Below are 288,358 nucleotides of genomic sequence, written 5' to 3' on the forward strand. Positions count from 1 at the left end.
AATAGTATGTAAAACAACAGCTAATCATAATAATTGGATGTAAATTATGTTTTTTATTTTAAAATTATTTTTAGAATTACTTACCGATTTTGCTGATTCCCGTTTATCACTCTCTATTCATCCATTCAGTGTAACAGAATAGCATAAAACAGAAAGCTGAAAGTCTCAATGATCGATGACGTCAGTAGACATGCAATATTTATAATTTGATTTGAAGAAATGTATTTACATTACACTAACAAGACCTGCTTTTAATTTCAATCAACCAGACATTTTACGTAACACAAATGGCTAGACATAAAATTGTATTTATTAAGTCAGATCAAGTATAAACAGTTCTTTAGAGTAACGACAAGCCTTGTGCACTTTTTTCAGTGTATGGCAGAAGATTATTTGCAGCACATTTCAGCATGGATTGTTGTTGTTTTTTTGTTTTGTTTTTTTTGGATTGTGAATTTGTCCCAATGTATTGCTGACTTTGCAAATTGGCAGTTTTTGAAGGATGTGGCAGTTAAAAAACTAAACTGAACTCGGCAGCACACCCGCAGTTTGCGAGTAAAAGTGCAGCAAAGCACTTTTGCTCATTTCTCAAGTGAGGAGGGCATTTACATAAAAGTCTTAAAGGCAGAGCAGAATAAAATGGCCCGTTTAATTCTGAAGGGTCAGAAAGGGGGTATAAAATGTTCATGAAAAACTGTACTATGACTGGCTTTAGTGAAAAGAACTTTGCCCAGCAAAAGAATATGTGATTATGACCACTTAAAATGATCAAATATCAAAGTGCTGTAAATGGTATGAATACAAATGGCTGAAATGCACTTCTTGCATACCTTGCCCTGTTTTTGAGGTCAACAAAATGCTTTATTGTGCCGTTGTGTGTGCACATTTTTTTCTTTCTTTCTTTTTTTTTTTTTTTGTGCAAGTTTCTTACCTCCCTCCCCCAGCAGTGAACCTGCACTGCGGCACAACCTTCACAAAAAGAACATCCTGCAGTATGAAGAGTTGGATCTGGCCCTCAATCCAAGCCATTAAAACAGACTGACCTTTCAGGGTGAAAAGGGGTAGAGAGAAGGTGACCAGGGTTCAATCCGTTTTGAACAGGGCTGAAAGGTAGAGACTGAAGCATTTCTTTTGGATAAAAAGTCAACCATCAAGCTTTGATGTGGCTCAAAATGACACAGAATGGCAGAAATGCACAAATGGCACATGAATTAATCTGACAAGAAAGGGTGTGTGTGTGTTTTTTTACTAAATGTGCACAGAGCAGTGATTCTATGAACAGCTCTAACAGTAGCTCACTGTCCTCCTCTAATGGCCATTTGTGTTATGAAAGAGAAGAATATTACAGATATTATTCATAGTCTGCTCTGACTTCCACTGTTCCTTCTGAAGAGCAAAAGCTGACGGTGCACTTTACTGTAGTATTCAGAGACAATCCACAGAGATCATGGGGAATGTGAGTGTTTTAAAAACATCTAAGACACACACACACACACACACACACACACACACACACACACACACACACACAGCCGTGGTAGCTGAAGAGTCTGAGAGCCTTGTCATGTCGTTGATAGTGTTGCCATGACGGAACAGGGTTTTGTTACTGGATGAATGTAGCCTTCTAAAACCTTTTCTTATTTCACCCCATGGGGAAATTAGGTCATTGGCATGCAGCCTGTATGGAGTGTAAATTGCAGTCTTAATTAGACACTAAGAAATCCCAGTTGGAAGAAAGAGCAGTGGATAAAGGGATGCTGGTTTCACTGGTGTTCAGCACTGAAAAACATATAGCAAAGATTCTAAAATATTATTATTTTTTATTTTATTTTTTTAATTTGAGATGCTGTTTTAGTCCATTTAGTGCACCTTACTTATAAAAGGATGGTTCCAGTTTGAAATCTGATTGGCTGAGCTACGTTCAAAGCATTGTACCTTTGACTGCAGTTCTATGTTAATGTGCCTACAAACAATTTAAACAGCCAGGCTAATGAAATATATTATTTGGCAGATTTTTTTTGCAGTATTAGTTTAATACATATTTACTGACCATTGGTGTCATTGCTGTTGTACTTTACGATTTAAAAAAAGCCACTCATTGCCATGCGTTACATTGATTTTCCAACTGTCACAGTCTGTCTCCCTCATTTTCTTCAAGGACTCTTATTTTGAAGATTCCCCCGGACTTCATATCCCATAGTGCACTGCTCTCATCACTTCCATCTGTTTCTTATTATCCTCACCTGTATTCCATTCCCTCATTAGTTCCTTTTGTATAAATATCCTCTAGTTTTGCCCTAGTCCTTGAAGTGTTACGTTGTAGTTAGTTTTTGAAACTAAGATTTAGCGGTTGTTCCAGCGGTTGTTCCAGCGGTTGTTCCAGCGGTTGTTCCAGCGGTTGTTCCAGCGGTTGTTCCACTCCAGCGTGTATAATTAAAGGATTTAAAGATTCCACTCCAGACAACCAACGTTAAAGAAGGACTGACCAACAAAGAATTCAGATATACATACTTGCTCTCCCAAACATAATCCTCTACTCCAGCAATCCCTCTAATCCTCTTTCACCCATCCAGACCCACATGAGCATGGAGCCAACAAGGTTATTCATGGAGCTTTTCAGGTAGGCTCTTCCCCTACTGGAATATTCTATGAAATTCTACCAACTCGCTGCTACAACCTCCATATTTGACTTATACCTCAAGTCAATTTACAGTATGGGTTTAAATTTCCACAGACCCACAGCACTTCTGGAGGCGGAGAATCTTTCCCTAGCGGAATATCATAGCTACACTTATCCATCACCACACAATATCTTCCATTTCCAAGGTAATGCCTTCCATTGCCCCTGTCTCCAAGGTAACGCCGCCCCATACAATTCCCCTAAATTTATTTGGGGGGGGGGGGCTCATTTCCCCCGTGTTCTGTGAGTTATGGCAGTAACCCCGGGCCACAACCAGTGCCCGTGCCTGCCACGGTTAAGTAGCCCGTGCCTGTGGCCTCGACCGTCCCCGTATCTATGCTCCCTGCTGGCCGGAAGAAAAGGAAAAGGACTTCTCCTCCCCAGTCTCTGCCTATGCTCACGACCGCAGAGGTCGATCCCCAGTCTTTGCCTGTACTTTCTTCCACAGCTCTCAGTCCCGAGCCTTCCACTCCATCTGTTTCTTATCCTCACCTGTATTCCATTCCCTCATTAGTTCCTTTTGTATAAATATCCTCTAGTTTTGCCCACTCCTTTGTCAGTCCTTGAAGTGTTACATTGTGCTTGGTTTTTGATGTTAAGATTTAGTGTTTGTTCCACTCCAGAGATCACAATTGTTGAGCCTTTTGTTCCACTCCAGCATGTATAATTAAAGACTACACTCCTGCATCTCTTCCACTTCAGACAACCAACGTTACACCAACAGTTAAAGGTACAGTAAACCCCAAAAGTGAAATTCTCTCTAACTCATGCCATCCTAGATGTGTATGACTTTCTTCACAACACAAAGATTTTTAAAAGAATATCTCCGCTCTGTAGGTCAATACAATGCAAGTGAATGGTGACCATGATTTGAAGCTGCAAAAAAGCACAAAAGTAATCCATAGGACTCCAGTGGTTTAATCCATGTCTTCTGAAGTAATCTATTCTGGGTGAGAACAGACCAAAATGTAACTCCTTTTTCACTGTACATCTTGCTAGTACATTATCTAGGTACGATCATGATTTCAAGCTCTATTACGTTCTAGTGCTGATACAAGCAGAGTGCCAGATGACACTAGGAAGTAGAGTCTAATTGAGTAGAAATCATAAGACTACTGATGTCAATTTATGGTGAAGTTATATTTTGGTCTGTTCTCACCCAAAACCAACTGGATCACTTCAGAAGACATGGATTAAACCACTGGAGTCTTATGGATTAATTTATGCTGCCTTTGTGCTTTTGATCTTAATGTTGGTCACAATTTACTTGCATTGTATGGATCTACAGAGTTGAGATTCTTTAAATCTTCATTTGTGTTCTGCAGAAGAAGGTCATACACATCTGTGATGGCATGAGGGTGAGTAAACAATGAGAATTTCACTGATATGATATAGAACTGGATTGCTCTTGATGTCATAACAGTGAAGCCACTTCGCCACCATATTGCTATGCCCAAACATTTCAGTGTCCCTATTGACTTAATAGGAAATCATCTCATTTCAGCGAGTAAACATTCAATCACCAATCATTTCTGCATGTACATCCCTAAAATGCAAACGTCCTACACATTTAAAGTCGGGAATTTTTCCTGTTTCTTGAAAGCCAGAGAGTTATGTATATCTATATCAAACAGTATCCACCTCTAACAAACTTCATTAGAGAACAGATAAGCTGAATGCAAACAAGTTCACTGAAACTGAGGTAAGATACAAACCGACATTTTCAGACTTATTGTGAACATTTAATTGTTCGTTCAGTTACTTGTTTTATGCTTTCATCAAAAAGTGCCATGTTCTGACCCTAAACAAGCAGATATTACAGCTTTTCCTACTTGCATTACAATTTGTGGACAGTTTTGCCGCTTCCTTTGGTGATTGCTGTACTGCACTGATAGACTGAACAGAGCAGGTGATGCTCTGACATCGCAATCTACGTATATCTTCTACCTCGAAACAAATATCATCCATAATGAGCAAATGGAAAATTAAACATGATTGTCACTAGAGGGCGAAATGCAACTGTTGTATCCACAGGTCGGAGATGCTGAAATGTTTGATTTGATGATCAGAGTTTGTGCATACCAAGATGGCTGCTCAAACACTTCCGGTGGCTTCACCATGCTGGCAGTTTACCGTTGCTTCAGCGATCCAGTTCTATATATATTTAAGCAATATCACACGAGCAAGAGTGCAATATGGCCCTACATCAGCACTGGTGTGACTGCAGCTGCAGCGCTCAGTGCCTGCAGGCTGAATCACAGCAGTGCTGATTTAGGGCCATATAGCACAATTGTGAATGTGATTGTTTATATAAAACAGTTCAATGAACAAGTAAATTAAAAATAAAAAAGGAAAAACTGACTACGGTCATAAATGCATTTGTGCATGGAACTACTTTCTTACACCATGGATCAGAATCTGCCATTGCTAGTTCAAAACAAATTATGCATTCAAGTCTCTAAAAAAACATCACTTTAGAACTACTAGTATCATGGCTTGGGCTGTTTCTAATCTTATTGGAGAAACAAGGATGTGTGAGTGTGAGAGAGAGATGGAGCGTGTGCGATCCCCTGTTGATGATGCTGTAGTCTGTTAGTCTGCTTTCTGAAGATAATGTCATTTTGGTGAAATTCATCCTATTTTCTCAGAGGAAAAACAGGCATCCAAGCAGGGGTATTCCTCCCTATTTCACGGTAGCTGGTACGTAAGAGTCATTCACTATAGAAACCACAATGTCCTCCGCCATTTTGAACAGTGCATCCTCTCCAATGTGGAAACTCCGGTAAGATGTAAGCGCCTTGAGTCTGTGTAATTAATCAGTCTGTTTTGTCTCTCAGCTGTGATGGGCCTTAATACTGAAGTTGTTAGTTTAAAGCAATTTCCTAGCTTTAGTTGTGTAGTAGTAATACAAGCGATCACAGAGTGCTGTTGAATGTAAACACTGACTTGCTTCACATCACCAACTGGCATATTACACACAAAAATTGTCTTTTGCCTCCACCTGCTGCCTAAAATATGTAATGTCACAAAATTAAATGTAAAGAGACAGATAGCTCTTAACACATCTGCACTGCTCTTACACTTTAGTTTAGAACAGCATGAACACAAGCCGAGTGATACACATAGTGAAGCTTCCGAGTGCACTTTAGTTTAGAACGGCACTTGTGGCCAAAAGTTTGGAATACAGATTTTACTGTTTTGGAAGGTAATTGGTACTTTAATTTACCAAAGTGGCATTTAACTGATCGGAAAGTATAGTCAGGACATTACTGATGTTAAAAACAGCACCATCACTATTTGAAAAGTCATTTTTGATCAAATGTATACAGGCCCCATTTCCAGCAGCCATCACTCCAATCCTTGAGTAATCATGCTAATTGCTAATGTGGTACAAGAAAATCACTTGTCATTATATCAAACACAGTTGAAAGCTATTTGGTTTGTTAAATTAAGCTTAACATTGTCTTTGTGTTTTTTTGTTTTTGAGTTGCCACAGTATGCAATAGACTGGCATGTCTTAAGGTCAATATTAGGTAAAAAAGAAACAGCATTCTAGGGACTCGTAAGTCAATCGTTGTTTTGAGGAATGAAGGCCATACAATACTTGAAATTGCCAAAAAAAAAAAAAAATCTTTCATTTCATATTGTATGAAAAGATTTCATACAAAGATGTACACAACAGTCTTCAAAGACGAAGGACAACTGGCTCTAACAAGGACAGAAAGAGACGTGGAAGGCCAGATGTACAACTAAACAAGAGGGTAAGTACATCAGTCTCTAGTTTGAGAAACAGATGCCTCACATGTCCTCCGCTAACAGCTTCATTGAATTCTACCTGCTCAACACCAGTTTCATGTACAACAGTAAAGCGAAGACTCCGGGGTGCAGGCCTTATGGGAAGAATTTCAAAGAAAAAGCCACCTTTGAAACAAAAAAATGAATAGAAAAGTTTAGAGTGGGCAAAGAAACGCAGATCTTGGACAACAGATAATTGGATAAGTGTCATGGATCTTAAACCCATTGAGCTTTTGTGGGATCAGCAAGACTGCAAGATGCGTGAGAAATACCCGACAAGACATCTATGGCAAGTGCTATAGGCAGCGTGGGGTGAAATGTCACCTGAGTATCTGGGCAAATTGACAGCTAGAATGCCAAGGATCTGCAAAGTTGTCTGCTTCACATTGAGGATTTTTTTTAATTAGAACTCTTTTTAAATTGTAATAGTAATTTTTCATGTTATTAATGTTCTGACTATACATTGTGATCAATTGAATGCCACTTTGGTGAATAAAAGTACCAATTTCTTTCCATAAGGGGGGGGGTGTGATGTGATATATATATATATATATACACACACTGGTGGCCAAAAGTTTGGAGACCAACTAAGATTAGCAAACCATCTTTGGCTGGCTTAAGTGACTTTTTTTTTTTTTTTTTTTTTTTTTTGAGCAACTGTCATACATAAAATACATTTTCTTTCCCGGGACACAAATTGTCCTGGTTTTTTGTGAAAATGTACATCCCAATTAGAATTTCATAGTTTCAAATAAATAATGAAACAATATCGTTTGGTTTCCTTCTACTGCTATTCTGTTGTGTTCCTGGATATGTTCATACATCCAATCTTGTGTCCGTAAACGGGTAAAACACATGTGTATACTTTTATTTGATTGGTAGCAGAAATAAGAACGCTTATGTGACGTCTAGTACTTGGTCTGCCGCACGCATCCACATCCACTTGATTGACAGCTAGCTTCTTAAAAACTTTCTATTTATTTTGTCCGTTTTGTGAAATGGGTGGAGAGACGGACAAGGGAGATGTCAAAACAAAATCGGATGAGCCACCAGCGTCAAAGGAAAAACGATTTACAACGTACAACTCAGACTGGGTGAAAAGAGAACTTTTCTGATGCATCAAACTCGGGCAATGCCAAACTATATCCATACGCAGTCCAATATTTCCACGAAGACGAGGGTGTTAAATATGGGCTATTGGAATTTTACGAAGACCCCCATGAAACCAGCAGAGCTATCTATGAACAAATTGTGGATATCACAGAAACAAGTGGCCTGTGTGTCAGCCAGATTAGTGCATATGGTGCTGACAATGCATCTGTAAATTTTGGCAAACATAATTCCGTTTTTCAAAAACTGAAAGAAGTCAGTCCACACATCGCAAAGGGCAACTGCAAATGCCACTTGATCCACAACACCCTGAAAAATGCAAACAGAATTCTCAGTGCTGCAGGTTATGATGCTGAATCCATTGTCCTAAAAATCTACAGCAAATTCTCATGCTCAGCCAAAAAAGCAGAATCTCTGAAAGAGTTTTGCGAGTTCATTTCAATACAGTACAAAGAGATACTGAAGCATGTACCAACCTGTTGGTTATCTCTATTGCCTGCAGTTCAGCGGGTCTTGGAGTGTTGGCCTGCCCTGAAGTGTTATTTTCTGTCATTGGGAAAGAAGGATTGTCCTGACATTATCTGGAAGGTTATGTGCAGAAGTGGTGCTGATGCTGCTGACAGCAGTGATGAGGATGATGCGACAGTGTCTGAATGTTTCCTGTTGCTCATGCACAATGTCATGCAGGAATTTGACAACGCAATTTGGAAGTTGGAAAATTAGAGCACTACTCTACTGGATGTTCATGGAATAATTAGCCGATTGCGCAGCCAATTAATCTCACGTCGTGCAGACAGATTTTATGGCAGTAAAACGAAGCAAGCATTCCGAAAACTAAGTGCAAGAGAACAAACAGAGTTTGCAACACTGGCCGACAGCTTCTTTGAAAAGGCTGTTCTATACCTAGAGGCTAACTTTGATTTTGATGATCCAGTTATGTCTAACACTAGCTGTCTGAGACTGAGTGGTCCCATAGAATGGGATACACTTGAGCGATGGGGTCGACAAATTAGCTCTGGGCATTGACGAAGACAAACTGTATCAGGACTACACTGTTCTGAACGATGTATTTGAAAGCATCCCAGAAGAACTGGCACCAGACTAAAAATGGGCATTTTTTTTTTTTAAAATTTTAAGAAAGAGAAAGCAGCAACTGAATTGCTCAAAGTGGTATCCTTTGTTTTGTATGTCCCCATCAGTAACACCTATGCTGAGCATGTATTTAGCCATATGGAGGATGTCTGGTCAGACAAAAGGAACAGGGTGTCAGTGGGGTTAGTCAAAGCAGAACTTCAAGTGAGATTAAACTTTCAATTATCATGCTTGGAGTTTAAAGCATTCATTGAGGGACTGCAGGGACTTCTGCAGGCAGCAAAAAGGGATGAGAAATTTCAGTGTTTGGTTGCCCAAATTCATTAAGTTAAAAAGTTGTTTCTAATCTATTATAATACATCTAATCACGTTTTCATTGCTAAAGGGAGTATACCTTTGTACATATGATTAGATTTTATAATAGATTATAATTAGACAGTATATGTTTACACATTAAAGTAAAATATCTGTATTTAATGTAGAAAAGGACAGCAGCAGACAAAGGAGTTCAAAGTGAGTGCAACTGCTTCAGGGTCAGGGAGTGCGTCAGGACACATATAGGTAAGAGAGGCAATAGGGAGTCCTACAACTGTTAACGTAGTATATTTGCAAATATGGTTTAACTATCAAGCCAGGTGTTGTTACAGCTACAATTACCTCAGCAAATAAGATTTCAGCAGTTTAAAGTCACTCGAATATGAAATTTGACAGCTGCCATCGTCTGTGCTTCCTTCTGTTTCTGTGTGTGGCTGTTAAGATCAAGTTTGTGCCTTTAAATGCTCCTGCGAGCGCGCGCCTCCCGCCGAAGACTCCCTGTCCTCCGTTTCCCTGGCAGCCCGGGGTGATTGACACACCGAGGCTGGTCTCGGACCCTCCCTCCCTCTACTCTTGTCTCCTCCCGCTCCGCTCCTCACTTGAGCTCTGATTGCGAGCCTCAGTAACTTTCTACAGCGAGAGGGATGCAGCGCGCGCTCAGCGCAGCCTGAAAATGGCAAACCTTTGGATTTATCCGTCCCTTCTTTTCTTTATCTTTAACTCCCTAACACCGAGTCAAGCCTTACGGAATTACCCAGACAATGAAGGTAAGAGTGGTTTGTTTAATAGCGAAAGATTAGGACTAATTAATGGCTGAGGTTTGCGGGAGACACAGTTTACTTGAGTGCGCTCTCTGGATGCTGTGGTTCCTATAAATCATGCATTAAATGAAGAGGCGAGCGAGCAAAGTTAAATAAAAGCAAGTGTATGTTTTTCCAGTTAGGTCTATTGGAATATCTGTGTACAACATTCCAGTCTAAAAAACAACAACAAAAAACTAGGTCCGACTCTAAATTAATTTATTCCCCAAGAGCGTCCTCAGGATAGCAATTGGACATTTCTAATGGATCTTAAGCTATGCACACAGTGAAATGATGATGACACATAATTGTAAGAATTAGTGTAAGAATTATTATGAGTGCACAGTTTGGCTACCAAAGCACGCAGATATGACAAAGTTTCTTGTTGTATGGGGAGTAAATATTTCAGGACTTGGATGCAAATAAACAACAACAACAACAATAATAATTAAACAAACAATGAAAACGTGTATTTATAGAACGTCATTCAATTGCAGGAGTTGTACACTATTGTTCAAGTTTTTTTTTCTTTATTTTCTTTATCAAAATTGCATCAATACAGTAAAGCAATGCTTTCCCTATACAAAACCATTGAATGAAACAAAATAAGGGTTGCATTCATTGATTAAAAACTTATAATTATTTAAAAACACATATACACAGTTAGCGTTAAATAAAAATGAATAGGCCTAAAATATAAACAAAACATGATGCAGTTTTGGAGAACTGCTGCATGTCCTTGGTTTATACAGTGTATTATGTCCAAAGTGCTGTACGGTAAGCGACAGAGAAATCCAGAAGTCCTTATAAACCTGATAATTTATCAGTGTCCATAAGGTGATTTGTTAATGGTGACTACAGCTTTCCTGAACAGCAGTCTCATTGCATGCATGCATGCAGGGGCAAACTGTTCCACAATCTGTTAAATTTAAGATGCAAAAAAGAATAAATCATAATTAAATATTAAAGGCAAGTTATTTGCAAAATAATTAATGGTTAATAATCTATCAAGCTGCCCTAATAATATATATAGAGTTTTATTTTTAATTCCTATTCCTAATTCATTTTTATCTTAATATATAAAATGTGGCAAGTCTGCCTTTTCTCAGGCACAGGAATAGTGAGATTTGCTTTGTGTGTGTTCCAGAACTGTGCGTTGTCTTGCAAATATTTCAATATAATTTGTTTTGAATGGGAACTGTGTTTGTTTTTTGCAAAAGAGACAGTCAGACCTTGTGAGTGAGTTTCCTCCTTTGGCACAGCGTAGCCGTTGTTTCTCAAATGTCAAATGCTGAAATTTGAGTTCAGGAAAATACATCCTTGATAGACAATGAAGATAATGCATCCTCAGAGACAAGAGAGCTTTTTACTGTAATTAACATCCCAAGTAGAAGAGTGCAAGAACTTTGATTGAACAGGAAAATGCCTTTTGTTGGAGTAAAAATACAGCGAATGATGAAATTGTGTTTAACCAGTGGAAATCAGAGTGGTACTTCAGACAAATAAATTTGTCCAATGAAAAGAGAAAATAGTGCTTTTCTACTGTGACTCCGGCTGTCCGGTGTTTGGTCACTCTGGAACTGGGAGACAGTGAACCATTTCCAGATTTTTCCTCTGATTGCTTATTGCTATTCTCTCTCTTTTCCTGTATTCCTTCTCAGCAGGGCTTGTTCATAGCCTCTTCCTCCTATTTGTAATTTTTTTCTGGTGTCCTCTCAACCTTTCCCTCTGTTATCGGCCTAATTGGCAGACCCTAGTTGAGTGCTCCTTGTCTCCCATTGTTTCACGGGATGTTTTTGTGTTGATGTGAGCGCAGTGCATAACAACTCGTCCAGTGGCTTCCAATGCCAAGGCACGGTCTCTTCTGCTTTGTTTCTGCTATGCTTCGCTGTGCTCCATGTGACTGTAAAGAACGTGCTCTCATCAGGGTGCCTGCTGTGCCTGCTTGCCGAGCCAAAAGACTGGCCCGCGTTTGTTATTTTAAGCCGCAGTGGGAGTGTGGGTGCCATGTTACACTGGAGAAATGCAGACACAATGACACATGTAATTTGCCACATATGAGCAGGACCAAAATGTGGAAGTCAAATAAAACGGAATGGATTGTGACGAGAGGTCAGAGGACAAAGCATTAACTGTTTTAAACAGCAGAGGGCGACCTGAAGCACCAGCATTTAAAAAAAAAAAAAAAATGTGGCTATTGTTTTGTGATAGTTTTAATGGCAGTTTTACGGATTTAGAAAAATGTTGAATATTGCCAAAACATTTAGGTTAAAAAAAAAAAAAAGGTTTTAATGTCACTTTCTCAATCAGAGGGGATTTGGTTGAGATTTAGGTCTTCTTTCATTGAGAAGACATGGACAATAATGTAGACCTAATATTTTGTCTAAATTATGTCCATGTCTTCTCTATAAATAGATATAATAATAATAATAATAATAATAATAATAATAATAGGAAATCAAAAGACATGACTCATAATTGATTCAAACATTGTGTCTCAAGAAATCTACAGTGAAAAGTAGAACAATTCAGTTTCAGCTTTTTAAGTCCAAGACCAGAGAGTTCATACAACCTGCTTGAGCAAAGATTAGATAGAGTCTGATCTGGGTCAGCAAGCTTAATTCCTTTTAATAGCTTAAAAAGAACATGTAATCTTTTTAAGCTGAACCTCTGGAATGGTAATCAATTGATACTTTTTCTTTCTTTGTTTCAGATTAATTTTTCACCCCTGTCATGAGCAGTTTTCACTCTGCTCTGATCTATACCTCTGCTGCGGTCTCTCTTTCTCTTTCATTCCTTGTAGAGTTTGGGTGACCTGTCCCTGTTGAATGCTTTCATTTACTGAGCGGCAGGATTAGTGGTTCAGTTTACCCCCCAGGGGAAGAGGGGCTATTTGTGAAGGAGCCTCTGTTCTCTGCCTTTTCTCCAGGTTTAAACAGTCTGGATTAGAGTGCACCCAATGCCAAATGCCTTTGCTAGAACAAGCAAGTCATGATCTCATCATCAAATTGATTTGCATATTGGAAGTCAAGGTCATCTGAAATTAATTCAAGATTTGAACGAATCAAGGATATGAAAATAAGGCTGACCATTTAATTTAAACAACTGCATTTATCAACCTGGTCTCATGGAATCATGTTATGCCTGCGCTTGCGAAAGGATTTTTATGTGCCTAGTTGTACATATTGCAGCAATTTCCTAATGAAATAAACACTAAGTGCTATGACAACAATTACTTTTATTCACTTTCACACAAATCACAAATAAAACAGCAGATTATCAGTTCATAATCACATACTTTTTGCCTGGTTCCTCACACAATGCTGTCATATGACATCTAAACACTTTTACTTTTGGGTATGAGTTTTGAGGTGACACGTTTTAACGATTGCACTACATAAACTTGCACTAAATAACTACATTTACAAGCCTGTGCAAGTGTGATCAAATTGCGCAGTAACTCTAGAGCTGATAGATCGTTGCACTAGTGATGCAAAGAACAAGGGTTTGCAAAATTCGAGAGCTTATTCAATAAGTACTAGTACTTATTCATTAGGCACTAGTACTTATTCAATAGATACTAGTACTTATTATATACTAGTACTTATTCATTAGATACTAGTACTTTTTTATTAGATACTAGTACTTATTCAATATATACTAGTACTTATTCAATCGATACTAGTTCTTATTAAATATATACTAGTACTTATTTATTAGATATTAGTACTTATTTATTAGAAACTAGTGCTTATTTATTGGATACTAGTAACTATTCCATTAGATACTAGTAGTTATTAATTTGATACTAGTGCTTATTCATTAGCTACTAGTACTTATTCAATAGATACTAGTACTTATTCATTAGGTACTAGTACTTATTTATGAGATACTAGTACTTATCTTTAGATACTAGTACTTATTCATCAGATACTAGTAACTATCCCATTAGTTACTAGTACTTATTCAATAGATACTAGTCATTTTTAATTAGATACTAGTACTCATTCATTAGATACTAATACTTATTCATTAGATATTAGTTTTTATTCATTAGATACTAGTTCTTGTTCATGAGATACTAGTACTTATTCATTAGATACTAGTACTTATTCCGAATGTTATTACAACCCCAATTCCGAAAAAGTTGGGACAGTATGAAAAATGTTTTGTAAATTGTATTCACCCTTTGCTATATTAAAAGCACTACAACTACACATTATATGATGCTTTTCCTTGTGAGTTTCATTTTTTTATTTTTTTTAAATGTACAGTAATCTCAAATCAGATGATTGCAACATGCTCCAAAAAAAATTGGGACAGTCGAGTGTTTACCACTGTGAAACATCACCATTTCTTCTAATAACACTTAAGCATTTAGGCACTGAAAACACAAGATTGTTAAGTTTAGAAAATGGAATTTTCCCCCAATCATCCATTATGTAGGTCTTTAGCTGCACAATTTTACGGGGTCTTCGCTGCCGTATGATGTGCTTCATAATGCACCACACATTCTCAATTGGAGACAGTTCAGGACTGCAGGCAGGCCAATCTAGCACCCACACTCTCTGCTTACACAGCCATGCACTTGAAATCTGGGCAGTATGTGGTTTGAAGTTGTCCTGCTGGAAAAATCAGGGACGTCCCTGGAAAAGATGGTGATGGATGGCAGTATATGTTGCTCCAAAAATTGTACATATCTGTCTGCATTCATGATGTTCTCATAGATGTGCGAGTTACCCATGCCATGGGCACCGACACACCCCTGGCCCATACAGACACTGGCTTTTGGACCTGATGCTAAAAACAGCTTGGATAGCCCTTTTCCTCTTTGGCCCAGATTACACGATGGCTTTGTTTTTCAAAAACTTTTTGAAATGTGGACTCTTCAGACCAAAAAACACAGTTTCCCTGTTCTACTTTCCATCTAAGATGAGACCGAGCCCAGAGAAGTTGGCAGCACTTCTGGACAGTGTTGATGTAGGGCTTCTGCTTTGCATAGTAAATATTTTCATGCAATTAACCATGGTGTTACTACAGTAATATTATAGTAACCATGTTTAATTTTGTGGTTACTTTGCTACAAAGTACCATGGTAATATATGGTTACTGTAGTAAAACCATGGTTAAATTGTGTAAGGTTAAGGTTAGGTTTAGGGGTAGGGAATGGTGTGGGACTCTAAATAAACCCAATAAACATGCTGCAGTGATGCCCCTATACTGCTTGTTAGTATTTAATTTGGAGTGCAAATAATATCTAACACTATTCACACTTTAGTGTAAATAGCATCTAGCCTACCTCTATTTGCCCTTGCATTTGTGTTATTATTATTATTACTTTATAAAGAAAACACATTACTTTAGTCTTTTATTCTTTATTTTTTATTGGAGCATGGCAAGAATAGGGAAACTAGAGCATGACTAGGGATATGCGAGACTAGTCGACTAAACGTTTCTGATGCTGCTAGTCGACACTGGAATTACTAGTCGGTTAATATTTCCCTCCATTAAACTGATAATAATTTTTACACATTTACATTTGGCTTTATATTTTTACAGAGGCTGCACTTAAATTACGGTCATATTAATGTTACATATTTTAAATAGAATTAATAATACAAATATTATTTTTAAAAGGAGGATATCTGGAGCAGATACAGAGTTTAATTTCACTGCGCGTGCTTCTTCCCTTTCTCACTCGCGGCGCGCGCAGGAAAATGTCCTCTCGCTAGACAAGCAAACTCAGCAAAGTAGTTATGAAATCACTTCGGTGGTGCAGGAATTGGCTTTCCAAATGTTTGAAAGTCCCTATGGATGTTTTCACATTTGAGTCTTCTTTTCATCTGTGCATGCTTGGATGTTATTTTTCTGCTGAGCGGGCTTTTTCAAGTGCAGGATAGACGCCTCAGGTGAGTCAAGTCCCGTCTTTCACCAGACCATGTTGACAGGTTAATTTTACTCATAAAAAAATTCATGCTTTTGAGTAAGTAGCCTAGAAAAAAACTGTTTTAGACTAGGTATGCAATTTTTTTAATCTGCTGATTAAGAAGGCTGTTTTCAATGCAGTGCCGACTGCTTAACATGTTAAACTATCTTTGATTCTGTGTGCACGTCATGTTTAGAATACATTAGGTTTATTGTAGGCTACATCACAGGCATATTTTTTATATCCTGTAGCTACATTTTTTTTTTTTTTACATCATAACTGTTATTGGTTGACGTTCTTTACCGAACAGCTGTCATATTAGATCAATGGTTAATGCACGACTGCACGTCAAGGAATGCGCACAACTTTTCAGTGCATTTTTTTCTCTCTCATAGATTTGGCTTAGTCTACCTGTTAATTATTTTCAACAATGTCCTTACTGATTAAATATGTTAAATACCTTTTACCATTTAGAACAGGCTTTTAGGGTTGTTCCATTGATCCTGCACTATTCATTCAATTGTTTTCAATAAATATGTCTATTAAATATTTGCTAATGTTGATTCAGTGAATGCATGTCATGTTCTATATTCAATGTACAATGATCATAATTCAAGGCGAGCACATCGCAGATAAATGCCCCTTTTTAGTGGAATTTAGCATCGGATTTGGAATAGATTAAGTATTTTAAATGGGTCGCATAAATTATTTTGTAAGTTTTTTTTTTACTGTTTTCTGAAGGTTGGTTTCTCTTTAGACTAGTCGACTAGTCGGTTACAAAACTTACGTTTAAACAACAGTCAAATTAGTCATAGTGCACATCCCTAAGCATGACATGACAATTAAATATAGTAAAACATTGATGTAAAAGATACATATTAGTGCCCGACCGATATATCGGTATCGGCGTATATTTTACCGATATGAAAACTTTTTTTCAGAACATATAATGCAGAAAACAATGCTTTAGAATTGGTGTTGTAGTGTAGTTTTTCCAGCAGAGCGTGCTCCGACTCCATTCTTTACAGAGCTGACTCTGAACTGACGGTGGTTCTGCAGACAGGGCGGAGTTAAACGGTGTGGATTTGAGCGATCTCTTCTCATTAAATTGCTCACTAGTTTGTGAAATACATACTGGAAAGTTAATAAAAAATTACCCCATCATTTTATATAACTAATATAACGTTAACCCAGTCCCTGACAACCATGTCACTCATGTCTATCACATCTGTTTGCTGTTAGCCAGCTATAGTTTGTCAGTGCAGTCAGTAATGTAGCAGATTTAAAGGTAAACATCAGAGCATCTTTTTGCAACTCAACAGACAACGGTGCAGTGGTGGATTGTGTGTGGTGAGTGTTGATTTCATGCTTCGCTGTTACCTAGTTGGTGAGACACAATGCTGGTAAGTAAATAAAGTCCATCTTTAACTCTCGGTGACAACGAGCTTATAGCTAACTAGCTAATCACGTAGCTACTTTCATTGCTTGTCAGCTGAGTGGAAGCTAATGTGTAAACATGTATTCACCAAAATGTTTTGTTCAGGACTCACAGTTTGGTATCCCCTTCAACCGAACAATTCCAGTTGTTGCATTTATAAAATGTAATATTTAAAAGTCTGGTTTTCCAGACATTAAAATAGGATACGTAATAAAAGTAGATTAAATAAATGGTATATTTGCCCTGTGTAAATAATAAAATATAGGAACTGTATCTAAAATAAATGAGGGGTGATACATACTAATACAAAAGGCTGGATAAATAGACATTTATTAATTTTAATATCCTATATATATATATATATATTGAATGTGTTGAAACTTGACACCAGGCAACGCACCCTAAAAACGGCACCGTTAGAACGGTTTCATGCTGAAGAGCTGCTTAAGTTTTTTTTTCTCTCTCTCATAAACGTAAATGAGTGTAAATGCCAACACCATCATATATGTTGAAAAGACTGATGCCTGTCAACCAAAACATGAGCTCATTGATGTCATTAAATGCTTTTTTATTCCATCAGTTACTCCTGGTCGGAGGCTGCTGTATATATTTAGTTTATACGTAGGGTTACGTCCTACATAAATTTAATGGTGCAACGCTCAAATATTTAGTAGAGCGTAAACTGTGACTTAGTGCCCATTTACGCCACAACCAGGCTAAGTTGTAACGTATGTATAGCTGGTGCAACCCGCCCCTGATGTTTATTTAGCTATTTATTTTATTTTAATTTATTCTTTATATAAATGGTCAGCATTTGACTGATACTAAACAGTACTGATGTTTATTTAACTATTTATTTTATTTTTATTTATTCTTTATATAAATGGTCAGCATTTGACTGATAATAAACAGTACTGATGTTTATTTAGCTATTTATTTTATTTTTATTTATTCTTTATATAAATGGTCAGCATTTGACTGATAATAAACAGTACTGATGTTTATTTAGCTATTTATTTTTATTTTTATTTATTCTTTATTTAAATGGTCAGCAATTGACTTATAGCAACAATACTGATGTTTATTAAGCTATTTATTGTATTTTTATTTATTCTTTATTTTCTCAGTGTTCATTTCTAGAATGACAATGTATAATAATAAAGTCAAATGTTCTGTGATAAAAATATTTGTTTAAGAAAGCAGTCTTCTGAGTACTTTTGCATAGTCATATTGGTGGAAAAATTTAAAAATTAGCTATATCGGTCACCATATTGGTAATCAGTGAATTTTCCCTCTCTAAAATCGGTATTGGTCTCAAAAATCCCATATCGGTCGGGCTCTAATACATATACACGATTTGCATTTTTCAAAAGTTAAACCACATTCAATTTTACTCACTGTTCTAAAAAAGCAATGCTCATGATACAAGAAAAAAACAGCAAGATGCGACTCAGTGACCAAAAATGGGTTGACGTTAACATTGACAGCCATAGTTCACTTTCATTAATTACAAAACCAAAGTTCTAATGCATGTAAAAATAAAATAAAACAGTTTACTGCTGTTAACATCATTACGGATTCATTCTGTTCTGTGTGATGTCTTAGGACCGGGTAGAAGAGCAACAGGGTTTTCTATATGCAACGGTTCCCACTTTTAAGACTAAATGATGGATGTGTAAATAATCGGTATCATGATTTCTACAAACGTTATTGAGAATTCCATAAAAGGACAGCAGCGGCAAAAACATCTGTACAAGAATACATCCATAAAGTGTAGAAAACCTGTCATGGCTATTATTCATGATACTGGCTCAACTTCATGCCCCTGCAGGCCTCTAAAACAGATCTGACCAACACTTAATAAACAATGCGGATGGAAAGCAAGAAAGCGTCCTGTGTGAACGGCCCCAAACTACACTTTAATAATTTTGATATCAAATGTTTTCTTATAATTCCATAAACATTTTTTCTTTAATTATCACCATATTACTCTTTGCACTTACCTAATTACTTAATCTGCAGATTTCCTTTAGACAGCTGCACCTGGTGTCAGCTTGTAGGCTACCTGATTCTGAGGTAAATTTGTCGGACCCATTTTATATTAGGTGGCCTTAACTACTATGTACTTAATCATTTGATACAATGTACTTATTATGTACATACATGTTGTTGCATTGTAATTACATTTAAAGTTCTTGGATTTAATTATATTTGTAGTTAGTTACACTGTTAACTTCACCCCTAACCCAACCCTTACCCCAAAACCTAACTATACCTACCCGCACCTCAACCTCAGTAGCAGCAAATGTGGGCATTTTGCAGAACAACATGTAATTACACAGTAAATACGTAATCTAACCTATTAAGAAATTGGCAAGTGTGCACTGTTGTTGCCATGACCGAATATTGCCATGACTCCAATTGGCAGCCGAATATGAAAAGGGTATTTGAATATAAAAACCCCAATTTTGTGATTAATTCTGCCAATATTTCAAACTAAGGACCAAGTCTTGGACATTCAGAAAACATGTGAAAGACAGCATCACAAGCATTGCAAAAGGGACATGATAGTGAAATCATTTCATTAAACTTTGAGACTAAACTGTTTGAAGCTATAGCACAGTGGAGGACCCTCCACTGTAGATCTCCACATCTCTTAGAGAGAGGAGGTTTATACAATAACCTCCAAGAAGGATGTACATCTTCAGAAGTAGGGAGTTCAGCTCTCCATTTAATGTCTATCCTTCTTTGTAATTGTCCAAGGTGCACAGATCTAACACAAAATGTGATATAAGGTTTTCTTTCCCACATTATGAAAAGCTAAATCTATATACCCCTTCAACAAATTAGTCTGATTTGTATTTTCCACTGTTCCCCAGTCTTTAGGTGTCACCTTTAGCTCAGGCATGAAGTATAAAACCATTCATCATTATAGAGTTTATAAAGGAAGATAATGCTGGGGGGAGATCATCTTTAAGACTCTTAATCACCTTCTCTACTCTAATGATTTTAATCCAAACTGTTCAACAAGCGATTGTACAGATCGCCATTGGCATTCTGTTAAGTCAATTAAGTCCATTACTTTACTGACCCCAGCATTCATAAAAGTTGTAACTGAACAATATACATTGGATGGTAGTTTTATAAGAGGATTAAAAAACAGGGGTTCTGCAACACCATAATACGTATCTTCTACTCTTGACAGGTTAAACAATTCCCAAGATTTAACTATTGATGTATAGAAGGTGGAAGGGAAACAATGTACCTTCTCCACAAATGGCTTCTGCATTAAAAACATCTGCTTATCCATATTTATTCCACTTAGGTCTGTAAGTATAGACAAACCAGATTTAACCCAACACAAGTGATCAGAACAGTACATCAGCTTCAGTTTGTAGTCTCATTGCTGATATTTTTGACTCACTATGTATGGGTCCCTGTCCACCCTCCACCACTGGAAAGTAAAGGACCCCTGGAGGGAGCCAATGGTGGCCATTTCAGAAAAAGTCCACAAATGCTTTTTGAACTGTACTAAGCAAGTCCTTGGGAGGGTCTAAAACAGTAAGCTTATGCTACAGCATTGAAGCTGCCAGGTTATTGATGACTAAGCATCTCCCTCTGAAAGAAAGCTGTGGGAGAAGCCATCGCCACCTCTGGATTCTACCAATCACCCGATCAGCTAATCCTCCCAGTTCATTTCTGTGTACTGGGCTGTCCCAAAGTAGACACCAAGCACTCTGAAACCATCTCGAGCCCATCTGCCTTGCTGTGGTAGTCGAGGTGATCCTACATCCTCCCAGTCCCCCAGCAACAAGGATGCACATTTTTCCCAGTTAATGCGGGCAGATGTAGCTTTCTGAAAGCTGCCCAGACAGGAAGTGAGTTTTGTAACATCATCAGTGCTCTTAATTACTACTTTCACATCATCTGCATAAGCTGTAAGTTTCACTGGGACCGCATCTGGGAAACCCGGATCACCAAACCCACAAAGCTGTTTCCTCAGCAAAACCAGCAGAGGCTCAGTAAATATGGCATAGAGCAGTCCAGAAAGAGGACAACCTTATCTTATACCCCTGGTCACAGAAAAAGGCCTGGTCAAGGATCCGTTAATCCTTAACATGCTATATATATATCATCGTGAAGTAGTTTGACAAGAGAAACATAATGTGGACCAAAACCAAAAGCTTCCAATGTTTTGAAATAATGATGGTCCACCCTGTCAAATGATTTTTTTTTTTGATCCAGAGAAAGAAAGCCAATGTCCAGCTTATGCCTCTTTGCAACTGTAATAATGTCTCTCACAAGGAAAATATTATCAAAAATTGTCCGTATAGGAACGCAAAATGACTGATCCTCATGGATTACTTTTGCCATATGTTTTTTTAAGCCTGTTAGTCATTGCTTTTGATAAAATGTTAAAATCTACACAAATCAATGATACAGGTCTCCAGTTCTTTAGGCACCCACGGTCTCCTTTTTTTGGAATTTATGTTAAAACTGCCCTCCGACAACTGAGATGAAGAGTTCTTCGATTAATACATTCCAAAAGAATGGCAAACAGGTCCTGTCCAATCACGTTCCAGAAAACCTGATAAAATTCCACTGAAAGACCGTCTATTCCAGGTGATTTCCCAGGACTCAACTCCTGGACAGCCTGTGAAATCTCAGCAAAAGATAAGGCTTCTCAAGGTCCAGCTGATTCTTCTCTGACAGCTGTGGCAGGTCACGAAAAATCTCCTCTGCTGCTACCCCATCACATGGTTCAGAACAATAAAGTTTCTCATAAAAGGAAAGGGCATGATTATGAATTTCCCGCTGATTAGTTGTCATGCCACCATGTGGAAGATTCAGCTTATAGAATTGCTTCTGTTCCCTTGGTTTTTTTCAAGTCCAAAAAAGAATGCGGTAGGAGCATCCATATCATTCAGCTGGGAATATCTGGTCCTTAAAAGGGCTGTTTTTCCTTGCTCCTCCAGTAATGTCTTTAAAAGGGACTTATTCTTCTGAATGGAATCAGTAGAGGTGCCATGACTACTTTGTCTAAGGATGTCTTCTTCAGTGGACTCTTTGAGGGCTCTATTGCTATGGGCAGTGTATTGCTGACAAAATGTCTTAACTTACACTTTGCCCATATCCCACCACTGGCTTAATAAAGGGAAACTACATCTCTACTCTCTCCAAGAATCCCAGAAAAGGTTGAAAGATTGAATAAAAGATTGATCCTGCAGTAATCTATTGTTAAAATGCCAGTGTGATTTATAAGGTTTTAAAGACAGGACAGAGACAGCAACAGAGATGTAGTGATGGTCTGACAAAAAGGAAGGTGAGATAGAACTGTTAAAAAACCTGCCTCTATTGTACTTTGCAACATAAAACTGGTCAAGTCTGGCTCCAGACAATTGATTCGAATTAGTTTTTAGTCAGGTGTACTGCTTAACCCTAGGAAAACTATCCCTCCACAAATAAACAAAATCATAATAATTGATTACATTTTTTTTAAATAACTGCAGAATATGGGTGAGGTTCATCATGATTTCAGTCCAAATCAGGATTTACGGTACAATTAAAATCACCACCCAATACAACAATATTATCTTGTGGACACTGTGACAAAGCATCAGAAAGTTTTTTAAAGAAAATCTCATGCTCTTGCCCTACATTTTGGGCATACACATTAAAAAAAGAAAAACTATTATGACCTAAGATGCCCGTCCAATCACAAACCCACTGTGCCTAATTCTGTGTATCTGTGTGTGTTTCTTGAAGCATAATTATTTCTGCTTTTTTCAAAGTAAATAATCAAACAGAGCAGTTCTCTTAGCTATGTCATGACAACCATTGATGTTAAATGACCCGATGATTAAGGATGTCATAAAGAGAATAATAACTGCAGGGCGCCTAATGACACCATATAACAAGTTGACAATCATTACTCTGTGAATGTTTCTTAGGACAAGCTTCTAATCTTTTTTTTCAACAGCACTCAAGTGTTTTTTTGAGCCTGTAGCATTTAGGCTGATCAGGCTCCTCCAATGTAGCTTTTCTCATGGCCATTGTACAAGAGTCAATGAAAAGTTTTAAATCTGGGAAATAAGTTTCGGCTTCCGTTGATTGAAGGTATTGTCAAGAAATTCATTAATTTAACAAACTGTATAATAAGAGGTCTTTAATTTGAGAAATTATCTGCAGAACTTTCTTGAGAATTTGTAAGATTTTCTGCCATATCCGAATTATCACTATCAGAGTCCGAAGACTGAGCTTCAACTCCCTCCGCCAATATACCCGCGTCACTCTGTGACAGGCTGACACAGGATACATGTGAATCCATTGGCTCTCCAGGCCTCGCAAGCTCAACTTGTTCTTTGGGGCATTTTGAGTCACTGATTTGATCAGGAACCGCAACAGCGATCTCTGTATCATCCCGAACTGCACTACCATTTACTCTTATATCTGTATCAGCAGGAGTGTGCTTCGTGTCCTCAACATGATTATTAATTACAAGCTTGTCAGCATTTTCTCTGTCTTCAGACAGAGGAGACGCTTCAGCTTGCTGATCAGTTTTATCACCATTGTTTTGGTTTTCGGAGTTATTGTTTATCGGAACTGGACGCGTTTGTTCCACAGAGGGGCCAAGCTCAGTCTCATTGCTTTTAACCTCATCATTCATTTATAATGATTTTTTTGTGTAACCAGATTTCCCACAAGCAAAACATTTCATTGAGTCTGTGCTGATATAGATTGTATAATCTTTACCCAGCACTGTAGTTTTCACTGACGTATTTAAAGATTGAAATTCAGCGTTCAAAATCATGAAAGTATGGCGTCTAAACGACATTACATGTTTTAGATCTGGATTTTTTAATCCTAAAGGAATAATTTTAATCAGCCCCACTAGTTTACCATAGTGAGCTAGTGAACGCTCAAGTGACTCATTAGAAATTAATGGAAGTACATTCGAAAGGGTAACTTTTATGGAGGGGTTCGATAGTGGTAAAACTGGCAAAAATATATCTCCTACAGATAAACCAGATTCAGCTAAATGCTGAGCCATGAATACTTCTCTCAGGAAAACTACAATGGCTTTATTCATCCTGGATGCAGACACAATATTTTGAGCACCTAATTTCCCTGCATAATCACATTCAAACAGTCCTCAACTGTTACAGATTTGTCCAGTAGACATTTGCACCCATGTCAGGCTGTTAAGTTATCAAACCCGTCTGAATCTGTTCCCATTTTCACCACCTTAAGCTAACCAGTCAGCGACACACAAAGATACTTAATTAAACTTGCACAATATAAACTAATCTACATTAACTAAAGTAAAGAAAAAGAAAAGTGTAACCACTCACTCAGACACCGCAATCTTCCCAAACACTCCGCGTATGCGCACAGCAAGAGAGAAAGAGAGAGAGAGAGAGAGAGAGAGAGAGAGAATTAGGCAAATATCCACTAATTATAAAAATACAAAACAAATCTGTAAACATCTAAAACTCAGTGACCCTAATTCATACATTATAAAGCCCTGCACCAATACCTACTAACCCTCATCACACCGAAGACCTGGACTAGAACAATACTGTTAAACTAATTAGATAAAGCCAAATTACAGCACAAATAAAACCAAATTATATCACTTATTGGAAAACTCAAAATGCAAAAACAGAGTAAAATGCAATGCTATCTGGCCCTAAAAAGATGGCATGGCAGAATCTCTGTACACAGTGACAGACAAAAAACTGAGCCACCTTGGCAAGGTTCAGATCCAGTGGACATAACCTCACTATAGAAAAGGGCAGACACAGGAAAACATGGCTACCATAGGAAGAACGGTTGTGTCCACGCTGTGATCAAAACACAAATCATCAAGACAGAGCTGCATTTCCAAACAAAATTCACAAAATACACAGACAACTGTTTAACAAGTGATGAAAAACTGCCCTTCTTATTAGGAGAACACGAGGACTTTTTCCTTTATTTGCAACTTTATTTGTTATTATTTAACATGATCCTTTTTACCATATATGTCAAGTTTACATTGTATATTTAGTCTTTTTTATGTATTATGTACCTTGTTTTGTCCTGTCTTTGTTTTGCACTGATTTATTTGTATGCAGCTCAGCTGTAAATGCTTTGGCAGTACAGATGTACAAATATTTTACATGCCAAGAAAGCACCTTAAAACTAAAACTGAGAGAGAGAGAGAGAGAGAGAGAGAGAGACAGAGCCAAGATTACTGTCCATTAATGTTAAATATACAGTTTATCTACCAATACAAAACTGAATTTAGAATAGAATAGAACCGATAATATTTTTACTTACTTGCAGTTGTACAGGCCTACTCCATTATTGACTGAGTGCAACAACAAGCACTGACTGACTGCATATAAGTCAAAGAGGTGCTAACGGATATAGGCAGATTTGTTTTCCTCCTAGGAATGATCTGAGGTCAGACAGAGTGCAAATAATTATCGATTTATGAATGAAAAAAAGAAAAGAATACATTTTATGAACACAGAAAGAAGCATTCTCCTCAGAAAAAGATGTTGGTTCCATGCTAATATACAGTCATAGTAGTTTGCTGTAATTAGTTTGTTGCTGTAATCTCAGATAAAGTATAATTTACTGTAATTCATTGCACATAATCTTTAAGGAAAAGTGTCATCATGGATTAAAAAATAAGACAATTTACAATAGAAATATAAAATAACTTACTACAATTGCCTCTTATAATTTAAATAGCCATGTATTGTATTACTGAAGAATGTGTGGGATATATAGAAAAAAAAACCTGACACCCTTTTTCATTTAATTTATTTATTTAATCATGCTGCTCAGCAGTTCTGTAATGTCTATGCCATTAATTATCCATTCAGCAACATTGATGTTTCAGTTTTCTACCGCTAGGTGTCAGTAGGCACACTGGGTGTAAAGGGATCCTTCCCTTTTAAGAAAGAGAGTGACGTTGCATTTATAGTCAACATACTATTTGCATAGTATGAAAATGTGCTCTAGAAATAGTACTAGTACCTATTAAGTTTGGGATATCCGTGGGCTAAATAGTTACTAGCCATTAAAATTAAGTACTAGTACTTATATTTTCTAGGATAGTAACATTTAAATTTATACAAGTCACTATTAGAATAAGTACTAGTATCTATTGAAAAAGTACTAGTGCCTAATGAATAAGTACTAGTACTTGTTGAATAAGTATTAGTACCTAATGAGTAAGTACTAGTATCTAATGGAATAGTTACTAGTCACTAAAAATAAGTACTAGTAACATAAAAATAGATCCTAGTAAGTTTTAAAGAATAAATGTTAAAACGGCTTGCCATATTATTATTAACCTATTTTGTTTCATTGATATCTGTTCTAATGAATTTGACACGGTTTAAGAGCTTCTCAGGGTAACATGGTTACCTGTGTTAACATGGGATATTGGTTTGAATGGGAAATGTAAGTGCAGCGTAGTTCTAGTGGGAAGACTAGCAGCTGTATATCATCACACCATTAGCTAGGTAACTCCTAGCCAATCACATGTAATCCAATGCTTTATAAGCCTGCTCACAATCTATCACATTGCTGTTTCAGTGTGCTAACACGGCAACATCATTCTATAGTACTGTCTGACGTCGAGTCCAATTCACTCTCTGACTAGCTAACATCCAGCTATGGACATGGACTTATTCACTGCTCCTTACCTTTTATCCAGAATCAGCAGTCCTCGCGCAACACGTCTGCAAATTTCTGGATTCTCAGTGGGATCGCACCCTCTTGCACTCATAATAGACATCTTCCGACCTCTCCAGGCCACAGGAGAACCAGTGCACAGAACATCTCTGGAAGCCCGCCTTCCCTTCTCAACGACGCTGTCACTTCATCTCAACTTCTTTCCGCATCAAACCCATGGGGAGTAAACAATCAGCAAACCCGGATCTTCATCCATATCGCATTCACTTAGGAGATCTCCCTCAGTCGAGCCACCGCATCCTCAATCGGAATGCACGACCCGGCGCGGAAGGAGTGCGCTCCTCGCCAAGTCTGTCAAAATCATCTTATCATATCCATCAAATGCATTCAGATTTAGTCATGGGTCTAGGCCTTCTGTTGCCATGCTGTCTGTTCATCATAACTCATCTGCATCAGTATCAAAAGCCAGTATTTCATGTCAACAGCGCATTCACTCTCATAGTAACGGCAGGCAATCACACGTTCACAGCGTGATCACATGAGGGTAACTCAGTCAAGGTTCACTCACATGTCATTCACCGTGTTGCATGCCCTAGTGTTCCCCATCAGGGAATTAAGATTATTATTCAGGCATGTCATCCTGTACAGTGCTTATTGTACGGGGTCCCGTTACTCCACTCAGTAAGATATCCCTGTTTTGTTGGTCGCCTTTGCTCAAGTCACGTAGCGGGCACTTTCCAATACAAGGTATCATCCCTATGCCCTACTTACTAGGAAAGACAGAGCTCATGATGTGGGTACTCTGAGGGAGCATGGCATCACAGTTTAATATAGCCTTCACTAAAGTCTTGTGAAAGGGTCCTTAGTGAAACAATTAACTTATTTCATTCGGTACAACATTTTGAGCGGTGTTCCCTACCCGAGCACCTCCAAGGGCGCATTAATGTCGCTTCGTAAAACGCAGTGTTGTCTTACTCTATACATACTTCCACGTTCTCATCGGAAGCACCACTGTTGGCACGCCTCTGACACCTAGCGGTAGGCTCTGCACTGCATTCCCTTATTCATCAGATTATTTCATTATCAGTGTAATGCATATCGCCTATATTATCAGGTCATACAGGGGGTAATTCCTATTTCACAGCATATTTATGTTTTATTACTCATTCAGGCATCATTAAAGTGCAGAAATTTGTATGGTATGTCTTCATAAATCATTCACTTTCGTCTTTGTTCGGACCATGTTTCAATCTATGGGGATCTTCAAGCATTGGGGCTTTATCAATGTTCCAAATTTCAAAGCTCATGAGTTTAACAGTCATGTCAGCCTAACTACATTACTTTTAATTTAAGTATTAATGCATTTCAGTATGATGCTGTTCACTTTTAATGCACGTGGTCAGGGATGTTACATTTAGTAGCAGGTAAGTAGGTTTGGCAATCATTGGATAAAACCTGTGCCGAGTCAAGCTCATTAATATCATCTTGCTACTGTTAATTTCTTTTCCTGCTGGTAAGTCATAGCTCTCTCCTAATGCTTTTGTTATTTCTTCAACTATATTGCCAAATGCCTTATTGATTTTAAAGTTATCAATGTTTTCATTTTGCTCCACTCAATGTATGCATATATATATATAAAAATAAATTTAAAAATGTGTATTCAGGGCAGCTCTCATCAGCAGCAGGCAGTAGGATTCATTCCTCTGGACATCACAGTGCCGGATAGGTGTTCTCACAGCAGATACCGAAATTCAGCTCACTGGAGCTGCATGTCATGGACCATGCATGGTCTTCTGGTTTTACGGGCAAAAAAACAAAAAACAAAACTCCACGGGCCCCGCCACGTCTCTCGAATTTCTCGGCATCACGCTCGATTCTCTAAACTTGCAAGCTTCCCTGCCTAAAGATAAACTCAACAGGATCAGGTCTAGTTGCACATCGTTCTCTGGTCAGTTTGGGTCTCATAACGCGATCTCCTGTACTTATTAGGCCACCTCAATTTTGCCATGTGCATCATTCCTCAGTGCCGCTCCTTCTTTTCCCGCCTCCTCACACTAGCCCATTCCGTAGACAACCTCTCCTACATATCAATTGATGACGGCTGCCGCTCGGAACTCCTGTCCTGGTCACAGCTACGGTATTAAATCACTGGAATGGCATTTCCTTTTTTCACAAAAAAAAAAAAAAAAAAAAAAAAAAATCTCCGGACAACTTGTCCCTTTTCACGGACGCGGCTCCCTCCATAGGATTCAGGGGATATTTTCTAGAATCATGGTTCACAGGGAAATGGCCAGACAAATTTTTAAATATAGCTTCCTACGCTCCCTCATCCGCTCTATTTGAAATGTATCCCATTGTCATGGCCAGCATTATATGGGGTTCCCTTTGGACACGCAAACATGTCGTAGTTTTGCGACAAATCAATAAAGGCCGGTCCTCCTCTAGCCATCATGTCCCTTATGAGACGTCTGACATGGCAGAGCATTTCCTGCAACTTCATTATCTCAGCCAGACACATTCCTGGGTTTTTCAATGTAATTGCTGACTCCCTCTCTCGTTTCACTTCCAGGAGTTCCACAGACCATGCCCCCCCACCCCCCGCCAGCAAAAAAAAAAAAAAAAAAAACATTCCCTGCCACTCCTCTCAGACCTCCTGCTGGATTAAGACCCACCTTACTACCCCATTTAAATTCTGCTCCAACTCTCATGCAGAAAGGACTTGCCCGGTCCACACTTCACAACTCTGCCTGGGCCCACTATTCCTCCTCCTGCCAATCACACAGTACTCCTCTATTTTCCATTCTGTTCTGCCAGTGTGCATGTTCATTTCCTTTTGCTTTCATACTAGACATCTCGAATTTCCTCCCCTATTCATCACTCCATCCCCCATGTCGCGCTACTGGTTCAGAAACCACCTCACCGCTCCCTAAAACATTATGGTCTCTCCCCTCAAAAGGGCATTCCTTTTGCATCGGAGCAGCTTCTACTGCTGCTCTTCGAGGTATTCCGGAGTCCACTGTCAAGATGCTCGGCTGCTGGTCTTCCTCATCCTACATGAAATATAGTCGACCTAACCCAAATCATCAAACAAGCTCAACTCTCCATCAGCCATGAGTTTTCATACCTATCTGGTGGTGGTTGGTGGCTCTCTCTCATCACATCTTTCCCTACACAATGATTCAATTCAAGCACGTCCATCGTTTTGCAAGGATAACGCATAACTATGTCTACCCTCCTTGCCAGGGCTTCCATAATCTCAAGCATGGTTTCCATTGCATAGGTATTGCACAAGCCACCTCACCCTTGCTGGAAAGCTTACACTATCATGGGATATCTTTCAACAGGGTATCGCACGACAACATCACCGTTATCATATGGCTTTATGTATGCTGTTCACCTTGGCAAAGATAACCATTAAACAATGGCCGCCCTCGTTGGAGGGCTTGAGCCTCATGGGATATCTTTCAACGAAGGGTATTGCACGCAACGTAGCCATTATCGTATGGCTTTATGCATGTTGTTCACCTTTCAGCAAAGATAACCATCAAACAATGTCCGCCCTCGTCAGAGGGTTCATAATCAAATGTTGTTTTCTTTCAATGAAGCCATTATCATATGGCTTTACGCTACATTGTTCACCTTTCGGCAAAGCTATCTCAAACAACTCTTCCCTCGTCGGAGGGTTTTTATAATCAAATGTTGTTTATCTTTCAACAAAGATACTGCACAGCAACGGTGGCCTAATGTAGGGCCTCATACCACGTTGTTCATCTTTGGCAAAGATTCTGCACAACCAGGGGCTCCTCGACGGAGAGCCCAAAATCACACTCTAGGACAAGGAAAAAAAATTAATAAAAAAAAAACACACAAGGACAAGGACAAAATCGAACTCAAGGAAAAATTGCAAAGGTATTGCACAACCATGCCAGAAGTATCGTGCACCATGTCAAATCTAGGTGTTCACATCTCTCCTTTCTTTTTCCCTCTTCTCCAGAATGAACGCCTAACACAAGACCTGGTTTGTACCTGACTGGATCTTCTCTTTTGGGGGTAGTATTCTACTTTCTCTCTCTTTTAGGGAAGGCTCCTCGCCCCTGCCTCCTATCTCCAGCAGGATATGATGGTTCCATGTACAAGTTCTTTGGACCGCCAGACGGGGCTTACGCCAAAGAGAGACATTACATTTCTGTTTTATATTCATCAAATAAATGCCATCTTAAATTTCACTCAAGTCTGCGAGTCTTCCTGATAGATATGTAAGCGCAGCATAGTTCTAGCGGGAAGACTAGCAGCTGTACATCATCGCACCATTAGCTAGGTAACTCCTAGCCAATCACATGTAAGCCAATGCTTTATAAGTCTGCTCACAGTCTATCACATTGCTGTTTCAGTGTGCTAACACGGCAACCTCCACCACCCCACCACCACTAGTTGAGTCCCGTCCTGCACGGGGGTAGGCTCCTCGCCCCTGCCTCCTATCTCCGGCAGGATATGACAGTTCCGAGTACAACTTCTTCGGACCGCCAGACGGGACTTACGCCAAAGAGAGACATTACATTTCTGTTTTATGTTCATCAAATAAATGTCATCTTAAATTTCACTCAAGTCTGCGAGTCTTCCTGATAGAACTGGTGATTACACTTGTCAGAGCAGTAAATCGCAAGTGGAATTATTTTATTTGCTAAATGAAAGCATCAAAGGCTGAAATGTCTCAGTAATTAGTCTCTACACTATAATTACATTTATTTATGTATGAAAAATACTACATTGATAAAAATTATTGATATCTTTTTATTGGTTCAGTTGGTCTAGTGGTAGCGTGTCCATTAACCATGCATATCAACCTGGGTTAGAATCCCTTGTGATCATCTGTATTTTTATTTAAATTGTTATAACAGCATCCTTTACTTTTCAAAGGTTATGTGCATGACAATGTCATATGTTTATAACTAGTGGTCGACCAATATATCACAGAGGCCGATAAATCGGCCGATATTCTGACTTTTTTCATTATCGGCATCGGGTGATAACTTTTCCTGTTTGGCCGATTTTTTTCTTGAGGACGCGGAAAATCACCTGCTTGCATGTGAAGCGACTGAGACATGCAAATGACCAGTCATGGTTCATTTTGTTGTTATGTGCCATCGTGTTACTACAATAATAGACCGGTGTGCAACACAGTGTCATTTAAACGGTCCGCATATCAGACGGCTGATGTTAAAGTGCTCGCCTGTTTCATTCTCCCTCTCTCTCTTCAACAGTTCCCTGTAACTTTTAACTGTCTTGTCTAATGATAAAAAGGCAAATATCAATAAAACTAATATCATATACTGTCAGCTAATATGCATATATCTCACTTAAACAGATGTAATACTGAAACCTCACACAACTCTAAAGCTTGTATTTAAACACTCTCCTCAACAGTTCCCTGTATCTTTTCTAATGATGAAAGGCAAATATAATAAAACTTCTATGATATACCGTTTGCAAATATGCAGATACCTCATTTAAACACGAACCTCACGAAAATCCAGCGTTTTCTTTCTGTTGAGCGCTCATCTAATATCTTCCTCTGAAGCATGGATTCTATCAGCCAGAATACAAATTTCAGGATCAGGATCAAAAGTTCCTCTGATTCACAAATCATGATGGTCAGTGCTCACAATTAGGGATGGGCACAAATACTCGAGTACTTGGGTACTCGGACATGGCAGCAATGATCGATCATAAAAAAGATGATCGATATTGATCATGCATGATGTGACTTTTCACTTAATTTGAAATCCAGTGACAATTACCTGACAACGAAACACACAAACAAAGAGGGAGCTTATTTTTAATTTTGAGATTGATTACGTTGTGGTTTTGTGGGGTACATTGATTGTCAGAAATGTCTCATAGCAGCCAAACTGATACAACATTGCAATGCTATTGTTACGATAATCAAAAGAGAGTGTAATTAACCATGTTTTGAATGCCTGTCTCTGCAAAACGTTTGCTAAACACGTTTTATTATCATTTCATGTAAGAATTTTGACTTGTTAATGGATATTATTTAATAAAAGTAAATGTTTGACACTGACTGTAAACCTCCCTGCCCTGCGTGAAGTAACACGCACCTGCATCTCGATGAAATGGGAGTTGAAGATTTCTGCATGAGTTTCCAAGTTAGATGTCCAATATAAAGTGTCATTACGTTGCACTTTCCCCAGTTGAAAGGTGGAAATTCAGACTCTCCGAGTTGATCGGAACGCTTCATGAATCATAGCAACAACAATACAGAGCATCGCGGCTTTCCTCACAAGAGCGAACATTTGGGGACACACACACCAGGCACGTGTGGCAGTGGACTCAATGTGCTGAAGCAACGCATATACAGCAGGTGAATGTTTCAAACAGCTAGACAGAGCTAGACAGAGCGCAGCTAAATGGAACACAATGCAGCGTCTTCAAACTGAACTTCAATTTAACACGCATATTAAAAACGCAATGGTTATGGCGTCTCCTGTTGTTTGAAAATAGACGGTTCAGACAGTCACTAAAAAAACTGGTGCATGCTTACTAAGATTACTACAGTAACCTGAAGGAAGAACAGACAGACGTGCTTTGGGCACATTCTTTCAGAGTTGGACAGCGAATCTTCACATAATGATAAAATATGATGCAATATATTTTGAATCTTTTGTACATTTTGTAACATATTATTTTATAACAGCCTATAATAATGAATTGACGATACACTGGAACACCAAGGCACAATGCAGCAGCCATAGATGTTTGTCAGACATGTTATTATATATACAGTTATGAACATGTAACTCGACGAGTACTCGAGTAATAAGTCAGAGTACTCGAGTAGACAAAATTGCCAAAATGCCCATCCCTAGTGACAATCCAAGCAGGCAATCCAGGCTGTTTAAACTGTCAGGAGATTGCTGCTGCTCTCTGGATCCGCATGAGCGTGTGAGTGCAACCAAAGTCTTTCTAGCAAGTCAGTCCATTGTCTGCCATGTTTGGAACGCTCTCAGGAGGCTATTTCCAGTCATGACAGTGCAGCTAGTATCTACTTGAATGAGGAAAGACAGAAATCTCCAAAACAGTTGGTCAGGATTACGATCAAAGAACATATTTCAAATCAGCAGTAAAATATGACAACACTGGTATCGTAAATGGTGCTTCTTTACCTCAGATTACGCTAAAAAACGCAATTTTCCCAGCTTTTATAGCTAATGCGCATTCACATTCTCGAGTTGATTGACAGGTGATGTCTGTACCTAAAAGGTGACTGGCTCTTTTACCTGTTAGGCGGGACTTCCTATCTACATCCGTTGACTGTTGGCTGCAGTTGGGTGTTCTAATTTCTCTTATTCATTTTAATAGAAGTGGCCCATCTCTGCTAAATAGTCTCTGGTGCAACTTCAAAGTAAAAGCGCTTCACGTGTGCTATGAGTAAATGACTTATTCACTATGCACTGTATATACAATTGGTTTGATTCTGAATTGCTAACATGGACAAGCCACCTATGGACTACTGTGTGTACTGTTATTTCTTTTTTACAAAGTTAAAGTTTTGTGTGAAATTGAGAAAATATAGTGCTAAATAAGAGGGTTTTTTATTTATTTATTTTTTTAGCAATTTTATGTTCATGTTATTTACTATAATAAATTGTTTGATATATCGGCACTGTATTGGCCTATCGGCCACCCTGCTCTCTGGATATCGGCATCGGCCATTAAAAAAACCTATATCGGTCGGCCACTATTTATAACTACCCATGACACTGCCAAAAGATGATCTTTCAGAACAGGGCTTTTTTTATTTATTTTTTTATTTTTTATTTTGTGAAGCGCAAGTACAAATGCCAAATTGAACAATGGGTGACAATAAGTGAGAATAAACTCCGAGAAAGCATGAGAAATTTCTTCAGAAACTAACACCGGCTCTGCTTTGCCCTAACAAAAATGAACTGGCTGGCACTGTGGCATGACGTCATTGTATACAAAAACGTCCCATTTCATTGGCTAGGCATCAGCCAATAAAATGACTTCATTGACCCCTCCCCCTCCCCTGCCAAACACTGGTCTTGTTCTCTCGCATCAGGATTTTACAAGTGCACAAATGAGTTTTGCTACAGGTTTTTTGCAAAAGTAGTTGCAAAAGTCAAGGCTTAAAGGTTTAAAGTTGCAGTGCCAGACTTGAGAGGTTGTAAGTGGTGATTTGTGGTTATACTCCGAAAGTGAATTAAAGTACAAAAGTTCATGTGTAATACAAGTTTGTGTCTGTAGATTTATTTTTGTGAATGTTATTTTACACATTTGTGACTACTTGTCTGCAATTGTGAATTGAAAACACAAGCTTTGAATTATTGTCTGTGAGTGCAGATTGCTACATTCAACTTCACATTTTTATGTTTTCACATCGGTGCTGTGAATGTAAATTTTAACTTACGAGTACACATATTTATTGTACAATTTCTCAAATCCAAATATACAAGCTCTCAAGTTTTGCTACGTATTTCCCTTCATAGTTTGAGTCCTAAAGAGCATGCGATTCTACATGTGAGCCGAAAGTGTCATGTAGGTGCCACAAAATTATGTAGTTGCTTGTTTTCCATGTCACATTTGCTTTTATGACACTATCGGTTAGATTTAAATTTATGGTTTGGGAAAGGGAGGTTGGTTTTGTTGATTTAAAACGTGATAGAGCTTTGACCTTAAAAACATAATCTTTATCATCGCACATTTGCTTTTTTGACATTATCGTAAGGTTTAGATTTAAGAATTAGGATTGGACATCCATCCATCCATCCATCCATCCTGCAGAGCACAGATAATTTGGTCTTGGAAGAATTCAATGAGAACTGTTTTTGTTGTCTGCCAAAGTTGGGAATTTTGTTGAAATTTCTGACTTTTGAATGCAGACTTTGATAGCTTGGTGAATTTGATTCTATCAATCTGTCAGTCTTTCAGAATTATTTAAATACATAATCAGCCTGAGCGTGGGTATCATAATATACAATTTTATGATTAATTACATAGGTGTAATTAAATTGGTTTAATAACCATCAATATTTTGTTCATGACCTTGAGCTGATATGGACATCATTGATTGGCCACCTCACTGCTCTGATTCACCTCTATTACTGGAAATATTGATGGATTTGTGCTGTGTGTTTGGCAAATGGTTCTCTCAGTGGAAGCTCATTAGCAGGCAAATAAACACAATAGCAGATCTCTAAACATCATGCTATGTGTCCTGCTCTCCCTGTGCTCTCACTGGGTCCCAGTCTTGACCTTTTATTTGTTTTAATTGAATTTGTCTGTTTCCAACCTCAGCTTCTACCTCATTCGTGCAGTTTGGAGGGGGGATGGTGCTCGAAGAACCACCGTTATAACGGAGGGCTAAACAAACAGCAGGGTTTTTTTTCTCATTTTGCTCAACTTGGTGTTACTGACGAGCAGAAGTCTCTTAGTGCCTCTGTTCTGCATGCTTTGACTGTCTGTTTTCTGTTTGGCCTTGACGACGGTGGGCTGTTTGCTAAGCTCATCTACTGTGACTTTTCCTGTGCGGCAGGTCAAATGATGGTCGGATATCGATGCGATATGACCTTGGAAGTGGCTTCTCCATACGCCCAGGGAGCATCTTTTTTAAAAGCCAAAACCAACATCCTGCTCTGAACAGCCTGCTTCCTGGGTCACTCTGATATTCAGTGGTCTTTGAGACCTGATCCAGTCTCGTGCGGTTCTGGAGAAGGCACTTTAGACAGTCAACACAGTGATAGAGGATGGGTAATTTAAGTAATGCACCTCTTAACGGGAAAATAATACAGCCTGGTCATGTTATAAAGACATTGGGGCTGTGATTTTTTTAAGGAAAAAAGTAAAAGTGATATGATAAAGAACCACAAAACTATTGGTGGTTACCAGTAAGTGCACTGAAAATGGACAGATTGAGGTCGGTGAGATGATGGTGTTTAAGTATTTGTATGTGATAGAATTAATTCTCGGTTTTCCTTTAGATTCTGGTTTACAGTATAAAACCAGCCACTTTTACAATCACAAATGCTCTTATCAAAACTCAGTAAGCTACCTACAGAGACAGCATGACCACAAGGGAAATCGACATATTGCTACCAAATGTTCCGGTACTCTAAAATGGACCCCGTTCTCATTGACAAGCGGCATTATCCATCAGACATCTTTGCATCAATTTAGATGTTTTTAACTTTTCACGTGGTGCTACTGATGCGTTGTGCAAGCAGCCTATGGGACACATAATCACTTTCACGTAATGAATAATGAGCTTTATTCTGAGGTTGCATTTTTGAGAGGTTGCAAGATTATATTTTTCTCCACTGAGGGTTAGGTTTAGGGTTGGGGGTTGGGTCTTCGGAATTTTAAGTGGAAAACAATGCTCAGACCTGCCCATTTGCTCAACATTACTTCAAGCTTCGGCCACTAGGGTCACTGGATCGAATTTTGGTAACCACATACCAATTTAAGCTGAAGACTTTTCTACCTACTGTTGTTGAATTCACAGTGAGATCAGTCTGGCCTACATGCTATGCATTTTTCTTATTATTAGAGTATTGTGCTGTTAGCTTAACAATATGTTAACTCTAGTCATGCTTCATTGTGAGACGAGTCTCCCGTGCAAAGTGCTATTTTGTGTGGCATGTGGAGTTGCTGCCTATGTAGTGTTCCAAATCGGTCACTTACAGTATGAGGCACTATAATGGTAATGATGCTGTCTTAAAAGGGCAGATGCCTGTGTAGGCAGCAGGGACTAAAACAAAATGTTTTTCATTTTGGTTTGTTCTGAGCAGAAACTGTATTTTTTCTTTGTGGTTCCGGTGTTCCGCTGCCTCCTTTACAATTGGTATGCTGTTAGAAAAAAACAAGAAACAAACAGTTAATAATATTCTTTTTTTTTTTTTTTTTTTTTTTTTTTTTTAAATAACAGTACTCTGTGTGAAGGATGTGTGATATACAAGTTACAGTGTTGCAGATCTCTCAAGAAAAAAAGGGACCTTTTCTGGAAAAACAAGTTCAAAATAAGGAACTTGCCTCAACCAAAATAAGTCAAAAAAAGCAATAAAATTTCCAGAGTTTCAATTTGCACCCCAGTGTAAATAGCATCTGCCACACAGCGGAGCTATTTGCACCCCAATAGGCTGGTGGAACCACAGAAATATACGACAAACTAACCAATAGATGTCGCTACAGTGGCGTGAGGTGTAAAGATGGTGTGTGAATTTGTACTGTTGTCCTAGTGACTGCGGTTCGAATCTGCCTTTTTTCCCACTCTTTTTCCCATCTGATTTCCTGTTTCCACACTTAATATTTCCTTTAATACTACTTAAAATAATAGACAAAAAATGTATATAAATTTTGATTTCATCGCAGTGATTTGGTCACGGTGAATGTCAGGGAGTGCTGAGAAGGGTCTGTCGATCGCACTCGTTCCAGCATGAAACCATGGTTACTGTAGTAAAACAAAGTTTATGTTTTTTTAAGGTGAGGTTAAGGTTAGGTTTAGGGGTAGGGGCTAATATAGTGTGTCAATTAGTATCTACCATTATTTGCACCAGGGTTGTGGTGCAAATAATATCTGCCACTATTTGCACTGGGGTGTAAATAGCATGCACGTATACCATTATTTGCACCAGGGTGAAAATAGCATCTGCCTGCAATTACCCATGTGGGGGAATTATGAGCATAGAAATCATAACAAGCAAAGTATACAGTAGCTATAAAATAACATCTTTTCAATAAACGTATTATTAATATTGAATATATCCCCCAAAATATTAAAAATGTTCCAAAAATACATCTGGACATCTAAAATCAATTATTAGCCAAATTCTCTCCTGCATGCATGCACACACTGTTTGGGTGTGTTTGAACTAAACATAAGCTTATGCAGGCCTGATTATTTTATTTTAAAATTAAATAAAATTTATTTTATTGTATAATAATTTTAATAATTTTATTTTAATTTTTTGTTTTAATTACATATCTGCTTGTTGTGCATCAAATCTGTATTAATATCATATCTAATAATAATTTAGTGAAGACCTGGGAACAACTGAGAAATAAATTGTCCTTGTATCTGGATTAACCGAGCATGTATACATAGTACTAATTATATATAGTTGTCTAAAAGGTCTTCAGCAAGTCACAGAAGGCCACCTCTGCAATGTGCAATTAGGCAAATAAATTTGTGATGCAGGAGTTGTCTACAGAATCAAAGCACATGCTTATCATGTTCAACAAAAATAGAGAAGCATCTTTTTTTTAGGCAAAAGGCAGTGGTGTAATTCTGAACATTTACTAATTTAGACGTTGTTTCCATGAAAAAACTTATCAGAACAAAATTAACAGGTTATATACCAACATTTCAAAAGAAAATTTTCACTCCAGAACAATAGAAAGGGACTTTGTTCCCATTTTCGGTTACATTCTCCAAGATTATTATTTTTTTTTTTTTTTTCTGTTTTCATTCCTTGGAACATTTTCAGTCCCTGGTAGGCAGTGAAGCAGCTTACTGGAACAGAGCTCAAGGGACCTTGTTCTAGAACTGAAAAGCATCATTTTAAAGAAAAGTATTTCTAATTTTTTTTTTTTTTTTTTTTTTTTCATTTTAAATGTTTTTTTGTTTTTTGTTTTTGCTTGAGAGCTATATAAATTCATTTAACAATCTGGGCTGTTACATTATTATATATTTATCTCAAGTGCTTGTTGTGAATCAGAGATTACTCAGGTTTTTCAATATAATCAACACTTTCTATAGCAACCAAGTGATTTTGAGATTCTTTTTGGTTGGCCTTTTTCTTCAGTCAGTAGAGCCTGATGGCCAGTGGGAAATGAGAATGAAAGAGATGAAAAGATGAGTAAAAGAGTGGTCATTGTTTGTGGGTTTCATTCTCCATGCACTCTCCAGGCCGAGGTTGATGTTGGCAGCACAATAGCAGGGCGACCTGGCAGCTGATAAGGGAAAAAAAGGGACAGAATGGAGATGTGTTTGTGGGAAGGATTTGTATGCCAATGAGTTTTAGTCTGGACTGAATGAATCTCTCTCTCTCTCTCTCTCTCTCTCTCTCTCAGTCACTATCACTCTTTTTTTACAGCATTCTCTTTCTTACTTTCTAACTCTTTACCCCCATGTGGCCAATGTGGTGCCGAGGGACTAGAGGATTCTGTCACTCAAAAATCTTGTCTTTTAAAGCTTTGTGTTCCCATGACTCCAAGCATTGTCCTCCTTCATGATGGTCAGAGAGAGAGAGAGAGAGAGAGAGAGAGAGAGAGAGTGAGTGTGTGTGTGTGTGTGTGTGTGTGTGTGTGGGCGGGCAGGTTTGGGTGGTTTACGAGGGCATTTTTTTTAGGTTACAAACTGGTAATTACAAGGGTATTATGCCATAAATGTGGTTTATGAGGACATTTCTAGTGTCCCCATAATTCAAATCACTTAAAAAACATACTAAACTATGTTTTTTTGAAAATGTAAAAATGCAGAACGTTTTTTGTGAGGGTTAGTTTTAGGGGTAGGGTTAGGGTATAGAATCTATATCCTGTATAGTATAAAAATCATTATGTCTATGGAGAGTCCTCATAAGAATAGTCGCACCAACATGTGTGTGTGTGTGTGTGTGTGTGTGTGTGTTCAGTTAGCCCTTTCTCCTGTCCTCAGTTTTGTGTATAAAAAACTGCTCCACTTAAAAGCTTCAGTCCTGTAACTTGTAGATTTATTTCCCCTCAACACTGGAACAGACACCCATATTTTCATAATATAATATAATTAATATAACACAAAATCATGTTACGCAAATGCTGTTTAAATTAAAGGAATAGTTCACCCATAAATTGAAAATTCTCTCATTCAATTACCCTGATGCCATCCCATATGTGTATGATGTGTCTTTCTTAAGCAAAACACAAATTAAGATTTTTAGAAAAAAGTTGAAGCTCTATAGGTCCTTATTATGTAAGTAAACGGGTGCCATCAGGCTCTGGCTATTTGATGGTCCAAAAGGCATATTTAGGCAGCATAAAAGTAATCCACACGACCCCAGACAATCAATTAATGTCTTCTGAAGCAATTAAGCAATCGATAGGTTGGTGTAAGAAAAAAATGTATCACGTTTTTAACTTTAAATTCATTGCTTCACAGTGCTTTATTGCTGTTTGAAATGAACTAACTCTCGCATGACGTTCGTTCCTCTGTTGTAAACAAAGTGCACGCTTCCTACTTCTGCAATAAACAGGTTCAACAGGCTTATTAATAAATCAACTGAATGTACTTGAATACAGCTTATCTGTTTATAAACAATGCCATATAGTATATAGATTAATACATTTTAGATCATGGATGATAACCAATATGACACACTGTTTTACCATTTTTTTTATTTTTATTTTATTTTTATTTTTTTAACAGCATCCACACAGAATATTTGATCAGGAAGTTTACATACTTAAAGCAAATTCAGGCATCAAAACATAATTTGCAGTATAAAAGCTGGCATAGAAAAGGATATACAGTTTAAGTTCTAAAAAAATAGGGCTAGCCTACCTAGTCTCATAGAAAAATGTTTCTATATCTAAAATTTTACAAAATTATTTTTAAATGGCTAGCTGCATGTAGCGGCAGTTTCCTGGTGAAATTAATTTCCTTTACACAAATCACAAATAAAATGTCAGATGATCAGTTCATAAACACTTACCTATAACTCTGTTACTCACACAATGCTGTCTTATGACATCAAAACACTAATGCAAGACAGTGGATGACTTATAAGGTGATACATTTCAAAGGACATTTAACCCTAAAAACCTCATCTGTGAGAGAGAAACTTTTACTCACTTTTAGCACCACTCAGTGGACATTTCACCTCGGAACTGCCCTGAACGTGTAAGGTGCCCCGTAATACTATTATTTTCCAAAAATGTCAGCACAGTCCCTTTCTTTGTTTTTTTTTTTTTTTATGAGATCAGGCTCATATAAGCCCTGATGTTATCTGCTTACAATATCGGCCATATCAAAGCAATATCAATAAAAATGCTAATATTGGCCACTACCAAGATGGTCACTGATATATTCTGCATCCCATTTATTCATTAATTCACCTAATTTCAAGCCAACTTTGGGAGAGCAGTAATGTTATAGCTAGCTCTGAGAGTTTGGGAGAGGAAAGGGACTCCTCCATATGCTTTTCTGATGGCTTTGGCTCATTAGGATTGAAGTACATGATGCTGGTAACTGCTTACAGGTACACTGACTCAGTCCTCAGCAGTTATTATGTGCTCACTAATGTGCCATTGGCTGCTGAGTGACCCAGCATGGAGAGGGCTGACCGAACCCACTGGCTCCAGCATTCCTTAATGTCTTACTGGAGTGAGATGCAAACATCTTTAATTTCCACCTCACTGTACTCCTGTACCCTCCTGTTACCACAACATCACCTTGGCCTCTGCCACAGAGAGTGTAACGAAAAGTCCAAAGCACCATTCACAGCCTTATTGAGATGCAGAAATACATTAGGGATGATGAGAGGGGTGTGTGCGTGCATGTCCACGTGTGTCTGCATGTGTGTGTTTTGTACTTAATGGGATAGTTCACTCAAATGTAAAAAAAAACCTGTTGCATCTTTTTTTTCCCCATACAATGAAAGTGAATGGTGACTGAGCCTTTACACCTTCAGTACTAATGTGCTCTATATGTGGGCTGTTACTGTAAGTCTTGTAATTTGCATATTGATTCTGTAAGTTTGTAAGTGATGTATCTAGTCACACCTGTGTCAAAGTGTGTGTCTTTTTTGACTGCCGCCTCCATTGTGAAGTCTGCGGCCCTGCCCAAGGTATTGGAAGCAGCTCTTCCGCCGGGATTAGAGAGTGAACGGGGATGGAAGTGCAGATCACAGCCAAAGAAACCCTGGCTGTGCCTGGCCTGGACTCAAGCACTTCAACAACAGACAAGAGAGAGCATCATGGGGGATCTGTACAAAGAGAGAGAGAAAACGAGAGAGGAAAGGTTTAGAAGTAGTCTCAATTCGTAGATGTGTTTGGTTATGAAATATTAAAACAATATCTTACACAAAGCTTCAAATTCTGTCATCATTAACTCACCCTCATATTGTTCCAAACTTTATGACTTTAGTACTTCCATGCAACACAGTAGATGTTCTACAGAATGTTTACGCTTCTACACAGTGAAAGTGAATCTGATGGACGCTGTTTTGACGCTATAAAAAATGACAAAATGTGATTCATTGCGATGAACTTGATTAATTAATGAGCACATCATGTACTTAATTCGATTAAAAAAATATATAGATTGACAGCCCTAATATATCATGGACGATTGCTTGAAGACTACACGGGAAGCACTTCTTCCCTTAAAATGTCAATAAAATTGCAAATTATCATGTTTATCAAATTGCATATAATCGCTCTATAATTCTGATCATTATTGTCCCAGTTCAGTATTTTAGGTAACAAAAGTTTGCAATAGCATTCAACACTTTGATGTTATCTGCATGATTATGTCCTTCGGAGTTAGTGGACGCACAGCCCATAGAACCCCATTGTGAGACTGACACAAGGGATAGGCTAGTTCATAATAATTTCTGTTATTCGGGTAAGCAGGCATGGATATTGGCCATTGACGATTATCACAAAGTGATATCACAAAGTGACTACATACTGTCTGAATTATTGGCCTGGGCGAGATATTGGTGTCTTGCTAATTAAACCTCATTCCATTTATATCAGACTATAAGATAAACATTTTCCTTTCATGGATGTTGATAAATTCACTATCTTTCCTGAACTGATTCACTAATAAAAGGAAGTAAAAGTAAAACAGATAAACTGATTACTATTAAAGTGTTATATTTATTGATTCATCACAGTAAAATCCTGGAGTGGACTCTGCTTGTCTCTGGGGTGTCCTGTTCCAGGAACGCCGTCCCCTAGACTCTCAGCTTTTCTTCTTCTATGTAAAATACTGGCTGCTGATGATAATCGATACATGGGCATGCCTGCTGGTAACCAAAACCCTTTGAAGAGCCCATGCAGTCTGTTCAGGTCATGGTCATGGGAAAATGATTCAGAATGTGTGTTAACACACTGAGCTGTATAACGGCAGCCAAAATAAATCTCCCACTCCAAGCACAGTTTAAAAACAGTGCAATTGTGCTCACTCTAAACTGTTAATCTTATCCAGTATTAATTCCCATCCTGGCCCAGCCTGGTTTTCGCTTGTTTGTGCTGGTCTAACTGGTGAATACCAGCAAAATTTAGCTGGTAAAGCTGGTCAGGACCTGCAGCTAAATCCAACATATGTTGGTCACAAGCTAGGCTAGTCTTTTCAGCATGGAAGGCAAAGATAACTCAGGAAGTGTGAGATCATGCTGTGTTGTATTTGTCATCAGTGTGAGATGAGGGGAGATATGAATCTCTATTCTGTAAAGTGTTTTCTCCGTTTGATCTGGTATCGAGTCATTGATGGTGTTTTCTGTCAGTTTTATTGGATAATGATGAATATGAGCTGGGCTGGGACGCTAATTGGCTCGTCTTTGAGCTGTAAGAAACCGAGTCCAGGCCAAGTTAGAGTTACATGTGCAGACAAATCGACTTCCCCAGGGACAGAGGAACAGAGAGTGAGAGAGAGAGAGAGAGAGAGAGAGAGAGAGAGAGAGTGAGAGAGAGAGAGGAACAGGAGAAAGAAAGTGTGAGAGGATTGAGAGAATGAGAGCATCAAGAAAGAAGGAAAATATAAAATCAGACAGAACTGTAAGGAATAGTTCACCCCAAAACGAACATTCATCATTTACTCACCTACATACCATCCTAGATGTGTATGACTTTTTTTCTTCTGCAGAACACAAATGAAGATTTTAGGAAGAATATCTCAGCTCTGTTGGTCCATACAATGCAAGTGAATGGTGACCAAAACTTTGAAGCTCCAAAAAAACACAAAGACAGCATAAAAGTCCACTTGACTCCAGTAGATTAATCCATGTCTTCTGAAGCGATCCAAATGGTTTTGGTGAGAACAGACCAAAATATAACTCTTTTTTCACTATACATCATGCCATTGCAGTCGCACAATCATGATTTCAAGTTCGATTACACTTACTAATGCTTGAGCTTAAAATCATGATCACCAAAGAGACTGCTGATGTCAAGATTTTGGTCTGTTCTCACCCAAAACCAATTGGATCGCTTCAGAATACATGGATTAAACCGCTGGAGTCGTATGGATTACCTTCATGCTGTCTTGATGTGATTTTTTGAGCTTTAACATTGTGGTCACAATTCACTTGCATTGTATGGACCTACAAAGCTGATATATGTTTCTGAATCTTCGTTTGTGTTCTGCAGAAGTAAGAAACTCATACACATCTGCGATGGCATGAGGGAGAGTAAATGATGAGGACATTTTCATTTTTTGGTGAACTATTCCTTGAACAGTGCTGCTCTAAAACCAGCAAACAGACCTGCATTACTAGGTGCGGAGACCACCTTAAGCAGTTTTTTTCAGCAGCGGCTTGGAAAATAAATTGACTATGTTTTGGCTTTAGAAAAGAGATGTTTATCTCTTAAAGCCTATGTAGAGAGACAGGTGGGAGACAAAAGGCATGTAGTTGTGTTTGTGAATCCTCCAAGAGGAAGAGCGAGGTGAGGCGTTCAGCTAAATCAAGGTCTTAGGGCTGATCGAGCTCCTTTGTTTCTCTCCTACAGACTTCATCAGCAGCTGTTATGATTAATTGATATAACAGTTATCAACCTGTCATATCCGGCTTCTTCCTTCCTCTGTTGTCACGGAGATGTTTATCCTCCTTTAACCTTTTAGAATTAGTGGTTCTCATTCTCACGACTGTTGTATTGAGTCATTTTCCGCCCTCCATTAGCTGGTGTGCTATTAAAGTCAGTAATCTGTAGGTTTAACCAAACAAAGAACACATAAATGCTCTTTATTCGTTGTGTGCAGTTTTAAAGAGCAACCTTTCCTCAGAGAAAATGTTACCTGTTCACTGAGCAAATGGCTTTAGCAAACACGCTGACACACTTTCGCTGCAACTTATTTATTTACAAATGTCACCGTCACCGGGGCGTATTGTGTTGCATCAGGCGTGGAGCTCTTTGGAAAAGTGTTCGTCATCAATCCAGAGGGTTTCGATGGGAACAGGAGAGAGGAGGAGGGGAGAGATGAGACTGGGTTACAGAGTAATTTTGTGAGAAGAGGCACTTTGTTCTAATTAAGAGGACATATCCGATACACTTTTGTTTTTTCTCTAAAGTTCACCTATAATGTTATTTAAGGTTTCTTGTAGTGGTTGACCAATATGAGTTTTTCAATAATTGAAGCAATTGAGATGTACACACATATAGACTTTATTCACGCTAGTGCCATCTTTGATTTTTAATGGAAATGACAACGAGGCTGTGAGGGATAGACTTACAGTCTCTTCAATGGGCTGTACTGCTGGTTAAAGTGTTTTTGTATCATTCCATGGACAAAACATTGATAAAATATCTGTTCAAGAACATACAGTATACAAAGAACTCCAGACAACATGAGCTGTGGAAAATCAGATGCGATCTAGGAGCTTTATACGGTGTATGCCATTGAAGAGAAAGTAAGTCTATGCCTCACAGCCTCGTTGTCATTTAAAGATGGGGCTAGCGTGAATAAGGTCTATACACTGATACTTTACTCTATATGCTTCTTGAAATTCACCAAAATATTTGTACACAGAAATTGGCCATTATTCAAAGGCTGTCAGTAGACTTTGGAACTAACACAGCCATGGTCATGGAAAACCTGAAAATATCAGGGAATGTTAAAATATTTTTTTTACAAATATCACGAAAAGTACTCTCACTAGTTTATGTATTTATCTACTAACAATGTCCAGTAGTACATGCATCACAGAAGATTTATGTAATTTTTGTACATTTTCTGAAAGTCATGAAAATTGCCACCACAGTGTCATTTCCTCCACATCTCAAATTCTGTATTGTGCCTAATAGAATTCTGTGATGGAAATGCCATTTTTAAAGTTTCTGAAATAAAATGATTGGAAATGACAATCAATAAAAAATTTCTGCTCACAACTGCTAACAAGTGATATTTTATCTTTTTTTTTTTTTTTTAAAACATCATTTTTCTCATATTTCATCTCAATCATCATATTTCATCTTTCACTGACTTGGTTAACAAGTACACTAAGCGTTTATGTTTATGGAACACTTTGTTTACAGTATCATAGTTTTAACATGTAGAAATTTGTGTTTTTATAATGGGTTTTCATAGTTTAATATTGAAAGTCTGAGTCTGAGCTAAAACAGTCAAATCTGTACATACTGTAAAATGCATTTTAAAAATACCAAAAATTATGCAGGCCTGGTAAAAAAAGTTTCCAAGTCTGTTTTAATGTGACCTTCATTGGGGTGTAATGGTTCACTCATCTCATGATTCCGTTTGGTTCACGATACTGAGCTCACGGTTCTGTTCAGTATACGATTCTGTAAACTAAGCCTGAATCAAGAAAAGCTAAGATTGAAAGTTGTATTTTGAATATTATTATTATTATTATTATTATTATTACTTCAAAGACATATGTAGAACATTTACAATTTAGCTTTATTATTAAAAGTGAAATATAATCCATCAGAGAGGTACTGGGCTTAAAATTCAACCTAGAACATGGCAATGGTGACACCAAATGGAAATATTAACTAATAATTAGCTTTGCTGAAAATATGGAATAATGTTAGATACATATGCTTCTTACACACTGTCACTGATTACATACATTTTAAATATTTTAAATTAAAGCTGTATTTTTCAAAAACAATATTGTCTCTGATTACATCTAAATATTCTTTTCGAAAATACATATTTAATTGTATTGTATATATTGATAAATCAAATCAGATATGACATCTGACAAAGAATAGCATTATTATACATATTATGCGTATAGTTTTTGCTATTTTACTTTCAAGACTTCTATGTAAAACCTCTTTTATGATTCGATTACCTCTTTGAATTCGAAATTAGCAACAAAGAAATAGGACATTCACAGCTCTCTGCCACTTTAGTTGTTTAGACACTTTTTGTGGTGCATGAATGTGATTTACAGTAGATCCCTCTCACCGAGTGAAGGATTACAGTCAGTCTGCTGGAAACTATTTATAAAACATGAATCCCAGTCCATTAATCTTACACCTACACTGCACTGTCATTATAAATCAAACACCCGGGAAGGGGCAAGCATATAGCTGAGCATATACCGTGGTAAAACTTGTCATTTACACTCTCACTCTCCACCTTTTTTCTTTTTTTGATCAAATCTAGTTAAACCATTAACTTGTGTAAGGGTGAAAGACAAACAAAGCTATTAAACCACTTAAGATCTGCATGCCAGTAACGTGCATATGTGCCAATATGTCAAACGAGCTGTGCTCAGCATTTTCAATATGCTGATATCCTTAAGTACTGGTCTGGTGTAAGTGTCTTTAAAAGTGCTGTTGGCCATAGAATAGAAAAGAATGAAACAAGCTGTGTTTTATTATTCCATTAATTTTATAGTTTAAGGGAATAGCTCACAAAAAAGACTAAGCCATCATTTACTTACTCTCATGTTGTTCTAATCTTTTTTTTTCTTTTTTCTGTGGAACACAAAAGGAGATCTTTTGCAGAATTTCCAGACTGCTCTTTTGCAATGCAATACCACCATTCCACTACAATAAAAGTGGATGGTGATTTATACTGCCAAGCTCCGAAAAGGTTACTTGTGTGCTACATTCCAAGCCTTCTGTAGCCATATGATAGCTCTGTGTGAGGAACAGACCAAAAGTTAGCCAACTTCATTAAAGGAATGTTTATTAGGTTCAATACAAATTAAGCTCTATCGACAGCATTTGTAGCGTAATGTTGACTACCACAAAAATCATCCCGACTCGTCCCTAAAAAACAGCAAAAATTGCTAAATGAATAGGGCTAGTCCATAGATGTTAAAATACACACTGTTTCAAAAGTATAGCAACAAGGCGTAAGCATTGTGTGTTAACATGATTTTAGTGTGATAATATACTAATATTGCATATTTTAATGTTCATGGACTGGCCTTATTCACCTCCATTTTAAATGGTTGACAGTAACCATGATTTTTGCTTTTTTAAATTAGATGAAATAATTATTTGGGGTTGTTAACATTATGACACATACGTATGCTGTCGATTGATCTTAATTTGTATTAAACCCAGAATATTCCTTTAAATAACATTCTTCAAACAGACCACTTTTTTATCTAACTTGTAAGAGATCATGCGGAAACATACAATTTATATTGTACTAATATTAAAAAAAATAATTCTACTCTTCAAAGGAATCAAATACTCTTTCAAAGTTTTGATAAATATAAATAAATTATGAAATTATTATGAAATGTGAAATTTCTTTAGCACTTCATAAAATGACCAACAAGTACATCTTTCCCTCAGCGTGAAAAAGCAACATCTGAGTGATTAAAAATTAATGGCTGATGATGCCGAGACCTTAATTACCCTGGAATGTAGCTCGTAGTAGAAAAACACAGTTTGAGACACAAAGGGTGAGGGAGAGAGACCGGCACCAGAATTTAAATAGCCACTTCGATGGTTTGTTGATCCAATCCCCTTGGTACACACACACACACTCTCTCTCTCTCTCTCTCTCTCTCTCTCTCTCTCTCTCTCTCTCTCTCTCTCTCTCTCTCTCTCTCTCAAGCACACTCCAGAAATTAAAATGAAAATCATCAATATTGCAATTGCGGGCAAACTTTGTTTTGCTGGTAATGCTGTGGAAGTCATGAATGTGTTTTTATCGATATCTCTGATTTACAAAACAGTCTTTCTAAAGTAATGGCTTCCCAGCAGTGTGTTATATCTCCGCCAGATGAACGAGGGCATTGTGGGAGTGATTTAAACTGTGGGGCTAGACATTCATCCCTCAGGCTATGGACCTGAATGTCTTCAACTGCTCAGTGATTTACTTGCCAAATATGCAATCTCATCTAACCAGCTTGTTTTCCTCACAATATGTCACGAGGTTGACTGAACTTTAACAAATCATTACTCTTTTTCTCTCCTCTGTGTGCTCTTTCTCTCTCTCCCTCTCCTCGTCTTTCTTTCTCTGTAGTTACGTTGCTGGACACAATGTCTGCTCTGGGAGACCTTGGCTGGGAGGCCTACCCAGCAGAAGGAGTGAGTAATGCATCCAATCAAAATCGAGACATAAACACACACGCCACCTCAAAAATCTTTAATCAATGCTGACTCTTGCACCCAGACAGAATTATGGTGTGCTTTGTCCAAGGGACTGTTTCACACGAAATGATTTGAACTATATTGGGACCTTAAAACTATTGCTCTCAGGCACACATTTGACACATTTTTACTTGCGTCCAATCATCTGTAATCATGTTGTCGCCTCTCAGATGTGCTGGAACTGCACGTGGTTAGACCTGACCTGCACATATATATTCATAAGCATGGATACAACAGACTGCATACATTAAGATGGTGTAAGCTTGTTCTCAAATTTTTATAAATAGGGGCCATTATTATGTGTGTGTGTGTGTACCTACTTAGCTATAGTTTGGGGACAATTTTGTCCACAGAAGTGAGCTAAATCTGACAAAACCTCATTATGGTATGTCCTCATTTGGAAAACCGATCCATACATAAATTATTATTATTATTATTATTATTTTCTAAACAATGGAGAAAAAAATATATAATTAAAATATATATGTATTTTTTATAGGGCTGTCAATCTATTAATTTTTAAAATCAAATTAGACAGACAGACAGACAGATAGATAGATAGATAGATAGATAGATAGATAGATAGATAGATAGATAGATGTCTATTGGATGTCACAGGATGCCTTGTATTAGTGTGAGGAAAACTAAGAGAGTGTTGCTGCAGTGCTTTAATTATCATGCTTACATTGTGTTGTGCTTTAGCTGTTAGACAGTTTGCACAGAGAAACCCTCTTGGAAAAGTTATTTCTTTAAATATATCCTCTTTAAAGCCCCTGTGCTACAGCCAAATACATTCAGATGGATGTCTTCGGCTTCTACACTGTGTCTAGCACTGTTTTTAGAGCATCCCTCCACAAGTGTTACATTTTTAAGAAAGCGTGTCAAGTAAAACACTTTTAAAAATTGTATCAAGATTCCAGCATCCTGTTCAATTCAGATATGCTCTGTCTAGCTGTTTTTGAACACAAAAACTCATCTTCTGTAAATGCCCCCTAAAACACACATCTGATTGTGGTCATGTGATCCGAAACCAGCCTTATTGTACAGGTCATTCAGACAACCCACCGACAAGACAATTTTCAAAATATGTTGTTTTGCTTATCCCTTCTGTCAAGGTCATCTGTGAAACCTTCATTAACAAGTGGGCTTTGAGAGCTTACTCTTGTTTCCAGCTAAGAACTGCTCAGGTTCGGCTTTACACCACCAACCCTCTCACTTTCTTACAGTTTATTTGAGGAAGATGTCAAGATTAAGAGAGTCTAAAGCAGGAACAGTCTCCTGTGCCAGAGAACAGAAGAGAGAGCCATGTATTCTGAGTGGAGTAGAGGAGCCCTGCTCTGTCTCTTTTCATGCATCCAAAGTGGTCTAAAAATAATCAAGTTAGCAAAAACCATGGTGAACTTAAAAGAAAATCAATCTTTGGGATTTCACAGCCACCTTTTAAATGATTTAACTGACCCGTCAGAAGCTAGATCAGATTGCCCAGTGCCACACATACACACAAGACGTGTCAAGTAGCAGCTAAATCTGGAGACGAGCACAATTTACAAATGATTTTTCAACATTTCTGAAAATAGTGTGACCGCTTGTGCTCTGTATCCTCTTCTCAAACCCAGAATATAAGACTTGCATAACACAGTATTGCGTTGCACAACTGGCAGATATTTTGTTGATAACACAACACCACCACCTTACCCTAACAGAGCCAATAAATACAGAGTGACAGCATGCAAAAGATGTAGAAGACAATGCAAACTCTTCAAAAGTCAACTAGGATGCATTGCAGATCCTCAAAACAGATGCACACTGTTAGCGAAACATTAGATATGAGATTTGTCTCATTCTGTATGCACAATATTCCTTGCAGGTCTCTTAAATTTATAAATTTAAAGTAGATTTGCTTGGGTAAATGACAAGAAGGTGAAGGATTAGCTTAGTTATTTTTATGTGCTGGTGGCAAAGTGTTGGTGAACTCAGCTTTGGTGCTCCTTGGCAGATTGTTTACTGGTGCTGTTTTTCCTGGGCAGCATCCCAATTTGCATACTACCATTCCTTAAAAGTATTAGAATTAGAAGTGAATCCCAAATCATAGTGTGTTGATGTGATGTTGATTATAGCATGCCAAAGTGTTCAGATGGCATACTTTATCTTGTTTGTTTTTTTTTTTGACAGTTCTCTTGCAACTTGTGAGTTACAACAGTTTTAACCCTTGTGCACTGTTCGTTTTTGAGTCACACTTGTGATGTTCGTGGGTCAAAAATGACCCGAATATACATGTGTAATATTTTCCTTTTTTTTTTTTTTTTTTTTTTTTTTTTTAAAGATATGTAATGACACTCATTTAACTAAAGTAAAAACACTAAAGTTGTGCATTTTTAGTGGGGATTTTATGGCATTTAGATCTTATTAATCTCTTAATTACTAAATTACACCATTCATTTTCATGTAAAATAAGCACATTTTATGTTATCTTATCTTCACTTCAGTAAAAAACCTTCATTTCAGTAAATTGAAAGTGTCAAAACATCACAGTTTGTCTTGCATTGGGAGTAGGGCTGCACAATTTGGACAAAAAGTCATGCAAATATTTTGAAAAATATTGCGATTGCGATTTGAGCTGCAATTATGATAGACCAAAAAAAATAAAATAATGTTTTTCAGATGTTCAACTGTCAAAAGTCTACTGGGGTTTTCACCTTTTAGAAACAGACATCACCTGTCAGTCAACAATGGCATTTTTAGCATAATATGAGGTAAAGAATCACAATTTATGATTCCAGTATTGTCAGATTTTATTGCTGATTTTAAATATGTTCTTTGATCGTAATCTTGATCAACCATTTTTGAGATTTTGGTCTTTCTCCATTCAAGTAAATAGTAGCTGCACTTTTAAAAATAAAGGTTCTTCAAGGGTTATTTGTCGGGGTGTATGGTTCCATGAAGAACCTTTACCATCTGTGGAACCTTTCCATTCCACAAAAGGTTCTTTGTAGTGCCAAAAGGTTCTTTAGACCATAAAAAGGTTCTTTACACTAAGTAATCTCCAATATTTTTTTTAAACTTGTGAAACGTTAGCTCAATGCAAATTAATGGTGTGCTTTCAATGTCTTTGGTGAACATTCTCAAAAAGTTATCAACATTATTCATAAGTGAAACATTATTTAAACATTACTACAGAAAAAACGGCCTTGATTTGTTATCACAATTTTAAACATACTAATTTGTGTTTCTGTTGAATAAACGAACAACACAGTTTCAATGCACTGTGATGAAGTAGCCTGCTTTTCTTTTTTTTTTCTTTTTTCTTGTTAGACCATTTTTTTCCCTGACTGACCCAAAAAAAAAAAAAAAAAAAAAAAAAAAACATTATTTAGTTTATTTTTTTATAATATATAGGATATTATAGGATATTTATTTATTTATATACATTTATAATTACTTACAGTATATCCATGGTCATTACGTGGTTTCACTTTAAAGAAAACAGCGTGTAAAGCTGAAGTTAAATATAAATTATTAATGTAAGTAAATAAAGAACGTTTTTTTTAAATACATTATCATTTCGCAATTAGTCAATAAGGCTATATAAAAAATAAAAAAAATTACAAAAAATAAGCAATTTCCAATAGTAAAAGGTATTATATCAATATAATGTTAGGAAGTGCATTTTTTATTGTTAATTATTTTAAGACTTTTTAGATCAATTTCCAGTTGGTCACACTTGCGTCGTCATTTATCATATGCATGCGCAGAAGACTCTTGAGGGAACTGAGAAGGCACCATTTTCAGAGGAAAACTTCGATTTTACGGTAAGTAGAGTGCAGAGTTCATTGTCGTTACTGATTGTTTTAGTATAAGAATGCTTTGATTTTGCTTTGTAAGGTGAACAAAAACAAAATCGGTAATAGTAAAATCGATGGAAGTTTGAAACTTTAACGGCTCGATCTGTTAAGTGGAGCTCATTGTGTGTGTGTTAACACACACATGATCGATATATTATTATATTTTATGATAATAATAACCTTTAAGAGAATGATAAAATTAATATATACAAACATTGTCTTTTATTTTAAGAAGAAATAAATGGTTTCACTGGATTGGACTGTTTGTTTTCGTAATATAAGTATACGTTTGTTTAAGATGCTTAACACATCTAAGGAAAAGACAAGTTAAGACAAATGGAGGAAGGTCTCGCCCTTTGTCTGCATTGTTCCTTACAATCAAGTCTATCTGACACTAATCAACAATAATCTTCCATTTATATATATATCCTGATGGGGAGCACACTTGATTTTTGGTGAAAGGAAGTGATCACAACTTTTGAAGACCAATGTCAAGAGCAGATGGCCTGCATATTTAAGTAGAGACTGGTTAGTATTCTTATCTATTTGCTTTACTATTATCTTGCAGAATGAAATCAACCCCTGATCTACTAACTTAAACTGACAACTTTTTTTTTTTTTTCCTGTCTGTGTCTCACACTACAGTCGATATGACCAAACTGAGTGCTAAACAAAATAATAGCCAATATTGTGATTTATGCAAAACCTGGTTGGCTCAAAACTAATAAAATGACTCTAAGCATGAATGAGTGTCAGTTCCCACAAATTCAAAGAACAGATCATATTTTGTCTGTGGTGAAAGACCTGAAATTGTTTTTTATTCTGATTTACTAGGCAACAGGTAGTCATTTTTATAATAGATGTGTATTAGAAATACACCAGTTTAACATTTAATGTTAGCATATGATGACAACTATATTTAAGAATGCTTTTTGTTGTTTTCAGCCAGAGCACTGAACATGTAATGTCAAAGTACACTCCTGTACCGCTGAAAGGTTCCCTTCATTTCTGATGAGGGAGGACAAGGCAAGTCTACCTTTTTGATAACTTTTTGCTACCTTTTTTGCTAATTGTTAAGCATCTTCACTGCAAAAAAAAAAAAAAAAAAAAAAAAAAAATCAAGATAAGTATTTTTGTCTTGTTTTCCAGTAAAAATATCTAAATATTCTTAAACTGGCATAAGATTTTAAGTCTTGTTCGGTGAGATTTATGCTTAAAACAAGAAAAAAATGTTTGCCAGTGGGGTAAGAAAAATAAACTTCGTTCAAAGGGTAAACAAAAATATTTTTCTTACCCCACTGGCAGATTTTTTTCTTCTTCTTGTTTTAAGTCTGTAGTTCACAGATTTTGTTAGATTTATCTTAAAACATGACCTATTATCTTACGCCATTTTGCTTGACAAGTAAATAAATCATGTTTTAAGAATGTTTAGATAATTCTACAGGAAAACCAGTCAAAAAGACTTGATTTTGAAATAAATGTTTTGCAGTTTACAATAAAACCAATGATGTATGTGTAGAAACATGTCCCACCCCAAAACTATTTAAGCTTTTTTATTGGTTTGTGTTTTTTTCCCAGAATGCCTTAAGTCACCAGGATGAAAGAGAGGTACTCTACTTCCATTGCTGGCTGTAAACAAGCTTTCAAAAAATTATAAAATATGCAAATTTGCACAGCATGTAAAGTAGGATAAGTGCCAAATTTAGTTACCTCTATCTTCACCACACTTTCCAGTATCTATAGATTAGCTGCAAGATTTAATAGCTGAATAAACTAATGAAGATATCCTTTTATTTCTGCAAGGTTTCAGACAACGTTGATGATGGTGAATATAAGTATAGCATTGCCCAACATGTTGAATGCATGGGCAGATGAAGTCAAGGAAGCACATTATGTTTGTCAACATACAATAAAGTGGGTGTTTTGTTACATTGCTGCTTTTGACAGTCTTTGTAGGTGATCTTGGTTTTTAAAAAACACTTTTATTTTGCAAGGTTTAAGATGTTTATTGTCATGGTGTCGTGCTCCACCAGACTAAGTTCATGATTAAACAAGAGTGTAAAAATGCTGACCTTTCTATGAACCATCCATGTTATGATTGTACAATTAACATTCCTAACCATACTGTAGAGTTATAAAAACAGTGGTTCTGTATCCACTTTTCTCATGATAATTTTTTATCATCTTCTAGAGGAAATGAACGGCACCTGTCATATTGACACTGACAAATGCGTCATCACAAATCTATGGAAACTTTCTCACCTTGTGAAAAAGGTTCCAAATGCTGCACTTAAGCATGTTTTGCAGCTGACTTTGAATTTGTGTGAGACTGACATGGAGAGAAATGGAGTGTGTTTGTCAACATACTACACTAATATATTGTAAAAATATTAGGGCATTTTGTGTATTGCAAAGTTTTTTTTTTTTTTGGTTTGTGTTTTGTGAGGTTTTGCACTGACAGCGAAAATCTATTGTTTTATTGCCACATAGTGATGTACTGTAAAAATGTTTTCATGCCAGTTCAGTACTGCCATCCTTCTCATGCTATTGCTTTTTAAAGAAAATGAGCCAGCACTGTCATTGATCAGGTAACATGCACACAAAGAATGTGGACAAAATGACACAATCGCCTATTATTAATGTACATTACTCTCAGTTAACAGGAGTTTTTATACATTACATTGTACATTACGTTATGTAATGCTTATATTGCTTAAATGCTTAAATTGTTTTTAAGTATTGTTTTTCTGTCCTTATTGCTGTTCAGCTTAGGAAATTGCTTCCATGTTATTGTAAAAAAACAAACAAAAATATATATATATATATACAACTGCAACCATTAGAAGGATTGTGTAAATAGGAACCCTTTGGCCAGTCTCTGTATTTCCAAAGAGGATGGATGGGGACATGATGGAGAATGATGGGAGTATTGATATCTCCTTGATTGTTTGCCTGCTGTACTCTTTGTATGATATTTATAATTAGTTAAATATCCAAGATATCTACGGAAAAAAAAAAAAAGAAAAAAAAAAAGGCATTCAATTCCTTTTATGAAGGCATAAAATTAATTGACTGGTCCCTAATACATGCATTATTCATGCATACTGTAAAGGCAATAAACATGTTAACCATAATTTGTTGAGTCTTGTTACTCCTGGATTTTTTGTATTTTTTTTGTTTTTTGTCCACTGATTTTAACAAATTAATCTATATTAACATCATCCCTTTCATTTATAAGAGTTAATATAAATAAAAAGCATAAATGAAAGGGTTTTGGATCAATTGGTGCCATAAAGAACCTTTTTTTTTTAGTTAAAATTAAAACTAAGAAAAATGGTTCTTCAAAGAACCTGTCACTAAAAGGTTCTTCTAGGGCACTGCTGCGAAACACCCTTTTTTTTATCTTTGTGGCACCTTTATTTTTAAGAGTGTGGCATGACTGGAAATAGCCTCCCAAGAGCATTCCAAAGATGGCCGACAGTGGACTGACTAGCTAGAAAGACTTTGATGAAGAACACATGTTCCAGGACTCTACAGGTGCTACTGCTTATGCTGTTTGCTCAGTAATCATTTAATAAAGCTGTTTGAATTGAACCCCATCTTGCATTTAGCATTATTATTATGATACCTGGGACTGTTGGAGACTGAGATGCTGCTACCACAGATGATAATAAAACCGCTTCAAGCAGGACGCGCCAGTTTAGTGTAAATAAAGCGCTTAGGGCACATAAGCAAATGGAACCCAACTCTGAGCACTTTTGTTACTCTAGAACAGTGCAAATAATCTTTGAAGCGAGCAGACTATTTAATTAAATCGCAGCCCTTTGTAATTTAATAATCACATGAGGTCATATCGTGGTTTTGATTTTATTTCGATTAATTGCGCAGCCCTAATTGGGGGTCTCTGCCTGGCAACATCTGCGGAAATAATAAAAAGATTACATGAATTAGCAACTGTGGCCAGTAGTTGACTTCAGAGCTCCTTGCATTGGCTGATCTCTTTAAGCTCATGCTCTTTAAAAAAAAAAAAAAAAAAAAAAAAAAATCTAAATATATATCCAATGCATAGCTTGTTATAATATTTAGACATATATATATATATATATATATATATATATATATATATATATATATATATATATATATATAAACTATTATTTGTCAAATTGTAGCATTCTTCTAAACCACTTGTGTCAGATTTTGCAATAATGCTCCAGTATGCTGTCAAACATGGCAATGAGTTATTTTGTTACCTGTCATTTCATACATCAAAATTCTAGCATAAATTGTGTCACACAAGGGTCAGACTCAGACCTGTGTATAATGTATGCAGAAACATAAGATGAAAGGGACTGGATCTAAGTGCATTGATAAGAACTGACAATGAACAAAAGAAAAACACAGGGATTAAATACACAGAGACTAATGAGCAAACAAGGAACACCCGGAACTAATGAGCACAAGAGCCAATGAACAAAGACAAGGAAAAGAACTACAAAACCAATAATCAAATGAAAGACAAAGTGAAAAATAAACATAGCGACCCCTGGTGGTCGTCAGGGTAATCCTTACAGAGTCTAAGGAGTGGCTCGATGCTCAACACATAAACAAAAATTAGTTAATGGGAGGAGCAGGAGGTGGAGGCTCAGGGGGCTCATGAGATGGAGCTACAGGAGGCAAGGGCTCAGAGGTTATGGCAGCTGTGAACTCAGGAGGGCAAGGCACAAAAGTTAGGGAGTATGGTACTGGGAAACAAGGCACTGGAAAGCATGGAAAAAGGGAAGCATAGCACTAGGGAGCAAGGCAGCTGGGAACTCAGAGGCCAGGGAAGCTGAGGATTCAAGGGGCAGAGACATTGGAAACTCTAGGGGCGGAGCCACTGGACAGGGATCAGCAGACTGGGCGGAAACCGCTGAACAGGTGTCATACTGGAAGTGGGCAGCCGCTGGGCACTGAACAGACTGGTAGCTTGAGTCTGACAGGTGCTTGTCACTGGAATGAGCAACAGACTGGTTGATGGCTGCTGGGGACTGGACAGGCTTGTCAGTGGCCTCCGTGGTCGGGAGCGCTGGCAGCGACTGGGGAACGGCCTCCATGGCTTCAGGCGCTGGCTCTGGGATGAGCAGAAGCCCTTTTCCTCATCTGGATGGCCGGGAGCACTGCTGTGGGAACTGCCTCCGTGGCCGAGAACACTGGCACGGACGAGGCTTCAGGTGCTGGCTTTGGGATGAGCAAAAGCCCTTTTCCTCTTCATCTGGATGGCTGGGAGCACTGCTCATGGTCGAGGGCACTGACTCTGGGACGATCGAGGCTGCAGGCGCTGGCTCTGGGACGGTCGAGGGTGCAGGCTCATTGACCGCGGCGGGCGCGAGGCTCGTTGACCACAGTGGGCGCGGGGCTCATTTACCACGGCAGGTGCGGGGCTCCTTGACCACGGCAGGTGCGGCCACTGGCTCGTTGACCATGGCAGGCATGGATGCTGACAGCGTCAAAAGGAACATTATCCTCATCCTCACATGGAAGACCTGTACTCTTCAGGGAAGTGTTGGCATATTCCCTCCATGCGAGTTCACCCATCTCTGGCAGATTCACATTACCAGAATAGTTCAGGCTTATCCAGTAAATGGATCTGAGGTGGGAATCGTCCCAGTTCGTCTGGTTTGCTAAATCATAAAAGCGTACCGAATAATCCAACATTGAGAGTCCTGCCAGGCATAGTTCCTCCAAAGCAACTGCTAGATCCATTTTTAGGTCAGTTCTTCTGTAATGTTTGTAGAAACAAAAGATGAAAAGGACTGGATGTAAGTGCAGGCTTTTAATTAAAACTCAGAAAAATAAATGCAAGAAACCGAAAAAAAAAAAAAAAACACTACAGCCATGAATTGATAAGAACTGACAATGAACAAAGGAAAACACAGGGATTAAATACACAGTGACTAGTGAGCAAACACGAAACACCTGGGACTAATGAATACAAGAACCAATGAACAAAGACAAGGAAAAGAACTACAAAACACATAATCAAACGAAAGACACTAAGTGAACAATAAACAAATATAGTGACCCCTGGTGGTCGCCAGGGTAATCCATACAGTGTGGTATGCTTGGTATGTATAGACAGGGTTGTCTACACCTGTGAAGGCCAAATGTCCTCATCAGTAAAAAAAAAAAAAAAAAAAAATTCTTAAAAAATCTTACATTTTCAAATCTAGTGATGTGCGCATTTGTGTGATGGTTAGGGTTAGTTTTAGGGGTAGAGTTTGGAAATAGAAAATATTGTAAGCCTGATATGAAATCAATGGAAGTCAATGAGAGATCATTATTATAGTCAAACAAACCTGTATGTGTGTGTGTGGGTGTATTTTCTGCATTGTGGATGTTTTATAGTCTCACCCCTTCATTTACAAGTATGTGTGGTTGTGTTCTGCATTGTGTCTGATTTATTGATTTTTATAAAAAAAAAAAAAAGGAGAAAATCTCTGTATTTTAGTTTCCCTATCTGTCATTCACTCGACGTTGTGTCGATGTAGTGACACTAGGGGTCACTCTTGGGAGCCCGAGACACCTCTGGTCTTTGATAAAAGGCCAATGAAAATTGGCGAGTGGTATTTGCATGCCACTCCCCCGGACATACGGGTATAAAAGGAGCTGGTATGCAACCACTCATTCAGATTTTCTCTTCGGAGCCGAACGGTCATGCCATTTGGGGACCCCAATGGGACTGCCTCCACCGGGTATCCCCCCGCAGACCTCCCATTCCCTAGCATGCTCATCTGCCCCGATCAGGCCTCCGGATCAGTCCACCGGCTCGTCTCACGGCGAGTTCGACCTCTTATTCGGAGCCCACGAAAGTGATGAGCTCTCGAGCGCAGCATCTGTGAGCGGGCTCGTCCAGTCGGACGTGGAAGCCTCAGCTGGGCTCCTCACTTCGAGGACAATTGCCCAGTCACAGGCTGACGTGGAGATGACGACATGCTTTCCCGGGCAGCTGCGATGGAGGGAACAAGACGTTGTGTCGATGTAGTGACACTAAGGGTCACTCTTGGGAGCCCGAGACACCTCTGGTCTTTGATAAAAGGCCAATGAAAATTGACGAGTGGTATTTGTATGCCATTCCCCTGGACATACGGGTATAAATGTAGCTGGTATGCAACCACTCATTCAGGTTTTATGCTGAGGAGCCGATATAAGGTCCAGCCATTTCAGCGGGTAGTTCAGCGTTGTGGCAGGAGGGACACGTCTCATTCCCTCCATCAGGGAACGGAGGTTACACCAGTAACCATGATGTTCCCTATCTGTCACTCACTCGACGTTGTGTCGATGTAGTGACACTAGGGGTCCCTATACGAAACGCCACTACTGGCTGAACTGTGTTACGTGAACTGGCGGTGTGTGGTGGGCAGACTCGCTGTGTGCCTCATAGCCAGCACACCAGGTTGACACGTAACCTCCCTCAACATAGTTATGAGTGTCAATCGGCCCTTTTTGGTGACAAGTCGACTACCCAAAGATAGAGACAGGCTTAACCCAGTCATGGCCTCTTTTCCCCTTCTCTTTTTCCACTCCCTAAAAAAGAAGGGGGATTATCTGACTGGGCCACCAGGTCTAGTCAGGGGGTGTCCCTCCCAAGACACCTTGGAGACCACACCTCGCCCAAAGAGAGGGAGGGATATTTAAGTGGAAGAATATGTCACATGGTCTTTCCAACCATGTGGAGAGCCTTCAAGGTAGATCCTGCCCAATGGGGGAGGAGTTACTACAAACATGGAGACTGGGGCAGAGGGGCTCTGCCCAAGGAAGACGCAGTTTGCCAGCAGGGAAATGAACTAGCGGAAGATATATATCGCATGGGGTTAGCCTTACAGGGAACCGCCACATGCGGAGCACCTACCCCAGAACTTAGCGCGTGTACTGGGCCGGCAGCAAGTCTCTCCGAACACTCGACTGCCACAGGGCTTGGAGGAAGTCAACCAGGGAACAAAGTTTGTGAACACTACTGGGAATTAACGGCGCACGTCTTCAGCTCCAAGGGAGGTGGAAGGCGCTATGTGCAAGTGATACACCCGGCCGGCTATCCCGGGCTTATCCGCTTGTGTTGCGTGCCACTACCTGGGACGAAACCGGTTCCGCCCGGAGGTTGTAGAACCTTGCAAAGGTGTTGGGTGTTGCCCAGCCCCCTGCTCTGCAAATGTCTGTTAGAGAGGCACCTCTGGCCATGGCCCAGGAAGCCGCTACACCTCGGGTAGAATGGGCTCGTAGCCCTACCGGGGGTGGCATGTTCTGGGCAAGATATGCCATAGTTGTGGCGTCAATGAGCCAGTGGGCGATCCTCTACTTGGAGACAGCGCTTCCTTTCCGCTGTGCACCAAAGCAGACAAAGAGCTGCTCAGAGACTCTAAAGCTCTGCGTGCAATCCAAATAGATGCGTAAAGCGCGCACCGGACACAGCAACGACAGGGCTGGGTCTGCCTCCTCCTGGGGCAGCACTTGCAGGTTCACCACCTGGTCCCTAAAAGGGGTGGTGGGAACCTTGGGCACATAGCCCAATTGGGGTCTCAGGATCACGTGAGAGTAACCCGGACTGAACTCCAGGCACGTTTCGCTGACAGAGAACGCTTGCAGGTCACCTACCTTCTTAATGGAAGTGAGCGCAGTCAGGAGGGCAGTCTTCAAGGAGAGTGCCTTAAGCTCGGCTGACTGCAAAGGCTCAAAGGGGGCTCTCTGTAGACCCTGAAGAACTATGGAGAGATTCCATGAGGGAACGAGGCGTGGTCTGGAGGGATTCAGCCTCCTGGCGCCTCTTAGGAATCTGATGATCAGGTCGTGATTCCCTAAGGACTTACCATCAACTGCGTCGTGGTGTGCTGCTATGGCGGCAATGTACACCTTCAAGGTGGAGGGGGACAGCCTCCCTTCCAACCTCTCCTGCAGGAAGGAAAGCACTGATCCGACTGCACATCTCTGGGGGTCTTCGTGTCGGGAAGAACACCACTTAGTGAATAGACGCCACTTAAAGGCATACAGGCGCCTCGTAGAGGGGGCCCTAGCCTGAGTGATCATGTCTACCACTGCGGGTGGTAGACTGCTTAGGTCTTCCGCATCCCGTCCAGGGACCAGACATGGAGATTCCAGAGGTCTGGGCGCAGGTGCCAGAGGGTGCCCCGTCCCTGAGAAAGAAGGTCCTTCCTCAGGGGAATTCACCAGAGGGGAGCTGTCGCGAGGAGCGTGAGGTCCAAGAACCATGTCTGGGTGGGCCAGTAGGGTGCTACCAGGATGACCTGCTCCTCGTCCTCCCTGACTTTGCACAGGGTCTGTACAAGCAGGCTCACTGGGGGAAACGCATATTTGCATAGGCCAGGGGGCCAGCTGTGTGCCAGCGCGTCTATGCCGAGGGGAGCCTCGGTGAAGGCGTACCAGAGCGGGCAGTGGGAGGATTCTTGGGAGGCGAACAGGTCCACCTTTGCCCATCCGAATCGACTCCAAATCAGCTGGACCACCTGAGGGTGGAGTCTTCACTCTCCCCTGAGGGAAACCTGTCATGACAGCGCGTCCGCTGTAGTGTTGAGGTTACCTGGGATGTGAGTGGCTCACAGCGAAGAGCTGCTGTCTCCAGAGGAGGAGACAGCAGGCGAGTTGTGACATACAGCGAGAGCGCAGACCGCCTTGGTGGTTGACATATGCTACCACTGCTGTGTTGTCCGTCCGAACTAACACGTGCTTGCCCTGGATCAACGGCCGAAACCTCCACAGGGCGAGCAGAATTGCCAATAACTCGAGGCAGCTGATGTGCCAATGCAGTCGCGGGCCCGTCCAGAGGCCGGCGGCTGCGTGCCCATTGCAAACAGCACTTCAGCCCGTTTTGGAGGCGTCTGTCATGACCACGACGCGCCTGGAGACCAGTTCTAGAGGAACACCTGCTCGTAGAAACGAGAGGTCGGTCCAAGGGCTAAAAGACGGTGACAGACCGACGTAATGGTCACGCGGTGTGTCCCGTGGCACCATGCCCATCTCGGGACTCGAGTCTGGAGCCAGTGCTGAAGCGGCCTCATATGCATCAACCCGAGCGGGGTGGCCACCGCCGAGGACGCCATATGCCCCAGGAGCCTCTGAAAAAGTTTCAGTGGAACCGCTGTTCCCTTTTTGAACGCCTTCAAACAGGCCAGCACCGACTGGGCAAGCTCGTTCGTGAGGCGCGCCGTCAAGGAGACTGAGTCCAACTCCAAACCGAGAAAAGAGATGCTCTGAACCGGGAGGAGCTTGCTCTTTTCCCAGTTGACCCGAAGTCCTAGTCGGCTGAGGTGTGAGAGCACCAGGTCCCTGTGTGCACACAACACGTCTCGAGAGTGAGCTAGGATTAGCCAGTCATCGAGATAGTTGAGAATGCGAATGCCCACCTCCCTTAATGGGGCAAGGGCAGCCTCTGCGATCTTCGTAAAGATGCGAGGAGACAGGGACAGGCCGAAAGGGAGGACTTTGTACTGATACGCCTGACCCTCGAACGTGAACCGCAGGAAGGGTCTGTGTCGAGGAAGGATCGAGATGTGGAAGTACGCATCCTTCAGGTCTACCACCACGAACCAATCTTGATGCCGGATGCTCACCAGAATGCGTCTTTGCGTCAGCATCTTGAACGGGAGTCTGTGTAAAGCCCGGTTCAGTACTCGCAGGTCCAAGATTGGCCGCAACCCACCACCTTTTTTCGGTACAATGAAGTAGGGTCTGTAAAACCCTTTCTTCATCTTGGTTGGAGGGACAGGTTCTATCGCATCCTTCCGTAGGAGGGTAGCGATCTCTGCGTGCAGGGTGGCGGCGTTTTCGCCCTTGACCAAGGTGAAGTGAATACCGCTGAACCTGGGTGGGCGCCTGGCGAACTGAATCACGTAGCCAAGTCGGACGGTCCGGATCAGCCACCGCGACCGATTGGAAAGCGCAAGCCACGCGTCCAAATTCTGTGCGAGGGTGACCAAGGGGATAACGTCGTCGGACGTACCGGCAGGTGGGGCCTCGCGGCGGGGTGGAGCGCGAGGTGCCACAGCACGTCGTGGCTGTGCTGAGTCTAGGGACATCGAAGCACTTACCTGTCTCCTTGTGACCACCCCCGGAACAGCCTGGGACGGGGGAGGAAGAGGCCTGTTTTTTCTTACGAAAGCAAGCCGCGACCGCAACGTTGCAGTGAGAACATGAACCATTCACAAACGCTGCTTCCGTGTGGGTCGCGCCCAGACACGAAAGACAGCGAGCATGACCATCCTAAGTTGAGAGATAACGACCGCAACCAGGAATAACACACAATCGGAAAGGCATCTTTAAAAAGCCGTTCCGTGTGTGTGCTCTTTTAGAGAAATATATACTCTTTTAGAGGGGAAAAATGCTCTTTCAGAAAATATATACTCTCTAGTTTTTCTGCCGAAACACCCAGGGGCGTTCTCTGCAGTGCACCATGCAGAGGAGGGAGAAGCCGCAGAAATGCGCCGTCAGATCCAGCAGAGGTGAATGAACAGTGATATTCAGCTCAATGAGCATGACCGTTCAGCTCCGAAGAGAAAATCTGAATGAGTGGTTGCATACCAGCTCCTTTTATACCCGTATGTCCGGGGGAGTGGTATGCAAATAGCACTCGCCAATTTTCATTGGCCTTTTATCAAAGACCAGAGGTGTCTCGGGCTCCCAAGATTGACCCCCTAGTGTCACTACATCGACACAACGTCGAGTGAGTGACAGATTGGGAACAGTATGCAACAAAGGGCTGTGTGGTATCAAGGTGAAATTTTTTGGCATTATACTAAGTCCCAATGCTGGTGTACTGTCTTACTACAAACTCGAAAGTATGTACTTTTCCACCAGCAAAGTACATACCTTAAGTGATGCAGCCCTAGTCTCAATACCAAGATCTCTTAAATAGACATTATTCTCTTTTTCACCACAAACCACAAACCATATTTAATCAAGATTAACTCCATACATCATGAAAAAATATCAGATTAGCAATCTGAATTGAAAGACTTCACTGGTCATTTCCAGTCCGTAATTGGACCACATACCGTGAATGTATCAGTTGGAGATTCAGAACCCTGTTCGTAGTTACGTTTGTACCAGACACTTCATTCAACATTCCGCCATGTCTCTGTGGATTGTTTACATTAGATTCAGTGATAGTAGTCTCTTTGTTTTGCTTATATGGCAGTTATTTAATGGGAGCAAACTGTAAGGCTAAATCAAGTCTCACAGCTGCGGCTTGCATTTCATACTTGAGGATTATCGCTTTGACCCGTGACCCTCTTAAACTGCCAACAGCGCAGCGTTCTGGAGAGGCTCACAGGAAAGCCAATATGTTCCCAAAGTGGCCAGTTCACCTCCGTTGAATATTTTACCTTATTCACTCAATCGGCTGCCACTTGACCCTCACAGGTCAAAACTAATACTGCTTTGCCTGTCCCAGATGTGGAGGGTTTATTTTGGATTGACTCTTAAATGACTACAGTCATTTAGGGAGTGTGTGGGTGTCTGTTACTACAATATAAGAGAGAAATGGATTTTTCATACCGAACGCGTTTTTGTGTCTGTCTGCACAGTGTCTAACTTTTTCTGTGTGCAAGAGTGTGTTCGGTCTGAATGGTCCAGACGTAAGAAGGTTTGTTTTGTATCGACTCGCAATTGGCCATTCAGTAGTCATTTAGTGAGCGTATTTGTGTATGTTAAAATGGAAGGGAATAACGAGCCATTCACACTGTTTTTCAATTGTTTTTCTATGTAAACCTGCTAGATGGTCAGCTTTGACCATTGCACCGCATCTTGTTGTTTTGTCAGCATCTCGGACCGGACCGCTGAAAGAACTTTAACTTTTAAATACATTTCTTTTAAAAACGTTTCTCTTTACATTTGTAGTGCAGCATCTCAATTTTTAGTACGCTCTGTCTGAACTGCCCCTAATACAGCTTTCCTTGTCACAGATGTAGAAGGCTTTCAAATTGCCGTGATCATTTAGGGAAAGTGTTCATGTCTGTTACTAAAATAGAAGACAATAAGGGTCCGTTCACACTGAGTGTTTTTTGTATTCTAGACGGACGCCTTTGTACGTTGCCCCTTTCCTTGCTGTTTTTTAGCATCTGTAACAAGGTTCGTTGTTGTGTGGGAAGGAGGAAGCTGGGACCGGGTTGAACAGTACATATAGACATTTATTGTTGCACTTTTCAGTCGCACACAATAACACACTGCTTCACGCTGACACGTAGACACACACACACACTGCCGCATGTGTCTCTCTCTCTCTCTCTGGTGTCCCCAGCTCCTCCTTATCTCTCTCTCCCGCTGATTGGGACAACTCAGCGCCAGGTGTGCACCCTCATGGCCCTGCCATGGCCTCCTCCTTGTCTAATACCCAAAATGTCCAATTCAAGCCGGGGAACCAACTGGCCTGACCTACTCCCCCCCCCCCTTCCTGGAGGGGAGGAGTTGCCCCTTCGGCCGTTCTGCTGCCTGCTGGTCTTCCCTGCCTCCTGGAAAACTGAGTAGGATGAGGGGAGGGAGAGGGGAGAGAGAAAGAGAGCGGGAGAGCCCGAGAGAGAGAGGGGAGAGAGAAAAAAAGAAAAGAAAAACACTCCAGTTCGTCGGCCCCAAACACGCTGTCACATGGTCCTCAGCCAGCTGCACTGCCTCCTGGCAGATGGCAGCGGGCTCCTCCGCCCCCTGGCGGATGGCAGTGGGCTCCTCCGCCTCCTTGCAGATGGCAATGGCGAGAACTCCGTGACAGCGCATCCTTGTAACAAGGTTCATTGTTGTGTGGGAAGGAGGAAGCTGGGACTGGGTTGAACATAGACATTTATTGTTGCACTTTTCAGTCGCACACAATAACACACTGCTTCACGCTGACACGTAGACACACACACATACACTGCCGCGTGTCTCTCTCTCTCTCTCTCTGTCATTCCTGGCTCCTCCTTATCTCTCTCTTCCACTGATTGGGGCAACTCAGTGCCAGGCGTGCACCCTCACGGCCAGGCCATGGCCTCCTCCTCGTCACAGCATCTTGCTGAGGAGTGGCACATTTTTTAGATGATGTGTCAATAAAAAAAAAAAAAAAAAAACGTGTCTCAAGACTCCTGCATTCTTTTAGATTTGTTGCACTATGTCTATGTTTGTTTTTTATCAACAAATTTTATTGTTTGTATGCGGTAATTTAAATAGTTCTTCTATGTAAACATGCACTAGATGGTTGTCTTTGGCTGTTGTTCTTAGACGCTGTGTCATGTTAAACAGAACTTCGAGACTCCTGTGTTCAGTTGTATCCATTACTCTGCATCTATCTTTTTTTTTTTTTTTTCGTGATAACGCATTTGGTCTAACCAGCTCCTATTACAGCTTCCCTGTCCCATATGTAGAAGGTTTTTTTAAATCAGCTCTCAAATAGCCATGGTCATTTAGTGACTGTGTATGTGTCTGTTACTAAAATAGAAGGGAGAAATTCACATCGAATGATAGAAAACAGGTAACCCTAATAACGTGTCCTCCAAAAGGGGCCTTCACCCCCAAAAAAAACAGACGTTCTTTTAGGGATTTAAAGTCAATTGCACATAAGTATCTTAAACTACTAGATGATTGTGGGACACAATTAAGTTAAGCCAATGAAGGTCTGAGCAGACCTCCTGATCTGACATGTTTGCCTGGCTTCAAAGCAGTTGAACTCTGTGAAGGAATGGAGTTAAGATAAGACTCAAGGGAGAGGCTAATTAACAAGATGCCCACTTCACCATTATGACTGCTACCTTGATTGAGGGTGGCTAAGCTTTACCTCCTGTTCAAATAGCCTGTTTTTCACTCTACAATTGTGCGTGTGTTGGTATGGAAGCCGAGGAATACCGATTAAAAAATAATAAAGGAATAATCTATTCATTTGAAAATAAAAATGTGAATAAATAAACCAGTTTATAAATAGGCAAATAAACAGATGCATTCAAATGTGTTTATTTAATTTATGTTTAAAAATGTAATGATATTTAGCAATAAAACAGCACATTAATAAGTCATTTTTTAATGCACTTTTTAAAGTGCATTTTAAAAAAGCATTTGGCAATTGCTTTTCTTCATTTATTTGCCAGTTGCTTTTTATGATTGTTTGACTTTTCCTTTTCTTTTTCCATTTGCCAGTCCATACCTGTTGAAGCCGAGGGGTGCCATTTAAAAAAATAATGAATTAATATATTAATTTGAAAATAAAAACGTGAATAAATAAACCAGTTTATAAATAGACAAATAAATAGACACATTTAAATGTGTTTATTTAATTCACATTTAAAAATGTAATTACATTTAATAATTAAATTGTGCATTAATAAATTGTGTATTTAATTCATGTTTAAAATGCAGTTAAATGTAACAATTAAATAGCACATTAATAAGTCATTTTTAAATGCACCTTTTAACCCTCTGGGGTCTGAGGGTGTTTTGGGCCCTGGAGAAGTTTTGACATGCCTTGACATTTGTGCTTTTTTCAGTTACTTGAAAACATATTAATGGCTAAAGTCTGATAACACTGTATTCAGCACAAACTGGGCTACAATAATATGTGAGCAACATGTATGTGCATGTTTGTATTTTTGAGAAAATAATGTTTATGTGTGGTTTTTGAAAAAAACAAAAATTTTACATCACTGAAATAAGGCCATATAACACATACTAAATATTTGTTCACAAGACTTTTGAGAACTGGATCTTGTAGCCTAGTTGTTGCTACAAAATGATGTGAAAACCATCCTGATCACTCATTCATACAAAACAATATAGTCATTTAACTTTTGTAAGACACTTTTAGTGTTAGAAAGGCCATATGCGAGGAGGCGTGGATGATCATGAATATTGATGTGATTCACACCTGAGGAGACAAAGACCCCTCCCCTGGGCCTATCAATGAGGAATGTGACTGAAAGAGAATGAATGTGAGGAGACTTAATGATTGAATGTATTGTTTGTAGCTTATTCACAAAATCAAGTTTAAGTTAAAAGAAATAATCTGAATATACATTTTCTTTACATAAAGACTTTACTTAAAAACTTTAGACCTACACTACTGTTTAAAAGTTTTAGATCAGTAAGATTTTTTAAATGTTTTTTAAAAGAAGTCTCTTCTGCTCACCAAGGCTGCATTTATTTGATCCAAAATACAGCAAAAACAGTGATATTGTGAAATATTTTTACAATTTAAAATAACTGTTTTCTATTTGAATATATTGTAAAATGCAATTTATTCCTGTGATCAAAGCTGAATTTTCAGCATCATTACTGCAGTCTTCAGTGTCACATGATCCTTCAGAAATCATTCTAATATGCTGATTTTCTAATATGGGCATATTTACACATTTACACCCGAACAGATATTTGCCAGCACAAGCTTCATTGATGATAATGAGGCAGCATAAACACTAGTTAAAATATAATATAAACATTCATATTATTTTTATATCATATTACATATCATATTTATATCATACAGTATACAATTTAAATACCTGCTTTAGCTGAAACAACATTTAAATGTAACTAAAACTTGCCTATTAGGATATATTTCAAATTTCAATACTCTGAAAACTGGCTGGCAAGTCTGGAAATAGTCCAACTAGTAAAATATGTACATGTTTATATAAAATAGCATGATACAGTTTTCCGGTGATAGGAAAAACAAGTGCACACAGAACATTACAGTGAGACACAGAATATAAAACAAGGTAAGAGTATAAATAGACATACAGATAATAGGACAGAATGGCGTATGTACAGGTGCAAGTGGTGATGTATGTGCAAGGTAGGGGTATGTACAGTTATAGAATTAAATATGTGAATTTACATATGCAGATGGGATATGTATTTACATTATTGCACTATGGGGGTTCCTGAGGCAGTTTAATTGTTCATGTGGAAGATGGCCAGAGGGTAACAACTGTTCTTGTTTCAATTAAAGTTATACCTTTTAAGTGACATGGCTTCATTTCACACAATTCAAGCAGTAAATGGGGAGAGCAGGGGTAAAACACTTGTTGATTTTTGATCATTTGTATTCAGAAAATGTTTAGCCTAAAGCAGCGTTTCTTAAACTATGGGTCACAACCCAAATTGGGTTGCATAGCCATACATGTTGGGTCGCAATGCATTTTAATATTAGTGTAATTATTTCCTTAGTAAGTAAAGAAATATGTGCACATGCGCTCTGTTCAGAGCACTCTTCCACGCTGTTGTCCTCACCAGGACTGTCTTTCAGCTTTTTTCCACAATATAATTTGACGGGCACACTCTTTTTCTCCGCTAAATCAGGCAAGGCGAGAGTGCTGTCAGGCGCTGTGGTCAACGGGTTACTCAGCTCGACATTTTTCATGACACCATGATTAATGTGTAAAACTAGCCAAACATAATGATGACAACTTCCACGATTAACTTGTTTGTCTTGGTTTTATATTAAGGATCAGAAAGGTGAGGAGAGGAGCACCAACAATGCATTTTATGGGCAAGTTCAAAGTAATAAGTCGTTCATAATAAGACGACATCCTCACACGGCACCCGTAGTTTAAGAGAAAGACGTGAAAATTCTGTCAGAACAAGACGAAAAGCAGTTTTTCCTGTTAAATAGTTAAGAATTGATGTTACGTTGAACATAAGCAGAAATATGTGAGTAATGTCTATCAAAGTGTTGCTTACAAACAATCACTCTGCAGCCTACTGTTATACAGTATGTTATGCACTTTTCTTTCACAGTCCAATCCTAAATAAATAGAAAGACATCAGTATGATGAATAATGGTCAGCTTGACTAATATATTGACTAATATAACTATGGAATTTATGGTTTCTATGGTTGCCATGGTAAATGTTTGTAGGGGTTACAAAATATAACAATCTATTTTTCTTTATTTCTACAATTGGAGAGTGTGCATCTTTAAATGTTTTTTTTTTTTTTATTTTTATTTTTTTTTTTTCTGAAAGAATAATAATGATTTCTTTAATAGTCTTTCTATATCACAATGTTTTAGACATAAAAAAGTGAATACATTAATGGATAGGCTATAGCAAATAACATATAATCCACGGTTTTGTAAGTGTCCCAAGTAAACACAAAACTTCTAATTTGGGAACTGGACTGAGAAATTTTAAGAACCCCTGGCATAAAGCTTTGACATTTTACCTCAAACATCTAAGATATTTTAGTTGCCATTATCTGTGTCAATTAAATGTAAAACACAAATTGAGTCTGATACAATTAAACTCTAAATTAATTAATGTTAAATCCGTAATACCCAGACTACAGTTGCAAGAGAGGTATGTGATAAAAGTAGCAATACTTCACAATGCGATTTAATGCCAATGTACAGTGTGTTTAATTTGGGTATAGCTACTGTTATTGTGAATAAACATATTTATGAAGATGTGCACAACACAAGAAGCACAAACTTTATTTGCAACATTATAAATAGTCATGTACACAGCAGGTAGATATTATACAGTATTTTTAAATTTGCATTCCAAAGAGACCATTTTTAAATGCTTGACAACAAGTAAAACACAACATTAGTTAATGTTAATGTAAAAAAAAATAAATAAATAAAATTAAAAAAAAAATTAAAATTAAAAAAATTACAAATTAAAAAAAAAAAAAATTTAATAAAAAAAAAAAAAATTTAATTAAATTAGTTTACGCTCTACCATTTTCAACAAAGTGTGCTCGACTTCTGTGTATCAGCTGGTCCACCTTTTCCCGATCATACTCAGGCAATTATTTGAATAAAAAAATAAACTTAAAATGTTAAAAAGGTGGACATAATGTGTCTTAAGTCGAATGTGATATCACTGAAAGTAGACGTGGTGTCACCTCTTGATAGGAGCAGATGAGGGAAGGTCTGGCTGCACAGAGAAACATTTGCTTCAGGGATCCAGCTGCTAAGTAACTCACGCCAGTGGAGCACGAGCATGGCGGCCGCATGCTTTCAGTCAGTGGTATGGATCAGTTCTGTTGATGGCATCGTGGATGGCATCAACCTTGTCAACCTTGATGGCATCGCGGTTACTGGCTCCCTTCCTGTACACCTACCACTGTGCATGTTCAGGGAGGACCGCACTCTGCATTTAACTGCAGCAGCAACAAGTGACCATTAACTTCTGATACGCCTTATGTCTGTTTCTTTTGCACAGGCTTCATAGACCACATCTCCTCCGAGTGGGACTTGGGAGAGGGGTTTGTAACAGGATTAAAATGGGAAAAGAGGAGGCGGGAACCGGACGGACCATCAAAGTAATATTTAATGTAAAATTAAAACATAAAGACAAAACACAAATGCACACACGGCAGCTGCGTGTGGCTCTCTCTCTCACTCGAACTGCCGCATCCGGCTGCCTTTATCCCTCTCCTCGGCTGATTAGTAAAAATTACTTATTAATGTGCTGTTTTAATGCTAAATATAATTAAATTTTTAAACATAAATTAAATACATTTAAATGTGTCCATTTATTTGTCCATTTATAAATTGGTTTATTTATTTGATGATTATTATTTATTCAAATTAACAGATTGATCATTTATTCCTTTATTCTTTTTTATTTGGCACTCCTCGGCTTCCATATGTTGGAGTGGCTGTGAGAAGGAGGATTTATGAATGTTTCGTGTATGCTTTTGGTTAGCTAGTTTTTTTTTTAACGTATATATCAATTGCATATGGCCAATTTCCTTTCAGATGGTAGTACCATGTCATGCCATACTGAAATGTGTAACTGTATTGTGTATGTGTGTCTGGAGAGCCAGAGTGTGTAACACAACCCTGTAGAATTTTGTATAACTACCCATTTGTGGTAAAAAGCTTCATGACTTCAGACAATGCATCCCCAAAGAAATTTTCCATAGCGGTTGGGTTCAGACCAACATTTGGAAATAAATAAACAGAAATGCATAAACCTGCATTTATCCCTGTATAAATATTACTCCAAATGTCATAATTATTACACTTGAGGGAAAGAACATGCCCTCGCTTTCTGCAAGACATTTAATGGCCATGTCACTTTGATCTGTGATGTCCGCCCATTCCCACCACTCAGCATATGGCTCAGTTTAAAGCCGAACTGCGTTAGCAATTGACCCTCGTGCCTCAAATTGCTTTTTCAAACTGTAAGCTAATGGAAGCGTCTCACACAAAACTCTCATCATCATATGCTATGACATCATGACAGAACCGGCAAGTGATGTAAAGTGCAGACTGTGCTGATGCATGGAATAAAATACTTCAAATGCTCAATAGCGCTGTAGTGGAAAATAAGTATTTTGGAGACAAACTAATGTACTCTGGTCTATTTGCTTGAATGTGCACCCATATTCAGCTGCCACTCAGTTTAAGGACTGTTAAAAGAACACAGTGCTCATAACACTCCCTGCCTTCTTTCAGTTACACAATGGATTGTTCCCATCATGGACTATTCAAGAAATTTGAGAGGATTGCCTTAGAGTGGGAACTCAGGTGGTCAAGCAATTTTGAAAGCTATGATTCATGCATGCTTAGTATTTGAAGTGTAGCATGTTATTCGCTGACTGATCAGTAGTTCAGATGAATCCTGAAATCACTTCAGATAATTTCTGCAGCAAATTATACAGAGAAGGAATATAATTTATTGAGGCAAATCAGAATCTTTTTATTTTTTTCCCAGAACAAGGCACTCACAAAATTGCTCTCCCTTTCAAGAATCCCTGTATTGTTTATTTTCATTCCCTTTAAGGATTAGAAATGTTACTTGTGCATGAAGTGTTCCAAATGAAGGAACCTTAGACAAGTGGAAGCAGATGGCAAGAGATGATGGGAGACAGATTCCCTTAAATGTGTCTAATGCTGCCTATACAACTGCACACACACACACACACACACACACACAGACACACACACACACACACATACAGAAAAGCTGTCACAAATGGCACACTATAATCTATGCTTTTACAATATACACTATGCACTCAGCCATGTGTATGAATTTGCAAAGTGTAGTATCAGACCAAATGGAACAATTAATGTTTTTTTTACTACACTGCAGCACTCACTGTTTTTCAACTGACAGAAGTGATGTTCTAAATACATGTGTTGCCTTGCCTCTATCTTTAATCCATATCAACTGAACCTTATAAGTGTGAACTCTGAGAGCTTTACTTGCAACCACAAGAACATAGAATAAAAGTGTGATGCACATTTCTGTAAGACATTAAAGATGCAATGAGTTAGAGGGATATTCACCTTTTTACAACCATAACAGTTTTTCTCTCTGTTTGCAGTGGGAGGAAATCAGTGTGATGGATGAAAGGAACACTCCCATGCGCTCCTACCAGGTGTGTAACGTGATGGAGGCTAATCAGAACAACTGGCTTCGCACACGCCACATCCCACGAGATGGAGCACAACGCGTCTACATCGAGATTAAATTCACTCTCCGTGACTGCAACAGTCTGCCTGGAGTCCCTGGCACCTGCAAAGAAACTTTCAACATGTACTACTACGAGTCCAACAACCCAAACCTGTGGTTTATCAAGGAGAGCCAGTATGTAAAGATCGACACCATCGCAGCTGATGAAAGCTTCACACAGACTGACGTTGGTGATCGTGTTATGAAACTGAACACAGAAGTGCGGGACATCAGTAACTTGAGCAAGAAGGGTTTCTACCTGGCTTTCCAAGATGTTGGGGCTTGCATTGCTTTGGTGTCCATGCGAGTCTTTTATAAGAAGTGTCCTCTTGCAATTCTCAACTTGGCCCAGTTTCCCGACACAGTTACAGGTGGAGATTCTGCTTTGGTGGAGGTGCGAGGATCATGCGTGAATGACTCGGAGGAGTTTGAGGCACCAAGGATGTACTGTAGTGGCGATGGTGGATGGCTGGTGCCAATTGGACGCTGCGTCTGCAAGCCAGGCTTTGAAGAGAACAAGGACTACTGTCAGCGTAAGTTGTCAATGCAGCACATTGTGTTTCTATTTTGGCCAGAAAACCTTAGTTGAATGATGAATTTCAAAGCTGGTCCAGGCTGGTTTGTGCTGTTTAGTGCTGGCAAAGCTTGTTAAGCAGCATGAAATTTCTGTTGAAGCTGGTTGAACAAAGTACTATAGTTTTGATGGTTAAGCTAAATAAGTCTTCTGCTTTGTTCGGGTCAGAAAAATGACCCAGTAGACTACAGTAAATTAGCTAAAAATCCCATAGATTTCCATTGAAAAGGTCCCGACAGATATATATGGATCATGATGTTATAGAGACTTGGTGATGGTCTCTTTTGGCCACTAAGCAACCATCTAGCAACCATTCAGTTATGCCTTAGCAACCAACTATCAACCCCTGAGAAATGTCCTTGTATCTACCTGACATTCCATAGCCTAAATATAAACAAGTATCAGAACAGTGTAATAACATGTTTTTTACTTTTTCATTTATTCATTCTTTTAGAGAATCTAGACAGTCTAGACATTTTGACCAAATATAAGATCAACATTAGTTTTGTTCACTGTTTTTAAATCTTAACAACAAGCACACCAGCATCTTATTCTAGAGATCAGGGGCCAGATTCATAAAAATTTTCTTAACAAAAAGTTTTATTACGTAAGAATGTTTCAATTCATAAAGAACATTCACAAGTATATTTTTAAGAAGTCTTTTCAGGAGTACAAAATATTCCTAACTTGTTTTCTGAAGTTAAAAAAATAAGAAAAAAATAAGTAGTTAAGAATGTTTTTGTGAATCTGGCCCCAGCATCCTGGTGATCTATATGCTGGTCTTTTAAGTAGGGTTCTAGTGTGAATGCATTTATCACTGTTTATGGGATTTATTGGATACAATGAGAATTCTACAAATGATAAAACTGAACAAAATATCTGGAATCTGGAATTTTTTTTAGCCATTGGAATCTTGTGCTTGCTTCTGAAGTGTGTGTGCGTTTGGGAGCAAATGCAAATAAGCTTGCGATGAAAGTAGCTAAGGGCTTTAGTGACTCATTCAGATTCTCTCTGCACCTCGTTTCCCAATGTTGGGGAAGGTAGCTGTGCTCCAAGATACAAATTACTGAGACATAGCATTCCTCAAACTATCTGTTCTGTTTACTTGCTGTTTGTGCAAATCCAAAGGCCTCTAGCAGGCAGTCTAGCTTTTTTCAAGAGAGTGTCTTTGTGAATATGCAAGTGTGTGTTTTGTAAGTCTGGCAAAGTTTTTGGCAAAGTTTCTCCAAGTTAGTCTAAACAAGCTGTATGAGTGAATTAAACTCTCTCGTGATTCTGCAGTGACTTTTTACTTTTTACCTCACTTTTTAAGGTAGTGTAATAGTGCCTCACACCAAAGATCGAGTTAATGGCTGTTCACACCGAATACATCCTTGAGCTTAAAAAAGCTAGATGCAGCACCATGAATATAGCAGAACTCAGGTGTCTCAGTGTGCGTTTTTAACAGCTGAAGTTCTTTATAACTTGATACAGTCAGATACACTGAAAAAACAGCCAGATGTGCCACAATGGCCAAAAACATCTGTTTAGCACATGTATCAGAATTCTTGACCAGAAATATACTTTTTAAATGCTGAGATCAAACCAGCATCAATTGCTCTCCAAATTCATCTTGCTTTGTGCCTTTGCGAGTTTGATTTCAGTGTAGCCTGCAAACACGTCAAAACATAAAAAATAAATAAAAAAAGAAACACTTCAACCAACCAACCCACACACCTCTCACAGTATCAAGCCTCTTGTTGATTAAATTTGCAGCTCAGTGATAATTTGCCTTTTAACCTCTTCTGCCAACTCCCAATTATTTTTCTTTACTTGCACGGAACATCTTTTCGCAGTGTGTTACTTTTGGCAAAGTTCTGAACTCTTGGGCTGAATTGGAAAGCAGGTTGGAAGTGAGGAAAGGACGGTTGGTTCCTGTTTGAGTGTAATTTAGGGGATTATGTTGGTCTTTGTTTGCACATTTGGCTGTTTCCCATCTAATGGCTGCTGAGTGGCTTCATGTTGTTTGCTAATGGACAGCTGGAGTGACACCGAGGGACCTGCTGAGGAGCTAATGATAGCACCTTTATGATGAAACGTTCACACCACTCGCATGGATTTGTTTTCTTTTTTTTTCCGTTAGTTTATGCTGTTTTAAAGGCAGAAAGGTCTACTTCCTCTTAATTTTGAATGACAGTGTTGTACTGTATCCTAATGTTGTCACATGACCTCACTTACCTTGCATGGTGAATTCTGCAAGTGGTGTCCAGTCTTGGACAATCTTGTGAAAAAATATGGTTATTTTGCATTTGCATTTTTAATTTAGTGTTAAAATGTCTTGACTTCTGGCCCTCTGATCAAATAATGAGTAAACAAGTAGATGTTTAAAAATCACAGTTGATCTTGCATCTGGTTATTTCATCACATTTGAAACTTTTGTATATAGTGCATCACATTGAAAAGCTGTTAACTGGTTATCAATATTTCCAGACTTTTGATGATATTATAGCTAAAGCTCGATTCAGTTTGAACTGATTTACAAAAATTAATTGAACCTACCACTCTAACACAATTTTTACGGCATTTTTATTTTTTATTAGAGCCGCTATTAAAGCTATAGAGCCACTATTTACACTCTCATACTCGCAAGTTGCAAGACAAGAAGTAATCTGGAAACTTGTTTAATGACATGGTCTTTAGGAAAAGAAATGGCCCAAAAAAAGTGCATTCAAACTGCTGCGATGTTTACTATGTTGCTTTATTTCATAATTGTGAATAAATCGTTAATATATGATAAATCACCAAGCCCAAGTTGCATACTGCACATTTTAGAAAATGTATTATGTAACTGGGGTATTCCATGTATTTGCTTACTTTGCACAGTACATATCCTGCAAACTGCAAACCTAATACAATGGTAGTATGCCATTCCAAACATTCCCTTACTATCAATTTTGAATTTCAAGAATTTTAACAAAAAAATCCACCCTCGGCTCATCTCTCCTCAATTAGTGGGTCAAGGAATGGTTACTCTTTGCAAAATAATCTTATCAGAATGTGTCAGTCTAATAAATTGCTCTCATTCGCTCAGTTAATCTTATTCAAGACAAAAATAGCTGTATCTTTTCTGGTCCAATCTCTTTGTCAATCATGTGAGAGGTCAGTGGAAAAGAGGAATAAAGGACTCACCGAAGGCCTATCTAACAAGAGTTCATGACTCAATAAACAGAGATTGACCGTGTTGTGTTATTTCTCAGTGTGGTGGTCCCCAGACCAGCATTACGAAATGGCTAATCATGGAGGTCTATTTCGCAGCACAAGGACAGAGGTCGCCTTATATATGGCCTTGTCCTTCATCAAAGGTTGAGTAAAAGATGAAGGTGAACTTTCTCTTTAACTGTTTTTTTTTGTTTGTTTGTTTGTTTTTTTGTTTTTACCATAGTGAATGCATTAGATATCCTGAAGGCAGATGGCTTTTCATATTTAGTACATGACTGATCCCTTTAAGCTCTGCTTATATTGAGGATTTGTGAATGATCCTCCTTCTGTATTAAGCTGACAAATTCTCTAGAAATGGATTCTACTAGTACAAGAGCTGCCTTTGAAATCATACAGTATTTGAATTGACAGATAAACACCAACATAGATATCGGAGAGCTCAGCATGGGATTAGGAATCACGGATCTATCACTTTGTGCTATAGGCAACTTTGGGTTAGTACAACACCTTATCGTTCTGGTGGAAGATAATCGACTGAGATAGAAAAGCATGATTAGAAACTGATCCTTTCCAGCTCTGAAGAAGCAGATATGTTTATTAACAACACAATTTAAGCTTCTGTACAAGTCAAGGCTCCAGACTAAAATAATCACAAGGCTACGTCTACATTAATCCGGATACATTTAAAAACTGTGTTTTCGTTTCCGAAACGACCTCCATCCACACTGCCATTTTCAAGCATTTTCCAAAAGTTGCTCATCCATACTGAAACATATGAAAATGCTTAAAGAGGCCCTATTATGCTTTTTGGGATTTTACCTTTCCTTTGTGTAATATAGCTGTTTGTGTATGTAAAAGGTCTGCAAAGTTACAAAGCACAAAGTCCACGCCAAAGGGAGTTACTCTCTCCCACAGAAAACTGCTCCTGAACTGCCTGAACTGTTTGGTTTGCAGTCCAGCCATTACTACCGTGACATAGCTATGTCACTATGTAACACATTTGCATAATGCCCGCCTCAGGAATGCGCTGCTCAGGAAGTGTCGGGAGCTGAAATTCGGTTATGGTAAGGGGCATTGCTTTTCCAACACACGCTGTTGTTGACCAATCACATCAGACTGGGCCAGCTGACCAATCAGATCTGACTGGGCTTTTTGGAAAGGGGGCCTTTAAAGAGACAGGAGCTACAACAGAGTGTTTCAGACAGAGGGTGAAAAGAGGTGCTGCAGCAGTGTACAGTATGATAAAAATAATGTGTTATTTGAACATTAAAGCATGTAAACCTATTCTAGTAGACACACAAAATAAAATTATGAACCTGTAAATGAGCATAATATGGGCTCTTTAAATCCCCTTACTGCACACGCAAAAAATTGCCATTGCATGTACGGCCTGAAAAGCAATTATCCTCATGTTCCATCGCCGGACACCAGTTCCGAGTGAACTTCCCATCACCTTTGAAGGAATGAAATGTGAATGTTGTACAAAGTAACATTTATCTTTAACAATGCTATCAAAGGAATATCAGGCACAACAGCACCGCTATAACACGGGCTGCCATCTTCAATGTTTTTGTTGAATAGATCACACGACTGCGACACAAGACAACAAATATGTCATAGTTTCCATATATATACATTTGTCCAGTCCACATTACAACGTGAAGGCGACTTTTTTAAATGTATCCACTTGGGACAGCATTTTCAAAAAGCTCAGTTTTCGCTGACAAAAACGGCATCTTAGTGTGGACGGAAGTCCAAAACATAGAGAAAAAGATGCATTTTCAAACAAAAATGTATTAGCGTGGATGTGGCCTAAGGAGTCACTGGCTCCCAAAATGAAACATTTAGGAACCAAATTATAGAATTGCTCAATGTCCTGCTGAAGTCTCTGATTCATGTGCCAGTGAAAAAATAGTCCAGCCAAAAATGACAATTCTATCATCATTTACGATTCATTACTTAGTCGTCATTCATTTATTGCATCTTTGTTCTGTGTAGATAATGAAAGTGAATGGTAACTGAGGTTAACATTCTACCTAACATCTCCGTTGTTTTCCACGGAAGAAAGATCGTGAGCTGATTCGTGAATCTGTTTGACTGATTCTTTAAAAAGAACTGACCCATACGGGTCATTTATTTGTGAATCTGTGGTTTTTGTTGTCTCGAGCTGCCAGGACAACACAACGCAAAGCCTCTGAACAGTGGTACACCAAAAAATTGGCATGTGCTCTAAAGATAAACCAACTAACACCACTTCAGGAAATGAAATGTGATGACGCAAATAAACATTTCCTGTCTGACGGCAATGGTGGCTGTATTTATATAATTACAGTCTGTTACCCTGGTTCAAGGTAAACTGCATTTAGAGAACAGTAAGAGTGAAAGTGCAAATTTTCATAGCAAACTGAAATTTGAGTGGGAATAAAAAAAACAGTTTGTTGGTTATAGGCCAAGGTGAAATATTTTTCACTTAAACAGCAAGCTTTTCGAGTGTTTTCAAGACCTTGAGTGCTGGGTAAATTTGGAAACTTTGCTTGACTAATGCCCATATGGGTTAGTAGCTGAAAAAGCAGCTAGCTGCTGACACTCTGAATGAATCAAGGAAGGCAAAAAAGGTGTTGCTTTCTCACAGTTGCTCAATTGTTTATGCCCAAGAAAGCTGAATCCATGCTCTGCTCAAAGCCAGTGCTTGGCAAAACAAAAGGTCAGAGCCCTTGGAAAAGCACGTCAGCTGCGCTGAATAGCCTCGTGGTGAAACTGTCAGCAGGCTAATGTATTAAAATGAGGCCTCTTTTGTCTTCTTTATGCAAGGTAGGTGCTAATGGACTCATTAGCTGGGCCCGCTTTGCCTCTGAAATAGCAGCCTGCTCTAATTACTGACATTTTCCATTGTGCTGTTTTTGTAAAATCTCTGTTTTTCTCGGCTGTTCTGTGGTTGAGTTTCGGTAATGGTCATCCCTCCTTCCCGACGCACGGCTCCAGCGACGCTCAGAGACCACTCACGAGCTAATTCTGCTGCTCCCTGTTTAAATATTCATCAGGTCTCATGGATCCAACTGTCTTGGAAAAATGTGAATAAAAAAGGCTAAGTGCTTTCATTTAAAAAAGGCAACAAATAATGGAAATTATGATATTCAATTAGGCTAGGCAACTTGCCGTCTGTCAGTGCTCATTTGGAAGTCAGCAAGAAAGTCTATTTGAATGCTGATCAGCATATGTTTGCATTTTTTCGAGTGTTGTGTATAAATGTGTTTGAAAAGGCACGAGTGTGTCTGTTCGCTTGATCTGTCTTTTCCTCTATGGTGGGCAGTGAGGCAGGATAAAGCTCTGGCACATTTCCATAGGGACCTCTAGACGTAGTTTTCTCAGATGATGGGTACGCTATCGTTCTGCTTATGAAATATTAATATCCTTGCAGCAATGTCTTTTAAAGATTTTCATGCATTTTTTTTCCACATAACTCAATTTATCTGAAAGATGGCTTGTATATGTACGTGATGGGTAAATGAATATCCGAAAAGGTGGTGATACAGGGCGCTGACTAACATTTGGAAGTCACTTTACTTAGTGGAACTACAACGGGCATCAAATTATACAGCCTTCTTTAATTTCAGATAATTAAATAAAGATGCTATTGCTAATGATTGAAATCACTTATACTGATAAATTTTTGGGTATCAAACGGAGGTGCTGAGTTTTTGAACTCATAGTATGTTCCAAAGCATTTTTCTTGGTTAACAACATTTGTGATCATTCATCAGCAATATAAGATAGGGTGACCATACGTCCTCTTTTTCCCAGACATGTTCTCTTTTTCAGACCTTAAGAAAGCGTCCGGCCTGGATTTCTAAATTTGCGAAAATGTCCGTGATTCGGCTTTAATTGCATTATAATGTGCATCTGGTCTAATACTTTATTGTGTGTACGCGCATATTTGCATTGCTTTAACCCCTCTTTGTAAGTCCCACCTTATCGCACACCAATTGGTCGAATATAAGACACTTGCAGCAACTAATGGCCAAATTCCTGCCTGTCAATCTCTCCGCGAACGCGCGAAGCACTGTTGTGTTAGGAATCAAACAGTTGCTTGACAGTAGCAGCAAATGACAGCTGAGTGGAAACAATGCCCAAACGAAAGTGCAAATTTACAGAAGATTTGCACAAAAAATTCCCATGCTTTCGTGCAGGTCGAGATCCGTGAAGCAGAATGTATGACATGTAAAGCTGGCCCTTATGTGTCAGTTGTTAATGAAGGTGCAAGTAATTTAGAAGCACACATTAGCTCTGCGAAGCATAAAGGGTCAGCAAAAGGTGAAAGTTCATCAGGTAAATTAACGGATTATTTTTTTGACCAGGTAAAATTGTTATCACATTGCTTCATTTTCCATGGCCATTCAAAATAATAGTAATAGTAAATGAAGGTACACTCATGGCATCAAATATTTTATTTTAGTACATGGACATTCAAAAGAATGTTGGAAATTTTTATTTATTTATATATATGTATGTTACGCTAATAGAGTGTTTTTTTTTGACTGTATTAAAGTTTGCATTCATAGTAACACTGTTTTGAACACTGTTATTCCACCCCCCCTCTCCAGACCCCAAAACCCACCACCCCCACCCCATGCCCGGTGAAAAAAAAAAGGTGTCCTCTTTTTGGAAAACCAGAATATGGTCACCCTATGTAAAACATCAGATTATTATTTACTGAGAACAGTTTAACTCACACACCTTGTATTATTATTGGTGAGGTAATGCATATTTAATGCTGGATCAGAATTTACCTGAATTATGTTGAGGTGCACTGTTCAATGAGTTCCCTGTCTGTCACTCACTTGACATTTTGTCAATGTAGTGACACTAGGGGTCACTCTTGGGAGCCCCAAACACCTCTGCTTTTTAAAAAAAAGGCCAATGAGAATTGGCGAGTGGAATTTGCATGCCACTCCCCCGGACATACGGGTATAAAAGGAGCTGGTATGCAACCACTCATTCAGATTTTCTCTTCGAAGTGTGGTTCTATTCATTGAAGCTGAAATCATCCGCGAAGTTCATTTCACCTCATCTGCTGGATTCTATGGCGCATTTCAGTGGCTTCTCCCCCTCTGCACCCGTGGAGTACAGAGAATGCCCCTGGGTGCTTCGGCAGAAACAACTAATAAAAAAATATATTTTCTTTCTAAAAGAGCGGCACACACGGAACGTCTGTTTAAAGATGCCTTTCCGTTTGTGTGTTATTCCTGGTTGCGGTCATTATCTCTCCGCTTCTGACGGCCACGATCTCTGTCTTACTTGTCTGGGCGCTGCCCATGCGGAGACATCGTTCGTGGATGTGTCTTGTCCTCATTGCGAGAGCATGACCATGGCAACGTTGTGGTCGTGGCTTGCATTCGTAAGAAAGCAAGGCACCCCAATGGCTCCCCGCCTCAGTCCTTCTACGTATGGGTATAAGGCCATGTCGGTTAGCACTGGGGGCGATTTGGGGACCTCAATAGCACCACCTCCACTGGGTATCCCCCCACGGACCTCCCATTCCCCAGCACGCTTGCTTGCCCAGGTCGGGTGCTCGGACGAGATCACCGGCTTGTCTCAGGGCGAGTTCAACCTCTTGTTCGGAGCCCGGGAAGAAGACGAGTTATCGAGCGCAGCATTGGAGAGTGGGCTCATCCAGTCGGATGCAGAGGCTTCGACTTGGCTTCCTCCTTCAGGAATGGTCGCCCAGTCCCAGGCCAATGCGGAAATGATGGACATGCTTTCTCGGACAGCGGCAAGCGTTGGGCTAGAGTGGAACCCTCCACTCTCCCCTGAACTCTCGCGGCTCAACAATTGGTTCCTGGGCTTGGGGCGCTGCCCATGGCCATGCCCCGCCCCCGTTCCTTTCTTCCTGGAAGTGCATAAGGAGCTGACAAGATCATGGGAGGCACCTTTTACTGCCCGGTCCTGGTCTTTCAGCTCCCCTGCTCTTGCTACCCTTGATGGTGGAGCGGCCAGGGGGTATTTGGTGATCCCCCAGATGGATAAGGCGCTCGCGGTGCACTTGTGTCCGCTGCAAAAAAAGACAAGGAAATCACAGGGCCCAGATGGTGTTTCAATTGCTTGTCTAAAATCCTGTGCTAACCAGCTGGCCCCCATCTTCATACTGATCTTCAATAGATCACTGGAGCATTGTGAAGTCCTGTCCAAAGAAACCCAAAATCACAGGACTTAATAACTACAGACCCATTGCTCTGATATCTGTGGTCATGAAATCATTTGAGAGACTGGTGTTGGCCTACCTGAGGGACATCACTGGACCCTTTCTAGATCCCCTTCAATTTGCTTATCGAGCAAACAGGTCTGTGGATGATGCAGTCAACATGGAATTGCATCATATCCTGCAACATCTGGACAGACCAAGGACATATGCAAGGATCCTTTTTGTGGACTTCAGTTCAGCTTTCAACACCATCATCCCAGCTATACACCAGACTAAACTTCACCAGCTCTCTGTTCCCACGTCTCTCTATCAGTGGATTACCAGCTTTCTGACAGACAGGTAGTAGCTAGTGAGACAGGGGAAATTCACTTCTAGCACAGGTACAATCAGCACTGGTGCCCCCCAGGGATGTGTGCTCTCCCCACTACTCTTCTCCCTGTGTACAATTGACTGCCCCACCAAGGACCCCTCTGTGAAGCTCCTGAAGTTTGCAGATGACACTACTGTCATCGGCCTCATCCAAGATGACGATAAGTCTGTATACAGAAGGGAGTTTGAACGGCTGGCTCACTGGTATAGTCAATAGCTGAACACGCTCAAAATGGTGGAGACGATTGTGGACTTTAGGAGGAACACCCCAACATTGACCCACCTCACCATTCTAAACAGCACTGTGGTAGCAGTGGATTCACTCAGGTTCCTGGGCACTATCACCTCACAGGACCTGAAGTGGGAGACCCACATTGACTCCATTGTGAAAAAGGCCTAGCAGAGGTTGTACTTCAACCTGCCACAGGCACTGCTGATACAGTTCAACTCAGCAGTCACTGAGTCTGTCGTCTGCACTTCAGTAGCTGTCTGGTTTGGTGCAGCTACGAAATTTAATTCGGATATCAGAAGACTACAAAGGACAGTTTGGACTGCTGAGAGGATTATTGGTTGCCCGCTGCCCACCCTTCAAGAACTGTACACTTCCAGAGTGAGGAAAAAGGCTGGAAAAATCACTCTGGACCCCACTCACCCAGCCCACTACCTTTTTGAACTGTTGCCTTCTGGCAGGCGCTACAGAGCACTGAGCACCAGAACCGTCAGGCACAGGAACAGTTTTTTGCCTCAGGCTATCCATCTCATGAACAGTTTAAATTGCCCCACTGAGCAATAATTAATGTGCAATACACAGTTTAGTCTATTTATATTTATCCAACATACCATACCTCTTCTGCCATTAAATACTCTTGCTTCTGTATATATCAGATTTGTATTTGTATATTGTACATACGTATATATATATATATATATATATATATATATATATATATATATATATATATATATATATATATATATATATATATATATATATATATATATATATAAATATATATACCTTGTATGTGTAAGCATATTTGGCAATGAAGCTCATTCTGATTCTGATTCTGATATTCAATTGTACAAAGCCAGTCCTAAAAACAGTAGACATCCTGTTACATATATTCTGTAAACCTTTACATTTACCTATCCTACCAATGAAGCTCATAAGTTTTTTTTTTTTTTTTTTTTTTTTTTTTTTTTTTTTGCCTGTCTCCATCCCTGAATGTTTTTAACTGAGTTGACCAGCCTTCTGTTTGGGTTCTTTTGACCTATGTGGCATTATGAAATGGGCAGATTTGGAACCTTTACACCCTATGAGGTAATTAACATGCTCTGGATGTGTCTGGGTCTAATGGGAGCTCTCATTATAACAGTACTCTTTCAGTGGGCCTCATTCACAGCAGTAGGGACCTATCTGATAAGAGCCACCTATTCCCGGGTCAGTTGTTGTGCTGCTGCATGCTGCTCTTATCAGCTGCATGAATAAGGCTGATGGGCTCTTGGTTTGAAGTGCCCAGGATGGGTAAATGGAGCTCTCGTTGCCTGAATGAATAGCAGAGTACATATTTTGTTTGTGTCATCTTGAAGGTGCTCTTGCATTGCCAGACTTTTGACTATTAAAATAAGGTCTGGTTCACATTTCAGCTTATTCTGGCCAAGAACCGTACTCTTAGACAGGAAGAGGCTGTCTAACTGACATGTAAAATGACAAACAAAAGTTTTTTAATGTGACATTTAGGGACGGGTGAATCTGAAATCACACACAACCCAATCCGTAAGAGCAAATCAAAATATACTTGATCAAGGATATCTAATTAACTTGCTACTAAGTGGTGAAAAAAACTCTTTAAATATCATCCAAATTTAATGCAATGGACATCATTGCTGAATCATTTACCTCACAGTGAAGTTGGAAACAGTAGGTTGACTTTTATTTAGCTTAAATCGGTCTGTGCTTACCGAAATATGAAACACTGCCCCAAGTGGCCAAAGTGTTGTGGGGCATATTGGCCAGTGAGAGCTCCATTTTCTGGGTGAAATGTCCACAGAGGGTCGCCAAAAGTGAGTTGTGAAGTGAGTGTAATACATTGAAGAGGAATGCATATAAATTATAAACTGTGCCCCTCAACCAAAACCCCAAATCTAAACCTAACCATCAGAGGGGTAAAAGGTAGTGTTAGAAGGAAATATGCAACCTCCGAATCACACTTATCACTGATAATGCAAACATGTTTAATTTCTGGTTTTAATGTGGCATCTGGACCCGGGTCTCCCATCCTGATGATCCGATATGCTTCTGGCCGTGCCACAGGGGAAAGTAAACATGTTGGAGCTGATGCAAACATGTCTGATAGGAGATGGTGCTTGTCGGTGAGTCACAATAATGTGGCCGATCCTAGGGTGAAACTACTCTGTGAAACAACATGCCGACTTCCCGTGTGATAATGTTTATGTAACACTAGGGCTGGGTGATATGTAAAAAATATTTTAGCGATAATCGCCTTAAAAAATATTGCGATATCCGATTACATCCTCAACCCCCCTGCTGATGGTCGGTGAATATTTTTGCTTTTTTGCTTTTACTTTAAAAATTAAATTAATTTATTGAAACACGAAGAACCTAAACAAAAGACATTTCTAGATTCAAAATGCACTTTAAATGAAACGAAAAAAGCAATTAAAATAACAAAGTGATCAAAACATATTATATAACCACCTCCCCAAATCCAAACATTAAATCATCTCCAATGGCTCCATTTGCCATCATGCAAGTATCCGTCAATGACAACAGGTGGAAAATTACTAATGGCCTACAAATTAAGAACTAAAGACAATTATAAATTTAAAGATAATAATAATAATCATAATAATCAAGCCTAATAAATTCCCTTGTGCTCCCAAAATAATGCTGCCAGATAATAGAATAGAAATATAACTCAATTTTAGGTTCAAATTGAATGTGTCTTGTATTATTTTATGAAGTAATCACTTTTATCTTTGTTTCTTTACTACAAAGATATTACTGAACCTGCAGAGTTGCGTTAACAATGCATGTTACCCGCAAACTACTTGGTGGAAATTAAAGCAAACTAAACTCACAGCACCTCCTGAGATGTTTGGAGATCATTTGCATCATTCTCATAGACAACATTATTCTTACAGTTTTCAGATGAATGAAACAGAAAAAAGAGTGATAACTCTTTACATGCACCTGTTCCAAGAGACAAAAGATCTATTCCAGCTCGCACTGCACGCCTCTGAACAAACAGCAACACATGGGCATTGACGGCTTTTCTTTTGTCTGTTCTTAAAAATATAATAAAGTGTGTTTCTTCAAGCACGTGTCTTTGTGTCTAACGGCATTTCTTGTCATGTGTCACTCCGAGACGTCTTACAGGTCATCCGCCTTTTGTGGGTGCATGAGCAAAATTACATGTGCATTAAATTCCTGCATGTGGACACCGAGCTCGCGAACTGGATTCAGCCTTGTCGCATTTGTCGGGTGGTGGGGGCTAGTTTCACACCCTGGGCTACTGATTAATATGTAACTATATATACTATATTATTATAACTATACTCTGTAATATATAACTTCCCAGATCCATGGTTTTGCCCTTTCCCGATATTGTCGATCATCACCTGTCAATGAGTGTCGCAGTCGGCATCGTAATATTTGTAAGATATCGTTGATATCTGTTTACATCGTCTTATTGTCCAGCCCTTCGTCACACACTGTCAAATTCAGCGACGGATTCTCCCATAAAATTATTTTTGTAGCATCCTAGAAACATAACTTAAAACCTGTGCACCCAGACTCCTGGTAATTGCTTAAAGTCAGCTAATCAGACTTGAGCTTTCCATTTAAAAACAAAAAACCCTCGCCATTTATTGTGCATTATGCATGAGACGATCTGTGAGAATTTATAAGACTACTTTAAAGGAAACAACAAGTACCAATGTTTTCAGGTATGAAGATAATTCAGGTTCTGGTGTATAAGTTTTATATTCAGTCAAATTGTGTTTGTGTTTTTTATATTTTGACATGTGACACTATTAAGAATGCACAGTGTTTAATATACAGTATAAAGATGTGCAGCGCTCATTATGTTGGGCTGTGTCTTTCTTGGAGCAATCCTAGATGACCATGGCAAAAATATCCTGATGTATACTGTCAGAGGGATTACATCATTATAAAATTGAGTTTCGCTGTAAAAACATACTTCTGGATACATTTCCTCAATTGCACTCATTGCACACTGTTTTGGTTCTGTCTCCTCTGTCCCTCTCCTTTTTCTATCACAGTTTTGAGTTGATGTTTTTTCCCTCCCTCTCTCTCTACCTGACCCCTGGAGGCCTGAAGCAGCCCATTCATGCTGCCTGCATCTGCCACAACCAATTACAGTTCCAGCAGAGACAAGAGCAGCCCAGACACCTGTCATCTTCCACTGCTTCTGTCCTGGAACCCAATACACTTGCTTTCTCTCTTCTTCTCCGACTCACTCTCACTCTTCTTCTCTGACGTTGGCTGATCTCTCCTACTTATGCTCTTTCTTTCTCCCTCTCTTCAGATGGCATATTTAAATTAACTTTGTTCCAGACTTTTGCCCTCTAATCTCACCACCATGCCCTGATGTCACATTTTTTTTTTTTTGCATGCTGCACCATCCTGCATGGTGCTTTATACAGTTGAATGTGTTCAACTGGTGAACAAGTCAAATTGTGATATCAAAATTAAATCTGTATGTTTATTCTTGAAATAATGTTTTTATGTTAAATGAGACAAAGAGTGCAATTCTGCCTTCATTGCCATTGTCGGAATTATGTGTTTATGAGATGAGGGAATATGATCGCCACTGCAATGAGCTTGTTTACATGCAAACCAATGTGCTGATAACTACCAAAATTCAGCTTATTAAAAAATACAGACAATGCAAGAAAACCGTGTCTATGTAACGGGAGCCAGCTGGTACGTGATAGCTGTGTGGTATGTGTAAAACTCCCCTGGCCTCAAGAGGTGCACTAGCAACTGATTCTAGAGGCTATAGCCTTTAGACTCCTCGTTAGCGTGCCCGCCTCCCAAGCCGGCTGACGCCGGTTTGAATCCCGCTCGGAGCGGGTCGAGCAGGACCACTTACAGTGGCGCCGTGACCTGGATGGGAGTGAGGTTTAGGGGGTGAGTGTAACCGGAGGCAGCTGGTATGTGATAGCTGTGCAGTATATGTAAAACCTCACTCCCCTGGCCTCAAGAGGCACACTAGCAACTGACGCTAGAGGCTGTAATCTTTAGCCTCCTTGTTAGCACGCCCGCCTCCCATGCCAGCTGACACCGGTTCGAATCCTGCTCGTAGCGGGTCGAGCAGGACCGGTTACATCTACTTGAGTCAGAATGTAAACAGCCATGCACAAAACACTTGGGCACATTGGATAAGCCGATAAGAATGCTGGTAAAGGTGTGTACATGCAAACGGGGTAATGGGCAAAAATCAAAGCTACGTGTGCAGAACTGTTTATGTCCATACCCCATAAAAAAACACTGTTTAAGCCTTTTAAATGACCTTACACCTTTTGGACTTATTCATAATCTGTGTAAGACCATGCATGTAAAAACATTCAATGTTGTAGTCACCAGTGAGAAACTTGTGGATTTTTTTTGAGCTCTGTCTCTCTGAGTTGTGGACATGTTCATTCAAGAATCATGATGGAAGCTAATTGATACTGATCATATTAAGTTGTAATTGTGAATTCTGACAAAATACAGTTTAGTTTGGTAGCATACTGTGTTCTCTTGACAGTGTATGAGGTGACTTGCTTGCAAGACAAAACTAGATTTTCCATAATTCTCTAAAAATCAATGTCGTAATCACAATTCTGGTCACAGGTAAGAACGTCCCAGGAGGACATGAAGGCAGAAAAGTAGTTGATTTTGTGGAGAGAGAGCAGACCAAAAAATTCTCTGGCTGTGTCCATTTGCAGACACAGGGTCAATTTGCTACAGATGGCCACAACTTTCTGGGTTGTCTTAATGACAGTAGAAAACAGGTTCTGGCCACTGGTGAAAGCGCGTCCTGGCTGATTGCCTGTGGGTCCCTCTTAGTAGCGATTAAGTGCAGGCTGATTTGATTTCACAGTAGGGAAAGTGGGTCATGACTATCAGCAGCATATACTGCATTGGGTCTTCAGCAGGATGCCATCTATGTGCAACTAAGAGGCTCAATGCAATGAAATATAAAAATTTCATGACTCACTGCTTGAGTGTAAATTCAGAATCTAAATGAACTATTCAAAGTACACATTAGAAAAACACATTAGGTCTGAGTTGTGGCGCAATTAGAGCACATGCTTTTGACGTTGTGTTGTGGTGCTCATTCACGTACCCCTAATAAAAGTAAAAAAGAAAGGCTCATGAAATGTGTTTTAGGATGTGTTCACACTTGGCATGTTTGGTTCGATTAAAACGAACTCTGGTGCGATTATTCAGTTAGTGTGGTTCATTTGAACAAGTGTGAACGCTGTCACCCGAACCTTGGTGCAGACTAAACAAGCGGACAGAGACCCCCTGAATAGTGGGTCTTGGTCCACTTCCAAACGAACTCTGTGCGGTTCGATTGATATGTGAGCGCAACATGGACCAAAGACATCTAAACGGACCAAAAGCATGAAGTGATTTGCCTAATACTGACCTCAAGCATACCTGGTTCTCTCATTATAGGAGCTATGTTGCCCATTACAGTTCGGTACAGGCGTCGGAACCGCCGTCAGCCGTCCTTGCAGCATATCTTCATTTGTGTGTGCAACAGAGGAATTGCTGGTGCTGTTTTGACTCCTTTACACATTTTATTAGCTCTTCGTTTGTTCTCAGCTGGTAAAAATACCACCATATATACTTATATAAATATAACAAGCGCATTTCGCCCAGCAGCCAACATTGGTTTTGTATCGTTAGGTTCGGTGTTAAAAATGCCAGTGTGAACGCTAAGCGAACCAGGACTAAATGTATAATTTTCTTTTTTGGTCTGGACCAAGAGGACCAAGAGAACCATACTTTAAGTGTGAACACACCCTTAGTTTATCACAATGAAATGGTTAATCTTAGCACAGCTGAAAAGACCAGCATGAATTTTCAATGCTGGTGTAGGATTGTTACTGGTTTGATGCTGATCTTTGTAGGTATATATCAGTATATGGTTAATAGTCTAGAAGAAACTTGGTCTGTTGATTGGCATTTCTAATGAGTTGTTGCAGTTATCATTTGGTCTGGCTACTGCCACTGCTCATAAACATTGTCACTTTGCGCTCACAACCTAAAGGCCTCAAACCCATTCTTCAAAGGAACTGTAGCCACATTTACATTCATACATGCATAAATATGACATCGTTTTAGAAGTTAATGGAATGCACTATCCAACAAAGTGTCCATCATTTATTTTCAAGGAAGAGTTCACCCAGATATGTAAATTGTGTCATAAACTACGGCCTGTGATATTCATCAAAAAATATCTCCTTTTGTGTTCCACATCAGAAAGAAAGTTATACAGATTTAAAATGGCATGAGGGTGAGTAAATCATGACAGAATTTTCATTTGTGGGTGAACTATGCCTTTAAAAGTCTTTAAAAAGCCATAATTTATTTATAAAGCACAATGCATTTTATGGTATTATTTCTTCAAATTACACAGGCTTGTATGTCTACCAAAAATTCTGTAGTTGTCTTAAAGTAATACAAAGTCTGTCAGATCGTTATTTCACATATTTGTTTAATGAAGTTTTGATTGAATCTCTCAACGGGGAGTCTCTTTGTAGCTCATAAGAAAAACAGACTTCATATTTTTAAAAGAGAGCTCTTTGTGATATATGAACTCATAGTGATATATGAACATGCTAGAAGTTAAAACAGATGTTTTGAAAGGTTAGTTTTTAAATCTGCAATACACATTTTAATCTTTTTTTGGGGGGTGGGGGTATTTTTAATCGTCTTTTGAGAGATCACGTCTATTATCTTAAATTTCAAATAACCCGTCTTCCTGTCATTATATCAGAAAAGGTGTGTGTAGCTCTATTTCAGCTTGTGAGTTGCTTTGCTGACTACTACCTTTTACCTACATAAGACAACTGCCTTAGAAGGTACAACACGTTCTCACTCCCGAGGCGTCAAATACTGCTGCTTGTGCAACAGCCCAGCGCGTCAATCTACCCTCTGGCGTCTGTATCCGATGCAAGCAGAGGGCAGTCTAAAAGGGAGGCATCACTGGCAATCTTTGGATAGTATTGCATGTGTTTATTATACTTATAAATACATTAATGTGGTTATATTACACAATCATGTCAATTATTTTAGATCCCCTAACCCAACCCCATTCCTAAACCTAACCAATTATCAACTATATAAATCATGAATGAGGTTTTATGTTTAACATCGTTGATAATTGGTTAGGTTTAGGGATGGGGTTTGGTAAATTTAGTAACAATAATTTACATTTACATTACACAATTTTTTTAGATATTTTTAAGCACCCAACCTCACCATTATGCCTAAATCTAACTGATTCTCAGCAATATTAAAGACATAACAGCAGATAAAAGTACAGTCATAATCATTTATTTAAAATAAAAATGATACAAAAGCACTATAATAATTCCAAACCATACGATAGCATTGTGTGAGGAAAAGATTGTCCTAAGTGTCAAAAGCTGGATCTTATATATATATATATATATAAATGGTGCGGGACATTTAATTATAAAGAAGACCGAAATACACATGAGACTTCTATTTTTAAATGTCTGCGCTCCCAGTTGTGAACACACCGACGGATGATTCGCCATGAAAGTGACTCTGATTCAAACTGCTAACCTGAGCTCCTGAGTTCACACCCTCAGTTCTTTTCAGGAGATTCAAGAAAAAGACCCGGTTCAAAAGAGTAATTTGGTCATGACACTCTTGAGCTGGGTTTGTTGTTGCGTGCAGTGCAGCAAGTTCATCACAAAAGAACAGGTGAAAAGCGGCTCGCGAAACATTGGTGGTGCACACTCTAAAGATGTATTGAGTAACTCACAATATGATATCTGACGAAACCGCATTTGAATGCACACAACCCGAGTGTCGCCAATGGCGACTAGATTTAAATTATTGTCACAATCAATTATTTTTGGTCGCATTTGCGGTCGCAGTCTGGAGCCCTGCAACTGATTTCAATACAGATGACGTGTGTGGTACTCTAGTGAGTATAAATATAATGGCACACACAAATTTTGGGTAAAATCCTAGAAATTGAAATATTTTTAATAGTACTTACAGTATTGAATAAATTATATTTTTAATTTCCTCTTTGTTTCATGGAAGAAAGAAAGTCATACAGTTTTGAACAACATTAGGGTCAGAAATGGATGACAGACTTTTCATTTTTGGATGAACTATTCCTTTAAAGTGCCTCCGTAGACAGCACAATAGATTCTGGAATTGAGCATGTGTGAGAGAGTTTTATTCACTATTTCCTATATAGTGAGTGGCAGTGAGTACACTATATCTCAGTAGTGAGTGAACGAAATGAGTGAGTGAATTTGGAAGCTGATGTATACACCGAGCGTCGGAGCTCTGGCGCTGTCGCAGAAACTACGTCACATATGAACTTTTAAAATACCTGGGCCTTACTTGTTATTCTTATTAAATAATATATTAATACAATAAATCTTCATTCTGTTTGTAATTTTTAATATAAAGTGTAAACACATTTTATCAGATGTACATTATTGTATTCATTTGTTATACTTTAGTATCTTTAAATGCCATTACATACTTGTGTAGAGCCGAGGAGGGCGGGGCCGGGCTGGAATGAGACACACCCGGTCCCCAATCAGCCTGATGGGGCGCGCGAGGGATAAAGGCGGCCGGGGACGACAGTTCGAGAGAGAGAGAATAGCAGGCAGCTGTACTGTGTGGTTTTTGGTTGTGTGTTTGTTTAAGTTGTTTATTAAATTATTATTTATATTATTAAGCCGGTTCTCGCCTCCTCCTTTCCACTAAACCCCCTTACACTGGCAGCGGCCCTACCACTCCAGGCGGTCGGGGAGTCGCTTCCCTCCTCCCCCCGCGGACGGCGGTCTTCTCTCGACCCCTCCACGTTCCCGGGGGACGGCAGGGCACTCCTCCGCCCCCGGCAGCGGCTCCCTCGCTCCAGGCGGTCGGGGAGTCCCGTCCCCACTCGCCTCGCGGACGGCGGCCGTTCCCCGCGCCCGGGTGGTCGGGCTACTCCGTCCCCCGTCGGACGGCAGCGGCGCTCCCCTGGGTGGACGGCAGTGTCGAGGACCCTGCGACGGGAATCCCTCCTCCTTCCCGGGTTTCGGCACCAGTGTAAGGGGGTTCAGTGGAAAGGAGGAGGCGAGAACCGGCTTAATAATATAAATAATAATTTAATCCCTCGCGCACCCCATCAGGCTGATTGGGGACCGGGTGTGTCTCATTCCAGCCCAGCCCCGCCCTCCTCGGCTCTACAACTTGGTTGTGTTTCTGGGCACATAGAGCCCTCATCCGACCATAAACAGCACCAAAGTTATCATAACCTACATGTTATAACCAAATATTTAAATCATCCACAGAATTATAATTTCCACTGTGTGCAGTCTCCTGAGTTAAAATAATATCACTTCAGTGAATAATTTAGTAAATAAAGAATTCTTCAGTTTAATGGCAAAAGTCTGAATAAAATATAAATAAAGAGTGCATTTTAAAATGTATCTGTATGTTTTGCCTCTCTATATTATATTATGTTATTTTAATCAAGTAATGATTTGTCAAAAAGTAATTTAATACATTCAGCATGAAATAAAACATTGCAGAAGTGAAGGATGCAGTAAACTGGCATCTTTCTCTCGCCGAGAAGAGATTTTCTACATCGAATGTACTCTCAAAATTAGAGTGCAAGATTGTGGGTAAGAATGAGTGAACCAAAGTCAGGAACAAGGCAGACACTGGAAATAGTGCACTATATAGTGGATAGGGGGCGGTTTCAGACACAGCGTATGTGTCTGCAGTCTGAAGCAGCTGTCAGTCAAGCCGCACCTGATCCCTGTTAAGTTAATCTGAAACAGCAGAGGATCTTTGAAGGTCAAGTGCTCCCTGAGCGGCTGCATTATTCCTGAGCTCTTTCTCCTGCCATAGAGGATTGGTCAGAAGCTGGAGAACTCTCACTGAAAGAGAGCTCTTGAAGCTCTGTGTGTGCAGCGGGGCAGTTTTACCTCATGCCAGATGTTTTCTGAGGGGTACTGATTGTCGATGTGGAACGAATCCTTGAATAACAATCGGTGGGCCATTTCCTTCCCCCCTTTATTCGCTCACATCCTCACAAAGCTTCAGTGTTACTCACCGCTGGCCTCAAATACACAGCTGTACCTCATTTTCATACTACATCACACTCTCTTCCTCCACAGGCTCTGAGCAAGTGAAATGAATACAATTTATTCCTCAGTTTTTCAAGATTAGGTTAAAAAACAAGGTAATCGAACATGCATAGAAGCAAATGGATTTAGAGTTGGAAAACCTATAAGGTCAAAATATAGATCTTATTTTTCCTATGGAAGATACATCAGAAATAGCCGTGAAGGGGAGCATGGTTGCATTTGTGTCTCAATATTTTGCTCCATTTGGGGACATCAGAGCACATTTTTGATAGGACTTTGTAATGTTAAGTATTTTTTTAGTGTTGTCAGTAGATAATGTTTTTAATCGCAATTAATCTAATTTTTTTTTTTGTAGTTAATCATGATTAATCGCAAATTTAGAAAAGGCTGAAATTTGACACTATACTGTATATACTTCTTTTCCTGTCAAAATGCATTTATTTTCATTTTAGGAAATAGAGCAAAATAATATGTAACAATATGATGGTTTATTAATATTTTCCAAACAAAGCCTTTCACAGTATAAATATAGAAATGCTGTAAAATAGCACCAATTCAAGAAACATTAATCGTTTTCCAAAGTCTAAGTGGGAGTTTGACTTATTGAAAGAACTAGTGCCCACATAGGTTGCATATTCATTGCAATGGACATTAAATCTATTAAACTGTCATCCTCTATGATATTAATCAGCCGGTAGACTGTGGCTATTTAAGACTTGACGTGCTTCTTTAGTAATTAAAACGCACCTTATATAGGTCCCATCTAGGCTTTTTTGTACATCAAATAGCGTTAAGAGTTCATTTCTCCATCATTTGATCACTGACAAGGAAGCGCTGTGGTGTGTGTTTGTGGTGTCCATCAGTGTAATGCCTCTGGGCAGACACATTACAAAGGTTCCACCCTCCCAAGAAGTATTGGCTAATGCTGTATTAATGCAATACACGTTTTTAATTAATCGCATGCGTTAACGCGTTAATGCCGACAGCGCTAGTATTTTTACAATTCAGTGAGAAGAGAAGATTAAAAATGGTGGAACTGTAGAGGAGAAGATATGGGGGAGAGAGAGAGAGAGAGAGAGAGAGAGAGAGGGAGGTGAAAAAAGGATGAAAAAGTACAATAATGTGAGTTATACATAAATTGGGTCACTGGTGTTGTGGGGTGCATGTTGGCAGGCAGCTGCCCAATTCCTGGAGGAAGTGGAGAACTGACTCCTCTGATCCGTGGCAATACATTTCAGATGTGCTTGAATGTTGTCAAACTGATGGTCATGTCCGTGTTGACCTCTGTGCAGACAACACCAATCACAGCCCTGAGAATTGGCAGGAATGAGGCCCAATGTGGTGCTTTGTTATCAATAATGCAAAAGCCCCGGAACAAACCCTGTACTTTTGCCTGCAGTCTGTGTCTCTCATAACCCAATTTGCACCTTAGAGCCTCGCTTTGCCTGCCTGGAGGCTGGTGTCTTTTGTTCTCTCTGAGGTGCGCTTGCTCGCTACCTGCTCAGACGTCGTTACTCTCACACTTATATTTTAGGGCTTGGAGTGCCTCAAATGGAAAGGTTACTTAAAGCTTGTGATGGATCTCAGTGGTCATGGTAGTTTGGTCAAAAATCAAGGAAGTTTTTATGTAATTATGGCTACATTTGCCAAGCTTGTCTACCAGCAACAATAACCAATTTATTCCAATGAAAGAACCACCAGGGGCAGTTCTTGGGGGGCCCGGGGGGCCAGCGTCAATAGTCCTGGTCCCCCAATGGCCCCCTAAATTGGAGTGGTAGAATGGTAAGAGTAGTATTCTCATTTTCCATTCAACTGAGAGTTCAGTGAACCCACATCATAGTAAATAGACCAAACAAATTATATTTAAACAAAACATCAATGCATTATGACAGCATAATAATTTACGGGGCTTACAACAAAGAGAGACATGACATTTATTTGATTAATATAAAACAGAAAATGTAATGTCTCTCTTTGGCGTAAGCCCAGTCTGGCGGTCTGAAGAAGTTGTACTCGGAACCGTCATATCCTGCCGGAGATAGGAGGCAGGGGTGAGGAGCCTACCTCCGTGCAGGACGGGACTCAGTTGGTGGTGGTGGGGTGGTGGAGGTTGCCGTGTTAGCACACTGAAACAGCAATGTGATAGATTGTATGAGCAGACTTATAAAGCACTGGCTAGGATTGTAGCCACAGAACATGTGATTGGCTGGGAGTTACCTAGCTAATGGTGCGATGATGTACAGCTGCTAGTCTTCTCGCTAGAACTATGCTGCGCTTACATTTAGCCCGGTAAAGTTTAATTTAAGTTCAGTATTTATTAAATATTCGCTTATGATGCATAAGACATCTTTAAAAAGACACCAAGCGTTTGCACAAGCTCTTTTAGAAGGAAAATATACTCTTTCTTGAATATACTCTTTTAGCACCTGCAGACACAGGCTGCCGAAGCACCCAGGGGAAGCACCGCTGATATGCGGCGTAAAAATCCAGCAGCGTAGCAAGAGGTGAGAGGACGAACACACACACACATCCATTCGGCTCCGAAGAAAAAATCTGAATGAGTGATAAACGCCATCTTCTTTTATACCTGTATGTCCGAGGCGGAGAGTGCCATGCAAATTCCACTCGCCAATTTTCATTGGCCTTTTCTATTTTAAGCAAAGGTGATTGGGGCTCTCAAGATCGAACCCATAGTGTCACTACATCGACACAACGTTGAGTGAGTGACAGACAGGGAACCCGCATTTAGCCTTAAATTCTGAAAACTTTTTGGTGGCTATATACTGTAAATCACCAAATATTATAGATACAAATTCAAGTATTATAAAAGTGTTATTTAATAATTCCTGTGGTAATTCACCCACCAATGTTTTACTCTAGGATTAGGGATCACTCTTTTATGTTTGTATGACAATCTGTGACATAGTAGTTAGCATACAGTACATGCTCCATTCATATTGAGCCATGGTGCTATTGTTGTAGATGCAGGCTCGGTTTCGGCCTGTGTTATCTCCCTACCCCATTCAACTTCTTTAATAAAGTTTGTATAGTTGTTGCTGCAAATGAAGTAGACGTGTTTAAATAGTAAAATAATAGTGAGGTTGAAAAAGCGACATAGAAGAGAGTGTTCGCCCTACGGTGGTTTGTCTTCAGCAAACCACCGGCCCTGTTTTATTTTAAGTTCATCCTTCTCAATAATTAATAACCTCTGTCCCAAGTGCGAACGGTAACACATCCACAAGTCTCGTAGCCACTTTATCAGCCACACCACACTGTTCATTTCCACCCCCACCCCCACCATCATGCTGTAGCCTCACAGCTTCACCCACATCTCTGTTCTTGTATTTATCCACTTGCTATTGAGCTCCAGTGGCCACAGTGGTTGTAAAGGGCACAGCCGGTAGTCAGTCTGAACCTCTTCTGCCGATGTGAACCCTGTGTTTCCTCCTTAACTGAGACAGAGGCGAAGAGGCCACTGCTTGCTTTGAAGATTTAGTTCCTGCTAAATATATTATGGTAAGCCAATTAGATGGGAGTTAAAAGTGTCAAAAGTATTCACAGATGATTTCATTTTTTGGGGGGTGTATTTATGTGTGTGAATCCCTGAGTGACCTGATTTTAAGGTGGCGGATGAGTGAACTTGACTCCGCCTGGTAACGATCTTTAGGCAGAAAGCCTGGACACTGAATTACCACTTTTGGTTAATGTGTAGATGGGTTGTTGACATGACATGGCATTTTCACTGTCACACAAGATAAAAATTAATAAATAGTATTGTCATCATTTAAAAATGCATTAAATGATTAAACATTTCTTTGCTTTACATCGACCTGTTATTATACAAACTGCATTGTCATTAGATTTTTTTTTAATTTTTTGAGCCAAATCTCAAAATTGTCTTATGGTGTGACTGTCTCAAGCAAGGTTCAATAAATTCTAACTTTTATAAATTAAAAAGAAAAGCATAAAAATGTTGATAAATACCACTGGCATAATTTTACAAGTGTCTGTTTTAGTAAATGGCAATTCGTTTTTTTCATCCATATATTTCTAAAAGCGTAGGAAGTTGATACATTTTGTCACTGAAAACTACGTCCTCTGGTGTGACACCATATCCCTATTTTAAATCGGGCAGTTCCACGGACGACTTTATTTAGTTTCTATAACGCCATTCAAGGTCATGTTTCTGAAGCCCCCTGTTAAGGCCAGGACATGTGCACATAGTAAGTTTTTTGTCTCTAAATTGTTCAAATATTTAACTTGTTTCAAAGCTCTAAAAGTGTTTACGTTTTGTTGTCCTTTGGTGTGACACCCCTAAATTATATATATATATATATATATATATATATATATATATATATATATATATATATATATATTTTTTTTTTTTTTTTTACTAAAAACTATGTTAAACTGCATAATTATGGAAAATTGTGCAAATGTGTCTTGCTAACTGCTAATGACATGTTAGCTAAGAATAGCAGGGTCATTAACTCACGCAATAGGCTGAAACACCACCTCATCTGTCACACCAGAGGACAAACATGTCACACAAGAGGACAAGGTCTATTAAAGAAGCATTTTAAATAATTAAATAAAATGAAACTATTTTTTAACTAGTAACTAAAAACTATGTTTTTTTTTTTTTTGACCATTTTCAGTGTTTTAATTGCAATAATTAAACTACTTTCTGCTGTTTTTGCAGAACATTTGCACTGTTATAGTGATGATATGATGTATGATGATACTGCTATTCAGTGTCATGAAAATAAATAGTTATAAATGTTAATTAACAGAGGTTAGGGAGTAGCATACCAATTTTAATCCGCAGTTTACCTGCTTCCCGTGACAGATTTTCTTGTCATCCCGCCTCCTCCCCATCTCCACCTATTTTCATATATTCACTATTCATCTAAGGGTACGTTTACACGACAACGATATACTAAAAACGGAAAAGATTTTCCTTTGCGTTTTTGAAAAGTTTCGCGTACAGACGACAATGTTGTCAAAATGATCCCCGTTCACACGGATCCGCGAAAACGAATAAAAATGCTGTATTATGCATGCCAGGCTAGTAGTTGGTGATGTCACTTTGTAAAGAAACACTACGCGCCTGCTCACATAAGCGTTCTTCCACAGAGTGGTGAATACAAACAATGAAGATGGTGATCGCTGGTCATAGTAGTGATGCAGTAAATCTACAATTTGCTGGAGAAGCGTCAATAAACTCAAAATCTTGAGCAGCACAAACACAGTCCTGTAGTCCGCCATTGCAGTTTTGAATGTCTTGCGCATTGTTTTGAAGTACTCGCGCACATGCCTATAGACTGAACACGTAATACGCGTGCGCATGACGTCATCGTTTTCACAAATTTGCGTTTTTGTATGTTTACACGGAGACGGTGACAGCATCGTTTTCAAAAACGTGCACTTTGAAACCCATTTTCAAAAGTTTGTGTTTTCAGGCCCCAAAACGCTGTTGTCGTGTAAACGAACAGCCAAAATACATAAAAAGTTTTCCATTTTTAGTTGAAAATGTTGTTGTGTAAACTGCCCCCAAGTAAGTAAAGTCCGGGGGGGGGGGTGGATTGGTGTAATCAGGACTCAAGTCGAGTCTCGAGTTCCGAGCCCTCCAATGTCGGACAGCAGGCTAAATATGCTTTACTCTACTGAAGATTACATTTACATGCAAACTACTGAAGTATAAAATGTGGTCCTTCATTTTTGGATTCTTTCATTTTTGGACAGAAAGAATTGAGGGAGAAAAATGACTGGGAGAGAGAGAACATGAAATTATAAAGAGAAAATTAACAGGGATCCACACAGAAGGGAGGAGATCCTAAGAGAATGATGAAGAAAGTAAATAGTTTAAATGTTGCTTTGAAAAATGCAACAATTATATTTAAAAATTTCAATCATCTTTCATTCAGTTAAATAAAAATGCTTGAATGTAATACATCTTATTTCTCTTTAATCCATCAACTACCATTAATAATTTCATAATAAATAAAAAACACCATATGAAAATAAGCATCTATCAATGAAAATAAATCTCTCTCATGCTCTTTGTATATTACCTAACTTTTTTTTATTTCATTTTTGTTATGTCACACCATAGGACACATTTACAGTGCAGTTCAGTGAAAATGTTCAAAAACAGTGAAAATGACAAAGTTAGTGACCCCTTATATTTTCTTAAATATCAGACTTTACACTACATAAATGGATGTATTTATTTATTTATTTATTTATTTATTTTATTATTATTTATTTATTTATTTATTTATTTATTTATTTATTTTTTCAAAAATTGTGCTTTACAAAAAAATTGTTTTTTACTGAATATTTGTCAACTACCCAGATACAGATGAGTAGGCTGCTCTAACGGACCGCCAGTGCCCACAAATACAATATCACTGAGAGAACCTGGATGGGTTTCAACTGTTTTTGGCTTACAAGGAATGGAGTAGCAGTTGTTTTTATGGTGCTAAATTGAAAATATTTCACCTGAGCTGTGAGTTTGTAGACTGAATAGAATGTGATGACAAAGACTTGATATTAGGGGTGGGTAAAATATTGTTTTCCCGATGCATCGCAATCTTCATTTGAATGATAACGATCTTTTACTCTATGCGCAACCCTCCACTACAGTGAGAGGAAATCACTCGCATTTGCGCTGCATGCAAATTTCACGCTATGCGACTAAAGTGACTAAAGTTTCACTCACCGGTAATTGTGTAGTTTAGTCGTGAAGTGTTCAGCAGCGAGATCCTTTCACAGCGTGTTGAGAGTAAAAGTTGTTCCGTGTACTGTGTGTCCAAGGACGAGATCCACGCAACCCATTTGTCATTGAATACTGTTTCTTTTAATACCCTTTCTGTTCTTTATAATCAGTTGTTGATAAAAAAATGAATACATATAAAATCAGTTCTAAATCATGCATTGCACAGATGAGGTAAAGCCATTCGAGTCCTCTCTATTTAACAGATGGTGTTTGCAGAAATCCTGTTTTTTTTGTTTTGTTTTTTTGTTAAAGAGACAGTATCAGTTTTGCACGTTCAACAAATCCATGTAAATACTTATAAATAGTACTAACTATGCAATTGAACAATAAATATGTAGCAAAAAATTATATGTGAAATATAATATCTAATTTATTGATTGAATACATTTATTTGTTTCAATTTTAAAAAGCCAAAATGTGACCAAAGTGATGAAAAAGTAATAAAAAATAATTTGTAAAATGTATATTTTCCTAATGAACCTAGTTAAAAAGTCCCCTGTATAATTAACATCATTAGCTGGTTGGGAGGAGACCTATACTTTCAACAGTGTGGAGAAGAGTACGGTTTCTATAGTGAATGACAGGTTTGATTAATATTTCTAAATACAGCTAATTGTTGTGACGTGGAGGAGGGTGTGACCAGGCCGTGAGGATGCACGTGCAGTGCTGAATTGTCCTAATCAGCCAGGAGGGGGATAAAGACGAGCCGGATGTGCCAGTTCGAGAGAGAGAGAGACGCACGTGGCTGCTGTGTGTGTGTCTGTGCATTTATATTTGTTTAAGTTGACTTATGTCATTAAAGTTATGTTGACTGTTCTGCCAGTCCCTGCCTTCTCCTTGCCCATCCTTGAACCCTGTTACATTAGCGCTTGTTGTTTTGGTCATATTCATATATGTACTGTATATCAGCAACCTTTCTCTGCATGTTATACATTATTACACTGTGTAAATGGCTTATATTTGACCAAAATTCCATTATCGTCAGCACGCTTACGGAGTAATATGTTTTATGGTGTCAAAATAAAAGTCCTCAAATATGTATGAATTAACCTGGCATCCATGGTCGTACCCACCATTGAGGTCACCGAGGTCTGGACCTCTGTATTTTTTATGAGGTGTATATAATAAAAGTTGTGAAATAATTTACTAATAATAACTTTACTTTAGTGCTTCAAAGATGACCGACAACACCAAGAACAACACCAAGATAACCGACTTTCTTATCTGATCACCGGCGTCATTGCTTATGTGTGGGTGGGTGGAGTGGATGATCTTGTCGTTACTACAAAATCTTTACTCAACACGGTGGTTCTTTGATTATGTCAACAAACCAGACAGGCAGCTGAAACTGCTGATGTGTGATACAGGTAACTAAAGAATTTTACTAATGGACTGCTTGTTGGTCAGTGCCATGATTCATCCCCACCCAGGCAGACATCATCTGACGAATAGCTCCTGTGCGCGGTTGCGCTACATTGTACAGTGGCCGTCCATTATTATGCCGGCTAGTTAGTTTCACTTGAGTGAATTAACTAGCTAGCTAGCCAGCTAACATTAATTCCATCCATCCAATGACAGACTGATAAACTTTCAATGAAAGTTGAAATGCTTTTCTTTCAAATCAGTTTGTTTAAAGGGTTGAAATGCATGTTAAAATGAGGTTCCCCTATATATTTATATTTTTATTTTCATTGCAAGATTATCCTAGTGGAGGCCAGTAACATTTGCTTATAAATATCAGTTGACCCTGTGTTTACTTTCTTCACTGACGCAGATGAAAATGAAAAGACTGCATCAATCAAAGCTCAGCTTTGGGAAGGGAAGGGATATGGGACAATATGAGGAGACTGAGAGAAAAAGAAAGAGAGAAGGTGATGGAGATGAGAGAGGAAGAGCAGGCATGCCCCCGAACCCCCTAGCACGCTCAGTGTTTGGACCTTTGTATTTCTAATACCCTGCGTACGGCCATACTGGTGTCATCCATGTTTCCTGTTCTTTCAGACAACAAAGCACTTGAACACGACATACTTGTTGTTACCACCTCATAACTGGGATGTAGGATAATTCCGATACCACATGAAGGCAGCATTATTAGCCTGTTCTTTTAAATCTACAGCGCGACCAGTGTGGGATTTCTGAACAAATGACTCTCGACTCTATAGAGTTACTTTTTGGAACTACACTTAAATCAGGTCATGAGTTACTGACATGTTCATATGACAATATGTAGTTGAAGATAAGCATACATATTACTGGTTTTATTGTAATCAGTGGAATTTTATCAGTGAAAAAAAAAAAAAAAACCTTAATGAATGAAATGTTAGCATATGTTTTTGTTTGTTTAGAACAATATATAGTTATATTTACATTTATGCCTCTAAATTTTATGTATACAATTCTAAATGTATACAAGAGTCCCTAAGCTTGGTCCTAATATATTTTCTTAAAATTTTGAAAGGTTTTCTAAATTGCTGCCATGCAATTGACCCTATTTGTTACTTATTTGCTAACTTTAAGAGTCATAAGCTCTTACATTTGGGTATGCCATTTATACATTAAATTCTTAAAAATGAATTCAGGGTATTACACTTGGATATTTTATTATTTGAAATAGATGAATTTTCAAATTGTAATTTATTTCATCTCAAATTTGTGAAATTCTGTAAAATTCTGTTTTACTGTTAGATCCATTCTAGGGATGTTCCGATACCATTTTTTTGATAACGAGTACGAGAACCGATACTTTTTTAAAGTACTCGCCAATACCGAGTCCGATACCTGTTTTTTTTTTTCAATATCAACTCAATATCAGAAGTTTATTTAAATTTTATCATCAAAATTGTGTTTAAATAAACAAATTAATTAAAACTTTAATCAAAGTATAACGATTAATTTTCAACATGAAATTGTATTATTTTTATCAAATGAAGTGATTTTATACAGAACATCACAGCACAATCCTAAATACAACATTGGAGTTATTTTTGTCAAATAAAGTGCTGCATAATAGAGCATCACAGATGTGAGATATTGCTTAGATATAATACAGTTACTATTGATTTATTGTTATTATTATTATTAGTAGTAGTATAACAGTGAATATTATGTAATTATATAGTAGTGATCTATTTTTGTTATACTTTTTTTCATTTAAATTGAGCTTTTATTTTGAAGTGTTTGTGTTGTTAGACCCAAGAGCTCTGATGTAATGATGGCAGATTCCTAATCCGGAAAAGCTGATCGCTACATGAATCACAGTATTTATTAAACCACAGAAGGCTACTATATAAATAAATAAATATATAGTCTGTATATGACTTGTGCTAAAAAGTGAATTAGCGCTCTGCCTGCTGTCATCTGCTACAAATAGTCAGCACAACACCGGCTCCACACATTCACAAGCACTCACATTTAAAACACTGCACGTGCAAACAATCTATTTATCTCATTAAGTCACAGCTTTTGTAGTTAAATAATCTCAATAGGACATGACGTGATTTTAATCTGTGCGCTGAATGTTTACGTAATGACATTCGTATGTCAGATGGTATCGGTTTTTGGTATTGGAGCATTTTTATAAGTACGAGTACAAGTACGAGCGTGGTATCGGACCCGATCAGTGCATCATTATTCCATTCCATTTCATGACTGAATTCCACGATTCCGTCCGCATTTTCCACATCGTGGAAATAATAAGGCCCCACCTTTATGTCAAAATACAGATTGAAAATTCTGCCTGCCCTAAAAGAAAGACAAGACTGTACATTAATATTAGACAGCTGAATAATCTTACCTGATAAACAGGGTGAGTGTCACCCTTTACTCCTGCAATATAGTTACAGGAAGTGAAAAGGCTAAAAATGACAGGCAGGGCTGACACATTTTTCTACAGACTGTAAAGCTTCCTGGAGAGTTCCACGACTAAAAATCAGTCCAGGACAATAGAAAGCAGCAGGCCACCACGAAGGGCGAAACCCGGATATTACAGCGCTTATCAACGAGGAAGAACTCATCAGGGTTCATTTGTACTCTCAAAGAAACGGATGCTAAAATCCCTATCAGCCCGACTGAAAGGAGCAAGCTTTTCCTATTAGTTCTGACACAGGGAACATATGGTTCATCTGAATCAGTATGCAGTTTTCAATCTGAAATCCATAACCTTCCATTTCTAGATGAAAGGAACAATGGCCTGCGGACAGTCTGCCAGCTTTTGAGCAGGATTTTGGCTGCATGTGAATAAGGATGAGATATTGTGTCAGGTCAGGCCTGTTATCAGTATTTTGAGTGATAATGTTTTCTCTCACACAATATGTGCTCGTTCATTTGCATGTGACCCTCGGCAAGAGGAAGCATCACTTGCCATGTGGACTGGGGGTCAGATGAACGGAGCCAGGATGTAATTTGCCGAAACCTGATACCCGCTATTAACAGGAGCCAAAAATTTATTTGACACTTTCTTAACTGAGAATGAAAAACAAAAGGAAGAATGAGAAAGAAGAATGACCTCGTTTGTACCTCTTTTCTTTTTTCTTTTTTTTTTTTTTTAAGAAAAGGAGGGACAATTTGAAACAATTTTTTGGGTAATAAACATTATGCCACAAATGCTGTCAATTGAGCTTAACTTGTATTGAACCCGAATTATCATTTAAAAGATTGGTCTTTTTGTTTTACTTTGGCAGTTTTTCTTGAAATAAATGGTAAATTTAGTCAAGTATATCCTCAAAGACACTTAGAATCCAAACTGAAAATAGATACTGTTTGAGACATTGAATAATGCTTTAAAACATTTGATCAGACCAGATATGTTCCTCTTGGTTCCCGCTGAGCAGAGAATAAAATTAAGGATTCAGAATCACAGTTTGGTTTGGCCCTGGTCTCCCAGTGAGAGATGTGAGGTTTGGAGAGCAGGAGGTTGTATAGATTACTTCATGTCAGATATTTCATGCACAGAAGGGCTCGGGAGGAGGTTTCCAAGTGGTTAAAGAAAGATGGGCCACAGTTTTATAGACCTTTATTTACGTAACTGGTGCTCAGTTCATTCTGTAAATGGCACAGAATGGGATGTCGTCTTGGCATTCATCTAGCTAAGGCTTACGCAGGGTGCGTTTCTTCAACTACAGCCCCTTGTGGACCTTATACACTTCCTTAAAACACACACTCTTTTTAACATTCTCATTCTCTTTTGCCAACAATGGATATATACTGTACTTGAATCACTGTTATAGTTGTAATTTTTTACTGAACCATAATGTTTCTGAACCAAGAAATGTCCTATCTACCACAATTAACTTATTGTGCTTGGTAACATTCTGTGATGGAAATGACATTTCAAATTTTTTTTTATTAAATCTGCTTAAAACAACTCCTTTGTCTTGCTGAGGCTAGCTTTATTGCTAGCATTGTATGTATCCTAAATATAAACAGTTGAAAAAAGTCACACATTTTGCATAATTTTAAATAAATTAAAGCTCTATTGGAAATGAGAAAAAAAGAAAATAATGGCACAACTAAAGTAAAGTCTTTATTTGTTTTAAAATGTATATGTCATCAACACAATAAATATGGTATTTTTTTATTATGTGGTATTTAACTATTTGTTTAGATTATCATAGATTTTTAAATGTAATAATAATTGGTATTTTTATAATTAATTTTCATAGTTTAATATTGAAAGTATGGATCTTAGACAAGAGTAAATCAATAAAATCTGTACATAAAGGCATTTGAAAAATAGTAAATCCTAAATTATGAACAGATGATAAAAAGTTTCCAAAACAGTTTTAATGTGTCCTTCATTTAAGAAAAAATACTTTCATGGAAATCCTTGGACAAAAGTGCCCGTAGTTGAGAAACACATTTTTTGAAAGAGAGGAATACAAAATCACTACAGCCAGGCACATCGTCTTTTGTACGTAAAGGATTGTGTTCATGTGCTACAGTCTTACTGCCACATTTTGACTTTGCATCTACTACTATAGTTGCCGAAGACTTAAGTGTCACGACATATTGTGTGCACGTTCACTTGGGTAAGAAATCATCTGGTGAGGAGATAGATGTAAATGTAGAGAGAGAAAGAGAGCCGTCTCCAGACAGCAGGCACAGTGCTGTAGCACCTGCCGTGGCAACGTGTGTCCCAGCCTGCTGCGTTTAAAATTTACTGCTCAGCTTTAAACATGACAACACAGATCACACAGTGAACTCCAGTCACTCTCTCTTTCTCTTGCTTTCTCTCTCTCTTCATCCCTGAATTAGCCCAATTTTCACTTCTCTCTCTTCTTTTCTCCCTCCTTCTATCTCCTATTCTCCATTTACATTGCCATTTTGTCTTCCATTTCTTAGTCTCCATTTCTAAGCATCATTGTGCTGGTTTTCTATCTTGCGATTGTAAGATAAATAGTCAATTCTGTAGCAATACATTTCACACAAGTTACTGCATACAGTGACTATGATAATTCCTCTTCAACATTGTTACGGCTAAAGTCACATGGATAACAAATTTTCACAATTGCATTGGAATGCATTAAATTAAATCAATGCATTCCAATGAACTCTCACTCTAGATGCAAAATTTTGTCCAGTGTCTGTATTTTCCGAAGGGCTGTACTCCACAGTGCACATTGATAATCGAGCATGAATTGCTTTTGTTGAAGTACTGTATGCAAACTTTTGCACCCTTTTGCACCAGTCTGACAAAAGTTCATGTTGCTCTTGGTGTGAACAGGGTAAATAAGATTTATCTTTTTTACTTTCTAAACACTAGAAAGTGTTTTTGGTAATTTTGGTGATTAAATTTGATAATTTTAACTTGATATCTCACAACTGTAACTTTATTTCTTGTAATTGTGAGTTTATATCTTGCAATTCTGACTTGATATCTTGGAACTGAGAGTTTCATCTCAAAATTGTGACTTTATTTTACTCGATTTTCGAGTTTATCTCTTGCAGTTTTTACTTTATTTCTCACAATTGCTGAGGTAAAGTTGGATTTACATTCACATATTCAGACTTTTTAATAGCTTTCTAATGAAATGGTGGATGCAAAAATGTTAATATAAAAAATAAAATAATTATTGGCAAGTATAACAAAGAGTTACATTAATCTAAATCAACCAAAACATGCCATTGTCTATGGTGCCTTTATATCTCACAATTGTAACGACATTTCTCGTAATTGTGAGTTTGTCAAAGATCTTGCCATTGCAACTTTATTTCTGATTACTGCTGAAGTAAAGTTGGACTCACATTCACATATTCAGACTTTCAATAGCTTTCTAATGGGGGGTGCAAAAAAGTTAATATAGAGACAACTTTTCGTGATCCAAATCAGTTCTCGATGAATAAAATCAAGTCTCGACCAACAATTATTATTTATTTTTTTTAAAATCCCGTTTCACTTAGAAATGACACTTTACAGATGTTAAATGGGTTTCAAAGGCTGTGTCATGTTGACTTTAAGACTGCACCTCTGTACACTCACCACAAGCACATTAATAGGAACATTATTGTCCTAATAAGGTGCCCAAAGTGGTCTTCTGCTTTTGTAGCCCATCTGCCTCACAGTTCGACATGTTGTGCATTCTGAGATGCTATTCTGTCCACTACAGTTCTACAGAGGGGTTATCTGAGTTACTGTAGCCTTTTTGTCAGCTTGAACCAGTCTGGCACTTCTCCGTTTACATCTCTCATCAACAAGGCATTTCTGTTCGCAGAACTGCCGCTCACTGGATGTTTTTTTTTTTTTTTTTTTCACCATTCTGAGTAAACTCTAGAGACTGTTGTGCATGAAAATCCCAGGAGATCAGCAGTTACAGAAATACTCAAACAAGCCCTTCTGTCACTCACTTGACGTTGTGGTGATGTAGTGACACTAGGGGTCGATCTTGAGAGCCCGATACACCTTCAGATCTTTGAGAAAAGGCCAATGAGAATTGGCGAGTAGAATTTGCATGCCACTCCCCCCGACATACGGGTATAAAAGGGAGGCTGGAATGCGGATTCATTCAGATTTTTTCTTCGGAGCAGAGCGGTTGTATTTCAGCGAGCTGAATACTACTACTGATCCATTCACCTCTTCAGAAGCGTCTGCTGTTGGATATACGGCGCATTCCAGCGGCTTTCTCTCCACTCTGCACTCCACTGCAGACTGCGCCCCTGGGTGCTTCGACAGCGCTTTAAAATTGTTTATTTCCTCTAAAGAGTATATTTCCTCTATTAGAGCAGGCACAGTGACGTTGAACGTCTTTTTAAAGACGCGTCTTTTTAAAGATGCCCTGCTGTCTCTGTGCAGTTCCTGGATGCAGTCATTACCTCTCCGCCTCTGAAGGTCACGATCACTGCCTCATGTGCCTGGGTCAAAATCACGTTGAGGAAGCATTCGTGGATGGTTCATGTTCTCATTGCAAGAACATGACCATGGCAATGTTGCGGTCGCGGCTTTCCTTCTTTCGAGGGAAAGCAACTTCAGCTGTCCCCCCCGCTGGTCCTTCTACCTATGGGTACGAGGCCGTCCTGGTTGACGCTGAAGGCGATTCGGGGGCTTCAATGGGTACGGTTCCACCAGTTAAACCCCCACGGACCGCCCACTCCCCGGTACGCTCGTTTGTGCCCATCCAGTTCTGGGATGAGACAGGCAGCTCGCCTCAGTGCCAGCCTAATGTCTCTTTTGGAGCTCGTGAGCTGGATGAGATGTCGATCGCTGCATTCGACATGCTGGGATTTACACCACTCTCTCTCTCTCTCTCTCTCTCTCTCTCTCTCTCTCTATATATATATATTTCAGTTTTAGAGGTTTGCAAAACTACATATTTTTTTAAATCAACTAGGTTGCTCAAAAAATAGTATAGGACGCAACGGCCAAAGACGTTCTTCTGAATGTGTAAGGCTGTAATGGCAGTGCTTTGCAATGGATACATTTAAACTGTAAACTGTCTAAAGCTGTCGGTTTACTAATTAAAGCACAGATACTACAAATATTTTAAACATATGTATGAAACAAATCTCTAAACTATAGATGACCTCATTAATCAACTAGTCATGTGTTGGATGACTCTTCGACCATCGTGACCCATTCCCACTTTATTTCTCTTACTCTAAAGTGTTCCTCTCCCTCATCTGCTCTCCATCTCACTCTCCATTTTGTGTGTTGTTCCACTTCCTTCCAAACAGCATTTGAATGCTCCTTCTCTTTTTCCAGAGCACTTTGCAGGGAGTGTTTGGGTAGAGAGGTGAAACGGCAGTCTACACTCCAGGCTTGTTTTTTTTTTCTTTTGTTCTTCCCAAACCATTTGGCATTCACATCATCATTTATGGTTAGTTTTGGGGATGGAATGCATTCAGTGATGGTGTGTGTGTGTTTGCCTCCTGCAGTGGCTGTCTGTCAGACTGTGACCCTGACCCCTGCACTAATATTTATTTAATTTCAGCTGGCCAGCACAGTGCTGAGAGGTCAGAGAGGAATAACAATCACAAACTGGCAGACGGAGACTAAAGCTTGAGCCTTGTCTCCCTGTCTGTCCGTATGCATATCTTACAGTCTCTCCTTCTGCTAGACTTGTTGCTTATCTGTCTGTTTGATGGACAAAAGACTAAAGGGCTCCAAGTTTTGTTATGATTTTATCAGTGAAACTGTTTTAGATATAGGAATTTTACAGTACATTTTTGGTACACTTGTAAATCTCACAAAGAAATGTCATATTTAACCCCAAAACCAAAGAAAAAACAAATATAGAAAATATATTAGAGATTATATTTTGTAGAAATTAAATATAATTTAGGACCATTAAGATTTGTTTTTGTTTTGTTTTTGTTTTGTTTTTTGCATTTTGACTTTATTTTCATGACAACTTAGCATATTTTCTCCCCCAAATTGTCCTAACTGTAAAAATTGTGCAGTGTAACTGTACTTTACAAATATTCTTTATAATGGAAATAAATTATTATTATTATTATTATTATTTATGTATTTATATATGTATTTATTTATTTGCATTACAGTAATGAGAATGTGATTTTTGTACGCATTACAGTAGACTATTGTTAACTGGACTTTAAATGGAATTGAGTTTTGTTGTAAATCGGCCTAAAGCAGAGAGCCAGGAGCACCCGTGCTAGTTTTCTATGCTCTTCGCAGATGACAAGTTGTCTTGTAATTGTATGAAATGTCATTTTTGTCATCTTAATATAATAGGGAAGCTATTTCACTATACACAGAAAATAAATTTTTGTACACATATAAAACAGATAGCCTAATCATTAATTCTTATGTACTGTATATCATAATATAAGATAACATATGAATGTGAACATTATTACACTCATTAGTCATTACCTATACAATGGTTAACAGTTTATTCTGCATAAGGTAATGTGTGTATTCATTTATTAATTAGAGTAAGCACAAAGTGTTGCCCATTTTACTGTTAATTAAAAAAACAGTTAATCAAACCTATTAATTTAAATAGATATTTAATATAAAGTTTTAGTAGTGCACTGTACACCATGCCAGCAAGAAACTGTCAATAAATTCACAGTATGCCCACCTCATCAGTCACTACTACGCCCACTGGTTGGAGGGCACAGGTCAAATATGAGGGAACCGCTGAGTAGGACCTGTGGGTGCAAGAGTTAGGTTCTAGAGGAACCCATTCAAAATCTTCATAGAGAAACTGATTTTTAGTGACAATGTGTAAAATAGTGGTCGTTCGATATAGGTTTTTCAATGATTTGTGCTGATATCGATATTTAGAGAGCAGGGAAGCGAATGGTCGATACACTCTAATGTAGAATTTTATATATTACAATTTAATGATAAAAAACTTAGACATATACACAAGTGTGGGAATAAAATAATAATAAAAGAAAAACTTATTTTGCACAATGTTTTCACAAAATTCTCTGAAAGACAATATATATATATATATATATATAGCTTATTCACAGCATAACCACTATATACAGTACATTCTTACCCAATATTCAGAATAGTGTTGGATTAATATGGGTTTTTCAATTATCAGTTCATAAACTTTTACATTTGGTCCACCCCAATCTTGACAATTTGGTCACATATTTGGGTATATTAATTGACCTGGCACATATATCAGTCTATCACTTTTAAAACCTTTCAAAACAGCCCTACCATGAGCTCTAAGGTCATTTAACAATGCTTTTGAAGAAGACATACGGTATTTTAGTGTTTCGCATTCTCTCCCAAGAAACATCATTCCCCTTCTGTCACTCACTCGACGTTGTGTCGATGTATTGACACTAGGGGTCGCTCTTGAGAGCCCCGAACACCTCAGATCATTGAGAAAAGGCCAATGAGAATTGGCAAGTGGAATTTGCATGCCACTCCCCCGGACATACGGGTATAAAAGGAGCTGGCTCGCAACCACTCATTCAGATTTTTTCTTCGGAGCCGAGTGGTTGTACTATCAGCGAGCTGAATACTACTGCTGTTCCATTCACCTCTTAAGAAGCGTATGCTCTTGGATATACGGCGCATTTCCAGCGGCTTTCTCTCCTTCTGCACGACGAGTGCAGATTTCGCCCCTGGGTGCTTCGACAGCGCTAAAAGTGTGTATATTCCTGCTAAAGAGTATATTTTCTCTATTAGAGCACACACATTGACATTTAACATCTTTTTAAAGACGCGTCTTTATAAAGATGCCTTTCCGTCTTTGTGTGATTCATGGATGCGGTCGCTATCTCTCTGCTTCCGACGGCCACGGGCACTGCCTCACATGCCTGGGCAGTGATCACACTGAGGCAGCATTCATGGATGGTTCATGTTCTCATTGTGAGAATATGACCATGGCAACATTGCAGTCGCGGCTTTCCTTCTTCTGGGGGAAAGCCACTCTAGTCGTCCCTCGTGCCTTGCCTTTTACCTCCGGGTACGAGGCTGGCCCGGCTGGCACTGGAGGCGATTTGGGGGCTTCAATGGGCGCGGCTCTGCCAGGTAAATCACCACGGACCTCCCATTACCCAGCACGGTCGTTTTCCCCCAGAGTGTTCCGAGAGGAGACCAGCTCGCTCCAGGACCAGCTTAGTGTCCCTTCCGGAGCTCTGGAGCGGGATGAGTGCTCGATCGCTGCATCGGAGAGCATACTGGCGATGTCAGATGCAGAGGACTCGACTGGGCTGCCACCTTCGGGTCGGCCCACCCAGTCTGAGGCTGATGGCAAGATGACCGCCATGCTTTCCCGGGCCGCCGCATGTGTCAGGTTGGAGTGGAACCTTCCACCCTCCCCTGAGCCCTCGTGGCTAGAAGATTGGTTCCTGGGTTCGGGGCACCGCTCACAGCCATGCCCCCCCGGTCCTTTTCTTCCCGGAAGTGCACGACCAGCTGACGAGGTCGTGGAGGGCACAATTTTCTGCCCGAAACCGTCCTCCCAGCTCACCGCTCTCACTACCCTCGATGGCAGGGCGGTCCATGGGTAAAAGGTGGTCCCTCAGGTGGATAAGGCAGTTACGGTGCACCTGTGCCCGCAAAGTGCAGCCACCTGGCGGGATCACCCAGCACTCCCTTCCAAGGCCTGTAGGACAACGTCATCTCTGACGGCCAAAGCCTACAGCGCTACTGGTCAGGCTGCCTCTGCCCTGCATGCCATGGCCCTCCTGCAAGTACACCAGGCCAAGGCACTAAAGGAACTGCACGTGGTTAGTCCTGATCCGGATTTGATGCAGGAGCCACCCTCCGGGTGACGAAGGTCACAGCGTGAGCACTCGGGCAGACAATGTCCACCCTCATGGTCCAGGAACACAGCGTAGAGACCCCCACAGGAAGCTGACGCCCCCAACCTCACGGGCCGGCATGAGGACCCGGAAGGCTCCTAAGAGCCCCTGAGATGGATGACCCAGGGAGTGAGATGTCTGCTGCAAACCCGGAGCTGGTATCCAGACCACTCCATCCCCCGGTGGAGGGCTGGGAGGTAAATTCTTGGTTTCCTTTTCTTTTATGTTCGCTGCACCCCGAACAGGCTGCGGTACCCACATCCTCAAAAGAGCAGTTTCCTCACTCGCTGGGTCACATAGCCAGTGTTTATGACCGGCGTTATCACGGCAACTGGGCACTGAGCACCTGCGACTTAGACGGCACGAACGCGGGCCCCCCGCCTTCGTGCGTCCGGTCGCACCACACTCACACCCACAGCAAGGTGGTTGTGACGGACTATGAGGACGGTCAAAAAGTCCCTCCTCCCCGTCGCTGAACCCCCCGACCTCAGGTACATGGAGCAAGTTAAGTGATTCAAGGGTCCCCTCAGCGCAGCCACGAGTTCGAGACGAAGCGAGGCTCCTCGACGTGGACTCGGTTCTCAGACCTCATGCTCCTCGCGACAGCCCCTCCCTGGCGAATTCCCCTGAAGAAGGACCTTCTTTCTCAGGGATGGGGCACCATCTGGCACCCGCGCCCAGACCTCTGGAACCTCCATGTCTGGCCCTTGGATGGGATGCGGAAGACCTAAGTGGCCTACCACCAGCAGTGGTAGCCACGATCACTCAGGCCAGAGCTCCCTCCATGAGGCAGCTTTATACCCTGAATGGTGTTGGTTTGCGAATTGGTGTTCTTCCTGAGCTGAAGACCCTCAGAGATGCGCAGTTGGGTCAGTGCTTTCCTTCCTGCAGGAGAGGCTGGAGGAACGGCTTTCCCCTCCACATTGAAGGTGTATGTGGCCGCCATAGCAGCACACCACGATACAGTGGACGGTAAGTCCTTATTGAAGCACAACCTGATCATCAGGTTCCTGAGAGGTGACCGGAGGCTGAATCCTCCTAGGCCACGCCTGTTCCCCTCATGGAATCTCTCCGTGGTCCTCCTGGGCCTTCGTGGAGCCCCCTTTGAGCCACTAGAGTCAGTCGAGTTGAAAACCCTCTCCTTGAAGATGGCCCTCCTGATTGCACTCACCTCCGTCAAGAGGGTAGTGGAACCACAAGCGTTCTCCATCAGCGATACCTGCCTGGAGTGTGGTCCGGGTGACTCTCATGTAATCCTGAGACCCCGGCCGGGCTATGTGCCCAAGGTTACCACAACCCCCTTCAGGGATCAGGTGGTGAACCTGCAAGTGCTGCCCCAGGAGGAGGCAGACCCAGCCCTGTCGTTGCTGTGTCCGGTGCGTACTTTGCACATCTACTTAGATCACACACAGAGCTTTAGACGATCTGAGAAGCTCTTTGTCTGCTTTGGCGGACAGTGGAAAGGGAACGTTGTCTCCAAACAGAGACTTGCCCACTGGATCGTGGATGCCATCACTATGGCATACCAGGCCAAGGCCGTGCCCGCCCCTTCGGGAATACGAGCACACTCTACAAGGAGTCTGGCATTCTCATGGGCATTAGCCCATGGCACCTCTCTAGAAGACATCTTCAGGGCAGCGGGCTGAGCGACACCCAATACCTTAGCGAGATTTTACAATCTCCGGGTTGAGCCGGTTTCGTCCCGTGTTCTGTCAGGTATGAACAGGTAAGTTCGGGAATACGGACTGCTGGCCGGGTGTATCGCTTGCATATAGCGCCTTTCCCCTCCAAAGATGTGCGCTTCTTTTCCCATGCAAGTTCATGAACCCATGAACCCTGGATGTCCTTCCTCCCTAGCCCTGTGGCTTGCGAATTCAGCTCAGGAATTCGCATCCGGAACCAGTACGAGTGCTAATATGCCCTTACTGAGGTGGGTGCTCCACAGGTGCCGGTTACTCTGGTAACCCCCTGTGATGTATTTTCCGCAGTACGGTCTCCCTGTCGGCAGACCTGCGTCTCCCTTCGACAGAGCCCTCTCTGTCCTGGTCGCCATGTTTGTAGAGCTCCTCCCCTTTCAGGCAGGATCTACCACCGGCTCTTCCATGTTCGGCTCTGAGCCCACATGACGTGCTTGCCACATGTTACCTCCCCTCTGGACAGGATGTGGTCTCCGCAGGGTCTTTTCCCCCTGAAAGAATAGGATAGGAAAAGAACACCTTCCCCGGTGCATGTACTGAGCGTTAAAATGGCCCCAGCCGAATAACTGAATACTCTGTGGAGAGAAAACATAGAGAGAAAAGGCCGCGGCCTGTGGGGAACTATACAACGTTTTTTGGGGCGTTGGGGGAGGCTACGTGCAGACCGGTGCACCTGCTACTACGCACACAGCAGCTTGCTTGCACCGGCACCGGCAGTCCATCTAACAAGGTTCAGCTAGTTGTGGCGTTTCGTATAGGGAACCCTAGTGTCACTACATCGACATAACGTCGAGTGAGTGACAGAAGGTGAATGTCTCGGTTACTGTCGTAACCTCTGTTCCCTGATGGAGGGAATGAGACGTTGTGTCCCCCCTGCCACAACGCTGTACTACCCGCTGAAATGGCCGGTACCCTGTCTCGGCTCCTCAGCACAAAACCCGTATGTCTGGGGAAGTGGCATGCAAATTCCACTCGCCAATTCTCATTGGCCTTTTCTCAAAGATCTGAGGTGTTCGGGGCTCTCAACTGCGACCCCTAGTGTCACTACATCGACACAATGTCTTGTTCCCTCCATCGGGGAATGGAGGTTATGACAGGTACGAGACGTTATTAACCTTTGCTTAAATAGATTTTTGTAAGAACTCATTTTTTTGCACCTCAAGCCAGGAATGATTTTGTTGAATGTCTTTGCTCTTTCTTTTAACGAGAGGGTTTTCAATGTCAGAGATAATTATTCAGTGACCCGTTTAGCTCAGAAAACACCAGCCGACGAGATACATGCATTTTGTTGAGGCAACTCCCCAGTGATCTGCTGCCCTGTGCATGATTGTGGGCTGGCCATAACTATTACAGAGAAAAGCCCTTAGTTCAGCTCATCTGGAGCTCTGCTCTGCCTGCAGTAGCGACATGTTGATTTTCTATTGATGCACTGCAGTGCACGGTCAGGAAAGAGAAAAGTTTAAAGATGATTTTCAGAGAGTCTGTCCTCTCCTGCATGACATAAAATCAATATTGCAGAGCATCCCAGCCCAGCCCACCGCCCATCAGGTGAATGAAAATGGAGAGAGAGGGAGAATCTGCGAGTTTTTGTGAGGCCGTCAGCAGAGTTTCATTTTGAATTATGTTCCTCTCCATTAAAGTAGCCTGTTTAGTGTATCTGTTCTATTTTACTATCAGCAGTGCCTGCTTGGTTTCTCTGTCTCATGGGGTTTCACAAGTGTATGAACACAAACATACACACACACACACACACACACACATGCACATAAATGTGCTGCTGATTGAATTTTTATTTTAACAAGGCTAGATTTTTTTTTAGAGACGAAACCCTTCGTAAGTGTAATGAGCTGACACACAAGGCAAAGTCCTGGTGTCTAGGTAAAATTCCTCTTTAAACCTCAATGAACATTACTTGAAAGCTCTATTTCATCCCAGTAATACCTTTATATGATAGCTTGGCACTAAAATAATGGTGTCAATTGGCCTTATTTATGGAACAAATCAAATTTCGTTTTAAATAGTTTTTAAATCCATGTTTACGTAAAGTGCATTCAACAACTGACTTAAGAAGGCTTTTATGAATGATTTTCACAGAAAATCTGTGTGCTCCTATAAATATATATACACAGTTTACCTACTTTCATTAGATCCTATTAAATTTGTGTGTACTAGCCAGGAATGAGGTTAGATAATTAGGTTGTTTAGGTAGAAGTTTCAGTGAATGTCATAGCATCAGTTAAAGTGACTTATTCAAAAAGTTCTTACAAAAAAGAACTACATATCAGTGCAATTCCCAAATATTATGCAAAAGAGAGCTGATATTATGCAAAAAGAGCCTAATCAGTCTGCGTAAATTGTTCACATAACCAGTAATTGACATGCTCATCCAAGCTCAGCACACTGTCTATTGCGTAGCATATTGTACATCTGACACCCACTGACATTGGTGGGGATGATAATTACTGGAGAAAGTTGTCAAATTAGGCTCCTCATATTCATTACTGTTACTTCTACAATAAGTAATATTTCTGTTGTTAAAGTAGTAGTTTGCTCAAAAATGCAAAAAGGAGATTGCAATGATTGATTTAAAAAGAAAATCAAAATTTCTCCATTATATAAAAACTGGACTTTTGTGGCTTTTAGTCCAAGTCTGTTAGCTTTGAGGCCATCTATTTGCAAGTGTACTCCTAAAAGATGACACAATTAACATTAAGCAAATAAATGCACTTAAAATGTACAGTCTTTCTCTTAGCATGTCAAGTTTTTGTCCAATAAAATGCTCTCTAGAAGGAGAATCCCCTCCACCCGAACACCACCTGCTTCTGAGTAGCAATAGCAAGTAGCTAATATTTATTTACAGCTGTGAAGTAAACTAAAGGCTATTGGCTATTAAAAAAGGGATGATCCCTTCAATTGCCCTGCTCCAACTTCCTGTTTAAAATGAAAATATATCAGCACAGAAAAAAAAAAGAAAAAAAAAGAAAAAGCCATTTCATGGGGTCTTATAATATGTGCCACCGACCTTAGTTGAGATGTTGTGTTGAGCAGGGCATTGCATGTTAAGTGTGTGTCTACTGTATATGTGTGTGGCTTCCTCATCTGTGATTAGATGAGTCATGGTGTCTGAGCTGTCCCCTTCACAGCTGATTGGCAACCTGCCGTGCGCTCTCTCCCTCCAAAGGAAAGCTGAGGGAGGGAAATAGAGGGAGAGAGAGGGAATGAGGTGGAGAGAGAGAGAGAGTTGGAGTGGCACAGGGATTTGGTTTGCTTCAGTGCTTATTAGGATTTAGCCCTGATTTGCGCTCTTATGGGGAAAGAAGGCACTCAGGCTGCGTTTAGCCAAGCTGTGAATGTCTCCATTTGGCCTCAAGAGCTTTAGCTCAGTGCTTGCTAACTGGGCAAAACATTTCAGGTCACAGTTTTCTTTTATGCAACCCCCGAGGAGAGCTTATAACCCTGGTGAGGTAACAGCTGTAGACAATATGATACTGTTAATACAGTTAAATGAAGAAGAAATGAAGACCCAACAATCCACTTTAGGAATCCATTAATCACACATTCCAGAAAAAAAAAAAAAAAAAAAAAAAAAAAGCTGTGAGAAGAAACAAAATCACAGCCAAATGTAACATATTTGATGTTTACAGCTATTTGGAGTGTGATTTTAGACAGATGAGATTTTATTGTAGGCGGGTCTATTTAATGCAACCCAACAACAATAAAATGCCTGATGGCAACCAACAAAATAAACCTGATTAGGACAATAACATAAATTCAGAGACATTGCCTGGAAGGTAGAACACTGACTCTGACAGTGCTTATGGAGCTTTGATTGTGAATTATGAGTTGCACTGACTAGTCGACTACTCAGTTAATCAGTTATTTGCCACTTATCCACACATTTGATCTGTACCAATTACTTATGGACCACTTGATTGTTGCGCTTGTTGCATATGGTGATAGCAGTGCATGCAAACACATTTTCAATTATTTGCAACAAATAAGCAGGGATAGAGAGAGTTAAGCTGGAAATATATGGCACATACAGGAAAGACGGTTCAAATTAAAATTGACACTGACATAATTTGGAATTATCCGTCAGTGTTTTAAATTATGAAGAATAATGGACAAATTATGCAACCTCTAAATCATTTACATAAGGTAAACATTGACCTGCCGAATAACTGACTACTTAGTTAGGTTGTTATAACTTAGGTTAATCGACTAGTGTCACCGGTCCTACTCGACCTGCCCCGAGCGGGATTCAAACCGGCGATCCCCAGCATGGGAGCCGGACGCGCTATCAAGGAGGCTAGAAAAGGCATAGCCCCTAGCCTCGGTCGCTAGTGCGTCTCAATGCCAAGAGAGTGAGGTTTACACACTGCACTGCTATCACGTACCAGCTGGCTACCATTACACTCACCCGCCTAAACCTCACTCCCATCTGGGTCACAGCACCAGTGTCACAAGTCCTAGTCGACCTGCTCTGAGCGGGATTTGAACCGGCGATCCCCGGCATGAGATACAGACGTGCTAGTAAGAAGGCTATAAGAGCCATAGTCTCTAGCCTCAGCCGCTAGTCTCTTAAGGCCAGGAGAGTGAGGTTTACACACTGCACAGCTATCACGTACCAGCTGACTACTGTTACACAAGCTCTAATATGGGTGACACAAGTTTGATTCTGACCCCGGTCATTTTTTCAGTCCCACCCTCCTCCTTTCTTCCAAATGTATTATGTCGCGTTTACTCTATCTTATGTAATTAATAGGCAACATCCCCTAAATATTAATTAAGAAGAAAAAAATGATCAAATAGAGCAGATCTCGTTCTATATCAGAATAGAAAATTCACTTTCTACAATGGTATGCAATCTTGTAGAGAGCTTTATAAAAATAATTAGCTTTTACATCAAACATATGCAAAATTAAGAGAAGATTGTCACTTTTAATCAGAGACAGAGCTCACAACCAGTGCATTTTGAGAAGTTGTGGTTCTTTTGCAACATTCTCTAAGGGCAAAGAATGACAACAGCAGGTCAGCCTTGCAGACATGTCCAGATCTGGACTCTAGGGCATAAACCAAACAAGCACAGGCACATTTCATCAACTCATAATAACTCTACAATGTCTCGCTCACAGTCTGTCCTTCTCTCTGCTTCTCTCCTTGCTCTCTTTTTTAAATTATTGCTCTATTCTTTAATTCTTGCTCTGTAAGATGACTTTGAGCAATGTTGAGTATAATGGACTAGTAATTGGTACCTAATGCACTTAAAATGGATGTTTTTTTAATCAAAACACGTAATATGTAATCCAAAAATCATCAGATTAGATTACATACATTTGACTAATTACAGTTTTAGGTTTTTTGTAATCAGACTGCATTTCAGAAGTAATGTACCCAACACTTATGTTGAGATATTACAGGCATCTCAGAGCTTGTGCATCAGTATTATTGAGCAGCACATTTGAACTTTTATTGACATGTTTTGTTTGCTACTTTAACTTGGCAGTATGTCTCCACAGCAGTGTGGAAATTTTAAAAAGCTACTCGAGGTCACAGCGGTAAAATCACTGTAATGCATGGCCCTGAGTGGCTTTACGCAGCAATATGATTAAAAAAAAAAAATGTTAAATAAGTAATTAGCATTTATTAAAAATAATTCATCATATAAATCATAATAATACTTGAAAACCATAATTAAAGAAATGTTCCGGGTTCAATACAAGTTTGCATTAACTTAGAATTCAACATGCCTCATTCGGATTTTAGAGTAAGAACTATTTTATAAATTGCTATTAAACCAGCAGAGTTGCTTTCAATTTCTAAACTCAAATTTCCTTCACAGAATGCTCACTAAATACCACAAACACAATTCTTTTGAGGGGAAATACAGCTAACAACCACTTTCTGTGACCCAATACACAGAAACACAATGAGATTTGTGAACTGCTAATTTTGTTTGTTCCAGGCTATTAGGTTCTATGTTCCTGCACAAGAAGTGCAGCTAATTACATCATTGCTACAGTTGTCCACCACATGCACATTATTGTTCTATAACATTAATGACACATCTGTCATAGGTATCAAACAGCAAGCAGAAAACAAAGAGCTTTGATTTTACATCTCACTCCTCTAAGCCGTACTCATTCCTGCAGAGGTATCCGTCTGTTCTATTGTCTGCCAGATACACTCTACTCTCTCATGACGAACGATGCCTGTCACTGTTTAGAGCCCTTCAGGAACGACTCCTTATGTCAATGTCCAACTCTAATATGTTCAGGGAATGATTTTATGAAATCATAAACAGTAAATGGAGATACAGGTAGAGGCCTTGCAGAAAAGGCAACTGCCAGCAAATGACAAAAAGAGTTCCCAGAAATCTAACTCTAGTCGCTGAAATTGAATCCTTTTATCTCGCTGACGTTTATTAGCGGCAGGTACAATTGTCTGCCATGTTTCTCATATACTGAGATTTCAATGCGATTTGTGCGAAAGCCTGGCTGATACAGTCAAGTTATTTACTTTTAAATAACATTAGCGCTTCTGTTCAATTGGATTTTGAAAGATAAAACAGGATAAGCCATCATTCCATCAGAGCTCAGAGGTCATTTGCTCAATTGCATCATGCACCATGTTCAAATAATTATACTGACCTACAAAGCCAATCGCTGTAACTATGCCAACATTAAAACTGAGAAAAATAGCTTCAAATTCACTTGATTTTAGTGTGGATCTGGTCAGTTTTCTCTGAATCTGAGAGTATTTGAGCCAAGCCCGTCTGTCACAGGACAGATCATAGTGTTAGAGACCTAATTTCAATCACAATTACATTTTCCCAAAATGTGAAGTGGAGTTACTGCGTTTTGCCTTTGTTCACTAGTATAATTGAATGACCTGTCTGTCCTCTGTGGATGTAAGCAAAATATGGATGCAGTTATGAGGAAGGGAATGTGTTTACATGCTGGATGTCCTCGATCCAGACAGTGGCCCTGCAGGCTTTAAGACAAGTCAAATCCTATTATCTCTCATCCCATGTCCATTGATGCTTTCTGTATCTATGGAAAGACCATACATAATCCCATAGAAACATTTTGCTTAAGGGAGGGGATTGCAAAATGAGAGTTATCTGAGGATGACATTGCCCTGGCGACCACAGGGGCTAATCCCACGTCTTCCTGAGGAAACAGACAATAGAAAATTAACTCCATGTTGTCCTTATTTACAATAAGGGTATGTTCGTAAATGGTATTCTGACTACTACAAAAAAAAAAAAAAAAAAAAAAAAAAAAAAAAGAATTATGCACATTAGCTATACAAGACGGTAAAATTGCGCTTTTAGCATAATCTGAGTTAAAGACACACAATTTATTATACCGGTTGTGATGGAATGACACGCCCCTCCCATGGATCATTGTCACCCACGGTGACTTTTCCCCATTTGGCGGCACATGATGGGGCTCATCTGAACCCAGTAAGAGCCTCATCACTGCTGCCTTTAAACACCCGGCACTCCTCTCCTCGGGAGACTGGTTTCTACCTGCTGGCTTCTTCGCAGGTCCAGGAACGGAGCGGGATTTTGTTTACATTCTTGAAATGGTCTATACTGTGCACGGTATGCAAATGTTCTGTATTTATGGATTGCCCAAATTACCTATTGTACTACTACTACTTATGTATAAACAAGGCACAATGTGTAGGATACTGTGTCCACAATACAATGCGCTTGACTTGATCTCCTATTTCTAGTGAGACTAATGACCCGGTAAATAATATTCTGTGATTATTATAATATAAATATGGTAATGAAATATTATTTACTCATTATTTGACAAGAGTTGAGACATTTTTACACAAACTTTAATTGAAAAAAGACAAAATAACCACATTTATTTCTGAGATATAGTTATAGACCTTACAGTGCTTTTTTGACAGTAACATACTGGTAACAATGTTGCCAACTAGTTACTGTATAAACTTGATTACAGCAAGCTACTGTAATTGCTGTATACAGTAATTTACTGATTACTGTAATTGATAGCTGAGGTATTTTATTATAAAAATCTAAATTGCACAGTAACTAGCTGCAATTATCCAATAGATTAAATATTTATTATATTTATTTAATTTATAATAATAATAATAATAATAATAATAATAATAATCAAATCAAATCAAATCACTTTTATTGTCACACAGCCATACACACAAGTGCAATAGTGTGTGAAATTCTACAGAAAAACTGACCTTTCTAATCTATATTATCTATATTTTTAAAGAGTAGGTACCGGCATGCTACTATTCCATTCTGAATATAGTTCACAGACTGATATATAGAAAATAATGTGAAAATACATTTAAGTAAAGAAGTGCTACAGTAGATTTCAGACATTATCGGATAAGTCTCATGAAAACATTGCCAGGTCTTGAAAACATCCTTTTTTGCACTACAGTGTATACTTGTCCTTAAAATATTATCACAATAATTGAATGAATGAATGAATGAATAAACGAATGAATGAACGAACAAACGAACGAATGAACGAACGAACGAATGAATGGTCCTCAAAATAGGCTATATTGTCATTACACCATGTAACAAAATGTTTTTTTTTTTGGTTCCTGGGTAGTAAGTGTTATTTCTTAATTGCTTATGCCTCAAAAGTATAGAAAATGACTATTATTCCCCACAAAATTTGCTTTTGTGACCAGGACAGTGATATTTTGAAATGTACCTATTTTCCAGAACATTATAGATAGATTCAGTGCTGAGTAAACTTGGAGTAACTTCTAGAACTTTCTAGAACTTTCCAGTAATATAAATAGTAGTATAAATACAGGGGCCTTAAGCCCACCAGTCCAGTTTAGTTCCAGCTGCCTAAGCGGATACATACAGTATCTATATTTTTCAAGCATCTGGCAGATGCATTTTGCTATGTCTGCGGCCAATTTATCAAGACAAGAGCGAAAAAGTACTCCGTGGAAGCATCTGCTAAGATGTGTGAAGCCTACAAGGCATATTTCGGCATGCCTGTCGGGGATCAAAACAAACACTTGGCACCTCATTTCACCTGCGAGCACTGCAAAAAAAAAAAAAAAACTCTGGAAGGTAAGATGGACGATTGTTGCTCAGTATTTTATGTAATAAAATGTGTTAATTTTTAAAATTGTAAAAGTTTTTAATGTTTAATGTTAATGTTTTACAGTTTTCAATGTTATTGAAAAAAATATATATGAAAAATGAAGAATCTCTTACATATTAGTCATGGGTGAAATGAATGTATTTTTGTAGGATGGTACAGATGGGAAAAGAGAGCCATGAAGTTTGCTATCCCAAGAATTTTGCAGTAACCCACTGACCACTCAAGCAACTGCTACTTCTGCATGGTGGACCCTTACAAATATCGGACTGGCAAGAATGCACCTGCTATCACGTATCCGGACCTTCCTTCATCCATCTCCCCGGTGCCACACTGCCATGAGCTCCCCATACCCACTCCTCCGGAGAGAGAGCAGCCATCTTTAGAAGTGAGCAGCGAGAAAGACGTTGTAGATCCAGATGACAATTTCAGAGGTGAAGCTGAGGAGAGAAACCCATACTACCCTAACTAAAAAGACCTCAACGACTTGATTAGCGATCTAGGCTCAAGCAGTGGAACTTGTTGGATGAAAGTGTGCAAGTCGCAGATCGGAGGAAGCGTCACCAACCTTTTTCAAGCTTCTTCACCCGTCAAGATGGGCTCTGCTTCTGCCACAATGTGACCAGTCTGATCGAGGCAATCGGAATCGCCTGTAACCGGAATGAGTGGCGCCTCTTCATTGACAGCTCATCCAGGAGCCTCAAAGCCGTGCTGCTCCATAATGGTAACATGTACCCGTCTCTTCCCCTGGCTCACTCGGTGCACCTCAAAGAGGATTACAACACCATCAAGACATTGCTGGACACCTTGAAGTAAGTTGAGTACATTTGGGGGCTGATTCGTGAAAGTGATTTACAGTATAATTGTAAATCTCGAAAAGCTACTCACTTCTAAATCTTTTGTAGTCATTTTTGTATTACTTTAGTATAAATACATGTTCATTTGGATTCATATATTGTTTTATTTTCTGACTTTATGTGAATGAAAAGACACAAATTCGCCCGTTTTCTCATTGGAAATTGGAATTTCAAAATATCACTGTACTGGTCACAAAAGCAAAGTTTGTGGGGAATAATAGCCATTTTCAATACTTTTGAGGCGTAAGCAATTAGGAAATAACACTTACTACCCAGGAACAAAAATTGTGTTACATAAAATACAATTTTATTATTTCTTATTTTTATTATATTATTACTTTCTTTTAATTTTGGGGTGCAATATCACCCGGACATGTTCTTGGCAGGTTTAAATAAGATTATTCAGATTCCATTAAATTAATTTAATTTGTAGAATGTTGGCCCATATGTTTAGATAAGCAAGTCTCGTAGACTTATCTTGAGTGTTCCTGTCTACTTCTATATTTTCTTGCTGTATCATTTGATACAATCAAAAAGACCCTTACCCACTGCCATGAGTGTGATGTGCACATCCTTAACCTGAGATCATATGATGCAGTAACAACACCACCAGTATGTGAGTGTAGCACAGCAGAGACTCCAAACAGCCTTATCGCACACAAACCAGGAAGCAACTCGCAGTTGGTGATTACTTACCTTAGTGTGTATATGTGTGTGCGTACGTCTGCATGTGTGCGTGAGATGTTCTCCAGTAATGATGTGATCCTCCAGGATGCAATTCACAGTTATCTGGTAGTGTGTGATTTCTATTTCTCTGCCAGAGGTAGCGAGAGACACTGAGACACCTCAGCTTGTCTATTCTCTCTCTCACACACTTGTTTTGCCCAGGGACCAGGTACTGCTCTCTCAGGATGTGATTGCATTTCGTATGAATTTCACACTTGTTGGGGAAAAAGCCCCAGCATATCATGCACTGTTGTAGAAAGGGCTTGATTGACACATCCATGTTCTCCAGCAGTTGTAGGTCGGTGTGCTCGACTAGCTGCCAGATTTCTTCATGTTCACCTCTTTGCTGCAGTGGACATTTTTTAATACCACAATGCAATAAATTACCAAAATGAAGCATATGTTTTTATTCAGTTGTTTGATATGTGTACATGGTTCTAACAGCCATGGAAAACCTGGAAATCCATCTGTCCATCCATTTTCTGTAGCCGCTTGTCCTAGGTAGTGTTGCGGGTAGTGCTGGAGCCTATCTCAGCTGACTGGGGCTGACCGGTAGAGAATGTACAGATTAAGGTAGGTCTTTGCCAAAGAGATGTTGCCCTTCACAACTGTTGTAAAGCCATATTTCAAAAAGTTGAACACACATTTTAATTGCACTCATTTTTTTTCCAGTTTCATTTGAATTTTTAGTTAAAATAAATAAAAATTAAAGTTCAAAGTTTGAAATCAAGGTGTCTTGCTTTATTGTGTAGGCTTAACCCTAACCCTGCTTAAAGAAAATTACCCCAGAGTACCACCTGGCGTCCAACCAGCGGTAATACAGGTGTGAACGTGAACACACACACACACACACACACACACACACATATATATATATACACTATATTGCAAAAAGTATTCGCTCATCTGCCTTTAGACGCATATGAACTTAAGTGACATCCCATTCTTAATCCATAGGGTTTAATATGATGTCGGCCCACCCTTTGCAGCTATAACAGCTTCAACTCTTCTGGGAAGGCTTTCCACAAGGTTTAGGAGTGTGTTTATGGGAATTTTTGACCATTCTTCCAGAAGCGCATTTGTGAGGTCAGACACTGATGTTGAACGAGAAGGCCTGGCTCGCAGTCTTCGCTCTAATTCATCCCAAAGGTGCTCTATCGGGTTGAGGTCAGGACTCTGTGCAGGCCAGTCAAGTTCTTCCACACCAAACTCGCTCATCCATGTCTTTATGGACCTTGCTTTGTGCACTGGTGCGCAGTCATGTTGGAACAGGAAGGGGCCATCCCCAAACTGTTCCCACAAAGTTGGGAGCATGGAATTGTCCAAAATCTCTTGGTATGCTGAAGCATTCAGAATTCCTTTCACTGGAACTAAGGGGCCAAGCCCAGTTCCTGAAAAACAACCCCACACCATAATCCCCCCTCCACCAAACTTCACAGTTGGCACAATGCAGTCAGACAAGTACCGTTCTCCTGGCAACAGCCAAACCCAGACTCGTCCATCAGATTGCCAGATGGAGAAGCGAGATTTGTCACTCCAGAGAACGCGTCTCCACTGCTCTAGAGTCCAATGGCGGCGTGCTTTACACCACTGCATCCGACGCTTTGCATTGCACTTGGTGATGTATGGCTTGGATGCAGCTGCTCGGCCATGGAAACCCATTCCATGAAGCTCTCTACGCACTGTTCTTGAGCTAATCTGAAGGCCACATGAACTTTGGAGGTCTGTAGCGATTGACTCTGCAGAAAGTTGGCGACCTCTGCGCACTATGCGCCTCAGCATCCGTTGACCCCGCTCTGTCATTTTACGTGGCCTACCACTTCGTGGCTTAGTTGCTGTCATTCCCAATCACTTCCACTTTGTTATAATACCACTGACAGTTGACTGTGGAATATTTAGTAGCGAGGAAATTTCACGACTAGACTTGTTGCACAGGTGGCATCCTATCACAGTACCACGCTGGAATTCTCTGAGCTCCTGAGAGCGGCCCATTCTTTCACAAATGTTTGTAGAAGCAGTCTGCATGCCTAGGTGCTTCATTTTATACAACTGTGGCCATGGAAGTGATTGGAACACCTGAATTCAATTATTTGGATGGGTGAGCGAATACTTTTGGAAATATAGTGTATATATATATATATATATATATATATATATATATGTGTGTGTGTGTGTGTGTGTGTGTGTGTGCGCGCTGAAGAAAGTAAAGTGCTGAAATGTCTGCTCTTGTTGGTCTGACTTTAATTCACTTTCTCTTTGCACCTTTTCTCCATGCAAATTCATAAATAAATAAATAAATAAATGTATTTTGGCTATACCTTGTTTCTAGTCTGAATCTCTTTTCAGAGTGGACAGCAATTTCTGTGTTTTAATAAGATTTTTGGCTCCACGCACCTGAATCAATATAAGTTTGACTGAGTGCAACAATACTTAATACTTTGAATGAGTAAAATTAAATGTCATTTAAATTTCTGTTATGAATATATTTTTTCTCCAGTTTTGCCTTGTTCTAAAGTTTTTTTTTTATTGGCTAGATATTGCTCTTTGTGAGTCCTTGTGTAGAGTAAAATTTGCTCACAAATTGTGATAACATGGATCTTATTAGAAACATTTGAACAATAATAGATATAATCATTTATAGGGATAATTCTGTCATCATTTACTCACCCTTGTGTGTTCTAAACCTGTACAACTTTTTTTATGTGGAACACAAAAGAGGATATTAGGTAGAATGTTAGCCTCAGCCACTGCTTTTTTTGTATGGGAAAAAGATACAATGAAAGCGAATGGTGACTGAGGCTGTTATTCTTCCTTACATCTCTGTTCCTGTTTCACAGAAGAAAGAATGTCATATGGGTTAAGAACAAAATGGGGGCAAGTAAATGATGACAGAATTTTCATTTTGGGTCAACTATCCCTTTAAATCTTCTGATTCTAAAGTTGATACCTGACATAGGGAAATCTGCCCAGCAATCTCTGTAAAAGGATTTCTAGTCATGGAAATTCATTAGGCAAAACGTGTAGGAACCCTGTACGTACCACGTGACATAGATTGTTAATCTTTCTCAATTTGTTCAGACAAAGGTAGCAATGCAAGTTGAGTGATTAGCTTTAAGCCAAAATGTTGGAAAGCAGCACTTTTATTCATGTGACTACAGTGTTGGGGCATGTACTTGTCTTTGCCATGCAAATTACATTGTCTTTATTGATCCTGATGCAAGTTAGCTTTTGCGAACACTGTTATTGAAGAGGCGTGAGTATGTGTTCAGCACCAGAGTGCTGTTTACTTACTGTCATTCTCTCAAAAGACAACTCTTACATTATGGATGAGAACAACAATGACTGTAGGCTTGGTAATTTTCAGTCTTGCAAATTTGTTTTCCACCAGAACAAAGGCCAGTAATTGAAAAATGCACACCTTTGCTCTGACGTCTGAATGGATAAAAAGGGATGTTCTGCCTGTTTACTGCCGTGATAGCCAATAAGAACAGCAAAAAATTATTTAGATTATAATCAGTTATGCATCAATGCAACATGACAGCATTGCAGTCATCAAGCCCCAAACAGGTCATACTTCATCAGGGCATATGTTTGAGCTGATGGCATCCTCAGAGATAGAGGAAGTGAATCAGGCATTGCAGATGAAAAGTGTACTCATAAAGATTTTGCATGTGAATTATTCATTTCGTAATTGATTACTCACTTGGCAGTTGAATATTATATTGTTACTGCTGAGATCAGAAAATTCATGTTCATTAATGGATACATACACTTAACATAAATCCTACTTTATGTCATCTACATGTATCTTTCTCTCCCATTCTTTCTTTCTTTTACTAACATTATTATAACACTGCACACAATTATTGAAGATCATAAAATGCTTCCACCATAAAGTATTTTAGCAATGCCCTAATCAAATTCACAGATAACCACTACTCAGTAAATTAAAATTATGATTAAATTTATCTCATAAACAAAATTTTCTTGCGAGTGGATCATTTTCATAAGCCCTCACCTCCCTGAAGTGTTTCGTTTTTCCTTCTCTTCAGGAATCAAATCTAAAAGCTATTGATTGCCATAAACAAAAAAGCTGGAGTCAGATAGGTATGAATTTTTAATGGGGCAAACCTCCTGGAGATATCCGAGTAGTTTTCTGTAGCATTAGCTTCCCCTGGTCTTTTGATTTACTACCTGTGTATGAGCATGTTCTGTTGGGAGCAGCCTAACGCTTTACATTTCCTTAGACATACTGCTGCAGTCAAGAAGAAAACTGAAACTTTGTTGTGCTATATGAGGGCTGTGCTCTATGAAAGAGAATTCTGATAGGGTAGATCGGGGCTAGTTGTCACACGGGAAAGCTGTCAGGAGGGCTTTATCTCAATAACAATAAAGGCTTGGTCACATTTACCTTTGCATGGTGAAATTCCGCAGGTTAAGAATGCATAGGCGGATGTTGAGCGCGTGTGAAACCAGCAAAAAACTAACTGCCAAGCAGCCTCTTTTTAAGGCTGCATTTTATACTCTGGAGAGTGAAGTTAAAAAGAAATTATAACCTTGTCCATTGTGACTATTCAGTGTAGCTTTGTAAAAAGCAACACCCACACCCCACAGAACTTCCTATTGGTCAATGCAGCAAATTTGCCTATCAAAGTTCACCAAACTTGAACTCCACGTGAAATCTGCGATGGGAAATTCTTCGCCAGTGGAAGTCCATCGTGTGAAATTCACGATCGTGCGGATTCCCATTTAGATGAGTATAGGCCGTGAAATTAAGCTGTGTAAAAGTAAATGTAACTGCACATTAAGGTTTTGAAACGAAAGTCCTGATACACAAATCTGTGTTTGCTCTAGTAGAGGTTTTGTATGTTGATTGTAAACACTTCATTTTGCACAGTTTGTTGGTTTCTATCATTTAAGGCAGGGGCTCTAAATAGGGGCGGCCAAACGATGCCAGGGGGTGCTGAGAGCAAATTAGTAGAGAGGGGGGTGTTAGGTTACAAATGGGGGTGCGTTTATCAGTCATATTAATCAAATAGATCGTCAAGTTCCTCTTTGCATAAAACCATTTATCTAGACTTGTAATATACCAGTTCTCCATTATACGGGTTGGTGCACATTTGTACTGCAGTTCATCTGATTCTGAAGTGTATGGTTTAGCAGCATCAAATAGACAGGCAGAGTCACAACCTCCATGTAAAGGGGTTATAAGGGAAAGGAGGAGGCGAGAACCAGCTTGACAATATAAATAATTTAATAATAAACTTAAACAAAAACACACAAACATAAACACATACAGGGCAGCTGCCCATAGTTCTCTCTCTCTCTAGAACTGCCGTCTCTGGTCGCCTTTATCCCTCGCTCGCCTCATCAGGCTAATTGGGGTCCGGGCATGCTTCATTCTGGCCCGGCCCCGCCCTCCTCCGTGCTACACTCTGCTAATGCACCTGTATGGCTCTGCAGTTGGATACGGCTCAATGTACAGAGCAGAGCAGTGTGTGTTTAAATGTACATATTTTCTTGTCAGTGGGTCTTCTGAATGACTAGGAAAGCCTGTATAATTAGGCTGTTTAGGGTCATGTCTACCAGACATGCATCATATACCTTTCTTCTCAATATATGGATGTTAAGCTTAGTCCATCTATAAGATAATTAACAGATATTGAATAAATAAAGAACTACTGTCATAGACCTCACAAAAATGGAGACCAACAGATGCACAATAGCTGGAACATTGCTCATATTAGGTGTCCAACTGTGATCTTCTTAAATGTTTATTTTTGAAGGATGAAAATTATTACAAAAGTTGTGCTTTGATGACTGTAATATGGTGATTTCAGAAAATTTAGAAAATCAATTTCTCTGAGAGGGTTTTAGGTCAAAACCCCTGACTGAAAAGTGCATCCCGTCAGCACTCTAAAACCCTCTAAGAGAAGGTGTGCCTCTAAATTCATCCCCTTCAAAGGAGACTGAATGTGTCTCGGCACATTCACCTACCACTAGTGCTCGGCTCCAACCAAGAGGTTTGTTTGAACCAAACTGAACTTAACATTTTAAGTATTTTTAGTCAAACATTGACATTCAAAAAACATTGGTCTTCCCTGAGCAGTATGAATCACATATGAGGTATTTCCATGGTTTCACTCTCAGATTATTTGCATTTAATATAATTTGGGTTTGGCTGAATTATCAAATTATGGCTCTTAATCCTCAGCCCAGTTCTCTGCTGTATTATTTCTACTGCCTGAGTTCTGCACCTACAACTAAAACTGTTTGTGTAAAACCAAGTCTTTGAAAGTCATCTAAACAGATGCTGGAGGTCATAGACTACTCTTCTCAGCAACACTTTTAAAGACTTTCAAAGATTGCTACGCCAAAGGGAATTTCCTGTGGCCATAAGAGCCTGTGTGTGTTTGCTTCAGATTGTTTGAGTGTGTGTGGTCAGACTGCCTGGGAGTTCTGATATACCGCTGTGGACCGGTGCCAGGAAATAGCAGCCAGGCAACCCTCATCAGCAGGCCAAACCTCTTCAGAACAGGGGCAATGTGCCCAGTCTTCACCCCAGACACTCAGCTTCTGATTAGGCTTTCTGAGAGCAAAGCTGCCCCTGCCCATCTCCTTCTCTACTGCTCTTTCTATCTCTATCCGGCTCCAACAACCCAACAAAAGGCCCACCACACTCAAGTCTAGAAAACTCTTGAACCTAATTTGAATAGTTTTGTTTACTTATGACTATTTAGGAAACCATGAAATGTGTCCAATTGTCCATCTAAGAGAAAACTTTTCAGTTGAATCAGAGCAGCCATATAAAGGAATGGTAGAAGCTCAGGGTTGGCAATCGGAAGGTTGCTGGTTCGATTTTTACAAGGAGCAAGGCTTGAGCCATCACTATTTAGTACCTTGAGCCATGTGCTTCACACCAGGTTGCCCCAAGGGAATTGTTTCTGTAATAAGTTCTTGTCTTATTAGTCATATCCCTGGTACTTGTAGAACATGGTTCTAGCAAAACCAAGGTTAACACACATACTGATCAAATATATTCCTTAAATGCACTGTAAGGGGTCACATTTTTACGTAAGTCTACACTTATAACTTGAGAACCACTGAGCTAAAAACTAAAAAAGGATGTGTTAAAAACAACCCAAATTGGGGTTGTTTTTAGACTAGTTGCTGTTTAAATATGGGACTGAATGTAACTGGTCCTGCTCTACCTGCTCCGAGCATACCTGTTGCACAGCTATCACATGCCAACTGGCTAAAGTTACACTCACCCCCCTAAACCTCACTCCCATTCAGTTCACAGCACCACTGTAACCGGTCTTGCTCGACTTGCTCTGAGCAGGATTCGAACAGGCATTAGCCGGCATGGGAGGTGGGCGCGCTAATGAGGCTAAACGCTAAAGGCTACAGCCTCCAGTGTCAACTGCTAGTGCGCCTCTTGAGGCCAGGGTAGTGACATTTACACACACTGCAAATCAAATCACTTTTATTGTCACACAACCACATACACAAGTGCAATAGTGGGTGAAAGTCTTGGGTGCAGTTCCAAGCAACATAGAAGTCTTGACAGTGATGAGACATATACCAATTTACAATAAACAGATTTACACATCACAATTTACATATCTAATATACACATAATTACAACACAATATACAAATAATAATATACAATGTACAGTATACAATACACACAGTATAGTATACACATACACACAATACACACAATATAGAATACACATACACACAATACACACAATATAGAATACACATTATACAATAAAAATAGTATATATATTGTATATATAAAATATACAGTAGGTTGTATTGTACTCTATTGACATTCAGGCTGTCGGTTGATAGTCAGTTGCCAGTGTGTTGTTAAGAGAGAATATAATTTATGACAGTCCAGTGTGAGATAATAAGATTAATAAAGTGCAGTGCTGATGTATATTGATCGTGAGAGATGGGGGAAGAAGTTGTCGTGAAGTCGGCCGGTGCGGGTCCTGATGCTGCGATACCGCCTGCCTGATGGTAGCAGTGAGAGCAGCCCATGGCTTGGGTGGCTGGAGTCTCTGATGATCCTCCAAGCTTTTTTCACACACCACCTGGTATATATGTCCTGGAGGGAGGAAAGCTCACCTCCGATGATGTGTCTGACAGTTCGCACCACCCTTTGCAAGGCTTTGTGGTTGTGGGCAGTGCTATTGCCGTACCAGGCAGTGATGCAGCCAGTCAGGATGCTCTCTACAGTGCTGGTGTAGAACCGTGTGAGGATGTGGCGGTTCATTCCAAACTTCCTCAGCCATCACAGGAAGAAGAGGTGCTGATGAGCCTTCTTCACAACGGTCTCAGTGTGGACAGACCATGTGAGTTCCTCAGTGATGTGGACACCGAGGAACTTGAAGCTGCTGACTCTCTCCACCGGTGCTCCATTGATGATGATGGGACTGTGTTCTCTGTCTTTTCTCCTGAAGTCCACCACAAGCTCCTTTGTCTTGCTGATGTTGAGGGAGAGGTTGTGCTCCTGACACCAGTGTGTCAGAGTGTGCACCTCCTCTCTCTAGGCCGTTTCATCATTGTCAGTGATCAGACCTACCACCGTCGTATCATCAGCAAACTTAATGATGGCACTGGAGCTGTGTGTTGCCACACAGTCATGTGTGTACAGGGAATACAGGAGTGGGCTGAGAACACAGCCCTGCGGGGCTCCAGTGTTGAGGGTTAGTGATGAGGAAATGCTGCCCATTCTAACCACCTGGCGTCTCCTTGACAGGAAGTCCAGGATCCAGCTACACAGTGAGCTGTTTAAGCCCAGAGCCCGGAGTTTCACATAAAGCTTGGGGGGCACTATGGTGTTGAATGCTGAGCTGTAGACTACAAACAGCATTCTTACATAAGTGCTCCTTTTTTCCAGGTGGGAGAGAGCAGTGTGTATTGTAGATGCAATGGCATCATTAGTGGAGCGGTTGTTGCAGTAAGCAAACTGCAATGGTTCCAGTGATGGAGGCAGCACAGAGCAGATGTAATCTCTGATTAGTCTCTCAAAGCATTTGCTGATGATGGGGGTCAGTGCAACAGGACGCCAGTCATTTAAGCAAGTGATTTTGGATTGCTTTGGTACAGACACAATGGTGGACGTTTTGAAGCATGTGGGGACTACAGACAAGGAGAGGGAAAGGTTGAAAAATGTCCGTAAAAACACCAGCCAGTTGGTTCGTGCCTACTCTGATGACACGGCCCGGAATGCCATCTGGACCCGCGGCTTTACGGATATTCACCTGTCAGAAGGATTGGGTTACATCCGCTACAGAGACGGAGAGTGAACTTACCTCTGTAGCTTCGGCCACAAGAGCTCTCTCCGCAAGAGTGGTGTTTTTTCCCTCGAAACGAGCATAAAAAGTATTTAGCTCCTCCGGGAGAGAGGCAGCAGTGTTCACGGCGGAGTTTTTATTCCCTTTAAAGTCCGTGATGATATTAATTCCCTGCCACATGCTTCTAGAGTTGGTGGTGTTAAACTGTCCTTCAATCTTGTCCCTGTACTGGCGTTTGGCTGCTCTCGGAATTAAAAGTGGAGGTCCATGCATCAAGTGCAGTGCGAACATCGCTATTTATCCATGGCTTCTGGTTGGGGTAAATCCATATTGTTTTTGTTGGAACAACATCCTCTACGCACTTTCTGATGAAACATGTTATGCTATCAGCGTAACTCTCGATGTCGTCATCATGACCGGAACATCTCCCAGTCCGCGTGATCAAAACAGTCTTGTACCTTGGAATCTGATTGGTCTGACCAGAACTGGATCGTTCTGAGGGTGGGTGCTTCCTGTTTCAGTTTCTGCCTGTAAGCAGTCCGGAAGAGTGGTCCAATTTGCCAAATGGTGGGTGGGGGAGGGATTTGTAACCATCCCGGAAGGGAGAGTAGCAATGATCCAAAACCCGGTCCCCTTGTGTGTTGAAACTGATGTGTTGGTGGTATTTTGGTGCAATTTATTTAAAATTGGCTTTGTTAATGTCCCCGGTCACAATGAACGTGGCCTCAGGGTGTGCGGTTTCCTGCTTGCTTATACTCCCATACAGTTCCTTGAGTGCCCGGTCTGTGTCGGCTTGTGGCAGGATGTACACAGCAGTGGTAATGACCGCTGAGAATTGCCTCGGTAGCCAGAATAGTCGACACAGGAGCATGAGAAATTCCAGATCAGGAGAGCAGAAAGACTTGATAGAATGTACGTTCCTCTGATCACACCAGGATTTGTTGACCTTAAAACATACACCACCACCTCTGCTTTTACCTGAGAGGTCTTTCGCTCTATCCGCTCTATCCGCTCGGTGCACGGAGAACCCCACAGGTTCGATGGCTGAATCTGGAATCTCAGCTGACATCCAAGTTTTTGTAAGGCAGATAATGCAGCAGTCCCTTGTCTCTCACTGGAAAGAGATCCACGCTCTTAGCTCGCAGAGCTTGTTGTCCAGAGACTGAACATTTGCCAGTAGAATACTTGGTAGCGGGGGTCAATTTGCGCAACGTCTTACTCTGATGAGAACGCCGGCTCTATTTCCCCTTTTCCTTCTGTGTTTCCGCGGCCGGGCTGCCCAGACAAAGGGCTCCGCTTGCGTGTTTGTAAACAGCGGGTCGGCATTGAGGTATTTAAAGTCCGGTTTTCAGAGTGCTATTGCAGAACCAATGTCCAAAAGTGTTTGTCTGTCGTAGGCAATAAGGCAGACAACATCCAAGACAAAAAAACATAGAATTGTAAACAAAACAAACAAAAAACTGTAGTGTTGTGTCAGAGCTCGCAACGCAGCAGCCATACTCGGTGCCATCTTGAGTCAAATTGAGTCTTGAGTGCACAGCTACCATGTACCAGCTGGCTAACGTTACAGGAACACATGTTGGGCTACTCTAACCTAGCAACTTGGGTTGTTCATTTTAACCCAGCAAAATGGGTTATTTATTCAACCCAAATGCTGGCTCATTTTTTACAGGAACACTGGGTTAATCAACACAAAATTTTTAGCTATTTAGCAGTAACTCAGGAGCTGGGTTGTTGCATCTGAGAAACTTGAGGTTAGGGGGAGGGGTGCATTGTTTTAAGAATTGTTTGTAAGAATGACCCAGCCGCTAACCCTGCGTCTGGGTAACACAAAACTACCCAACGCTGAGAAAATAACCCAATTGACCTGTTTCAGTGATGTTACTTTTTCCTCGCAGCTGCTATATTTGTGACCATCAGCGGGAGGAAACAATGGCAGTGAATGGAAAAACACCAGATAAACAATATTAAGAAAAACATTAAATATTGCTTTTGATCCATGCCAAGTCCCAGGAAAAGTTCATACAGGTCTGGAGACAGCACAAATATTGCCAAATTTAACTTTTGCTGACTTCTAAAGATATTTTATCCACAATCTTTTGGGGCAGTGGTGGCTCAGCGGTTAAGGCTCTGGGTTACTGATCAGAAGGTCAGGGGTCCAAGCCCCAGTACTGCCAAGATGCCACTGTTGGGCCCTTGAGCAAGGCCCTTGACCCAATCTGCTCCAGGGGCGCCGTATCATGGCTGACCCTGCACTCTGACCCCAGCTTAGTTGGGATATGTGAAAAAAAGAATTTCACTGTATATGTGCAAATGTATAATGTGTGATAAATAAATATAATTATAATTATAATTATTATGTATGGCAGCGGGTCTGATATGTGAACGGCAAGTACACACGCTAACCGGTACATCACCGTAAACATCTCTTATTCAGAAGTTACAAATGTTTATGTGTTGTTTTGTGGTCTGATTTAGTCACAGTATTTCAAAATGTCTGTGATGATCCTGTCTGTATGAATGTAAGGGCTTCTTTAACTCCTGAAGGAGGCTTTTATCTCATCACACAGTGCAGAACATTGGAGGTATATGGAATTATGTTCACAAACATTGCGGCACCATCATACAGTGACGTCACATGTAACAGGTCAATAAAATAACCCAACAGGCTCAACCAAGTGTTTGGGTTAAAAATATAACCCAACATTTTTTTGAGTTTTGAGCCTTTGATGGTTGTGCCTTGTCTCGCTGGTTTTATAGCATCTCACACAGGAGTGCTGTATTTTTAAAATGCCATGTCAAGTTAAACTGACTTTCATTGCTATTTGTTGGGCTGCGTGTAGCTTTTTTTAAGCAAGAATGAGTTCGGCCTGCTCAACCTCCAAGTCCAAGGTGGCATTCATTATTGACAATGCGTGGAAGTCGTAGAAATAATTTACACTGACCCTGAGCCCTGCTATTCGGACATTGCTGAATACGTCAAAGATAATATGATATATGCCAGATCTTCTGATAAAATGTGCAGATTTGTTTGGAATACTCAAAACCCTGATAAGCAATTAATTTATATTTAAGGTAACAAACAGTCTGCAGTTTCAGTGTTTATCAGAAGAGAAGACAGAAAGCAATGAATGGTGTGAGAATGCAAAGAAACTGAGGTGAAGACTGGATCATTGCAGTGCAGGCTAAGCCCGTTGCTGACCGCTGGGTGTGGATTTATGGGCGAGCAGGGGAGCTACGGGCCTTGATTAAATCTGTGACCTTCACCACTCACACAGGCAATCAAGGCGAGGATAAATTCATCATTGCATTGATCCATCAATTGAATTGCGTTTCTGACACGCGCGATGGCTTGACCTCAGGATTGTCTAATTTGCTCATGGTGCAGATTGCTAGCACTCTTGCCTTAACTGTGCTTTAAATTTACGCCTTTACCCCTGAGATGCACTATTGCGATCCACCTCCCCTTCACCACCATTCCCTCAATGAGTGTCGAGCAGCAAGGCAATCAAATAAATATGCCCTTTCCAATTCATTAACATTCACGTGGGCCTCCAAATTTACATACATTAGAATATGCACAAGCCTTGTGTTGTGTTTTTATGGGTGCCTTGAGCTAATATGAGGCTAACACTGTACTAAAGTCATGCTCACCTACTCCTCTACACGCCCAACTCTCAGGCTTGTGTTTGTATGAACACTTTGCATTTGTAATTGGGTAAAAGGCTGAATTCCTCCAAGTATTTCAGTGTGGCTCCTCCGAGGGGCAGAGAAATTGGGTCATCTGTTGAGGCTTTGAGGCAAACAAATAAATGTGAGAGGCAGATGTTAAGAAATAATGAGAGATAGATGAAAACTGAGACAGAACGAGAGAGATAGATAGTAGTCTCCCCTCAATAATGCCCAAAGATTGAGAAGAGGGGTGTGTTGCCTTGATTCGTAAACATATCTGTGGTGTATTCTGAAGAAGGGAAATGTCTTAAGGGAGTCCTTAAGGGACATTCCACTACAATAAACTATTTGTAATTTCTGCACTTAGGCTCGTTTTTTTCTCCACTAGTTATTTAAGTCTATGCTGACTGACCCATTTTTACAGAACACGGGATGTTGTAACATCCCATAAAATGATAAAGGGATATGTATTTAAGTTCAGACAAAGTAAAAATGAGAGAGAACACAAAGATGGTTAAACAGAACGAAAAATTGAGACTGATACATTTGAGATTATATTCCCTAAGGAAAAATCCAGCGAGAACTCTTTTATGATGGTAGCTGATTTTACATGGTTTATTGCTGGTCGAAGCTGGTTGTTTATTGTCATTAGCTGGTCTAGATGCTTGATCTAACTAACCTGATGGTAGCTGATTTTACATGGTTTTTATCTGATCGAAGATGGTTGTTCACAGTCATTAGCTGGTGTAGATGGTTGATCTAGACCAGCCCGATGGTAGCTGGGTTTATATAGTCTGTAGTTGGGCAAAGCTGGTTGTCAATGATCAGTAGCTTGTCTACATGGTTGATCAAAACCAACCTAATGGTAGATGGTTTAAATGTTTTTTTTTTTTTTTCAGCTGGTCGAAGCTGGTCCTTTATGGTCATTAGCTGGTTTAGATTTTTTATATAAACCAACCTGATGGTAGCAGATTTTACATGTTTTTAAATCACATAATATATGAGTGTTACAGGGTAGGCTGGGTGATATAGCCAAAAATATTATCGATATATATAGATATGGAGGGAGCGTGTTAAGCCATTATTGGTGCACTCCCATCCATGTTTTTTTAGCTGGTTTAAAAAAAACCTTTATTGTCATTACCTGGGTCTAGATGGTTGATCTAGACCAGCCTGATGGTACCTGGCTTTACATTGTTTTTAGCTGTTCAAAACTGGTTGTTTATGGTCATTAACTGGTCAATATAGTTGATCTAGACCAGCTTGATGGTAGCTAATTTTACATAATTTAGTGTTTTATGGTCAATAACTGACTGGTCTATATGGTAGGTCTATACCAACCTGATTGTAGCTTGTTTTTCATGGTTTTTAGCTCGTTGAAGCTTGTCATTTATTGTTATTAGCTGGTCTATGATTGATCAGCTGGTAGACAATCTTGATCAACCTGGTTAGAGTTGATGGTCAACCTGGTAGACCATCAATGATTCAAAAGCTAGCTTGACTATCTTAAGCTGGTTTGACTTGTTCTTTTTTCTTTTTCTTGCTGTGCTCTGCTGTGTAGGTGTGTATATAACCTTTGTGTCTTTTGTGTGTTTCTGTTTTGCAGCCTGTAGGCTAGGCACCTACAAGGCCTCTTCGTTGGATACATACTGCACCAAGTGTCCTCCGCACAGTTATTCCCATCAGGAGAAGGTGTCCGAGTGCTCCTGCGAAAAGGGATTTTACCGAGCCGACATGGACCCGCGGTCAATGGCGTGCACAAGTGAGTGATCAACAACACTACATTAAAAAAAGAAAAACTGTGCTAGATGGATAAATGCATGAAGGTTGTATTAATGGATAAAGAGATGCATGGATGAACTGGATGGAAAGAGGGATGAATAGATAGGTGGATGCAATTATGCATATGTGGGTGGGTGGGTAGGTGGGTGAGTGGGTGGGTGAGTGAGTGGGTGGGTGAATGTGTAAGTGAATGGATAGATGGACGGATGGATGAACTGATAAAAAGTTGGATGCATGGATAGATGAATGGATGGAACTATGTATGGCTGAACTGATGGAAAGTTGAAAGTATGGATGGATTCAATGATGCATGGATGGGTGGGTGTATGGCTGAATGGATGGATGCATGAATGGATGAAAAGTCAGATGACTGGATATGTGGATGCCATTATGCATAGATGATTTGGTAGATAGACAGATGGATGGATAAACTGATGAATAAATTAATAGATGGATGAATGCATTGACAGATTGTTTATAAGTGTTTGGCAAGAGGCTCTTTTCTTATTTATTCTTATAGATTTATTCTTATATTCTTATTTATTTATGACTCATAGAGTGAGTCATTGCCTATATGCAAGTGTGTGTTGGGTGCAGGGGGCTGTCACATCACAAAAGAGAAAGAAAGAAAGAAAGAAAGAAAGAAAGAAAGAAAGAAATACAGTATAGGCCTATACAATAGCCAAGTAAAAAATAAATAAGTTTCTGGATGCCTATGCTAAAAAATAAGTAAATAAATAAATAAAAATAAAAACTTTCTTCCACAGCAGTACATTCTGGCCACTTATTTGAAGTTTTATCAGGTATTGTCACCGCGTGTTATATTATCAAAATTCTTCATATATCAGGGGTTGGAGCAATTTACCAGTCATGATCAATAACCTTACATTTTGTCTGACAGACTCATTCGGCAATGTGTCATGCACTGGTGAGTGATTAATGGCTATACATATTTCTATTAATAATATGAAAACATATTTTGCATTGTTTTTATTGAAAATAAATGTTTGTCTTATAACAATGGGATTACTTAACTTTTTTTAACTGCACGGGACATGTTTTGAGCACGCACATGCACTCTGTAAGTGAGAGCAGGGAGATTTCATGGAGAATGTCCAGTTTTGTACAAGAGCAGTGGAAATCCATGTACAAGCAGAGGGATTTGCGTTCGCGCAACCGGTACATGGATGCGCTCTCGCATGACATGCATGAAGAGCTCTTGATATTTATCAGTATTTTAATGGCATAGAGCTAGGGTCTATTAAGCTATTCATTTTAATTTATCTTCACAATATATATTTATTATATTTATTTAAATTTTAATTTTACTTGGTGAATTTTTACTTCCCCTGACATGCTATGGCGCTCCCGGGGAGGTGCAGTTGAAAACTGTGTGTGTACATGACACACACACTAACACAAACTCACTTTCCACTACAAAATGCACACACATAAACACACCCTGCCCAGCTAATGCAATGATTAAATAAATTGAGGCAACAGCAGAGATATAAGACTGTTTACACATAGAAATCAAGTGCCAGAATGATAAAATGATGTGATTAAATGTGATTACTGAGATGCCAGCCATAACTCACAACCAATCCCATCTGCAATTTATACTCACTTGAAGGTGAAGTGTGTAATTTTATTTATGTTAAAATACTTTCTCCTGTCTAAGTTTAGTGCAGAGATAATTATAAATAACAATGGAAAACTTGTCGGGAAACATGTTTTGGAAACTGTTTGGTCATTAATTTTGCAATGCCGCTATTGAAGCAGAATTACACTGTGGAGAGCAGGGCAGGCCAAGCGGCGACTGTGTGGAGCGAGGCCGGGTTGGACACCTGCAGCGGATTATCTCGCCCAGCTGTGGGTGACTGCAGCCTTAACGAGCGAGAGATAAAGCCACGATGAGAGCGGCAGTCGGGGAGAGACTCCGGGAGAGAGAGAGAGACCAATGAAGCTGTGTGTTCATGTGGAGCTGAAAAGCACCCTGTTTGTGTGTTCGTGCTGCTGAAAAGCAGTGGTAATAAATGTCTTTGTTACACTGAAAAGTGCTGAAAATAAAGTGTCTTATGTTGGATGTTTGACCTTCTCCCGCCTCCTTCAGTGAGTCGACTTCCTTACATACACACTTCATCTTTAAAGAAAAGAATGATGTGAATTTGTTTGGATATGTTTTCACTGGAAAACAGGACAAAGATACTCGGTAGGCATATTTTTTTTTTTTTTTTTGCAAAGACAGAAATATGTGCTTGATCAAGTTGGATAAGACTTGATTTGACCCCTTTTTGACCTGCAGAAAGCACACATTTTCTTTTATCTCTGATTGGTCGTGATGATCTTTAGGAGGTGTAACATATAGACTTCTTCACTCACAGGTGACCACAAACACAACTGCTCAGAGATCTGGATCCCAGTAGGATACTCCCTTTCCACCAGCATGTAGATCTGGGGAAATGTTATCAACACAGGCATTTACACTCCTCCACCTGATCCCTCATTCTTCCACTTCCTTTTCTCTCTCCATCCTCAAACACTCTCCCAAGCTCTTCAAACCCTATAAGCAGAGAGCACATCTTTTACTGTCTAAGAATAGAGATGAGCAGGTTTGATTAGTGAGGCTTTGCAAAAACAATCTGTGTCCATGTGGAATTTATGCATTGGAAGATTTTATGTTCTTCCTGTCTTCCTCTCTTTCCTTTGGCTGTATTTTCCACTTCCCATCTTAAATGCTCATATCGGTACAATTGTGAATCAATATCAAAACCCTGCCGAACAGAGTAGGTTACTGTAGCTGAGCACAGTAGCAAGTTTGGCGCACCATAAATAGTTTTTCTTTAAAGGGATAGTTTACTCAAAAATGAAAACATTTACTCGCACTAATGTTGCTCTAAACCCATATGACTTTCTTTATTACGTGAAACACGATAACGAGATGTCAGGGAAAATGTTAATAATTCACTTTTATTGTATAGAAAAACTATTCAACGCTATGATCACTGCTCCTAATGTACTGCAGCAAAGCAATATGGGAAGCACGCGGCGTTAAAGCTGCAGCTAAACGGCACAGAAGAACCTCTAGGTTTTTTCTTCATATTTATTTGTTCCTTGCTGTCTCAGTTGGTGTGCTTACTTTAGAGAGAGTACTACACAGTATGGGTCTTCCTATTTCTGGTTTTCAAAAACAGAAAAATAAGTAAATGAGGAATTGTTGGAATAGGAATAGGGGTTGTTTATCAGCCTTGCTTGTGTAGATTCATACACACACAAACTGGGTTTCTGGCCCCTGTACAAATTGAGCGAACTGAAATCAGACTTTAGGAGACTTTAACTGAAAGGATTTCAATAGAGTTTGGCATTAGCATGTTGCTAACCTAACAGTGTAATACTCTGATAAGCATAAAAATACATAGCACACAAATAGTCAATAATCAAGTATGATAATCAATTTTTAACTACACTGAACTATGTGTATCTATACTGTATTTATGTGTGTGTGTGTGTGTGTGTGTGGGGGGGGGTTACGAGGACATATTTTTTTAGGTTACAAACTGGTAATTACAAGGGTATTATGCTATAAATGTGGTTTATGAGGATATTTCTAGTGTCCCTATAATTAAAATTGCTTAAAAAATTATACTAAACGATGTTTTTTTTTAATTTTTTTTTTTATGTAAAAATGCAGAAAGTTTTTTGTGAGGGTTAGGTTTAGGGGTAGGCTTAGTGTTAGGGGATATAATCTATAGTCTGTACAGTATAAAAATCATCATGGCTATGGAGAGTCCTCATAAGGATAGCCGCACCAACGTATGTGGGTGTGTGTGTGTATGTGTGTGTGTGTGTCTGCCATTTGTTTCTGAGCAATGCATTCTGGGATTGCCTTCTCCGTGAAGCAGGCAATGCTGCCTTAGAATTTGGCCAAACCAAGTTATCCTAGGAGGCAGTAAAATTGAGATGCCCACCTTTTGGAACAACCTTCACGATGGGAGTGCACCAATAATGGCTTAACACGCTCCCTCCATATCTATATATATTGATAATATTTTTGGCCATATCACCCAGCCTACCCTGTATCACTCTTACATTATGTGATTTATATTTTTATGTCTTTATTTTATGTGTCTCTTACTCTCTCACAGGGCCTCCGTCTGCACCAGAGAACCCAATCTCCACCCTGAATGACACCTCTGTGACTTTAGAATGGAGTCCTCCGAGAGACAGCGGCGGGAGAGGGGACGTCACCTACAGTGTCAACTGTAGGAAGTGCGCCAGCGATGGCAAGATGTGCAGCCCCTGCAGCAGCAGTGTGCATTTCGTTCCCAGGCAGTTTGGACTCTCGATTCCTAAAGTGCTGATCACAGACCTGCTGTCCAACACTAACTATACCTTCAGCATAGAGGCGGTAAACGGGGTGTCTGATCTGAGCCCGACTCCGAAACAGGGAGTCACTGTCAACATCACCACCAGTCAGACAGGTAGAGTGTGTCACTCAAATACAGACACATGTTGTCCTAACCAGACAAGACAAATTGATAACAGTTAAATCTCTTCCATGTTATCTTAGGTTTTCTTCTAACCAGCTGTGATTGCGATCAAGATATTTTGTCATTTGGTTTCTATTTTCGTCATGTCATACTGGGTAGCCCTGCTCATTGCTTAATTTGTGCCTGAACAAATGCCTGAACGGCACCTATTTAGTGGATGCCCCACCTCATACAGCTCAAGTATGACAATAAGTTTGTCTATAACTTGCAATATCCATGTACATGTAAAAAAGTAGCAATGCATGCAAGTGTTTGTTTAGTGTTGAATGCACCCTTTCATATATATTTTCAAATACTGTATGTTCCGTGGACCCTGCCAAACCTGATTGGTCTGTCACCGGTCCTTGTTTCCAGGACTTTACAATTTATAAATTAAGCACAAGCCCCACCTACAGTAAAGTCTAATTGGTCCAAAATCCTGATCTGCATAGCTTCACACAGCATTTTGCATACTATTCAGCACTGGAAAATTGTTGCGTCGTGGCACAACTGGTTAGGACACTGTTTTACACTATGCATGCAAAAGCCAGAACAAAGCTAGGTGTTGATAAACAGAAAAACAACACACCCGAAGCAATTGTGTGTTTTTCTCTGAAGAGGTCCTCATTACATTTCCTTTAGCGAAACCAACTCCAAATACGATTTTAAGGTATTTTTGTTGTCAGCGTGTACGCCTCTATGTTTCAAGAATGTGGTAAACAATGTCTCTCTTTTTTTTTTTTTTTTTCTGTTTTGCCTTTCTTATTTGAATATTTTTCAAACCTTTATGGTGACAGTGAAGTTTTTTTTTTATTTTTTATGAGAGCTCATAATTCTCATGTGTTTGACAGTCTTTGTGTTTGGTGTTTGTTTGTGTGCTGGAATTTGTGAGCCTGCATGTTGTGATGTGATTAGGGCTGTGCAGATAGAATCAGATATTGATTTATTTGATTCTTTTTTTTTTTTTCTTTTTATTTCTTTTTTTTTTTTTAATAGGATGGGACTGAAACTCATGTGCTGAAACACAAATCTCATGTGCTTTTGCTGGTGTTTATTTTCCAGTTATGAGATCATGCTGTATAGCGGGGTTCAAATCTATAAGTACTCTCGTGAAAATGCTTTTAATTGGCATTTTTCTCATTTAAATCAGAAACATGTTTCAATTTCACTACAAATGATATTTTCAGCATAAAAGGGCTGTCACACTAGGCTTTGAGCACACAGATTTTTTCCGGACAATGCAACGAACCAGGATATGATGTCATGCGGGAGGGCTTCTGGTGTAAGTAAATAATGAATCACAAATAACAAATAATATTATATTAAAAATGTGAAAATATATTGTCTACTCACTTTCCTGAAACTATAAATCTTGCAGCTTTGAAATTTGTATCCTTGTAGCCAAGAGGTCACTGTGTGACGTTTCGGTCTCCTATTGGTCGTGCATCCTCTTGTCGTACGAATTCACAGTTTAGAGTTCACCAAACTTGAACTTTGGCACGAAGCCTCATACAACATTTCTTCGCATGAGCTTACGTTTTCGCTGTGCTGCATTCGGATGTGTTTGAATGAGAGTGAATGGAGCGTGAAGTATAGTGTGACCACCCCTTTACGATTTGATTAAAAAGTTGAATGGAATAATCAACATAACTTACAATTTCTTAGCATCTCCCCATTTTGCTTTCATGACAGCATGCAATCGAGCTGGCATAGACTTTTAGGGCATGGAATTTTTCAAAATCCCAAAACTTTTATTCGAAAAGTTTTATTCACCAGTATTCGAACCGGTGAATCTTGGCCTGGGAGTTAGACGCACTAAAAAGGAGGCTGAAAAGCCATGGCCCCTAGTCTCCATCGCTAATGCTTCTTTTAAGGCCAGGAGAGTGAGGTTTACACACTGCACAGCTATCATGTACCAGCTGGCTTCCGTCACCCGTGGAATTTTTCAAATTCCAAAAGTTTTAAATATTTCCAGGTTTAAATTAGATTCATATACCTAGATTTTAAATCTGGAATCAGACTTTTTAAACTTTTTAAACTGTTGTATTGCGATTTGTGGGCTTATTGTATTGTGAGGTAGTTGGTGATTCCCTGACATATAGTGGATTCTCTCCAGTAATTTTCCCACGCTCAAGGTCCCAGACAACAGACAAAGTACAGTTTCAGTACAGCCAGAGTGTTGTTGTTCCACCAGATTCACATTAGCACCCCTCTCTCACACACATAAACCTCGGTGGAAGTTCATAAGTTCATGGTATTCCAAATGCTGTAAGTCACAACTGCCCTCACAATGTCCTGTCTGTGTCTCATATCCCTGATGGTATGACAAGGGTCATCAGTGCAGGTGTGTTCTCATTAAATGCATGTTTGTGAGTGTGTATGTGATGGGCTTTGTGTACAACTTGGGCTGAGGTATTAAATATGTATGAAGCTGTTCAGGCTGTAGAGGGAAGCTCTTGAGCAGAACAAGCACATGCTGGGAGAGAAGTGCTTAGTGTCAGAACGAGGTCAAAGATCCCAATGATTTATACATTCAGCCATGACAGCCATGCTGAGCTAACCTAAGTCTGAATATCATATAGTTTCGAACAAATCAGAAATTAATGCTACTCATAAAAATTCACATTAAACCAGAGGTGCCCTAACGTTTTCCTACGAAGGGCCAAAAATCAAACTTGACTGAGGGCTGTGGGCCAAAAGTAAACTTGTATTATATCAAACTGTATTATATTAAATATAAAAGTTTCCCTGCCTCCTTTATGATTTCATAATATATAAAAACATTACTCTGCAGTCTGCTAAATTAATGCAATGAAGAGCTGTGTTAATGGCAAATTATTTTATTATTGTTGTTGTATTTTTTCCCCTTCTTGTCATATATGTCAAGGTGGACCAAATCAAAGGTCATCAATGGCCAACCCTGTGAAATTCCAACTCAAGAATCTAAAGAACCAAGAAGCCATTATATACACAAATTCTTCATCTCAAATTTAATTCTTATTTAAGTAAACTGCTAAAAGCACAAACAAAATTGGTTAAATGGTGACCAGTCACAGCAACTGAGATGCACACTTTCCCTTCTATATTAATGTAAAATTTAACCTAAAATCTTGATTTTGAAAATAAAAGTTCATGGAATCTTATTTGTCAACTACCCCTGTATAGTGAAAAATTATTCAGCATGATTCTGGAATGAATGCTGCTCAGAAAACTGCAAAACTTTTAGGATATATTCAAATCTAAATCAAATCAAATATAAAACAAATGGACTACATAGGCTTTTGGTTAAAGTACATGGATGTAATGAATAATAAGATTAAAGGAATAGTTCACCCAAAAATTCTCTCATCATTTACTCACCCTCATGCCATCGCAGATGTGCATGAATTTCTTTCTTCAGCAGAATACAAACAAAGATTTTATGAAGACTATTTCAGCTGTAGGTCCATAAAATGCAAGTGAATTTAATTCGGAGGTTTTTCTCTGGTTATTGCACCATCAGCACCCTATTATATAGTCCATTCCCTGTCAAGCACCAGTGAAATAAACAAAGACAGCACATTCATAAGAAGTTGGTAGTGCTAATGGACTGAATGCAATGAATTAGAATAACAGAAATATGGACATGATCCTTTTATATGCTTAGAAAATGTTATTATTGTCAGGATTTGGATGTGCTCTCCGTTAAATTATAGGGAATGTACTATAAGTATTATTAATAATTTGGTCACACTTTATATTAGGTGGCCTTAATTACTATGTACTAACATTAAATACATACAAGACTATGTATTTACTGTATAACTACATGTTGTTCTACAAAATTCCCACATTTGCTGCTACTGAGGTTGAGGTACGGGTAGGTTTAGGAGTAAGGGTAGTGTTAAGGTTAGGATTAGGGGTTAGAGTTAGGTTTTGGAGTAAGGGTGTCACGGCTTCGGTGAGTTTGTCGGGGTTTTTTATGTTTTGTCATTTTCTCTCCCTCATGTCTTGCAGGCGTGGCCGTCATGCATGATTCGGTGTTTCCATGGGAACACTGGTTGTTCCCAGGAGAACGCTGATCATGCCACTGATTAGCGTGCCGAGCAACACCTGTTCTCCCCTAATTCACTCCCTTCTTAAGCATGACGTGTTCTCAGTATCTTTGCTAGATTGCTGTTTGATGTTGAGTACTAACCTCACTCTCTCTGCCTAGTTGGTCCTGTCTCGTGTATCTGTTAGTTGCCCGTGTGTTGAGTGTGTGGTTGCCTTCCAGTTTTTCTGCGTGTCAGCTGGTCTTCCATTGAGGATACCTCGTCTCTGCCCACGTGTCGAGAGTAAGATCGCCCATCTCAGCTGGGCGTTGTTCTGCACCTCACTAAGCTTTAAAGAATAATTTTTTAAAGAATTAGCGTGCTCACGGAAATTTTATGAGATCTAGTGCATGGTCGTTTTGCATAGCGCTGCACATTATAGATTAATAATTCATTCATTATTACATTTATAATATAAATTTTAGTAAGTAGTGATTGAAAAAAGAAATTAAATTAAACACAATTTACTGGCATGTAAGGGCAAGATCAGTTGTGTGTGTGTGAGAGAGTATGGGTAGTTTTGTTTGATTTTGAAAGCTGTTCATTGAAATTAGTGAGCACAGAAGAGGTGAAGAACACCAGGCGAATTTACCTCCAGCCATCTGACCAAATATCAGACCCAGCTATCTTTATTTCTCTCTCTATATTTTTTCTCCCATAACCCCCTCTCTTTCTTTTGCGCTCATCCTATTATAGTGTAGCAAGGTAAAGAGACGGAAGAGAGGGAGAGAGGCAGAAGGGGTGTTAGGCAGCAGGTCGTGGTGATCCAGGAGTGCAATTGCCTGCTGGTGCGTAGCTCTCTGTCTCCTTAGACAAAGATTTCCCAGCAGTTTGTGTGTTAGCCAATATGTGTGCGTGTGTAAAGCACTCTCGAGTGTGTAGAGGGGAATTGTGAGCTCTCAGTGGTGATTTGTAGCAATAGAAGTGTGACTGGAATAAAACTGTGTGACCCGAGAAGATGCGATTGTACAGATTGGCGATTGACACACACGCACACACACACACACACACACAAACATGTTGGTGCGGCTATCCTTATAAGGACTCTCCATTGACATAATGATTTTTATACTGTACAAACTATAGATTCTATCCCCAAACCTTAACCCAACCCCTAAACCTAACCCTCACAAAAAACTTTCTGCATATTTACATTTTCAAAAAAAACATTGTTTAATATGTTTTTTAAGCGATTTGAATTATGGGGACAAGAAATGTCCACATAAACCACATTTATAGCTTAATACCCTTGTAATTACCAGTGTGTAACCTAAAAAAAATGTCCTCGTAAACCACCCAAACCCCCCCACACACGAACGCACACACACACACAATCTTGTGTATTCTTAAAATGATTGCCTGTGTTTCCTGAGGGCGCCCACATGTATGCGTATCGTCACATTGTGTCACACTTTGCACGTCTATCTCATGGTTTCTTGTTTCTCTCTTTCTGTAGTGAATTTAATCCTGAAGGAGAGAAAAAGCAAAGACAGTATCACACTGGCGTGGCAGGGACCCAACAGACCCAATGGAGTGATTGTGGAATATGAGGTCATCTACTATGAGAAGGTAAGTCTCCTCTCTTCTCCTCTCCTCTCCTTTCCTCTTGTTTTTTCTCAAGGTCTCCTTTCTTCTCATCTAATTTTGTCTTGTCTTCAGAAGATCAAATTTTATTTTGTATTGTTTCATCTTGACTCATCTCATCTTATGACTTGAGAAGATCTCTTCACATCTCATATTATCTTCATCCTGTTTCATCTTGTCTCAAGAATATTTCTTCTCATTTTGTCTTTTCTCAAAGATCTCGTCTCACATCATCTTGTCTTGTTTCACCTTGAGATTTATTCTCATCTCCTTTGTCTTGTCTTGAAGATCACATCTTGTCTCTACTGATCTTCTCTCATTTTGTTTCATCTTGAAGATCCCTTCTCATTTTGTCTTGTCTTGAGAATCTCATGTTGTCTCATTTTGTCATTTCGTCTCAAGATTTTATTTCCTTAATTTGTCTTGTCTCAAGAAGATCTCATCTTGTCTTGTTTTGTCTCAAGATCTCTTCTCATCTCATTTTGTCTACTCTTGTCTCTAGAAGATCTTATCTTGTTTCATCTTATCTCATCTTGTCTCATCTCGTTTTGTCTTGAGAATATCTCTTCTCATTTCATTTTGTCTTCTCATCTTGAGAACATCTCATCTTGTTTCATCTTGTTACATCTCATCTCATTTTGTCTCAAGAAGATCTTTCATTTTGTCTTGTCTCAGGAGAAAATCTTGTCTCCTCTCATCTTGTTTCGTCTGGTCTTATCTTCTTATTTTGTCTTATCTTGAGAAGATCTCGTCTTGTCTTGTCTCATTTTGTCTCAACTTGTCTTGTCTCATCTTGTTTTGTATCAAGTAGACTTATTTTCTTATGTTGTCTTGTCTCCAGAAAATCTCTTCTCTTCTCTTCTCTTCTCTTCTCTTCTCTTCTCTTCTCTTCTCTTCTCTTCTTATTTTCAGTCACTCGTCTTTAATAAGCTCTTGTCTCATCCTTACACACAGATAAACATATGCCTCTTTGACCCCTATTACAAGCTTTAACGATTGCAGTTGTCCAGGCAGCCCTGGCATGTGTAATTGAGGGCTGAAGCATCATTGTGCCTTTGGGAATGAAAGCAATCAGTAGCCCCGTGTGCCACAGTCGACTGGTCACATATGTGTAGCTCTTTAAATATAGTGGGAGAATGAAGCCTGGGCTGACGTCACCAACAAAAGAGAATACCATCACTGTAGCTCACCTATACACCACTCACAGTCCTACATGTGGGCTTGAATCTGGCCTGAGCCATGTTCCAGTCTCGTTCATTTCTTTACTAACCTACCTTTACTCTCTCCTCTCCACCAATAGCTGGTGTGTGGTGAGAGTACTGGCACACTATGGCTGCCGTGTATCATCCAGTTGGATGCTGAACACTGGTTGAGAAAAGTCCCCTGTTCACTGTGTAAAGGACTTTAAGTGAAGTGTCAGAAAAGTGCTACAATATATAAATTTAACATTCATTCATTCATTCATAACCTATTGACCTGTTTCATGTGATGTCACTGTATGACGGCACCACCATGTTTGTGACCAAAATTCTATTTACCTTCAGTGTGCTGCGCTGTGGGATGCAACAGAAGCCTTCTTCAGAAGTTAAAATGAGCTGTTACATTCACACAGATGGGATCATCACAGAAATGTTGTTATATTGTGACCAAATTTGACCTGAAAATAACACAGTTTATAACTTCTCAATGAGAGAATGATTTATGGTGATGTACCGGTGGGCATGTGTAGTCACTGATCACATGACCAACTCACTGGCATACAGAGATGAATTGTGGATAAAAGATATTTAAATGTCCATGAAAGGCCAGTTTGACTATATTTGTGCTGTCTTCAGAGCATTTTTGATGTTTTTGTTGATGTCGTTTCATGGGTGTTTTTCCATTCACCGCCATTGTTTCCTTCCACTGATGGTCAAAAGTATGGCAACTGAAACCGGTCAATAGGATGGCAAAAAATTAAGAAAAAAATGCACATGTCAAAATTCCCATTACAGTGCTGATATCAATGCACTGAAGTCAATTATTTTCAATCTTAGGGCACTTAAACACTAGAGTTTACGCTCTATCAGGGAACGCTGTGAATCCATTGATTTCAATGGAGATGGTGCATTGCCATGATATAGAGGGAAAACACAATGGCTTGCAAAAGTGTCACACAGTCCTCTTAGATGTATTTCTTGTAGAAAAAAAAGGCTGTGTATTCACATGATAGAGGTCTTTTTACATTAGTCCTACACAGATGCAGACGTTTGACCCAGTCTTGTCTGGCACTCATACTGGTTGCCTTTTGATGGGATGGGATGTGAGCTCAGACTGAACACACAGATTGATGCCTGGTGCTGATTTCTCTAAGGCACATCATGTCTCATTATGTCCATCCATAATCTAAATTATTAATTCATTCCATTTGTGTTGACCAGACCACTGAAGACACACATAAAACCATAGTTTTTTGTTTTGTTTTGTTTTTTTCACATTTATGTTGCGTAGATCTGAAATTGGACATTACTCTGACAACAAAGCAGAAAATACAGTTACTCTATGCTCAAGGATATCTACTCCAGGAAACTTCAGCAAATGCTTTGTTTCCTGGAGGACAAATAAAAACCTATGCACCCTGACTCCTAGAAAATCGTGAACAGCCAGCCAATCATTTTGGAAGTGACATTTTTAGCCATTTTGCACAATATGCATCAGTACATCAGTGAATCTCCCATGTAGAGTGTGTGAGTAGGTAGTCTTGTAAGTGACTATAAAATAAATCAAAACACACCTTAACACACCTTCACACACTACTGCAGCATCAAAAAGCAGTTTTCTGACTTACGTAACTGTAATCAGACTATAATTATGTCAACAGTGTAAACTAAAGCCCTAACCTGATCTGTTAGCACAGGACGAAAATTTTTACTCAGTATATGCCTTTCGAAAATGACTATCAAAATATGATTCCTGCAGCTTACACTGTTAACATGCTACTGAAATAATATCCTTCATTAATACTCTTATTTCTTATTCTGCAGCTGAGAACCACGATTCTGCTTCTCTGCGTGGTGCCTGTCTGTCAGTGTTACTATCCCACTATTTATTTCACAGCTTTAACACGTGTTAATATATTAAAAATGTTCAGCTAATTTTACTTGTGGTTAACACTGTCTGCAAAGTATCGTATCAAGAATGAACACACTTTCTTGCACCCTTATGATTTCATTTCAGTTACCAAAGGTGTCTGCTGAAAGTAACTGGTGCGAATGCCAGTGTTTTTATAGGTCAAGTGTGCAATTTCTGCACCAATAGCATCACCAAACAAAATTGCAAAAATAATTACTGTTTTAAATATGTTTCCCTCTATTTAAACACTCCCCCAATTTACAATTGGTTAAATAAAGAGAAAGCCCCACCCTAAACTCATGCCAAAGGCCAATATATTAGCCAATGCTGCTTTGCCAGGCTACTCGGGACAGTCAAATAAACAATGCCATGAAAACGTCAAAGAACCACAGTGGTTACACTTTTCCTCATAGATAACCCTGCATATTAAGCTGGGATGGGAGTTTTTCACATCATTTCATGTCTTCTGTGTACTGTAGCCATTACTAAAAGTGGCAAAAGACACAAAATAAGCAAGTTATAATAAATAATAAATAATAATAATAAAAAAATCTCAATGATAGCGTGTCTTGTGATTTGTTCCCTTTTAGAACCAGAGAGATCAGAACTACACAGTTCTGAAGACCAAAGGCCACATGATGACAGTGGAGGGACTAAAGCCGGGCACCATCTATGTGTTCAGAGTGAGGGCACGCACCGACGGAGGCTACGGCAACTATGGCGGAGAGATAGAGCTGGAGACCAGTCATGAAGGTAATCTTACAGCACTTGATGTATTGTTAACATTTCTATGGATACATTCCAATCGCCCGATACCCTTTGGCTCAAATAAACACAGTGGGAAAGAGTTGAGGGACCGGCATTTTTATTCACCTTAATTTACCCCAGGTGTGGTTTCTACACAGTTGTTCCAAATTAACTTATTTTTTCAAACCAAGTGAACTTCTGCTCTGCAATAAAAATCCCTTTCTTATTTAGTACTGTTGTCTTGTTTTCCAGGATAAATGTCTAATCATTTTTAAAACAAGATACATTGACTCCAGAAGCAAAATAGTGTAATATAATAAAGCTTGTTTTCAGACAATATATCTTGCATTAAGTTTACTTTTCATACGCCACTAGTTATTTTTCTTTTATTCCTTTGTTTAAAGCATTAACTTCACAAATTTTGGTTGATTTATGCCTAAAACAAACAAAAATTAAATCAGTTTGCCAATGGGATAGTAAAAATGTCATGCAAGGTATATACTCATTATCTTATACAAATTTGCAAAAAAAAAAAAAAAAAAAACATTTATCTTGTTTTAAAGATGTTTATTGGAAAATAAAACAAAAATACTAACTAAGCAAATGATTGTTTGCAGTGTACATATATCCCCTGCTCAGTGTGTAGGGATCAGTAAACACTGCAATAAGACCATGTGAATCAGATCACAGTTTATGTCTTCTCTCAGCTGTTTCCTCTTTCTTTTCCCTATTTTTCTTCTCTGCACGTCTTCATGTTCCTTTTAGAGACCCTTTCTCGTTCTTTATTTCTCTCTCTCCCCTGTCTTTTGTCCCGTCTTTGTATTCTAACACTTGTTTCCCCTTTCCTTTGTCAAGCAGCTGCTAGGGAATTCAGGGCAGTGCTCTGCATTTAATATGGTGAACTGGTGTGTGACTTATTTACCAAACCTCCTGCTTATACTCTCTGGGAGGGATGCACAGTGTGTGTCTTTGTGTCTCTTGAGGACTAACAGGGCTGTTTTGAGCTAACCTGCTTTTCTTTGATGGGGATCAAAGAATGGAGGCACAATTGAAAAGCCTTTAGGGCATACAGTAAACACAGAGGCCTTGTGGTATACGTGCCTAATTTAAAGCAGGTCACGGCCCAGCGAGCATTTCTCTATAAGCATATCACAGAACTCAGTGGACCTGATCTGCCCAGCTCAAATTTAACAGAGTCCAGTATAGTAATAACTTTTTTTTATTATATGAGAAATGCTTAAGCCTGCAGCTCATAGTGAAATTCATAAATGGCTTACACCATGTGCATTTGTGCATACAGGATGGACTAACATTGTACTATAATAAGAATCATAGTACTATGAATAGCATAACTGCTGAATCTGATAATACATAAAAAAATATTTAAAAGTAATATATGAAGCCTTGACTTAGCAGACTTACAGTGCAGTTGTTCTAACACTGAACTGTTCTCATGCGGGCAACACAGGTTCGAATTTGGCTAGCAACATTTTCTGATCCAGTTGCCCCTCTTCTACATCATTTTCTGTTCTATCTCACACTGTACTGTCACTAATAGTGGTAAAAATAAAGCAAAACAAATACTTTATGATTTATGAAATTCAAATCAAACTCTTTGCATATTGCCTAAATGATTTGGTATGTTGATACAGTCCTGTCTCCGTAAATTACGAGTTCTTGCTGTACAGTGTGCACTGCATAACTGAGCTTGTTGAATGGCGTTGAGTGGAATTTTAAATCAATTCCTGTTGCTGGAGATATTCATTTTCCTGAAAGAGGCGGTTACTCATGCGTTGCCAGGCTTGATAAATGATGTATTTGTTTTGAGTAATGGCTGGATTGCGGCAGCATAAAATCAATATACTCGCCGTGAAACTTTCAAACTGAGCCTGTTATTCTCTCTGTTAACATACCTATTTGGATGGCATGCGTAAATTATAAAATTCGCCTACATGTTTAGTGGCACAATACAGCTGACTCTGGTCTTTTGGAGTGAAACAAGCAAAGCTTGATATATTAAGGTTTATACAATTTACAGTATAAACAACACCAAGCCCCTTATATTAGCTCACAAAACATACTTAACATTGAAATAACAGGTTGATATTTCTCAATTTTTGCTCATTTTAAGAGAATTTATTATAAACCAAATCTGAACATGACATCGTGCTTTAAGTTTCCGACATGAAAAATTTTACTTTTTTTTTTTTTTTTTTTTTTGGGAAGGGGGTTCAGAGACCCCAGGTATAAAATGTGAATAAATGCAATTAATTATGTTAATATTCTGGGACTGATGTACACGCTGGAGCTGTATAACCTACCAGTTGTCTATTTTTGATTTGTGTGTTTTTGCTGGGGTCAAATTGACCAGAAATAATGGGATTTTACTGGGTAAAAATTACCTTTCTGAAAACACCATGTCTACTTTGTGGTAAAACAGAGGGTTAAAGTGTCGATAATATCTGTCCACTGGGTTTTGATTTGGTTAGAAGAACATATTAAAAGGGAAGGGAATATAAATGGCTAATTTTCTGAATTATTAGTACTTCGACATAGAGCTCTGGGGTCTTTTACTCTCTGGGACCTCCGAAAGTGAATCTCAATGCAAAAAATAAATAAATTAATAATAATAATAATAATAATAATAATAATAATAATAATATATATATATATATATATATATATATATATATATATATATATATATATATATATATATATATATAAATGTATGTTTCTCTCTCTCTTTCCCTTTAGATATGCTGGCCATTGGGGATCCAAACCAATCCACTATCCTGGCGGTGTCCATTGCTGGTGGCATTGTGCTTCTTATCTTCCTAGTGGCCTGTTTTGTAGTGAGTGGAAGGTAAGAATGGACTTCATTTTAACATCGCTTGACCTTTTGCTTCTGCCCTTCCTTTTGTGAACATATACTGACCCTGAGGGCTGATTTTACAGAGCAAAATACAACTTTTCTATTTACTGTAGATCTGAGAGCTTTAGACCTGTGGATTCTTCGATGCCAAGACATTTAAAAGAATTACAATGCTTTATACAGGCATTCTCTGAAGTGTGTCTCATAGACTTCTAAAAACCAAGAGGAAATCATTTGAAATTGAAGTCAGAGAAGGCATTTTGCACAGTAGCTCATATAGTCAACAATAGTTGAAGCAGAAAAGATGGTGGAGCCGGTTAGATGAGACTTACTGAGCCTATAAATTAATGCTGATAATAAATACACTCTGACTGAATTAAATAGCAGTTTCTTTCTCGAACAAAACTCACCCGAAGTCTCTAAAAACATTAGTATTGATCCGACGTGATTGCCTATCATGCTGAGTGCCCTATTCAGTATTGACTGGGGAAAGAACTAATCAGCCTCACGTTGGCCAGCAGAGAGTGTAAATGTACTGTAGAAACACACACGTAAGGCATTCATGTGCAACTAATAATTCATCACAAATGTCTTAGCTAAAACAACACACAACAATAAATAAGCCTGGAATATGTAGATGTGCTCTGTGTAACCAAATTTTAATCAGTCAACTTTCTGGGTGTTCATCATAGGGTAAAATCGTGGTCATTAAGCCAGCCGTGATGTAGGTTTTACCCAAAAGTAGTTGTGGTACGTAATGTGATAGTGCAATTTTTTATTTTTTATTTTTTTTAATTATTTTTTTTACTGTTCAAAACTGTAATATATTGCAATATTTTACTTGTTTATTTTTCATCTTTATTGGACATCTGTGCTTTGCACAATGTGTGCTGAATTTCTTGCTTTACTTTATCTTAGAGCCATAGAAGCAACCTAGAGCATCTGCACACCAGTGTCAGTAAAAAGAAAAGAAAATGGCTTGACGGAATAGCACACTTTGGTTCAAGTGGGTTTATCATTACATGAAAACCCTTGCAGTCTAGCAGTGCATAGGATCTATACGGATATCTTTACAAATTAAATAAGTTGTAGACTTTTGTTGATAGCTCATTCTGCATTTTAGAATCATTTTGGTTGAATAGAAATAATTGTGTGCTCGTTGATGTAATGGTGCAGTACATTTCGTCCTCTCATACAATTGCTCTGAGTGGTGCCCTTTTTCTCAAAGTAATTGATGCAGTGTTGTGAGGTAAAATATTGTGACACTTTGAAACTAATGTCACTGAATTTTTTTTTTACTTGGCATTAGACTATTCATAGTGTCATGAGGTAAAATGTTGCAAATCTTTGAAACTAATTTGAGAATTTTGATAAAAATATGGAATCTTGGCATTAGACAATTGACACATCTATTGTGAGGTAAAATTGAAAGTAATTTGAAAATGTAACTAAAAATATTGATTCTTGGCATTAGAATATTCATACAGGATTATGAGGTAAGATATCACAAAACTTTGAAATTAATAAAAAAATGTAGATACAAATATCAAATCTTGGCTTTAGACAATTGATACAGTATCGTGAGAAAATATTGTGATACTTTGAAACTTATTTTAAAATGTAACTAAAAATATTAATTTTTGGCATTAAAATATTGATACAGATTATTGAGGTAAGATATTGCAATATTTTGTTACTAATTTGAAAATGTTTCTTGGCCTTAGACAATTGATACAGTATTGTGAAGTAAAATATTGTGATACCTTGAAAGTAATTTGAAAATGTAACTTAAAATATTGATTCTTGGCATTAGACAATTGATACAATATAGTTAGATAAAATAAGGCCCTACTTTGAAACTAATTTGAAAATGTAGCTGAAAATATCAATTCTTGGTGTTAGACTATTCATACTGTATCATAAGTAAAAATATCACAATAATTTGAAACTAATTTGAAAATGTAACAAAATATTGATTCTTGGCATTAGACTATTAGACTACAGTTGTGTGTGGTAAAATATTGCAATATTTTGAAAAAATATCGCTTTTTTATGGTGGTCGTGAAGTCAAGCCGAAGACAAAATAACAATTCAGAAACACATTAACAAATCGTAAAACACAACGGCAAATCCGAAAACAAAAGAGCAAATCAGAAAACACAACACCAAATCCAGAAGCAAAACAACAAGTTAGAAAATACAACAGCAAATCAGAAAACAAAACAGCAATTCAGAAAACACAACAGCAGTTCAGAAAACACAACAGAAGTTCAGAAAACACAATGGCAAGACAGAAAACACAACAGCAATTCAGTTGAAATGGAAAGGGTAGTTACCATACTGTAGCTTCTCACCTGATTGGTTGTGTAGATGAGAACTAGTCCTTTCCTCAGGACTGGTTCTCTGCCCACTTGCACAATTATTTCAAAATTCATTCCAAATGTACACTTACTGAACATTGTGAGTGGTTTGTTACTCAGTAAAACAGTAACGGGACACTTTATAACACAGAGAGCAAAAACAGCGAGTGGGAAAAGTTTTAGGTAGGATGTTCGTCTGGTGTGTAAGGGACCGTCTAAAAATTCCACAAACTGCGCTAAAACGCTGGTGTCCAAGCGTTCATTCAGTTGACTTGCATATTCTAACATAACAAAAATTTCTACAATTTTTATTTCTACATTTGAAGCCAGCATGTCCAATTATGAGTACAGTGTTAAATTATTTTAGAAAAAAATAGCTGAAATTTTACCAAGATTATATTCATATTGTAAAGGTTGTAGAAGGCTGCTATTACATATGCTGATTTACTCTGGGTGAGATTTTCCCAGGATGTGGAATTATAAATTTTTTTTTTTAAATATAATAATAATAATAATAATAATAATAATAATAAAACCAATAACAAAACAATGCAAGTTAGTCATTCACACAACTGGCAGCCTACTAAAACCTCTGTAATGTAAAAATTACATCTTGATGAATTTTAGTGGTGTTTTTTCTAAAATAATTGAATACTGTATTCATATAATTAGATATACTTGGAAAATCTATCCATTTACAGCAACCGAAACCTTTTTAATTAGTTTTATTTTTTAAACAACCAGGTTTTTTTTAAGTTAGGACATGCAAATTGAATGAACGCTTGGATGCCACCAACGTTTTAGCGCAGTTTGTGGACTTTAAGATGGTCCTTTACACACTAGATGAACCATGAGACCACAGATGAACATCGTACCTAAAACTAACTTTTCCCTCTTGCTGTTTTTACTCTCTGTGTTATGAAGTTTCCTGTTACTGTTTTCCAGAGAGAGAAAACACTCCAAATTATTTAGTTTTTCAGTCAGTGACATTTTGGCATGGATTTTGATAGCTGTGGTACCTACCCTTTCCATTTCGACCAAATTGCTGTTGTATTTTCTGAATTGCTGTTGTGTTTTCTAACTTGTTGTTTTGTTTCTGGATTTGGTGTTGTGTTTTCTGATTTGCTCTTTTGTTTTCGGATTTGCCGTTGTGTTTTATGATTTGTTAATGTGTTTCTGAATTGTTATTTTGTCTTTGGATTTGCTGGTATGTTTTTAGATTTGCTGTTTTGTTTTGCACTTCACGGCCACCCTACTTTTTCCTCCACCCCTACCTACAAACCAGTGAAGCTTCATGATTGACTTGTCAGAGCTCTTTCATCTTAATCCAGATTGAAAGCTGGAAAAAAAAACTCAATGCGGTAAGAAAACATGGACTGTTGATTGGTGCTCCTCTGATTAGAAAACATCCAGATGAAAAGAGCTGTGTTTTTGTGTGGATGTGTTTTTGTGAGCCAGATTTTAAGAAGACATATCGAAGGAGAAGAGGGGAAAACAAATGTGGTGATAGACAGAAAAGGAGAGAAGAGACAAACAGAACATTAAAGAAATCCATAGTTAGATAAGGCCGTGACAATGGAAGAAAAGTATCTGAGATATTGATTACCTGGAGAGTGAGAGTAAAAAGTTAAAATTTTGAGCTATGACAAAACAGCACAACTACAAGGTCATAAAGTCAAATAATTCATTAGTAAATCACAATGAAAAAAAAAACAGCATTAAAAGTTTAGATTAAGCTCCATTTATCTTTGGCATTATTAGACTATTATTTTTGTTCATACTGTACTTAAGGCTAGAGAATGGAACAAAACTGTAACCCTAAGTATTAAACTTCGATATGTAACTTGTTGTTTGTGCTATGAACATGAATGATACCTCAAAGGAGGAGAGTTGTGCTATTATTTTTTGAGCAATCAGATGTACAGTACAATTTTTGCCTGGCACAATAAAAAAAGGGACCCAAGCCATATCTTGGGACCAGAATATAATTTTTACTTGGACCAGTAAAGAACAGTTTAGTGTCCACCAGATCACCTTAGCAACCACCCATAACAACCATAACACACTAGCAACTGCATAGCAACACCCTGGCAACCAGCAACAACATCCTAGCATAGAGGCAGCAGTTTTTTTTTTTGTTTTGTTTGTTTTTTTGCATATATACATTATTTCTTTTTGAAAATGTAGAAATCTAAATTTCTTTGTTTGCAGTCTGTTGGAGCTGGGGTTCAGTGGGTAGTGCATGTGCTCAACGGGTACTAACGACTGGGAACCTCCTGCGAGTTCTAGCTTATGGACTTATCGAACATCACTGCTGCTCTCATCATTGCCAAACAGTTATTTTTGTTTTCAACTTATGCAGAAGTTGGAAAATATATTTAACTCCCACGTCAAATTCTCTTTATCCTTTAGGATTATCTCTTTTAAGCCATATCCTCAGTGGAGCACCTAATTGTCTAGCATGCACATCACACCTACCAATTTTTGTCTTTTAATTAAAAAATTGTATTTTCAGCAGCAAGCAAATCAAGCATTTTATATATATATCTTTTATATATAATTATCAATAGCTGCCATATTTGAAAATATTTAAATAAATGAATCATATCGAGGCAGTATTATGCATCTTAAATACTGTATATAATGTGTGTTTCCTACAGTATGTTTAAACCCCACTACCCCATTTTTATTGGTGCTTACAGTAAGGCAAAACATCACTATTAGCAACTATTTAAACAAACACCTAACCCTAAGTATAAAGTATTGACATTTAACTTGTCCTGCAATGTTTGTGCTTCAGACAGAAATGATACATCAAATCACACAGTTTCAATGACAGATGATAAAATTGAAGAAAAATTCCTATATACTTACAACTAAAGAGGAATCCAGGACATATCTAGGGACCAGAATATCATAGAAGTGGGCTTTTTTGACTTCGGCCACTTAGCAACCACATAGTAACCACCCAGAACTCCGAGAGCAACCACCTAGAGCACGTTAAAAACTGCATAGCAATCCCATGGCAACCAACCACAATGCACAAGCATTGTGGTGGCAACTTTTGCAAGGGCAAGCACCACTCACATTTTCTTCAGAAAATGTATTAATGTTAGATTCAGTCTGCTTATGAATTGAGAGTTAATATAACAAGATCATCATTTGAATCATTCGCTAATGCCCTTCATCATGCAAGGATGACACAGATGAATTTGTCTGTGTAATCAAACAGGAAGTGCACAGGAAGACTTTTAAGCTGAGCTACTCAGAAGGAAGAACAAACTCTTTGTCACTGAGATATTATCTGCGAAGCATCTGGTATGGGCCTTGGGTTATTCTTAAAACGTAAATGATGATGGGAAAGCGTGCTCCATACACACACTAATACACATTCTGTACTAAACTGCACCTAGGAACCTGAAGAGAACTTCATGCGCTTAAACATGTTTTCAGTAGTTTCCATCATGTTTTCTGCCAAACAGATTTTAGCACTGGCCTATTCATAATGGATTTATGCATAAAATGTTCCAATTAATCCAGTTTGGCTCTTTTTTCTCTACCCCAGCATAAATGCATCTGTGCCATGAGCAGACTCACCAAAGGATCTTTTCCGAGAGCGTTCGCAATTGTAGCACAACAGACATAATGACATTTTAGAGCCAAAAGGAGCTGTACCATTCTGTCCTATTTCATACAGGGTCGGTACTAGTCTATCACCTGCAGGGCCTTCTCTGTGCATTCTGTCTCACTCTTTCCTGCTGAGGAAAAATAAAAAATAAACCAGCTTAAGCTGGTTTGCTTGTCTTAGATGGTTTAAAATGGCCAAGATGGTATTTAGCTGTTCTGACCAATTTGAGAGTCTAGCCAAGACCAGCAAACCAGTTTATGCTGGTTTAAGATATTTTTTGTTTTTAGCAGGGTTTGCATTGCACATGCACAAACAGATACACACATGCCTACTGCATGCTAAAGGTGTAATAGTTCTCACATCCTCTTAATGTGATAGACTGGTTTTTCACTACAGTATACTCGCTGTGTAAAGCACTCTTTGGTAGCAGTAACAGTTTATAATTGTGTCAACAGGCTGGCTGGCACTATAGCTTAGTTCATTTTGAGCAGCGAGATCTAAGTAGAGGCTGAATTATAGCAGGCTCAGCACAAAAGAGAAGTAAACAAAGAGATAATGAAGGCAAAGCAAGCTGCCACCTGTCAAGCACAATTACACAGGGAGAGAATGCTACACCTCTAGCTAGAAAAGAGGTGACAGCACTGTTTGTGTGTTTTGAGCATTGGGCAGATGGGGAAAGAGCACACATTTCCGTGTACCGTAGTATTTTTCTAAAAAGGCTTTACTGATAAACATATATGACTGTCCATATGACTTTATTTATTCTGTGGAACACAAAAGTGTTAGGCAGAGTAGCAGCCACAGTCACAATTCACTTTAATTGCATCATTTTCACCATACAATAAATATTTAATTGCATCTTTTTTTTTTTTTTTTTTTACATACAATTCTGGCTAACATCTCCCTTTGTTGTCTACAGAAGAAAGAAATATGAAATCACTTAAATAACTGACATAAATTAATATGATTTCACTTCCCCTTGTCTGATTTGTATCCTTACTATGTTTTATGGACAGTGGGCCCTGCTATGAGGGGGGCCTGCTAAGGTCCTTTATGGTATTGTCTATTCACTGGGCCCAGGGGACGAGGGCCCACCCATTAATTTTATTTTACACATTTTAGTGATGGCCGTATTCAGGGTCTGCTTTGATCTTTAATTAAAATGTTCAACAGAAAAGAACATGCCATCATGTTTAGTCTAATTTCTAGCATCATTTGAAAACACACTCTATCTCCTTCCTTTTTCATTGGGATGACCAATGGGTATGTTCCACTGGATCTATCACGTGCATGGCTCCTGCATAGATTAGGGTGGACCAGTTATAATGTCAGAGGTCAGACTGCTTAATTAATTGGATTCTGACTGGTGTACTGAATCAAACTAATAAAAACCGGCTTTCAAAAATAGGATCATTATCATCGTAATTTTCTCTGCTGCATTCTCAATTACCTTAATGAATAGTGAACAAATTGGATGTTTCTCCACACCTATCAGAAACACATCCTGGAATTTAGCAGATATCTCCATTTAATCTCCTCACTTCACTAATAATGACTTTGGCTAGAGTAAATCTTTTTTTTTTTTTTTTTTTTTTTTTTTAAACAGCAAGCGCAGGCCTTAGAAATCTGCCAGATCCCTTCCAACAGAGAAAGGAGCCAAGTCTCAAGGAGCTAACAGAAATGAGGGATCAAGAGATGAGGGACGAGTGTTTTATTTCACAGTCATTTGGGCTATCTTTTATTGCATGATAATGTAATGACCGCACAGAGCAGCATGGGGTTATTTTTCCACTGGCGGCTCCTGCGAGTTAGAGCAGTGGGTGTCGTTGATTGCCATTAATCTGAAGAGCCACTCCGTGTGATGAAAGCGTGGGGTGAGTGAGGTAGGCATTTCTCCGTCCGGCTCCATCCTATTAGCAATGTGGCAAACACACTGAGTGATTAAAAGTAGTCTGATCATGGAAAAAAGCCTGTTGACTATGCTAAACAGCCCTGCTGAACAGCCACTGTGGCCAAACTCAAATTATGGAGCTCTGGATAGCCTCTTTCTCACAAATCTAGTGATCTGCCTCCATAGCCAACATTTTATGGCATCATATACTGTAGGCGGCTGTGCCAAAAGGTAGGCAGCTTAATTGTGTTACCTTCATAAAGCCCAGGTCGTTTTTGCGTGTTCCAGATCGTGCCTGGTCAATCACGTTGCCTTTGTGAGTATACTCTTCTGACCATTAGCGAATAATTGTGATACTCTTTTAGTAGAGTCAATGGCCAGCGCATGCGCTGTCGATGTGCACAGATGATGACCACGTCAGCGAGTCGAGAAAATCTGGCTGGCGCGCTATCAGGCCGCAACACGGACGGCAAAGTATACTTTGGCCTTAAGATACCTTGTTTTCAGCAAATTCTGCAAAAAGCAGCATTGCATGTATCCTTCACAGATAAGGTTAACTCATAATGCACTGCAACATGATCAATTAAAAATAAAAATAAAAATAAAAAAGCCAACAATGTGAAAGAAATGTTGATTATAAATATACTTAAAAAATACAATGTGTGTATATATATATATATATATATATATATATATATATATATATATATATATATATATATACGGTATGTATACAGTATATATGTATATAAATAATAAATAAATAAATGTCATAATTTATTTTTAGTACTTTTCAAATTCCTTTTATGTACAGATTATACTGTTTTAGCCTTGTCCCAGACCAAGATTTTCATTATTAAACTATGAAAATCCATTATAAAACACACATTATTACATTATGAGACTAGTGATGTTTGCAGAAAACAAAGATAAATTAAGGTAAATATCACTTTTGAGCAGAATATATTTTCCTCTCAAATTTCGTTTATTGAAATCAATTGTGAGTCGAGTCTCCCATTTGCTTCACGTGAGGAGTGCAATTTGTATGATGCACTTTTTTTATGCCTATGTAGAGTGTCCCAAATCAGTCACTTTTCTTCCAGGTTTTCTTCCAGTTAGGATGCTGCCATAGAAGGCAGGTGCCTATGTAGGCAGTAGGCAGTGAGAAAAATCACTAGTTTTTTGGAACTGAGCTTCTCTCTCTGGCTCTCTTTTTCATCTCCTTTGGTTTCGATGTTACATTCTTGAGAATAATTTTGTATAGAGGCTGTCCTTTGTTTTTGTCTTTTGTTCAGCATTGTGTGTGGTTTAGATGTTCTGAAGCCTGGAAACAAATATGTTCCCCCTCTCTCACTCTCATAGTGAACAAGTGCTGTCATTTGTTGAATTTCTTCATTACTGAATGTTAACAGGATCTTTCGCTTAATTTTTAGATTTGTTCACCAGTAATAGAGGCCACATTAAAGCATTTACTTTGATTCTGACTTCAAGACTGCCATCTGATCTGAATCGTTCTGATAGAGTTTAGACTGTAATCAGTTGTTTTTTGTAGCAGATGCTTTTATCCAAATCGAAATAAGGAACAATACAACATAAGCGATTTATCTTACGGAAACAGTAACTTGAAAAGTGCTGCATTAGTTTAAATTGTAGAACACTAATTTTTATCAGCTTGTACTGTATGGTTCCATGAAGAACTTTTAAAATCCATGGAACCTTCCCATTACACAAAAGGTTCTTTGTAGTGGGGAAATTTTTTTTTTTTTTTTTTTTATACTGGAAAAAGTATAAAAAATTCTTTAAAATTGTTATTTTAAGAACCTTTCACTGAAAGGTTCTTTGGGGAACCAAAAATGGTTCTTCTATGACATCGCTGCTAAACACCCTTTTTGCAACTTTTATTTTTAAGAGTGTAGGTTCTTCAGATCATCAAATTAGTTTATGGGTTCTTTAAATCAGTTTAACAAACAACTAGAGAATTAAAGAAATAGAGAGTTTTTGTGGGACTTAAAAAGGTTCTCTCATGCAGGATCTAAAACCTTTTTTCTTTGGGCCAATTGTTATTAAAAGTGTTCATGTAGTTATCAAAAATTGTTCTGTTTTTATTTAAGTGTTAAATCTTTAATATAAATCAATGCAGTAATTAATTAACATGCTGGTCTCATGATACAGCCAGCTTTATGAACTTCCATAGCTGTAAGAATTGGCTGCAGGCATATTGTAGAACTACAAAGGTGACTTTGTTTCCTACGTTTTCTTCTCGTATTAATAAAATGAGAAATCCACATACTGTATCAGCTTGACCGTGGCTGTTTTGTGTCATCAGCATGTGCGGTTATCTCAAGGTCATGTGTTTATTGCCAAATGAATGGCTAAGGTTGGTCACCTACCGTTTTAATACTGTGGAAAACACAAGGTAATCAAACAAGCAATTAAGCATTATGAGCGGAAATAACTTCATGCTGTGCCCTTTGTGGGGTTCTTTCAGGCTTTATAGCTCTTCCTCAGCCTAGACACACTCCAAACAGGAAGAAAAAACATTTAACACCGCCTGCTTTTCCTCACACTGGGACGGACAATGTTTAAAAATGAAATAGTAGACCACAGTAGGTCAGTCCAGAGGTCAAATATTTGATATTGCAGCACGTGGAGTCCTGAGATAAAGATATATAGGATTTGCATTACTTTGTATTATATATTTGTATTATAAGTGTATTATATTTTAATTTATTGCTATAATTTCAAAGGGATAGTTGAACATTCTGTCATCATTTACTCACCCTCATGTTTTTTACAAACCCAAAAGAAGATGTTAAGCAGAATGTTAGCCTCAGCCACTGTTCACTTTCATTGCATCTTTTGTCCATGCAGTGAAAGTGAAAGGTGTCTAAGGCAGTTTTTCTGCCGAGCATATTCTTTTGTATTCCGCTGCAGAAAGAAAGTAATACAGGTTTGGAGCAAGATGATGATTAATGAATAATGACAGAATTTTATTTTTGGGTGAACTATCACTTTAAGTTTCTGATAAACTGACTAGTATTTCAAAAGGTCATGACTTGGAGCAAGCAGTCGCTGATTACTCATTAGTGAATGGCTTACTTGATGCCAGCGCTCTTCCTCCCTTTCCTTCTACAGTCGTCTGGTCTGTGTTTGTAAAATGAGATGCCGGATGAATTAAACCAGATGAGGTGATTGTAATTCTACACACTGCTGGAGCATGAGGGTAAGGGCATCAGCAGTCATGGGGATATCTCCGCCATTTTTCCCACCTAATTGCAAGTCAGTTAGAAACAGTTGGCAAGGACATGTGGCTAGGGAGGCTTTAATGGAGATGAATGCAATGCCAAGAGGACTGAAGGAGAGGAGAACCCCTGAATTTCCTCCTATTTGTGCAGTCCACTAGCACCAAACCCTCACAACGGCTTGCTCAACTTTTCCTTCTGAATGCCATTAAAATCTACTTGTCAAATTAAAATTTCACAATATACAGCTTGTTGAAACTTGTTTGTCCACAGACTGCCAGAGAGAGTTTTAAGAAGGTTTAGTCAAGGTTGAGAAGTTCCTTTAAACACGGTGCTTCTTTCCAGCCTTTGAACTACCATTACATACAAATTTAAATTTCAGACTGTTTGGTTTCAAAGCCTCCCCTTCACATACATATTTACTCAACTTGTGCACTGTTTAAAGATATCAAACTTTCTTATAAAGGTGCCTCACTTTACTCAGCAGTGCATAAATTCCATCCATCCGAGCCAACACTGAGGAAAAAAGTTCCATTCTGTTTGATCTTGACTCCCTTTGTCTGGGTGGATTTCTTATGGCCTTGATCCTAAAGAGATTCTGTTTTGGAGAGAGTCATTTTTTTTTTCAGACACGGCACCTCGCAGAGATGGGGGAATCAAAAAGTGCATTAGTCAGCACCTTGCTCTGTGCAGGAGCTGATGGGAATGGGCTCTACAGCTCTGGGGTTCCTGTTACAGCGGATCACTTTCTCCCCAGCTTTCATTTCAATAGAGTTAGTATGCTGCAGCCCTGAGAAGTGCTCCGGGCAAAAAGCACACTGTCAGCACTATCAGCCCTTGCTCCCAACTTAGGCCCTCAAAGAATGTCAAGACATAGATCTGAAAGTATAGCTAGGGATAAAGGGAAAGAAGATGGCAATGGAAGTTCTAAACAGTGAAAAGGTCAAAGAACTTACTGCTTCTGTAACTCAACTAAGTGTTTCTGAAGCTCAGTTGTTAGATGGCGCTTACACAGCCAAGGTTGTAGGTTCGATTCCCAGGGAACACAAGTTTTTATAAAATGTATTCATTGAATGCACAGTGAGTCAATTTGGATGAAAGCTTTTAGCAAATGCATAAGTTTAAATGTTTGCAGGTATTCTTGTATCTTGATTGTTAGAGTGTGTTGCTAGTAATGCCAATGCCATGAGTTCGATTCCCAGCGAACACACAAACTGATTTCTACCTTGAATGCATTGTAAATCACTTTAAATAAAAGCAACTGCAAATAAAGTTTTTTTTTAGTTTTTCCTTGAAATGGTTCCAGCAAAGAACACAAATTTTGTCAAGAACAAATTTTCACTATGTAGGATTCTTGACTAAATGAGCTACTGTAGCTCAATTAGTACAGCATGGCACTAGCAATGCCAAGGTTGTGGGTTTGATTCCCAGAAGAGAATAGGTATTGATAAAATGTGTACCTTGAATGCGCTCTAAATTGCTTTGGGTATAAGCTTCTGCCAAATACATAGGTTTAAATGATTGCAGGTATTCCAGCAGCTTGATTAGTAGAGCATGTTGCTAGTAACACCAAGGTCATTGGTTTGTTTACCAGGGAACACACAAACTGATGATAAGTATAATATTAATGCATTTTAAGTTACTTTGGATAAAAGTGTCTGCAAAATGCACAAACATAAATGTTTGCAGGTGTTTCTATAGCTTAATTGTACTGTACACCTTGAGTTGGATAAAAACATTTGTCAAAAGCATAAATAAAAATGTCTTCAAGTGTTCCTGTAGCTCAACTAGTGGATCGTGGCTCTAACATTGCCAAGGTTGTGGGTTCAATTTCCAGGGAACATATTTATTGATAAAATGGTTACTTTAAATGCAATGTGAGTCGCTGTGGATAAAAGTTCCAAATGCATCCATGTAATCCAGTTTGTGGGTGTTCCTGTAGCTTAACTAGTAGATCATGGTGCTAGCAATTCAATGGTTATGGGTTCAATATACAGGGAACACACAAAATGATTAAATTTCTACCCTGAGTGGACTGTCGCTTTGGATAAAGCACTGGCCAGATGCATAAACGTAAATGTTTGCAGGTGTTTCTGTAGCTCAATTGGTAGAACATGGCATTAACAATACCAAGGTTGTGGGTTCGATCCTATAAAACGTATAAAAATGCATATGTTTGCAAGTGTTCCTGTAGCTCAATGGTGGAGCATAATGCTAGCAACTCAAAGATCATGGATTTGAATCCCAGCTAGCACACAAACTGATGAAATGTATACCTTGCTTTGGATGAAAGTGCCTGCCACATGCATATATGTAAATGTGAGTGAAAGTAATGGAATAAGAGGAATGGTGATGCATAAAGTTTCCAACAGTGCAGATCCCAGGACAGAAATCTGGAAGCTGCCAAGAAAAACGGTGCTCGTGTGACAGCGTATTAGGAAGGTAAATTGATATGCAAATTGAGTGTTAGACTTGGAGAACGAGGCAACATGAATCTGAAATCTGCTGGACCTGCACATAGAGCAAGAATATTGCTTTTTCTTCAGTCAGCAAAGTACAATAGAAGGCCCAGGCAAACTGAACATCCCAGATCTGTGGCTTCTGTGTGGCAGAACATTCGAAAGAGAGAGAAAAAGTGCATTAGGGAGCGCAAAGTGATTTGTCCTCATAGAGCTCAGGCTGCACTGAGAGAGCAAAGGCCTTGCTGAACAAAAGCAGGCAGCACTCACTCATTTATGGAGGAACACTGAAAGATTGGAGTTGTACATCAGGGTGATGCTCCCTGCTTTGTTCTTCAAGGAGAGACATTTTGTCAATATAAGATGCTCTTTTTCTCATTAGATTCCTGAGGGGCCTGTCAGCCATAAAGACATACAATGAGACCAGCTTCATAAGATTTGTGGTCCTCAATATCCGCAGACACTCTCTATAATGGAAATGTATGCAATCCATTGACATAAGCGCACTGTAGGATGTGAACATTTTCATTTTAGAGCTGGATCCGATTATGAAAACAGTTGGATTGCACACAATAAAGAAATAATCTGATTATTTGAACATGACACTGACTTTGTCGGCTTTTGATAACGAATAGACCTGCAAATCATATTTTCACTATCTTTGTAGTGTATCTAGTTGGTTAATGTCGGTTACTCTGATCCAGATAGTAGGGAAAGTTGTTTCTTTGATCAAAAGACTGTTTACAACAGACTGGGTTTACCTGACAAACTCACAGTGACATTTTAATTTTTTACTTAATACATGACCGCGTTCCCAAATGCATAGCTACAACATTACCCCAGGTGCCATGTTGCATGCAGGGTGAGCATGGTAGCTTGATGGTCAGGCTTCAATCTATTTAATTTTTTTTACCCCCAATGCCACTGACCTTTTGAAACAAAAGGCAATGACTACCAGATAATTTGTGTGATGCCCTTCAATTATGCTTTTTTAATTTTTTTTGTAAAAAGATGTCATAAATATATAATAATTATATAATAATTTATGTATGAATCGTTTTTCCAATTTAGGATGTCACCTGATGTTGTTCAAACTAAAGCCAAGGAAGCACATAAGTAATATTGTGGTTTGTGACTTGTGCATCTTCTGGCAGTTTAGCTGGGTGTTGCCATAAAAAATTGCTTTTATATTTGCTTGTATCATAAATAGCTTTTTGTATTTGCTCATATCTCCCCAATTTCCCAGATTGCATTCATAAAAAACGTATGAAATTCGAAAGTGCACATTTTAATGAAAAGTGTGTTTTCTAATTTCAAAGAACCATCGATGAGCCACCCTGCTTTTTTAAGCCACATTTTTCTCTCCCATTTTCTCTTCGTTCTCCTTGACATAAATAATAAGATGAGTCGATGCTTCCACAGTCACATACACAAGGGGAATCCATTCGTCCAGCCGGTTAGTGAAGTTTACATGATGACAAGCGTGTGTTTGAAACCGGCAAGTAAAATCAGCATCAAACTGCAGTGATGGAGCATCATGAACACTGGCAATCAATTCCATGATGTGGCTTATGCATGTGTGTTTCTGAGTGAGGTGTTCTTGCCAATGGTAGAATCATTCTCACTCTAGTCTGCCATGCAATCGTAGCTCCAGCCTGCCAACTGGCCATGGCTGGGCTCCTGTGACCCTGGCATGGGCAGCCCCTCTCCCCTCCCCTCATCATTACTGCCAAATTAAAAGCCAGAACCCTCAAGCTCATCTGTTTCCCTGCTGCTGGCTCTTATCACGAGCTCGGCCGTTCCTTCGCAGTGCTGAATGGAGAGCGTGCTTATTTCGGAATCCTTGGAACTCACCCCAAACCAATTATAATCAAAAGATGATTTTAAAATGCACCAGTCCTTGATTTCAATGAGAGAGTTCTACATTTTCTTCTCAGATTAGCTGTCGTGAGTGATTCTTACTTTCAGACAAATTACCAAGGGGAGTTTAGGAAAAGGAAAATGGGCGAGAAGAACCTGAAGAAGGGCAATGTAATTCCAAGATATCTTCTCTGGCTAAAGCTTAATGCTGTTTGCAAGGGAGCATAAAAGATTAGGCAGTTACGTGTGGAAAGTTACAAGGGCTGATTCTCTTCATCAAAATCTTCAGTTAAGCATCCTGAGGAAAGTCTGTAAGATGCATGGGAGGAGAAATGGTTTTCTAGACATGCTAATTCAGGGCGGACTGCTGCATGGAAGGGTGAATAGTAATTCAAAGACTGAATCCCAATTTGCATATGTTTACTACTCACTAAAAGTATCAGCCTAGACTCAAGAAAATTATATGAATGTGGTAAAAGTTTTGCAAAATCAAATTATAGTATGTGGTTCATTATGCGTATTTCTGCAGTGTCAAGGTAAAATGTTCATTGAGAGGCGCTAAAACAAGTTATCCCAAACAGATGAGTTTTAAAAGAACAAAATGTACCTCCCTAACCTAAAACTTTTACCTAAGCCTAACCAATAGTATAAAAAAGCAAATGTAACATGACAGAGAATTAACCTTTAAAATTGCATCTGTTTTCCTAGTTTTAAATGTAAAAAAACAACAACATCCCTACCCTAAACCAACACTTAAACCTAACCGATAGTGTCATTGAAGCAAATGTGAGATGAAAAAATGCAATTACTGAAGCAACCAGTCATTTTGTGACGCTTTTACGATACTTCCAGCTCACATGCTGTATTAGTCCAGTGCTATTAGTTGAGCTACCGTGTAACTTAGTCACATTGGATTAAGCTTGTAAAACTATTTGGTTATATAACGCACGAGTTAAAATGTATCAACTTTCAAATCATGTGTTATTGTAAATGTGTTTTGATGTTAAAAGATAGCAGTGTGTGATTAACTGAGCGAAATATACGTGTTTATGAACTGTTAACTTGCCCTTGTACTTGTGATTTGTGAAAGTGAATAAAACTTATTGTTGTTGCACCTCTAGTGTTTATTTCAAAAGGGAACTGCTGCAATATGTAGAATGAGGTACATAAAACTAATTTTGGAAAATGTAGTTAAAGTAACGTGATTCTATGAGAACAGGTTGAAAAGTATGGACTTCTCTGATGATGGGACAGTACGTACAGTATGTTTATATATATATATATATATATATAGTAAGACCGTACACCATTACAGGGACATATTTCTACATAAAATCATTGAAGGCCGTCATACATCAAAAAAGTATCTCAGTAACACAGAGACCATTGTGGGGTTTTCATTGGCATGTTTTCGCATACTTTTACTATGCACTGAAAGTATGTACTTCGCCGATGATGGGACAGTGCATGCTTTTTAGTATATAGTTAGACAGAATAGCAGTTCTGGAACATATTACACCATAAAATCACAGAAGCCCATAATGCATTATAAAATTGCATCTCAGTACCACAGACACCACTGTGGGGTATGCATTTGCATGTATTTACATACTTTTACAATGCACTAAAAGTACGTACTTCCTAGATAATGAGACAGTACATACTTTTGAATATTTAGTAAGAAAGTACACTAGTATTGGGACATTTTACTATGTAAAATCATAAAATTCCCATGACACAATCATTAACTTTTCTCAATACCACAGACCCCATATGAGGTTTGTATTTGGATGTATTTACATTTACTGTGCAATAAAAGTATGTACTTCATTGGTAATGGGAAACTACATCCTTTTAAGACAGTACAGTAGTAGTTGGAAGATACTACTACATCAAAATCATAAAATTGCCATCATAAATTACCACCATAAAACTGCATCTAGAGACCATAGACAGCATTGTAAGATTTGCATTTGCATGTGAAAGTTAGTATCTAAATTCTTAAGTGCTACCGTCTAGCAAAATTCTTTACCTTAATGGATTTCATATTTCATTTTTTACTTATGTTTTAGGTTCATATAAGAAACAGCATTGGTCTTGCATTCCTCAGAATTTTTCTACTAAAAAAGTTGAAAGAGAAGTGTTAAAAACTTCTACTTCGCTAATGAAAATTTCAGCATTGCTGGTCTTAATTATACAGTATGTTGCGTTTTTCATGCTGGTCCCCAGCATGGGATACTGGTGTGCTGCTAAACCAGCATGAACTTTAAGCTTGTTTAATATGGTCTTTTCAGGGTTTTTTGGTCAGCAATATTAGCCCAAAAAGCGTGCACAGATGCACACTTCTTAAATCCACAAGAAAGAGTATATCATCCAGACCTTTACTGTTTTCAATGCACTGTGATTTGGGATGCACTGATCATAGTATTGAATGCTAAATAGGATGGACAGCATTAGAATTGGGATGCAGGCTGTGATACAGTCATTGTTTGGTGTGCATTCATTTATTCTTTAATGTAGACTTTTAATGTAATTTACAAAGGCATACAGTATGTGGCTCTTCAGCTATGTTTTGGAGAATTGCTTCAGGGAGGCTGAGAATACATGGACTCCAAACTGTAATTAGTTGACAAATGACTTCAAGAAGGGATGTTGTTTTGCAGTAATGTTAAATGATGGTAAGCTTGTAGGAGCTTTTATACTGGGTGTGTTGCTGTATATTGCTGCAGGCTAAGGCAGACTGTTTCCCAGCCGTACCGACAGAGACACAAGAACACCAGTGGGTATTTTTAGACATTCCAACGTGCCCTCAGAGACTGCTCACAGATGTGCTCGTGTTCTCAATATGCAGACAGAGACAGTTCTATCAGGGCATACACTTATTCAAACACTCATTTGAACACTTTTTCATGTTCTGTGTTCTAAAGAATGTTTTAGGGGTGGCTTATTGTTTCAGACTCAATTAAGGTGGTATACACAGACGAGAAAACTAGAAAACAACAAATCACTGTGAGTGACGTTACAGTTGAGTTTAATATATAGAGGAAACTTTATCCAGTGTTCTTTTTGTTAACGCAAATTAAGTGAAAAAAATTTTGTTAACTGAAATAAAAATAAACACTGTATTCAGAAAAAGTAAAATATCACACATGAACCTTGGCAACTAAAACCAAACAAACTAGAAGACACTGAATAATCTAAAAAAAAACTAACAATCATAGAGTGAAAACTGAAACTAAACTAGAATGAAAACAAAACTAAATGTAGGTAAAAGGTAAAAATGCAGCATGGGAGCAATCATAAACTTTTCTTCACTCTCACAGAGCAATGCAATCCAAGAATCCACACTTGGCTGGTTTATAAAATGTAACTACTTATATAGCTGATGTTTTCAACTTTTTGTGTTTCAGACATTGTGGATACATCAAAGCCAAGCAAGATCCAGATGAGGAAAAAATGCAGTTTCAGAACGGGAGAGGTACGGTGGCCAAAATAGCACATGCACACACAGAAAACACTCACATAATGGACTGTCAAAAAAAAAAAAAAAAAAAAAAAAACATTTCTTAGAGGCAACATAAATGTAAAAGATCTCTTCCAGCATCTGTTGTGAGAATGGAACATAAATCACATTATTCACGCTAAAACTCACTGTGGAGTTTATCTTCTCCAACTCTTTTAGGAGAGTGTCTAGGTTTATGGTACAGTCGTGTCTTGGCATTAATTGCGACTCAAAACCCTGTGTGAAAATTGCATGTGATCTTGTTTTTTTTTTTTTCTGATTGCAGTTAAACTGCCAGGAAGCAGGATGTACATTCACCCCCACACTTACGAGGACCCAACACAAGCCGTCCGAGATTTTGCCAAGGAAATAGATGCCTCCAATATACGCATAGAGAGAGTTATAGGGGCCGGTGAGAAAAACAAGAATATCTCCTATACTTTTCATATAGAGAAGTGGTTCTCAACTGGTGGGCGCTACCCAAGTCTGTTCTGATAGGGTCATGGACAGCAGGGGAAAAAACAATGCTAAATGCAAATAATAAAAGCCACTGTCTATTTAATCATGATACTAAGGATAGAAAAACAAATAGGCTTAACTAGGGGTGTAACGGTGTATAAATATGTGACAATATGCATCATGGAGATTGGACATTTTTTGTTTGTTTTTTAATTATTTTACAAGCATCTGTATCAAATATGTGCGACATCGTACGCCTACGTAACGTGGGCATACACATGGAAACCGCTTCAATGCACAAAAGGAGCTCAAAAATACAAGAACTGAAAGTGAAACCATGTAAGCGAATGTGAGCGGGAGAGAGGCGCCATTTTACCCGGGAGGGATCTGGGGGTGTATTACAGAAAACGTCCTAACTTTAGGACAACCCCACTGGCGTCCCAACTGAAAACTTATTTGAAAGCCAATGGTTACAGTCACATTAGAATATTATGAAACAACAAAAATATTAAATAAGTATCCTAACTTTAGTTAGGACACTTATTTAACATTTTTGGCAAATTAGGATGCTTCTCCGAGTGATCTGCTCTGACTGCGCAAGAAAAAATACAGAGGTTTTACAGAGGTTTAATGATAGTGCCATATTAATCTACTATAGATAATGCTGAACATGTATAGTAATTCTATGCTATATCAAATGTCATGTCTGATTTGATTTCATCAGTACATTTCAGTAGGGTTTTAAGTAGGGACATTATTTATCTGGATAAGCATGCACTTTCATTAAATATGTATTTTTGAAAAGAATATTTAGATGTAATCAGAGACAATGTTATTTTAGAAAAATACAGCTTTAATTTAAAATATTTTAAATGTATGTAATCAGTGACTGTGTGTATTCAGCATAAGTATCTAACATTAATCCATATTTTCAGCAAAGCCAATTATAAGCTTATATTTCCATTTGGTGTCACCATTGTCCTGTTCTAGGCTCATTTTTAATCCCAGTACATCTCTGATGGATCATATAGCACTTTTAATAACAGTGCTAAATTTTAAATGCTTTGCATATGTCTTTAAAAAGAATAAAAGTAATAATAATAATAATTTAAAAAATAATAATAAAACTTTCAATCTTAACTTTTCTCGATTAACAGGCTTAGTTTAAAGAATCGTAAACTGAACCGAACCATGAGCTCAGTATCATGAACCGAACCAAATCGTGAGATAAGTGAACCATTACACCTCTATAATTAACTTTTAAAAGGCAGGAGAAAACTCCCAACTTCTTTTCTTGTTATTAAACTCTACAGTATTTTTGGTGCAAATCAATCTGTCATTTGGTAGAATCTGGCCAAATTAGATTCCAACATGGACAGGTTGTGTGATATGCCCTTATTCCCATAAACCATGAACAAAACTACACAAAGTAAAAAAATAAAAATCAATCAATAATTAAAAAAGAAAAAGAAAAAAAGACCATGACCATATTAAATACCATATTAAATACATGTCCACTTACAACAGAGATAAAACATGGTTTGTGCCGACAACAATATGTTTTGTTCAGTGAATTATTGACTGCTGAGATTAATATGAATTTAATTATCATTTTATTCAAATAAGAAAATTAATACAATGTTTGATATGAAGGACTTTTCTGTTTACTTTTGTTCCATAAACAATTTTGGTACTGTGTTGGGTCATCACTCGATCTACAGTGAAAAATTTGGGTCGAAAGCAAAGCCAGTTGAGAACCACTAATAAAACCACTGAAAAAAGCAATGTGAATAACAGAAAAAAAGTCTATAAAGTATGCATGACATGTCTTTGTAACTTCTTACTGGTGATGGTGTTGTTCATTTCATAAAAGTTTCTTTCTCATTTTGAGACATAAGTGCAGCCAGTTGTGTGCTAATGTATGCCGAAGTACAGAGGTTTCTATTTGATCCCAATTTATAAAGTGTCTCCTGACTGTAATCCTTACACTCAAAGAAATTGTTTGAAATACTGAGCTGTTAATACTGAGTATCTCTGCGTCTCAGCTTCACTTTGAAATCTCATTTTCCTCTGCACACACTGTCTGAGAGCAAATCTCTGTTTCTAAGTTTTTATGACTCTTTTTTTGTATTCTTTTATCCTTCTCTCTCTCTCTCTCTCTCTCTCTCACGCTCTCTCTCTTTCTGTATTTACCATCTGGTTGCAGTGCTCTTTTTTTATAATGATCTTCATTAGGGCTCAAGAAGCTCTAAATTAAACAATGTGATGGAATGATGGCAGTCATGGCCTCTTTTCCCCTTCTCTTTTTTCCACTCCCTAAAAAAGAAGGGGGATTATCCGACTGGTCCGCCAGGTCTAGTCGGGGGGTGTCCCTCCCAAGGGGAAGACACAGCGGAGACCACACCTCTCCCAAAGAGAGGGGGGGGGGATATTTAAGTGGAAGGATACGTTACATGGTCTTTCCAACCATGTGGAGAGTCTTCAAGGTAGATCCTGCCCAATGGGGGAGGAGTTACTACAAACATGGAGACTGGGGCAGAGGGACTCTGCCCAAGGAAGACGCAGTTTGCCAACAGGGAAACGAATTAGCAGAAGATATATATCGCATGGGGTTAGCCTTACAGGGAAACTGCCACATGCGGAGCACCTACCCCAGAAAAGGTCTCTTAGTTAGCACGTGTAATGGCTGGCAGCGAATCTCTCCGAAAACTCGACTGCCACAGGACTCGGAGGAAGTCAACCAGGAAACAAACTTGTGAACACTACTGGGAATTAATGGTGCACATCTTCAGCTCAAAAGGAGGTGGAAGGCGCTATGTGCAAGCAATACACCCGGCCGGCTATCCCGGGCTTATCCGCTTGTGTTGCGTGCCACTACCTGGGATGAAACCGGTTCCACCCAGAGGTTGTAGAACCTTGCAAAGGTGTTGGGTGTTGCACAGCCCACTGCTCTGCAAATGTCTGTTAGAGAGGCACTCCTGGCCAGGGCCCAGGAAGCCACTACACCCCAGGTAGAATGGGCTCGTAGCCCTACCGGGGGCGGCATGTCCTGGGCGAGATATGCCATAATTATGGCGTCAATGAGCCAGTGGGCGATCCTCTGCTTGGAGACAGTGCTTCCTTTCCGCTGTGCACCAAAGCAGACAAAGAGCTGCTCAGAGATTCTAAAGCTCTGCATGCGATCCAAATAGATGCGTAAAGCGTGCACCGGACACAGCAACGACAGGGCTGGGTCTGCCTCCTGCTGGGGCAGCGCTTGCAGGTTCACCACCTGGTCCCTAAAAGGGGTGGTGGGAACCTTGGGCACATAGCCCGGTCGGGGTCTCAGGATCACGTGAGAGTAACCCGGACCGAACTCCAGGCACATTTTGCTGACAGAGAACGCTTGCAGATCACCTACCCTCTTGATGGAAGTGAGCGCAGTCAGGAGGGCAGTCTTCAATGAGAGTGCCTTAAGCTCAGCTGATTGCAAAGGCTCAAAGGGGGCTCTCTGTAGACCCTGAAGAACTACAGAGAGGTCCCATGAGGGAACGAGGCGCGGTCTGGAGGGATTCAGCCTCCTGGCGCCTCTTAGGAACCTGATGATCAGGACATGCTTCCCTAAGGACTTACCGTCGACTGCATCGTGGTGTGCTGCTATGGCGGCAACGTACACCTTCAAGGTGGAAGGGGACAGCCTCCCTTCCAACCTCTCCTGCAGGAAGGAAAGCACTGATCCAACTACGCATCTCTGGGGGTCTTCGCATCTGGAAGAACACCACTTAGCGAACAGACGCCATTTAAAGGCATACAGGTGCATCGTAGAGGGGGCCCTAGCCTGAGTGATCATGTCTACCACCGCAGGTCCTGTCCAGGGGCCAGACATGGAGATTCCAGAGGTCTGGTCGCGGGTGCCAGAGGGTGCCCCGTCCCTGAGAAAGAAGGTCCTTCCACAGGGGAATTCGCCAGGGGGGAGCTGTTGCAAGGAATGTGAGGTCCGAGAACCACATCTGGGTGGGCCAGTAGGGTGCTACAAGGATGACCTGCTCCTCGTCCTCCCTGACCTTGCATAGGGTCTGTGCAAGTAGGCTCACTGGGGGAAACGCATATTTTCACAGGCCAGGGGGCCAGCTGTGTGCCAGCATGTCTATGCTGAGGGGAGCCTCGGTGACGGCGTACCAGAGCGGGCAGTGGGAGGATTCTTGGGAGGCGAACAGGTCCACTTGTTCCCGTCCGAATTGACTCCAAATCAGCTAGACCACCTGAGGGTGGAGTCTCCACTCTCCCCTGAGGGTAACCTGCTGTGACAGTGTGTCCGCTGTAGTGTTGAGATTGCCCAGGATGTGAGTGGCTCGCAGCGACTTGAAGTGCTGCTAACTCCAGAGGAGGAGACGGCGGGCGAGTTGTGATATACAACGAGAGCGCAGACCGCCTTGGCGGTTGACATATGCTACTGTTGCCTTGTTGTCTGTCCAAACTAACACGTGCTTGCCCTGGATCAACGGCCGGAACCTCTGCAGGGCAAGCAGAATTGCCAACAACTCAAGGCAGTTGATGTGCCAATGCAGTCGCGGACCCTTCCAGAGGCCGGTGCCCATTGCAAACAGCGCCCCAGCCCATTTTGGAGGTGTCTGTCGTGACCACGATGTGCCTGGAGACCAGTTCTAGAGGAACACCTGCCCATAGAAACGAGGTCGGTCCAAGGGCTGAAAAGACATTGAAGCACTTACCTGGCTCCTTGTGACCACCCCCGGAACAGTCTGGGATGGGGGAAGAAGAGGCCTGTCCTCGTAACCCATGGAGCCTGCCACATAGGGGGCGGCTGTGTGCCACAGCTGGGCGCTCAGGGGTAGAAAGGCCACCACTGGAGTGCCAATCCTGCAAAAACCTGTGGACGGTAGTCGTGGTGATGACCGTACACACTGGGTATGTGACCCAGGGAGGAAGGAAGCTGCTCTTTTGCTGAACTGTTGGGTACCACAGCCACTTGGGCATATGGTGAAATCAAACAAAAAGGCAACAAAAGATTTTCCGCCCAGCCCTCCACCGGGGGATTGAGTGGTCTTTTTACCAGCTCCAAGTGAGAGGGTTCCCTCGTCCCTGAGTCGCCTGTCTCAGGGGTGTTTTGAGGACCTCCGTGGGTTCTTAGCTGCCGGCTGTGAGACGGATGGCGTCTGCTTCCTGCGGTGGGCTCCACGGCGGGGCCGGGCCGAAGGGGCGGGCTGCGGCGGAGCCGGTGCAGTCACCGCAGGGGGACACCCTTGGTGACGAGCAGACGGGGTGCGGGATCTTGAGCCACGCCGGGGCAGGATGTGCCGGATTGCCTTCTTCTGCTGCTTCACCGGCGAGAACTGCTGGGCAAAGTCCTTGACGGTGTCACCGAATAGGCCCGCCTGGGAAATGGGGGCAGCAAGGAACCGTGTCTTGTCAGCCTTGCCCATCTCGACAAGTTTGAGCCAAAGGTGGTGCTCCTGGACCACTAGTGTGGCCATCGTCCGCCCGAGAGACCATGCTGTGACCTTCGTCGCTCGGAGAGCAAGGTCAGTTGCCGAGCGCAGTTCATGCATCAAATCTGGGGTGGAACTACCCTCGTGCAGTTCTTTCAATGCCTTGGCTTGGTGGACCTGCAGGAGAGTCATGGCGTGCAGGGCAGAGGCAGCTTGTCCAGCAGCGCTGTAGGCTTTAGCCGTCAGGGATGACGTGAGTCTACAGGGCTTGGACGGGAGCTTAGGGCGTCCGCACCAGGTGGCGGCGCTCTGTGGGCATAGGTGCCTCTCACGACTTCGTTAGCTCCTCGTGCACTTCTGGGAAGAATGGCACTGGAGTGGGGCGTGGCTGCTTTGAGTGGCGCCACGTGCCCAGGAATCAATCATCAAGCCGCGAGGGTTCAGGGGAGAGTGGAGGGTTCCACTCTAACCCGACGCTCGCGGCCGCCCGGGAAAGCATGTCCGTCATTTCGGCATCGGCCTGTGACTGGGCAATCGTCCCCGAAGGGGGAAGCCCAGCTGAGGCTTCTTCATCCGACTGGACAAGCCCGCTCTCCGATGCTGCGCTTGAGAGCTCATCATCTTCGCGGGCTCCGAACAAGAAGCCAGACTTGCCGTGAGACGAGCCAGCGAACTCATCCGGAAGCCCGATTGGGGCAGACGAGCGTGCTGGGGAATGGGAGGTCCGCGGGGGGACACCCGGCGGAGACGATCCCATTGGGGTCCCCAAATCACCCCCAGTGCTAGCCGCGCTGGCCTCATACCCGTAGGTAGAAGGACCGAGGCGAAAAGCAAGCCGCGACCACAACGTTGCCATGGTCATGTTCTCGCAGTGAGAACATGAACCATCCACAAACGCTGCCTCCGTGTGGGTCACGCCCAGACACGAAAGACAGTGATCATGACCATCTGAAGTTGAGAGATAACGACCGCAACCAGGAATAACACACAATCACAGTCGTTCCGTGTGTGCCGCTCTTTTAGAGAAATATATACTCTTTTAGAGGAGGAAAAGCTCTTTCAGAAAATATACTCTCTTGTTTTTCTGCCAAAGTGCCCAGGGGCGTTCTCTGCAGTGCACCAGTGCAGAGGAGGGAGAAGCCGCTGAAATGCGCCATCAGATCCAGCAGAGGTACAGTAATGAACAGTAGTATTCAGCTCAATGAGCATGACCGTTTGGCTCCGAAGAGAAAATCCTGAATGAGTGGTTGCATACCAGCTCCTTTTATACCCGTATGTCCAGGGGAGTGGCATGCAAATACCACTCGCCAATTTTCATTGGCCTTTTATCAAAGGCCAGAGGTGTCGCGGGCTCCCAAGAGTGACCCCTAGTGTCACTACATTGACACAACGTTGAGTGAGTGACAGATAGGGAACCATGCTTTAACAGAAAATGAAACTGTAATATCTACAAAGTCTTAGAGTCATCATTGTGTAATTGTAAATTGTGTATAAAAATAAATAATTAAATAGTTAAATAATAATTGTATTTAGAACCCCAGTGAGCAAGCCGAAGACAACTGTGGCAAGGAACACAAAACTCCATAAGATGATAGTTAATGGAGAAAAATAACCTTGGGAGAAACCAGGCTCACTGTTGGGGCCAGTTTCCTTCTGGATAAACAGCATGAATATAATGCCAATATTAGTTAATTGTGTGCAGTGCAAGTTATGGTTTAAAATTTGTAAACTAAGTAAGTGTTAAGGGCCAGTGTTTAAACAAAGATTTTGTATGATCTGTAAGATTAATCACTAAAGTCTTTGAAGTCCATCCTGGATTAACTGCAGAAGTTCACATAGATGCATTGTCCTTTGTTAGTTGGCTGATGAAGGCTTTTGTTGGCAATTAATTGATAGTCTATGTATTTCATTTCAATAGTGTAGTCCATCAATAAACAAAGGTGATGCAGGCAGAGATCAATGAGGTGCATTGCAGTTCAACCTGCAGGTCATTTCGGTGAGGTTCAGTGGGGTCCATCCTAAATCCAAGGTTCAGGCTGTGGCATATGAAGTATCTGATGTTTTACAATTGGAGTTGGCATCAGTTCATCCTCTGAAGTAAAAAAACTGAAGTGATGTCTGGCTAGCACCGGCTGTAGTTTGTTGTCATCACTCAGCGACACGTAGCAGTGGAGTCCAACACCAAGCAGGAACGGAGCTGGATCTGGCCGGCTTTGGTAACCTCGGGATATGAATCCCAAGTTTGAGACAGGGAAATAAATAGAATAATATTAGCATAGATGCTATTCAGTTTATTGCAGAGTTATAGATTATGAGAAATGTTTCTGAGAAATGTGTCTGGTTCCAGCAGACCTAACTAAAGCAGCCTAATTGTGAGTTGATAGATAAATTAGTTGTATGCCTGGCTAAATAGATTAGTCTTTAGTCTAGACTTAAACTGAGTAAGTGTTTCTGCATCCCAAACAGTGTTAGGGAGACTATTCCATAGTTTTGGAGCCAAATAGGAATTGGATCTACCTCCTTTTGTGGATTTTGATATTCTTGGAATTATTAACAAGCCAGAATTTTATGATCGTAATGAACGTGATGGAATATATCATGGTAGAAGGTCACTTAAGTACTGTGGAGCTAGGCCATTCAAAGCTTTGTATGTAGTTAACAGAATTTTAAAATTTATAAGAAATTTAACAGGTAGCCAATGTAACGATGATAAAATGGGGCTAATATGATCATATTTCTTGGTTTTAGTCAGCACTCTGGCAGCTGCATTTTGAACCAATTGAAGTTTATTTATTGAACTTGCAGGACATCCTCCCAGTAATGCATTACAATAATCTAGTCTTGAGGTCATGAACGCATGAATTAGTTTTTCGGCATCAGCAACAGAGAGCGTGTGTCGTAACTTAGCAATATTTCTGAGGTGGAAGAATGCTGTTTTACAAACATTGGAAATATGGTTTTCAAAGGACAGATTGGTATCAAATATAACACATAAGTTCTTCGCTGTAGAAGACGAGGTAACAGTACATCCATCGAGAGACTAATTATATTTTAGCGGCTTTTTTTAGAGGTTTTTGGTCCAATAATTAGTACCTCTGTTTTGTCGGAATCAAATAGAAGGAAATTTCTGGTAATCCAATCCTTGATTGGTAAAGTAAGAAGCAGAGTGTTTTATTGTCTCTTCAATACAACACACAGCAACAAGTGAATGATCTACTTACACTTTTACTATAAATGCTGATGTTAGAAAATGATCTGACATTGGCATATTATTCTTCTGTACATCCTGTGGTTGTGTGATAGTTTATAAGCCCATATCACTAAATTTCTTATTATCCTTCTTGTTATTTACATTGTGGTCAATGATAGCGAAACTTTGTCACATTTGCCGGAAATGTAGCAGCTTGCTTTATATTGTACACTGGTATCCACCTTATTTTGCAACGCGGAAGTATATATATATATATATAATAAGTTTCATTTATTTATTTATTTGGTGAGTAGCTGTGTAATAAGCAGCCATGTTTTATCACCAAATAAATAAATAAATCAAACTTACTTTACGATAATGATCAGCTGACTATACATTATTCCTTACTTAAGAGCTGAAGTGTGTAATGTTTTCAATGTTAAAATACTTTCTCTTATCTCAAATCCTGACCCAGTTGGTCATAATTCACACATGAAATGCATGGTTTGATTTCCCCTAAAAGTTTAAGCTCTGTGGCGCTATTAAAACATTAAAACCTTAGTTTGTTTGAGCACAGGGGAGTGTTCAGAAAACCTGTTAGACAACAATCATTGTTTGAAATTCTATTTAGTGACGCTAGTGCGACTGAAATTATTCACTTCAGCTTTACAGTACTGAGATGAAGAGAGGCACTCAAACAAACTGTTTCACCATTTAAGAAGAAAGTCAAGATTTACAGAGCTTAGGATTGTATCCTTATACACCTCAACAGCAGCAGTATATATATATCCTCAAAAGTTATTGAGAGGAACATTTTTCCTCAAGAAATTTTAGACTTGAATTTTAGAGACTAAATTGACCCCATAAGTCACAGTTGTAAATCGAACTACAGCATGTCCAATGGTAGTCAAATAGATGTTATTCATGTACGTTTTCCCCCATAAACCTGTCATAGTCTTACACTGATGTACTCACGGCAATCGTGTGTCGCTCCCCAGGTGAGTTCGGGGAGGTTTGCAGTGGACGTCTGAAGCTCCCCAGCAAGAGAGAGATCTACGTGGCCATCAAAAGTCTAAAGGCGGGATACTCAGAGAAGCAGAGGCGGGACTTCCTGAGTGAGGCCAGCATCATGGGCCAGTTCGACCACCCAAACATCATCAGACTGGAAGGAGTCGTTACCAGATGTGAGTAATTTACATGATTTTGTGGCCTTTTGTTTACTCTCACCCAGTGGCCGAATGACTTTTGAAACAATTTGATTGAAATGTATAAGCAAATTACACACAGGACACTCTAAATGCATGGTTCCCACAGTCATGAAACATTTACATATTTACATATATTCATTTACCAAATGCTTTTATCCAAAACAACTTGAAATTGACAAGCAGTGGCTTTTAGTCCAAGGGATAACGCGACACAAGTAGCACTTCATACTAAAATTCTTTAAATACCAGGGTAGCACAACATTCGAGCTGTAAGAAGTGTAAGAACAAAATTGTGTTTTGGTGCATAAAGGCTAGTTACTTAGTGCACCCACCCTTTCTGTCATTCTTTTGAAGATCCCGATGGATTCTGCTGTTCGGGTTAAAATCAATCATCTTTGGAAGACATTGAAATATCAGGGCATTTTAAAATTGTGGTCTAGAAAAGGCACTGAAATTAGTCAAATCCTAAATGTGATGAACATGTTTATGGTGAATATGCTTTTTTCTTTTTGTTTTCTTTTTTGCTTCATGCTTCATTTTTTGCTATGAAATATTTATTTGGCTGGATATTGCTCTTTGTCGGTGCCTCTATGGATTAAAACTTGCTTGCAAGCCAGTTGTGGGTCTTATGAAGACATTTGTACACTATGCATTCATCTATTAATTCAATGGAAATCCACCCACCAATCTCTACAAAATTATTTTTAAAAGTCCTTTTCCCTTAATCATGATCAACTGGAAAGGTCATGGAAAAGTCATGGATATTCATTAGTCAAAAAGAGTGTGAACTCTGTGAATATTAAGCGGTTTTGTGACCTTTTTCATGCAACCAATATGAAAACAACTTTTAAACTGAGCACCTATTAAAAAGTATAAGCAAGTATTTTTTTTACTTTAGTGTTTATTCCAAATACTACAAGAAAAAGCTGCTCTCAAAAATGTTTTTAGAAAATCAATTTGCAGTGTTTCTATTGCACACTTGAGTCCGTTGTTCAGGACAAATTTCATATAGCATTGTTGAATATCACAACAGCAACAATATATGATTATTGTGGCTAAGCCAACAACACTTTCCGCCGAGGTGGTCACAGAGTGTTTTCATGGCGTTGTGATTAAGAGCCAGATGGAGGTGTGCTGTACTCACTGACGGGTTCAGCCTTGGGGAGGACAGAGACAGAGCTCCGCTGTTCCACCTGAATGCCTCTGTTGAGTTGAATCTGGCAACACAAGAGGATTGGATAACAAAGACCGGCTAGAGCTAGATGTATTGCCGAGCAAGCCTAGATTCTGAGCTTGAACATACAGTAACTTAGCATATTATCTCCAGTTGTCTCTGCTAAGTATTAATTCAACAGGAAATTATGAATTTACCTAACAGGGAATGTTCAAATATACACTGGCTGCAAAAATTTTGGAATAATGTAATGGAAAAGAAATTGGTACTTTTATTCACCAAAGTGGCATTCAGGTGATCTACTAGAGACTCTGATGTACTTATCCTCTTGTTTAGTTGTACATATGGCTTTACACATCTCTTTCTGTCCTTGTTAGAGCCAGTTGTCCTTTGTCTTTGAAGACTGTAGTGTACACCTTTGTATGAAATCTTCAGTTTTTTGGCAATTTCAAGCATTGCATTGCCTTCATTCCTCAAAACAATGATTGACTGATGAGTTTCTAGAGAAAGCTGTTTCTTTTTTGCCACTTTTGACCTAATATTGACCTTAAGACATACCAGTCTATCGCATAATGTGGCAACTCAAAAACAAACACAAAGACAATGTGTTTATTGTCTTCATTTAACAAACCAAATAGCTTTCAACTGTGTTTGATATAATGGCAAGTGATTTATAATGGCCGAAGCCTGATTGCGCAAGAGCATAGCATTAATCCAGTCTTGATATGACGAATGACTGAACAAGTAGTTGTGTGGCATGTTCAGAGAGGAAGGGTCTTCATCTTGGCAGTATTTTATACAAATTCAACAATACTGCTCAATTGGAATATTACAAATCAACATTTCTAGAATTTTAAGTTGTTAAGCAAAAAAAGATTTTCAGGAATTATCTGTTAATATTTCAATCATTTTCTACTCAGATTAAGAAAACTGGACATTTTAACATTCCCACAACCAAAATGGAATGTCTGAAAAATGATTTTAGGACATCAATGAGATATTAACTGAAGAGTTTATTTGTGACCACAGAGCCAAGGTGAAGCAGTATTTTATACAAATTCAACAACACCACTCACATTAAATTAGAAATTAAATTAACTCACATTATTAGAATATTAAAAATCTACGTTGCTGGAATGTTGTTACACAAATGAAAATTTTCAGGAATGCTGTGCTAACATTTAAACAACATTCTACTAAGATTAAGAAAAGTGGATATTTTAAAGGTGCTTTAAGTGATTTCAGCCGTTCTACATCCACGAGACTGAGCCGTTGAATTAGCCACGCCTCCTAATACCAAAACTCTACACTCCAAAGATAACAAATTAGCTTTATTGAGACTGACATCATGCAGAAATGGTTGTTTAAAACAGCAGCAGCAAAATAGCACCCTGAACAGACAACTGTTATGAACAACATAGCTTAAAAATGTCAGTAAGCCTCAACTACAATACTATGAGAACGAGCAAAATGATTGACAGGTCGAAAGTGTCATTGTCCACGCCCACGGAACCATTTTTATTTGCTGTTACAGAGTCTAGTGCTGTCACAGAGACAGATGAGATATCTTATGACACTTATTTCATTAATATCTTTCAGGGAGTAGAACATTTTTTTGCAGACCTTTCCATGAAAAATACAATCAAATCGCTTACGGCACCTTTAATGTTCCAACAACCAAAATGGAATGTCTGAAAAACATCTCTCTAGAACATTATTTGTGTTTATTTTCCAATTTAATGTGTGTTTCTCCAATCTTTGACTGCCACTTCGTACTTATACTGTAATGGAGACTGGAGAATATATATATATATATATATATATATTCCAGGCAGAGGTCATACACAGGCAATCCAAATACAGCAAACAAATCAAAGGCAATAATCCAAAAACGTGAGAAGGGAAAACAGGCAGAAAAGTCGATATACATGAAATCCAGACAACAATGGTAAACGCTTGGTAAGGCAGGTGAAACTGGCAATACTTCGCACTGATGTAGAGAAAAGGCAGGGTATGAATAGACAAGAGGCTAATTATACAACTGGAAAAGGTGTGTGGAAGATGGCAGGAGCAATGGGTGCTGGGAGTTGTAGTTCCTGATCTGGTTAGTATTCAGGCAATGGTGATCTTTGAATATTGGATGAAAGATCCATGGACTGAGATGTTACATATATGTATTTGTGATGAGTTGCATCAGAGATAGGCTTACATTGTGTTTTGTGTGTTTGAAACCTATAAGAGTCTCATTATCTCACCAGTAATTGGGAAAACTTTAGCTTTCACCAGACACCAAACAAAAACCCTTTTCTTTCAAGTGTCATTATAAAAAATAAAAAAAAACAGCTCTTGCTCTCCGCACAACCTATAGAGAACAACAATGAGAGTATGCATATGTATGACTGCATGAATATTAATAATTTAAATAGTTAACTGGATGTGTTTTAAGTGTCATAAATATTCAGTAGCGCACATATGAACAGCGAAATCTCTCAACATTTCTTATTCATTTTTCGCTCTGTTCTTCTTTAATGCAGAATGCTAATTTTGACCTTTTGTTAGCATTGGTTTGTACAGTTTACAGAAATATTTTCTCCGTAAATTGAGTTTGCTTTTCATTTTAAAAGGCAGACGCTGCCTAATTGCCTGTCTTCCAGTTATAAGTGGTGTATTTATGTTCTGAGCAAATATCAGAGGCTCGGGGTTAAAGCTCGGTTCAGTCTCTTTCGAAGCATGCAGACTATTTGGAAGAACAAAGTAGCAGTTTAAGTGAGAGTAATGCATTCAATATTGGGCTGAACTTTGACCTCTCTATTCCTGGAATAGACCAGTCCACTTTTTGAATCCAAAAAAAAAAGCGTACTTTTGACAAGGTAAAATAGATTTTAGGGGGAAAATAGATGACATGGAGAGTAAGAATTTAAGACACTCTTAGAACCATAAATTGATGTGTTCAGGACTCCAATGGGATTTTAATTGGATCATTTAAAAATCCTCTAAAAATCAAATAAGATCCTACTGGATAATCTTGAATTCCTACATTATGTTTGTTCTTTGAGTTTTAATGGATATTGTATAATCTTTATCAGAAACCCTTGTTGTACTATGTTGGTGTCTTACTCCATTGGAATTATGAAATCCTGAAATATTTTCTTTAAATAATTTTTGACATTGTATCCTTTTAGTAGTCATAGTAGTCCTTCTCGGAATTATATGTTCTAAAATTTTAGTTATTTTGTTATTTTGGAATCCTATAAGAATATTCCCATATGTGCAGTGTCTTAACTTTTATTATCGTAATAATAAAAAAAGTATAAATAAAAATAATATTAAAAAAACAAAATTCCATTACAAGATTGTTTCCAAATAATGATTAGGAAATTCCAGTTGTAATCCTTTGAGATTTTTTGACTAGGGGAAAAAGGCAAAAACAAAAAAAAAGTTAAATAAATGGTGGGCACTTGTAAATGTAAACATCAAATTGACTGTTATGTGACCCTCGATATGGGTGCATGGGTATTCTGACTTTAGTGGTTATGAATAGGCAGACATATGACAGCGGTGAGAGGCAGTTTCACAGATCACAGCTCTGGAGGTCAGCGGCTGCGAGGCCGAGGGAACAGAAGGGACAGCTTGGTAACCTTTAACTCCACAAAATTATTCAAAGGATCCATTTTTTTAACAAGGTTTGCCATTAAAATTCTTCTATGGTAAATGCTACTCACTGTAGCATCAAAAATGATCTTAAAAAATTGAAATCTGAGGGAAATATTTTTTTTCTGAATTTATAATTTTATGGTCATTGATAAGCTAATTCAGTATTGATTTTATTTATTTATTTATTTATTTATTTATTTATTTTTTTATCTGTCTTTAATGACTTTGTCAGACCATTTTGCAAAGAGTTTGTAAATCAATTGATTGTAAGGGATAGCTTTGATAGTAAACCTGTGAAGTGACTGACATGTTCATCATAAACAATAATATTTGACAGAATTTTTGTTACCTAATCAAAAACAGTGACAAATGGCGGTGTTTACCTAGAAATGTCTTTTACTGCAAAAACAAAATGTTAAATGCCATGCTGGGATATCTGGGATCTTTTATAAATGATGGCTTAAACAATTTATTATGGTTTTCTTTGTTACTGGTTCATTGAAAATAATTTTTAGGGATTTTTTTTTTAATTTTTTTTTAACCTTTAATGAAAGTATATTTTTTAACCATATAAAATATGTGTGCATTTTTGTCAAATGCTTGAATTGATTTTTTTTTTTTATTATTTATTTTAATTAATTGTATTTTTTATCCGAACAATCGATTTTTAAAAATGTTATCAATAAAATAAAAAACCTGTTAATAGTTACATATTCAACAACAACTCTTTGTTTAAAGTCACTGCAGTGTCTGCAGAGGCACTTAACCCAAACTAAACCCATAACTAGATGTCCCTAGAACAGACTATTATAACAGATGTTAGATAACAGATGAAATTGCATTTTTGTCACTTTCAGTGACATTTTTGCTCTGAGACCTGGTTAATTTCAGACCCTGGTCCGAACGAACCAATCCTCCAAAATTAATCGTACCTTCAATGCTATCCTTCAGGTCTCAGTCATTTTAATAACACACACAAGAGAGCATTTGACTGCACCAAATCTAAAACAGTGGTCCAATCAACAACCTGTTTTAAATGCTGTTTCAAACCCTACCTCCCACTTTGATTGCTTCCATTGTTATGTAGATGATGGGTATGGTACTATTCAAAGAACGGTTTAGAAATAGTCCTTTTAATTGCTATCTTGTCATTTGTCAGAAAAGTTTTGATCCCTCCGTATCTCTCGTCTCTCCTTTTATGTGCCAACAATCGCCTAATCTGGAAGCATTCAATTTGGAGAAGGCTATCATCTCATCTCGCTCTTTCCACCGCAAAAGATTTTTGCTTCTAACGAAGTGCCTGCTATTTTGAGAAACCATTCATTTAATCCGCCGTTCCTTTTGATTAGGGAACAATGAAAGTTTAAAGTCTTGTGGAGACTCTTATGTTAAACTACGTTAACTGTTGTGTTAGATTTAGAGCTCCGACATTCCTCTGGGCCTTTTTCTCGCCAACGAAGAGGACTTGGAAAGCATCTGCTAAGTACATTATGTGTCATTTAGTTAAAACACCATTAGGAAAATCAATAAGATTATAAAGTTAAAGAACAGCCCCTTTTGTTTTTGTTTTTTGTTTTTTTTGTTTATAATTGTAGAGAGAGGACACAAAGTGGGCCACAAGTGCTTCAACCTGGTCAATATTGCTTTAATCCTATAAATTAGTTCCTTATATATCAGCGCTCTGGCAGAATATAGGGAGATGTCACATATGGAAATGAGTTCTCTTTTAAAAGCTGCTGTTACCAGAGTAACTGCTGAAATAAAAAATCTTTAACGCGAGGTGTAAAATAAATACTTTATTTGTAATAGGGTTTCACAAGCTATGGATGAGCCAGCAATGAGAATGGGGCAATCTGCTTGCCTGATTTGAGCTTGTTAAGTTGTGTCACTGCTTAGGTTCCTGATGGGAGGACTGCACAAATGTAATGCCTGTGGTGTACCACTATACACACATATGTTTACACACATGCACTCAAGCTGTAGTGCACACATATGTTGGTGCACCTCTTTCCACATACATAGTTACACAATGCTTCTTACTGTATATCTGATGGTACAAACCCTTTTATCACATACTGTATACACATTCTAGAGACCAAATACACTGCATCAAAGCTCCATTTGCTTTTATGACTGTTCTAAAATGCAGGTTAGAACAGATTCGCAGGGGCATCATATAACACAGATGAGGTGTTTTGCAGTATTGATAATTCGGGAGCTGAGCTTGTTGCAGGTATTCAACTTTTTCACTGAGCGTGTGTTGCAAACATATAGGTCAGAGGGACTCCGCTGGGAATAGATTGATCAGGCAATTTTCCACATATAGAGTTCAAGAGATTTCATGTAAAATGTCTCTGACGGCAGCGTGCTGTGAAAGCTTTATATAAGTGGATATGATTTTTAAGTCTCTGTCCTAGATATAATAACACAAGCAGACCTGGATCCATGCTGTTTTTGCCAGAGAAAGTGACAGCTTAATCTTAATTTTTGGCCTTTTTGCCAGTATATTGATGAACATTTACATTTAAAGGGATATTTCTCTCAAGAATTAAAAGTCTGTCATCATTAAGTTCCAAACCTGTATGACTTTATTTCTTTATAGCACGATTGCGAGTATGATATTGCTTTTATACAACAGTTCAAAGAAAAAGTAAATAAAAAAATTAGGGGAAAAAAGGACTGTCACAAAAAACAAAAACAAAAAAAAAACGCATTTGTTCATGGAACAACTTTCTTACGCTACGGATCAGGATCTGCCATTGCGCGTTCAAACGATGCACACGAGCCTTCGTAACTAATTCGAAAGCGCCTCTTTAGAACTAGTAACGACGGCTTGGGCTGTCACTGCAGAAAACAAGGATGTGGATGACTGTGTGTGTGTGTTTGTGTGTGTGTTTGAGAGATAGGGAGAGAGAGAGAGAGCTTGTGCGACTACCTGCGTCTGTCGCGACTCCAGTCCCAAGCACTAGTGTAGTGTTAGTCAGCTTGCGGAAGACAATGGGAATTCTGGTCAAATATATCCTATTTTCTCTGTGTCAAAATAGCCGTCTGATCGGGGGTCCCCCCGAGTATTTCGCAGTAGCCAGTTCAAGAGTCTTTCACTATAGAAACCCTCCTCTCCTCCGCCATGTTGAATATTTATCTCCTCACAAAAGGGCTCAGTGAATAACGCAAGCCAGACTCAAATTCCCATTGCCCCATGAACACCACGATTTAATGTGCCAGAGCATTAGACTTTAAGCTTTAGACCTTTATATATATACATATATATATATATATATATGTCATTACTTTCAGTCCAAATATCCCATAACTGCATCAAATGATATACCTGATGGTTACATTGTCTTCTGAGGAATGTCTTCTCTCTTAACCGTATTAAGTGTCAAAACTCAGGGTTTTTAAACCTCACAGTATGTAAATCTATAACCAAATGCTTTGTTGAAACTTTCTACCTGGGGCTGTACTAAGTTAAATCACCATTGACATCGACTGTTAATTCAATCTTGAACACACAGAACTCATTGTAGAGGCATGATATTCCAGCCATGCAGAGTTAACAAAGGGTTAAACATATTCATTTCTTAGTGGAAACACTGCAGGAAGCCCTCAATGAGCTCTGCTGTGTGTTTTCAGATAGCGAGAGTACCGTTGTACAAAGATTGCGTGCGCTTGTGATTGCGCTGTAATCTTTTTTTACCTCATTGGGAAAAATTGCCATGTCAGACGTCCAGATGATAGCTTGATAACACATAAATTAGAGGGGAAGTAAAAAAAAAAAACTATAAACTCAAGGTTGCCATATATTTATGTTGAGAGCGAATCTCACATTGAAGATTTTTTTTTTTTTTTTTTTTTTTTTTCTAAAGAGCTCATAATGGAGGAAAAAGTGTTTTATGAGTACAATGCCTGCTGTAATCATGGCCAACAATTGTGTTTAGCTCTTAAAACCATGCACAAAATCAACAGCAGATGACCTTTGAAAAGAATTATCAGGGCTGTTTTATTACAAAGATTTACGACAAAGTTTAATCAATCAAGCATTTTCTTTGTAAATTCCAGCTTTAATTTCCACCCATTTTAGAAACTTAGTATTTGGTAAAACCAGAGATCCAATTCTGTTTTGACTCTGAGGTGTTTAACTGGAGGTACAGCTTATGGTTCCCATGACTGCATTAGGGTGCATTATAATTTTTGCTAGTCAAAAAATCATCCAAAAAAAGTACATTGAAAAAAGTAAATGACTCAAAATCTCTTTTCTGTTTATGGCATGTCCCACTTGCTCATAGAAAATTAATGTAATTTAACCCTTAAAAACCCAGTGTAGCAGAATTTGAATGTTATTTAAAGCAATTAAATAACATCTAATAATCATCAAATATAGGTAAAAATCGTCATGATTACTGGTGTAACCTCTGTTCCCTGATGGAGGGAACGAGACGTTGGTGTCGATGTAGTGACACTAGGGGTCAATCTTGGGAGCCCGAGACACCTCTGGTCTTTGATAAAAGGCCAATGAAAATTGGCGAGTGGTATTTGCATGCCACTCCCCCGGACATACGGGTATAAAAGGAGCTGGTATGCAACCACACATTTAGGTTTTACGCTGAGGAGCCGATATAAGGTCCGGCCATTTCAGCGGGTAGTTCAGCGTTATGGCAGGAGGGACCAACGTCTTGTTCCCTCCATCAGGGAACGGAGGTTACACCAGTAACCATGATGTTCCCTATCTGTCACTCACTCGACGTTGGTGTCGATGTAGTGACACTAGGGGTACCTATACAAAACGCCACAAGGCTGAACTGTGTTACGTGAACTGGTGGTGTGTGGAGGGCAGACTTGGTGTGTGCCTCATAGCCAGCACACCAGGTTGACACGTAACCTCCCCCAACACAGTTATGAGTGTCGAACGGCCCTTTTTGGGGACAAGTCGACTAGCCAAAGATAGAGACAGGCTTAACCCAGTCGTGGCTTCTTTTCCCCTTCTCTTTTTCCACTCCCTAAAAAAGAAGAGGGATTATCCGACTGGGCCGCCAGGTCAAGTCGGGGGGTGTCCCTCCCAAGGGGAGGACACCGTGGAGACCACACCTCACCCCAAGAGGGGGGGGATATTTAAGTGGAAGAATACGTCACATGGTCTTTCCAACCATGTGGAGAGCCTTCAAGGTAGATCCTGCCCAGTGGGGGAGGAGTTACTACAAACATGGAGACTGGGGCAGAGGGGCTATGCCCAAGGAAGACGCAGTTTGCCAGCAGGGAAACGAACTAGCGGAAGATATAGATCGCATGGGGTTAGCCTTACAGGGAACCGCCACATGCGGAGCACCTACCCCAGAACAGGGCTCTTAGTTAGCACGTGTACTGGGCCGGCAGCGAAGTCTCTCCGACAACTCGACTGCCACAGGGCTCGGAGGAAGTCAACCAGGGAACAAATATTGTTCGGACTGAACTCCAGGCATGTTTCACTGACAGAGAACGCTTGCACGTCACCTACCCTCTTGATGGAAGTGAGCACAGTCAGGAGGGCAGTCTTCAAGGAGAGTGCCTTAAGCTCGGTTGACTGCAAAGGCTCAAAGGGGGCTCTCTGTAGACCCTGAAGAACTACGGAGAGATCCCATGAGGGAACGAGGCGCGGTCTGGAGGGATTCAGCCTCCTGGAGCCTCTTAGAAACTTGATGATCAGGTTGTGCTTCCCTAAGGACTTACCGTCAACTGCGTCGTGGTGTGCTGCTATGGCAGCAACGTACACCTTCAAGGTGGAATGGGACAGCCTCCCTTCCAGCCTTTCCTGCAGGAAGGAAAGCACCGATCCGACTGCGCATCTCTGGGGGTCTTCGTGTCGAGAAGAACACCACTTAGCGAATGGACGCCATTTAAAGGCATACAGGCACCTCGTAGAGGGGGCCCTAGCCTGAGTGATCATGTCTACCACCGCGGGTGGTAGGCCACTTAGGTCTTCTGCGTCCCGTCCAGGGACTAGACATGGAGATTCCAGAGGTCTGGGCGCGGGTGCCAGATGGTGCCCCGTCCCTGAGAAAGAAGGTCCTTCCTCAGGGGAATTCGCCAGGGGGAGCTGTCGCGAGGAGCATGAGGTCTGAGAACCACGTCTGGGTGGGCCAGTAGGGTGCTACAAGGACGACCTGCTCCTCGTCCTCCCTGACCTTGCATAGGGTCTGTGCAAGCAGGCTCACTGGGGGAAACGCATATTTGCGCAGGCCAGGGGGCCAGCTGTGTGCCAGCGCATCTATGCCGAGTGGGAGGATTCTTTGGAGGCGAACAGGTCCACCTGTGCCTGTCCGAATCAACTCCAAATCAGCTGGACCACCTGAGGGTGGATTCTCCACTCTCCTCTGAGGGAAACCTGCCATGACAGCACATCTGCTGTAGTGTTGAGGTTACCCGGGATGTGAGTGGATCGCAGCGACTTGAGGTGCTGCCGACTCCGGAGGAGGAGACGGCAGGCGAGTTGTGACATATAGCGAGAGCGCAGACCGCCTTGGCGGTTGACATATGCTACCACTGCCGTGCTGTCCATCCGAACTAGCATGTGCTTGCCCTGGATCAACGGACGGAACCTCCGCAGGGCGAGCAGAATTGCCAGTAACTCGAGGCAGTTGATGTGCCAACGCAGTCGCGGAGCAGTCCAGAGGTCGGCGGCTGCGTGCCCATTGCAAACAGTGCCCCAGCCCATTTTGGAGGCGTCTGTCATGACCACGACATGCCTGGAGACCAGTTCTAGGGGAACACCTGCTCGTAGAAATGAGAGGTCGGTCCAAGGGCTGAAAAGACGGTGACAGATCGACGTAATGGCCACGTGGTGTGTCCCGTGGTGCCATGCCCGTCTCGGGACTCAAGTCTGGAGCCAGTGCTGAAGCGGCCTCATATGCATCAACCCACCGCCACCGCCGAGGATGCCATATGCCCCAGGAGCCTCTGAAAAAGTTTCAGTGGAACCGCTGTTTTCTGTTTGAATGCCTTCAAACAGGCCAGCACCGACTGGGCATGCTCGTTCATAAGGCGCGCCGTCAAGGAGACTGAGTCCAACTCCAAACCGAGAAAAGAGATGCTCTGAACCGGGAGGAGCTTGCTCTTTTCCCAGTTGCCCCGAAGCCCTAGTCGGCTGAGGTGTGAGAGCACCAGGTCCCTGTGTGCGCATAACACATCTCGAGAGTGAGCTAAGATTAGCCAGTCGTCGAGATAGTTGAGAATGCAAATGCCCACCTCCCTTAATGGGGCAAGGGCAGCCTCTGCGATCTTCGTAAAGACGTGAGGAGACAGGGACAGGCCGAAAGGGAGGACTTTGTACTGATACGCCTGACCCTCGATCGCGAACCGCAGGAAGGGTCTTTGTCGAGGAAGGATCGAGACGTGAAAGTACGCATCCTTCAGGTCTACCGCCGCGAACCAATCTTGATGCCGGACGCTCGCTAGAATGTGTCTTTGTGTCAGCATCTTGAACGGGAGTCTGTGTAAAGCCTGGTTCAGTACTCGCAGGTCCAAGATTGGCCGTAACCCACCGCCTTTTTTCGGTACGATGAAGAAGGGGCTGTAAAACCCTTTCTTCATCTCGGCTGGAGGGACAGGTTCTATTGCGCCCTTCTGTAGGAGGGTAGTGTTCTCCGCACGCAGGGTGACAGCGTTTTCGCACTTGACCAAGGTGAAGTGAATACCGCTGAACCTGGGCGGGCGCCTGGCGAACTGAATCACGTAGCCGAGTCGGACGGTCCGGACCAGCCACCGCGATGGATGGAAAGCGCAAGCCATGCGTCCAAATTCCGCATGAGGGGGACCAAGGGGACAACATCGTCGGACGTACCGGCAGGTGGGGCCTCGTGGCAAGGCGGAGCGCGAGGTGCCACAGCACGTCGTGGCCATGCTGAGTCTATGGACATCGAAGCACTTACCTGGCTCCTTGTGACCACCCCCAGAACAGCCTGAGACAGGGGAGGAAGAGGCCTGTCCTCGCGACCCGTGGAGGCTGCCACATCGGGGGCGGCTGTGTGCCACAGCTGGGCACTCAGGGGCAGAAAGGGCACCGCTGGAGCGCCAATCCTGCAAGAAAAAGCCCATGGACGGTAGTCGTGGTGACAACCGTACACACCGGGTATGTGACCCAGGGAGGAAGGAAGCCGCTCTTTTGCTGAACTGTTGGGTACCGCAGCCACTTGGGCATGCGGCGAAATCAAACAAAAAGGCAACAAATGATTTTCCACCCGGCCCTCCACCGGGGGATGGAGTGGTCTTTCTACCAGCTCCACATGAGTGGGTTCCCTCGTCCCTGGGTTGCCCGTCTCAGGGGCGCTTTGAGGACCTCCGTGGGTTCTTCAGCGCCGGCTCTGAGACGGGTGGCGTCGGCTTCCCTCGGTGGGCTCCACGCCGGGGCTGGGCCGGGTGGGGCAGGCTGCGGCGGAGCCGGTGCAGTCACCGTAGGGGGACACCCTTGGCGACGAGCAGACGGGGTGCGGGATCTTGAGCCGCGCCGGGGCAGGATGTGCCGGATTGCTTCTGTCTGCTGCTTTACCGTCGAGAACTGCTGGGCAAAGTCCTCAACGGTGTCGCCGAATAGGCCCGCCTGGGAAATGGGGGCAGCAAGGAACTGTGTCTTGTTGGCCTTGCCCATCTCGACTAGGTTGAGCCACAGGTGGCGCTCCTGGACCACTAGTGTGGCCATCGTCTGCCCGAGAGACCGCGTTGTGACCTTCGTCGCCCGGAGGGCGAGGTCGGTTGCCGAGCGTAGTTCCTGCATCAAATCTGGGGCGGAACTACCCTCGTGCAGTTCTTTCAGCACCTTGGCTTGGTGGACCTGCAGGAGAGCCATGGCGTGCAGGGCAGAGGCAGCTTGTCCAGCAGCGCTGTAGGCTTTAGCCATGAGGGACGACGTGAGCATAAAGGGCTTGGATGGGAGCTTAGGGCGTCCACGCCAGGTGGCGGTGCTCTGCGGGCATAAGTGCACCGCGAGCGCCTTATCCACCGGGGGAATCGCCGTATAGCCCCTGGCCGCCCCACCATCGAGTGTAGTGAGAGCGGGGGAACTGCGGAGTTAGGGCCAGGCAGTAAAAGGTGCCTCCCACGACTTCGTCAGCTCCTCATGCACCTCCGGGAAGAATGGCACTGGAGCGGGGCGCGGCTGTTTTGAGCGTCGCCGCGAGCCCAGAAACCAGTCATCAAGCCGCGAGGGTTCAGGGGAGAGTGGAGGGTTCCACTCTAGCCCGACGCTCGTGGCCGCCCGGGAAAGCATGTCCGTCATTTCGGCATCGGCCTGTGAATGGGCGACCGTCCCCAAAGGGGGAAGCCCAGCTGAGGCTTCTGCGTCCGACTGGACAAGCCCGCTCTCCGATGCTGCGCTCGAGAGCTCATCATCTTCGCGGGCCCTGAACAAGAAGCCAGACTCGCTGTGTGACGAGCCGGCGAACTCATCCGGAAGCCCGATTGGGGCAGACGAGCGTGCTGGGGAATGGGAGGTCCGCGGGGGGATACCCGTTGGAGGCGATCCCATTGAGGTCCCCAAATCGCCCCCAGTGCTAGCCGCGCTGACCTCATAGCCGCGACCGCAACATTGCCATGGTCATGTTCTCACAGTGAGAACATGAACCATTCATAAACGCTGCCTCCATGTGGGTCGCGCCCAGAAACGAAAGACAGCGATCATGACCATCCGAAGTTGAGAGAAAACGACAGCAACCAGGAATAACACACGATCGGAAAGGCATCTTTAGAAAGACGCGTCCTTAAAAAGACGTTCCGTGTGTGCGCTCTTTTAGAGAAATATACACTTTTAGAGGGGAAAAACGCTCTTTCAGAAAATATACTCTCTAATTTTTCTGCCGAAGCACCCAGGGGCGTTCTCTGCAGTGCACCAGTGCAGAGGAGGGAGAAGCCGCTGAAATGCACCGTCAGATCCAGCAGAGGTGAATGAACAGTGCTATTCAGCTCAATGAGCATGACCGTTTGGCTCCGAAGAGAAAATCTAAATGAGTGGTTGCATACCAGCTCCTTTTATACCCGTATGTCTGGGGGAGTGGCATGCAAATACCACTGTGTGTATATATATATATATATATATATATATATATATATATATATATATATATATATATACACACAGGGTTGGGGAGTAACGGAATACATGTAACGGGATTACATATTTAAAATACAAAATATAAGTAACTGTATTCCACTACAGTTACAATTTAAATAATTGGTAATTAGAATACAGTTACATTCAAAATGCATTTTGATTACTGAAGAGATTATTTTGCATTTTATTGTCATTTGTTTCATTATATATTTAGTCCTTTCAGATGGAAAACAATATATACATATAAATGATGCTATCCAAAGTGCATTTGAACAGTGGTGAAACACTTTATGATGTGTTACACTCATACGAGCAGACAGAGAAGTTTGAAGTTTGAAGCAGAAGAAATAGATATAAATCTTGTGTAAATTGTCAGTTTTACGCTAAGCTAAAATGCTGTTTTTGACCATTTTACATGCACATGTTCCCAGGCACGATCATATTTTTTATCAAGAAAATTCACGTTGGATCATAATTTCTTTTTTTCTAGTAAAACCTTTGAGATTAAAAATCTACCATTGCTAAAGAAGTAATCCAAAGTATTTAGAATATGTTACTGACTTTGAGTAATCTAATGGAATACGTTACAAATTACATTTTACAGCATGTATTCTGTAATCTGTAGTGGAATAAATTCCAAAAGTAACCCTCCCAACCCTATATATATATATATATATATATATATATATATATATATATATATATATATATATATATATATAGGCATTTCCGTCCACAGAACTGCCACTCAGTGGATGTTTTTTTTTTTTTTTTTTGCTGATCTCTGCTGATCTCCTGGGATTTTCACACACAACAGTCTCTAGAATTTGCTCCGAATGGTGCCAAAAAAAACAAAAAAACATGCAGTGAGTGGCAGTTCTGTGGACGGAAATGCCTTGTTGATGAGAGAGGTCAACAGAGAACTGTCAGACTGGTTCAAACTGACAAAGTCTACGGTAACTCAGATAACCGCTCTGTTCAATTGTGGTGAGAAGAATATAATTTCAGAATGCTATTCTAAGATGCGGGCTGGCACTGTTTTGGCGGCACGAGGGGACCTACATAATGATGGCTGATTGGTATATTAACTATATATATATATATATATATATATATATATATACACTACCAGTCAAACGTTTTGAAACACACTCATTCTTTATTGTAATTTTTTTTTTTTTTTTCACATTTTAGAATAATAGTAAAGTCATCAACACTATAGAATAAAATAAATGGAACTATGGGAATTATGTTGTGACTAAACAATATCCAAAATAAATCAAAACTGTGTTATATTTAGCCTTCTTGAGATATCACCCTGGGATGCTTTTTAAACAGTATTGAAGGAGTTCCCATCTATGTTGGGCACTTATTGGCTGCTTTTCTTTATTATTTGGTCCAAGTCATCAATAAAAAAAAAAATTAAATAAAATTAAATTAAACTTTAGTTTTATAATTAAATAAATTAATACGTTGGCACAATTATATTTTTGTCTACAAAACTCATTTCAAACATTTAAGCATACGCCTTCAGATCAAAAGATTTTTAAGATCATGAGAAACATTTCAGTCAAGTGTTTCAAAACTTCTGTCCGGTAGTGTATATATATATATATATATATATATATATATATATATATATATTAAATTTAGTACATTACATATAGATTGCTATTCTTTATTATTTCAATTATACCATCGATATCAATATTCCCCATTTTTTTAAGTTTTAAATAGTCAAATTTCTTACACTTACTGCTTTTAATATATTATTTATTTTATATATAAGCTTACACTTTTACTACACAAAATGCCTTTTTTTCAAAAATGTATCCAAAATTAAAGATGTGAAAAAAGTTTTTTTTTTTATATATAACCAGTAGCTTCCCAAAAATACTTTTTAAGGAGGAGAAAAACAATATATGTTAAACAAATGTTATAATGTATGTTTATGCTGTAAAATTTCTTGTCACTATCAAGTGGCATTTTCATGTTTAATGGAGGTGGGTTGTAAACGTTTAACATTTTATAATATACTTTGTATCAAAAACTAAAATTAATTTGTGGTATTTTATTTTTAGTTAGTTTTGGAGTCATGGACATTTTAGTTTTTTTTTTTTTTTTTTTTTATGTTAGTCCTTCTCTCTCTTTTTTGTGATTGTAATTTTTACTGTTCTCTGCAACAATCATACCAACCATTTTATACATTCATTATTATTATTATTATTATTATTATTATTATTATTATTATTATTATTATTAGCCTTTTCGGTTAAAAAATAAATAATTAAAACATATGTAAACTGATATTAAATAAGCATAAAGTGTTCTATAGGTGTTTAAATTGTATCAGGTGTAATTCCATGTTTGTCCTGCATGTGTCTGCATAAGTCTTTACGATTTTCTTAGCGCTGTACGATTACTCCAGAACACTCGTTAATCTACAAGCATTTTCAAGTACTGCTTAAGTTACGATGCTTTTGGGAAACAGGCCGCAAAACTAAGATGTATCGTAAAATGGATTCTACTATCTACTTAGGCTTACAATGGTTTTGGGAAACGATGCTTTGGTTTCTTTTAAATGTATAAATATTTTGAAACAAATATATATATATATATATATATATATATATATATATATATATATATATATATATATATATATATATATATATAATATTGCAATGATGCACATGATTTGGTTTATTGTCCATGATTTTTAAAGCCTGATTGTAAAGTGACATTATACGATTTACTGTGGAATCACTTGTTTGAGTCCAAACTGTAATGCAATATGAAATATGAGACAAAATCATTGCATGCATAAAGAGCTGAGCCACCTGCTTTGAAATGCACTGTCTAATTTATTTGAAACAATGTAAGTTAATCTTTATCTAAGTTTTTACATGTCTATCAAATGTGAGTTGACAATCTAAAGTAAAACCTAAGAAATTGATTTTGATTTGAAATTGATTAATTTTCATTGTTCCTTTTTCTTTTCTATTAGAGAAACACATAGAAACTGTTTTTCTGACATTCAAAGTGAGGTGGTTATTTTGGAGCCACTGAGATATTACCTCTAAATTTGCATTTAAAATCTCATCTGCCTTTGCTAGAGTTTTAGCTGATGTGTAAAAAACGTAAAGCTGACACTTAATATCTGGGCAGCAACTTGGCAAATCATTTATAAATAAACTAAAAAGCAATGGACCTAAAATTGAACCTTGGGGTATTTCTGGATTATTGTTAACAAAAGATTAATTTTCCTGCTCAATTATGACACATTGCTCTTTTTTGTAGGTAAGAGGCAAACCACTCAGGTGTTTGATTACTAAAATTAAAAGCAGTTAATTTAGACAAAATACTATAATGGTTAACAGTATCGAATGCCTTTTTCAGGTCAAATAAAAACTGCTCCCACAACATGCCCCTGATCTAAAGAACGTCTTTCATTTTCCAAGAAATAACAGTTTGCAGTTTCCATAGAGTGCTGGGGCCTAAAACCAAACTGCTGTGGGTGAAGGAACCTATTACACTCTAAGTGATTTATTATTGTTCTTCCACTACCTTCTCTAAGCCCTTAGACATGACAGGTAAAAATTGAAGTTGGACAATAATTTGAGACCAAATTGGAATCACCAGATTAAAAAATTTGAGTAATAATAGCTTTTTCCAATTTTCTGGGAATTTGCTTTTGCTAATTGATAAGTGTGATGAAGAGGAGGGCGTGGCCGGGCCGTAAGGACACATGCCCGGCACTGAATTGTCCTAATCAGCCGGGAGGGGGATAAAGATGAGCCGGAGGTGTCAGTTCAAGAGAGAGACGATCTCTCGCTCTTGCTCTCTTCCTCTCCCTCCCTCCCTGTCTGTCTTAACTTTATTTATGTCGTTAAAGTTATGTTGACTGTTCTGCCAGTTCCCGCCTCCTCCTTGCCTATCTTTTGAACCCTGTTACAATAAGTTTATTAAGTGAGATAATGGAGCTGTCAATAAGGATTCATATTTCTTAATAAAATTGCTATCCAAGTTGTAAATATATTTTGCTGTAGATTTTGATAGAGTCTTTATGATTTCACTTATTTTCCTTTCATCAGTTTCCATAATAATAAAGGGGATTTGGTATTTCTTCCTCACTCTTGTCTTTTGACAATGTTAGTGTAAATGTTTTTGCACAATTCTTCTGCTGAGCATATAAAATATGTATTACATTTGTGCACAATAGTGGCTTTGTCACTAACAATCTCTCCATTTATTTGCAGTTCTTTGATTCTCTGATGATTATGGGTTTTATTTGTTAAATTGTTTCCATAAAATGTAACTTTGTCCATTAGCGTCCTCTGTAAGTTGAGTGTAATATGATACTTTGAATTATGCAGTTCTTGTACTACTTTGTTTCTAAGACTTTTATAAATTAAGGTATTTGTACTTAATTTAGAAGATAATGCAGTTTTTTAAAGCAATGTCTAGTTTTTTCATATGATTACGAATATCACTATTTAGCCATGGTAATGATTTCCTTTTTCTAGAGCATTTCAAAAGTGTATAGTGTTTATCAACCAATTTAGTCACTATTTCAGTTAAAGAATTGCAACAAGAATTCCAATCATTTATTCGAAAGACATTACCCCAATCAGCATTAGTCATCTCTGTTTCAAACTGTGTTCATTTGGATTTCGGTATCCCAAACCTGACTCTATCAAATCCATGATTTTGATGTCCTTGTAAATGTTGTTTTGTTAATTATCTGACTGTATGCACCAAATTGTGGTCTGATAAACCCATCAATAAATTACTTGTTTTTGTGGTTCGATCTTTTCTATTGGTAAAAATGAGATCTGTTAAAGTTGTACTATTTTTTGTCATTCTTGCTGGACTTTTAATAAGCTGGTGGTACTTAAATTTAGTCATAATCATTTTTAATTTGTGTTTTCCACTTTTATCCAACCAGTTGATGTTATAATCTCCATACAACATCGTTTCAGCGTGATTATCAAACATTTCCAATAAAATCTTTATTTCATCATAAAAAGATGCAGTGTATGACCGGGGATTATATAAAACGATAATATTAAAAATGATACGAAGAGTGTAACATTTAAGGCTAGACACTTAAGTGTAGTATTTAATTCAATTTCCTTACAGTTAAATATATCTCTTATGTAAATGAATACCCCAGCACCCATTCCCGAGGATCTATCTTTTCTAAAACAAACATACCTAGGAATATCTATCATACTCGTCATAGTATTGCACTGAAGCCTTGTTTCACTTAAACAAACATAATCTAAGTTTGATTCAGTCAACAATACATTAATTTGATCTAACTTTTGGAGTAAACTCTCCGACTTCACCCGACCAAACCCGCATGTCCTCCGCCAACCACACCACATGCGCCTGGACCGGCGTGTCCGCTATGCCATGCATGAGAGTATCCACAACCTTTTCTGGAATGCCCACACAGATCCAACCACATCTCCAACACTTCTCCTACACAGACACCAGGGATTCAGGCCTTCACCAGCACCAAACACCACCGCAGATACTACACCCCCTGCAGCGTTTCCTTTCCTGCCTTGGAGAATAAAGTTCCCCGTTGGTCCGGCTGGTTCGATAGGAGTTGATCTTGTGAAGATATTACTCAGTTGTTCTCCCATAGCAGGTCCAGGATTTAGATGTATGTCACCGGCCAGCAGCAATAAAATCAAAAAAAGTTTGCAGCTTGTGCCACTATTGCCTATCTGATTTTTGTTTTATAAGGATGATTTTTTGCTTTGCAACAATTTGTTTTGTCCACAGCTTGAGTATAAAATATAATTTCCATATCCAGAGCAGTATAACTTTGTTTGTTCCGTTGTAGTCGCAATCCACTGATCAGGTGATGGAGTTTGATTATCTTTCAGTATGGTAATTATTGGAAGCCAGCACCAAACAACAGCAGATCGGCAATAAAAAACACTTTGCCTTTGTTGATTTGTTTTCTAATGAACTTTGAACACTCACTTGATTAAATGTAGAAAACTACTAACAAATACAATAAAAAATGCTTAATGAAAGTTTACCAGGAAAGTGGAGCCTATCAAATCACTCATTCCCTTGGCAGCCATCTTGAATCACATAAAGGCTCTTTATCAACCCCTATAGTCTGCAGTCTTTCTTTTCCGTAGGCTGTTACCCGGAGGTCAGAGCTCCTGGAGGCTGCTGGGAGCTTCTCTGATCAGATCCACTATCTCGGCCACACGCTTTTTCAGGATGAAAGCCAACAGCTGTTTCAGTCGTCTCTGTGATACAGCAGTCACGCACATACATGCAGGCCTGGTGACTCAAGGCCACCCATTGCTGTGCCATTCCCAGAATGTAGTACAGTGCCGTCCGCTTCCCCTCTCTCTCCGGCTGACAGCTACATTAGTCTGCCTCCAAAAAGTAAAAGGGAATTGGATTTTTTTCTCTTTTTCGGACGAGACATGTGGCTTGTGGTTTGGGGGTGTTGAGAAAGGCATTTATCTTGGTGAGATAGTGATTTAATTTTAGGTGATTTATAACCAGCCAGTTGCCGTGGTGATGCTCTGAGGGGGTGATCAAATCCGTTTTTCACAAACACATAGAGACACACACATACTGTATATACACACATACACCTCTCATGTCTTTTGACTAGAGCACATATCTCAGTATTCCAAAGTGGAGATGTGAAGAATAAAAGTCATTTATCAGCACTGACATGATTGCTGTTTACATGTCCCTGAGAGAGACAGGGACAACAGGCCACAACTAAGTACTTATGTCTCTACTAAACACTGATATACTGTATAGCCAGAAAAGGCACTATTTTTGAGAGGAAGTAACCAAAGACTTTTTACTTTTTCTGTTTTTGAGAAAGGCAAGCCAATTCACTCTGCGTGCCTATTCGAAACTTCTTTTTGCAGCTATTTTCTATTGATTCAAGTACAGTTACTATCTACTTGAATGGGGAAAGATCAAATGCTCAAACAAAACCAGTTGGTCAGGATTATGGTCAAATAACATTTCAAATCAGCAATAAAATTTGATAACAATGGTATCATAAAATGTGCTTCTTTAGCTCAAACCACACAACAACGCTATTTTGTAGGCTGCTGTAGCTAATGTGTATACACATTCTTGAATAAACAGACAATCGATGTCTATCAAAAAAAGTGATTGGCTCTTTTATCTGTTAGGCGAGACTTACATTCCCACAGCCGCCATGTTCAGTGTCACAATTTCTCCCATTCATATGTATATGAGTCACCTGTCTCATACTGTCTCTGATTGTGTGCTTCCTTTATTTGGCCTGTTGTTTTGTTTTCTCTTTGGCTTTTTTTGCTTGAGGTACTTGTATTCATACTTGCAGCTATCAAGTTTTTCCATTGTCCAAAGTTCGGAAAATACAAATAAAATGCCAAAGCTACAATTAGTTTTGCAGATTTTTAGCTGTCAACAAAGAAGTCTCCTGGTGTTCAAATTGCAGAGGATAAATAATGCCATGTAATGCTAGCATTTTTGAAGGAATATGATTATCAAAAGAGAGGATCATTTAGCATGCTATTTTATTTATTTATTTATTTATTCAGGTGAACTATCCATTTCAGTTTTCATGAGCATAAGACATAAGGCCAAGGTTGCAGGTATACTCTCATGTCCATGAGGCTTGTTTTTTATGAGACTGACTACTGACCAGTGAGAATCAGTTTCCTGCTATCTCAAATACTGAGCTCTCTTCACCTCACATTGCTTTCCATGTCTTTACATGTACCACACTCACCTTCCCGTAAGCATCAGTTTTGGAAAAAATGCTTTGTACATAGTACTCACATTCCCTTTTAACAGGGGTAAGAATGGTTTACTGTATACCACCAGAATCAGACGGACCAACTAATCAACAGGCACATAGTAATTTTTCTCAGTGGTCATGTTTTGATTCGTTCTGTCAAACCTGTACATGGATGTGTCTGTCAAATTAAACAAAGCTGGCTAAACGTTTGAACTCTCTGTGACCTGAGAGTGATGTACAGTATTTAGGTCAGAGGATTGAGAAGGAAATGACAGAGCCTGTTAACCGTGACTCACTACGGCAGTGGAACATTTTTATTTTCGATATCGGCTTTCAGACAAGGCCTTATGGTCAAAACCTAGTTAGTAGCCTCGCTGCATTCTGCCTACTATTTACTCTCTAAAGAACTCAGAAACTAAAAAATTGCAGAACACCACGCAATGGTCAAAGAATTCTGTCTACCACACATTTACATAGAAAAACGATTGAAAGACAGTGCAGATGGATGCAAAAATCTCTTGGTGTGAACAACCCCTTAGAAGCAAGCATCATTTTGCTGCCTACCTTTGGAACAACTTATGTCTAAGACCTTACAAATGCTGAAGGCTATTCCATTATTGATCTCATATGGGAAGCGAGTATGTGTGTGTTTCTCAGGTTAATCAGTAAATTAATACTTGTCCAACTATTGCTCATGAAAGTGAAGAGAGGGCGGACGTGCTGCATTCAGTTGATTGACTAACACCTCATTTTCTCAGCTTGAGGTCTGGATTGGATCCTAGGTCATTTGTAAGACAAATCCAGTGCATCCTGGAAAACGGAAAGTGTCGAGATTACAGGAAATCTGGCTTTTGCTACCTACCATCCATCACTGCTTGTGCCTATCAAAACAGGTGTGGAGCCCTGCCATCGGCTCTCACAGACTGTCCTGCCCGCCCATCATGACAACAAAGCTTTCTAATTGGTTCTCAGTGAATTAGCTGGGGTTAATTAACTGCTGTCTTTGATGGTGGAAGGCTCTGATGAAGGTCTGTCATGCTGAATAATGGGGCTGCCCACAAGAGAAGCTGAGAGTGTGGCCAGGGATTAGCCTCCTCTCTTTTTCCCTCCATTCCTGTGTTTCAGCATTTCAGCGATAAAGGATTAATGACGGCATTACCATGATTTATTTCTGCGTGGCTTTATGTAGAATCATCAATCTGTTAAGGCATTTTTTTTTTATTATTATTATTATTCTTTCCATTTAGGCTGTGATGGTAAATCTTGTATTTTCTGTCTTTTTTTTTGTGTGTGTGTGTGTGTGTGTGTGTGTGTGTCTACAGGCAAGCCTGTGATGATTATTACAGAGTACATGGAGAATGGATCTTTGGATACTTTCCTAAAGGTGAGAAAGGCAAAATGCCCATGGCACAAGTCCATACTGATGTTCACATGCCATTTAAAGATGCTGCCTTACATTTAATTACCTACACTCAATAAATGAGCATCGTTCAAGGGTATAAGTGACGTACACCTCCCTGAAAGTCTATTACTGGAGGGAAATTAAGCATGTAATGGATGCTTGGAGGAGACACAGCATGGATTCAGGTAGCACACTTTTCTTTAGGGCCTTTGCTCCTTTCTACTGTAGAGCAAGCGTGCCAAGGTTATTGTAGTTCTTATTTTTAAAGTGAGTTTCTATTTTAAGAGTATTTTCAAATTTACTTAAAATTTCAGTTTTGTTTTTGTTACTTTTAGCAATGGAGGTTAAGATAAAGTTTAGTCTTTATTTCATGGACACATTTCTATTTCGTTTTATGTCATTGTATTATATATTTTTTTTCTTTTCATTTCTATATTATTTTTAGTGGTGTCTGTCGATTACATTTTTAGTCATGATTATTAGTGTAATTTTTCATAGTTAATCACGATTAGTCACAGATTTTGAAAGGGCTGAAATGTGACTATACAGTATATACTTGTTTTCCTGGGAAAATGCATGCAGTTCCTTCTTAGGAAATAAAACAAAACAAAATGTAACAATAATGCTTTATTAACATTTTCCAAACAAAACCTTTTACATTATAAAGATAGAAGTGCTCAAAATAACACCAAGTGGGAGATTGACTAATTAAAATAACTAGTCCCCCTATTGCAATGCACATTCAATCTCTTAAACCCTCACCCTCCACTGTGACATGAAGATAGTGTGATGATTATGAAATGCAACATCATTTATTTATTTATTTTTTTGCAGTTTTTTAACCACTGCTTTTAGTTTTAAGTTTTAGTTTTAGTTTTTAGTTTTTTTTTAGTTTTTTTGCATTTATTATAGATATTTTTATCAATTAATTATTTTATCTCCCTTAACAAAATAGTTTTAAAATCAATATCATATTATTCAATATTTTTTAATCAATATTTTCATATTAGTTTTAGTAAACGATAACCTTGGAGCATGCGTACAAGCATTTTTTTCTTTGTTAGTTTGTTTTTTAAATAGGTGTTTACATTTTTTTTTTTTTTTTTTTTAATGATTATAGTTAAGGAGAAAGCTGAGGACAAAGAAAATTTCCAGGAATATATACTGTACATATGAAGTGGATTTTGCAGGACACCATTTGCATTTTCTGCACAATTGTCAAATTAACCTGCAACACCCACTATTCTGCTATTAAGACAGATATTTTCAATTGCCACATGAAAATAGAGAGATGACTACAGTAATAACTATTTTTCTTTGCTTTTTTTTTTCTTTTTTTTTTGTCCATTTTTAATTTATTTGTGTTTTTCAAATTGTTCACACAATTATTTTTAAATCAATAGTTTTGGTCTTAGTTTTAGTAAACGATAATAACCCTTGAGCATGTGTATGAGCAGACATGTGACAAATGTGTCTGGTATAGAGGCAGGAAGTGAGTGAATGAACTCAGTAGATTTATAATGAAGGGATGCTCGGTCCACCCCGGTGCCATAACGTCTCTTCCGCAATCCTTGCTAATTTATTACCGCCTTTGTCACCCAGTGGATTGGGCCACAAAATTTTATTACATGCAGCACAGATACGTTTTCCTTTAAGTCAGGACTCTTTTTAATTGCCTACACTTTGAGAAAATGAAAATGAAATCTGACACCCCCACCCCTAAATAAAGGGCCTGTCTGAGACTTTCGATCTCTCTGCAGCGAACATAATGAAGCCCATAAATACCCCCTTAGCCCACATAAAAAGCTAATATAATTATGGGGTCTGTTTTATGGCTAATAGCTCATAGTTTGCCCACCCAGCTACATGTGTTTAATTAGAGGACAGATCAGTTAAGCATTACTTACTAGTACAGAAACAAAACATTTCTCTCTGTCTCTGTATCTATCACATTTTCTGCTTTTACTGTAAGTATAGTGTGGCTTCTGCTGCTAGATTGATAACATTCAGTTGATCAGACCAGACAATCAATCAACGTCCACATTTCACAAAACATGGAGTAATTAACTTACCCACTATATGATGCATGAAATACAAGTGCATGAGATTTGTAATGCTCAGAGGGACAAAAGTGAGGTTTTAACAAGATTAGTGTACAGCCCAGATATGGAGATTAAGACATCAGGCTAATTGCTCATTGCAGAGATTGTTTTTGAGGCAAAATGGATGACTGGGCTCTTTTGTTTTGCTAACAGAAGCACCAAATCCAGATGTTTTTACACTAATAAAGCCCTGTTAACATTATAGAAACTATTACAGAAAGAGCTATAAAACCAGAGGTCAGAGTCTTTTGCATAATGAATCAGAGAACTGGTGGCAAAACCATTGGAACAGTGAAAATGGAGTGTTTGAGAAATGCATGAAGACTGAATAATGTAAATATTTGAACAGAAAGCAACTCTTAAGACACTGCTGAGGACATTTCACCAGGTCCAACTAAACGTCAGCATCCAGGAACACTTGAAGAACCTTTATTTTGAAAAGTGTTAAGCACCTGTTTAAGCCGAATAAGTTCACAAATGTAATACATATGCCCTCTTCTCTACCAGAAACATGATGGGCAGTTCACAATCATTCAGTTGGTGGGCATGATGCATGGTATCGCTTCAGGAATGAAGTATCTGTCTGACATGAGCTACGTCCACCGTGACCTGGCAGCACGCAACATCCTGGTCAACAGTAACCTGGTGTGTAAGGTGTCTGACTTTGGCCTGTCCAGAGTGCTAGAGGATGATCCTGAAGCTGCATACACCACACGGGTAAATCACCTTATCTTTTTTAAGGATATGTGATTCTAAAGTGGTTTATCATCAGTTTTACAAAAATGAATGAACAAAGAACTAAACTGATTAAAAATGTATCATTTTTGTTATACAGTTGTGCTCAAAAGTTTGCACACCATGGCAAAAATTGTGACATTTTGGCATCGATTTTGAAAATATGACTGATCCTGCAAAAAAAACGGTCTTTTATTTAAGGATAGTGATCACATGAAGCCATTTATTATCACATAGTTGTTTGGCTCCTTTTTAAATCATAATGGTAACAGAAATCACCTAAATGGCCCTGATCAAAAGTTTACATACCCTTGAATGTTTGGCCTTGTTACAGACACACAAGGTGACACACACAGGTTTAAATGGCAATTAAAGGTTAATTTTTAACCTTAAAAATATATATATATATATTTTTTTTTGCATGATCATATTTTCAAAATCAATGCCAAAATTTCAAAATGTCTGCCAGGGTATGCAAATTTTTGAGCACAACTGTATATCATCTTGTTTGCAGGATGAATCTAAGTATCACTTAGGTCAGGGTACTCAATTAAAGTTCCAAGAGGTCAGGTCTCTACATTTTCTTCCCAGTAAAGGTCCAGATAATAATATGTAGCTTACATGGTGTCAGTAGATATATGGCTAAGAAATTATGTATCTTTTTTTTAAATAGCTTTTTTTTTTTTTTAAATAACTTGCCACGTTGGCAGCAATATTACAGGTGCATCTCAATAAATTAGAATGTCATGGAAAAGTTCATTTATTTCAGTAATTCAACTCAAATTGTGAAACTCGTGTATTAAATAAATTCAATGCACACAGACTGAAGTAGTTTAAGTCTTTGGTTCTTTTAATTGTGATGATTTTGGCTCACATTTAACAAAAACCCACCAATTCACTATCTCAAAAAATTAGAATATGGTGACATGCCAATCAGATAATCAATTCAAAACACCTGCAAAGGTTTTCTGAGCCTTCAAAATGGTCTCTCAGTTTGGTTCACTAGGCTACACAATCATGGGGAAGACTGCTGATCTGACAGTTGTCCAGAAGACAATCATTGACACCCTTCACAAGGAGGGTAAGCCACAAACATTCAAGCTGGCTGTTCACAGAGTGCTGTATCCAAGCATGTTAACAGAAAGTTGAGTGGAAGGAAAAAGTGTGGAAGAAAAAGATGCACAACCGAGAGAACCGCAGCCTTATGAGGATTGTCAAGCAAAATCGATTCAAGAATTTGGGTGAACTTCACAAGGAATGGACTGAGGCTGGGGTCAAGGCATCATGAGCCACCACACACAGACGTGTCAAGGAATTTGGCTACAGTTGTCATATTCCTCTTGTTAAGCCACTCCTGAACCACAGACAACGTCAGAGGCGTCTTACCTGGGCTAAGGAGAAGAAGAACTGGACTGTTGCCCAGTGGTCCTAAGTCCTCTTTTCAGATGAGAGCAAGTTTTGTATTTCATTTGGAAACCAAGGTCCTAGAGTCTGGAGGAAGGGTGGAGAAGTTCATAGCCCAAGTTGCTTGAAGTCCAGTGTTAAATTTCCACAGTCTGTGATGATTTGGGGTGCAATGTCATCTGCTGGTGTTGGTCCATTGTGTTTTTTGAAAACCAAAGTCACTGCACCCGTTTACCAAGACATTTTGGAGCACTTCATGCTTCCTTCTGCTGACCAGCTTTTTAAAGATGCTGATTTCATTTTCCAGCAGGATTTGGCACCTGCCCACACTGCCAAAAGCACCAAAAGTTGGTTAAATGACCATGGTCTTGGTGTGCTTGACTGGCCAGCAAACTCACCAGACCAGAACCCCATAAAGAATCTATGGGGTATTGTCAAGAGGAAAATGAGAAACAAGAGACTAAAAAATGCAGATGAGCTGAAGGCCACTGTCAAAGAAACCTGGGCTTCCATACCACCTCAGCAGTGCCACAAACTGATCACCTCCATGCCACGCCAAATTGAGGCAGTAATTAAAGCAAAATGAGCCCCTACCAAGTATTGAGTACATATACAGTAAATTAACATACTTTCCGGAAGGCCAACAATTCACTAAAAATGTTTTTTTTATTGGTCTTATGTTGTATTCTAATTTTTTGAAATAGTGAATTGGTGGGTTTTTGTTAAATGTGAGCCAAAATCATCACAATTAAAAGAACCAAAGACTTAAACTACTTCAGTCTGTGTGCATTGAATTTATTTAATACACAAGTTTCACAATTTGAGTTGAATTACTGAAATAAATGAACTTCTCCACGACATTCTAATTTATTGAGATGCACCTGTATATATATATATATATATATATATATATATATATATATATATATATATATATATATATATATATATATATAATATATATTCCTAAACAGTCAAAATAGTCTCTTCAAAACTGGGCAGGAATGAGGACATTGGGGGCCCAGATACAGCCAAAGAAGTTGGGTCTGAGAGATCTTTTCTACCAAAAGATTAAACTATTACATTAAGATTTCATCAGTTGAGGGCACTTGGATATGAATATTAAAAGATAAGATCATATACTGTATATATATATATGGGACACTGTATGGGGGTTCAGGGATATCCCCTGAGAGAACATTTATAAAACTGTAAAAAGCCTGAATGGACCATTTTTATATTTTCCTTAAAGTGAATCTATTAACAACAAACAAACAATTTACATAACAACAGTGAAGCATTAAAATACTGTTTGCATAATAAGTATAAATAGGCTTTCCTTGCCATCCATGATGACATCTAATTTTCATAAAATTAGAACAAAAATCTGTTTGTTTGTTTATTATGAAAGGCTCGTAATATGCTGATTAATAAAGCTACATTTAGACATGGAAAAAAAACATAATAGTCTAAAGGCACCACATTAACGTTTTTGATGTTAAAGCCTAATTTACTGTATGTATGAGTTGCAGGTGTGGTTATTAGCCTCCTGTCTATAACGGGGAGAGAGGCATCGCGCGTGCAGCGGGAATAAAGCGCACAGCACTGAACGTGCTTTATTCCTGCTCCAGAGAGAAATATTTCTAGCGCTGAATGCGCTTTTTTCCTGCTCCGCGCACGTATTCACGTATACTTACACAATCACTTAGCCAGGTGTCAGATAACTAGCACAAAGATTTAGAGCTCAGTCCGGATTGAAACCGGAGTCCGCCTATTGAGTACTTCTGACTTAGGTTATAGTTTAGTTAATGGATCTCTTTAATTTCAGTTTTTTTTCAGACAGTTTTTACTGCCTTCTCGATGTTTGGGGAGTACAGAAATCTAACACATACTGTGAGACCTTTGAGACATCCCTGTTGAAAAGACCAGCGTTGTTGGACACCAGCATACTGCATGTTGTGTTTTGGAAGCTGGTTCCTGGCATGGGATGCTGGTGTGCTGGTGTCCCCACCAGGCTCCTTAACTAGCTTGACCAGCAAGATTGGTCAACCAGCTTCACAAAAACAGCATGGTGAACAGCATGGCTGTGCTGGTTGACCAGGTAGACCATCACCACACCAGCACTAACCAGCATATAACTTCTTGAACCAACATTATAATTAATGCTGGTCTTTTCTTCAGGGATAGTTCAAGAAAGTCTCAATGTCTTCCATATATTTGAAAATGTTTATCATGTCCAATGAAAGTGTTTGGCTGTATTAAAAAAAAAAATAAATAAATAAAAAAAAAAGAATATACAGCAATATGTCAGGGAACAAGAGAGAGTTGACTTTCCACTAAGGGGTCAGTCTTTCTGTCCACCCAGCATGTATTAATTGCATCCCTTCCTGACAGGACAACAGCCTCCTAAACCCCCAAAATCTTTAGCACCCTCTCTCCCTTTCCTCTCAACTCCGTAAATGGTGAGCACCCTGTTGATGTATATGAAGGACAAGGACAAGAGAGGGATGTGTGGTTATGTGTGTGCATTGCTGTTGGTGTCCACTTGGGTGGACAAAGCATAGACTCAGCAGGAGAAACAGTTGTCACATATGAATACAAGGTACCTTGAGCAGACCGACTTGCAGATTGACTTTTGATGTAGTATCATGCTCAAGCTGGACACTGTTTAAGAACATGGTAAATGGTTTCTAGCTGGTCTAAGCTGGTCCAAGCTGGCCATTTGCTTGTCTTAGCTGGTCATCAGGTAGTCAATAGCTTCTCCAAGCTGATCTTTAGCTGACACAAGATGGTCTGGTCGATCAGCCACCATGTTCTAAAAACCAGCCTGACCACCTTAAGCTGGTATAACCAGCTGGAAGCTTGCTTGTTGCTGGTCCAAGATGGTCCAAGACCAGCTAAGGACCATCTTAGACCAACTAGAAAACACCACGTTCCCCTTGCTGAACAAAGCAGCTTAAACCAGCCTAAGTTGGTTTGCTGGTCTTAGCTGGTTCAAGATGGAATTTCCAGCAGGGGTTTGTGTGAGAGTGAGGCAAAATGTGTGTTTAACGCAGTGAGGAACCCTTAAAATAACTCTGACATTCAAAGCCCCTTTCCCAGTCACTTAAAGGCTGAAATTGTGACGAGATGAAACTCTCCAGGCCACACGAGGCACCCGTTTATGTGCCGTGACTTCATATAATTAAAAAAACTGTAAAGATTGCTTTTTTGAAATTCTCTTTAAATGATTTTACCCCATGGGCTCTGGTTCGGCTCTTTGGCACGCTCCTCACGTATATCTATATAGAGTACAGCCATTTTGTCTTTTGTTTGACTTTGACTGCAGAGATTAACTCCCAATGACTGCAGCTATTTAAAAAGACATTTAGGTAAATATAGACTTTGTCATAGTGGTGGAAATTGAAAGAACAAAAATAGCCTTTAGATTTGTATTTTGTGTATCTATAACAGGGATGTCGCAGTACTGCAGTCTGTAAGGAAGGTGTATTACTGCTGAAAAAAAAACAACAACACCTTTTTAAACCAGCCTAAGATGGTTTTGCTGGTTTTAGCTTGTCTCCCAGCCTGCTCAGGTTTATCACTGATCATACAAAAACAAATGAAGAAAGAACTAAGGTGATTAAAAATTGTTTATATTGTTTTTGTTTTATAACATCCTCAGATGAATCTAAGTATCACTTAGGTTGTGGTTTATTTGATGGATCTCTTTAATTTCAGTGTTTTTTATCTAGTTTTCACTGCCATCTTAATTTTTAAGGAGTAAAGTGATCTGATCCATCCTGTAATACCTTTCAGAGATCCCTTTTGAAAAGACCAGCAATACTGAATGCTGTGTTTTGGATTCTGGTAATTGGCATTGTAAACCAGCCTAAATGGCTTTGCTGGTTTTAGCGGGTCTCTCAGCCAACTCAGGCTGGTCAGTTTGGTGGTTTTATATGTTATGGGAATTTTTTTCAGCTGTCAGGCTGGGAGACCATTCGGTTAACTAGCTAAACTAGCTGAGCACCAGCTTGGCAAAACTGGGAGATCAGCTAAGACCAGCAAACCAGCTTAGTTTGGTTTTAAGCAAAAAACCATCTTAAGGGGGATAGCTAGCCTAAGCTGGCTTTCAAGCTGGTTTCAACTGGTCTGACTGTCTGGTTTGATGGTTTTAAACAGGTTTTTGCCATTTTTCAGCTGGTCAGGCTGGGAGACCAGTTGGCCAACCAGCTAAACCAGCCAAGCACCAGCTTGGCCAGGCTGGGAGGCCACCTAAGACCAGTGAACCAGCTTAGGTTGGTTTAATATGTTTTTTTAAGCAAGTAAGCCATCTTATGGAGGAGCTGTTCTAAGATGGACATCAAACTGATTTTCACTGGTCATACTGGTCTGGTTTGATGGTTTTAGAGGGGTTTGGGGCAGACCATCTACTGAGTACCAGCTTGGCCAATATAGCTTAGAACAGCAAACCATCTTAGGCTGGCATTTTTCCAGCTGCTTATTCATTATTATTTTTTTATTTATTTTTTTAAGGGTGGAAAAATTCCTATTCGATGGACAGCCCCAGAGGCTATAGCGTACAGGAAGTTCACCTCAGCGAGCGACGTTTGGAGTTATGGCATCGTCATGTGGGAGGTTATCTCGTATGGAGAGAGGCCTTACTGGGAGATGTCTAATCAAGACGTAAGTGTCCTTGAGAAACTGGAAGCACATACAGTATGTTCTCGTGTGTATTGTTTAAATTGAAATCTGCTCCACTAATTTCTCCACTAATATCGTTTCCACTGAAACATCTCAGGGGGGCAAAGCCACATAGCCTTGAGCTGTGTGTCCCTGCAAACATTCAAAGAATAAAATCTTCTTAAAGTGATGTCTGTATTGATGGCTTAAATTACCAGTTGCTGGTACAATTTTAACCTTTACAAGTATGTTTTAGGCACTTTCATGTTGGTTTTGGCTGGTCTGACAAACACAGGTCAAACTGATTTACCTTCAATAACAATAATAACCAACTGCTCTATCAGACAAAAAAAAAAAAAAACAATTGGCCAATTGATAAAAAAAATCAAAAATTTTATCAACAATTGATAAAAAAACAAAACAAAAAAACAACTGGCCATCTAAAACCATCTAGGAATTTAAGATGGTAAAAAACAAGGTGGTGTGGCTTATTGGTTAAAGACTTGGTGCCCTATTTTAAGCGTGCTTGCGCTATGCCATAAATCATAAGCGCAAAGTCAGTGGGCATGGCCAGGAAATGTTGGTATTTTCGTGCAAGCATTTGCTAAGTCTAGGCGCAAGTAGGTTTGGCAAAATCACATGCGCAACGCGCAAATGGGCTGGATTAAATGCATCATAATTCTGAGGTTTTCTCCAGTTATTATTCCACCGTCTGCATATATAGTTCATTCCCTCAAGCACCAGCGATATAAACCAAGACAGCACATTCATAAGAAGTTGGCAGTGTAAATGGACCGTATGCAATGAATTAGAAGAATAATTTATGTTATGCATTAACTGCCTTTTTGATAATTGTCTGGCATATATCTATGACAGTGACAGGCTCCTTTCTTATGCATGGAAAATCTGATTCTCGTCAGAATTTGGATGTAGGCTCCGTTAAATTACAGAGGATGTTAGTATTATTAATAATTTTCATACTGACACACAAATCATGGCTGGTATTAACAGTGATTGTATCGGCACGCACTTCACTTCTATCAGTCGATTTTGATAAATTAAATTAATTTATTGAAACACGATAAAAAATAAATCGTGTTTCATTTATTTCTAAATTGAAATTACACTTCAAACTAAATAAACAAATCAAAATAAATCAAAATAAGTGGTCAAAAAATCATAGTCTACCAATTCCAAACATTTTACTCTCTCCAACTACTTCCACCGGCCCATTTTGCAGTGACTTAACAGGTGGAAAAATACCTTTAGACTTACAAATTATACCATAAATTGTAAATTTAAACATAATAATAATAATAATTAAAAAAATAAACCATGACCTATAGATAGTTTAACACAAATCACATACTTGTTTTTTTTTCTTTTTCAAATAAGACTAATATAAAACTCAGATTGTCAGAGACAAAATCTGATGTTCCACTATATTTTCAGAGTTTGGAAATGATTTTACCACCTGCTGGTGGAATCTCCAAACTGCAAATGCAGGGACTGAGTTTAAACTTTGTGTTAAGACATGGTTTTCAAACGTCTTAGCGCAATGAACTATTTCTAAGGAAAACAGCAAACTTCATTACCATATGTTACACCCACAACAGTGCAAACACTCCCACCCACGCCCACTTGCGTTTTGCGCTGACACGAAAATTTCTATTAGAATTAGCGCTCTCACAAAAATTGGATAAAATGGTGCAGACAGTCATTGCGGACAGTCGTTGCGCATAGCGCTGCGCTTTGCGCACTCATGAAAATAGAGCACTTGGTCTTATAACATAATGGTTGTTGGTTCAAACTTCAAAAAGTTCAAAGAAACCAGAATTGTGCACTTGAGAAAGACACTTAAAAAATAAACTGCAAGTTGCTTTGTTAAAGAAAGTGTTTATTAAATGAGAAGTAATATGAATACATCTGTTTCCAGGTCATAAAAGCTATAGATGAGGGTTACAGGCTTCCAGCTCCAATGGACTGCCCTGTGGTTCTCCATCAACTGATGCTGGACTGCTGGGAGAAGAGCAGAAGTGAACGACCCAAATTTGGGCAGATCGTCAACACTCTTGACAAACTGATTCGCAACCCCAACAGCCTGAAAGAGCTGGCCAACAGCTCAGTGTGGTGAGAAACAATATGAACTCTTACTTCCCTGCTGAAAAGATTGACATATCTGGACACAAGCATATTTTGTGTTTTGGATGCTGGAGTCCCAATGAGGCTTCTTAACTAGCTTAACTAGCAAGACTACTGATGGTCAACCAGCTTAATCTGCTAATTTTTGCTGGTTAACGTCATGGCTGTGCTAGTCCACCAGCTATACCAGCACCAAACCAGCACAAACCATCTCAGACCAGTATGGAAATTCATGCTCTACTAAAGGCCAAAGTATTCTTTGGTGCGTGCCGCTATGTCTCATGCACAATGCATGTGGCACAAATTTCCTTATCAGCACAGAACACGTGGACTGTTCGCGTACAGCCCATTTTTCTAGGCACACGTTGTTTGCACATGCACCTGCCATTGACTGTACTAAAGATTATCACAAAGCAGTCGTAGTGTGCAGTTCTTTTTGCCTCGCTTTGAAAGGCTAAAGTGCCCGACATGGAAAAATGAAGTATACCAAAGCCATAAGTTTATCTCGCAGTAATTTAAAGTTGATCTTTTTCTACACAGGCTAGTGGAAATGCACTGTGTGTCTGTTCACAGAGGTCTAGCACTGGGGATAGCACAAGGTTAAACCGAAGGATCGACTCTTTAAAACTGACATACTAATAAAATAATTTAAAATTCACAAAAACAAATCCCTAACAGCATAAATAAAGCCAGATAAAATCTAACCGAGCTTTGAGTACAATATTTCATTTAATGTGAAACAACAAGCCGATAAACTCCATGTTGTCTAATATAACCAAACTTAGCGGCATTGATCATTTTCCAACTAACATACAACTAACATAACGTGCAGGTATAACTATACATACAGTACATCTTCCAGCTTTGTAAAAACACTGAGACACTGTCGTATAGATAGTCTGAACCCCCGTTGTAAAACATGACATGAGATAGATCACAGACTCCCTCCTTCACCTGCAGTTTGTCAGGAAAGCTGGAGAGGAGGCGGAAAAGTTCAGATTACAGCCGTGAAGCCACTGAGCCAGAGCCCTTCATGAGATATAGATACGCTTCCTCAGCCCTATCTTAGTCTCTCTGATTACAGCCCAAGCTGCCAGTCATTTTATCCTTCATTGTCCAGAGTAAGAACAGATAAAGAAAGAAGGTGTTAAATACATCCCAGCTCTGGAGATCGAATTGACCCGCAGTTTTCACTCAAACAGTGCTGTCACTCAAAGGAGTGTGGACCTGACTCGCCTGTCACGATGCACAGAAAGGCAACACAAAAGCATTTAACTTGACCTGGAGCTCCATAAGATTCATTCATCCATTCTCATGAAGATGGATACTTCATAAGATATAGACTGTAACAATGCAAAGTAGTAGAAAAATGTGACAAGCTCAATCTTTTAGTGCCACTATGACCCAGAAAAACATTTTGAGTTTTATGCACTAAAGTGAAAAGGGGAATCTCAGCTTTCTATACACTTTCTATATAATTATTCCATTTCTACTCCAAATGCCATTGCAGAGATATAATCATTTAAATGTTGGAAAAGTCTTTCCATTTTACTTTAGTGCGCAAAACTTAAAATTTGTTTCTAGGTCAAAGTGACTCAAAATAATGGAACATGCTGCAGATGCCCTTGGATCAACATCCTTTGCTGGTCCTGGAGCATTCCTTATAAATAATCATAGCCCTAAATCTTCCATACTCCTAATTCTAAACCTCTACCTACCTGTAAAATCAAAGAGAAATGACAATTTTATAAGAATATAAATCATGCTTAGCATATATAGGTTCCAAAGCCGATTTGTGATCTAAGAACAATCTTTTCCAGTTCTGTTATCAGTCCTTAAGTAATGAAACGAAGCACAAATTATACATATTTCATTTCCTTTCCAGGGAAGATCCCACCACCCCTGAATTCAGTGTGAGTACAGTGGATGAATGGCTAGACGCCATCAGTATGGGCCAGTACAAAGAGAACTTTGCCACTGCAGGCTATGTTTCTCTAGACTCTATACTATACATCAGCTTGAGGTAAGACTGCATTCTGAATGTCTGTGTTCACCATAACTATCTGAAATAATAGCAGATGTTATAAAATTCATATATATATATATATATATATATATATATATATATATATATATATATATATATATATATATATATAGTCCATTACATACATGCCCAGCACCAGTGTGTTTCAACTGACTTTACCCTGATGACATATGAACACTTTAATATAATTAATGTAAACATATAATCACACATTAAACTTGACAATTGGCAATTTTTTCAGAAAGTGGCATTCCTTACACCGTTTAAGGGTTTAAAGGCTGTTAATAAAAAGCGCTTTAAAACACACGGTTTCTGTCGGAGAACACAGCGTATGTGACCATGTTAATACATAAGTGGCGTTCTTAAAAGTTTTTGTAGAGTGTGCATGTACATATGTGCTCAAGTGTGTCGGGGGAACCCCCAAGTCTGATGAAAAGGAAACCCCACTATTGCAGTGCAATACATCTGTTGGTTCACACAGTGCACAACGCTTTTGTGTCCTAAGTAGCTTTCTCGCATTAAACGGCTTTCTGGTGTATGTGTAAATGTGCTATTATAATTTCATATCTTGAGAAGATATTACTCCATCCTCTGCGTAACGTCAGTAACGACAGCTCTATACTGTTGAACTAACGTTGTTCGAATTATGTATGTGCGATATAGTTACTACTGTTTCGGGTAGTGACTAGCTAGTTAATTTCTTCAACAATGTGTCGTACTTTGGTGGTTAAGCAGTGAGTTACGTTTTTGTATGGGAAAAACACCCTAGCCAAGTGTTTTATAACAAGATTTTTTTTTTCATCAATTTGTTTCCATTTTTGTTGCATTGCTAAATCTCAGCGTTTTGAGCCTAGTAAGGTTAAGTAATGACAGTACTTTTAAACAGATTGTTCTCATGATTGGTGCTTTATTGACCAAACCGATCAACTGTATTCAGAACAACAGTTTCTGCATGATGTCTTGAAACATTTGTTTCCCTTTTTTTTTTTTTTCCCTTTAGTGAGCTAAGCAAGATGGGCGTCACTCTGGTCGGGCACCAGAAGAAGATTCTCTCCAGCATCCAGAGTTTGCACACACAAGGGACGCATGTGCAGGTATAACACGCCTTCTCCAGCACCTGCCACAGCCTGAGAGCATTCAGACTGAGAGCGTTAGCCACAGCTCCCAGAACAGTTCCTATCCGCAGCTTCACCATACACTTCCCACCCTGGATGTTTCAGCATACGATCCCTTGTCAGCACTCCGGCTTCCGTCCATGCACGTCCGAGCTTCCTCTGAGCAGAGGGACACTGAGACTGATCTACAATCACTTGACAAGGCCAAGGCATATCAGATCAGTTTACAGTAATTAAAAACAAGAAATGTAAAAGTGAAACAAATACAGGAACAAAAATACATTTGGGGAAAATTCACAGCTTGTGTTTCAACAATTGCATTCCATATGTGACATATTTTGCATTTCAGTGGTTGGACTGTTATTCAGATAAAAAGGAGGGGTGTTGTTTATTTTTTAACATCCACTTGAGAATGTAGTAGTAGAATATTCCCTAAACATCATCTATGAGCCACTGTCAAATAACAGATGTTCATAGTATATTTATTTTGTCATATTTGAGGCAATGTTTGGACTGATGGCTTTTCACCAGGATGAAGCATCCAATATTCAGCCAAAACGGGCAACAGGAGTTTTTATTGCACCAGCTAATGGATGCATTGCTCTGATCCATTGGAGACAGTGGGGGAGAAGTCTGAAGCTATGCCTGCGGACAACAGCAGAGGCGAGCGAGGGATTGCAAGATGAGAGCATTGCTTTTTAATTCTATTAAACTGAGAACTAGCTGCTCTTCACTCATTGTATTGTTCCTTGTGTTGCTTTGAATAATGAGTATCAGAGCTTTTCAAACACATGTCTAGATACTGTAGATCTTAGAGCAAAATGAAAATGGAACTTTTATTTCTGTCAATTTGCTGCACAGATACCATGTGTATTCATGATAAATCTTTTATCACTGCAGTCCATGGTTTGGTTTACTGGGGCAGAATAAAAGTTTGTGTACATCAAATTCACTGATTTCCACTGAAAACAACTTTGAAAGTCATTATGAAGTGGTAGAGATATTCATGTGCCCGCCGTCTCGATAAATATCATGCACCATGTTCACATCGTCCTTACGTTTACACTTGTGTAACTATAGTGCGTGACAACCACAACATATACTATTGTACTATAGTGTATATAATGTACAGTGTTGATAAAAAAAAAAAAGAAAACAAAAGCAAAAAAAAAAAAAAAAATAGAATATTTGTAATAACGTACTTTTATCTAGTATGAAGAGGTAAATGTGGGTGTGTGGTGTTATCACCGCCATTTGCCGATGTGCGATAATAACTGATCTCTGGAATGTAGCATGGATTCTAAGCTTCATCTTTTGATTGACAGGTGACAGTGACTGCATTTTTTTTCACTCAAGTGGTGCCGTTAGCTGCTTGACGTTAGATGCCTTATTAAATGTGCAGTTCTCTCTCTTTTCTCATCCTCCCCACTAGAGACAATATTATGAAGTATAATGTATATAGTATTTATCATTGCATTACTGAGAAACTCAAGCTCGATATTAAAGCCCAGCTAAACAGGTTGGTTTTGCTGTTTTCGGAAGTATAGGAATGTGTTGGATCCTCTGCTTTCTTACAGGAAGTGTACATGTGGTATAGGGACAGAGAGAGACTTTTGTGAATCTATTTGGCTGAACTAAATTCCTTATGCTAACTTTATTGAAACTGATTTTCTGCACTATACATTTTTGTACTAGTGAGGTTGTTCTGTAAAGTAGAAGTCTACCTGTTTTATTTAAATATATGCATAAATAAGACTGAGAGTTATGGTATATAGAGATATTCATACAATCTGTTGTCCTTTAAATCAAGATGCCCCAGTGTCATTTCAAATTGTCATTTATTTTATATCACGATTGTGTTTCAATGGTTTAGCACAGCACTCAGATTTGTTTATGTTACTTGTTGGGATAAATCTGTGGAATTAAGCCAATTGGATGTATATATGGTAAAGCAGAGCTAAGAGTTCTGCACTTGAAAGTAATTTATTCAAAACCCTTTCAAAATGCTATTATGAATTTAACTGATAAAAATATGTTTGAATTCACGGAAATCTATGGAATTCTGTGGCCGCACATTCCATATGGGCTTATTAAGTGCACAGGACCACAGTTTATTCCTTCAAAGTGCATTTTTCTGTTATTTTTCATGATCTAAAGGAAAATTCTTCATCATCTATGTCATTAGAGGATGCATAACTGGGTGATTTAATTAAAATTGTAAAATTCCTGAAACAACATATGCCAGGGCAAAACTGTTGGGACTCAAAGACTATGATATAAGGCCCATTTAGTTTACCTAATTAAAGCAGCAATGACAAAAAAATGAGTTTAAAATGTGCTGGGTTCACTACTACAGCAGTTCCCTATCTGTCACTCACTCAACGTCGTGTCGATGTAGTGACACTAGGGGTCACTCTTGGGAGCCCCAAACTTCAAGCTTTTTTGAAAAAAGGCCAATGAGAATTGGCGAGTTGAATTTGCATGCCACTCCCCCGGACATATGGGTATAAAAGGAGCTGGCATGCAACCACTCATTCAGATTTTCTCTTCGGAGCCAAGCGGTTGTATTCAGTGCACTGAATTCAATTCCCTCCAAAGACGCACCTCAAAACTGCTGTATTTACGGTGCATTTCAGTGGCTTCTCCCCCTCTGCACCTGTGGAGTGCAGAGAATGCCCCTGGGAGCTTCAGCAGAGTGAAAATAAGAGAGTATATTCTAAAAGAGTATATTTTCATTCACAAAAAGAGCGGCACACACACATCCTGGACCTGTGAGTACTGAACCGGGCTTTGCACAGACTCCAGTCCAAGATGCTGACATAAAAACACACACTAACGAGCTTCCGGCATCAATACTGGTTTGCGGCGGTAGACCTGAAGGACGTGTACTGCCACGTCTTGGTCTTACCTCGACACAGACCCTTCCTGCGGTTTGCCTTCGAAGGCCAGGCGTACCAGTACAAGGTCCTCCCCTTCAGCCTGTCCTTGTCCCCTCGCATCTTCACGAAGGTCATAGAGGCAGCCCTTACCTTGCATAGGGTCTGTATACCAGTGCATCTATACCAAGGGGTGCCTCGGTCAGGGCATACCAAAGCAGGCATTGGGAGTATTCCCGGGAAGCAAACAGGTCTACCTATGCTCAACCAAATCGACTCCGAATCAGCTGGACCACATGAGGGTGGAGTCTCCACTCTCCCCTGAGGGTAACCTGACATGACAGCACGTCCGCTGCGGTGTTGAGGTCGCCCGGGATGTGAGTGGCTCGTAGCGACTTGAGGCGCTGCTGACTCCAGAGGAGGAGACGGCGGGCGAGTTGTGACATGCAACGGGAGCATAGACCGCCTTGACGGTTGATGTAAGCTACCGTCACTGTGTTGTCCGTCCGGACCAACACATGCTTGCCCTGGATCAATGGCCGGAACCTCCGCAGGATGAACAGTACTGCCAACAACTCTAGGCAGTTGATGTGCCAACGCAGCTGCGGGCCAGACCAGGAGCCAGCGGCTGTGTTCCCATTGCATCCGGCACCCCATCTGTTATAACCATGATGTGCCTGGAGACTTTCTCTAGGGGAACCCCTGCCCGTAGAAATGCAAGGTCGGTCCAAGGGCTGAAGAGGCGGTGACAGATCGGCGTGATAGTCACGCGATGTGTCCCGCGGCGCCATGCCCATCTCGGGACTCGAGTCTGAAACCAGTGCTGAAGTGGTCTCATATGCATCAACCCGAGCGGTGTGGCCGCTGCTGAGGATGCCATATGCCCCAGGAGCCTCTGGAAAAGTTTCAGTGGGACCGCTGTCCTCTGTCTCATTCATGAGGCACGCTGTCATCGAGACTGAGTCCAACTCCAAACCGAGAAAAGAGATGCTCTGAACCGGGGAGAGCTTGCTCTTTTCCCAGTTGACCCAAAGCCCCAGTCGGCTGAGGTGCCGGAGCACAAGGTCCCTGTGTGCGCACAGCAATTCTCAAGAGTGAGCTAGGAATAGCCAGAGTTTGGGGAATAGCAAACAGTTGAGGATGCGGACGCCCACTTCCCTTAGCGGGGTCAGGGAGGATGAGGAGCAGGTCGTCCTAGTAGAAACCTACTGGCCCACCCAGATGTGGTTCTCGGATCTCACGTTCATCGCGACAGCTCCCCCCCCCCCGGTGAATTCCCCTGAGGAAGGACCTTCTTTCTCAGGGACGGGGCACCATCTGGCACCCGCGACCAGACCTCTGGAATCTCCATGTCTGGCACCTGGATGGGATGCGGAAAACCTAAGTGGCCTACCACCTGCAGTGGTAGACACGATCACTGAGGCTAGGGCTCCCTCTATGAGGCGCCTGTATACCTTGAAGTGGCATCTGTTCTCTAAGTGGTGTTCTTCCCAACGCAAAGACCCCCAGAGGTGCGCAGTTGGATCAGTGCTTTCCTTCCTGCAGGAGAGGCTGGAGGGGTGGCTGTCCCCCTCCACCCTGAAGGTGTATGTAGCCTCTATTTCGGCTCATCACGATGCAGTAGATGGTAAGTACTTGGGGAAGCACGACTTGATCATCAGGTTCCTGAGAGGTGCTAGGGTTGAATCCCTCCAGACCGCGCCTCGTCTCCTCGTGAGACCTCTCTGTAGTCCTTCGGGGTCTACAGGGAGCTCCCTTTGAGCCCTTTGAGTCAGCTGAGCTTAAGGAACTCTCTTTGACGACTGCCCTCCTGACTGCGCTAACTTTCATCAAAAGTTTCATCACGACCCCTTTTAGGGATCAGGTGGTGAACCTGCAAGCGCTGCCCCAGGAGGAGGCAGACGCAGCCTTGGCGTTGCTGTGTCCGGTGTGAGCTTTATGCATCTATTTGGATTGCACGCAGAGCCTTAGATGCTCCGAGCAGCTCTTTGTTTGGTTTGGTGGACAGCGGAAAGGAAGCACTGTCTCCAAACAGAGGATCACCCTCTGGGTCATTGACGGCATCACGATGGCATATCAGGCTCCCTGACACCCTGTGGGGGTTACGAGCCCACTCTACCAGGAGTTTGGCAGCCTCCTGGGCCCTGGCCAGTGGTGCCTCTTTGGCAGACATCTGCAGAGCAGCGGGCTGGGCAACACCCAACACCTTTGCGAGGTTCTACAATCTCCAGGTTGAGCCGGTCTTGTCCCGTGTATTGGCAGGCACGAGCAGGTAAGTTCCGGGACAGCTGGCCGGGTGTACCGCTTGCGCATAGCGTCTTTCCCCTCCCTTGAGGTGAAGACGTGTGCTCTTGACTCCCAGTCGTGTTCACAGACTGTGATCCCTCGATGACTTTCCTCCTTAGCCCTCTGGCAGTTGAGTTTGCGGAAAAACTCGCTGACCGGCCCAGTACGTGTGCTAATGAGACCCTGTACTGAGGTAGGTGCTCCATATGTGCTGGTACCCGTAGGCAACCCCATGTGATATCTTCCGCAAAATAGTTTCCCTGTCGGCAAACTGCGTCTTCCTTGGGCAGAGGCCCCTCTGCCCCTGGTCGCCATACTCTGTAGAAACTCCACCCCCTTTGGGTAGGACCTACCATGGGACCTCTCCACCTGACATACTATCGACTCGGTAAGACCATGTGACGTATTCCACTCAAAATACCCCCCCCCCCTTTTTGGGCAGGGTGTAGTCTCTGCGGTGTCTTCCCTTTGGGAGGGACACCCCCCGATGCAGACACTTATGGCTCCAAGTCAGTTAACAAATTCCACTCTTTTTGGGGAGAAAAGAGAGGGAAAGAGGCATCGGCTGGGCTAGCCTGTCCCTATAGTTGGGTAGTCAACTTGTTCCTGATGGACCGTTCCATGCTCATAAGAACGTTGGGGGAGGTTACGTGAGGCCTGGTGTGCTGGCTACGAGGCACGCAGCGGTCTGCCCGTCACACACCACCAGGTCAGGTAACACAGTTCAGATAGTTGTGCTGTTTTGTATAGGGACCCCTAGTGTCACTACATCGATACAACGTTGAGTGAGTGAAAGATAGGGAACGTCCTGGTTATTTTCGTAACCTCCATTCCCTGATGGAGGGAACGAGATGTTGTGTCCCTCTTGCCACAATGCTGAACTACCCGCTGAAATGGCCGGGACCTGGTCTCGGCTCCTCAGCACAAAACCTGAATGAGTGGTTGCATACCAGCTCCTTTTATACCCGTATGTCCGGGGGAGTGGCATGCAAATTCCACTCGCCAATTCTCATTGGCCTTTTTTCAAAAGGCTCCCAAGAGTGACCCCTAGTGTCACTACATCGACACAACGTCTCGTTCCCTCCATCAGGGAACGGAGGTTATGAAAGTAACCAGGATGTTTTCTTTAGTTTTATTCATGCATATCTTAAGAGATAAAAACCACTTCCTTAAAAAAATGAGTGTACTTTGCAATAAATTTACTGGTTGCATCATGAGATTTGTTAATGAATCTAATATACTGAATCTGTGTGTGATACAATATGCAAAATAAAATTTAAAAAGGACATAAATTAATTCCTTTTTATGAATCTCGTTTTAAATTCTATCTAGGGAGTTAACATGCTGATGTAGCAAAATTGGCTGCATGCAACAGATACATGTGAAGATACACATGTTCCCATCGAAACTACAGTAAAAAGAAATGATGATGATGATGTCAGTTTTAATAACCATCAATAAAACATAAGCTCCAATCTCTACTACTGCAACAGTAATAAAAACCCATGCCAAATTTCAAATTTTTGAGAAATAAATAAATAAATAAATACAAATAAATAAAAAAATCTGCTAATTAAAGAAATATCTACAGTATATACTGTATGTGCTCACCAAATTAATCAGGCAGATGGTTATGTGACTAAACAGTGTTAGTGGCTGAATGTGGAATGTTGTTAATATGATAGAAGATAACAGATGAAACTTGCTTATACATTTTTTATCAAGTTCTTGTCTTTTTTTTCTGTCCTGGCTCTGTACATGTGTTTGGGCTGATGCATTGTGAGATGACCTCTGTTCTTTTGTAAGCTATATGCCTATCTCTTCACACACTGCAGGTTTCTATGAGCTCGCAAAAAAAAAAAAAAAAATAGGGTGTACGCATTGAGATTATTCATGTCGCTGTAATAAATGCTAATATTTTTAATTTCTCACCTGAAGCTTTTGCATCTGTTTTCCTTTTTGTCTATGAATGTACATACAGTTCTTTATTGTTAATCAGAGACTCCACAGGACACAAATATATTTATCCCAAAACCTCAAGACAAGGGGTGTAAATGCATCATTTATAAATACTACAATTCCAATTAATTGTGAGTTTATTTCTTATCCAGTATATTTCTTGCCCTATTTTCCTTTCCTTTTTTCCTTTTTTTTTTTTTTTGTAGTTTATTTAAAAAAAAATCCAACAAATCTAGACCATCAATTTACCTGCAGGTGTAAATTGTCCATCTACTTACATTTGTGTCTTCAGCATGTTTTTATTATTTTTATTATTATTATTATTATTATTTTTGTATGAATTGTATCAAGATAAATTAATCAAATCTTGACCAAATTTCAGGATGCAGGGAATCTTTTTTTTATTTTATTTTATTTATTTATTTTTTATTTGAAATGCCCAATTCCCAATGCGCTCTAAGTCCTCGTGGTGGCGTAGTGACTCAATACGGGTGGCGGAGGATGGATCTCAGTTGCCTCCACGTCTGAGACCGTCAATCCGTGCATTTTATCACATGGCTTGTTGAGCGCCTTACCACAGAGACATAGCGCGTGTGGAGTCTTCATGCTATTCTCCGTGGCATCCACGCACAACTCACCACGCGCCCCACCAAGAGCGAGAACCACATTATAGCGATCACAAGGAGGTTACCCCATGTGACTCTACCCTCCCTAGCAACTGGGCCAATTTGGTTGCTTAAGAGACCTGGCTGGAGTCACTCAGCACGCCCTGGATTCAAGTCAGCATCTTTAATCACTGAGCTACCCAGTCCCCGGATGCAGGGAATCTTAATCGCAATCTAAAAGAACTTGAATTTAATTGTCAGAGCAAATATTTAAACCCCAAATCAAGATATTTCAGAACTAGTTATGAAATATGAAAACATATTTTTAAAGCAATTTTTTAAAATGTTAATTTTTAAAGCTGTTTTTCTTCATTTGTAATCACACATACTTAAAGGTGCTGTAAGCAATTTTAGCATTTTAAAGCTTTCACTTGACTGAGCTGTTGAATTAGCCACACCCCATAATTCCAAAACCCCTCCAAAGATAATTTTGAGACCAAAACCGAGCAAAAGAGCAGCATTTTTTGATCCTGTGGCTGTCAAGTTCAACAGTGGCACAATAGTACCCTCAACTGGCATTTGAGCCGCTTCAAATACAACACTATGAAAATGAGCAAAATGATTGACGTGAAAAGTGTCAATGTCCGTGATACACGGACACACTTTTGTTTGCTGTTTACAAAGTCTACAGCTGTCACAGAGATCGGTGAGATATCTTAGGACGCTTATTTAATTAATGTCTTTGAGGGAGTAGGAAAATTGTTTGCATACTTTTCCATGAAAAAATTGCTTACAGCACTTTTTATATGCTACTACTATTTTCAATCATAAAAAATGATTTTAATTTTCAAATCGAAAGTCAAAATAGTGTCATAGAAAAGCACACCCTGTAATGCATCTTAATGAGGCTACGTGACTCATAAAAAGTGGATTTCTCTTTATGAATTCATTTATTTTTGTAGTTATTTCCTGAAATCTTAAGCAAAACAGGCCCTTTATGACCTATACCCTGGGCCAGAGACGGATGTCATATTCTCTGGAGAGAGAGTGGGTCAGAGAAGGTCAGCTTTTAAAAGCACTCCTGTCTCTCTTCTCACTCCATGTTATGGCCATTACAACCAATCCCCACTCTCTCTTTCTCCCCTCTTGCTGTGTGTTACCCTTCGCACACAAACACACACACGTACACATCATATAGAGAACATAGTCATTTTTCAGACATCATTAGTATAGCAGGCAGACGGATTTATGAGTGGCCTGCAAGGCAACAATAATGTGATCAGCATTCAAGACAGTACAGATGAACATTACGGACTGTTTTTCAGATAAATAATATTGTGTTACAGAAGTTCAAACAGTGCACAAATCATCTCTAACTGTACAGTTTCGCCATAGTGGGCCCTGATTTATTGTTATGTGTCAGAACAGGCCTCTTTGCCGCAGTGCTTTGGCTGTGAACAAGAAAAAAACATTTCCATCACATCAACAGAGGTAGTTTCTCCTTTTAATAAGTATTACATGGGTTGTTGTGTTCCCATTACACAATGATAAAACATGGAGTATTTACAGAGTGCTCTACAAGACAAATCATAGGGGTGGGAAGTTTTCTTGTTAAGCAAGAAGTATAAAAGGTATTATAAGCCCCACAGTTTCTTTATTTTGTATGTCAGAGTGAAAGTGGCAAATTTAGGGCATCAATATGTGTGTGTGGCAAATATTAAGAGCCATTTTTAAAGTGCAGGCCAGCAGGCCATGGGTTAGTTTCCAATGTTGCTGGCCAAAGCTTCCAGTCTGAGCAGCTCTATGCAGGCACAGGCTCCTGTGTTCTTTTAATGCCTGCTGCACTCACATTAAGAGACACCTAAGCCCCTCTCTGACAGCATGACTGAGAGGGGTAATTAGACTAAACACCCTCGAGACCCGCTACTTTGAATGTGTGTGTATTAGAGAGAGAGTAAAAACGAATTTGTTTTGTTCATGTTTCTGCATTTGTTCACAAAGTGAACTTGAATTTGTTCAGTGCATGTGTGCGAATTGCAAATCTGAATTGGTATTTTTGTCTTGTTTCCAGTAACAGTATATGATATATTTACCTGAGAGCCAAAACTGACATACAATATTAGATCTTGTTTTCATAAAAATAAAATAAAATTGTGCAAAATGTATTGTGCTGGGTATTGATACAGATTTCCTGATTCGATTTGATTCTGATTCTCAAACTCTCGATTCCAATTTGTTTGGGAACGTTTTGCTATATTTTAGTAATTGTGTCCATTTTGCTTACATATGAAAGAAATGTAATCAGTTAATGCTGAAAAATTATACAGGGGACCTTCTAATTTGGTACATTCTGAAAATATTAATTAAAAAATATATTTTAGTTTTTTCTAATTTTGGTCACATTTTTACTTTTAAAAATGTACAAATGCCATGTATTCCATCAATAAATATGATGTCTTAAAAATGCATATAAAGTATTTTATTGCATATATATATACATATATATATATATATATATATATATATATATATATATATATATAATATATATATATATATATATGCAATAAAATACTTTATATGATATATATATATATATATATATATATATATATATATATATATATATATATATATATATATATACACACACACACACACTGGAAGCCAAAAGTTTGGAATAATGTACAGATTTCGGAAGGAAATTGGTACTTTAATTCACCAAAGTGGCATTCAACTAATCACAAAGTATAGTCAGGACATTACTGATGTAAAAAACAGCACCATCACTATTTAAAAAAAGTCATTTTTGATCAAATCTAGACAGGCGCCATTTCCAGCAGCCATCACTCCAACACCTTATCCTTGAGTAATCATGCGAAATTGCTAATTTGGGACTAGAAAATAATTTGCCATTATATCAAACAGTTGAAAGCTATTTGGTTTGTTAAATGAAACTTTACATTGTCTTTGTGTTTGTTTTTGAGTTGCCACAGTATGCAATAGACTGGCATGTCTTAAGATCAATATTAGGTCAAAAATGGCAAAAAAGAAACAGCTTTCTCTAGAAACTCGTCAGTCAATCATTGTTTTGAGGAATGAAGGCTATACAATGCTTGAAATTGCCACAAAAAAAAAAAAAAAAAAAAAACTGAAGATTTCATACAAAGGTGTACACTACAGCCTTCAAAGACAAAGGACAACTGGCTCTAACAAGGACAGAAAGAGATGTGGAAGGTCAGATGTACAACTAAACAAGAGGATAAGTACATAAAAGACTCTAGTTTGAGAAATAGACACCTCACATGTCCTCAACTGACAGCTTCATTGAATTCTACCCGCTCAACACCAGTTTCATGTACAACAGTGAAGAAAAGACTCAGGGGTGCATGCCTTATGGGAAGAATAGCAAAGAAAAAGCCACTTTTGAAACAGAAAAACAAAAAGGAAAGGTTAGAGTGGGTAAAGAAACACAGACATTGGACAACTGATAACTGGAAAAGAGTTTTATGGATCTTAAACCCACTGAGCTTTTGTGGGATCAGCTAGATTGTAAGGTGCATGAGAAGTGCCCGACAAGACAGCCAGAACTATGGCAAGTGCCACAGGAAGCGTGGGGTGAAATGTCACCTGGGTATCTGGACAAACTGACAGCTAGAATGCCAAGGATCTGCAAAGCTGTCATTGCTGCATGTGGAGGATTTTTTGATGAGAACTCTTTGAAGTAGTTTTTTTTTTTTTTTTTTTTCAGATTGTAACAGTAATTTTTCACATTATTAATGTCCTGACTGTACATTGTGATTAGTTGAATGCCAATTTGGTGAATAAAAGTACCAATTTCTTTCCATAAGAGCAAAATCTGTACATTATTCTAAACTTTTGGCTGCCAGTGTATATACATACATTTTATATACAGTATAGTCACATGTATATTGTTTAAATAAGTTGTACTATTTATTAAAGGGATATGAAAAGGATAGTTCTCCCAAAAATGAAAATTCTCTCATAATTTCCTCACCCTCATGCCATCCCAGATGTGTATGACTTTCTTTCTTCAGGAGAACACAAATAAATATTTTTAGAAGAATATTTCAACTCTGTAAGTCCATACAATGCAAGTGAATGGTGATCATACCTTTGTGGCTCCAAAATCACATAAAGGAAACATAAAAGTAATCCATAAGACTCCAGTGGCTAAATCTAGATCTTCAGAAGCAATATAATAGGTATGGGTGATAAACAGATAAAAATGTGTGTCCTTTTTTTACCCTAAATCTCCAGTTTTACTTTCTCTTTTACATCTGAAAGTCACATGTGGTGCCTGTTTAGTTTTCATTTCACATCTGAAGGTGAAAGTAAAAATGAAGATTTAGGGTAAAAAGAAGGACTTAAATATTGTTCTGTATCTCACCCACACCTACTATATAGCTTTTGAAGTCATTGATTTAACATTGGAGTTAAATGGATTAGTTTTATGTTTCCTTTATGTGATTTCTGGAGCCACAAAGGTCTGATCACCATTCACTTGCATTGTATGGACCTACAGAGCTGAGATATTTTTCAAAAAAATCTTCATTTATGTACTGCTGAAGAAAGAAAGTCATACACATTTGGGATGGCATGAGGGTGAGTAAATGATGAGAGAATTTTCATTTTTGGGGGAACTATTCCTTTAATAAGTAGAACAAACACAAACATGGTACTGTCTCTTTAAAAATACCGCCAGTTCAGAGAGCATTTCAAAGAAGTCTTTTAGTTCAGCTCATATTTACAAGAGTGGAGTCACACGACTTCTTTACTGCATCCATGCTATGTGTAATTAGAATTAAATGCTTCTATTTGTGTTGTTTTTGATCAACAACTGAATGGAAAGAATAGAAAAGTTATTTAAAAAGACATTATTCAATGACAAATGGATTGCTTTTTTGCCATTCTACTACTCAATCACAGGCAAGTGTAATCTGAACATTTACCAGCCAGTGGCTAATCACAGACAAGGTTTTGACACATATGCAAGTGATTATTTGCATTGTAGAGGGTTGCACATAGAGTAAAAGATCGGATAAAGTAAAAGATCTTGGGATTAATATTTTTACGCAGCCCTAAATAAAAAGAAAATTATAAAAAATGCCAATGAGGTAATAAAACGAAACTTATTTCAAAGGGAAAACAAGTTCATTTTTCTAACTCTTTTGACAAATAGATTTTTTTAAGCATAAACCTTACTTAATTTTGTTCAATATCTCTGAAACAAAACTTGTGTCATTTTGCTTCTCAAGTAAGTGCATGCTGTTTTAAGGATGCTTAGATATTTTTACTGGAAAACAAGACAAAACTACTGATTAAGAAAATGATCTTCTTTGACAGCGAACATCCATAATTTTTTGGCCTTTGGAGCCTTCTTCGACACACATACAACCTTTTCAAATTATGTCAATATGCATTTCAAATCAAATCAATAGGTCCTACTGTAGCCCATCATCCACATCTGCTAAGATATGGACATGGTCCTAATTTGTGGTATGATAAAACGACACATTATCAGAAGGTGATCCATCACAGCATTCTAAGTGACAGCTGGTCTTCCTTTTAGCCCTGCCATTGGTGTCCATGGTTTCATATGATTACTTAATATGGTGAACATGACAAAGGGAGATTGAAGAGGATTCAGTTTGGGTCACGTGATATGGTCGTCAGTCCAAAGGCACGATTGTCCAGGAATCCATCCGTTCCAACTACTCTCTCCCTGGGATGTCTAACAGGGAAGCACTTAATGCATTAAGTGCAGAGACATATTTCTTAAATGCCACATTCCAGTGTCTAATCCAAAGCCAATACAATCCAGAATAAAATATAGCTAGATAAATGCGTAAATAAATACCAATTACACAATTTATCCCTCTTACTTATTACTTATTCATGGTCCAATGGCTGTTTTTAATTTGTCATGTAATTCTGGTTGATTAGTGGTGACATTTAGTGTCAACTCCCTGCACACCCGGCCTTTACTTTCAATAAAGAAAAACAAAATATTTAGCACACAAAAAGTGCCATCCTCACATGGCAATTATAGAAAAAAGGTCACACACAAACAAACACACACCTTGTTGCACTTTCAATCAATACTAAAATCCCAAAGAAATATGCATACTAGTTCTCTTTGAGTGTTCACACTGTTTCTCAGCTAAAAAAAAAAAAAAAAACCTTTGATTGATAAAAGATTGTTTGCTGATCTTAGCTGGTTGGTAAACTGGTCTCCAAGCCTGATGAGCTGAAAAGTGTCCAAGACTCCTCTAAAACCTGTCTGGCCAGGCTGAAAGACCAGCGAAGACCAGGAAACTAGCTAGGCTTTTTTTTTTTTTTTTTTTTTTTAACTGAGAACTGCTTTTTTAAAAATTATTATTATTATTATTTCAGTGGTACAGTACATGGCAAAAAAAAAGGTTTTTTTACGAAAGTACGAAATACAATGTAATACAATGTAATGTAATACAAAACAGCATGTTGTTACTGTCCAAGCAAAGTCATGTATTGTGATGTTCAGGGTATGTGCAATTCCACAGCAGTCCTCTGAGCGCTTTGCAGGGTTGTTGGGCTACCGCCTGTAATTTTTCACGCTCAAATTTAAAAGCTCCCTGTTCACACATACAGTGGACTAATTTCATAAAAATGGTCTCATTTTACAGATAACCCCCTAATTTTTAAGAAATGATTGAAATTATTAATAAATAACATTGTATATGTTTGCAATTTTATGATAGACATTTTTTTTTTGTTGTTGTTAAAAAAAAATACTGATTTTTTTAATGTCTAAAGTTGAAAAGAATGCCATTTCAGTTCAGTGTCCTCAATTTTCAAGAAAATGTCTTATTTTATTCCACTGGATGTCAGGAAGTACTAGAAAAAAAAAGAAAAAAAAAAGAATTTTTCCTCTATCACCTTCCATTACATTATACTGATCTGAAATGTAGGTGGTGCTCTAACAAATTTTAGCGCTCACTCATAGACAACAAGTCTTTTTTTTTTTCTTTTTTTTTTTTAATGCTGAGAGCTTCCACAATGTTTTGTTGAATATCTTGGCTTCACAGTTGTCTAGAAGCACATTCTAGGTGTCACTGGAAAGCAGAGAATCCCAGCTTTACAATTATATAACGTTCCATCTTCTATAGATGAGAACCTATTTTGCTGATGATTTGTTTCTCATACTTTTTCTACCAGACTTCATATTTTGTTGTAATTTTTTTACACAACATTGGATTATTCACCCAAGCAAGCTAACGTCTTGGTTACTGTCGTAACCTCCGTTCCCTGATGGAGGGAACGAGACGTTGTGTCGATGTAGTGACACTAAGGGTCGCTCTTGAGAGCCCCGAACACCTCTATTCTTTTGCGAAAAGGCCAATAAGAATTGCCGAGTGGAATTTGCATGCCATTCCCCCAGAAATAAGGGTATAAAAGGAGAAGGAATGCCCACTCTCATTCAGGTTTTGTGCTGAGGAGCCGAGACAAGGTGTGGCCATTTCAGCGGCTAGTACAGCATTGTGGCAAGAGGGACACAACGTCTCGTTCCCTCCATCAGGGAACAGAGGTTACGACAGTAACCAAAACGTTCCCCTTCTGTCACTCACTCGACATTGTGTCGCACAATTGGGCTACACCAAATACCTTTGCCCCCTAGTGTCACTACATCGACACAACATCTCGTTCCCTCCATCAGGGAACAGAGGTTATGACAGTAACCAAGACGATCTAAATGCAGAACTTCACAAAATCTAGAAATCATCTTCTCTTCAACCGGGGATGAATAAGTAGCTCTCTGCAGCCACCTAGAGTTTATACTTGAAATGTCATCTGGTTTTCCTATATTTAAAAAAATGGACACCACAGTTTGATTCTTGAGACTTTAAGTTTTCAAACAGTATATGATTTATGAGGATTGGTTCAATATTTGAGAAAATATTAATACAAAAGTATATTTTCAATGTCAAGTTCAAGGTCACATAGGTAAATAAATTAGTAAATAAAATTAAAAATTAAAAAAATACTAAGGTCTAAATACCCCCCCCCCCCCCCCCCCCCCCCACAAAATGCACAGCTCTAGTCTTTTACATGACTGAAGTTATAGTTGTTACATTTCTTTCATAGCAATTAAAACAATTACACTCATAATGTGTCTGGTCACTTTTGAATGGGAAAAACTGTAATGTGATTCAGTAATGAACAAGGCATAAGGGTTAACAGGGTGTAGTTACAATAGGTCAACGTCACTTGAAAGTTGTGGAAAGAAATTTCATAAACCAGTTGTGTGGTGATAAAAACAAATTATATTCAGTAGTATTACTATCAGGTTCTGTTTAATATTGTAGCAGGATTCTACAGACTATCCATCAGACATTTTACATGCATCATCTGCTGTTGGGTTTGACAGTAAAGATGTTACTTCAGTAAGATTCATCACATTGAGCAGATGTTAAATAAAGCTTGCTGGAACAGATGCCCATCTATCAGCCTGCTAGAAAACCATTGTACCATATTTACAGCATTATTCACAGAAAAGTCAGCCAACAGGGGAACTTCCTGCACAAATGAAACATGTCAGTGTATGTAGCATCACCAATACTGAGTCAGCACCTCTGACCAGCCTCCCTTAATTTACAACCACACTGTCTGACGTTAGTGGAAGTACACTTTCCTTCAAAAACTAGGGTATACACACGAATGCTTACTGATGCCAAATGATTTTGAAAAACTCTTTTTAGATCTTTGAAAAGCAGTTGACCTTGGCTTATATATTAAAAGTGTATACATTAAAAGCAGTTCTTAATATTGTTGAAGCTGCTTTTGTTGTGTGCCTCTCACTTTAATGAAATACACAGCCGCCACTCGCTGGGCTTGTTTTCATTCCAAGTCATTTAGTTTCTCACTGAATTTTAATCTGTCTATCAAAGCAATTCCTGCCTCAAATTTTCATTAGCTATCAAAGTTCCTCATTCAATTAGAAAACTGAGTACAGAGCTTTAAATTGCATTACATGCATTGTCCGCATCATGTCCGCTTCGATCAGCGTGCCACAATGAGATGCACGCTCAATACTGTTGACCCATGCAGGAAAGAATGCGCTCATTGCATTCTGCAATGGCAGAGAAAGAAAAGGAGAATAAAGGAGGAAACTGTCACCATCTCCTCTCTATGTTGTGACTGCCCACCTTGCTTTTCACTTGCACTGGGCAACCTGCCAGTGTTCCCATTGTGAGCATTATATGTGATCCGCTCAGTAACATGTGGTTGACTTTCCTCTCTCCAAAAGATAATTATTTTGGGGTTTTGTGGGGAGTTGGTGCATCATACAGGATATGTCTCTCTGGCTAGAACTCAGTGGAGGTCTGGATCTCCTCTAACCTTCTGCAGATGTGCTGGTCTTTGGTATGCAGCTGGCACTCGTTTTTGGAAGAGTCGCCTCTCCCAGTTGCAATTAATTGTCAAGTGAAAGCTGAACACTGATTCTGTTTCTTGGTTGTGTGTTCCAGAAACATTGGGCTACATCTTGCAAACGTTAAAGCCCAGGATGTGCTGTCTGGGTGCAGGAGAAAGAGATATAAAGGGGAGATTATGTTGGATGATGCCATTGTGGGAGTTTGGGGAAATCTAGCTTTACTTGCCGATGGGCTTTTGGCCATGATAAACTCTACCACACACAGACACTATTCAGATTCAGTTGAGGCAGCATTAGAATAATATAGTCTTGCATAGCCAGACTTCTGACTATAAGCATGTCTGGTCCACATTGCAGCTGATTCTGGATGAAAACTGTCCACATAGACAGGATGGGGCCTTTTGATATAGCAACCAGTCATGGTTTCTTGTTTTATGTGGCATTTAGGGGAATGAATATTACTACCCAAATCAAATCAAATCAAATCATTGATCAACTCATGTAGACAGCCCAAATATGAAGACATGTCAATAACATCAAACCTCACTGGTTCTATCAGAAAGACTCGAGATAATTGGAACTAATATGAACAGAAAGATATTTATATCATTTGGTGTAAGCCCTGTCCCAAGGTTCAGCGCTCCGATGCTTCCTTGAACTGTCTGACCATGCCAGAGGCGATGACGACAGGGGAGTGGAGCTTACCCCCGTCTAGGACAGGACCTAAACTGGTGGAGATAAGCTGAGCAGGCTTATAAAGTGGAGACTGTTTTGTTATTCGGATGCATGTCTCTAACTCATTAATCTTCTCCATCAGCTTGACTAATTCCTTGCTGAGTGAAGAAGCTATAGTAAACATGTGGCATGTAATGCAGGAAGCAATAACTTAAGCAGATGCCATAACTTGCTGCAATTGTTTGTGGTTGTTGTTGTGGTTGTTCTTGAGCGGTGAGGTTTTGAGATCAATGTGGTTCCTAATCAGCAGATGTCTGAGATTTATGCAATAATCCATGTAAAACACAGTTGAGAAAATGAATGCACGCAGTCGAGATGCGAGATATAGACAAGCAGAAAAAAGAAAGAAAAAAACAGAGAAATGGGTGCGTGCAGTACAATGCACACAGATGAAACAGTAGAAAAGTGGAAAAACCCGAAGCACGTGGTAAAATGGCAAAGGATAAAACAATGAACGTATAAGAATAAGCAAATCTAAGCAGTCTAGCAAGCTACAAACACTCATGCAGCGTGCTGTCAGCAACAGGAACAGGAAGTGACATCACTTGACTAGAACCAGAGAGATTTGATTTAGGAGTGAATCGCAAGTAAAATTACAGTCTGTTCATCATACAAAGTGAGTCTATGGCTTCAGGAGACTTGAAATATGACACACAAGTCACATGGACTACTTTTGTGAATAGAGTCACTACTAAGTGCTATAGTATGGAAATCAGCGATCGTGACATTTGAAAAAATATCTAATTTTTTGTTCCGCAGAAGATAGCCAGTCATATGGGTTTGGAATGACATGAGGATGAGTAAGTAATGACATAATTTAATTTTTTGGGTAAACTTTTCCTGAAAGCAAATGTACCACTGGTGTACCAATTTAGTCTACAGGACATTTATGATGGATTCCCTTATCAAATGCCCCAAACTAATCCTTAGAACCTTTTCAACAGTGAAAACAGCCAAACAGCAATTACAGTGTTTATCTCAGTGAAGAACGAGCTTGAACAGAGATTGTTCTATCCGCTGTTCTCCCCAAACATAGGTTACAGCTATGAGATACCCCACATCCACCAGCATCGATTACTCTGGCACCCTGACACACTGGTCCCTCCTGCACCACTGCCTGCAAAAGCAGTTGAAAGATTGAAAGTGGAAAAGTAGTCCTGCAGTCATGATATTTCATAGAAAAATCACAAGAGTGTGAGACTGCAGCTGAGTTAGGGCTGTAGGAGAAGGGAATAGAGGACTTTTTGCAACAGAAGAGCAAATGAGACGCAAACTAGTAAGGCTGTAGAATAGAAACAGAGAAAGAGAAAAGAAGAGAGGGAGGGGAAGTCCCACAGCTCCAGTGCTCTAGTTGTACTGTAATGATGAGTGATTGGAGGAAAAGATGATCTGATGCGTTGGCAGAGCAGAATGGAGAGATGAGTATGCTCATCGTTGGAGATGAAAGACAATGATGGAGGGCTCTCTCACACACCTCACAGCAGGGGAAATCACAGCACTGCTGTATTAAACTCAATTCTGCACCAATGATTTGTGCTAATACACTATAAAACATACAACATACACTGCCTGGCCAAAAAAAAAGTTGCTTACTCAAATATTTCGTTGGACTGCCTTTAGCTTTGATTATGGTGCACATTCATGCAACGTCACAACATTTATTTCCGTCCAGAGTTGCATTAATTCTTGGCCGAGATCTTGTATTGACGACAGGAGAGTCAAACCACTCCGTAAAGTCTTCTCCAGCACATCCCAAAGACTTTCAATGGGGTTAAGGTCAGGACTCTGTGGTGGCCAATTCACATGTGAAAATGATTCCTCATGCTCCCTGAACCACTCTTTCACAATTTGAGCCCGATGAATCTTGGCATTGTCATCCTGGAAAATGCCCGTGCCATCAGGGAAGAAAAAATCTATTGATGGGATAATCTGGTCATTCAGTACATTAAGATAGTCAGCTGACTTCATTTTATTGCCGCATAATGTTGCTGTTCCTAGACCTGACCAATTGAAGCAACCCCAGATCATAACACTGCCTTTAATCCAAACGGTGACTTTTTTGGGGTGGGGGGGTGGGGGGGTCAGGCAGTGTACATTCTATATTCCATTCTGACAATGAGAGTTACACAAAGCTAGATCTACGTCATTGCAGAAGTGGAAAATGAATCCAAGCATGTGAAAAATGTCTAAAACATTAAGCCTAAAGTAATTAAAGTGATAGTTCACCCACAACAAAAATTTTGTCAACATTTACTCACCTTCATGGTGTTCCAAACCCTTGACTTACTTTCTTCTTTGGAAAACAAAAAGAGATGATAGGCAGTAGTGATGTCAAAAGTTCCGGTACTTCGGTACCAAGTCGATACTTAAATAAAACATTTGTAACGATACCAGTGTTTCTGCAGTATCAGTAATACCGAGCACCGGCTCAATTTGGTCCTCATGTGTTGTCTGACAGACAGAAGGCTGCTTTCAAATGCTCATACGCTTATGAGTGCGTGCTGTTACTACTTTTACGCTGAAATTAATTGACACGATAATTAATAAATTTCACTCTGCCATGCCCACTCTGGAATGGAGTAATCTCTGACCAACTGTTCAATCGAAAAGCGCTATCAGTCAAACAGGCCTCTGACACTTACCAAAAGTAGTTAAGTTAATGAAAAATCCTCCCCTATCAAATAAAATAGACCCAAACAGAACCAACAATGCGTGAAAACAGTGGTGAGGAAAATAATGTCTTGAGAAACACAATTATTGGAAATAAATACATTTTACACAATGTGCTTTGGTTTGTGGAGGCATCGAGTCACAGGGGAGAATAAAATGCTTCAAAGGGCATCAGGACTGTGGGTTGAAAGCTCTGCAGATCCTCATGAGAGATCAGACTAGACGACTACAAACTGTTTTTGGATTTCCATTCACAGCCCCTAATTACACAAATTACGATCCTCAAGAGGACCTCAAGGGCTTCTAAGTAAAAGAAACAATTACAAACATGCAAACAGAAGAAGCTTAATTGTGGCTGTGACTATGTCACGCTGCCTTGAAATGTTTTGTTTGAATGAATTCTGTCCTCAAGCGACTTGTTCCTTAAAACTGTTGATTCCCTGTAGATTATACTATCTTCTAAAGTACTGTTTGCCAAAATTACACCCAAATGATGTGCTGCTTGAAAGAAACCATTTGAGTAAAACAATTTAGCTTTTAAATCTTGCCTTGGCTCACCCTACACATGAAAACATGCAACTTGCTATAAAGTTAAGATACTCTAGGCATAGGGTGGCCAGACGTCCCTTTTTTCCCGGGACAGTCCCGTATTCAAGCAATTTTTCTAGTGTCCCAACTTATTCTGAAGAAAAAAAAAAGTGTTTTGTCCTGTATTTCCCCTCTCCTAAAATTTCTCTATCGCCTATGTGGCTTTTTCAGTCACATGAGTATTCTAATCAAAGGTAGCCAAGGATACAACTTGTAAAACCTATAAAATCACACTGTGTTAATTGAAGTACATGACTGGATTGAACTATCCAATTACAATCCCCTATCAATAGACATCCAGTTAGTGAACTGATTGAAGAGTCAGTTTGAAAGAGCACACAGATGAAATTGCAGCTCTTGAGGATCTTCAAAACAAGTTTAAATTTCAAAACAATTGAGTCACAGACAGAACCTAGTAAAGTGAGGTGTGAGATTTGTGGAGCTCACTTTTGCATCGCCTTTGGAGGCTGCACTGACATCGCACAACATGTTCATACAAAAAAAGCATGTGGATGCTGCTAAAAGTAAGTGTGCCACACCAAGTGTTAGTGATTATTTTGTGAAGCAAAGTTCAGAATCTGACAAGGTGCACGCAAGAGGACTTTTTGCTTATCATTCTGTTGTGCACGGGCATAGTTTTCAGTCGACTGACTGCACTGCGAAATTGATCAAGAAATTATATGATCCGAAATTTTCTTCTGCCCACACCAAATCGGAAGCTGTCATATGTAACGTATCGCTTTTGTGCAGCTGGACTATCAGAAATTACTGCAGCATGGCAACACACGTTTCCTCTCTCTTGGTCCAGCTCTTGAAAGAATACTACACATTTGGTGTACACACAAATGGTCTGCGTGCATACTTTCTCAAGAAAAATGAACAAAGTTTTTAAGAGAAATATTCAGTGATCCTTGCAATAAACTTTGGATTGACTTCACACTCAAGCAAACAGCCTGGAGATAGTAGAACAAGACCACATATCAGCCAAAGAAGTGGCTTTGCACATTCATGACCTGAGAAAAGTCTTGCAGGCCAGGCTGGAGGAATCATTCATACTCTGACGTTAAAAAGCAGTTGGATGCCCTGGTTTAAGTTGGTGACATGCGAGCGGATGATTTCTTTTGTGCAGTCAGAAACTTTTATTCAGCATCGGTGGATTACCTCCAAAATTGGAGCCGCTCATTGGAGAACACAGAAAAACTTGAAATCTCAGAGTGGAAAGACATTCAGAGAAACCTCGAACACTTCACTGTTTCGCTCTCATTTTGATTGACAAAACCTCACTCTTTGATGAGTGGGCCTGCATGAAAAACATTGTCACTCGTTGCATCACTGAGTGGAACATGAACAAGATAACCATATCTGAGAGATGGACAGACATTTTTCGTGAGCTGGAGAGCAAGACCATCAACTTCGGAGTCTTAGCCAAGGTCGTGGAGTTTGTTTTATGCCTGCCTGGGACATCTGCATCTGTGGAGTTTGTGTTCTCATTAATGAACGCAGCATGGACACCAAATAAATCTCGACTCAGTGTAACAGTCATGAAGGAAATGCTTTTCGTACATCTTAATTTTGGACTGGACTGCTCTGCATTTTATGATAAACTCTTGAAAGACAAGCGCACACTGAGAAAAACTGCTGCCAGTGAAAAGTACAAGATGAAAACAGTTACAGATGCAGATGCACCCTCTACTTCACATTGATCCTAGGTAAGGATACATCAATTTCATTTTTGCTGGGAGGGGGCTGTTTTGTTTTCCGCAAGCAGAAATCTGGTCACCCTATCTAGGCAGGAAACTTGTAGCAAGCATGAGAGAAAACCTCTGAAGCTCAGATTCATTGAAAACAAGTGCTAGTTAAAAGTATTAAAGGAATGCTAATTTATTTTAAATCATTAGTTGGAACCAAACCTACATCAAACAAGAATCCACTAAGGATCAATTAAGATTGTATTTGATAAATTCAGTCAGAATTTTCAGTTACTTTTTTCAGTAGGACCGCTCAAAGGATTATTTTTAGTGGATTGTTCCAAATTATGATTGAATTTACAGTAGTAATTCATTATCATTCCTTTCCATTTTTGCTAAGACAGCCAAAACCAGCAAAAAAATAAATAAATAAATAAAAATAAAAAATTGTAGAATGACACCAGTCATTAATGTGACAATGAACAAGTTGTTCTAGTGACTTACCGCCTCTCTTTCTCCTCTCTCTGCTATGTTCAGACTGTCAGTTTAAATCTGATTTTTGTACATATCCGATATGAATCTGATCATATTTAGCAGGTCTGAACGGCAAAAAAAATAAAAATAACATGAAATACGATTTTTACAAATACATTTCAAGCTTCATTCATATGTGGTTTGAACTCCTATTCAAATCATATTTCTGGAAATCCGTTTCAGTCTGACCGCTCTGATCAGTTCTCAAGTGGCTTTTTGCCGTATGTCACTTTTTCATGATACGTAAAGACACGTTATACGTCACACATTGTTGCAGGAAACATGCTGGCATTGGTGGTGGAAATAAGCTGTAGTAGTTGATTGCAGGTCTAGCTGAGAATGCTATTAATGGAATCTTCCCTCGTGCATTCTGAAGTCCGACAGCCACATCATTACATCAAAGGTGGCTACCACACAAGTCCACCAGTCACTGCTAGTCTGTCTGGACCACACACTGCTTTGAACGATGATACCGGCGGAGACGGCAGCACAAAATAAAATGGTGCATGTCAGCCTCCTCCGTCTCTGCCTCGTAAGGTGTAGTCCAGTGCCACAGCAACACATTGCCATGTTATAAGCTAAAATCTTATAAGTTCCATTTCCCTCCATGTTGTTTTTTTTTGTTTTGTTTTTTGTGTACTGACACAAGATATAGCAACCAATGCAGATATGCCAGAAAATGAAGATAGCCAGGGGGCACACAAATCGGATCTGATCAGTTGCGATACACAATACGGACAGTGAATCATGAAGAACGGATTCTGATCGGATACACAAAAAATTGGATTTGGACTGACAGTCTGAACAAAGTGTTATTTGTATTTGTTTAAAAGTTGTTTTATTGTTCATGGATATATCTGGAATTGTTACATTTGAGGAACTGGTTATACCACACAATAAACTTGCACAATAAAACTGTCCACCACACAAGAGCTATACACATTATTCCTTTTTTTTTTTTTTTTTTTTTTTTTTTAGAATCATTTATCCAGACTGATCTCACAGTGAAATCGGAAACAGTAGGTTGAATTTTCTTTAGCTGAAATCAGTTTGTGCTTACCGAAATGCAACTGTACCCCTAACCCAAAACCCAAACTAAACCTTACCATCAGTGGGGTAAAAATTTAAAAATGCAACCTCCGAATTGCGCTTGTCACTGATAATGCCAAAGCATCCGAACCCCGGTCTACCACACTGCTGACACTGCTCTTCCATTTGCGCCACAGGGGAAGGTAAACACACTGGATCCAGTGCAAAAATGTCTGCTAGGAGATGGCACTTGTAAGTGAGTCAGCATAATGTGGCCGATACTATGGTACCAGAACGCTCACAAACAACATGCTGACTTCCCGTGCGATCATGTTGCATTTAACACAGTTCAGCTCTAGATCTGCAAGTTTGACTCACAAATACAAACACATAAACACTTTTTTTTTTTTTTTTTTTTGTCATGGTGGGGAGTTTCCATTGACTTTTATTGCTTTTATAAAATTTTTGAGCTAATTATATTGTCTGTACCCTAAACAACCCCTAAACCTAACCGTCACAGAAAACATTCAGGATTTTTCACATTTCTATTTTACTTGACTAAAAATTACATTATTTAGTATACATTAAGCATTTTTTCATTTTTTTAGGTAATTTCAGGTTTTACCATCCTTCTGGGCACATTTGGTCCCCAAATTTGCTTACGCCCCCAACACACAAGCAGTTTTGTATTCACAAATTAAAAGATTTGTAAGAATGACATCATTGAGGACAAAATTTACCACTCAATTTCCCGCACACAAACACTTGTTTTCAGATTAAAAGCCAAATCAATATCCTCTGACCACATGGCTGTGGTCTCAATCACACACACTCGCACACAGATGCACAGTGAGCAAGCCCCAAAGTGAGATGCTTGATTGTTAAGGCATGAAATTGCAGCATCTGTAAGATATAATGTGGGCAATGGTTATACAGTATGTGCAAAAAAGGGACATCCCATGTCCTCTGAAAAAAAAAAAAAAAATGCAAGCAAGAGTCTTTGGGGTAGACCACTTCAATCAGGCCCCCTGTGGGACATACTCATTAATTTTAGTACTTAAACATTTTGTTTTCCCAGCACTGCTGTTTCTACTTATTTATTTCCTTTCCTTCCAAATGAAGGGCTCTCAGAATAGAGCCCAAGACAACTAGCTTTGTCAGAATGCATGTACATAATGTGTCTGTATTATTTGTGCATGTATGCTTGCTGACAGCATTTTGGAGTTAGGTGGTTTCTCTGGTTTTGTTTGTCATCTGTAAGAAATATTTTGTATGTATTGCTGAGTTAAACAGAGATCCAGTCGTTTGCTATAAACACTCATTGTGCACACTAACAGGTCGTGGTCACAATAAAGGGGAAAATTGCTGTATGTTTTTTGTTCTGTCAGAATAAAAAACACAAGAAAAGAAGTGTTTGTGGTAGTACACCATCAGCTTTAGGGACAGTAATGATTTTGCTAATCGACTAGAAACTTATGTTTGTCAATTCTGTCTTTTTGTGTTAAATTCCTATAGATCGCAACACTGCCTGGCACTTTTTCAGCTGTCTTGTTCCCAGAAGTATTTTTCCCATTCATTTCTTCCACAATGAGTTAAATGAGTTCTAAGCCATGAACCAACCCAACCAGCTCTGAGGAGAATTGCACCATTACAAACTTTGATTTGAAGCATAAAAGTAAATCAGAAAGCAAAATCAGACAAAAAGCTAAAGGTAAGTACACAAGGTGGTGTACTTAATCTCTTTCATGTGGGCATAAACTATAATCAAATAAAGCATTGCAAATTACGTAATTTAATTAAAAACAATGGAATATATATATTAAGCAATATCACACGAGCAAGAGTGCGATATGGCCCAATAACAGCACTGCTGTGATTCAGCCACAGAGTGCCGTAGGTAATCACAGCAGTGCTGATTTAGGGCGATATAGCACGATTACAAGTGTGATATTGCTTATATGCTACAGATCAATGAACAAGTAAATTTGAAAAAATTAGGAAAAACTGAAAAACCACGGTCACAAAAAAACGCATTTGTGCATGAAACTACTTTTTTACGTGACGGATCAGAATCTGCCATTGCTGGTTCAAACCAAATGGTTCATCCAAGCCTTCGATAGTAGTTCAAAAATGTATCTTTAGAACTAAAATCACGGCTTGGGCTGTTTCTAACAAGTTATTGGAGAAACAAGGATGTGTGTGTGTGTGCATGTGTGCATGTGTGACAGAGATAGAGAGAGAGAGAGAGAGAGAGAGAGAGAGAAAGAAAGATAGAGCGTGTGCAATCACCTGTTGATGATGCTGTAGTCTGTTAGTCAGCTTTCTGAAGATAATGTCATTTTGGTGAAATGCATCCTATTTTCTCAGTGAAAAAATAGCTGTCCAAGTGGGGGTATTCCTCCCTATTTTGGGGTAGCTGTGTGCAAGAGTCTTTCACTATAGAAACCGCAATGTCCTTCACTATTTTCTCCTCACCAATGTGGAAAGTCTGGTAAGAGGTAAGTGCCTTGAGTTTGTGTAATTAATCAGTCTGTTGTGTCTCTCAGCTGTGATGAGCCTTAATGCTGAAGTTGTTAGTTTAAAGCTGTTTAAAGCTATTTCCTAGCTTTAGTAGTGTAGTAGTAATACGAGCGATCATGGAAGTGCTGTTGAATATAAACACTGAGTGACGCTGACTCACTTCATGTCACCAACTGGCTCAAATTACACAAAAAAATGGTCTTTTGCCTCCATCTGCTGGCTAAAATATGTAATGTCACAATATTAAATGTAAAGAGACAGATGCCCTTAACACATCCACATGGCTCTAACACTTTAGTTTAGAACGGCATGAACACAAGAGGAGTGAAACACACAGTGAAGCTATGAGACCATCGGTACTCATGGAACGTCTCTCGTCCAATCAGATTCGAGGACCAGAACTAACTGTTGTGTGTGTATATATATATATATATATATATATATATATATATATATATATATATATATATATATATATATATATAAAATGGAAACTATGTAAAAGTTGCTGATTCTAAGTATATATACTGTATAATAAATTTTGATGTGATAGAATATAATAGAATATAATAATATAAATATTCAGATATGTGCTTAAATCGAAATAGTCTGAGAGTGTAGGAAGACGGACTTGCTTGGCCGCTGCTGCAGAGCTTGTTTGACCCCCTTTGCAGCAATTCTGTGATTGGTGAATTGTTTCTCTTCAGGATCATGGGTAGTGTAGTACTTCACATGAAACTGTGCTATTACACAAGATTTTTCCACTTGCATAACCAGGACATTCCCTATCTGTCACTCACTCGACGTTGTGTCGATGTAGTGACACTAGGGGTCCCTATACGAAATGCCGCAACTGTTTGAACTGTGTTACGTGGACTGGCGGTGTGTGACGGGCAGACCACTGTGTGCCTCGTAGCCAGCGCACAAGGCCGACACGTAACCTCCCCCAATGCTGTTATGAGTGTCGAACGGCCCTTTGGGAACAAGTCGACTGCCCAAAAGATAGAGACAGGCTAGCCCAGTCGTGGCCTCTTATCCTCATTTTTTTCCTCTCCCCAAAAAAAAGGAATTGACCGACTGGGGCCACCAGGTCTAGTCGGGGGGGTTTCACTCCCAAGGGGAAAACACCCCGGAGACCACACCCTGCCCAGAGGGGGGGGGGGTTTGAGTGGAAATATGTCACATGGCCTTGCCAAGCTTTGTCGGAAGTATGTCATGTGGAGAAGTCCCATGGTAGGTTTTACCCTACGGGGGAGGAGTTTCTACGAGCCTGGTGACTGGGGCAGAGGGGTCTCTGCCTAAGGAAGACGGTTTACCAACAGGGAAATGAATTAGCGGAAGATATACATCGCATGGGGTTACCTACGGGGAACCACTACATGCGGAGCACCTACCCCAGTACAGGGCTCATTTAGCACATGTACTGAGCCGGCAGCGAGTTTCTCGCAAACTCGTCTGCCACAGGGCTCGGAGGAAATCATCCAGGGAACACAGTTTGTGAACACCACTGGGAGTCAACAGTGCACGTCTTCAGCTCAGGGGAGGTGAAAGGCGCTATGCGCAAGCGATAGACCCGGCCAACTGACCCGGACTTACCTGCTTGTGCATGCCACTACACAGGATGAAACCGGTTCCACCCGGAGATTATAGAACCTTGCTAAGGTGTTGGGTGTTGCCCAGCCCGCTGCTCTGCAAATGTCTGTTAGAGAGGCGCCACTGGTCAAGGCCCAGGAGGCCACTACACCCCTGGTAGAATGGGCTCATAGCGCTGCCGGGGGCGGCACGTCCTGGGCGTGATATGCCATTGTTATGGCGTCAATGAGCCAGTGGGCGATCCTCTGCTTGGAGACAGCGCTTCCTTTCCGCTGTCCACCAAAGCAGACAAAGAGCTGCTCAGAGACCCTAAAGCTCTGCGTGTTATCCAAATAGATGTGTAAAGCATGCACCAGACACAGCAACGTCAGGGCTGGGTCTGCCTCATCCTGGGTCAGCACTTGCAGGTTCACCACCTGGTCCCTAAAAGGGGTCGTGGGAACCTTGGGCACATAGCCCAGTCGGGGTCTCAGGATCACGTGAGAGTAAACCGGACCGAACTCCAGGCATGTTTCGTTGACAGAGAATGCTTGCAGGTCTCCTACCCTCTTGATGGAAGTGAGTGCAGTCAGGAGGGCAGTCTTCAAAGAGAGTGCCTTAAGCTCAGATGACTGCAAGGGCTCAAAGGGGGCTCTTCGTAGACCCTGAAGAACTACACAGATGTCCCATGAGGGAACGAGGCGTAGTCTGAAGGGATTCAACCTCCTGGTGCCTCTCAGGAACCTGATGATCAGGTTGTGCTTCCCTAAGGACTTACCATCCACTGTGTCGTGGTGTGCCCCTATAGCGACTACATACACCTTCAAGGTGGATGGGGAAAGCTGCCCTTCCAACCTCTCCTGCAGGAAGGAAAGCACCGATCTGACTGTGCATCTCTGTCACGAGGAGCGTGAGGTCCGAGAACCACGTCTGGGTGGACCAGTAGGGTGCTACCAGGACGACTTGCTCCTCATCCTCCCTGACCTTGCACAGGGTCTGTGCAAGTATGCTCACTGGGGGAAACGCAAATTTGCGATGTCCAGGGGGCCAGCTGTGTGCCAGCACATCTATATTGAGAGGTGCCTCGGTCAGGGCGTACCAGAGCGGGCAGTGAGAGGATTCTTGGGAGGCGAACAGGTCTACCTGTGCCTGCCCGAATCGACTTCAAATCAGCTGGACCACCTGAGGGTGGAGTCTCCACTCTCCCCTGAGGGTAACCTGCCGTGACAGTGCGTCCACTGAAGTGTTGAGGTCACCCGGGTTGTGAGAGACTTGAGGTGCTGCTGACTCCAGAGGAGGAGACGGCGGGCGAATTGTGACATACAACGGTAGCGCAGACCACCTTGACGGTTGACATATGCTACCGTTGCCATGTTGTCTGTCCGAACTAACATTGCTTGCCCTGGATCAACGGCCGAAACCTCCTCAGGGCGAGCAGAATTGCCAGCAACAGAAGGCAGTTGATGTGCCAATGCAGCCACGGGCCCGTCCATGAGCCGGCGGCTGTGTGCCCATTGCATACAGTGCCCCAGCCCATTTTGGAGGCGTCTGTCATAACCACATTGCGCCTGGAGACCTGCTCTAGGGGAATGCCTGCCAGTAGAAATGTGAGGTTGGTCCAAGGGCTGAAGAGGCAGTGACAGATCGGCGTAATGGCCACGCGATGTGTCCTGCGGCACCATGCCCATCTTGGGACTTGAGTCTGAAGCCAGTGCTGAAGTGGTCTCATATGCATCAACCCGAGCGGAGTGGCCACCACTGAGGATGCCATATGCACCAGGAGCCTCTGAAACAGTTTCAGTGGAACCGCTGTCTTCTGTCTGAATGCCTTCAAACAGGTCAGCACCGACTGTGCGTGCTCGTTCATGAGGCGCACCGTCAACGAGACTGAGTCCAACTCCAAGCCGAGAAAAGAGATGCTCTGAACTGGGAGGAGCTTGCTCTTTTCCCAGTTGACCCGAAGCCCTAGTCGGCTGAGGTGCGAGAGCACCAGGTCCCTGTGTGCACACAACACATCCTGAGAGTGAGCTAGGATTAGCCAGTCGTCGAGAATAGGTGAGGATGCGAATACCCACTTCCCTTAGCAGGGCAAGGGCTGCCTCTGCGACCTTCGTGAAGATGCGAGGGGACAAGGACAGTCGCCGAGGTGAAGTGGATACCACTGGACGCTTGGTGAACTGAATCACATAGCTGAGTCGGAAGGTCCAGATCAGCCATCGCGATGGATTGTAAAGCACAAGCCACGTGTCCAAGCTCCAGGCGAGGGGAACAAGGGGACAATCTCGTCGGACATACCGGTGGGTGGGGCCTCGTGGCAGGGCAGAGCCTGAGGTACCATGCCGTGTTGTGGCCGTGCTGAGTTCAGGGACATCGAAGCACTTATCTGGTTTCCTTGTGACCACTCCCGGAACAGCCTAGGATGGGGGAGGAAGAGGCCTGTCCTCGTGACCCGTGGAGACTGTCACATCAGGGGCGGATTTGTGCCACAGCTGGGTGCGGACACCGGGTATGTGACCCAGAGAACAAGGAAACCACTCTTTTGCTGAACTCTTAGGTACTGCAGCCACTTGGGCATGCGGTGAAATTAAATGAAAAGGCAGCAAAAGATTCTCCTCCCGGCCCTCCAACGGGGGATGGAGTGGACTGTTTACCAGCTCCAAAGCAGTGGGTTTCGTTGTCCCTGGGTCGCCCGTCTCAGGGGTGCTTCGAAGCCTTTCACGGGTTCTTGGCAGCTGGCCTTGAGATGGGTGTCGTCTGCTTCCTGCGGTGGGCTCCAGGGCCGGGCTCCGGCAGAGCCAGTGCAGTCACCGCAGGGGGACGCCCTTGGCGATGAGCAGGCAGGGTGCGGGATCTTGAGCCGCGCTGGGGCAGGATGTGCTGGATAGCCTCTGTCTGCTGCTTCATCGTCGAGAACTGCTGGGCAAAGTCATCGACGGTGTCGCCGAATAGTCCAACCTGGGAAATGGGGGCAGCAAGGAACCGTGCCTTGTTGACCTCTCCCATCTCAACCTGGTTGAGCCAAAGGTGGCCTCGTGCAGTTCCTTTAGCGCCTTGGCTTGGTTGACTTTCAGGAGAGCCATGGCGTGCAGGGCGGAGGTGGCTTGTCCAGCGGCACTGTAGGCTTTGGAAGTCAGGGACGACGTAAACCTACAGGCCTTGGACGGGAGCTTTGGACGCCCGTGCCAGGTGGCGGTGCTCTGCAGGCATATGTGCCCCGCGAGCGCCTTATCCACCAGGGAATCGCTGAATAGCCTCTGGCCGCCCCACCATCGAAGGTAGTGAGGGCGGGGGAGCTGAAAGATCGGGACCGGGCAGTAAAAGGTGCCTCCCACGACCTTGTCAGCTCCTCATGCACTTCCGGGAAGAAAGGAACTGGAGCGGGGCGTGGCTGTGAGCGGCGCCGCAAGCCGAGGAACCAATCATTGAGCTGCGAGGGTTCAGGGGAGAGCGGAGGGTTCCACTCTAGCCTGACGCTCGCGGCTGCCCGGGAAAACATGTCCGTCATTTCCGCTTCAGCCTGTGACTGGGCGACCATATCCGAGGGGTGGAGCCCAGCTGAGGCTTTCCACGAACAAGAGGTCGAACTCGCCGTGAGACGAGCCGGCGGACTCATCCGGAAGCCTGATCGGGGCAGACCAAGGGGGGATACCCAGCGGAGGTGGTTCCATTGGGGTCCCCAACTCGCCCCCAGTGCTAGCCGCACTGGCCTCATACCCGTAGGTAGAAGGACCGAGGCGGGGAGCCGCTGGGGTGGCTTGCTTCCTTACGAAAGCAAGTGCGTGTCTTTAAGACTTCTATAAAGACTCATTAAAGCTTAAGAGTAAAACCTGGTCTTTCTGATCAAAGATGGCAAACACATTTAAAAGTCAATGACTCAGAGTAATGTACTATGCATCTTAAAGATTTAAGCTTCTCGAGTTACCAACAGAGTATTTATTTTCTGCAAATCAATACAGAAGATTTTTCACAGTTTATGAGAATACAGTATGGAGGTCTCATGTCTTCCAAATATTAATAGTTATATAATAGTTATATAATAGTTTTGGAACGCATGCAATACACATTAGTTCTCCAGACAGTCTCATAGACTGTTGCTGGATATTGGCCATATGATTACTTTATACAAAAGGAGTACAGTGATGTGTGCAATGTGCTGTTGAAATCAAAGATGTTTCTTTTTGAAAACAGCAACTGTCAGGCCTGGAGACTGTTGAATTACAAAATCACAGAAGAAATGAATAGAGTGTGCCCTTTTTTGCTGCTGTAAAATGACATGTGTTTGCCATTATTCAAAGCTGTGTATTCTATCAGATCTGAACAAGCTTTTAGATTGACTATTTCCTGTCTTATATTAGAGTGCATGGACATCATTATCTTGGATAAGTAAATGTTTTAAGGTCACATTTTTGGTTGTTGTTTTCACTCCTCGCTGATGCTGCAAACATGAATGTCACATGCTGTTGACTAAGGCGGATGCACTGTTGCATTCCGAAAAATCTAAATCAATAACTCATTTAAGGCAGTTTGAGAGCACAGCATTAAACCCTAAGTGTGTTTTTGTGCCTGTTAAGGATGAATAAAGATCAATCACAGGTTTGTGAACTGTTCCCGCAACCCTCATAATGGAAATGTCAACGTAGTTTTGAACTGTATTACTTTTCACACTTCATCTGAAAAAAAAACAAAAAAAAACAACAACAACAATTACACACGTAATTGTGTTTTTGCTTAATTTAAGTGTGTTTGCGGGTTTACATGCATGCATGAGAGAAAATATGCAAATTAAGTGCAATACAAATGTCACATATTTATAAAACCCAGCTGTGGCATTCAAGCTCAGTTACAGCGTAATTTTGTCAGGAGAGTCATTCAACTATTTAGTTAGATCAATGAGACTGGATCAGAAACAGAAGGCATTTTAGTGCTGTTCACCCAAATCTTAACAAGAACATATTTATTGTTGGACAGAAAACCGGTTCAAATACTGCATTTTCTGTATACATTCACAACACAACTGAATGACACCAGGTTTTGTTGACTTCAGTAGGCAAAGTGCCCATGTATTGCAAGTTTCCCCAGTATTCTGGGAAACAATTCTCCAGAAATTCGGACATTATTTACTTAGCCTAGAGCCTTGTGCGCTATATATACAAAGGCTGCTGCACACTTCCTATGAAATCAAAAATGAACTGGTGTGACTTCATTTAGAACAAAATCTGACAAAAGAGAATGTGTTTTTGAGTTTGTTTCAGTGGTTTGTAGCACCGAAAGTATTCGTAACAACAGTTTGATATGCTGCTTCACTCATGTGCCATCTGCAGCCGAAAGCCATTCACACATCTGCCCAAAGTAAGATGTGCCTATCATCATATTTTGTCTATATTCTACCCATTAACACTCTTTTACACACCCATCTTTGCAGTAGTATGAGTGCCAGCATAATTACTATAACAGTGTAATCAGCGCATATTATGGCTGCATATAGCGTGTTACCACATTGACGCCATGAATGCAAAAGGAAAACATTACAAATTACACATTATATACTGCATATAATATTATTTTTAATCAAGTAATTAAAACAGCTTCTTTTACTGATCTTGTGCAAATTCTTCTCTTAGAATGAGGCATGAACTGATGATACATTTTAATGTCACATTAGTTAAGGTTTTACATTAAGTTTTGTGTGTCCCCATATTTAAATGTACCTCTAAATGCCTCCCCAGCAGCGTGGTGGGTGTATGAATTTTTGCATTAGTATAAGGTTGCTCATCTGTTTAGAACTCCTTTTTGCCTCTGAGCAAAGAACAGAGAAGCACTTCACCGTGAGTGTGCCATGGCCTTAAGTCTTCTGGAGCCACAATAGCTTTGTGTGAGGAACAGAGCATAATTTAAGCAGTTATTTACTGATAATATTTCCCTCCATTGAGCTGTTAACTCAAGTCACTGAGTTGAATTTTAGAACTGGATCAGTATTATTTTGTAAGACAAAAAATGAAAATAACAGCACATCAGTTTGGAACAACATGAGGGTAAGTAAATGATGACAGAACTTACATTTTATGGTGAACTATTCCTTTAAAATATGCTGAACAGTGAACATCGGAGGTCCACAGGGCTTTAGTGTGCATACTGTATAGCAGTAAACATTGTTTGATTCAGAAAATTAAATGAACTCTTAATTAGTGTCTCCCTCTGCTAAAGCGGAATTAACGGTGCTGTAAAAGACCCAAGGACTGTATGAATTCCCCCTTGCCACCATTCACACATTCTCTCCCAGCTAAATTTTGTGCCCAACATGGACGGTGGCTTATAAGGTGCTTTAATTGCCTTTGATAATGCAAAGTTTAAAGCTGAGCACAGTCTGGGACAACAATGCTGAAAACTTTGTTTGCAGTTTGATTCCCATTTCAAGTGTGAATGCTGCATTCACATATACTCAGGGTTGGGGAGTAATGGAATACATGTAACCAGTAGCGGTTTTAACCACTACGCAAACCAAACAATTGTGTGGGGCCCCGGATGTCGGGGGGCCCCCGCCCAAGTAGGAAAGCTCTACAAAAACTGCTTAAGGGGAGACATGTCGTTCTGGGTACTCACGCGAATAAGCTGTTGTCAGTGCTCTTAGAGCGGTACATGTTAGAGGTAGGCTGGGTTCGGGTCAGTTTTTCAAGTAGGACTTTGGGTTTGGGTTTGTAATTTGTGAAAAAAATATACAGGACTTTCGAACTTGTTTCGCATATGAGTAAGGGACCGCTGACACCAAACACGTTTTTGCGTACATCTGCTCTGATTTTCCATTGTTTTTCTATGTAAACACGTGCTGGACGAATGTCCTTGACTGCTGCATCGTGTCTCTCTGTTTCTTCAGTGTCTCACGCAAGACCGGCACATTTTTAGACACTGTGTCAAGTTAAAAATAACTTCAGGTCTCAAAAACACATGTCGAGACACCTGCGTTCTGTTTCATTCGTTGCGCTGTGTCTAGACTGTTTTTAGCACAGGTGTCACAAAGATTTAACGTTTTGAACAAGTTCAGGTTACAAAGAGGTGACTGTTACAATGCTTATCATTATTCCAGATTATTCTGCACCAAGCAAAGTTTCAGCGGTTGATAAACGGCAATGGTTTTTTTTTCCTTCTGCTCTAGTGTGCTGAGGGGCCGCCGTGTGGGCCTTGTATGTTACTGTGGCTGGTTACTGTTGTCACGTAATCCCCGTGTTTGCACTGACTTTTATGTTGAAATTCTTGTTTAGTTCCCATGTTCCTGTTTCCTGTTAGTTTTTGTAGTCCTTTGTAGTTTCATTTTATGATTGGTTCTCCCCTGATTGTTTTCACAGGTGTTCCTTGTTTCCTTTATCAGACTTTGCATGTATTATGCGTTACTCTGTACTTTTGTTCCCCATGTTTTGTTTCTGTATGTTCTGAGTTACCTGGTTTTCTTTTGTCTATTAAAAACTCCTTACCCCGTCTCCCAGAACTCCTGACCCAGTCCCCACCTTGAGGTGGTCTCCTTGGTCTCCTGGCCATCCGTCTGATCTGCTCTGGTCTCCCTGGTCTCTTGGCCATCCGCCTGATCTGCTCTGGTCTTCTGGGTCTCCTGGCCATCTGCCTGATGTGCTCTGGTCTCCCTGGTCTCCTGGCCGTCCGCCTGATCTGCTCTGGTCTTCTGGGTCTCCTGGCCGTCCGCCCGTTCTGCTCTGGTCTGGGGGGGGGTTCCCATGGTTTCCACAGGTGTTCCTTGTTCCCTTGTTTGCCCCTGTATATTTAAGCCCTTATTTTTTTCTTATTTCCTTTGTCAATCTTTGCATGTATTATGCGTTACTCTGTACGTTTGTTCCCCGTGTTTTGTTTCTGTATGTTCTGAGTTACCTGGTTTTCTTTTGTTTTTTAAAAACGCTGCATTTAATCCTCCAACCGTTACAACTGTTATGAATGTTGCCTACAATACTTACATAAAATACAGCCTTTTGCAACATGATCAACAATACACTGCAGCATTAGAATATAAGATCCAGGTGAAAGTAAAGTAAACAAGACAGAAATATATTACTATTGTATACAATAAATCATCAAAGCAATAATAATAATACTATATCATTCTGTATTATAATGAAAAACTGGACAACAATTAATAATTATTAGGTTATAATAATAATAATAAATAACAACTGAATTCCAAAATGTTAGTGAATGAAGTAGTAGGTTTTGCACACCCTGTTCATAAAAAAAGTGTATAAAAATATATGTAGGTAAATATTGCTTTTTATCACTGTATTGTCGAATAAACTGGAAAACATGCATTAATTATCTTGAATTTTATTTCATTAAACATTTTGAATGTACTTGGCTTCAACGGCTGATAGGATAAATTGAAAATTATGATTTAAAATAAATTTTATGTCATTGTTTAAGTAACATTTACGAAATGTGGCCCCCAGTTGGTCGGTTGCTTGGGGTCTCAGAAATCGTAAACCCGCCCCTGCAAGTGATGGGATTATGTATTTAAAATACAAATATATCATATATATTTATATCATTGGTAATTAGAATACAGTTACATTCAAAAAGTATTTTGATTAATGAAGGGATTACTTTGCATTATATTGTCATTTTTTTTCATTTAATATTTAGTCCTTTCAGATGAAAAAATGTATATATATAAATGATGCGATCCAAAGTGCATTTGAACAGCGGTGAAACACTTTCTTATGATGTGATACATTCATATAAGCAGACAGGTAAATAAGTTTGAAGTAAGTTTGGAGCAGAAGAAATAGAAATAAACCTTGTGTAAATTGTCAGCATTACGCTAAGCTAAAATGCAATTTCTAGCCATTTTACATGCACGTTACCAGGCACAATCATATTTTGTTATCAAGAAAATTCACGTTGGATCATCATTTCTTTTTTTCTAGTAAAAAAAAGGGCAAAAAATCTTTAGGGCAAAAAAATCATATTCTTGATAATAATTTTTTTATTGTTTTCCTGTAAAAATATCAAAAAATCCTTAAAAACAAGATCAATTTGATTTACCTTGTTTTAGAAACAACACTGCATAAGATATTTAGGTTTTTCAGAGAATGTATTTTTATCATGTGAATTTTGTCTTACTGTACTGGCAGAGTTTTTGTAGTCAAAACAAGTGAAAAAAATCTACCAATGCTGAAAAAGTAATCCAAAGTATTTAGAATACGTTACTGACCTTGAGTAATCAAACGGAATATGTTAAAAATTACATTTTACAGCATGTATTCTGTAATCTGTAGAGGAATACATTTCAAAAGTAACCATCCCAACCCTGCATATACTTGACTCAAAACAGCAGCTAACAGCTGCGTGCTGCGATAAAGCAGCAAGCAATATTTATTTCTTCAAAGTAAATCAGTTTACAGGATGTTGGAAATTTGCCATGGTTGTTCCATCTTGCAGCGGGTGGGTCATAGACCTTGAAGCTGAGGAAGACCGACCGCCCATTTGCCTTTTCCCAACGGCTCAGAGACGCGTGCCAGAAATGGCTGCTGGCAGGGAATCATGACGTCGGGGGAGTGATCTACCAAGTGGTACTGGAACAGCTGATTCATCGACAATCGACATCGACAAAAACAACCATGGAAATTTGATCAATTGCTTGTAGGGTTGGGAACTGAGAACCCATTCTTTTTCAGTACCAGTTCTTTTTTATTATTATTTTTTATCAGGAAACGATATGATTTATTTGAATTTCTATTTTGTTAACGGTTCTTGAATGATGCCGATGGAACACCGAACTAAATTCCTCTGACAGTGTTTCCTGCTGCACTATAGGGCAGAAGCGCTGCCTCTCTACTGAAACTACTGCATGAAAAACAGAGTGTAGTCCAATTCCCATACAATTGACACTTATGAGCCGGTTCTTTTGAAATTACAGTGCGAAACACACAGCGCGACCAGTGTATTGCGGTTCCCAAACTAATTACTCTAATAAGCTGGCTATTATGAATCTATAGCGTGAAACACACAGTACAACCAGTGCAGTCAGATTCCCGAACAAATGACTCTTATGAGCAGGTTCTTGTTAGTGAATCAAAACACTTCTGTCAGAGTTACTTAATCAGTCTCCACTTAAACAGAATTTAAGACTTTTAGGATTTCATTTCAGGCCTCCTCCTCTAAACAATGCAAATGAATGTCCTCCATTTTCTGACGGTCCAAAATGCATATTAGGGTGCACCAACGAGCTTACGTCATCCCTCTCATGAGCGCACGTCACAGAGATGTACGGAAACGAATATTTGTAGTTAAAAAGTATATAAGTATTGTTGTTTTGTTTCTCAAAATAATCAATCGTTTGTTTCAGAAGAACTTTATTTGTCGACTGGAGTCGTGTGGATTATTTTGATGCACCCTAAATATGCATTTTGGACCATCAAACAATGGAGGACATTCACTTGCATTGTTTAGAGGAGGAGGCCTGAAATGAAATCTTAAAAGTCTGTTTTGATGAAGAAAGAAACTCAGACACATCTTGGATGGCCTGAGGGTGAGTGAATTATCAGCAAATTTTCATTCCTTTAAATGCAATCAGTGAAGTTATTGACTGGTTGTTCATATGACAGTGTGTATGTCTAAATTGTACTAATTTTATATCTGAATTGATCTGTTGATATCTGAAATGATCTCATCATTTGGCAACAAACTGTTGAGAACTGTAAATAGAATAAACAAAAATTGCATTTATTCCCAAATATTTCTTTCTCAAAAGTAGAAATTGTCAATGGAACCATTAAGGAATCATAATCATTAAAGGAATATTCTTGGCTCAAGTCAAGTTAAGCTCGATCATCAGCATTTGTGGCATAATGTTGATTACCACAAAAAAATATATAGTTGACTTGTCCCTCCTTTTCTTAAAAAAAAAAAGCAAAAATCTATTTGTTTCAAATTTCTGTGAAAATAATTGAAAAGAGGGTTCTCGCAAATACTGAGGTCATGTCACTTTGAATAAAAACTCTAGCATCAACTATTTATCTAAATGTGACATGGCAGCATGTCATGCAAAAACCGCTGACCTCGAGGAAAAAGTTGATATCTTTTACATGTTAACTATATTTTGAGGGACATTCTCTGTTTATAATATTGTTGATATTGTTTGTTTTGTTCATGTTGATAATGTATTAATAAAATTCTTTAAATTAGTTTAAATCTGATACAGAATGTTTGTATCTCAGGAGATCCGTTGCCCTTTTAGGGGTAAAACAAAGTGTTATGAATAAGAATGGAGCGTGAATGGTGAATGGTTGACTGTGTTATACAGCAAATTAGTTCTATTTAGCATTACCTTCAAATGATAGTGTGAGGGAATTAGGTCACTGGGACAGGAAGGTTCAGGTCTCAGGTGAGCTTTTGATCACAAACTTAGGGTTAACACAGTCACAACTGGCACAGTAACTTCTTCAGCTTCACAAACTCTTTAGCGTCACAGGCTCCTAGTCACAGCCTCTTAATCATCACAAATTCTTTATCACAACTCTGTAGTGTCACGAACTCAGTAGCTTTACCGTGAGACTCTCGTGCCAAGCTCTCTCTCTCCCTTCTGGTGGTGGCGTGGCTGTTTATGTGCCGCTCTCCCCAAGCTCACTGTAATTAGAGACAGGTATTAGACATAATTTAGCTCAGGTGTAAGCGCCCTTACCGCTTTCTCTCTCTTCAGACGGGCGCTCGACCACGCCCCCGCTGCCACATATCCCCACCGCCCAACTCAGGCCGGAGAGACATCCGGCCTGTCTACAACTCCAGCCCCCCATTTCTGGAAAGGAAGTCGGCAACAGCCATCTGTGCTCCCAGTCTGTGGACCACCTTGAACTTAAATGACTGAAGAGCCAGATACCAACGGGTGATCCGCGCATTGGTATCTTTCATGCGGTGGAGCCATTGGAGTGGGGTATGATCTGAGCAGAGGGTGAAGGCCCGCCCCAGCAGGTAGTACCGGAGAGTGAGGACTGCCCACTTGATGGCAAGACACTCCTTTTCTATGGTGCTGTACTTAATCTCCCTCATTGAGAGCTTGCGGCTAATGTACAGCACCGGGCACTCCTCCCCATCCACCACCTGCGAGAGTATTGCCCCCAGCCCTTTGTCTGAAGCGTCCATCTGTAAGACAAAAGGGAGAGAGAAATAAGGTGAATGTAAAAGCGGCCCCCCACAAAGTGCGGCTTTAACCTGTGTGAATGCCTGTTGACACTGCTCCGTCCACTGGAACAGGTCTGGAGCTCCCTTTTTAGTGACATCAGTCAGCAGGCTGGTGACATCCGAATAATTAGGCACAAATCTCCTATAATAGCTAGCCAGCCCCAGGAACTGTCTCACCCCCTTTTTGGTCTTGGGCCTCGGGCAGGTCACAATCACCGCAGTCTTGTCAATTTGGGGACGCACTTGCCCGTGGTCCAAGTGGAACCCCAGAAACCGTACCTCGACCCACCCAATCGCACACTTCTTGGGGTTTGCTGTGAGTCCCGCTCGTCTCATCGATCTCAGAACCGCCCTCAGATGCTGCATGTGCCCCTGCCAATCATTACTGTAAATGATGATGTCATCTAAATAGGCAGCGGTGTAAGCCGAATGCGGTCTGTGGATTCGGTCCATGAGACGCTGAAACGTAGCCGGGGCTCCAAACAAACAGAATGGAAGCGTCACAAATTGGTGTAATCAAAATGGTGTGGAGAAGGCTGTTTTTTTAATGGGAAATTGGTGTCAAGAGGCTCTGCCAATAACCCTTTGTAAAATCCAGTGTCGAATAAAATCGAGCAGTTCCCAACCGATCGAGCAACTCATCAATGCGAGTCATTGGATATGCGTCAAATTTAGACACCGCGTTGACTTTTCTAGAATCCACACAGAACCGTATAGACCTGTTGCTCTTAGGAACTAGAACAACCAGGCAGGACCAATCACTGTGGGATTCCTCTATTACCCCCATATCGAGCATTGCATCCAATTCTTCCTGGACAATTTTCTTTTTGTGCTCGGGAAATCGATAGGGGCGGCTACGTACCACCACCCCCAGCTCAGTCTCAATGTGGTGCTGGATGAGGTTCGTATGACCCGGTAGAGGGGAAAACACGTCTGCAAACTCCTTTTGCAACTTGGCAAACTCTGCGAGCTGACACGGTGAAAGGTGGTCTCCACAAGTGACCGGGGTGAAATGATTGTGTTTTGTATTCACCTCCGGCCCGAGCTCCGCCCTCTCTGGGACTACCGTAGCCAACGTCACAGGGACTGCCTCCCTCCACAATTTCAGGAGGTTGAGGTGATATATTTGACGTGCGCCCCCTCTATCGGTTCACTTTACCTCATAATCGAGATCCCCCACTCGTCGTGTGACCTCAAAGGGTCCTTGCCACATGGCGAGTAATTTGGAGCTCGATGTGGGGAGTAATACAAGTACCTTATCTCCCGGTGCAAATTCCCGCAGCCAAGCTCCCCTGTCATGCAGTCGGCTCTGCCGTTCTTGAGCTTGGAGCAAATGCTCCTGTATTAGTTGCCCCAAAGTGTGGAGTTTTGCTCTAAGATCAAGAAAGTATTGAATTTCATTCTTGCTGTTTGAAAGTCCCTCCTCCCAAGCTTCGCGCATAACATCAAGCATGCCGTGCAGGCACCACCCATATAGCAGCTCGAATGGGGAAAATCCAGTGGAGGCTTGCGGGACCTCTCGTACTGCAAATAACAGGGGATCGAGCCATTTGTCCCAATTTTTAGCATCCTTGTGCACGAACATACGAATCATGTTTTTAAGGGTTTTATTAAATCGCTCCACCAGGCCATCTGTTTCTGGATGGTAAACACTGGTGCGGATTGATTTAATGGCCAATAATTCATAAAGCTCGCGTAGTGTCTGTGACATGAAGGTTGTGCCCTGATCGGTGAAGATTTCTTTTGGAATCCCCACACGGGAGATTAATTTGAAGAGTGCCTCCGCAACCCTATGTGCTGAGATGCTGCGTAGAGGCACGGCTTCTGGATATCACGTTGCATAGTCCACTAGGACTAACACAAAGTGATGTCTGCGTGCTGACCACTCTAATGGTCCGACGAGGTCCATTCCAATTCTTTCTAAGGGGACCTCGATCAGCAGAAGGGGGCGCAATGGTGCTTAAACATAATTTAGCTCAGGTGTAAGCGCCCTTACCGCTTTCTCTCTCTTCGGACAGGCGCTCGACCACGCCTCCGCTGCCACAGATAAGTTTTAAGTAATTAGTACAAGGGGTATATCAGGGCCCCACCAGATCCAGGTTGCATGTCTTTGAAAGTATTTGCACTGTATTAGCCAAGGGCCTTGGTGTTCACCTTCCTTTGGCAGTCCTGAGGCTTTAGATGTCCCTGGTAGTCTGAGGCCCTGGGACACTGGCCCCACTCTTGATCATTATTATTGCATAGTAATAGTATCAGAAGGTAATACCTTAACAATTTGAAATATACTGTGGTATTAAATAACAATCATTGTCATATACCATAGTATTTAAAAGGTACTTCAAGTTTGTTATGTATTACCATCAAACAGTACATGTCCTAAAAAAAAAAAAATAAAAAACATGGTTTTACCATGGCACCATGTCCAAAAGTATTTGTATTACCATGCAACCATGTCCAAAAAAACAAAACAAAAACAAAAACAAAAAAAACAGTAAGAACATGGTACCATTTAAAAGAAACATCAGTTGTGATGTAGAAGTTAGGAGTCATTTGAATAGCACTGCCTCTGAAATTGTTGAGGTGAATTCAGAAAGAGAGAGCGGATGAGGGACACCAACACTGGTACACCACACATTTTTACCATAGTATGCTTTTAACCAACGAAAAGAGTAAGATGTGAGTTAATCACCCAGAAGTTATTGTGTCGCTGGTTATAGACAAACTGCATCCCTGCCTAGCCTTCTGAAGTATCCCAACGTTAGAAACGAGTGACTTAATCATACAAGTGTCAATGTGGATTTTTTTGGCACATTTTCTCTATGGATTCTTTTGAAAACCATGATTCAGGCTTTGCAAATATAGTGGAGTGGAGAACAGAATAAAATGGCTAATTGAGGTTTTAAGTTAGAAAATAGTTCAACTATGCCACCCTGTTGTTAACAGGGAAATACTAACCCAATCACAGATAAAAAGGGCACACAGGTTCGTAGTTCCAGTACAAAAGGGCAAGAGACATTGACATCAGAATAAAAAAAAAAAAAAGATATTTCTTTATTTTAACAATAGATGAGTCAGATGGGCACTGGACACTCATTCCATAATTTAAAAGTTTATTAAAATTATAATGACCACAGGCAATCAGCTGTATGGTTTGTACTAGGCTTCACACACAAACACACACACACACACTCAAAAGAAAAGAACAGCATATACAGTGCTTGCTGAACGTAGAGGGCTGAGGCTTACCAGGAGCAGGTAGGCTAGCTGAGCGCAGCGATCCACCTATAAAAAGACACTTCACCCATACACGCTCACTCACTCAAGCACACAGGTGAATCATTTGTGAATACACAGCACTCAGCATGGAACAGGGGCACCACCACCATTTAGTGGGGAACAGAGAGCCCCTACACTGGGCCCTCAGCTCCTGAGAAAACACAGAAGAGAAAATTAACAAAATAAAATGATCATATAATAAACCAACAAGGCAAAAAGACAAAAACGAACTTAAAACTCAAACAAGAGTTTTAACACACACAAAGCAAAATATATTAGTGTGAAGAGCAGGGGAGACGGAGAGAGCTTATGATGAATAAGCCTGCTAAGATCAACTTTACACAAACAATAACAAAAGAAAACGGTTCCAATCGGAACAAAATCATACTGACAATGATCTCATTGGCTCAAGTCAGACATACTGAGAGAATGATCACATCTCTCTCTGTGCGAATACCAAAACAAAATTTTAGAGCCAACTACAGGGTTTTAAATGGTAATATGTATAGATGGGCTCCATAAAAGCATTCACTTTCGCACCATCAAGTCAGATTTTCTGCAGCTGCTAGTGAGTATGGTCAGCTTATGCAGCGTCTCGTTCCCACTCAGGGAACCAGGGTTACGTTTCACATAACTGAGACGTTCCCTTTCGTAGGAACTTGAGCAACGTAATCGCATTGGGAACGATATACATTCACGCCGTGTGAGCAGTAGCTGCCAACTTGTCTATGCCCGTGTGGCAAGCATATAGTGGTGCACAAGCGAGCTAAAGCGTCTGAATAAAACAGAGAAAATTATACGTTTACTCCTGTTCCAACAGAGAGAACCCGGGAAGCAGGAGTTAAACCCTCATCCAGATTATAAAATCTAACAAACATATGCAGAGAGGTCCACCCTGCCGCCTTACAAATGTCCTCCAAGGACGCACCTCTAGCCAAAGCCCATAAGGATGCCATGCTCCTTGTAGAATGGGCTTGAATACCCAAAGGCGAAGGTAAACCACATGCTTCATTAGCACATGAAATTGCATCAGTAAGTCAATAAAACAGCCTTTGCTTGGACACCGAAGCACCCCTGTTGCGGCCACCAAAGTACACAAACAACTGTTCTGACTTATGCCACTGGCTAGTACAGTCAACATAAACTCGAAGCGCCCAAACTGGGCAAAACATATGCAATCTTTCATGCTTTGATCGACAGGGCATGCAAATCATAAACCCGCCATTTTAAAAGTCAGAAACTTATCAGTGACTGTTGCCAAGGGCTCAAACGGAGCACTCAAGAGTGCCTCTAAAACAACAGATAAATCCCATAAGGGAACACGGATGGGACGAAAAGGTCTAAGTCTGCGTACCCGGAAAATAAAACGAGAGACAAGAGAATGTCTACCAACAGAGACTCCATTGAAAAGCGCATGCTCAGCCGCTACAGCAGCAACATAGACTTTAAGCATTGCCGGGGCAACCCCAGCCCCAAAACGCTCTTGCAAAAAAATCCAGCACTGTACCGACAGGACAATGAACCGTACACCAAGAAGCAACAATACGCCACTTGGACATATAAAGCTTCCTAGTTGATGGAGCTCTAGCATTCAGAATGGTATCAACCACAGTGGGGGATAACCCATTATTCAAAAGAGCACCCCTTTTAGGGGCCATACCCATAACTTCCACAAGTCCGGCCGGGGGTGCCAAATGCTGCCCCGAACCTGAGGCAATATGTCTGTTCTGACTGGAATCTTCCAAGTCATTTCCTCCATGAGAGAGACCAGAGTCGAAAACCAATCCAATCCTCCCAAACTCTCTGCAGAACTGTGTGCAGCAGACTGATTGGTGGGAACGTGTGAAGACGCGTTGTCGGCCACTGATGTGCCAACGTATCGATGCCCAACGGTCCTGGGTGCGAGAGGGAAAAATGAGAGGGGACAGTGTGATGTCTCACTCGAAGAAAACAGGTCCACTTCTGCTCTGCTGAACCTTCTCCAGATTTCATAATCTGAGGATGTAATGTCCACTCTCTGGGAATCAAGCCCTGTCTGGACAGGAGATCTGCCCCCATATTCATTGCATTTTGTGAAAGTGCATGGTGCCAATGCAAGTCCGAACAGAAGGATGAAAAATTGATACGCTTGCCCCCGAAAGTGAATCTGAGGAAGAGCCTGTGCTTCGGCGCAATCTGAATATGAAAATAAAAACTATTGTCACAAACCAGTCCCCTGACTGCATTTGTGACATTATTTGTTTATGTGTCAGCATTCTGAATTGACATTTCATTAGAGCGAAATTCAAATGTCTCAAAATCCAGAATGGGACACAAGCTGCCGTCTTTTTTCGGGACCGGAAAATAATGGCTGTAAAAGCTGCATTCTCTCTTTTGCCCCTTTTTCTAAGAGAGAATGGATTTCCCGAATAAAAAATGGGGCTTCCCAAACAGAAACGTCTGTCGAAACAACCCCATTGAACAGAGCGAAGCCTGCCTGAATTTAATTAAATAATCATGCTTTATTGTTCGAAGTACCCAGTTCAAAATGCTCTACAGCTGCTGCCAAGCTGACATGGCTCTTGCCTGCAGCGCGACCTGTAACCACTAGATGGTGTGCTTGGCATACTTTTGGCGACTGCCCCAGAAACAACGGCACAGCGGGGGGAAGCCTTCGCTCCTCTAATACTGTAGCTGGTTGAAGGGAATTTGATAATGTTTTTGCCTTTCTTGTATTTAGGCATAAATGATGAGCGCCCTGAATGTATCTACAGTAGGGACGCTGACAGAATAAACCTTTTCCCTGTTATTTGAATGGGTAAAAGTGTATGAAAATTAGAGGGAATATTTATTTCAGAAAACTGGTTCGCCACAACAGCCTGGCATTCTTTATGGGGGGAAAACGTGTGGTGCTTATGTTCACTGTATGTTTTGTGTACACTTGTGCTCGATGAACATCAAATTCTGTTATGCATGTCTCGAAACCCTTGGTCATGGAGACAGAGGCCGATTCAATCAGGCAGTTATAAAAAGCAGTCACTTTGAATGTATTTACAGCAGAGGATGCCAGATAAACCATCTTCCCTGGTATAGAATGGGAAAGAATGTGCGAACATGGAGGGAAATTGATAGCAAGTAGGCTCACCACAATGGTCCCAGCATTCTTATGGGGGGCCAACGTGTGGTGCTTATGTTCACTGTGTGTTTTGTGTACACTTGTGCTTGATGAACATCGAATTATATTCTGCATGTCTCGAGACCCTTGGTCATGGAGACAGAGGCTGAATTCGGGAAGCATATTTATTTATTTATTTTCGCTCCCCAGCAAGCTGAGGCACGTACAACGGCGAACTCATCCCGATACTGACCGAAGGGCAAACAGGAGAGAAACAGATATGTTTATATGCTCCAATTTCATTCACTGAATAGGGGCTCATCCTTCGTTACACAGCAAGCCCATCAGGCTCATGTGTAGACCTATTTTTATAGTACACTGAGTTATATTATGTGTTCCAGAGACCCTTGGTCATGGAGACAGAGGCAAAACTCAAGCTGAAAATATTCAATGCTCGTTCGCCAGCGTAAATTACGGGGGAGACTGAGCTAAATTGGTGTGCTGAAAAATTGGTTAGAACTAAACCGGTCCCATCATATAATGGGGGAACAACGCATAGTACCCAGATAGCGTGAAACACCCTCACGAACAAAAGCATTGCCTTGACCAACTCATTCCCCAGTGCGAGCCGCACAGGGAAAAATGAGGAAAATTCTAAATGGAACTGATATTAGCTGAAAGTATTCCTTAACATGATACGCTTGGTTGGACTGCAAAATCATGATGTGTAGATCCAACAGCTGACTGAAAAGAGCGATGTCCATGCCACCACCAAAAAATCGAGCAGAGATAGCAGTGCATGTATCGTGTCTCGCCAGAAAAAAAAAGAAAAAAAAAGGAGTTAAAATACATCTCATCTCCAAATAACATCCCGAAAGAATAATGGCGCTTATGAAGCACTTACACATTGCTTCGCCATCACTCCGTTGGGTAATATTGTCTTATTCCAGCCCCCTCGTTCTGCGGCTGGGCTCACCAGTCCATGCATGATCCCATCCGCCGCAAGCAACACGCTTCGAATGGGGAGGGGAGAGGCCGCACCTCCATTGCCTTATTCATGTGCATTCTCCCAGAATGATACAGAAAATGTCAATAGGGATAAAGGGGGCCAATTTGTTTCCTTACCTTCAATGCCGAATTCTCTCATACAGCGTTTTTAATAGAGATGGCTCAAGACATGCATGGTAACTCTTTCGCATGCTTGTTCATCAGAAAATATCTGCCGAGGTAGGCCACAGAGCATGTCCGATGAGACTCGCTCTCGGTGACAAACACGAGGAAGAATTCGATGTCTGTTCGCACTCCAATCTTCTCAGACACAAAGCCAAAAAACCCAAACTGCCCCCGCACACGGAGCTCCAATCTGGAGGCTGTGTAACTGGAACAAGTGGGGATAATGCCTCGTGATGAGAAATTACGAGCCTCGAAAAGCACCGCTGTCCCTTTCAGACCCTTGTAATGTCTGGAAAAAAACACATTAAAATTGCTCTGAAATTACGCTGTATAAAACGATGTGTCGCATTTTAAATTCCATCCTGTGTTGCCACTCAAAAGGAAGAATAATCATTAATCTTCACTTCGACGTGAGTCGAACTACACTTTGAGCCATCATTAACTTCATTAATATAGCGCTATAAGTTGCTGTATATAAAATAAGTTAACTTACAAATAATTTATTTTAAATCATTATAATAAGCAATAAGCTACTCGAGGTAGTGTGATACAGTGGTTTTCCTCCTAGGTATCATACAGACCTGAAAATCTTCAACGAATTGTTTGTGTACTGTATGTGCAGTGAAACAGGGCTATTTGCTTTTCTACGGTTTCCGTGTGTTTGGAGTGCCACATCAAAGTCAATCAAATAAGAGGATGCCTCGCAGCTGTGATGCAGATGGGTAGCCAGATTCACACGTCTTTCTAAATATGGTAGAAACATCCAAGCGTAATGTTACAAAAGAAACGAGTGCTTATGCAGCAAGGTGTCATGCATACATGGTTTTATGTGAGATCGCAGAACTCTGGGACACACATTCACACATTCAGTTTTATGAGTGAGTGTGTGTGTTAATACTCATTAAATAATGGAGTACAACCTTGAATACATAGAGCCATCAGCTATAAGAAGAACTAGCACTGGCTGATGAATTAGTGTATATATTTGTGTGTGTGTGTGTGTGTGTGTGTGTGTGGGACTACATTTAGATGTTATATCCTTTTCAATAACTATTGATGAATAGAGGACCAAAAGAGTTCTAAAAATATTGCAGATATTATACACAGGGGGGAAAAAAATACATCTGCTAGCTTTTAATTTATAAAACAATAGATATAATCTAGATATGAAATTAAGATAAGGATATATTTTTCCACGTTCTGGTTATCAAACTTTGAGAGACATGTCTATACTTAATGAGGGCATTTAAATCAAATTTAAGTCAGACTTAAGTGTCCAAAAGTGACCGCATACTATATAAGGGCCATAGTAAGTGTACTTTAAGTCCACTATTCTGGTATGGTAACACCAAACTCACATGAAATTAACTACATAGTGGGCTAATTTGGTGATTTTCCATGTGCAATCGCATATGGCCATTTTATATCACCATAAAAGGAAATATTTAAAACCTGAGTCTATTTTTATTCAGTTATTTGTGCATAGGTCCATTTTCATAACTAAGCTTTAAGGTTGAAAATCAATAGTGATATCCAAGAGATTCCACTGAAAAGAGGGCTGAAATTCGATCAGGTATCCTCGACTGTGCGCTTCTGATGTGAAGCCTTGAAATCCGCTTCGGCCATCCATCATGCTTTACGCCACATAAGACATTACAGTGTGACCAAAAGAGAGAGATAAACATCAAAGGAAAATAAAAAAAAAAGAGAAAAGAGTAAAAAGAAAACCCAGTAGCCTTTTATAATCAATATCCTTTTCCAACAGCTGTCACTTTCTTCTTTGGAACAACTCTCCAAAGTTGTGCATTAGCAAATTGATAGGCTAATACCAAATAAAATATCACCTTGAACCCAAATGCCTGCATTAATCTTCATTTAGAGTGCTGTGCTCAGAACAGTGTGTTTCTCTGCGTTCACTCAAAGACAAAAAACATCATAGACCATGCTCAGTGGAGCCAGTGACAGGCAGCTCGGAATAAAAGAGAAATAGAGGCATCTAAAAATGTCAACTTTAAAGTACATAATGTATCCAAATTTGATTTTCCAGTCTTTCAATAGCTATACTACTTGTGTGGTGAGTTATAAGACATGTGGGTGAAATTGAACCAAACAAATTACAATGTGACACTCGGATTGAGAATGTGACTACATTAAATCAGTAAAAAAATAACAAAGCATGGTTACGGGATTACAAAACATTTCAAAAGTCCCGTACAAACACAATGTAATCGTTGAAGTGCATTGTTCTCTTTTCCAACTATGATGTAATAAAGCACTGAGCCGAATGCCCACACATACTCCAATATGCTATGCCATTAGCAACTGCCTTCCTACCCTCAAAAAAAAAAAAAAAAAAATTTCCATCTACGAGCGAGAGCTAACTGGGGAATAAACACATCAATAGATGGTTGGCCTATCTGTCAGCCGGTCCATACAGCGTGACAGAGTGGAGTCAGGGTACTGAGGCAATAATGGCATCTTAATGAAATACATGACAGGCCAGACCACAGAGGAATTATGTTTAAATTTCAGACTACTTTTTAGAATCAGGCTTTAATAATGGTTGTGAGTTTCATATTCTTCAACAGATGTCAGTGGATGCTTCTACAGGGGCTAAGGTCTTGAAACAAAGGCTTGATATTGGGGAACAGCATTAAGAATAAGAAATAATATCTATTTTGGGGACTTTATAGTTCTATTTTAGATAGCACAGCAAAGGTGAATTGTTTTTTTTTTTTTTTTTTTTTTTTTTTTCACGTTTCACTTGAAACTCCATGAAATACAAACAGAATAAAATACACAAAAAATTTCCCGATTGAAACAATTGCTTTAATGGTCATGAGTCTGAATACAATGTGATATGATGTACAGATATTAAAATTATCTTGGGTAAAATATGATGCTACCTCAGACATCCTTGACAATTTTGATTTGATTTCGATTAATTGTTCAGCCCTAAGAGACATATTGCAGTCCGGATTTAAACCTGCATCACCCATTTGAGCACCAACGCTGCACAACAGCTCCAACTATACAGAATGTTTAAACTTAAATTATTATTATCATATTATTCTTGACCTACTCCTACCAGAATTGTTAAAGGGACCATGCCCCAACATGCTCCAGTACTGGGGCAGAAGGTCAACATGTGTTCAATGAACTGTATCTTTTTTCCTGGGCGGTAACAGTGAAAATGTCCAATAGCTTTTTGTAGCCAAGACTTTGTTCAGCTGTGCCTAAAAGGAATTGACTTTCAAAAATAAACCTAAAATTTGCCAGAGTAAAAAGTGTGACAACTAACCCCAGTCTCTCCTATATCATTTTCAAGTGTGTCATCCAGCTAGAGAACAGACTCAAAACTTTTAAAAAGGCCTCGGTGGTCTGGGCAGGCAGCTCTCCTGGTGTTTCTGGGCAGGGCTGGAAAGAGGTTTGGACTCCTCTGCATGACAGATTCTCAAATGTGAGCCAAGCACATTTATCAGTGGTTCATTTAACACTGATTACTCACAGAGGGCTGTCCACTGCACTTGCCCATTAAAAAGTGAGCAGGGTCTTAGAGGTCAGAAGCAGTCTCTTATTGCCAATCCACATAATCAAATCTGACAGGCATTCTCTCGGTAGACAGCGAAAGGACCAGTCCATCATAAGGGGGTGAACATTAGTTCAGGGTAGTGTGGATAACCACAGCAACAGATGAGTATTCACACTCTAAATCACTTCCCTCTGTCAGTCTCATTTGAAATGGGTATTGATTATTCCCAGAAAGATATGGAATTACATTCAGAATGAAGCAACAATATGAGGATTTGTATAATCAGCTCTATAATGTGCTTGATCATGATAGAGAAAATACAGTTTTGAAAATAAAATCACTTTTCCAGTTTCATCATGATACAGTCATATGAATCATATGAAATACATTGCATAGTCATAAAATCTACTGATCATCAAAATAAATTAAGCATAACTTGCTGTATGGCCCACTGAGTCTACCATTCTGGATCCATCTTAGGGACATTTCAGCCAAATAAAACACACTATTTACTAACCATGATTAAGCAGTTAGTAACCAGTATAAAATAATTGTTCTTGACCTCAAATCAAATCCCATCCATCTTGAGATATTACAGTCTGGATGTTCTCCAGATACCACAACATAAACTTTGTTTCACTCCATTAAGCTAAACCCAATTCAACATTAGTGGAGAAAGTACACTTAAAAAAATAAAAAATAAAAATAATTTATGTAAAATCAACAGTAACTTACTGGTAACAAATAGCCAGCAAGCTGCTGTATTCCACACCAAAGTAAAGTTACTGTAAAGTTACAGCATACTGTATAATGATTTACAGTATGTGCTGTACTGCAAAATTAATTATGGTATAGTTTTTTGTACAATGTATATTAAAATATAGTTTATTAGCTGTACAGTAAAATTAATAACGGTAATTGTTTGTATGTTGTATATTAAATTGCATACTGTAGAACTAACCACAGTAAGCACAGATTAAGTTTACGGAGTAAGTTAGAGTAAATAACTTCAATCTATTACAAGTTAAACAATTGAGGCCTTTTTGCAAACAGAACATTTATTACATAATGAAACCTCAAATATCACATAAATGTTACTCATAAAGGTAAATTATGACTACACACATACAATTCCTTAAAAAAAAAAAAGAAAAAAAATGGAATATTAAGTTCACCAGATGTCCAAATGACTGAAAGAACACTCTCCAATTCTTTGCCTGTCCAGATCTAGAGAGCACAATTCAAAAATCAATTCATATCATGTAACTTCAGTTTTGTTTTTATATCAACATGACATTTAAGCTACAAGTGAGAGAATACACTCTCAACAATCAAGGTTGTGCATCATTCAGAAAGGACTGAGATAGAAGATACTTCCATACATATCGAATACAATTCAGATGTTATTTTTGTACATAACCTAACTTTATTTTAGATGGAAGGGACAAACAAAGTGGCTGGTATAACTTTATTTAACTTTTAGAAATAAAAAAAAACATGGCATTTACATAAATCATTTACAGTGAATTGTACTGTACATTTAGCCAGAGATTTTCCACAAAAATATGTTCTCTGGGGTTAAAACAAATCTTAAACACAATTAGTTTCCCTTGTATTCTATTTTAGATAGTTTACATTAAAATTCTGAGAAAATCTATGTCCTCAGTCGCCATTACAATAAACCATTCCAGCATGTCCATAAAGCCATATTGAAAAAACAGACTGATGAGAATATTTATCTACACAAATGTCACATTTCTCCATACTCAGCTGACATGCGTGAGCTAGGCTGAAATACGAGGCTGGGATACCGTGAGGGTCACAGTGACAATATTTGTGAAACAGAAGAATACCCAAAGGCATTCTTTCTCTTGCTTCCATCCTCCTCTATCACTCTTTCTTTCCCCCTACCTCTCATTAGGTCACCAGAGATGCTCCGCATCTTTGAAATGTTGAGTCTGTCTCCAATCTGCCATTACCAGAGTACAGACACCTCTGCTGTTACTACAGAGACTCATGTGATATTTACGCCCTTTCACCCACAAGGGCACAATCAATTAAACCATGGACAGAGGACAAAGACGGATTAAGCCATGCCAGAAGAAGAAGAAGTATAAAAAGAAGAAGAAGAAGAAGAAACAGCATAAATCAGCCTTAGTTGGCTTGCTGGTTAAAAATGGTCTAGCTGGTCTTGGCCAAGCAAAACCTATACTAGTCTAGCTGGTAGGGCTTCAACAAATGATTATTTTGATAATCAAGTAATCTAACGATTATTAGAAGGATTATTTGACTATTCGGGCGATTATTGCAACGATTAATCATTAGCTCTTAATCGACTATTCAGCTTGTGCCTTGACTTAAAATGTTGTATTAAATGTGCTTACTAAAAATAAAAAGGATTTTTATTTCTTTATTTCACAACGATGGACTGTGGGCTGTGTTTTCTTCCTCTCCTCAATCAGGCGCAAGCTGCGGTTGGTGCTCCTCTTGCGCATCCTCATTAGAGTTTAATGTGATCTCATGTTAAGTTAAATGAGATCAAACGACTATTCGACAATGGAAATTTTTGTCGAATTTTTTTATTGTCTAAGTTTTCGATAATGTCGACTAATCATTTCAGCACTACTAGCTGGTCTCCCAGCCTAACCAGCTAGAAAGTGCCCAAAACCCCTTAACAAACAGCCAACAGGCTGGCCTGACCAGGTTTGGAGACAAGCTAGGACCAGCTGTTGTTTTATTTTAATTTTATTTTTTTCTTTAAGAAGGGAACATTCAAACTAGCCAGCAGACCTTTGTGAGACCAGCAAACCATCTTAGGCTGGTTTAAACTTTTTTATTTCTGAACGAAGGTGCTTTGCTGGTCTCAGCTGGTCTACCTGGTCTTCTAATCTGGCCAAAATAGTGCTCATCTAGTTTAGCTGGTCAGCCAGCTAGTCTCCTTTAGTCTGATCAGCTGACATGTGCCCAAAACCATTCTAAAATTAGCCAATATGCCAGCCTGACCATGCTGTTAGACCAGTTAAGACCAGCAAACCAGCAAACCTGGTTTAAGCTGATTTAAGATGTTTTTCAGCAGGGAACTCATCAACAGCACATGAAATTCTAGCATATACTGTAGATGGCAAACGATAAGTATCTCAATACTGGTGTCGAAAAAGGTGCAAGAAATGACTTCTAAAGAGCAATCTGCTCTGCTAAGGTTGAGAACACAAGAGCATCAATATGGGGGCCTGCTGTGGAGTGAGCCAGGATAGGCTGTATGGATCAGTTATTGAAATCTGGCCAAGCTGTCAATGTGCTAACTAAAGCAGGTGCCTGGCGCGCTACACAGATGCTGTGGTCCCCACATTAGCATCTCTTTGTTGGTAAAATGGCATCACAATAGGCTGTAGGGAGGTCAATTGAAGATCAAGTGTTGAGCCATTAAACCAAAACAAGTGAATCCTTGGTACTGATTTTAACTAGCCACGTTTCTTTATGAAGCAAGATCTGTGTCCAAAAGTAAGATTGTTTTAACTGTGTTGAAAGCTGATCTATTTTGATTGATCTTCCCTTGTCAGGTTACATTCTTGTATGTGATTTCAGAAAGATGGGGACAAAGGCAGTGGTTTGGCAAGCGCACTAGCCAGCAGTGTCTTTTTCTTGGAAGTGAGCTCTTTATTAGTCAACCATATATTCAAGGATTCTTTAAAGAACTCAGAAGCCAGGTTAAGGAATAGTTCAACCAAACACTATTGCTCTCTCATTATTTAGACTGATCTTACAGTGAAATTGGAAAGAGTAGGTTGACTTTTCTTTACCCAAAATAGGTCTGTTCTTTCCGAAATTTCAAAACACTGCCCCCAGAGACAAAAGGGTAAATGTTGTTGGGCGTATAGGCACGTGTGATCTCCGTGAAATGTCCACGAATGCATATTTTATGATCTGTACCTCCAAACAAGTAAACACGCTCGAGCTGATGCAAAATGTCTGATAGGAGATGCCACTTGTCAATGAGTCTGCATAATGTGTCTGATCCTAGGGTGCTGGAACTCGTGGAAACAACATGCCGACTTCCCATGTGATCATGTTGTATTATTTATTGCTGTCTCAAAATTGTATGACTTTCTGTCCTCTGCAGAACACAGACAAAGTTAAGGATGTATGATGTTTTTGTTTAATTGTGTTTTTATAAGAATTAGTCCTTGAAAAATCTAGATCTTGATCAATCACTACTCTGAATAATGAGAATATATAATACATATATATTGGGTGTATAGACTGAATATTTAATATATACAGTACACCATACAACAATGCTGTATGACATCTGTATGGCTGTCTCAGATTGTGTTTAGGCAAAATCCATCCAGCCTTGTGAACAGCAATGACAAGGTTTCATAAGTGAACAACATTCAACGGTAATTGGTTTCAAGAAGATGCTTTCAGAAAATGAGCAGACAAAGGTTTATTTGATATCTCAACAGTATTCATTTTCAGCATCTTGTTAGCATGTTCTTTTTTTCCACTTCTCCTTTTATATATCTCAGATATGGAAGCAATAAGCTAAGTGGCTCAGCTGCCTGTACCTGCGCTGCAGCTTTTCAGTATCTGATTGTAGCATTTATGCCAATCGCCATCTCTCTTTTCCACACACACACACACACACACACACACACACACACACACACACACACACACACACACACACACACACACACACACACACACATACGCCATTGTGCACTAACTATGATTACACCAAAATGGAGGAGTGTTCATTGGCATCTAATTAAAAATATGATTCATATTATTGCTTGTCATCAGAAGTTCTTTAATCTTAATGTATAGGTGAAGTCGATTTGAAACAGGGGCATGGCACAAAAGAGTTTGTTCAGTTCCACTTTGTCCGCCAACATTACACTTCTTTGCTGAGCCCAAGTTTCTGGATTCAATTTATTTCTTTGGAATAAACTCTGGAGAATAAATCCACCCATCAAGAGGAGATGAAGTGGAAGAAGCAGAGAAAGCTATAAGCAATTTGAACCCATTTAAACTTTAGGATGTGTGATTTGAAAGCCATGTTCCAAACCCCTTTCACATATGATGTTTTTTCCTTTGAGCCAAGGACATCATGTGTTGAAGTCTGACTGTATTTCCCCTTTCAAAAGATTTAGTATCTAATATTTTAAATAAATACTGACAAAAAACAAAGCAAAACATATAGATCATCACCTTTTTCAGGTCAGTGTCACCTTGGTGTAAATATACATTATATTTATTTATTATATTATTTGATTAATATTAAATAAATATACCATACATATAATTAATTTTAAATGTATATATTTACTATTCAAAGAATCATTAGTAATGTACAGAATAATATACATGTACAGTACATTACCATTTTAAATGTACTTTTTTACATTTAGATGAGCTTCAGCTTCTTAACTAAGTTAATAAACTGTTATTTAATAAACTGTAGTTTTGTTTTCACAAAAAATAATTTGAGATCAAACAAATATTGGTATACCGCTTACCCTCCGTTGCAGACCCCTGAACTAAATAATGACTTTTAAACTTAATACATTAGTAATATTTAATAAAATACTAACACATTAGTAATAAACTTGTAATAAACAGAATGAGCTGTTTGTGGTCAGCAGATTTGTATATCTTGTCACAGAAATTTCTGCTGTTTATGCCTGACCACTAGATAGACTGAACATGTTGAACACTAAAACAACATCAAAACAAGGTCACATATTTTGACAGCCATGTCATAATACTTACATCTGAACAATGAATACAACCATATTTACCACATCAATATTAATCACTTTATTATGACTAATCTTTTGAGAGTTCAAAGCTGTTTTCTGACTTTTGTTTGGGAGGTATAAACAAACTTCCCATCCCCAGGCAGTAAATCTCATGTGCCACTGATAAATATCAGACCCAGAATGTTCCACACAGGATGACTGACAGCAAGGTGAACAAAATCTGGCACAGATCAGCACCATGCAAAATCAGTTTCAAACTGATTTGAATTCATTGGGCCTGTCCGTGGAGACAGCATGATTCACATGTGGCAAAAAGGTCATGGAGCTCAACAGATGCCTCTCTATACAAAAACAATTGAATATTCAGTTTATTTTATTTTTCTCTTTTTCTTTACATGGTTCTTTCTCTGATACTCCACTTCTTCTACCTCCTCTTGTTTTTGAGCTCTTTCTCGTCTTCTCCAAGTTTAACATGTTTTACAAAGTAATTACTAAGCTACATAATATGTGTGTGTGTGTGTGTGTGTGTGTGTGTGTGTGTGTGTGTGTGTGTGTGTGTGTGTGTTTTAAAGGATCGTCAAAACAATGAACTGGGCTAAACATGAACTATCATTGCATCAGCTGTTATTATTCATCTAGTACATTCTAGCCCTTGTTGCTACAGCAACACATTTTGTATCAGTACTAACCACCCCTGTTATTATTGCTGGTTTTGAATAACTCACCATCATCATTATCTAGAAAAATACTTATTTATGGTCTATATGTGACTCACACCCTTAAAAGTGTAATGTATGGAGACTGTTTTAAGGGCTGGATAATTAGAGTAATTTCCATGAACAAGAGAGACATATACATTCAGGCACATTTCAGTGATCCACAAAGAGGAGGATACAATAGATTGGAGAGAACCATTTTCTGTGTTTAAGATGAATAGACACAAGTGTCGCTCTTTCTCTTCCATTATTCAGAGAGAGAAATTCACAAACATAAACTGCTGGTCCCAAACCATAACACCTTCCTGAATATTTCATCACAGGCTGCAGGACTAAGAGATAGCCATGAAAACACACGGTTTCATTCAGCTGTGAAAAATAAAATAAAATAAATAAATAAAAAATAAAAAATAATAATAATCTCACATTGATTCTCTCAGGATTAAACCTCCATTGTAAGCAAGGCTTCTTGGACCCGAAGCATTGCAATATTAAATCCACAATTTACATTGACGTTAGCATATAAATGTTACATCTTCCTCCAGTCATAATTGTAGACACCTACAATCTTTTTTAAACTGAGAACCCAGTTTTCTACCAGAGGGAGAGCTGAAGAATATTGAACGATGTTTGGCTAATCAGACCCCATACTGTGAGCTCTGGAGGTTTGGCTTTCAACATCAATTTGAGGCTTTGTCAACAGATGAGGCCTTTTATTTCCACAAATGTCAGCTATCTTTCATAGGGTCTTTACGTAAAGCATCGATTTAGAGATTAATTAGGTTAAATATATCTGATATTCATGTATTACTGTTCACAAACCCTTCTTGATATCCAATGTAAGGATTTTGAAACGCTTACCATATAAAAAGATAAAGATTGGACACATTGAAATAATTTCAGAGAGAAAGTCGAGATAAATGTAAACGAATCTAATTTGAAAGGCAATGAGAAGCAAGCATCAAGTCTGAAGAACTATAAATGAACAGTTCACCCCAAAATTGAAATTCGCTGTCATCACTTGCTCACCCTAATGTTTTTCTTAACCTGTATGGCAGCCTTTCTATTATGGAACAAAAAGGAGAAGTTTATCAGGATTGTGCTTTTTTATTTCATTTATGTTTTATAAAAAAAAAATAAAAAAAAAAATAGCATATAGTGACCAGGGCCTATCAAATGCCAAAAGTCCAAACTAAGCATTATAAATATGATTCTGAAGCTAAAAGCTTTATTTGAAAGACCAAAACTTAAGTTACAGCTCTCAAACCTCATTGACACTTTATGTACACATAATGATCTAGAACCACTGCCATCTTGACACAACATGAATTCATGAAGAATATTTGATTATTCGCAAACAAGAATGAGATTTGAGAGCTGTCGAAGGAAAGACTTAAATTCCAGTCTGTCCCTCACACAAACCTATCATGTGGCATCAGAAGACATGGAATATAGAGCACTAGGCATATAGACCATTTAATCTTTCTGACTATAACAAACCCATAATCTTTATGTTTTCCTTAAGAAAGTTGCACATAGATGCTGTGGTCAAGAGTGCTTCTTGTGACTTCTAGTTACTTTATTGTAGTCATGAAGGCACATCTGTCTCCTCTTCAATGGAGACATGCATCTGAAGGTCATATTGCACATTCTTACTTGATTGCAAAGCAATGGCACCCATCACTTTAAGACACCTAGACAACTCACAAAGAGGTCCTCAGACTCTGAGGAGTCAGATGGCTTTAACAGGGAGACTGGGCTCCGATGTCCAACCAGACCACCCAAACTGGCCACACAAGTGATTTGACTGCAAATGGAAAAGTGATAG

General features: G+C 39.7%; 1 protein-coding gene across 1 annotated transcript; it reads left to right on the plus strand.

The window, feature by feature from the left end:
* Positions 1-9,624: 9,624 nt before the first annotated feature.
* Positions 9,625-235,407, plus strand: LOC127440514 (ephrin type-A receptor 3-like). The gene is made up of 17 exons (XM_051697142.1): positions 9,625-9,759; positions 50,041-50,105; positions 75,296-75,956; positions 143,685-143,840; positions 148,006-148,341; positions 153,919-154,031; positions 157,748-157,910; positions 160,662-160,770; positions 179,630-179,697; positions 180,008-180,133; positions 189,795-189,980; positions 214,022-214,083; positions 216,711-216,920; positions 222,858-223,007; positions 224,941-225,134; positions 227,032-227,169; positions 228,194-235,407. The coding sequence occupies exons 1-17, from the start codon at positions 9,666-9,668 to the stop codon at positions 228,291-228,293; spliced, it is 2,931 nt and encodes a 976-aa protein (XP_051553102.1). The 5' UTR covers positions 9,625-9,665; the 3' UTR covers positions 228,294-235,407.
* Positions 235,408-288,358: the final 52,951 nt, after the last annotated feature.

This window comes from Myxocyprinus asiaticus, chromosome 5 (assembly GCF_019703515.2).
Source record: "Myxocyprinus asiaticus isolate MX2 ecotype Aquarium Trade chromosome 5, UBuf_Myxa_2, whole genome shotgun sequence".
NCBI classification, from domain to species: domain Eukaryota; kingdom Metazoa; phylum Chordata; class Actinopteri; order Cypriniformes; family Catostomidae; genus Myxocyprinus; species Myxocyprinus asiaticus.

Excerpts from the sequence above, each read along its gene's own strand:
- LOC127440514 (XM_051697142.1), top strand. The coding sequence starts at position 9,666 with ATGGCAAACCTTTGGATTTATCCGTCCCTTCTTTTCTTTATCTTTAAC. Across the intron at positions 50,106-75,295 it reads AGGCCTACCCAGCAGAAGGA|TGGGAGGAAATCAGTGTGAT; the intron begins GTGAGTAATGCA and ends CTCTGTTTGCAG. Across the intron at positions 180,134-189,794 it reads AGAGAGAGTTATAGGGGCCG|GTGAGTTCGGGGAGGTTTGC; the intron begins GTGAGAAAAACA and ends GTCGCTCCCCAG.